A 261,838-nucleotide genomic window follows, 5' to 3' on the forward strand; every position below is an offset into this window, starting at 1 on the left:
GCGGTTATTTGCAATTACTTGAACTTGACCAGTGTGGCTCTGTATTTTGCTTGCAATAAACGATGTTTAAGCTTTCATGCAAACGTTGTTCTCAATGAACTTGATGATCATTTCCATCAAAGAACACTAAATTTCATCAAATCGCATCCGTCCTCCATGTAAATTTCGACTGCACTTTGAAGTCAACTCTTCGTTCATAACAACAGTTTGCCCGATTTGTCGTGACAATCAACAGACAGGTGCCGCGAACGAGTTCATTCGTGTCACTGAGGTACCATACACTGTCATCTAAAACAAAGAATTGACCAGAAGTAAAACTAGTCAAAACCGCTTCGCTACATTCCTTAGTTTCAAAGAAGAGTGAACTCGTACATGAAGGTTTTATGTTTACAGGAAGAGAATGTAGTATTCGGAATGTACCGTCAGATCTTTGAAGAGGAACGTCAAAAATGGAGGGAAGAGGGAGCAAATGTAGTTTCATTTTCGATGCAGCGGTGATCTTTGAGTAAACATATTCACATGAATGTCTGCCAATAAAAATGTAAGAATTTGGGAAATGCAATGTGCAATATGCTCCAAAAACTATAAAACAATCTAAATAAAAAAATTTGAAGCGTTAACAGGCAAATATCTAAGGTGGAACAAAATTTTAAAAAAGGAATAGCTGAAGTCGTAAACTTTGACAATAATTTACATGTGACGCCATGTACTTTATTATTATCGCAGACGTATCTTAGTACACTGTAGCCTTTGTTTACCTGTTCGGATCTTCGCATTCTCTTACAGAGAAGGAAAATAACCACACCAAAAATGGAACAGAATATAAATGCAACGACTGCCAGTATTTCTAATAACATCGATTTGAATTGTTCAGTATCTGTCGGTGTTGGCGGCGTAGATGACGCTAAATTTCCTCGTCCACTTCCCTTTGATGTTAGTGCTCCTGTCGATGTCGCATGGAATTGTTCAGTTCCTTTGGATGCTGGCGACGTTGTTTTGCCATGGTCTGTAAAGCAAACGTACTCATTACTCGTACTAGGAGAGTTAACTTATCCTCGTTACATGTACTGTATTTTGAACCGTTCATCTTTGTCACTAAATTGAATCGTGTTCTACGAGAAGAATTCAAATAACATTTACAGACCTCACTGTAACATGGACTTTGCCGCTTGTTAATCTGAACTGAATCGATGGTATGATGCATATAAATACACATTTAAATTGCTCAATTGCGCTTTGTCATTGATTTCACCGCAAAGTCAAACAATGTCGAATTATTTGGAATTATGACAGTTTTTAAAATTAATTTATGGCTAAATTCAAGAACCATTCTTGAGAATTCGTGAGAATGGTGGTTAGTCATGAAGTGACATAATACTTGGAATAGTGACTTACTATCACCGATGCAATCTCCAGTTTGTTTGTCTATCTGATCACCTGAAAGGGGAGAATAAAAACGAAGGAACTGGAAAATTTAACGTAGAGTGATGCATAAGTGATTCTATGTCTACCATGAGCAGACATGGCAAAACAATCAAAATATGTCCTATGCGTTCTGTAAATCATGCAATTCATTTTCTTCAGTGCTATGACAAAAATGCCGTCTATGTTGAACAATTTTCTGTCTATTCCCTATATGTCTTTAAAAGTTCTGAATTTGCAAAAAAAAAAATATTTTTGACAGCTTTACCTTCCACAACCAAGAGTTCGAATGTTCCCGAACCCTGGGCAAAGATGATGTTACGGTCACTGACAAGGCGCACATCCACTTTGTAGTCACCGCGATCCATTGGTATCACGTGAACGATTTTGAACGTCACATTCATCATATTTCCACAATAAACAAGATCAATACAGTATCCATGGTGACAGTCTGGTGGCTCGCTTGATAACTGATGTTTGAGTTGTTGATTGTCGTCTTCATAATGGAACACGTTCACCTGTTTACTATCGTTCACTCCAATTTCCTGGCCTTCAAGTTCAAAAACTAGCTCTACTTCGAATTGGTTGCATACTTCAACGTCGTATCTTATCCCATTCTCTTGCAAAGGCCGTAATGTTTGCCAAGACTCCACATCTGTCGACGAGTAAAGGCATCAAGATTGTAATACAATATGCAAAACAAACAAAATAAAATTACATAAAATACACAAGAGATCAGCCCGGCACGATTAAAACAATGGTTTCATCCTTTCATTAGTTTTTCAGGCGGAAGAGGAATGAATAGTCTAAGAAATGTTATATAAATATCACAATAATGAAATATTATGAAATATCAATATCATAGATGGAACCATTGTGGTATTACACTAGGCTTGAGCTTCCTTTCTGCTCAGCAATGGCAAAATCACTGAATATGTATGAATTACATTTGACATCGTCGTCTACGGCACGTCCAATATAATATGTGTATATGTATCCAAATGCTTTTATTTATGGTATTTATATGTCGTACTTATGATATTAGTATAATATTTCCAAGACCATTCATTCCTAGTCTGCTTGTGTTTGAGTGCGTGTTGCCGTCAACTTGCAAACGCCATGGGAGGGGTATCATAGACGGCAGAGTCCCAGCAATTGACTAGTATGTCCTTTTTCATATGTTTCTACTTCACGCATTCTTTTAGTTCTTGCATGATGAGATTAGCAGAGTCTGACTGTGTATCATTGACCATCGCTCTGGATTATAGTGCTTACACAGAAATAACAGATTATTCACCCAAACTTCATGCCGTTAGCAGATTTAGCGCAGCAGTAAAACAGGGGATTTGGAAATAAAGAAGGCGTTTAAGGCACGAGATGACGCAGCAAATCTTTAATGAACAGGTCAATAAAAAATAACCTAGAAGAACGGGGCAGCGTACAATAATACTGACATCACGACTTCGTTGGCCGATTTCATGCCCCGGCCTCTATCCAGAAATAGTGTCCCCGTCTATGCATTGGCTCTTGCGAAAATACATCATTATCTGGGTAATTACCAAAGGACCCAGTACAAAAAATACTTAAATTTCACGAGGCATATCAAAAAGAAATTTTCGGAAGTCCGTACAACAGAGACTTACAGGCCGTGGGCTAGAGGGGGTCTACGTGCACCACCCACACAGGATAACAAACCTGTATTTTTCAGAAGCTTTTGGATCCCTAGAATACGAAATGGAATTTTAACAGAAAAAATATAGGGATGCAATAGCTGTTATGGTCATGTTTTGAAGGGTACCGCAAAATCACGATTTTGCAACCCAATTGCATTTTCGTCAAATCTGTCTTCTTGTAAGTCATCTGCTGAGCTTATTTTTTAATATAACCTCACTTGTTTGGTATCATTAGAAAGGGAATTTATTTCTCTTTAAGATGACATATTGCATCATGCAATATCTTCTACAGTTTTTGTGAAATATGACCAAAACTTACCCCATACCCCAAAGTTTAACATTGCAAATTACAGTAAATCTCAAATTCTATCAATTTTTTAGCTAGGCATAATAAAAAATGCAATGCTTTGTATGAAATTAGTTTTATTTGGTACATGGACATGTCAGAAATATGAAATAGACTTTTAACAGAAAACATATTGGGACTCTACAGCTGTAACAGTCACATTTTGGAGGGTACCGCATTATCACAGTGTTGCAGATTTGCTTGCATTTTTGTTAAAGCTGTCTTCCTATCAGTCATCTGCTTAGCTTGTTTTTGAATATCATTTAACTTGTTAGGTACCATTAGAAAGGTAATTTATTCATCTTTAAGACAACATATTGTAACATGCAATATCTTGTATAGTATTCATGAAATATGACCAAAACTTACCCCATACCCCAAGTTTACATTGAAAATTGCAGTCAAAGCTAAAATCAAATTCTACCAATTGTTTAGCTAGACACAAAAAAATCTGGCCACTTTGGCTATTAAATCTGTTTTATTTAGTATATGGACATGTCAGAAATATGAAATAGACTTTTAACAGAAAAAACATTTTGACTCTACAGCTGTAACAGTCATATTTTGAAGGGTACCTCAATATCACAGTGTTGCAGATTTGCATGCATTTTTGTTAAATCTGTCTTCTTATAAGTCATCTGCTGAGCTTGTTTTTGAATATAATCTATTTGTTAGGTATCATCGACAAGGTAATTTACTAGTCTTTAAGATAACATATTGCAACATGCAATATCCTGTATAGTATTCATGAAATATGACCAAAACTTACCCCATACCCCAAAGTTTACATTGAAAATTGCAGTCATAGCTAAAATCAAATTCTACCAATTGTTTAGCTAGACTAAAAAATCTGGCCATTTTTGCCATTAAATCTGTTTTATTTAGTACAGGGACATGTCAGAAATATAAAATAGACCTTTAACAGAAAAAATATTGGGTCTCTACAGCTGTAACTGTCATATTTTGAAGGGTACCGCAATATCACAGTGTTGCAGATTTGCATGCTTATTTTGAAATCTGTCTTCTTATAAGTCATCTGCTGAGCTTGATTTTTGACATAACCTGGCTTATAAGGTATCAATAGAAAGGTTATTTACTAGTCTTTAAATGACATATTGTAATATGGAATATCTTGTTTAGATTTCATGAAATAGGGCCAAAGCTTACCCCATACCCCAAGGTTTACACAGCAAATTACAGCGAATCTGAAACTCTACCATTTTTTTTTTACAATTTATTAACTTTGTATACAAAGGGTAATGCTACCTGTATGCAACCTATGAAATCTGTGATTTTGTTAAAAAAGTATGTCTCAAATATGAAATTAACTTTAAACAGGAATATAATATGATTTTGTAGCTTTTAGGATCATATTTGGAAGGGTACCCAGGTATCATGGCAAATTTGCCGAAACACATACATTTGCTATATATTGGTTCCCCTCAAAAAATGATCGAAATGGCTACTAAATAGTATCATCTTCCCGATAAAAGTTTATTTCGTAATTGTGACATACTTTTTTAACAACAAATCAGATTTCATTCAAGAATTGCCTTTTGTACTATGTGTAGCAAAAAATAGTAGAATTTAAGATAAGCCGTAATTTGCGATTTGAACTTTTGGGGTATGGGGTAAAGTTTGACCATATTTCAGGAAAACTATGAAGGACATTGCATATAACAATATTTCATCTTGAAGAAAAATAAATTGCCCTACTAATGATACCCCATAAGCCAGGTTATGTTACAAAATAAGCTCGGCAGATGACTTACAGAAGAAAAATGTAACAAAAAAGGTGCCAGTCTGCGGTACTGCAATTTTGCGTTACCCTTCAAAATATGGCTGTTACAACTATACAATCCAAATATTTTTTCTGTCAAAAGTCTATTTCACATTTCTGACATAACCCAGTACCAAATACAACAGATTTAATACCAAAACAGTGCCCTTTTTATCATGTCTAGCTAAAAATTTGCGGAATTTGATCACGTTAGCTATGACAGTACTTTCTATATAAACCTTGGGGTATGGGGTAAGTTTGGTCATATGTCATGAAAATTATACAAGATATTGCATGTTACTATATTTCATTTTAAAGGCGAGTAAATTACCTTTTTAATGATACCTAACATACCATGTTGTATTCAAAAACAAGCTCAGCAGACAACTTACAAGAAGACAGGTTTAACAAAAACTCATGCGAGTCAGCAATATTGTGATTTTGTAGTATACTTCAAAAAATGACTGTTACAGCTATAACATCCCAATATTTTTTCTGTTAAAATATTATTTTATATTTCTAACATGTTTCAGTACCAAGTAAAACAGATTTAATACAACACATTGCTGTTTTTACTGTGTGTAGGTAAAAACTCAGTAGAATTTGACGTTAGCTATGACAGTATCTTTGGATATACACTTTGGGGTATGGGGAAAGTTTTTGTCATATTTCATGAATACTATACAAGATATTGCATATTACAATATGTCATTTAAAACACTACTTGATTACCTTTCTAATGATATCAATCAACCCAGGTTATAATCAATAACAAGCTCAGCAGACGACTTATAGGAAGACAGATTTAACAAAAACGCATGTGGGTCAGTAATACTGAGACTTTGCTGTACCCTTAAAAATATGACTGTTACAGCTATAGAATCCCTATATTTTTCTGTTAAAAGTCTACTTCATATTCTTAACATGTTCCCGTACCAAATAAAACAGATTTAATACAAAACATTGCCCAATTTTTTATGTCTGCGTAAAAAATTGGTTGAATTTGATTTTAGCTATGACTGCAATTTTCAATGTAAACTTTGGGGTATGGGGTAAGTTTTGGTCATATTTCATGAATATTATACAAGATATTGCATGTTACAATATGTCATTTTAAAGACTAGTAAATTATCTTTCTAATGATACCTAACAAGTGTGGTTATGTTCAAAAACAAGCTCAGCAGATGACTTATAAGAAGACAGATTTAACAAAAATGCATGCAAATCTGCAACACTGTGATATTGCGGTACCCTCCAAAATATGACTGTTACAGCTGTAAAGTCCCAATATTTTTTCTGTTAAAAGTCTATTTCATATTTCTGACATATCCCTGTACCAAATAAAACAGATTTAATAGCAAAAATGGCCAGATTTTTTGTGTCTAGCTAAAAAATTGGTAGAATTTGATTTTAGCTATGACTGCAATTGTCAATGTAAACTTTGGGGTATGGGGTAAGTTTTGGTCATATTTCATGAATACTATACAAGATATTGCATGTTACAATATGTCATTTTAAAGACTAGTAAATTATCTTTCTAATGATACCTAACAAGTGAGGTTATGTTCAAAAACAAGCTCAGCAGATGACTTATAGGAAGACAGATTTAACAAAAATGCATGCAAATCTGCAACACTGTGATATTGCGGTACCCTCCAAAATATGACTGTTACAGCTGTAGAGTCCCAATATTTTTTCTGTTAAAAGTCTATTTCATATTTCTTATATGTCCCTGTACCAAATAAAACCAATTTCATACAAAGCATTGCATTCTTTATTATGCCTAGCTAAAAAATTGGTCGAATTTGAGATTGACTGTAATTTGCAATGTTAAACTTTGGGGTATGGGGTAAGTTTTGGTCATATTTCACAAAAACTGTAGAAGATATTGCATGTTGCAATATGTCATCTTAAAGCAGAATAAATTGCCTTTCTAATGATACCAAACAGTGAGGTCATGTTAAAAATTTGCTCAGCAGATGAATTACAAGAAGACAAATTTGACGAAAATGCAATTGGGTTGCAAAATCGTGATTTTGCGGTACCGTACCCTTCAAAACATGACCATAACAGCTATTCCATCCCTATATTGTTTCTGTTAAAATTCCATTTCGTATTTTAGGGATCCCAAGGCTTCTGAAAAATACAGGTTTGTTATCCTGTGGGGGGGGGTGCACGTAGACCCCCTCTAGCCCATGGACTATTACAAAAGTCTCTACGAGATGTAATAAGATAGGCCAATTACTCTCTGGCAGATCTTGATAAATTTTTCCGATCATGTGCAAAGCGTCGTAGTGTTTATGTAGGTCATTTTCCCCCACACTCATCATGACCTGAGTTCAAGTAGTCTAGAACATTCTCAAGGTCACTGCCCTTAATGACCTCACAACCTTGAATTTAATTAGTCATGTTCAGAATGTTCTGGAAATTTAATTAGTTGTGTAAGAGAGATAATTTTAGAACAGTAATTAGCATGTCAATAAAAGTTCTAGATTGTTCTTATATGCCTTTATGTAAGCACATGGGTATAAAAGGGACATGCACAGCTTCCAGTCAGACTTTTGGGATCGTGTCTCTTGTGTGTTACTACAAGTGTTTCGAAACTCAAGCAGTAGTCATTCTCAAGATTTTTCAAGACCTTCACTGCCAACTTCAAGCCTGCAAGCCAAAGGACTATTCATTCATCCGACTGACTGTTACAACTCTGAGACTGGAGCTTTGCCGTCCCAGCTGAGATAAGTAGTCTGTACACTTTTAAAGCTTGTACTCTATCCCTGACTTAGCAATTAGATTTATTTTCGTAATAAATTTTGTTTAAACGTTAACTGCTGAGTTCACCCTTTTGTTCGTTTTCTCTGCACGTAACAGTAGATAAAAAGTCGCTGTATGACGGAGCTTTCCGACATGAAATTTCAGTGTTAGACGAGAGTCAAGGATGGAGCCCGAGCGCCATATTTCATGTAATAAGTTGCACAAAGATTAAAAAAGCAACAGCAAAAACAACAGCCTGCTCTTTGAAAAGTTCAAAATATTCACTCTGTCGATATCGATGCAAGGCAGTGTCGTGATGTTAATCTGACATCAGGCTGTGGCCGCGAACTTAGTATTAATACAAATCTTCACGACAAAATGTACCCTCCTATATTTTCTCTCTGTGTGAGCAGGCGATCGCATGTCAATATAGCTAATGCTTGTGAGCTTGCCTTGGCACACTTAAGATAAAAATGTTTTACACCACAACACACGCCAACTCGGTAAAAACAATATATGAGAGCTAACAAACAGGGTATAAACAAATCTGTTTTCTAAAACAAGAAGAAGAACCTTACAACCGACTTTGTTTGTTGTTGTTTTTCCACACAACGAGGTGGTTATCTGTTTCCTGACACCATGTGTTGACTCCTCCTACCGCCGTATGGTGGAGAATCCGGGTTATGATCTGACGTTGAAGAAGTCCTGCCTTCAGACACCTATTACAACTGTTTACAATTAAATTCACTATCTCGTATACTTCTCTCTCCTGTACATCGGCGGTCGTATATCGCTGTTCTGTAGGCCTTCAGTTACCGTGTATAAATGCATGTCATATCCTTGATACCCTGTCGCCACATTTATGACAGTATGATATTATTTATTATGATAAGCTTAGCTGAAATCAAGCAATCTGATAGCTTATTAGCATATGCTAATTTCACCTCAGAGGTCTTATATCCGCATCCAAATACCCTCGCTTGTCGTTTATAACCTCTAAGTATATGCAAGCTATTATGACATACGACTCGAAAGTTCTACACTGAGCAGTTCTCGAAATTTCTTTAGGGGTAGGGTCAGGAGGACAGTACTTTATGCATACCAAGGTCTCCATTTGCATGCGGACAGTTTAAATGAACTGCATGGATAATACAAAGGTCATCCGAGAAGCTCCGAATAACACAGCATGATACGAATGTTCTAAGAAACGAACAGATGTGCGCAGTTCACATGAAGACTTAAAAAACTAATATTGTCACTATCACGGTAAATCACTTACATGCTGTGATTGTGCAAAGTACGAATAGGAGAGTGCACTTCGTTATTACCAACGCCATATTGCATCACGGCATCGACGAAACAAACCTCTTAGCATGGTTGTACCCCGCGCAGTCGGTTAAGTTGATCAACCGGTACAGCTTGGTCGTTAGTCGTGACAATGACTTATGGTATATGCAGACAGACTGACAACACGATGATATGCCTTTCTTGTCAGGATATCTGTTTGTCTGTGGGTTCGACTGTAGGTCGACATATAAAAAAAAAACAGAGGGACTGTGAATTAACCTTTGGACCAATTCAGAGGTTACGTTATAACGTCATAAAGGGTTAGACCATTCGATATTCTGGACAAGATTTTTGGGAAAAAAGATAACGGGGGTTGCCTTTGAAAAAATCCCGACAAGAATGGCAGAAAAACTAAAAAAAGGTCGCAAGGAGATATGAAGTAACAAATAATACACAGACAGCTACTTTAAGCCTTTAGTTTTCATTTTCGGAGCGCCCCTATTGAACATATTTCATTTTCGGTGTTTTCTTCAGGCTCACCGTTTTATTATGTTTCTCAATGTCGGCTCGCACCTCGGACGCCTCATAAAATCTTTCATTTTCGGCGCATCTTTGGTAATGGCATTTTCAGAATATCTGATTTCATTACATTTCATTTCATTAATACCCTAATTTGATTAATATTTTAACTGAAACTTTTGCTGGTTTTTTTAATGTACCCAGTGTTTCAATTTGAAACATTTAGTAGGATTATTTATTTGTTGTGCTTCTGCTAAAGTTTCTCAGCCGTACACCTGAAATATCTTGAATACTTGTCCACATAGCCTGCACCAGATGTTGTGTGTCCACTGTTGTGTTTTAAAATGATGTGCAAGGCTTATCATGACTTGTCAATAAAAGTATTTGTTGCACATAAAGTGATTCCTGCACTCACACAAATATTGAATGTTACTAGAACTACTCTTCAATTTCTAACAATTTTGGTACAATATTTGCAATGGAATGTGACGAAGGTTGGACTTGGGTGCAGCAATTCATCGTTAATAGACCTACTTATAAATTTCTTAACAAAATCCATTTTGTCTTTCAACGCATACAACAGGAGAAATCTATTAATATCAAAATAGAAGCTGCATTCCAAAATAAACGACCAATGCCCTTAATCTGAACCAATACGATGATGTAAATCGGGGTTCGAACTCACAACGTACGGTACCCAATCACCTAGCGGAGAAGCCACAGACAAAACCGTCGGCCAAATCCCCAATCTCAAAAAGATTGGTTCAATAACCGAGCTAAATTGTTACAATTCTGACTGCGACCTGTAGAGTTCGTGAAGCACTCACGCTCGGACGCTCACTATCATACATTGCATACAAACTTTATCGAATAAACTTTTGAAATATTAGCAATCCCAAACACTTCTGTAGTACATACATATGCAGAAGCTGCATTTTGGTTTCTTTGCATTACTTCGCATTTCTTTGAATTAAGTAAGAATATGTTTCACTGGCCTCTGTTGACAAGGTAAGAACGGGAAATCATTTTATGTCTAATCTATTTTGAGTCTTCATGTAAACACTAAACTAAAAATAGTCACCAAAACTTTCAGTATCACGAGGAGGACACCCCATCTTCCAAGTAATCGGATTGATTGTTTCATTACAGTATCAAATGCCTCTATGCATTTGTAGTCTTTCAAATCCTTAGTCACTTTGTGCCCCATGCTTTGAGCCTACTACACTACCAAGAACAAACTGAATCACTAACAGTGGTAGTGGTTTTCTCACAGATTGAGACCTCGATGACTTCGTGTCTCCATCAGTACTTTTGCTGTAGTAAAGGATAATTCCATTTTCTTTCTAAGTTTCCAGCTTCCTGGAAATTATGTCGTTTGCCTATAATTCCATGTAAACTTTTTGCTGCTTTAAATTTCTTTCCTGAATCAGTTTTCTCATGCCATATGAAGAAAAGTATATTAACAAAATAGAACAGCGAATGACATTTCTGCGCGAATATGAGCCGAGACTTTTTCAAACCTACGTTAAGTAATTACAACACAAGAACGCATAATAACAAGACAGTATATACATTGACAATTCTACACCACATTATAAAATATCATTATAGCGGAATGATAACAAATCATGCAACATTACTGAAATAATATATTAGAAAATTACAAAACTCTGCCACTTCATTAAAGAGGCACTCCCACTTGGTAACATTTTTAAAACACATTTTTTTAATGCCAACGGTCGATATTTGACGTGGCGACTCCGCGCGGATCGCGAGATATCGATAAAAACATGTCATTTCCCGAGCGTATTTTTCACATCCCGAAGTTTTACGATCGTTTCTGGTTATGACCCGAAATCCCCGAAAGTGTGTTGTTGTGCTGATTGGCGATATTCTAGGGAGTCCAAAAACGTTCGAATGACGCAATTAATTTACCTCCTACTGCGATGACTTTATATACATCATTATCAATGTCCTTACCTCTGGTAATTCATTTTTAAAACTTCTCCTTAGTTTTTGTCGTTTTCATTATTCTCAATCAGTTGTATTAGATTTTTAAACAATACCACATAGATATCAGTTTTTACGTGTAAAATATTAGTTGCCTCTGATGACTACATTTTGTCGTCTGCCACACAGCTACGCGTGGTTCGATACATAGCGGCCGCCGCGTGTGTATGCGCGCATATCACTTTATGTATCTACCGCACGTATCTGTGCTAGTCACCTATGTGAATTCTTGTGGAATCAGCAAACTTTGTTTTCGGATTTTTTTGCTGAGTCAGTAAGACTCGGCTTTCTCCCGCGGGACATGACCGATCACCGACGCGAGTGGTACTGCTGTGGCGTACAGCAGCGTCAGCGTAGACTCGTACTCCATAGCTTAGTTGACAATGGCCCCAGTGCCGAACGTTTTATGTTCGGAAGCTGAATTCAGGTGGGCCACCGGAATTCAAACTTTAACTTTTTGAGGATATATTTTTATCGATATCTCGTGATCCGCGCGTAGTCGCCATGTCAAATATCGACCGTTGGCATTAAAAAAATGTGTTTTAAAAATGTTACCAAGTGGGAGTGCCTCTTTAAAAGACTATGGCGCACTATTTGAAAACAACGTGCATACATGCAACATAATGTCAAAACTACAGTACATCTTATGATATACATCGCATAATGAAAGATGACTGTACAATGTAATGGCAATACTCTAAAACAAAACGCAATCTTATACCACATAAAACTTCACAACATAATGACACTATTATGTAACAAAATTAAAAGACTATACCACATAATGGAAAGACTACTAATCAACACAACACATCTGCATAATAAAAGCAAGAATAACCTAAAAAGCTATGGCTGGATATAGTATACGCCTTAAAACTATTATTTTATGTTCCTTTTTTATAAGATAATATATTCTCTGGAGATGAAAAGGCTTAACTCAAAACAATCTGTCAGTTTCGAATCTGAATACAGTGACTGCGAAGAATATTTTATTCGTGGTATTTTCAATGTCAGAATTTTTACTTCAAATGTCTCTATATAAAAATGTTTTCAAATATCTTTGCGATATTTTCATGTTAGAGTCTTTCCAACTTATCTAGGACTCTACATTGGCTTTTAATTTTTCAGCTTGTTACGATAAAAGTAATATTGAAGATCATTTAGTACATACGTTAGGGAACTCGGGGCAAATAGTAAAATGTAGAAATTCTTTATTGAAATAATGTACAGTAGTGTTAAAGGGCGTTGTTTATTCAAATTCACAAAAAGACTATGTCATGGTATGATATCTTAGATATTGTATTTCACCCTCCTTCCTAACTATGAGATATTACAATTGGGCTATTGGGATATTACTATAAAAGACAAAATCACATAGCATCAATGTTTACTGTCAATGTTTGCCACTCCTTAAATTTTCAGATGACCCTGTTTCAGTTGAATAAGACACAGGTCGCTTCGATAAAGTTTGTTGTGTGATGTGTGATAGTGAGCATGCATGCGTGAGTGGTTCACGAACTCTACAACGTGTGGAGCGGTCTCAGTCAGAAAAATGTAACAACTTAGCCGGCAATTGAACCACTTTTTTAGCCGAGCGGTTCTCTCTATGGCCTCTCCGCTAGGCGACTGATGCCGTATGTTGTTGGTTCGAACCCGATTGAAAACTAGCCGTATCGTCCAGGACCTTTTTATTGTCACACAGTGCTAAGGTACACCATGTATTCACTGTGTTTCTGAGAAGCAAAATAAACTATATCGAACATTTACTGAGTAGTTTGATTCATGACCTTTTTCATGACCTTTTAGGAAGGACAAATACATCACAGTTGATGGAAAGGTACGATAAATATTGTGGTAACAGATTTCAACCAAAATAATTCAGAAATAGGGACACAACAAAGAATATTAACAACAAATACAACCAAGTCGTAGAACTAATACTGCCAAGTGCCAGAAACCAGAAATGATTCTTTGTTCTTTTGCCTTCTTTTGATGGCAGCTTATTTTGAGAAACAGCTTTCTTCACCATCCTGCGTATTTGTACAACAGTGATTTCCTGGTCTTCTTCTACTTCATAGCATTCATCTGCACAGTAGTCAGATCCAATTGCTCTAAAGAGGAACCTTGCCGCGGACTTTCTGTAGCTCAAGCCGATTGGTGCAGAGCGTGCGTAAGCTGAGAGCCTCGTTCCGAAGCTGTGAAAACCAAAAATCCATTAATACATTTTGTACATCATTTAAAAATTTTTCAATTAAAAATTATCAATGCCAAAATGTTGAGTTCTTAAACCTATCAAATCCCTTTTTAAATTCAAACTTTTAAAACTTGGACGTTGTCAATTTGAACATTAACTTTACACATCATTACTGTAGTACCTGCATATGGCACTTTACTTATGAATTTGCATATGTTCCTTTTCATCGATTATAAACGGCACTCATAGCATATTATATGAATTATCAATCTCATATCCGATGTTTAACATAAAGTCAACACTTACCCTGGTGCTGCTGGAGCTAAATATTTAACATAATATTATTTGACTTACTTGCATGAAAGTATCACAGCAGATGTTGAGGGGCCTCCCAGTGGGTAATTGTTCCTTTTCAACTGTTTGGTTTTTGCTCCTAAAATTATAGATACAAAATAGCCAAGATTACTGATAATAAAAGAACGGGGCTCACAACACAAGTCGTAATATTAGGGCCTATACCAAAATTGTTCAGGGATCAAAGTAATTGTACATGTAAATGTATTCATTATATTTTTGTCTCTGGATGTGTCAGCTGGTGAGACCTGTCTTCATCAATATTTGTTTTCAGGTCACTATCATCTGATCATCTGTTGATTGTTGTTGTGTGGTGGAGGCTTGTTATTTACATGCCAAGGAAAAAAATGATGGTACATTTAATATTTGTCCCCAGAACGGGAGAAAAGTCTTACCCGTTCACATTTTTTGTATTCACCCATTAGATAAGTATGAATGGTTTTTGATAATTTGTTTATTTGCATCCTTTTGTGTCTGAATTCACATAACAGGTCAACTTTAAGAGAGCTTGCAAATGTTTTAGCAATTGCTCACATCTGATTACAATCTGAAAAACCCTAGTTTTACCCTTTTCTTTTAACTTTCGAAAAACAACTTTGGTCGTTGCCTCTTCATCTAAGACACCTCCAGATATCCGGTATTCCTCCATAACTTCCTGGTTGACCTCTTCCATGAGTATTTGTAATGATATCTCTTCCTGCACTCCGCCAATGATAACTTTGACCAACGATTCAGCCTTTTCGAGTGGAACATACTGTCCACCAGTCATGTGAGCGATAGCCATGAAGAAATCTTTTAAGGTGTTATACTTGGTTCACATCCCACCATGTACATTGTAACACCTTTCTCAGCCAATTGGGTGGTCACATGTACAGGATCTATACCATCGGGACATCCTGTAGCAGAAAGAAGGCAAATTATAAATCTGTAATATTGTTATCGTACGCCTTTTACCAAATCCAGCATCTAATGCAGAGAATAGGTGACTGCCAGAAGTAATCTAGCAAATCATGTGACAACTTGCCACCAGTATTCCAATGCCTAGATATACGTTTACAGTCTTAAATTATCATTGTTTTTCACATCTGTGAGTGGAATTTCCGAGAGTCGTATAGAAAGTTTGGCACGATATCAGTTTTAGCTAACTGTTACACCATTAGGAATCAGTTCGCTTACAGCAATCCGTTGCGGCTTGCATTTCAAGTAGTTGTATATCAATGCCGTGCGTTAATTGCATTATGCATTAATTGTTTATTTTGTAATACTAATTTGCTATATACCTTCAGGGAATCCATCCCCTTTGGCATTGAGTCCATGTGGAGGAGCATCCGTAATAAAAACACAGACCTTAGTAGCTTCGTCCCGCCAGCTTAGTTTCAGAACTTTATCTAATGCATCTGCAACGGCTTCTGGTGCATCGCCACCTGTTGGTATCAGTAATGAAATATAAACGTTATATGGCAGTCTGAATTTCCGTTGTCGAGGCTGTTCTCCATGAAACGAAAATTCAGACGTAACACATGCAGTCACGCTATGAACTCATGATGCTAAGTGGTCATTACAACGGCGCCCTCTACATGGTAATAAATGGAGCCAAGTCTAACGAAGATTTCTTACTAGTCCATGTGGAGTAACACAAAGAAAGTACAATATTTCAAGTATCCCACCTAATTTCCTTGATTCTGACATGTGTAGGCATGCCATAATTCAAATCGTGGACACTATACAAGCTAGCCAACAAAATCAATATCTCATTGATAATTTGTATGATTCTCTCTGTCAGTGTATTTTTCATGAAATGGACTCGAGACTTGATTATCGAGATTTTCCTACTTGTTCTAGAAAACGTAAAACGTCTAAACCATTCTGGTCGAGTGAACTTTCCAGTCTTTGGAAAGATTTGGAAAGATTTAAGGGAAAAAGAACGTAAATTTCTGAATAGTCATTGTTCTAAAAGAGTTGGTTTAGTTTTGAAACACGAGTTTTTGACAGCACGAAGAAAGTTTGATAAAACTTTTCGAACTGCCAAGAGAGAATATCATCGTAAGTTGATGTCTAATATAGAATATTTAAATGCGTCAAATCCAACAGAATTTTGGAACCAAATTAATAAGTTAGGACCTAGGTGTAAGAAGGACATTCCTTCTGAAGTTTATGGTGACAATGGTATGATAATTAATGATATTAATTTTGTTTTACATAAATGGAAAAGTGATTTTGAGGGATTGTATAATTTATCTGATATCGAGAATGAATCGACTTTCAATGATTCTTTTTAAACAAAAATCATCGGTGCTAAAGCTCAGTGTGAACAAATGTATCTAGCAAATAATGCAAGTCTTAATGTGTATCTGAATAGTGATATTTCTTTACAAGAAGTTGTCTATGTTGTTAATCGCTCTAAATGCAACAAGGCAGTGGTTCAGATAAAATCCCATACGAGATCTTAAAGAATGATCATGCGATTAAGATTCTTCATAACCTTTTCCCACTTTGTTTTACTTCTGGTAGAGTGCCCTCACAGTGGGGAAAGGCAGTTATCAAACCCATCCCAAAAAGTTCTCTGTCTGACCCACGTGTCCGTTAAATTACAGGGGGATTAGTTTATTGTCTAATATTAGTAAGCTTTACTCTGGTATTTTAAATAATAGATTAACGAAATACCTTGATTTAGAAAAAATAATAGTTGACGAACAGAATGGTTTCAGAAGAACAAGAACTTGTCTTGACCATATTTATGTACTTACATCTATTACACGAAATAGAAAAGCTCAAAATTTACCAACTTTTTCTGTTTTTGTGACATGAAAAAGGCTTTCGATTGGGTTGACAGGGACTTACTGTTCTACAAATTGTTGCAAAATAATATTAATGGGAGTTCTATGAGTCTATTAAAAGTATGTATTGTAACTCTTTATCATGTATTAATGTAAACGGAAACCTTACGTCTTGGTTTGCAACAACTTATGGAGTCAGACAAGGTGATGTACTTTCCCCAACACTTTTTCTATTTTTATCAATGATTTCGCAATTGAGATTAATGATTTAGCTTTAGGTATCCCAGTTGGTAACTCATTAATTAATATTATGTTGTATGCCGATGATATTGTTTTGCTTGCTGAAAATGAGACAAATTTACAAAAGATGATTGACCATCTACAAGATTGGTGCAAAAGGTGGCGTATGATGATGAACAAGTCCAAAACACAAATTGTTCATTTTCGAAATATGGGACAAATGAAAACAGACTTTATTTTTCAATTTGGTGGTACAAATCTTGACGTAGTTTCTCAGTATAAATATTTGGGTTTAGTTTTGGATCAGTTCTTAAATTTTGAAGTGACTGCTGAAACCCTAGCAAGTGCTGCAGGTAGAGCTTTGGGATCAGTTATTTCTAAGATACACATGTTTAAGGATTTTAGATATAACATTATTCCAATTTTTTATTACTGTTCTGCAATTTGGGGCTACCGTTTCTCTTCAAAATGTGAGTCAATTCAAAACAGAGCGATTAGATATTTTCTTGGCGTCCACAAATTTGCCCCTATACTTGCTATAAATGGAGATATGGGTTGGGACCCTTGTCTATTGAGGAATAAATTGAACATGGTAAGACTCTGGAATAGATTAGCAGTTATGCCTGATAACAGAATGATTAAGCAAGTTTTTACTTGGGATATCAGTTTAAAATATAAAAACTGGGCTAAAGATATGCTTGATTTATTTTCAGAAATTGGTTTGCAGGAGAAATTTGGTAATTTAGAGGTTTGTAGTATTCCTGTCACGAAAGATGCATTAAAAACGTTGTATATTAGTAACTGGACATCCCAACTGAGTGAAAAGCCCAAATTGCGTACATATTGATGTTTAAGACGGAATATGGAATGGAGATATATTTGCAATGTCCCATTTCTAGATCAAAAAGATCACTTTTAGCACAATTGAGAGTTGGTATCTTACCTCTGAAAATTGAAACTGGGCGTTACACGAATGTGCCTAAAGAGGAAAGACTATGTGATTTTTGTCCAAATGTAGTAGAAGATGAGCTCCATTTTATTTTGATTGCACACTTTACAATGTTATTAGGAAACAATTGTTCTCTAAAGCCAGAAACTTGTGCTCTGTATTTGATTCATTTGATGTACAACAGAAACTCAAATTTCTAATGAGCGACATGCCATCCAATCGGCATCCTATGTCTATCATGCATTTTCAATGAGACAAGAAGCTTCTTATACTTAAATTACATTTCGAGCTATTTATATCTATGTACTTTATTTACTGTTTCAGTGTCTTGTAAGCCCTTGGGGCTGGGTGTGGCAACCAAGCTGTTTAAGACCACACATGACACTTTAATAAATAATATAACATAACATAACATAACTAGTATTGCACCTAACATCCACAATCAAGTCTGAAACATATTCCGTTGTGTATTTTGTCAAAGAAAAATATGCAAAAGATCTTTGAGATACCATTTGAAGAAGAATTTGCCAATTGAAAGACCATAAAAGCCAACAGCTCAGCAATTATTGAATTTGAATTATGTAAGCATGTCAATCTACAAAAATTCAGTGAAAGTTTGGACATGTCAAAGTATAATCAGCCGCAGCATTTGCATGATTTGATTCTCTGGGTTTGACGCTACTTATGCTGGTTAGTGAAGAAATTGTCTAACAGAAATATGTGTGTATTTGGTAAATTGGATTGTTCATGTGCCTTTCTAACGTGTTTTAAAAAGCAGCTCTGTCTCTGTGATATAATTATGTGAAAACTTCCTCACTTCACATAATAAACACGATTGAACTAATTCGGGAGAATTGGATCTTTTATTTTTCAAATTTCTCAAAAGTGTTCGGTGCCCTATGGCTGAATGTTGCAATGTTACAAATTACTCTTAAAACAAATGTATTGCTCGAAAAGAAAAGCAGATGAGCTTACATTATTAGATTTCTTTACTAGCCAATTATCCCAAATTAGTTCCAATCGTGTTAATTCTATGCCATTTAAAGGGAAGATATCGCATACACGCTATATTTATAACAACATTCTTTCAGTATGTTGATTGATTGCTGTAAATTACCAATGGAATTAGCAAAGATAGCAATGTCATCTGCATATAAAAGAATAAAGAGGTCATACATTTCTTGTGTAAGTTGAATTCCCATGTCAGTATTAGAGATCATCAAATTCAATTCTTCTATGAAGAATGAGAATAACAAAGGACTTAAAATACATCCTTGTCTGACTCCGTTGGGCACTTAAAGAAACCCGAAGTATCATTTCCAGCTGTAACACAAGCCTGAAAGAATTTTGTAACAAATGGCGAATGACTGTAAACTTAGACAAAACAAAAATTGTTGTGTTTCGGAAAGGTGGTCATTGTGCACGTAATGAAAAATGGCTTTTTGGTAACACAGCTATTGAAGTTGTGTCGTACTACAAATATTTAGGTTTGGTTTTATCATCCAGAAATGTTTGTTTCAAAGCTGTCTCAACACTTGCAAGACAAGCAAGTAAAGCGTTAAGTGCTTTACTCGGTGTACACCACAAATTAGGTCATATCCCATGTAGCTGCCATTTCAAAATATTTGACTGCATATTTTGCCAATTTTGTGTTACGGGCAGAAATATGGGGTTTCAGTATTATGAGGTCATTGAAAAAGTACAGAGAAAGTGGTGCAAACGTTTACTTGGTCTTCCATGTCATGCCACTAATGAAGCAGTGTTAGGAGAATGTGGCCGTCTTCCTGTTTTTATATCTACACTCAAACGTTGCATAAGTTACTGGCTAAAACTACTGGAAATGTCGCCTGATAGATTGCCTTATCATGCATATATCATACTATATAAATTAGACGATATGGGTAGGCATACATGGGCCCATCAATTAAGCATATCTATTTTCATATGGATTTGGCCATGTGTGGATTTCACAAGAAGTTGGAGATAAACCAGCGTTTGTTTCAACTTTATTTCAAGGGCTGTTGATATATGTAAACAGACCTGGGCATCCAAATTAATTGACAAACCAAAGTTACGAACATACAAAACATTTAAAAGCTTATTAGATCCAGAAAAATATTTGTACCTGAATTGTAATAGGACATATATTCACTCCCTTGCACGATTCAGATGCTCATCTCTTCCTTTAGCAGTGGAAGAAGGAAGGCATCATGGGATTCCGTCACATTTACGTTTCTGTAAAATTTGTAATAAGGAGGATATTGAAGATGAGTATCATTTTCTGTTGATATGTCCTAAATATGCCATTCTAAGGTCCGAATACTTACCCGATGAAACTTATACTGTCCCAAACTACCACAAATTTCAAAAGCTGATGAGTACACCAGATGAATCTATCTTATTGAAGTTATGTAAATTTATTCACAAAGCAATGGAGATTAGGATTCGATAATTGAGTGACTGTTATTATTTATTTTATTTATTTATTTTGCATTTGATTACAACACATGCATTATACCTGTACGTTTATTTATTTCTCTTGTTATGTAAATATTTATACTTCCCTTGCATATGGGCCGGAGGCCTTGAAACGCAATAAACATTATATTACTATAATTTATAACAAAAGAGCTAAAATCCTGTTGACCTGACAGTCCAACGAAGACACTACATAGCACACACAATCAAACATCTGTTGTCAGTCCACCTTAAGGGACATTAGCCGTAACTTTTGACTAATTTTTCACTACTCTGTTTCAATGTATCAACTACAGAATTTTACTATAATTCGATCATCATGACCAATGCCTGGTGTTCTGCTTGCCAACACAGCCTGTATATGTGAAATGACCATTGTTATTGTTGATAAATATATTCTAGTCCGGACCTTAATACAAAATTTAAGCAATAACAATGCAGATTATACTCATATAGGGTATATTTATGAGCTAAATATTAGGAATTTCTCCATGGTTCAGGGATTCAAACCAGAAACTGCAGATGATACACAGAACAAACAAAATAAAAAAAATTACCAAAGTTACAGCTAATGGATCTTTAATGAACTAGTTAAACTGATCTTTGGCCTACCTCCGTCAGCATTCGCTGCATTCAGCTATGATGACATCAAGCTGACGGATCTTTCGAAATCATGAACTCTTGTCACAAAAGTATCGTCCTGAGGTAGATGATCACGATATTCAACAAGTGCCAGACGGATATCATATCTTTCCCTTGCAACAATCACTCGAACAATATCACGTATGCCCTGTACAATAATGATTAGAGGTTTTAAAGCAATAATGATATGCAAGCGACGGTATACCAGGAGATTTTGACAAGTTCACGACAAACTGGTCAAAAAGGAGTGAGTGACACCGTTGCTGGGTGTGATTTATTGCTAATATATCATGACAGTATATTGAAAATTTGGCGTGGAACGTCAAAAAATGATTTTGCTCTTGTCGAAAGCTCGCGGGTGTGCCAACCGTGGCCTCGACCGATCAAATCGAAGCATTTTCGCCACAAAGATAGCGGTATGATATCAGGGTAAATATTAGGTCATTGCTTCATTTAATAGCGCCAAACTTCATGTAGTGACCCTAATTTCTATTCTTGATTGTAAGAGAATGGATTAAAGTTTCGTAGAGGAATGCTTTTGCAAAAGTTTTTAACTTTTAGTTTAAAGGCCAGTATGTGTATCTTAAATTCTCACCTTTCTGTTTTGTTCTCACAATTTCTGAAAAGGGACGGGGCTATTGCAAGTTGGAAACTTTAAGATAACTTCAAAGTAGGTGCTGATTATGTAAAAATCACGGGTATATCCTCTACGGGAAATGGACCGTTCTGATATAGTACCGATAATTGGCAAGCCCTAGGCATAGTTGTACAAAAGCTAAAATGCGTGTCGTCACCTGGATTATCAAATTTTCCTTAAGGAATCTTTTCACAGTTCTCTTTCAAAATGTAGAATAAACATAGGGGCGAGGTTACCTCGCCCATATGTTTATTCTTTTTCAAAATGAAGAATAAACATAGGGGCGAGGTTACCGCGCAAATTTGGTACGAAAGAAACAAATTATGCCAGATTTACCGATGTTTGAAATTCAATATCGTCGCCATCTTTGGGTTATGCATGGAGAAAAATGAGATTTGATTTTCGATTTTTTAAAAACTAAGACAGTGAAAATTCTTCCCACTCAAAGGGCTTCAAACACTCAAAGGGCTTCAAAATGAGCGCCACCTCCTCCAAGTGGTAGATCAGAAAAGAATTGGAAACTTAAATAGTCCAAATACTAAAAAAAAACCACTTGGTGAAAGTAAACACGACAATATTTATAAGGCTGATAACCCGACCTACCCTATATTTTGCCTGCCTACCCTAAACTTTTTAGAGCTACGTAAACACGGAAGTAAAAAAGAAAGAAAGAAAAAACCGTTAAATCACGTGTTCGTTACCTGGCATTTGATTTTTGCTTGAACGAGGACGTCTTTTATGTTTTTTATTCCCAGTACATGTATGATACGTTTTTCTGGAAATGTTGTGGCCAGTGTTTGATCGCCCTGAACCCCTGAAAAGTGCATATTTAAAAATAAAAATATTTTGGAAAAAAATCCCTACCTACCCTATTTGAAAACCATGTTATCGGAACAGCACAATTTATTTTTATGCCTGATGTCATTTTAACCCCCTCCTATTTTTGCCCCTCGTGAATTTTATGTGTCGAACATGCCGGCTCACTGTTGATGCCGTTTCTTTATTTACTTGGGAATGGAAGGTGCTGTGCATGTAAAATTACAAATACTCGATGAAAACACGCACGACTTTACATGGTTAAACAGATTCTTTTTCCATAGTGAAAGTGAAACAGATTTCTATGGGGAAAGTGCAATGCACCACTATCACAAGTCAAGGTTGTCTGCACAGTAACAAACTTGTGAAAAGCTAAACATTTCTTGGACTGAGCAATTATCATTTGAAGTTTATAGATATATTCTATAGTCAGATAGCCCCTGGCAAAGTCTGGGTTGTTGCTCGTTTGGGGTACAGACACTACAACGAATGAGTAATAGAATTTCAATGGAGTAAACCATCAACCTGTTGCGCTGTAGCGATATAGCTTCCCATACTGCCGGTACAGTCCATTGCAAACACCAAATCCAAGCGGCTGATATTCATGGCCACAGGTGCCTGGGTTGCCGGCGTACATGCATAGAGAGATCTATGCATAGAGAGAGATCTCTCTATGCATGTACACCGGCAACCCAGGCACCTGTGCTCATGGCTACCTTTTGCAAATTTTCGCGACCGCAATCAACGCCCGGGAGCTTTCTTGCGTAGACTCCGAGAGTGATATATGTCTGGCACAACGTTCCGGAAATTTGTGACACTCCTCAAAGTGTTGAAGAAGCGAGTAGAAACACACTTCTGGTGACGAACGATACAGTTAACATGTACAGACGCATATCGCATCTACACATGCATTGTCTATATTGTAACTTTAGTTGAAGGATATTTATCCCGGGGGGGTAACTCCCATAGATGGCTATACGGGGAGGGTCCGCGCGAAAGGGTCGTTTTTTTTTTTGCGCTGTTTGGTATCAGAAAGGGTATACTTTTCACGAGGTGTTGGTATGAGAAAGGGTCCGGTTTTAACACAAACTGACATTTGTTAAAAAATCATGCTGTCAACACTGGAAACCCATGTACCATCAATATTTCCGATCTGTCGGTTTGACTGTTGGTACCCCTGGTACGCAAGGCGAGTGAGTCGTATCTGTATACGTATGGTATTGTATGGTATCAGATAAGCTGTGGAAACGCAGCTATCTGTTGGCGGGGTAGCATGAGTTGCTATGCGGGTCAAAGGTCAACCCCGCCACTCACATAGCAACTCACGCTACCCCGTCAAGAGATAGCTGCGTTTCCACAACTAGGTATCAGAAAGGGTAGGTTTTTTTGCTCAAAACTGGTATCACAACAGTTTGGGTTTCCATGTTCGTGCGGAGCCCCCCGTACTATTAGCCATGGAGTTACCCCCCCCCCGGGATATTTATAGAACATGACGTCATGGCATGAGTAGATGGGAACGGCCATGGAGCCTAATTTGCTCATATCCTAAACAAATCGACGTTAATACATCGTACAGTGTCCGCACATCAACGTTGAACTGAATCAATCGACACACTCGTGAATATTATAGTAACACAGTAATTTGTCAGGTGCAGCCAACAAACAATACACTTTTAAAGGGGTCCTTACTATGATAAGATATATTGTATATGGCAAGCAATGTGAACTGACTAATTTTAAGTCAAGAGGGTAATTAATTAGCTGTTCATAATTTGCCCTCCCACTAAAATTTTTTCGACCTACCCTCCCGCACTCAAACTTCATTTTTACCCACTCCCCACTTATTTTTGCCTGTTTCCCCTCCCCACTGTGAATTTTTGAAGCTCCCCTACCCTGTGGCAAAACACTTGCCGATTTCCCCTGCCCTGGAAATAATTGCCCTCAAAATTTTGTCATTCCATTTCCCCTGCAGACATGAAAAGTTATAAGTACTTGCCCTGTGTCCCAATCCCCGGAAACACCATGGCTCAACTTCCCCTGTCCCCGTTTTAAAAGTAGCTTTCCCTCTCCTCGTTTTTTGCCAAGCCCTGTCCCCAGGACAATTAACCGATATCTGCCCTGCCCGACAAAAAAACTAAAATTTGCTCCCCTGCCACTTAAAAACATGTCCCCTGCCCGAGCAAAATTAAAATTTCCCCTGCCCTCAAAAATTGCTCCTGGAACAGCTTTTTCGATGAATAGCTCCGTTGGCTGCACCTGATTTGTGACAAAGTGGCCACCTGCAGACGTACTGAATTACAAAGTTTCTGAAAAGGCAGTCATGCGTACGTCATAGTTTATTATTCTCGTCTTACGTTTGAAACAAATCGGCGGAGTAATGGCGCTTGACAGGTCCCCAAGCAGAATAAAATAGGTGCACCAATTGTATATTTCTCAGAAACACTCCGTCAATATTTGCAAACAGGGAATGCAATAACATGTCAACATTTCTGTGGGGATGATTTTTAATGGTGATATAATCATGGCATCGCATTCTTTTCAGTTTTATAGCCATGATTTTTATATAAATGTCCAAGTTCTTTATCCAATCGATTTGTTATCTGGCAAGTTACGCCAATTTGGAAAAGAAGTTTCTATGTACATGAACTCAGACTCTCAGACAAGTTCACAATCAAATATTCAAAATCCGAAATAAAAGCTAAAAAAGATAATGAAGATTGAATAATATAACTGCATTATTTTTGGCTCTTGAAAAAGCAAATGAATAACCTTTCATCTGGTAAACGCTCTCATTTAATATTCTTTTCAACTCACGAGTATTGTTCTATGAAAAGTCTAAATGTGTGCTTGTTCACTTGTAAGAAGGATGACTATGCAAATAGAAATATTGTTACACATTACATGTAAGACAGAAGCACTTTCATTTCCTTAAGCGTAGATTTATAAACCGTTCCTTTACAAATGTCTAGAGAAAGAAGTGGAATGAAGACAACGCAATGAAAGTATTTACATGTAACCACTGACATAGTTGAAAACATAGTGCCAATGACACTTGGCTCACATTTTGTTCAATGTGATACACCAGAGTGAGTGTTCATATAACATTTAATAGCTTCTATGGGCCTTAGCTTGTAATAATCATAATGTCAAGTGCATTTGAACACATTTTGATGCATAGTCCATCAAATACCAAGGCGAAGTATGTAATGTTGGCAACTGTTGCAATGGACACACACATATACAACAAAATGCAGCCTGGTACATCAAAATTAGTGATACAATCTACCATACCAAAGTAAAGATGTCCTCTTGTGATATTTTACTACATGGAATTAATGTAAACAATATTTGGTAATTCATCAAGCAGTAATATTTAAGAAAACAATTTATTATTGGCTCTGAGGTCTTTGGTTGTGTTTCTGTACAAATATCACAAACATGTAAAATTCTGACTCACAGTTCAAGACATTTTCAGAAAGCTTACATTTTTGTGGCTCATTAATTTTATTTAGCGTACTTTTTGCCAATGATAACTTCATTCAAAGTAATCCAACACATCAAATACCAAAAATGGTGCAGTGTTCAGCAGTTCTCATGTTTTTGCAATACCACCAGAGACTTCATGAATGCGATATTTGGCATCTTTTGACCAAATTCGGCAAAAATTGTCATAAACATACAATATTGCAAAAATCGTCACAAACATAAAATATTGCATGTTTATTCACAATTTATATATACTCAATAAAATTTAGCCCTTGGAACATGCATGCAAAGTTTCAAAGCAATTGAACAAGTGATTTAGGAGAAAATGATTTTTTGACTGAAAATGGGGAACATTGACCAAAAATACAAAATAATGAAAATTTCACCATAATTTGAAGACACTACGATAAGGTTGCCCCTAGGTACATGCATACCAAGTTTCAAAGCAATCAGAACAGTTAATTCAGAGAAAATGATTTTTGACCTAAAATACAAAATACAAATATTAAAATTTCTCCACAATTTTACCAAATCTGACAGAGGTCAATCCAAGGATCAAGCTTATCAAGTTTCAATGCAATCCAACAACTGAGAACTTTGAAAGAAAATTATTTTTTGACCAAATGGGAAAAATTGCCCCCAAAATACAAATATGAACATTTCACCACAATTTGAACAGTCTGACAGAGGCCAACCCTAGGATCATACATACCAAGTTTCAAAGCAATGGGATGAGCAGTTTCAGAGAAGATTTATTGACCAAATATGGGGAAAATTGCCCCAAAAATACAAGTATAAAAATTCACCACAATTTGAACAAATCTAACTAAAGTCACAATAAAAAACCTGCATACCAAGTTTCAAACAAATCTGGCCTGTGGTTATAGAGTTTTAGCAATTTGCAGGATTTTTTTTTATCTCATTTGCATATTTTTGACACTGACATGTTCATTTGAACAAATTCACATCTCCACCCCTGGATGCACCTGTACACCAAATACTACGATGGTAGGTGATGCAGCGTTGGAGTTTTTGATGTGGACGGACATATATCTACACATTCATACATACATACACACACACAAACAAACAGACAGATATTCAGATGCTGTCGACTTCCCATATAAGCTGTACTAAATGTGTGCTAAATATAAAGCACACTGAAAAACAACAGAAAAGGCGGCAATTTTCTCAGGTTCTTTTGTAAGGAAGTAAATAAACTTTATTTAAAATTGAGCATGATGGTTACACTTCTTTTGAAATGGCTTTACTGACAAAATCTCTTGAGGAAATGAAAAGAAAATGACAAAATTACAATATCAAGTTCATGCATTTCTACATTATGCAACCCTTATATAAGTTGAGCACATGAGCATGTGTGCTCACTGTAGACTATATACACACTGGAATAAAAGGCAGCTAATGTGAGCATGTTCAGAAAACAATAAAAAAACGAAGAACAAATTATTTTCATCCAAAGATCAAAGCCTGAATTACAAGTATAAAGGAAAGACATTGAATGCAGAATGATCAATTACATTCTACTTTTAATGTTTTTGATAACATTAACCTGGATATCGTTTGAAAAGACAGCGGCACAATGAGTGTCCCCTTGACAGACTCATTCTCAGTTTGACAATGGACAGTGCAATGGGCAATTTTTGGCTGAGCGAATACATCAGATTCACATATGACAATAAGTTGTCGTTTTCCCTAAATAATAACTTATTAATAGTGGTTGTTAGAAAGTTTTATGTTACTGTATTTATTTTGATAGCATTTTTTTTAAGGCCCGATAGCTGTATCTTTTAGTATTATTTTTTGTGATTTTACTTCCAAACTAAAACAAGTTCATGGGAATGTACTCATTTAGGGTTGTTTATACAGGTAGAATAAACTGTCCACTGGGTCTACATGTGCAATTTTGAGCAAGATAAATAATAAATGTTTGCCCAAACATAAAATGGCACCCTCATGCAAATAAAGCAAAAACACAGTACGCAGTGCATATCTTCACAGAAACAACAGAGTATTATAATATGACAGAGTAATATAATGCATAGTGCTGAATGTTTTCCACTGGAATACCATATATATGCTATGTTTTCTTTGTAATATTACCAATTTTAAAAATGGCAGGAAATCAAAATAACGGTTAAAATTTAAATTTACTTGTCCAATTTTTCAGTGGTAAAAGACTATATCCTATAAATCTGTAGACTTTAAAGAAAACCAGAGAAAATTGAAAGCCTTTTCAGGTCGACAAATTTCAAGAGTTACAGCTACAGGGGCTTTAATTCCTCTTCAGTAGTATCCGTTGTTTATTGCTGCTTCTATGTACTGCTCTGTTTCACAAGCCAGATGCAACAAATAATAAACACCGGTAGATAAATGGATAATAAATAAATGCAGAGACAATTACTCTTCATGAAAGTTAGCTAGATAACAGAAGGACACACTAAGCATGGCACAAAGTAATGTTAGCTTCTGATATTTTGTAGAAACTTTTATTAAATTTAAGTGACACTGATTTGAAAACTATAGATGTACACAAATATTTACAGTTCTACTAAAATAGTTTTTGAGAAAATTACACCTTAAATCTATAAAAACTTCCGAGATGTATTTAACAATTATAAATCATTCTACATGTCACTATAGTGGCAGTCATGATTTTCAAAGCTGATAAGGTGTCTTATGTGACAAAAATGTTCAGGAAGATTGATGAATTCTTGCAAAACAAGGTCAATATGCGTAAAATGTGTATCCCCTCGACCTTTGCACAAACGTTTGCATGCTAAGATTATTTACATTTTCTTGGTTCTTTTAGAAAGACGACTGATGTAATGCTTGGGAGAACAAGATTTTATTTTCAGATGAAAGTGTAAGTTATAAATAGCTGCAGCATAAAATAGTACGGAAGGTAGGTAGGTGAGTATAAATCTGTGTGTGCATGTATATGTATGTGTATACGTATGTATGTGCCTACGTACATACATGTATGTGTGTGTATGTATGTATGTATGTGTACTGTATGTATCTGTTTATGTGTATATATGTATTTATGTGAATGTATGTATGTACTTACATATAAATATTATTCATACTATCAGAGCTTCCAAGCAGTAGTATTTGAAGTCAATAACGATGATGTAGTTATGTAATGTTCAGTTTGAATGTACATGTACTGTATATACAGTATAACATACGCATTTTACATTTACATAATGCCACAATATGTACATATAATACTTTCTGTGTGTCTCTTTCATATGTGACACAAATGTCTGATACGTTATTCCGCATTGAAATTCACATTTAATATTTATCTTTCTTAGTATCCAGTACTAATCAGGACTATACTGGTGTCCACACTAAAGCAGGTAAAAATAATTTTTGGCTGCAAAATACATCAGGAAACTGCACCTCTAACTGTAAAATGCTGTTGCGCTAACGTATCAACATTAAATTTGCCAAAATTTCACACACCAGGGACATTTCTCTAAAGTTTGCAAATGTAAAAAATACCGTCAAGGACACTATGTGCTCACATTCGGTATGAATTGGTCCATTCGAGAAATATTTAAACCGGGAAAAACAAGAATGACAAACGCAAATAAGGTCTCCAACTTAGGTACTGGAGGTCATCTTTAGGAACATGCATATCAACTTCTATAGCAATGGGAGAAGCAGATCCTAAATACATAAGCAAATGTCAACAACAAAAAACAGAGGCGGCTTGATAAAAAGAAAAGGTGGGAGTGGGCAAAAAATGCACAAGGGATCTGGTAAAAAAGTAATGCTACATCATCAACTTTCTAGACCCTACCCCGTCCTGAATATCAAATGTTCCATCCCTTGGTATTACCAAATGACAGGAAGTACATTTACAACCTTGGAGATTTTTAAATTAATGCCATGAGTGTTATCATTCTAATGTTAACAGCACTTAAGTTAGTTACAGATAGTGAAATGCCTTCCACTGTGGGCGGTGATTACAACATCTGGAATTATCCTGGATCCAAATTTCTCATCAGTTCTCGTATGTCTTACATAGAAGAGTTGCAAAAATTGGTCCGCAATGAAAAAATTCACCTCAGCTTTGTTTTCTGGATCAACTTTTCCAACAAATTGATACCAAATATGACAAAATTATGTTCACAGCCTTCAAAATTATCTCACTACATATCCTTGGTTGGTGTAGGTCATTTAAGGTCACAAACTGAGAAAATTACCTAAAACTTTGAGCAGAAAATTTATCTAATAACATCTTTCGGGAGTTTATATACCAAATTACAAAACTATCAAACAAGGGACTTTATACCAAATTACAAAGCTATCAAACAAGTAATATTGAGATAAAGTTTTCTTGACCAAAAATGACAATATTTCTTAAAAATACAAATTTTTATATTTCAGGACAATTTCAACATATCTAACTATTGTCATCTCTGTACGTCTGTGTACCAAATATGAAAGCTGTCTGTCCAGGGGTTTTAAAAAGGAAAGATTAAGATTTTTTGTTTAAGATTTTTTGACCAAAAATGACAAAATTGCTCAAAAATAGTAATTTTCCCAATTTTGTCATAATTTCAACAAATTAGAAGAGTAACACCCTTGCAAAGATCCAACCCAAATTTGAGAGCGATTGGCTGGCGGTTTCAGAGAAGAAGAATTTTTACTGAAAATGAGAAAAATCATAAAAAAATCAGCAAAAATACAAAATTAAGGATATCTTCACAATATTCATAAAAATTGTATACGGTTCACCTAAGGTACTTGCACACAAATTTTCAAAGCAATCAAAAAAGCGGTTCTTGAGTTATTAATTCTTAACCATTTTCACATTTTGTAAGCTCATTTGCATAATTTTGGCGATGCAGACTTCATTTGAACAAAATCCCATCTATATTCTAGGATGCATCCACACACCAAATACCAAGCTGAAATGTGCAGCGGTTTGCGTGTTTTTGATGTTGACGGACATACTGTACGTACATGTATACATACATACATACATACATACACACAGACATACAGACGCCATCGACTTCAGCCTATACGATAAACTCACATTGGTATAACCATATGTGAGCTAAAAAACTTGAATTTTGACGAATTTAGATTTCCACTTTGAGTTGCTGCTGAAACATCAAGTCATTGTTAAAGTTATGGCCTCAAGAGATGCATTCACACTATCTAACAGCATCAATATCATAATCAAATTTAACATTTAATACAGAATATATGCCAACAACTATTTCAACCAACAAACATGCCTTTTACATGTATAATGACAAAATGGGCAGAATTCTAGGGAATTCCTCTTGTTTTAAATACAGTAGGTCAAATAAAATCATACTTTGTAAAAATAAATTTTATCTCTAAAGAACATAATACATGTACATCACAGACAATATTTCATTGCTTGTAAATGCTACTTCATTTAAATTTCATTGCATATTGCTTACATCTTTTTTTATGTATACAAATTGTTAAGGTACCTTTATGTGAGATTGATTTTGTAAATTTTCGGTTAGAAGTATAATACAATTCCTGGGAATGCATAAATGACCGTCCTCTTGGTGTATGCAGTACTTTTAGGAGCATAGTGGTTCTGTACACAAACAATGGGATCATTTATACACAAAACTGCAGCAAAAAAGGCTGTGTACCTGAACTGGTTGCCATCAGTCAAACACTGCAGCACATGCAGAATATCACACATTTACACAAGAAACACTTCTCATAGAGGCAAGGACAAGAAAATCATTGACACATTGAAATTACAATTATTTTCACATTGACATTTTTATATCTTTGTCTCACAAATTAAAATATGTACAAGCTAAGTGAAATCAAAGGTGTTCTTGGGTTATTCAGCCAAGAGTAGTGAATATGGAAATATCACAAACATTTATGTAAATGACGTCTTATTATGCAATGCACATCTACCAAAATATGCTAGACTATCAGCAATATTAATGTACTCTATCTAAGGCACTTTAACTTTAGAATTTTCAGAAATTATTGTTACCATAATCATTTCTCTAGGGTCTATGCTATAATAGCCTCCCATTAAAGACAATACCTTCTTGTCAATTCACATACATGTATGTGTGAGTACGTCGAGAACTGCATTGAAAAGTGTAATAAGCAAAAGCTATATGAGACAATAGGTTAATTTTGTGTGCTTTCTACATCATAGCTTTACCACTATAATCAGAATCTCGTCTTTTCTGTAAATGCATTCATCTGTTGACCCAAATCCACGATCACCATTGATAACAATATATGAGGCTTAGGCCCCACTATGGTGGTGAAAGCATTAAGGTGCCAGGTACATGTACTAGTGGAGTCTACTTCGATCTAGGTATTCTCTGAAAATTTGACATGGTATTCGTTGCACTTAGGAATATATGTTAGGAGACTGTGCAGAAATTCAAGGTATAGACAACTGTGTCCAGCAACATCTAAGCTGCATTTTGGCGTACTGATGCTGCCGCAAAAGGCATATATAGTTACAGTGCAAAATCTATGCATTGTATAACCACTGTAATTTGAACAGCTCATCAAGTCCGTGTCTCTATTTTGTGTATCATATATAAAATGCTTTTTAGTCACCTTTGACATAAAGTTTAAAAAATATTGTCTTGGTGTGCATATATCATCACAAATATACTGACTCTACTACTTACAAGTCAGTAGGACTCTTTTATGGGCTTTCTCTTTGGATTCAAATTCATAACTCGTATGATGCTGTCGGTGAATATTAAATATTTCTACATTAATTTTGATTGCAATTTATTTTGAGCGATGGATTTCTTCACCATCCTATGTGCTTGACTCATGGTGATTTCCTGGTCTTCTTCGACTTCATAGACATCTTCTCCTCGTGGTTCTGGTGCCGGTATTGCCATGGCATCAAAGCTTGCATTTCTAAGTTCACAACGTTCTAACTCTGCTACAGGTGCAGCAGACGCATCATCCTCATAGGTTTCATCTGTAGATGCTGTGCTGCCAGATCCCATCAGTCTGCCAAAGAACCCTGGGGATTTGGCTTTTTTCTTCTTTGATGCAGACCTTGTATAGCTCATGCCCATCGGTGCAGACATTGCACATGCGGCCATTGGTAGTGAGCTGTGAAAATTTAAAGTCCACAAGCACATAGTGTGTATGACTTAACATTTTTCGAAATTGTGACGCGAAATTTTCTCTAAATTATGTTTTCTTCTCAAAATTTCCTATATTGATAGTACTGTACACTGTTATAGGTTTGTCACAAAATATCTCTGCATGCGCATGACATGGAACAGTGCTGCTTGAAATTCAATGTACAAATTTTGTCAGAGTTCCATGCATGGATTTTGTTGCAGCTTGTAGTCTGAACTGGTATATACCTTTTCCTGTGTTCGTTGTAACATTACCAGTTGACTATTGATTGCATTTTCATCATTCTTGCATGTGCTAATTGGAAAAATATAATCTAAATCAGCAGACAACTATTTGTTTGCATATTAATGAGCAAACAATGACATCATTAACAATCGGCCTATTTTGAACATTTTCAACCTGAATTTGGTGATTTCAAAATCAATCCACTTTACACGTCATTACTACAATTTCTGCATACAGCCAATTTTTACAAGTTACTAGTACTCATTTGATGGAAATCTGTCAATGCAATCAAATTTTAACCATGCAGCTAAGGCCAAAAAAAAATAAATTGTGCTGTTCCCATACCATGATTTTCAAAAATAGGGTAGGTAGGTCGGCGGGAATGTTTTTTTCCAAAATATTTTTATTTTCAAATATTCTTTTTCACTGGTTCAGGGCTGTCAAACACTGGCCATAGCATTTCAAGAAAAATGTATCATACATATAAAAGGGAAAAAAACATTCAAGACATCCTCATTCAAGCAAAAATCAAATGCCAAGGAACAAACAAGTGATTTTATGTTTTTCTCTTTCTTTTTTTACTTCCGTGTTTACGTAGCTCTAAAAAGTTTAGGGTCGGCAGGTAAAAAATAGTGTAGGTCGGGTTATTGGAACAGGAAAATTTTTCTTGTTTGGCCTAAGGAGAATATCAATGTCATATACATGGCATCCCAACAAATACAAATTTTCAAATTCTGTGCATACAAATGTTCAGTTTAACGTGAATTTTGTACCCATCGTTTAAAGATGTTTTCAATTTTTTGCATCAATCAGAGTATGACCAATTATGATAATTTTTTTATCATTTGTTCATTCAAAATTATATGACATCAAATTGTATGTGTAGACATGTTCAATTTTGAACTTGGTACCCACCTTGGTGCTGTTGGTGCTATATTTGTAACATAATCTTCTTTGACTTCAGCCATGCTAGATTTGCTTGCAAGTCTGACAGCGGATGTTGTAGGGCCTCCCAGTGCATAACTGTTCATTTTCAACTGATGAGATTTTGCTCCTGAAATCAAAAATATACTTTAATGTTAAGACAAAATCACTAGCAAGTAATAAAAAAGGACTGTAGCACTCTAATTCACAAGAAACAGTTCCCAGGGATCAAAGCATAATAAATTTTCCGTATTGTCTGAGCAAATGAACTGTTGGTTGAACTCCCTATTTTTATTAAGACATGAACGTTCATGTCCTCAATCCCCTGTAGTTTATTTCGAGGCTTGGTGGTTTATAAGCATCTTCGCTCACCAAAGTCTCTTGTCTGGGCACCTTGATATGCCTCACTGTCAGACCTTGGTGGAACGAGTCATTAGATCTTGTTTTTAAAGCGCCAGCACTGAGTTGTATGTGACTTCAAATAGCCAATCTCGTAACTGCTTACTACCAGCTAATGAATCTGTTCAAGACTGTGATATCCATATTAGTGACTTCAAAGAACATATCACAAGTGTCTTTCTGTTAAGAGTATAATTACTGACAATCAAAAGGAAGCAGTATAAGCTCAATTTTAAATAGCAACAATGTTTTTGTTATAAGTAGAACTGGAAGTAAATCTTTGTGCTATCAATCACTTTGTGTTACTGAGTCCAAACAAAACAGTTGTGGTTGTGTCCCCACTAAGCATTATGCAGGAACAAGTTGCCAGTCTGAGATATGTTGTGTTTCCTTGTCAGCAACATACATCAACAAGAGTCTCTAAGATAATCGATAAACTCATCGATCTCTTGGACCTGGGTTGCAGTTACACACTCGACAGTAGACTAGCCCCCAAGTCACTGTGCTTTTCTTGGCAGCAGGTTATGGTATCGATATGATATCGATATGCTGGCAGACTGTGAGCGAGTTTAACTTGGCAGTTGGCTATATAGCCCATCTTAGATTTCTCTGTTTATGTGTAACCGGCCCTGTGATTGGTCCATTAGAGTTTGAAGCTCCCCCAATAGCAGGCGAATCTCGCACGGGTTAGTTAGTGGGAGACTAATTTGCTCAAACTAATGATACTTGCAAGCGGCTGATGATCCATAACCAAAATGATGAGGACACTTAATATTTCTCACCAAAACACATGTGAAAAGGTCTTGCTATTCCAGTTTTTTGCATCGGCCATGGTGGCCAATTATGATGTATGATTATTTGTTTATTTCCCGTTCATTTTTTACTTATACAGAAACTGGTACATTTAGCAAGAATCGGCGTGTAGAAATCTCGAATCATAACAGTCTGAATCTATATGTTACCTTTTTTCTTCAACTTTTCAGAAACAGCTTTGGTCATTGCATCTTCATCTACGACACCTCCAGATACCCGGTATTCCTCCATAACTTCCTGGTTGACCTCTTCCATGAGTCTTTGTAGGGATATCTCTTCTTGGGCTCCTCCGATGATGACCTTGGCCAACAATGCAGCGTTCCTGAGTGGTACATATTGTCCACCAGTCATATGAGCGATTGCCATGAAGAAATCTTTGTATGGTGTTATACTTGGTTCACATCCCACCATGTACATTGTAACACCTTTCTCAGCCAATTGGGTGGTCACATGTATAGGATCTATACCATCAGGACATCCTGTAGCAGAAAGAGGGCAAAACTATAAATCTGTAATATTACTGATTTTGGACAATAAGCCTTTTATCAAATCTGGCATCTCACTTAACAATATTGGAAACTGCTAGAGAAACTTGAACAAATATTGTCAACAATGCGTGCTCAGCAATTTCAACATATATATTTAAGCAATAATGCACCCCCTCCCGGCTCATAATGGACGAAAGCAAACTTTGCACGACATAATGTACGAGGCGAAGCCGAGTACATTATGGAGTGCAAAGTTTGCTTGAGTCCATTATGGGCCGGAAGGGGGTGCATTATTGCTATTATTTTATAGTTTTGGCAATACCAGTGAATTTGTAGTTGTAGAAAACGAATAAAAAAGGAAATTATAACTGAGTTTGAAGCCAGTGAGCGTCGTCCAGCATGATCGGCCCTGGACTCTGTACACATTACATGCACTCCACCACTGCACAGTGCACTGCACTGAACACGCACGTTCAGCACAAAAAAATGACCAGCACTTTCACGGTTCATTTTGAATTGAAAAACGATGTATTTTCGAAGGAAATGAAAAGTAACTGCATCCCTACCGTCTATATCAAACTTGAAACATCACCTTTAAATATCATGCCATTCAAAAAATCGACACGGTGAAATGCCAGAGATGAAGAAAACGGAATGTTCATGCATCGACATCAGCATGATCAGCGAGCTGCATGCCATGGTATCAGCTGATCAATACGATCATTATTATGGCGCTAGTAGTACAGCATTCATTGCAAACGATATCAACAGAGTTCAACACTGTTATTCAAATGTTCATATTTCAATAATAATTGTGTCTATAAATTTAATTTTTGATGGCTCCTTGAGAAGAGCTATTTTATTTCGGTGAACGACAGAACTTGACGTAAATGGGTGCTTGAAAGGTACAGTTGACAAACATACTAGAGGGTTTCGGTACCGTCGCGATATCGAGAACAAGGCAAGGTAAAATCACGGAGATGGAGAAAAAAACGATGAATGAAAGTTGTCTCCGATTACAGACAGTGCATCAGAATTAGGTGGCCGAGATGTTAGATCAACGGAGAGTCCACGGTCGTCATGATTGTTGGTAATAGCTGACCTTGGACCGAGACTTTGAATGGCTCCGTAGTAATTTCCGTAGACACTTCCGGTCAAGGTTTATGACAGCAAGCTGCCGTTGTTGGCCCGTTTACGGCTGGTTCGAGTAGCCTTTCACGCTTGCATCGTTTACATGGCCACTGACATACATAATATGCCATGTGTCAAACCCAGTATCGTCTAGGAGTTTGCAAACGTCCTGAGTTCTGTTTCACCTATACGGCAACGAAGCGAACCATGTTGTAAACAAACGTAGTAGTACAACCAGCGTATCGGACGGGGACTGCATGCTGAGTGCCAGCCAGACAGACGGCAAGTGCGTGCGTGAGGACTCAAAAAATGTAATAAATCGTACAGTAAGACATTATTATCAATATTGTGAACCATTGTCAAGATTTATAGTTTTGTGTATTACTTGGTTTATCCGATATTTCCCCTCCTTTTAAATGCGTAGTCCTTTTTTCGTTTTCCAAAAACATAATATGCTCGCTGTGTGGCCGCAATGCTGAATAATGGAATACATGATCAGTAATAATGTATGGATATGACGTCACAAAATTCACTGGTATTGACAAAGCTATAATATAATTATATACTAAGTTTAAATCATAACATGGAGAGTAACAAATTACCAATATCAATTTTCGTCATTCTTGGAGCATAGTTGCTGATAGTTTTGTCAAAGTTTCAACAAAATGTCTTCATAAATATGATGTGGCTGTCACACTATAAGGATTCACTGTGTATAGCTTAAAAATTACAATTTGTTGGACCTTATCATTTTAAGCTATGTTCAATTCAGAAAAGTTCTTTCTTTCATTTCATCTGCTATTATTGACACAATTAGTGTTGCAATTTTTCCCGCCAAAATTTTAGTGCAACATGTTACCAATTTTATGAATTTTTCTGTAATTTTTTTGATAATTTTGGACCAAATGGACATCACATTTCATTGGCTACATTTTTTAATCAAAATTTTGGCAAAAGTCTGAAAAAAAAACTGACTGGGGTATATTTTTAAAGGAGACAAAAATTGACTTTGCTTATTTTCATTGCTAAATTTTCTATACCTTTAGGGAATCCATCGCCACTTGCAGCCAGTCCATGTGGAGGAGCGTCCGCAATGAAAACACAGATCTTTGTTGCTTCGTCTCGCCAGCTGAGTTTCAGAACTTGATGTAAAGCATCTGCAACAGCTTCTGGTGTGTCACCACCTGTTGATATTATCCATGGGAGATACATGTTATGTGACAGCTCGAATTTCCATGTGTCATAGCTGTTCGTACATGCAGAACATTCAGAAGTATAGTGGATGCAATTATGAACTATTGAACTCCTGATACGAAATGATACAAAGATTTTTTACCACAATAGCTATGTGCCACTACATTCAAATGGTTGAGTCATGGAATCTTTCAGAGACCATATTTGATGAAAAATTTGGAAATGGAAAGTCCATGCATACCTGTGCTTCGACAAATGTTGAATTTGAATAGTGCTGATCGCAAATGACATCATTTTTCTCTCATTGATATGCATAAATAAATATTTGTCCGTATTTACGCATAAATGATGAAATTACAACCTGCTAGTGTTACAATGGGTACTAAAAGCCACACTAATTTGTTTGAATTTATGGCTCAAACTACAAACTGCATCAACAACCTTGCATTCAACAACAAAATTTGTCCGAATTTTAGGCAGCGTTGTCCGATGTCGGCAGCTATATTTAGTAACAAACCTGGCATTGTGATCCACATTATGATGAAAGCATGTCAATCGACAATAAGTCAACTTTAGACATGTCAAGTTACAATTTGCCACAGCATTTGATTTCTTGTCGTATTCATTTAGACAATTACCTTATCAGCCATTATAATGGCTGATAAGGTAATTGTCTAAATGAATACGAGTGTATTTGGTCTACTGGATTTTATATGTACTGTGGTAATGTATTTTAAAAAAGCAAGGAAATATGAAAAAATGTCCTTTGATGTTGATGTACATATATTTTATTAAGTACCATTATTATTAACAGGAAAGATCTGGTGTATGACACCATGGTGTATGATGTATTTACAACACAAGATATAATCCTCATGATCTGACATTTGAATTAGACATGCAACAAAGCACAGACTGAAAACATCTCATCAGTTCAACTGAATAAATTGGGGTTTGTGCAGCATCTTGAAAGCCTTTAGCTGATTCGTTGGCTGAAACTCATTCTTCTTACTGAATTATTTCTAAACAGCCAATCAGGTAGGGAACAGCCCAACTTTCAGACTCCTTAAGTTGCTGTTAATAATTGCAATCTGCCAATCAGGTACAACCTTCCTACCTAGCTGCTGCCAGAATGAATGAACCAAAGTGACCTTTGACCTACCCCCAGTTGCATTGGCTGCATCCAGCCATGACTTCATAGAGCTCACAGATCCAGTGAAATCATGAACTCTTGTCACAAAAGTACTGTCCTGTGGTGGATGGTCACGATATTCAACAAGTGCCAGGTGGATGTCAGATTTCTCCTTTGAAACAATCTCTTCAACAATTTTACGTATACTCTGCAGAATAATTAATAATCATTAATAAGATAAGTAAATATCTAATTATGATAGGCAGTAATACCTATACCATGGATGTAAAATTACATCCATGCCTATACCCAGCTGCTGTCATGCAAAGTAAAAATATTCAATATTTCTCTACTAACAAAACAAGAGTTATCTTTTAATAAACAACTTGCAGATTATATTTTTACTTTATATAAACAAAGAAATGCCTAGTTATATTTATTATTAGCTAATATTATTATACTGTAATACTTTATCTTTATTGAAGAAAATCTGAACTTATTTTTGTATCACACTTTTATTGCCACAAATGTGATGTAAATCCTATATTTACAAGCAAGCAATAAAAATATTATTATTATTATTAGGCACTGGTAGTACTATGCACATAGAATGTGTGTCAGAGACACTCAGATATTCAGATTCAAATGAGCATTTAATTTTTCACCAAAAGTCCCTCCACACACTGTGGGTATAGCAACCAACTTTTAATGTCAAAACAGTGACAAATTTTACATTCTTTGTCAAATGTTGCATGGTGACCCAAAATTGTATTCCTGATCATAAGAGAGAGTGGTTGAACGTTGCTTTTAGGGCATTCTGATCAGAATTTGGAACTTTCAATTTTGAGGCAAATATGTTGCCTTACCGTATATTAAATTTCATCTTTTTCTGTGTGATCTCATGTTCGTATTTTCCAAAAGACAAGTAGCAAATGCAAAGTGTTTTAAGGTAGTATGCGCCTCAAAATGAAAAACCTAAACTTTAGCTCAAAATTTCCACAAGGAATATTTCAACCACTCTCTTTCAAACTCAAGAATAAAAATTGGGGGTAATATGTAAACTTTGGTACAAGAGGAAGAAATTATCCAATATTTTAAGTGATATTTGAAATTCAAAATGGCTGCCGTTCCTGTATTCACTGTATTGAGTGAAATAAATTTTGGATTTTCGAAAAACTAAGATGGTGAAAAGTTCTTGTACTCCAGGAGCTTAAAAATGAACCCCCACAAGTGCTAGAGCAGAAAAAAAAATGTAAAAGTTTGAGTCCGAAAATCTGTCCCAGAGGCGTACTGTCTACCTTAATTTTAAGGCATCTTTGACCAAGATAAAGATACAATAAATACCGTGCACCCTCGTAGGAAAGAAAGTCAATGTGATATTGGCAGTTCCTATGCATGCTGCGCAAGGAAAAAAGTCACTGTGAGCGTGATATTGGCAGTTCCTTTGCATGCTGCGCGAGCCTAGAGTGTTACAAAAAGCGAAAACGTAAATTTCACACCAATGAGCAATCACTGAGATTCCACACGTCTGAGTCATAATGCTTACGTTGGCAAAGCCACGACAGGGAAGTCAAGATGCAATTATTCTTATTTGTGCTATTTTTAGAATAGCTGATTCAACACTTTTGCTGCTATGCACGCATCCAATTCCAAACATGTCTTCCTGCTTTCTTTGTTCGTATTCAGAAGCGAGTGTACGTCGTATGTCCTGCTATACCCCATCCTCTTTCCAGCCAGCAGGCTCTTCATAAAGCCGTCGATATTCGCAACGTCGCGTTTGCGGTGACGGTGGGGCAACTGGGGATTATGTCTACAACTCACTGTGTGTCACCCAAGATGACCCCACTTGAAACGATAGCCCGCAAGCGTTTTGCCCAAGTGTCAATGCTGTCGTCCACAGACAGTGTGAGGTGGGCGTTGTATCGGGTGTAGACATAGCGATCAAATGGTGGTATTCTGTCGACATCCCGATACATGCGGATCTGGTGCCCCGACCCTATTAAAGTCGCTTTACCCGGACCCAACCATTGTAATCATTGCGTCTACCACTTTTTTATGAATTTCTGTGATTTTGTGATTGCACAACAAGAACTTACAATTCAACTGAATGTGGCAGCTCGTTTTCTGTTAAGAGGAAAGGGAAGGTGCGAAATCAAAATACAAACCAGCGGACCGTGCGACAGTGTGCATGGTCAGATCCATTTTTCCCACAGTTGCGAGTGTAGTGATACGTACCGGCGGCCGCGTATGCATAGTACGCGGCGGCCGGTACGTATCACTACACTCGCAACTGTGATTTTTCCGGTGAGGTGGTGAAGGTGAAGTACACTCAGAATTCATGCTATGCTTCACAAATTGTACAAAATTGAAAAATTCAAATCTCGCTCTCCTCTTTCTGTGACTAGCATGAGTATGACAGAATGGATATGGGTGCATGGCAAAGTCTGAGTGACAGATAGCTGCAGATGCAGTTCCAAGGGGTAAAATTGAGGGGCTGTACGGAACTGCGCATGCAGCAGCATGACTCCCATGAGAGTGATGAGCCTTGTATGAAAACGTATACTTCACTGTGATCGCATGCCAATGTGATAAACCACCAACCTGTTGCGCTGTGGCGATATAGCTTCCCATACTGCCGGTACAGTCCATTGCAAACGCCAAATCCAAGACGGACGAATCATGATTAGCCAGTTCTGGCTGTGCCACTTGATCAACGCTTATATTCATGGTAACTAGCTAGACTTCAGAGAGACTTTCGCAAATTTTGGTTGTGAAGCCTGAGTCGTATGTCTCGCAAGTGCGAATAATCCTGACACCCCAACGACGCTGAAGAGCTAACTTGAAGGGAACGAGCACGACTGAGCTGCAGGGCGACAATAATTGACATACACAGCATTCACATGTTTATAAATACGGTGGAAACTGTTGTCATCGTATATTTATAGAATATGACGTCATTGACACGGGACTTGTTTTTTTTACGTGACAAGCGATAGGGGGCGCTCTCTGCAGGATGACAGGTACTTGATGAATGATCAACCTTGTGAATTTGGTTGCATTTTTTTATCCGAAATTATGTTGGCATGAATTTTCATGCTGATGATAGGAATGTATGCAATCTGAGTTACATTTTAGTATAGGATTTCACTTCCAATATACAGCAGTACAAGGAGCAAAGGCAGCAGCTCGACCAGAACTTTACTATAATCTTTCTGAGAAATCCTATTGCTATGCTATACATTTGGTTCCAGACCATTCCAAAAACTCATTATGCATTAATATGAAGAAAACTCATACACGTTACAGAAATGTGAGAGAGCTCACACAAGTGAAGAAATATGCTAACCATGCTGACAAAAATGAATGTTTGCAGAATGCATTAATATGGTAATTAACAAACAATTCTTTATTGCATAACAACATACTTCAGAAAACACCGTAGTATGAACAATCAAAACAAATGATACATTCAACAATAAATCTGTAATAAAATAAGAAATGGAATCTAAGTAGTTAAAGCCATGTATCTGACTGATTTGAACTCATTGAAATCTTACTTTCAACTGCTCATCTTTGCCTGTAAATATGCAAATACAATCTGCTCATAACGTTTCTATTCTACGGTAACAATCATTCTTCCATAGGCGAGTGGGTTTTTTTGTTTTGAAACAAAGGTGAAGGTAGTTCTATTGCTTGTTATATTGGCAATAACTTTGGGTACATGATTATTGCACCATAAATAAAATCTATTCAACAAAGTAAAGAGCCAAAAGAGATGGACGCATGCATACAATCCTCATCAACAAACAGAAATATAAAAATTTCAACATCTTCAGGATTTTTTGGTGTGGTAACTTGTCAAACATCGTGTAAATATACCTAAATAAATAGCTATTCATTTGAGAAAAGTTGAAAAAGTGTAATAAGTTTGTTTGGTTTATCTTCATGCATCGATCCTGGAATGGATCCTGATATATCAATGCCATGGTCATGAGTCATTGCTTACATAATGACACAACCCTCTATAGAGGGACAATGATAATGACAACACAATGAAAAAAGATGCCAACGCTGCAAAGATTAGATTATGTTTTGTCTTTAGAAATGATGATTTTCCAGTTATTCATCAGTCAGATTCCACTTTTGAAATATGATATAGCATACATACAATGCCCTAAATCCGTCTCATGACAGTCCCACTATCCACTTATGATAGAAAAGTAGGCATATATGCCTGTCACCAAAAAATCTTTAAAGGGAGGATGTCATAGGAACTCTGCTCGAAGGTTGCCAGGGATCCCTATGAGCGATGTACACACTATCTAGGGAACGTTGGCGATTGATGAAAGTTAAAACATGTTTCTTAACAATGAATATTGTAAAATTTAAATGTTGCAGCTATGTTGACATGATGCATCTAGATATCATGTATGAAATACATTGTTTGTAAACAAGAAAATCACACACATGCTGTTCCGACAACACCCTCCCTTTAAATGGCACTTTCTAAACCAAAAACCAATGATTGCCACACACATATTCAATGTTGAATATGGTGGTTTCAAGCTTGTTACTAAGGCATACCATGGGAGGTAAAAAATCCTGCGAGACAGCCTTTTTCCCAGAAAAATGACATGACTCCTTTCTAAACCTGAAAATCTGTCGTCACTTGTTGCATGAGGCTCTGCTTTGGTGTCAATAAGAGCTTTAACCACAGCCACTGAATAACACATGAGCAACTTTGTGAAAAATGTAAACACTGATACCTGACAAAGTTCAGCTACTATAGATCACAGCTTGAGATCTCTAGCAGCTACAAGTAGCTGACAAAATTTATGAGAAACTCCAGTCTTTGATGCTTCAAGGATCATGTAGAGTTAAAGTGTGCCATACGCTGTTCAATGCCCATTGCTTAAGCACAGTGGTGTGTACAGTTGATATACTCCATGTGACCAACCAGTAGGCCACATATATCCTTGCAATACATTTATGTGTAGATTAAAAAGATGTGTCTACACCACACTCCCACATGGTGTTGACCTTAGACCTGGAAAAGTGCCCAGATGTTCTGGTTCAGTTGAAGCAAAACAATTAACTTAAATATGTAGATTAATTAAACGAATCCAAAATCAGTCACTAGTTTTATGATGGTAATTGAAATATGTGCAATGCTAACAAGCTATTGACATGTTTCATAGTTGACACACCTTTTTCACCATATATGGATATATGCAAATTGCAGTACCTGTATTAAAATAAGAAAATGCAAATTGTATAAAACTATGCTTTGTAATGATCTGTGAATAAATAATATAACATATATATTTGCAACATCACATTTGATGCTAGGTAAATGGCAAGTGTGTTTAGAAATACAATGGACAGCCCAAGTCCAAAGCGTGTAGAACATATCTAAAGGACTGAACAAGTGAAATTGCTGCATGGTGTACAAAGAAAGCCAATGGGAAGTTAACAGACTTGAAGAACCGGAAGTAATTTTCGAGTTTAACTCATTACTGAAAGAATTTTTGGAATGATATATAGAAATAAAAAAATATATGTATACTTTCTTGAATCCTAGTAATATATTTGTTATCTATCTACATGCATGAGTTGGCGGGGGTGCTCAAACAAGGGGAGTTTATCACTGATTTGATTCCACTCTTCTTGTGGAATGCACCAAAGTCTGTTTTTTAAGATGTACATAAATGAGAGTTGTAAAAAGAGCATAAACACAAATTACAGAATAATTCTGCCCCTAGGTGTCCTAAGTCATGGTCTTCTGGAGTGATTTCATATACAGTATGTACGATATGTTTTGGTAAATTAAAGACTGAATTCACACATATAACAAAAAAACTTACGTTTATACAAGATCAAAATATATGTAAATAAAAAATATACTATTTTGTTATAATAGAAGATAAAATAAATGTTTGATGTTCAAATCGGTCCACATATTGCTCATTATGCTCTGGGTTTATAAAGGAAAAAACTCAAAATATTTCTTGGTGAGTTAGATACTGCTTCAGTCTTTGATGAACCCTAAAGGAAACTTGACCATAAAGGAAAAGCAAAACCTGTCATTCACTTCACTGTTTGTTGTAGAGAGGTAATGTTTATCAAGAAAATTCTCTGAAACAACAAATGTTGAAATTTGGTGTTTAAAGGAACATTTCATCAATGTAAAGACTAACTGCATGTATATTACCTAATATGGCCATTATGCTAAACACTCTGTCTAGAATATTGCAAAAGGCAATGTTGCAGATTTCACCTTGACACATACTAGTCATGACAGCATGCTGTAAATGGTATGTATACTATAGCTCTGAGTTGGAAAATAAATATTGCATTAATGCCCTGGTAATAGCGTGGCATTTGTAAAGATGTGAACATGAACTTTGGATAACAACCAAAAAAGAGTTAACTTGGGAGCTCAAGCTACAACGTACTCTATCTTTAACCTAAAATGACTCCCTAGGTGAATAGTAAGTGATGCAAAACACTGTCTATGTCTACCTATCTTAATTCTTGCCAACTAAATGACTTCTCTGACAAAAAATTAACAAGTGGACTGAGGAAACAAGAAAAAAAAACGTGAGTTGCCACCATGATATGATATGGTAATGTTCCTTTATGTGGATTTTACTTGCATCTTATTCCTGGCGATAGATTTCTTCACCATCCTCAATGTTTGTAACCTGGTGATTTCCTGGTCCTCTTCCACTTCATAGACATCATCACTTGGTGCCATGGCAACAAGACTATCATCTCTAACTTTTCTTCTTGCGGATGTAGTTGCTGCAGCTGACAATCTTCTGGATGCCCTGGTTCTGCCTTTGATCCTGCGGGCAGAAGTTGGCCGTGGGGATGACATCTTTGGTGTGCTTTTTGGCATGTGGGAAGATGATGTGGCTATCTTTTTTCTAGATCTTGTTAGATACCGAGAGGGTGAAGGTTTAGGTACCATGTGGCTGTTGAAATATGAAAATTCAAATAATTTCATATTACTGCTCTGAGAGCTGCTTTAAACGAACTATTAATTATGCAGACTTTCAACAATTCATTGACATTATCACTTCACCATCAACTGAAACTTGTAACAATGTTCAACTTTAGAAAATACACTTGTAGAGAAAGCAAAAAAAAAAGTCTGCTTACCTTATTTGTATTTTATTGTGCCAGCCTTCGTTTGATTAAAATCTTAATTCTGATTTTGTTTGGCTGTAATTCAAAGTATCTTACAAAGTTTTGATGAATGATAATATTGATCTTTACTTTAATAACATACAGTGCTGAATCTGTGATTACAAGTACATGTCTCCAGTTATATTGTGCCTTACTGTACAACAGTTCTCCCTTTATTACTTTACATCCATGCAAACTTAACACACCTTGTTGCCATGCTTTTCATATATTCTTCTTTAACTTCCGCCATATTACGTTTGGATGAGAGTTTCACGGCTGACTTGGAAGGTCCCCTTAACTCACTACTATTCATTTTCAACTGTTTTGCTCTGGCTCCTAAAATGAGAATGACATTGAATATGTCAAAATATCCTATAAACACACAACCTGCATGAGTTTTTTTTAGGGAATTGAAGAGCTTCAAGAAAAGAATGAGCGAAGTATGATCGTAAAATGCATGTGTCTCAAGTTTCACATTGAACTGCAATTATAAGTCAGTGATGATTGGAATGCATGAGCTAACTGCTGTACATTTGTATCTCCCTCACTCTCTACACACAGACAAACAGACAAACAGACACACATATATATGGTAGAGAGAGAGAAGAGAGAGAGAGAGAGAGAGAGACAGACAGACAGACAGAGACAGAGAGGATGGATTGCAACAAAGTGATGATAAAGCAATGACACTTTGGAGAAGTATGCAATTCAATGCAACAACTCTTAACAGTTCCAAAGATTGAACATTTATCACTGGTATGGTTTTGATCTGTGCTAGGGAGTATATCAGTGACCATTTGAAGGTACATGCCTTGCTTCCTGTGGACCCCCTAGAATACTATTACATCTCTAGAATACCAAACTCCACAGAGCATATCTGATTGAAATTAGAAATGTCCTGAAATGTCAGATTTGAAGGATCACATAATGAAACCATTGTCTCTCTCAGCTATGCTGTTTCCATGCATACAGAGTATGTACATGTATGTATTCACAGGGTCAAAACATTGTCATTGGCATGAAGAGTTAAATAAGTTCTTTAAAAAGATATTACAAAAACAAAAAGACAATTTCAATTTCTGATTTCTTGCTGATTATATCATATCATAGGGTAATTCACCTTTTTTCTTCAATTTCTCAGAAACAGCTTTGGTCATTGACTCTTCATCTACGTAACCGCCTCCACATAATCTGTGAAAGTGAATTACTTCCTGGTTGACCTCTTCCATGAGTCTTTGTAAGGATATCTCTTCCTGGGCTCCTCCGATGATGACCTTGGCCAACAATGTGGCATTACTGAGTGGTACATACTGACCACCAGTCATGTGAGCGATAGCCATGAAGAAATCTTTGTAAGGTGTAATACTTGGTTGACATCCTACCATGTACATTGTAATGCCTTTCTGTGCTAATTCAGCTGCTACATGCATCGGATCTACACCATCAGGACATCCTGTATGCAACACAAAGGACAGAATTTCAGAGAGTTGCATTTTTACTGTCCATCACACCAAGAGACCCCCGGTTACTAGCATACTAGTAACACACACAGGACGTACTACATGCATACTCATTGACTATTTTCCAAACAGAGAAGGTAAACTGTTTCGGTTGTTGGTATTTGCTTTAATTGACACAGTGAAATATGAAATCCTAAATCAAACAGGAATTAGCTGTGGGACCATAGCTGTGGTGGGAGTTTCTGACAGGTTTCCTGTGTCTTTTGCTAGCTGATTTTGATTTTGACTTTTAATGTGTGGTACATAGGACGTAGAAAACCAGTCAGAAAACCACCACAGCTATGGACCCACAGCTACATGTAAATGGAAATTAGTGTCCTAATAAAAGAATCAATCTCATCTAATAAGTTAAAGGTATACTGTCATATTTTGCAACAGTTACCATGGAAAGGGAAAATCTTACCAATCACAGATTTTAAGTGGGTGGCCGCTTTAAAAAGAGCGCCCTCACATGGGCATTTAGAATACCAAGGAACCCCTTTGACCATATATGGGCATATTTAGATTACAGGTGACTGTATACCTTTAAGCATATCCAAGGGAGGTTTAACGTGTTTTTCTGCCTGACCTATTCAAAGAAATATAACATGGTGATTTTCACTGACTTGAACAGATAGTGATAATGTATGTCTTGGTTTCATGGTCTTCTTTGTACCTTGCATTCTTGCATGAGATCACTTCATACAAAAGTTAAGGTTGGAGTTGTGCCTTAGGAAAGATTAGACTATTTTTTTCAATACATTTCTGGTATAATGCTTGTACGGACTCATTTTGAAGCCCTTGGAGTAATAAAAGTTTTAACAGTCAGTTTTCTGAAAATCAAAAATTTAATTTTTTCCATATAGTTAACCTTAGAATGGAAGCCATTTTGCATTTTAAATATCGGTAACTATCAAGTAATTGTTCCTTTAGTACCTTACTTAGCATGGTGATCCCTGATTTTTATTCTTGATTTTGAAAGAGAATCATTTTAAGTTTCTTTAAGGAAAATTTCAGCAAAAGTTTAAGTCTTTCACTGTCAAGGACTGTACTGCCAATGGTACCTTCCCATCATGCATTGGAACACAAGGTTAAATGGTGCCTCTTGAAAGAGTGTCCAGAAAAGTTTGAAGAGGAGACTGATCTCCCTGAATTCTTCACATTCATCAAAACGAATTTTTCAAAAAAACTTGTGGTTATTTACAGGTCTATAGATGCATGACACATTTAGCATCTTTTTTAATACCTTCAGGGAATTCATCGCCTCTGTACCCAGTCCATGTGGAGGGGCATCAGCGATAAACACACAGATCTTAGTCGATTCATCTCGCCAGCTGAGTTTTAAGACTTCGTGCAATGCGTCTGCAACAGCTTCTGGTGAGTCACCACCTAAAGATATGGAGACCAGAAATACGAAGAGTATATTGTCATTGGTGTCAAGTATGGCAAAAAGTTTTGTAAAGTACTAGCTTCTGTATCAGACTGTACTCATGGCTGCCACTATATGTTGAAAGATCCGTTCTAAATAAAACATCTTCCATAGTTCTGCTAAATAAGCACCTCTCTCTATAGTGAACTGTGGTCTAAGGCTGACAAGGGAACACAACATCATCGAACAGCATTTCAATATGGTTTGTCCACAATAAGAAACTGAAATTATGCTTTATGATGTCTGATAGTTTTTGTATAGCACTTGTCATGTGACCTCTCGGCCTTTACAATCAATGGAGAAATAGTTTGTTCAGAGAAGTAGTAGACTTAAAACAGATGTGTGTGACTAGACTTATACCCAGTTGAAGACGTGCTCAAAAAGAAAGAAAATGCCTGCAAGAAACATGGTATGCAGAAACCACAGGTGCAATCATCTTTCATGAACCTTTTCCCTGTATAATAATTGCATTGATGTTATACACAGGCTTAAGAAATGAGATGACCTTTGACCTACCCCCTGCTGCATTCGCTGCATCGAGCCATGACTTCATAGAGCTCACAGATCTAGTGAAATCATGAACTCTTGTCACAAAAGTACTGTCCTGTGGTGGATGGTCACGATATTCCACAAGTCCCAGGCGAATGTCGGATTTCTCCTTTGAAACAATCTCTTCAACAATTTCACGTATACTCTGTAAAACATTGAGGTGTGCGTATTTACGGTCAATTGTCATTAGTTACCATATTGAAAAGTTGCTTCAAGAGCATGTCTTTGATCCAGTATTTGCTGGGTGCAAGCAACTGATATGAGATGAGTTTAATGTTGATTACAAAGATATATTTATGTTTATTTCACTACAGAGGTTGCCTGTTCATGAAGTGGCTGATGACAAACCTAATATAAATTAACTGGCACTAAAATTCAAAAATAGTTGCTATCCCTGTGTTAACTCTTTTGGGAAAATAAAACTTTCGATTTCAACAAAAATAAGGGACTGGTCAGTTCTTTGGCAGGGGGGTGTGGATGTTTTGACTTTGGTGATAGGGGGGGTCACCATGTTTTTGAAATGCCCAATCAGTGTGGTTTTGAATTTCGACACGGGCTCATACTTGCCTAAAATGCATTGTGCCAGCCACAAATTACATCATTGAGTTGCATTTTTCGGTGCGCCCTTCAGGCACGTAACTTTTATAATAATAAGACATATTTTTCAGAGCCCCTTCCAAGCGTGAAACTTCAACATATCAGACATTCATCAGAGATATCTGTGTGTTTAAAATTTTTCCCACTGGGTAACAAAGAAACACAGAAATGAAACAGTTTAGTTTGCAGAGACAATTTTTTTTCATACGCCTGAGGAGACTCTTGGGGAGAGGGGAGAATTTTCCCCACCACCCGAAATCGAGGGGGGGGGGGAATTGTGGGCTAGGGAACTGCAGCAATCCCTAACCCTTTACTGTTTGGAAATAAATCAGATCCATGTATCATTAATTACATTCATTCACTATTATTATACTGTAATACTTTATCTTTATTGAAGAAAATTTTAACTTATTTTTGTATCACACTTTTATTGCCACAAATGTGATGTAAATCCTATATTTACAAGCAAGCAATAAAATATTATTATTATTATATCAAGATACTCTGACAACATAGGCATTCATGGGTTGGCAAGTTTGCTTGATCGATCAATCATCTGTTCGATCTGCGATCGAATAGACTACTCATAAACAGCCAACAACCGCCTGTGCTGTACCATTCTTTCCGGATTTCAGCTCTGAGGCAGATATGGTGGACTTTGTGTGGTGGAGACCTTCCCAATCCCAGTCTAAAAAATATTTTCGGGAAAGTTCTGAGCTGCGGAACCGCAGCGAGTGGTATCTTGATCATGCCGTGGGGGTACCAGAAGAATCCATGATCATGCTAAACCACTCACCTGTTGTGCAGTGTATATATATCTTCCCATACTACCTGTGCAGTCCATGGCAAAGGCCAAATCCAAGACGGACGAATCATGATCAGCAAGTTCGGGCTGTGCCACTTGCTCCACGCTGATATTCATGGTTTTGAGATCGTGTCAGAATCGAGAATCAGTAAATTCACAAATTTACTGTACTGTAAGGTGGTTGACTGTGAATCAAACGCGTTTAAATCAGTTTAAATGAATGACGTCTTCACAAGGCTGGTGAAGAGTTGATTATGGACTCTTTGCGCAAGTTCATTGTCGCACTGTCAGTACTGTGCAAGTACAGTGTTGATCTCTTTGCCTGCCCAAGCCGGTGAGGGGGCTGTTACATTTACATGTATTTTTTGGCGTTTTCTATCGGGATCTCCGCCCTCGACTATTTCACATTGAAATGCCTCAGAAATCAAATTACTTATTTTAAGTTCCTGTCGCTGAAGATACTCTACTGTTATATAAACAATTTGTAACACTTCACATGATTACGTAATTAGCTGAACTCCGACAGTGCAGTCTGTGCTATTAGTAAATAGTGACTTTACACTAGTAGCCAGATGTTTCAAAAATATTGTAAGTATATGAAAATTAACTGTCAATTATTCTTTCAATATAAAGTTTGAAAAAATGCACACGAATAACACGTAGACAGAAATAGTATTTGGTACAAAATTATAAGTCTCATCAAAACCACAGGGGCCCCAATTTAACGAACGAAAGCAAATTGACCAATGAACAAACAAGAGGAAAAAAAAACGTACTGTGAAACAGTGAAAAGAAAAGGGGACGAAACAAAAGTGAAAAAACGATAATAAACAAACATGTATATAAATTAAGAAATAAATACAAATACAAATAAATCAACAAACGGACTAGATCGACTGTAAATTATATATACATGTAACTTATGTACAAAAGAACATCAGATACGTAGACACCCTGCTTTTGTCTGTATGTTGAATAGTTTGTCCGTTAGTTTGTTTACTTTTTTTGATTTTGTTTGATATTCTGCAGAGGGCCCCCTTTGGCAAGAACAACTCATACCAAAACCGGCAAAAACTACATTGTTTCACTGCTTACTCTTTGAAGTTGTCAAATGGAAAGAGAGGTCACAGAAGCAGATTGAGAACAACAGAGTAGAAGCAAGTTAACGTTGAAGTCAATACATTTCGCGAAAACTAAATGGATTATATAAATGGACATAGCATGTCTCACTCTTGATGAAAAGTTATTGCACAAGTTGTAGATGCTGTACATTCCAAACTGCTAAAACATATTATCAATCATATCTTTTTTCCGAGACAGAACCAAACCTGTTTTCAATGACACCACAGTCTTCAGAAGTGCCAGCCGAAAACAATATTCATAAAGATACTCCCTGCATTTCATGATTCAACCAGATATTATCAAGGAGAGAATAGTAAAAGTCGACTCATGATCACTATGCCCACATTCAGTCAACGAAAACAGCAAAGAACAAGTCTCTTCAAAGTATTATTCATTCGATTGAGGCGCCTGTGCCTTTCAGGTCTTAGGACGCCTATCACATAACATGATGTCATAGGTACTGTACTTTCGTTTTCAGGGTAGATGGCGCTCTTTATCAACTTGAAGGCCGGCATAAACTTCGCGTACTACTGTACCAGGTGCGGGCGGTTTTTTGCATCCATTGATAGAGAGTTTGGTGATTGGTATTAAATTTGTATCATTACATTGCCTGTTTTATGCTGTTACTGGTCAGCAATATCTATCATTCATGTGATAGCGACATAGATGGTACATCGATACTAGCGATTCATCAAACCCTGGTAGTTGGCTTGGTCGTATAGTGGGGTACATCATGTACTTTAATAGTTCGAGCCAATGGTTTCGTAAAAGAAAGCCACGTTCCGGCGAGTTATAATTACACACTGGCACAAGTATAGCTGGAGGTCAATATAGCTGTGATGTTTTCAGGCGGAATTTCTACATTTTGCGGGCTAGTTTTGACTGTGGTGGAGGGGTTAAAAGTCGTAAATGTCAAAACCAGCCGGGGGGGGGGGTACTCCCATAGAAAAGGTATACGGGTATGTGCCGCCCAAATGGGTCACTTTTTCTAAATATGGGTCGATTTTTCATTTGGAAAACCTCTAAACATCTGTCGATAACAAAGAAATTACCCCCTGCCTTAAGAAAACCTTAAAGGTGAAAATTCCCAAAATTTGTCAAAGAAATCCCTAACGATGGGTCATGGGAAAACCAGCCCATCCCGTTTGAAAACACCATGGCTGTGGACCCACAGCTAACACAAGTAATATTTTTTATTTGAAGCACCTTGACGTGGAATACAACACGATCGTACTCGGAACTGTCTACCACCGACTTGAATGACATCATAGTATCTGCAGCTGCGCGGTACGCGGTTGTAGGCTGAACGGGTACGCGTAGATAAGTTTCAGCTGAAAGCACAAAGAAACTGTGCTATGGAGATATAAAAGGGACGGGATTGTCGGAAACTGCGGTTGTGCCACTTTCCTGTTTATAAATACAATGCATGTAAGTCCAAAATGTTGAAAATGCGACTAGTGAAGTACGAGTTCTAAATGGGAGTTCGAAAGTTGAAAATGCGGCTAGTAGGCCTACTAGTCAAAAATGGGAGTTTGTATTTTGGCGCGTCTTGATTACGCGCCATACACAATTTATTTCATGCACGATATATAAATGCATCATGTCAACATAGCTATTGCATCTAATGTTGACGATGTAGAATGTGACAAACATACTTCATCAATCTCCAACGTACCTTTACATTGGTCGTATGGGTCCCATATGACCTTTGAGCGCAGTTTCGACCACTCCCTCCTTGAAAGTTAATTTGAAATCACAAAAAAGTCGAAAGAACCTACTTAATCGCAGTAAAACATGCTTTATTCACGGACTTGTACCAACTCTAGGTAAAACGAAGTGAAATCATATCGCCCTCCAGAAAGTGAGTCAGAGTCAATGGATCTTTGAACCCGGTACGCTTTGGCAACTGTCAATATCATGACATCACACTATATCCCTTCACTTACTGAGGATGATAAAGACGAGTGGAAATGATGGTATAGCTAGGGTGCCAAAATCTGGTAAGAAATCAAAAGCAAACTTAGAAGGAAGTAAATAGCTGCAAAAATTAACTTTAATGACCCGCTATCATATATTTATCGAAATGATTCCTATGGTTTGCAAACACACAAATAAACAAACAAAACAAAACAAAGCAAAGAAAAAGCTCAAAGACTCCTTTAAAACACAATATGTGGATGACGGCTTTGATCTCCTAGTGGTTGCGGGCCTAAGCGTATCCGTTCGGTTAAATCGCCCAAAGTTACATAGTTCCTCAGGCTGATCCACAGGCGACCCAATAAGTTCTGAGTTTTTCACACTGTTTTCTCTATCATTTTCTCTTCTTTCTTCATGCTCTGAATGATCGGAATAAATAAAATAAATGGTTTCTATAACCTAACCTAGCCTCTGTGACTCTTTATTTATTTTACACTCCATTACAAGGGCGTATATCTCTCATACACACATGCTGTAATTAATTAGTCAACACAACTAATTATGCTAATCCGTGGACTTATCAGAGGTTGGTCAACATCGGAAAGATAGTGATGTTAATGAAAAAGGCCCGTTTTAGTAACCATTCCTATCTTTCGCGATGTTGACCAACCCGTAAAATCCCTGATAAGTCCACGGATTAGCATAATTAGTTGTGTTGACTAATTAATTACAGCATGTGTGTATGAGAGATATACGTCCTTGTAATGGAGTGTAAAATAAATAAAGAGTCACAGAGGCTAGGTTAGGTTATAGAAACCATTTATTTTATTTATTCCGATCATTCAGAGCATGAGAAAGAAGAGAAAATGATAGAGAAAACTGTGTGGAAAACTCAGAACTTATTGGGTCGCCTGTGGCTGATCCCAGAACACAATAACATGTACATCTGGGCAGATTTAAATGTACTATACTTAAAAATCACCTCACTTTGATCGAAGACAGTTACTATAAGTGATTTCTCGACAACGAGCATTGCGGTGTGTATTTGTTCAGAAATTCACTTCATCAACGGAGTGGTCATTCATGTTGAATGACCTGACTTGCTTCGATCGCGGACTTCAGGGAAATTTTCAACGAGATGCACATTACTTTTCAAACATGACCTGAAAAAATAAAAAAAAAAGGTACAACTCGATCTAAGACTTTCTTTTTCTTCTTTCTGCTTGACTAGAACGGTGTACTGCATGCAGCAACAATTGATTGTCCGTTTCACGTTTAATTTACAAAAACATATCCAAAACACATTTATCACGAAGTTCGCATTTTCATGGCCTCGATAATGTGCACACGTCGAAACAAGATAACGTTAATCTCTGCCGGCAATACATAGTCGGGACAATTATTTTTTCAGAAAGAATGCAACAGCTGCACACAAAAACACGTATCTCAACGTTTTGCAATGATTTTACAGCCTGATGGCGTCATCGTGTACAGAATAGCGCATGCGCAAATGGTCCACAAGCTTTTCTCCATCCCCCGTCACACGTAATAATACTACGTCCACGTTGCCACGTTGACAGTTCCATTACGGTGTATTGAATGCGAACCTCACTCGCCGAGAACGCCAAGCTAAATCGCATCAAAGATGGAGTGTTCATTTTTCAAACAGTTTATATTTTGTATATTCTGCAGCGTTATACTGGTATATGCACAAGGTAGGTGCCAGTTGTTCCGGTTTCAGACAACTTTTTTGAAAAAAATAATATCGTCATCAACCGATAACCAATTTACTGAGTTCAGCGGGATGTAAAGCTACAGTACTCATTGTGACTGACAGGCGACACAAAATGTTCAGAATTTCGAACGACCAAGCGATATGAAAAATGGTGATGTTTCAAGTGAAGTTTTCTTTTTCAATTTGTGCGTTAGATCATTTGTTGCATGCCCATGACTTTCTGTTTTCTATTATATTTACAGATTGTTCGGAGTACGAGAACTGTGAGGAATGCAATGAGAGCGCGGACTGTGTGTGGGGTTATTGCCAGTTGGAGCCCACGACCGAAGTCCCGAATCCAACACCAGCAACTGGAGGTAATTTTTCCACGTATTGATTCGGCTTCCGTTATAAAACTGTCCAAACAATGGATGTTCAGCCGTGTTACCAAGAATCGAAAGACTGTTTAGTCAGCCTCTTTTGTTGATATCAAAATGAAATTTTCACCCATTCGACTTTCACTTCCCGGTAACTTATCAAAGCTACCCCAATAGGTTTAGGCCTGAACTTCAAAGGGTATAAATACTACAAAATTTAAAATGAATGTTTTAAAATATTTGTTGAATTTGAGTAAATTTTTCAATTACGCGTATTACTATTAAAGTGACCGTTTAATTTTCTCTGCCTAACCGAGCTTCAGTCCAGTATTTGATGGGCTCCAGGGGTTTTAAATACCAGTAAATATAAATGCTGGTACCCGCTATGGGAATGTTTATTTGCATGCTGTAGAAAAGTTTGAAAATTAGTGAGAAACCTCTAAATTCATAAATGTAGAACCACCATGAAATTATCAAAATTGGGTAAATTGTGTCACTGACAAAATTATGGTCATTATTTGATTTATTTATTTTTCACCCAAAGTATAAGCCCTCGGAAACATGGTACATTGTGGTAAGCAAACCAGACCACTCAATTCCAGTCAGAACAGATACAAAGAAAACTGACAATTTCAGGCATATATCAGAAATGTATGCTATTGAATAGGCTTAAATACCGCTCTATCAACAGCACTACTAAGGCCAAAAAAAAAAAAAAAGAAATGTTTCTGGTCAGGTCTTTCTTTAAAAAATGGTGCGGCGACGCGCATTTTATTTTTTTTTTATTTTTTATTTTTTTCCCTCAAGGGAGGGAGGAGGGTCAGTTTTATAGTTTTATCAATATAGTCACATATATACTGTTCATGCAGTCACTGATCATGCCCCCCAAAGAATTTTCTCTTTCTCTTCAGCCATTTTGGTTTGGTGTCAGCCACGGCCGCCGGCCACAAACAAAAAAAAAAGGTGACGCGCTGTTGTTCAAGTGACGCGCGCGCTGACCAGAAACATTTCTTTTTCTTTTTTTGGCCTAAGCTGTACAGTAAATAAGGTTTATCTGTTTTTCTCTAATCTCTAATCATATCATGCATCAATTATTTATTTCTTGACATAACGATAAAACCAAAATAAAGTTTGAAGTAATATGTGAGAAAAAGCCATGTGTTTTTTAGTTGTATTGGTCATTGAATATTTTTAGGCTCAAAGGTGGGCCTTGCTTATTTGCACATTCTAAATTAAGCTTAACTCCTGACATATTGCTGTTTTTGACCTTCAAAATATATTTTTATGCACATGTGTTCCAGATGAAGAGGAACATTATAAAAAAACAGTTTTAACGGAAAATGTTCTGAATGTTCCATTAATTCTGGTCCTAGAAAATGACAATGTGATTAATTAATGTTATAAGAGTGATCATTGTAAGTGACTATGTACTGCATTTGGCAATATTTTGCCATTTGTGAAATTTTTGTGAAAAAAGTGGTTGCTTAGCTACAGATGAATCCTTGTATGATGTCATTTCCTGTGTCCAACTGGTTTCTATGAATTGCTTATCTCTCTTTTAAATGTAAACTACAGATCAAACACTCCACCCATTTAGCTCTGTTTGCATACATATTGGACACACAGTAAAATTTGTGTGTGACTACCAAAAACTAGAGTCTGTCACATTTAATCAGGAGAATTATTGATAGATTTGTTTTAGGAAAAAAGAAAATTGGGTTATTTTAGTTAAATATATGGTGTAAATATCACAGTTGTATTTAATTCCCTCAGTAGTTGGTCAGAAAGAATCAAGATTTGCAAATAGTTGGTTTTCTTCTTTTGATTCAAATTGTCTTTTGTTATAAAAAGGCTGGACACCTTTTATTTTGTAGTTGTATAAAGTTGATTATTTAGTTATCTATCATTTTTTAGAAAAAAATTGTTTTTAGATAAAGTTATTAAGGTGCATAATCTTACAACTTAAACACATTGCAGATTTTAAATTTAAAAAAAATGTCTCAAAGTTCACTTCAGATAGGATTAAATGTACTCACATTGTTAATAGATGATGTGAAACTATTTTAATTGTCATTTCAATGCATGCAAGGAATTTTAAATATGAAGAGTCAAAGTTATCTACAATTTTCAGATCTGCTGTTCTGCTTTTCATTTTTATTTGCCTTCTGGGAACGCTAGTTTAGCTGGCATTGTTTTTGATATTTTGTTTCGTCTCAATAACTAGAACATTATCACATCTAGCTTTGTACATTTTCCAACAAGCACGTTCACTGACCTTTGTCGAATTATCAGATTCACATCCCTTCAGTGTTCACTCTCATTGACCTTTATAAATCTTGTCGCAGGAAGAGAGTCTTTTCCACGATTTTCTCGTAACTGAGCATTGACTCCACTTTTTTTAAAAGTTGTATGTGTCATATACATGCATTGCCATTGCTTACCTGAATTTTGGTCAGCTTCCAGTGGTTCCTTAATATGATCGGAGTGAGAATTATAGTGGAAAACTTGCCTTCTTCATCCATACCATCTCTTTCAAAGTGACTGAATTTGATGGCACACTTAGAATTTTTCAAATGTTTTTTAAAAATTTTGAACTTGGTTACCTCAGTAGAATCATTCAAGAAACATATTTTCACTTTGATGCTAATGGGGATGAAAGCAATGATGCACAATGTTGTTTGCATCTACATGACAAATTTACCGTTTTCGAGGAAAATATATCAGTGGTATTTTATTGTAAAATTCTTAAAATTCTCCATTGTTACTACATTGCAGACTAATTATCTTCATTTAATGAAACACTATTGTTTCATAATTAATTGAGATGTAACTGTCATTGCCAAAATGAACTGATTAGATTTCTATCACAATAATCTCGTTAGCAATAATGATGATAAATATGAATAAACAATGATTTCAAATTATTAATACTGTTGCCTTGTTCCAACTAATATCAGATTAATGGAATTCTCTCTGTAATGATTTTTAAAAATTAATTCCTAATTCCTATTATTTTATTTGTAGTTGGGATGTTATCGACAATAGCAAATTTCAAATTTAATGTTGTTCACACTACACGGACTGGGACAATTCTGGCTAGTTTTGGCAAAGTGCCAAATTTCTAATTCACTGAATCACAGTGAAAAGGTTAAGTCGGAACTGTATGTCTGAAGTCAGGAGTGTAGTAAAAGATAGATCAGTGAGACTGCAATTCATCCAGATTACTGAATTGTTTATGAGTCTTTTGCAGACATCGGTTTACATTTACTTAATCCTCACCCCTCGTTTCTATTTGCTGAGAAAGGAGAATATGGTTTAAATTTGGGATTTTTGACTTATTGATCTATGACCTGATATTGCAATAATGCACAAATTATGCAAACTTGATGAAACATTCAATCACTGCTAATAATTACATGTATGTGTGTACAACTTTACAAGAGATTTGAATTTTTGCAATTTTTGAAATGTTATAGTGTGCATGCAATGTATTATGGTTTGGATTGGTAGCATGATGTAGCCCAATTTTGCAAGATTCGTGAGTCAATAGGTTTCTTTTATACAAATTTAGATTAAAAGACAGACGTCAAATATTGATGCTTGCCGTTACCTCTGTGCGTTTTTGCAATGTTTTAATCAATGCAATGGTAAACAATGATATTATTATTTGCCATTCATGTCAGTTCGTATTTTTAGAGTGTATTTTGTAACTGTTGATCATGAAATATTGATATCATACTGGTCTCTTGCTCCAAAATATGAATTTTAAAATTAAATACAAATAATGAAGATGTGTAAAACTTACTGTGTTTGAATATAGGTGTAGAAAGTAGGTAAATATTGATCAACGTGTTGCTTTTACATTTTACATCATGCTGCAACTTGCATGAATAAAATTTACAGACATTTTTACAGATTATTTTATTGACAGTGTTGCTGCACAAGAAACATTGCGCAATACACAAAAATGTTGTGTTTTGATGTCATATATTAAAAACACTGTACAACATTGCAGATCTATAGAATTGCTGCTCATTCTCCTTGTCCACTTTCATCCCTAAAATGTTTCACATTCAATCAAGGGTGATTGAAAATTACACAAGTCAAGTAAGTCTTTCTGCTTCCGAGAAAGAACAATAAACGTGATGAAAGAGAAAGATGGATGAAATTATCAATATTGTAAATCATAAATCAGGTGAAATGCAATTAATTGAATTTATTGTGCATCCAATTTGATGACGCCCTTTGTGACACTTTTACATAAGAGAAAAGTCCAGTAACCATGGCAACCTTCAACCCAGCAGCAAGCAACTAACTTAAAGCTACTAGCCAGGTCTGATTAATGTGGCGGGGAAAATGGGATCTGATCCCAAAATATTTAATAAATTGACAACGTATGGTTCATCACTTTGCAAATAATTTTGATAAAATGCCTGGAAGATATTGTGCAGAAAATTCACTTCAATGGAGTATGTTATATTTAATAGCTTGAAATGAATTCCTTTCTCACTATATGGTCAATCAAATTACTCTGGACAAATGCTTTGCATGTGTGTTCATGACATGACTGTGTACAGATAACAAACACCACATGGATCTGCAAACACAGAGTTTTTGTTTGACAGCAGTTAAGGCACTCCAAATGATCCACAATGGATTGCTAGTTACTGCATGTGATGAAAAATGAACACAGCAGTCGGTAATAAAGCACATTGGGATATATAACTCCATAACAGCTACACACTGAGTACGGTCTGTTGGGATTTACTTGGATTTGCCTTCAGGAGGACTACGACATTTTGGTGATTCTCTGTTCATCTGACAATTTTGATACATATAACATCAGAAAATAATCCATAGAATAGTATTTCAAGGATTTGTGAAAAATTCTGTGTGTGAAGTGTGAATAATTGCCCTTGTACAGCTGCCAATAAAATGGCTTTTTAAATACATCTACTTTATATTTTATAAACAGTTTCAACTTTTGATGACAAATTTGTAGCGTGACAGTTGCTTCTCATCTGTAGGGTAACAATTGATGCGGCCACTAATCCTCGTTGAGGTTTTAAATCAAACAGTAAAATACTGGCCTGGATAATTTCTAACCAGTGTTTGTGACCTGTTGCTAATCCTGTGAAATGTGCTTTGATAATAAAAATTTTGATTTCAGTCCTGCACTTTGCATTATGCTAAATTTGTTACACTCCTCTATAAAAGCCTTCATAATGAAAGCAGTAGTTTATCTTCTTTTTTAAAATTCAAATGCTATTGGACTGGCCCAGGAAAGTTAATACTTTCTGACAGAGGAAAATTTAACCCTGTAGTTTGAGTGCTGTAATTTTCACCCGCCAAAATTTTAGTACAAAATTTTACCAAATTTTTTTGAATTTTTCTGTAGGTTTTTGATAATTTTGGAACAAATGGACATCACATTTCATTAGCTGCAGTTTTTTATCAAAATTTTGGCAAAATTTGAGAAAAATTGACTGGGGTTTATTTTATAAAGAGGACAAGAATAGACTTTTGTGCTCAAAGGGTTAAGGCAGTATGCACTTGATATGGAAAGACTTAGAAATTTGCTTAAACTTTCCTGAAGGAATTTGCTAACCATCCCCTTTCAGACTCTAGAAAAAAATTTTGGTCACCATGCACATTTTGGTGCTAAGGAAACAAATTATCTTGACAGGTATTTGAAATTAATACCAAAAGTGGCCATCGCGTCTGAATTTAATTCTATTGGGAAAAATTAAATTTGACATTTCTACAACAGGAAGACTATGAAAATTGTATTTATTAAGAGCATCAAACTGAGTGGTAGGTCAGAAATGTTGACTGGCTTGGTATCAAGCAGGCATAATATTGACAATCCCTGGTTGGCATTTTTTAAATAAAAATCAGACTATAATGTACCAGGCATCTTCTGTATAAATACAGTTTCAGTCCACCTGCATTATAAAACTAATCATGCAGCCACTGCAATATTTTGGCTTTTTTCCCAATATGATTAACCCTTCGAGCGCCGACATTTTTTCCCGCCAAAATTTTAGTGCAACATTTTACCAATTTTTACGAATTTTTCTGTAATTTTTTGATAATTTTTGGACCAAACAGACATCACATTTCATAAGCAACAGTTTTTCATCAAAATTTTGGCAAAAATCTGAAAAAAATTTGACTGGGGTACATTTTATAAAGGTGACAAAAATTGACTTTGGCGCTCAAAGGGTTAACAGTATGTATAATTTTGAATAATTAGGATTGCTACAGTAATGGACTGTTCCATTGGAAATACCTATCAAAATGACTTTTTGGTTATCTGATAATTTAATTCAAATGATGCTGCCACATTTTTCCTTCATGTGCATCAATAGTTTGTGTTAGAAGGCCACGTATTAACCGGATGCAAATTTACACCATAGAGCATTTGAATCAATCCACAGGCCAATATGACTTCATTGCAATGTATGTCAAAGTGAAAGACTCAAATGCCGTATGCATGCATGCAGGTTTCAGCATAGCTATGCAGTTTCATGAACTGATCGACACTTTCCAGAATATTCATGATATAATCCAATTTTCATATTTTGTTAGCTTTTCTGTGTCAACAAGTTCCATTGTCATATGAGCCAGCAGTTTTTGTTTAACACGTTGAATAGTATAATACTGAACGGTATGTGTGGCAGATGGTACATACATGTCAGCTAGCTGACCTCTGGCACTCAAAACCCTACTTATATAACAGTGACATTTCACCTTTGACTTCCAGTGATCAGCAGTTTTTACTTCTACTCCTAGAGATATTCATATCCTGTTTTACATATTACAGTATATTTTACATCATGTAAACTTGATAATCACCATGTAACATGTTGTTGAAGCCCATAAATATACACACTTTTTTCATCATCATCATTTTTACCTTGAAACTAATGATAATTAGTTAGACCTTTACAACTTTTCTCATTTTATCATATATTGCACGAGCCATCAGTATACTGTGCATATACATGTATACTGCTTTGACCAGAAATTTAAGCATTTATTAATAACAGACAGGTCAACAAATGAGCTTTGAAATTTATTTCATAACTTTCACACAGTCCATAATAATTTTCTAGTGTCTGATGCATACATTGATTTCATAGAAGTTGACTCCATTGAATCACAGTCATATGGTGAAGCCAAACATATCCCATAATTCCAAGCCACTCACTGGTGATTTGCCGTTACCCTGGGGATGAAGTGAGAATCATGGAAGAAATTAATTTTGTACGATCCAAACATATAAGGGATGGATGCTGTCTTCAAATGAGTTGCAAACGACTTGAAAATATAATTAGCTTTTCCCCAGAGATAAAGAATATATTGTATTTCATGCAAAAAAGGACTTTGGTAGCACTAAGCAGATAATGATGGCTTACGTGCTTTATGGAAATTTGTGCAGATATGTTAAAACCATCCTGTCAAAAAGCAAAATCACCTTTAAGTATAACATTGCTGACTACCGCAAAGTTTCCCTGTAAAGATCTAACAATGTATTTCCATGAGTCACTTTTATAAAAGCTGTGGTCTTGTTCTGAGAAACTGACCACTGTATGTTGCCAAAACAGATCAAGCTGTGTGTCACACTTTATTCAATAATAAATGTATATTTTCAGAATTACAGCTTAGTTCATATATACAGATAGAAATATTAAACAGGAATTTGATGATGATCTTTCTTTTGTAGTTGTACAGAGCTGTTATCTCATGTCAAATATATCAGAGGAGTGCACAGGGGATGAAATGCTTCAACCAGTCATAGACTGTAAGTACATACTACCTCCTCCCCATAGCCACATCACTTCAGTTTGATTCAACCTTCATTGCAATACATAATATACTGTTTTCTGAAGGAGTAAATATCAACAATTCATCTATCTTTGATTGCGCCTTTATGAGAATTCTACATGTATACATCAAGTTTCATACATTTTTCTGTTTGTATACTGTTTCCTCTGTTTCTAATTAATTTATGTATTTGTGTACATGTACTCATTTATTTACTTTATTTTGATTTCTCCTGGATGCTGAATATCATGAAAGTCACTAAAATTGCTGGCACAAATTAATCCAGACCCTCTTCAATCCCCGAAATACTGTGTCTGCCATAATTGTAACATCCCCAGTGTGTACTGGTATATTGTTCCCCATCAAAAAAAGCCTAGGGATTAATTTCCACAGCTTACATGACTCACTGCATGACTATCATAGCACCCATTGTAAAACAATACAAGAATGGATGAATTATCTTTGAAATGGCCTCAGGTCTGGATCACTCTCTGTGAATGCTCATGATGTAGAAAGCTAGACCATCTGTATTAAACATTACAGAAAGGATGCTATCAATTTCAACCATTTCAAGTCATTACTGCTATATATGTACCCTTTGAACACGCAAGTCATTTTCTGTCGCCTTCATAAAATAACCCTGAAAATTTTTTTCCTCAAATTTTTCCTCAAATTTTGATCAAAAAATGTAGCCTATAAAAGTAATGTCCATTTGATCTAAAATTATAAAAAAATAAAGAAAAATTCAAAAAAATTGGAAAATGTTGGACTGAAATTTTGATGGGAAAAATTACAGCCCTCAAAGGTTGAAGCTACTTGCAGGGGTCAAAGTTTTGCAGTTTTCGAAGACCTCTTTGACAGTGGTTTGCATCACATAAATAGAGTACAAAGATTTCATTGGCACAAAATTAAACATACAAGTTAAACATTAAATATTTCTTGTTTATTTGTGAACGTTGTTTGTTAATAAGTCATATTGAACAAGTCATAAGTGCATTGAAACAAAAACTGAGGCTTCACAAATATATCAGTGTGTATCATACCAGGGTATTCATTTGTAATTATTTGACACAGATCTCAGAATTGTTTTGTTTTCCATTTCAGGTTCACTTGCAGTAGGTGAGTTCTGGATTTCAGTAATCTATTAATATATTAATCCAAGACATTGCCTAAATCTTGCACATCAGAGCCTGTCTACAGACATCAAATTGGAGTTTTTAACACACACGGTCAGTGCAAGAAAAATCGACAATCTAAATGTTTGAAACAAAAAATTGACAACAACAATTAATTTTAGAGAAATATAAACATCTGGAAATCTGCTGATATCTTTTCAATTTTTCATTATTTTTTTGTGTTAAAATATTTTCACTTCATGTAGGATAAGATTACATATGAAAATATAATGTTCTTTAAATGTTTTCTTCATATATTTACCACATTGTTCTGTATGAGAAAAGCTAACCTACAATGGAAACTTTAGCTAATGCTATAGTATTTACTGCATTTTTCTGAATGAGAAAGCTAACTAAAATGAAAATGTTAGAATGTTTTAAGTTAAAAAGTTAACGTCAGAAAAATGTGATAGAATGATTGAAGTCTAACCCAGGGACTAAGAAGATGTACTTATCTGTGATTGTTTTCAACCCATAGTTCACATGAGGATGCACACTTTTTCTCTGATATTTCAGAAGATGATCTCAATGCAACAGATACTGCCAGTACAGGTCCAACAGCTGTCACAGGATCCACAGCAGGGAACACGCAAAGTACTGCAGTACCGTCAGGGCAACCTACACAATCAGAGGACCAGACGACATTACCTGGTGAACAGACAACACTATCAGAGACCACCGTACCATCAGATAACCCAGACGTCACAGATAATACGACAGAATACATTCCATCCAGTGGAGCATCATTTGATGCTGCTAGTTTCATCGGTGGTATAGTATTATGTGGCGGGCTTATTCTCATTGTCTTTCTGGGATGTAAATTCTATGAGTCAAGAAGCAAGAATTATCACACTTTGTAGTGTAATTCATCTCTTTGTGAACAGTTTATTTGTTTTCCGTTTGTTTCGTTTTTTGATGTTTGTGTTATGAAAGTGTCGGTAAACTTGCTTCTTATGAAAAGTGAAACTTAATTGAAGCTGATTATGTTTGACGCATTGCCAAGACTCACAAGTATATATGATCCAGAATCCTTAAAATGTTAATATACGGTTGGAAATCTTGTACTTCAAGTCATGGCACTTGTCATATACAGTATGATTGTGAAGAATTCTTTTCAAAGGAAAAAGTGAAAGGGCTCTAAAAATGAACATATTAATTTATGAAACTGGATTGTAATATGTAAGTTTTCAGTACATGGTCACAAATATTTTTAAGCAGTTTAGTAACAATGATATCAGGTGATTTAACCGTTCTTGACATCTTGCCTACTTATATAGTCCAAGCCCTTTGATAGATCAAGGTATACTGTCAATCAAGGTAGAATGGCCGAAAATTCGGCCAAAATATACGTTTGTCATCAAAGTAACGTGTAGAATATTTTAATGTAGGCCAAGTACAGAGTATGATTCTTGGTTGTTTTGTGTAGTATCAGAGACAGTGTTGGTGCCTTTACATATGGGCTGACTATTTTAGATAAATATAGTGCTGATTTTATAGGGCTGTTGGTGAAACTTCCTGATTTTGTATAAAGACCATTGGAAAGGCAACAACTCTGCAAGATGACTTGTAGAAATCATGAGACTGTCAGAAATGTAATCTACATATACATCCTTTTAGGCCAATAAGCACACTCCTCACAAAGCTACTAATTGCTTACAATACTAGACACTAGCTGATTGGTGAAGGATCGTCTATTGAAGCTAGCACACATCATCAACCAAAATGGGAAATTTTCATCAAATAAGTTACCTGATGAAAAACAAATGCAATGACTGTATTCATATTTTGACAGCAAAGTTTGGAAATATCATAATTTAGTAGCCATCACAAAATAATTTCTGTGTGGGCTGCCAACTATAACACCACCAAACATTGATTGATGAAGTGTTTTAAAATACATAGAGGTTGATTACTTGCTTACAATATCAAACATACAATAGTTGATAACTCAATCATCATAGTAGCTCACATCATTGGGAATTGCTAGAGTCAGTTTTTTCTTGTCTGAAACATCGCAGATAAAATCAGAGGGGTAGGTGGGGAGGGGTGTGTGACTCAGACTTGAAATACGAATATTGATGAGCAGAGTGACAAACATACATTATCTATTTTCAGTATTGTATCAGTGAAACAAACGTGTACTTTGATATGTGCCTTAAGTGTCCTTTATGGAAAGTTTTCAGCATTGTGCTTTGAAATGTACAACCCTGATTTGCTATAAAACATGCTTCAATCTCATGTGATATGTAGAAGTTACATATGGCATTAATATCAACCTATACATCATCCAGTGTGATGTTTTCTTGCATTTAGGCATTGAGCTAATCAGTAACATGAAGAAGAAAAGAAAGCCTGTGTTTTGCTCAGATAATGTGGTCTTTCAAAATCCCTACAAGCTGGGGATGTTACTCCAGGGAATGAAGGATGTGAATTTTTTGATAATGTCACTGTTGCGATGGTGTTAGGTGTTAATATTGACAGGTTTGGTCAATACACTGTATGTGCCTTGGAACAGGCTAGACTCAAGGTTTACAATCTGTACACGTATACACTTTGTGCGCAGTATCATGTTTAAGATATCAGTCTGAGATGTTACACTTTAATGGTCGAATATATTAAATTGTGTATACCAGTATGGTCCTGTATAGCTTCGTTTTAATTATTTTATTTAAGCATGCACAGTAATAAGAAGCATATGGGAGCTTTTGTACCAGAGTTATGTAGCTGGGTGTTAACATGTGCAGTACCGTAGCCTTCATTGATGCATCTCGGTCTTACCTATCCACCACCATGGTTTAGCCCATCTACTTTGTTTTCAATGGTGATTGTGGACCAGTTAACAGGGATCTAGGGGTGAACAGACTACCAAAACTTCATCTGATATCTACAGCCAAATATTAAATGTTTCACAATGTTGCAGATTACGTTTTGGACATTGATTGATTGAACATCTATGTCCACAGTGTAAAATTCCAAAAAACAAATACATTGAAAGATTTTTATTTGATTAGGTATTTGCTGTTGTGACAGAGGCATAGGTGGTCTGACGTCAGTGTCGTCCTCTGGGCTCTGTAACCATGGGGATGGGTAAATAGATGATCAGATGGATGTCACATCATAATTTCAAAATGGAAGTTCTTGCGATATGTAAAGCTTTTCCAATGCTACATAAAAATTTTGTAAGGTTGCACTGCAGTGCATGCGAATGTTTGTCATGAGTTCAGTTTTGAACAAAATACAACAATTGGAAGCAACAAATTGTTATAAGCACCAGTCCTTCAGCCAATAAAATGTTTAAGAGTCTGCTTGTCGTTGTGCCTTTGATACAGGTAATGTAGAGTATGTGAATCAGAAAACCTTATTAAAATTACTAACTGCAATACTCAAGTGGTATTTTACAGCTTCTGAATCGGTAAATGGTGCTACTATCTTATAAATAGTATCAAACTTGACAAAAAAATAATGTGATGAAATAATTAGAATACAGTTGGCTTGGTTTAGTCCACATGAGAGATGTATGTAAATGACTCAAATAATGTGGAATGGAGACAAGACTTGTCCAGACTGTGACAGAATTTTACCTGTGAGAGTCAGATACAATAAGTGAAATCTGATTTTCCTGGCTCTCCTTTCCTGGTTTTAGCCAGTGTTTTCAGTTTAGATACATAGGTACATACATACATAGTTGCTTTGGTAGCCCTGGAACCAATTTTTTTCCCCTCATGTTTGTTATAATACTATATGAAGGGTGAACCATGGTAAAACATACTCGGCTTCCACCTTTCCTAAAAACACACTTAGGACAAATTTCCTAAAAACCCTTTAATCAAAATAGACACTGATCAAGTTCTGTGTTTCATACAATGTTACCAAAACATGTGAATTTCCAAGATATATGAACACGTACTAAATTTATGTACAGTACTTGATTATAATTTATGGATAATGTCAGTATTAGTGCATTTTAACACCTTGTACTTCAAAATCTAACCAACAATTGTACCAAAAAGTGAGAATATAAGCAATATACACATGTAAGTTCTTTACAGTGTAATAATATTTATTTCTTTGTCTGAGAGATAGCATTATTGTCGTAGTTCAGAAAGTGCCATTTGACAAAGATGTTGATAATCAGTTTGTAAAAAGTTGTAGAACATGTAACATTTCTAGTGTGATGTTTTGATTTGACATGTACATTATTATTAATCTACTGTAAAAAAATCTAGTAATGTTGAATTTCGTTGGGTAAAAAATTAAATTTTAAACCAAATCAACAGATAAATAGTAATCCATGCTTTCTCATAATCTTTGTATTAGTTCTGACGGGACATTGCTCTCAACCATATGAAAATCTGGATTTCATGCATTGTACATATCTCTGTGCTAAACTTTGTCTTGTTCAATCTGACAACTGCTGCATGCACAGAATAACAAAATATTCCTTCCTACGTATATGACTAGTCCTACTGTACATAAATGTTGCATTGGCACAGGTTAGCTCAGCTGACCCAGTAGGATAAGATGTCCATAGTCTTGCAATGTACAATGTGTACTCTTCAACAGAGTGTGGAAACGCTTTGCAGAGGAGATGTGACATGAATATTTATTTTCTATCTTAGTCAAATGGACTTGTCATTTTGCATTGCAGTGTGACAGCAATACAACAGAGGTTCCAGTGGAATGAAAATTGCATATAACTTACAAGATATGTTGCTTGTACTAAGTAGTTTATTTTCAGGTTGGTGTTTGAATATTGGGTATTTTGTCATGACATCTTGTAAATGTTATATTGTAGATATATTTGTTGAAATAAATACCTAATCATGCTTGTATTGTCCACAAACACTGTCATCATTTTTCAACTTAATGAGATGAAATATTTGACACAAAATATTTTGACATATAAATGACCCAGGTGTTTTAGATGTTTCGTTGCACACCTATTCACAAAGAAAAATATACATGAACAGTTTAAATCTGTTATCTGCTAACTTCATAAAGATTAAAATCAACTCTCTCCAAGATTTGGCTTGCTATAGATCAACAAATCATACATGTAGACCCAAAATACAGACTATGAACAGATACAGAAATACAAGACACTTTGCAGGTTGTGTGCATATGTCATATTGCCATGGCAACAAACTGATTAAATGCAAATGATAACATTCACTGAATAATGCTGACTAATGGATTCTAGATATTATCTGAGATTGATACAATTTGGATTTCAATACCAAACATGGTTAAAACTGGTTAAAATTATTTACAATGAAGAACAATTATCATACTTCAGTAAAATTTACAATGTCTATATAACATTTATTGTCTACTTAAAGTGATTGAACCATCTTCTGCATCACGCCTTAACCTGAAAAATAACACACACACACACACACACACACACACACACACACATATATATATATATATATATATATATATATATATATCGAAGTATACAGATGTCAAAACATATGTATCCAGTGTTTTTGCTAAGGTTAGGGAATATTGGCAAATGATTTGGGAACCCTGGTAACATTGCTGCTGTCCCCCTATTTGATTAAATTGATATAACAAGGGGAATCCCAGTAGCATGACTGGGGAACCCCGGTAACATTTACCTGCTTACCGCCCTTAACAAAAACACTGTGTATCTATACACAAACATACTGTATACATGTGTATACAGATGTATATATGTCTACACACACATATACATACATGCATACTCACACATATATTTTTGTATAGTTTATAATCAAGTACAATGGAAAGAAACGATATCTACCTTACTTTGCAAAGATTGTTTTACTTATGTCCTAATACTTCAGGTATTTTGACTGCTCTGCGCCTCCGAAGCAAGCATTCTACTGCTGTGGTATTCTGTTTCAACTAAAACAAGGTTTTCCTCTCAAGGAAAGTGCTTGTTAATTCAAAAGAGTTCAGCAATTCATCACGAAGTTACCTACAGCAGTTGCCATGACTATTTGTCACATTTATAGTTTAATGCTACTACACAACTTTCAGTGTAAAACTTATGGTGTAAAGTCAATCTCTGCTACCTTCCGTTTAATATTCAAAGGCAAACCTCTCTTTTACAAACTTGTTTATGTCAAAATCCTTCTGAGTAGAGTAATTGGTAACAAGGTGTCTTTTTAAACAATTCCTTGACATGATTTACAGTGTGTTACGAAAATTTAAACAATAGGTCTAAGGGCAAAAAACAACGTTTTCATAAATAACTTGTTTGCAAAATTATCAAAAAATAAAATGAAGCAGATTTTTGTTTAAGTAATTCGCCTTTGTATTTCTTGAATACATCAATCATTATGTACAAAAATCAGAAAACAAATAAAAGAAACTCATAACGAATAGTGTATTCTTTTTCAAGAAAAAAATGTAAATGTTTCAAATTGCCATAATTGCAGGTTGGTAATGTTTTTGAAAACTATAAGTGGTCAAACATGTCAACACACTGAGAAAATGTGGATTTTTTCCTTGAGATATCATTTATAATTGTTCACTAGATATATTGTTCACATCTAGAATACTGGTACATCTATTACCTAAATTTCACGGCTGCTTTTGACACTTTAAAATATAAATTCTAGTATTTCCTAACACAGCGATAGACTTGATGGAATAACTAGGTTTCCAGAGGTTACTGCTAGTTTTAGATAAACTTTGTAACAAGAGTCGAACATTGAGTGATTAGTCTCACAAAGAAGTCATCTTTCCAGAAGTCACTTCTTGGAAGGTTCGTGAGATGTTTATGTTGCAGTGCCTCTACAGACTAGCAACATCTCTGATGTGATAAGAGGGAATCTTCAAAAGAACTCAGTAATAGAACTTTGGTACAGTGGCCATCATCTATGTCTGAACACAATATACTGAGATTGAAGTAATACTTGAGTTTATTTTGATTGGTTTTAAGTATTTTTGAGTGAATGCATCAGTATTTTGAGTAAAATTGCAATACCGTTGCTGGCCCTGACTGAGATCTCTTCCCACCTTCTCCATTTAAAGCCATAAAATGCAATCTACTTGACAAGCAACCTATGTACAGCCCCCCCATAGGAGGGCAACCTCTGCCTTGTTATCACTTTAGCACTCATGTGAACACTAATAGACGGGTGTGACTGTGTATGTTGAAAACACACAGTAAAATCACTACAATTCATTAGCTTATGAGACAGCCAACTTATGCGACCAACAAAATCAAAAACATGTCTTCAGAAAGATATCTTGCCTTGAAGGTAATATTTTGCAAAATTTTTCAATCATATCTATCGCAGTTTTTCGTTTAACTAACTTTCAAAATTTCATATTTTACCACCGGCCCATATTCGACATGTTGCTATAATAATGCCCAGGTGTGCACCTGCAAAGATGCAAATTCTGCTGGAGAAGCAATTTCATGCCATGTAGGCTTTGATGGACTTGGTAATGGCCTGCCTACACACTGGACAATTGTGTAAGAGTTTAGCACACTGTTGGCATGTTACTAGATGCCCACATGGCTGGAATAAGATGCATACACTGGAATCTAAGCACACTTTACAAGTGATGTAAGTTTTCAGCGTTTCCAATTCCTTTTTCATGTCTTCTGGTGAGTCTATGGTGGAAAAAAGGTAAAAAATGCACAAGAAAGTCATAAAAGGCAATATTACCTTCATTTTCTCTCCCCTCCCTAGCTTCTCCTTTGGGTAATATGCACCTTAGGGGACTCTCAAACTTTTAAAATATTCATTTAGCCATGCACCATCTGTGGGTGGAGGGATAGTGTTTGGTCTACCATTTGTAGGGGCTCATTTTGAAGCTTATGGAATAAATAAAGTTTTCATTGGCTTATTTTTGAGAATATAAAAAATTGTATTTCCCCATAGAAATAACAAAGGGATTGTGGTCAATCTGAATTTAAATATCAGTGCATATTGGGTAATTTGTTTCTCTATAACCAAACTTTGCATGGTGACCCCAATTTTTATAGTTGATTTTGAAAAAGAACAGTTGATATTTTGCTTGAGAAAAGTTGAAGCAAGATTTTCAGTCTTTAATTTGCAAGGCTCAAAGAACCTTTTGATTTGACCTCACAAAGCAAACCAGGGGATTGACAGTTATCTAAGCATTCATGATTTCAATTGTGAGAAAATGAGAAAACTCTTTAATTTCTGTTCCAAACTCAGTAGATAAATTTCTTATAATTAATAGAAATTTGCACAAAATTGACCTGCTAGTTACAGATATCCAATAAAGGAGAAAATTACAATATTTTATTTGCAGGGAAGTTCAGAGAAAACACCTCGTTTAATTATTAATCTAATTAACCATCATATAAGCTAATTAATTTAAGGGTATTGAACCTTCACTGAAAGTTGGTTGCTACAGATACATCACATATAGATAATGCCAAAGCTTCTAACCAGGTAATCACCAGCTTTACAGATAAAATCTAGACAAAGGATTTCACAATTGTAAAAGATTTGTATGGAAGTCAGCATGCACTTATACCACTAATCATAGACCATTGGTCATTTGCATAACAATAGCCATATTGAAATTGGGATATAGTATAAGTGCACAAAACGCACTGTTTGTACTTCCAAGTAGAAGACATGGCTTTGTTCAGAAATTTTACACGCATTTTTCAAAAATCAGTGTCTGCTTTATTTACCTGATGATGTTTGCGTCTGACTTGCATCAGCAGTTTCCACGGATCTTTTGGGTACATTCTCAATCCTGCTTTCTGGTCTGAATGCTGTGACATTCCTCCTGTACCGATATGAGTCGTTGGTGGCGCTGTGAAATCCATGACTGCCTCCGTCAAGTTCTGCATTTTCAATGTTTGAGATTTCCGTCAGTAAGTCCAACAGTGACGGAAAATGGTCGTCAAAGATTAAATTTGTGCTGTCCGTGTAAAAGAGCGACATGCCAAAGTCTGATATTGAAGGGTGCAAATTTAAGGAAGTCTGTTGAGTTTTCTCAATGAGACAGAGTTCAAAGGTGCCTTGTTATGTTTCCTCAAAGTTATGGTAAATAATTCATCTTGCTTCATCACAAACAGCGACTCTCCATGGCTTTGATTCTGCCAATCTGTAAAACAGGAACAAAATTACACATTAGGTATATATATCATACAAACACACAAAAAGATTTCCAGAGGGATATTTGTGATTGCCATAGGGAGCAGATTTATTTATTTACAATGTAAACCTAGAATGAGTATAGCAGGAACTATGATAGGAAATTAATTCATTCATGAAGTGACCATGCCATACTGTGGTCACCCCCGACCAGAGTAAAATGCAAGTACTGGTGTGAGTAACAGAAATTGGGACTGATATTTGCTACAGTACATTGTATTTATGTGCATATGCTGTGATACAATACTCATGCAAAGAATTTCTGAAAAGAAAACCTTTGGCATCATATATGAATATTTAATGGTAAAGGAACCCTGAAGATGACATCTGTTAATTTTGCAAACATTGATTTTTGGTGATGAAGGCCTGGACAGAATATATATCAGAATGGCTGGTATGTGTATAGAGCAATAAAGGTCACCACTTTTCATGCAATGGTTTATCAGGAGGCATGAATCATGGGAGGTCACGCAAGGGTATGGAAACAATCAACTGTTATAAAACACTGTCCTGAAATGTGAATGCACAAAAGTAAGGACTTATAACTGCATGGGGGAATTATGAAATACCCTCTTGAGTGTACCTATAAGTTAATGTCCTTTTGGTTGTACGTATACCATCAAATACGTTATGTTATTATAGTATAAAAAAAAAAGATACTGCAATCAGTGTAACACCAACAGTATTGAAGATGAAAAACACTTTTTATTAGTCTGTCAGAAATACAAAGTCCAAAGAAAGTACTTTTCAGTAAAATCAATTTCCCAAACGACGATACTGAAAATCAGCTTATTTCTCTACTAACAAAACAAGAGTTATCTTTTAATGAACAACTTGCAGATTATATTTTTACTTTATATAAACAAAGAAATACCTAGTTATATTTATTATTAGCTACTATTATTAAACTGTAATACATTATCTTTATTGAAGAAAATTTGAACTTATTTTTGTATCACACTTTTATTGCCACAAATGTGATGTAAATTCTATATTTACAAGCAAGCAATAAAAATATTATTATTATTATATGATTAATACGGGACATCCTCTGCATAACAAATCAAAAATACATAAAACATTCATATGATCTTCATTTAAAACTATCGTCATTTATAAATATAAAAAAACATAACTGACACACACATACCGTACGGTGAGAGTACACTTTGTTTTACACTAACAACACAACTTTTTTGTGAAGTTTTTACCTCATATTGATATACAAATTTATTACATCAAGAGTTTTGCTTGTATGCTTGGCTCGGAGAGGCTATAATTTGTGCAGTGATTGTTCTCAATATCAAACATATCACTGAAGTCTGAAATTTTTTTACTCAATCGCTATACACATAATTGAGGGCCATGTGTAGTGGGTCAGGCTACAGCAAGGACCGAATGCTCAAGCCGCAAATGACAGCCAATGGAGGCAGGAGAACCTCCATTACTCGCAACAGAACTCACTGCATAGTCCATCGAGCAGCATGGTCCCTCCATCATGACTGTGATTAATTAAACGCGGGATACGTACAACCATCAAGATCCTATGTATAAATTAAGCCTCAAAACCAAAGCTATAAAATGTTGGGAGCAGTTGAGGTCTCGCTTCTACCTCCGTGGTTAAAGCAAGGTTATTATTGTTGTAGAAAACCGTCATCGGCAGACACTGTACAGGCGGACGATAACTTACACGTACAAGTGACGTCATTATCCTCTCAAATGTAAACAACCACCATCAAAAGGGTCACAACCTTGACATGACTGTTGAAGAACAATACATTCAGAATGGGACGTCAAGTGCACAAAGTGCGTATGATTCTATGAATGTACTTTCCGTATTGATTGCATATTTTGTCGATTACAACATATTGCAGATAAAAGGTTTAACAAGAACTAGATATGCATTTAAATGCAAGTTCCAGCAAGATCAATCGCAACTTACATGCATGTACAGTGTGATGGACACCTACTTCAAGTAATGGCTATGACATCACGAATGTTTTGCGGAAGCCAGTGCTGAGTTGCACTTGCGGTAAACATGGTAAAGCATGTACAGAAATCGTTCATCCATGTCAACGTTATACGCGAATATTTCTCGACTCATGAAGTCTAGAAATGAAATCAAACTGTGCCGAAATAATGTTTCTCTATTCATGTATAGGACTTACTTACTTGAATATTTGGAGATCTTGTTATCGATCACTCGCTAGTTAGAAAGAACAGGCTCTGCGCAGGTCACTAGTTGACCTTTGCTCACCTTTGCCTGAAACCACCGTATTTCCAACCTTAGACTAAAGAGGGCGCACTAGTCGTGATCCTTTTTCCTCTCACTCAGCCTCATCCTCAGTAGCTTTCTTTCAGACTGCAGATGCAGGTTTGCCAAATTTCAATGAGACCTTTATTGTATTTTAACCTATAACCTATGAGTAATGATATTGAAATGGTAGATATCAAGTATGGTGTATGGATGCGTAAAGTACTGTATGTGTTTCATTAGTCTGACACCTACAGAAATATCATTTATTTCTTTATTTCTTATTCAAAGTCTTCGAATTCAAATTAGGGGTGGACCATTTGATATCCTGGGGGGGAGGGGTCTGGAAGATTTCGAAAAAAACAAAAATTCCAGCAGATGAAAGGGAAAAAAAATTCTGCCTTAGATGACTTATGAAAAAAAACCTGGCAAGCTAATGTGGGAGAAAACAAAATCTATCACAGTATCAGCAAGAACCTTTGGGGATGTAACTTTTTCATTTCCGTGCACCCTTCTTGTCTTTCCAAAAGCCTCTTGAAATTAATTTTCAATTAAATTTGGCTTTTTGAATTGTTCACTGATTTTAGATAAGTGAACACACTCTGTAGATACATGCATATCATCTCTTGTGTGTTGACCAATAAATAATTTTGTTCTCTGGTATGATTGCGACATGGACAGATTGCACTGACAAGTCAAATGACAGAATTTCAGAAGATGTAACAAAACTGTCATCGTCAAGTATTATAATCCGTGGCACATTTCGGCCAACTAATAAACCAATTTGCATTTTCAAAAAAGAAAATTCGAAATGGAACTAATTTTCAATTTTCAAATGGTTTTATCATCTTGATTATTAACTTTTAGGCCTATTTCTAAATTTAAAATCTTTGGGCTGAGATTGAAATGTAGGAAACAGGTATGTATACTTTATGTGTATAGGTGTGTATATTGAGGATGGCACTTTGCAGCCATTCAAATTTCCCTCTGACAAACTCTATTTCCAACAACGCACATGTCCGTTTTTTCAATTTCCAATATACCAAATGTCCAATTTTCCCATTTCATTTGGGGCGTGGCCCAGTATCTTTTCATCACTATGGCAGAAATAACTGTATCGAATTGGATTTAAGTTGTAACATTTATCTCAGTGTGAGCAAATATACTGGGGGAGGGCTTGGTTATGATCATTCACACAAGATACTTTTAAACATTATAGCGGGAATGAGGGACTGGTCAGTTTCTTCAGCGTAGGAGGCCGGTGGATTCATGGGGTCACCCTGTTTTTTACTTTGGTGATGAGATGGGGTCACCTATTTTGAAATGCCCAATTTGGGATCAGTGTGTTTTTAAATTTCGACGCAGGCTCATACTTGCCTAAAATGCATCAATGCTAGCCATGAATTTCATCATTCAATTTAATTTTTCGACGGGCGCGTAACTTTATTGATAATAATTATTTTAGACATATTTTTCAGAGCCCCGTCCTAGTGGAAAACTTTAGTATATCAGATATACATATATCTGAGATATCTGTATGTTTGAAATTTTTCAGTGCGCCCTACGGGCGCGTAACTTGAATGATAATAAGACATATTTTTCAGAGCCCCATCCCAGTGCAAAACTTTATCATATCAGACATACCGGTACATATATCTGAGATATATGTATGTTTAATATTTTTCGGCGCACCCTTCGGGTGCATTTCTTTAAAATATCAAACAATATTTTTCAGCATGCCCTTCAGCTGCATGATTTTCATACATCAGATATATATATCTATATATATATATATATATATATATATATATATATATATATATATATATATATATATATATATATATATATATATATATCAGAGATATCTGGATGTTTAATATTTTTCGGCGCGCCCTTCGGGCACAGTAAATTAATATATCAGAAATATATGTCAGAAATATCTTGATGTCTGTAAATTGAAAGTCTGTTTTGCAAAGTGTACTAATCATTATGAAATCTGCAGTTCATATGAAAAACATGACAAGTTCCTGATACTTTTCTGTTTCCTCTATGAGAATTCAGTATAAGAAAGCAACATGCACTAATATTTCACAATCACATTTTTCTTACAACAGTTCTGGACATCTGGTTGTGCATAAAAAGAGTGGTGTACATTCACAGCTCATTCAAAATACTGTATTCAAACTTTAAATTGACACTTTTAAGTTCCTATCTTACAACTGACATGACAACAATTTCATTAAAACACTGAATGACGGAATGTTTAAAATATACCCCAAAAATTATATATATATATATATATATATATATATATATATATACTGAATTATTCAATTTATATTCCACTTTTTGTTTTACCTTTGTCGTGGGCAGGGGGGTCAACCTGTTTTTGAAAGTTGGAATAGGGGGGGTCAGCCACTTTTTGACGTAGGCAAAATAAAACACCCGCCCCCTCAGGCCAAAGAAACTCACCAGTCCCTTATGTACAAGTCCGTTGATGTATGATAAACAGATTGATTTTGCAACATCGCTGCGTTAAAAAAAAATTCTTTGAAGGAAGAATGCATAAAAAAATTGCCAGGATTCACAAGGGAAAAAAAAACATCCAATGGAACATGTGGAAAAAAAAATAATGCCCCCCCAAAAATCTTCCAGGACCCCCTAGGATATCAAATGGTCCACCCCTTCGATCGCCATTCTAGAAATGTAGCGTGTGTCGTTCGATTTGAATACTCATCAAATGATTCAAGATTATCGACGTTGGAATTTCCTATACAGAGAAAACAGCTTTTGAATGCAGTCAAAAAAGGGGGAAGTTCAAGATAAATTAACATATTCTACAAATGTCTTGTCACCAATTTCAATGGGATATCTCAACTGCACTGACAAAGATGTGACTCACATTCCCTTAAATTACAGTCAGTGATTTTAGATTAAATGATTACAAAATTGAACGTTAATTACAATATTAAATCACTGACCAAGCTATCAGTAGAGGCTGCTTGCTATTCTTTCTGTTTTCATACTTTTATTAGGAAAAAAAAGGCTACATTTTAGCATTATGTACTGGTGAAATATGTCGAAAGAGAACAATTATGATTGTCAAAACATTACTTATTACCAGCATGTTGAGAATAATGACATTCTGTACCATATGTATATGCACAGCCACATGGTCAGGTTGTGTCAAAAATCTTTTGTGTACGGAACGTTGGCATCTTTTTTGTTCCCTTAAACGCCAATTAACAGTTAAAATTCTTTCAAGAAATTCCACTACTCAGAAGCTTCTCTTTGCTTATCAAATCTGCCAGCTTGCAGATTTGTTAGCAAAGAAAAGATTCTGATCAGTATAAGGCAGCTGCACCACACAGCCAATCTAAAAAAAAATTGTATGTTTCCAAATCATGTTGTTGTCCAGTTGTAAGTTGTATTATTATGGCTTGATAAAAAACTGGTACTTAAATTTGCTTTAAATTGGTTATTTCTACATTATTCAAGAATTGTCTTCATGGATGCTAATACCTATCACATAGGTTCTGAGGATAATTCATTTAGTCTTCTGTCTCATTGATGCCTATCAGGGATAACACATCATTGATATTTACATTATAACTGGTCATTTCATATGACTTGTGGAATCACAATCGACTACATGAGTGGATAAATATTGTGCCTTTCAATGAAAAAGAGCAAACTGAAATATAAGTGGGGACCAAATGTTACGAGTTACTGTGCATAAGTATCTTGAGATCTGCTTTGACTTATGTTGTCAGAGATATCAGAGATTTGGCACCTGTTGGTCTTGTATAAAGACATACAAGGATTGTATGTTTGAGTGTGTATGCATATGTGCATGTTCATGTAATGCAGACTATCCAATACTCACATAAAATAATTGGATATCTTTCAAAGATGCCTCAGAGATGAAGTCATGAAAAGTACAGATCTGGAGCACAAAAATTCCACAAAATATCACATCAGTAATTGCACTGCTCAGAGACCTCCAGCCAGGACAATAATCTGCATTGTTCATTGCAGTGTGTAGTTTACCTTGAACCAAAGCAAATTTTACTCTTTTCATAGAATTAAACTATATATAACCAATTTCCACTAATTTTTTTAGTAAAGATTTAAGAGATTTACAGTAAGAAGAAATCTATTTCAACAAATCTTTTTTCAACATGGATATTTTGAGAAACTTCACAAGCGTATTGCTAATTGGATATCAACTATCATAAATGTTGATTCAGCATTTATTTGATCGTCTATATTACAATAATTAGCATGGTAAGCAAAATTTTTCCTTACTTTTATCTTTATTGGTACACTGAAAAGTTTTATCAAAGTATTATCTGAAGAAAGTACCATTAAACCTTGGTCTGGCTTTCGATTTATTAGAAAATTAATATGTAGGTCAATGACCTTCACAGCAGATTGCTTCCTAATACACAAAGAGAAAAATTCAATTTGTCAACAGAAGTTTGGTATGGTAATACTTCTATGCAAATTTGTATCTCAAGTTCAAGTTCTTGTGTTACTCCCTGATATAGGTATGTTGAGACACCTACTACTCAGCTTATCAACACATGTAGAATGCCATTGGAAAGTGTAAAATGCTCAACTATAATTTGATATTTGAATTAAAGTCCATACCAGAATTCACTTGTTGGCAATATATCAGAATATTTACTGCCAAAATAATTGTACTTTAAGTAACTGGTATGTTAATTGCCATAACCATGGACTCTCTACAGCCCATCGTCTAAGTCCTACATCGTTATACCCTCAACACTGACTCAATCAGTAACACCACCTTGCATGCTGCCCCAGGCTCAGAGTCAGTTGTACGAGATGGCAACTTAACACCATGTTGCAAATGAGAGGCAGCCCTAATGAAGTGTCATGGGCAAAGATGCTACATACTGATCACTTATATCACAGGGCGTTGTCTACATGTCCGTCCCCAGGGGTGGGTAGATGTTTCGTTGTATCGCTAATAAAGATATATTCTACCAACCTTTGGTGTTTCGGTCTTAACTTAGCACTGCCCTTGACAATCTTGCGTATACGTTTTATCAACATGCTGCGTCTATTATCTGATGAGTTTGAGTGCCTAATTAGCCAAAGTAATCAAGGGTAAATTACTAATCTGTGGACGCTCTCACCAGATTATCACCGGATTAAATTTGACAAAGTCAACAACGAACGCACCAGTTATACCTTGCTGGTGCGTTCGTTATTGACTTTGTCAAATTTAATCCGGTGATAATCTGGTGAGAGCGTCCACAGATTAGTAATTTACCCTTGATTACTTTGGCTAATTAGGCACTCAAACTCATCAGATAATAGACGCAGCATGTTGATAAAACGTATACGCAAGATTGTCAAGGGCAGTGCTAAGTTAAGACCGAAATACCAAAGGTTGGTAGAATATATTCTTTATTAGCGATACAACGAAACACCTACCCACCCCTGGGGACGGACATGTAGACAACGCCCTGTGCTTATATCTTTGGGAGTAATAAGAGGTGGGGTATATAGACACCTGGTAGAGCATTTTACAAATCCTCAAATATTCATACCAAACGTTGTGTCCATTCATGCATCCCCACTCATCCAATTTCCTTGAGTTATGGCCTTATGCAAATACACAATAGCTCACATTGCTGTCTGCCTAAGAAGGCTGGGAGTTGATTTGATGCACATGCCAATTAAGTCTGTGCAATAAGATTTTCTTCCATGGCACAAGCGTCACCATTACTGCTATCCCAGTAATGCTATGCATCCATCATGGGCAAAGGCACTTGCTTCATTATTGACTATGATAAAGGCATGATGATATCATAAATATTCAAAAGTATAAAAGCACTTATGTTTGCATTGGAATGCAATATTCAGTGTTGTTTCAAGAAACTGTCAAATCACTTGTGTCAATGATCATTCTACCTGCACAATTTTCCCAGTGCTGATGTTGAGCAAAATGTCGGTTTGACGCTCAGCAAAATAATGTCAGATTGACACTTTGAATTGAAATATCCAGTCTTGCTCTGCTAAAGGTCTGGTCAATTATAAGTAAAACCAAAGACATTTTACAATTCGACTTATCCAGTTGGCCATTGAATACTAATCTGGGGCAACAGCACAGCACACTGAATGTATGACCATCAGTGACTGGACAAGGTTGTAGGACCATTTGCCAACTCCCTTGAGGGGATTTTCTTGAATCAAATGATTGTCCTATCTGGTAGCTTTTACTAATCCAATATTTATTTTGCAACAAATGAACAGACAAGGATGCTGTTCCTTTTTCAAGGAAATGAAAAATCAATTCTTTGTTTTAGTTTCAAGTACTTTATTTCACCACAAATACATAATTTGCTGAACCACCCAAAACACAATTTGACTAAAACCAGTAGAAGTAGTACCGTTGTAGACAATTGTTGATGAACTCAAAGCATGCACATTGGCATATCCCTGGTGAATGTCTTTTGTTTCTTGCAACAATGCAAAAATTTCAGCATGCTATTGCGTCTACAAAAGGTTTTAGACACATTGTCAAAAACTGTGATCCAGCATTTCAGCAAACCACACACTCTATATGGTAGTATTTTAATGTGTTACATTGAGTTTTTGCAGAATGAGTAAGATGTACTGAGTCAGCCCAAATACCAATTTACCTTCACCTAAGTACAATTCTACCTTCACCAAAGAGTCTTTCAACAATCTCTAAATGAATAAAAGAGTACCGGTAAGACCTTTAAAAAGATTCAAACTTTTTGTCATACCGTAATGTCTTATTTCACTCTAAGTAATGGACCCTAATAGTACATCTCTTGTCTGAAAATTGGGTATAATTTTAGAAACTGCAAACACCAAACTAAACATCAATCCTTGAAATCTTGATACAAAGCATTACACAACTACAATAACTAGAGTACTATTAAATATTTACTGACTCCAAAAAAAGATGTATCAACCCTACTGAGAGAAAATTGGATACTCTAGATTAATATATGAATTGAAATACTGTAAGCCTATACTATTGCCATGCCACTTAATGTTATACCAGAAGAACTACAGATATACTTGAAACAAACGCATTGCAGTTAACATTAACACCACCTCTACTATAGACTGATCATATACACTATACTTCAAAAAATTCCATATTCACTAACAACTGATGATCTGTTTGTATAATAGTATACTTCACAAAAAACTCCTTATTAATTAATACCTCATAAAGTGCACTACAAAGTTGCTTAAACCTTAAACTTGTGCTTTTTTCTCTGTGGGTTCTACCTTTTAACACATATGCAAATATTTGTTTCAATATATTTAAATCAGTCAAATAGGAAGAGCAAACCCAGTGCTGATCTATTTTTACTTTAATTGTTGTTTAGTTTCATGCATTTACCGAGCTATCAGTTTTTGAACTTTGCATACAGGACAGCCTCAACTTCAGAACAACAACTGGCTTTTCAATGACAGTAGTTCTAGGATCCATCAAGTGCAACCTGGGTTTGCTCTCTCCTTTGTACAGACTACAGTAACATACAAAGTAAATTATGCACCTACACCGATTACTATCTGTTTGAAATAACTAGATAAAGAATAACATTTTGCTTAAACAATCAGGGTAGATGTAAACACCAGGGCATGAAGTGGCAACACGGATATGAAAGTCTAACAATTCTTACATTCTTGAATACTTTGCAACTTATTCATTATTATGCTAAAGTACTATTGTTGTTGAAGAAAATATATGTAATATAATGGAGAGTGGGGAAAACTATTGATGATAAAGGTCAAATACTGTCTATTTTTTAGCTTTTTACTTTTTATCAAATATTTTTTTAAACCTTTTGTAGATTTTTGGCTTGAAAATCTAAAAAAAAATTCGATGTTCTGATATTCATGCATTAAATTACAGTTAAAGTGTGTTAATACATTCATCCCATTTACCTCTCTAGAGGTTAAAGTAGCTGAATACAATTCTTGCATATAGCATATGCTCATCTATAAGACAAATCTGAATAACAATAACGTCATACCTATTTTTTCATGAGACACTATAATCCAACTAACGTAACAAGCTGCAGATATAGTTCTATTTAAGATAAAGTAGATAATAGATGTGAGATGGTTTGTCCATGAAGGAAATACTAATGACCATAAGACATATTTAGAAATCTGGAGCAAATTTAAGAATATACTTTCAATTGTTGGTTTTTTTTTGAGGAAAAGAGTCCAACCTGTGATCATTAACATACATCAGTGATGGCCGGGACAGTTGTGGCCCTGACGACAGACAACCATGGACAACAACCCATCTGATATGTTCAACTTTGCATATTGATTTTAAGTTTAATATTTTCACTTTACAGGGCTGGCACTTATTACAACCAATAATGCAGAGAAGAAACACAATTGTTCAAACATTCGCTTTTTCACAAAAAACTTCCTAGAGAGTTTCCTCATCTGAAGAAATACTAAGTTATTAACAACTACATTAATAAAGGTCAATAATGGATAGTACAATTCAAATCAAGCGTGAAGGAATTAAATGGACAACAGCATTGCTGATTACACTAAATTAAGGTTGCTACATACCAAATAGGCACTTTCAGTTTTTATTTTTTTCTCAGTTATAGAAGTCCAAACCCCAATGAAGTATATATTTTCTGAAAGCGCTGATATTGGGAAATCCAGCCCTACACAGTACATAGTCATTTTTTGCATAATAGTCATGTGACAAGCGTTTTGCTCAACCTTCCAAAAATCGGGTTTTCATCCCTTTAGCGAATACAATGCATGATTTCCAGTTGAAATTTGTGCACTGACTAGCCCTGATAATGTCCTTCAAATCCTTGTCTGCTATATCCTTTATATGATTTTATTTTCATGTTATGCACTATTGAAGGTGTTAGACTACGGTCCTTTTGAAGGAATTGGGGCCGACTCGCAGCGATTTCGAAGCTGTTATCCAATTGGGTGGCTGAATCTTACCAATATAATGAAAACAATACAATAGACTCCCTAAGTGGCTGTGAATAGTGACAATCGACCAATCAGATATAACCTTGCAAACACGAGTCAGCGAGGAATTGTAATTGTTGTGCCATATAATTTGAATGGAGACTTGGAGAAAAAATCGTAGATGTGGATTTGAAGGGTATTGCTAAGGCTTGTCAATACAGAAATTTCAACTGGAAATCTTGCAGTATGTTCACTAAAGGGATTAAAAATCGATTTTTGGAAGGTTCAGCAAAATGCTTGTTACATGACTATTATGCAAATAATGACTGTGTACTCTGCATGGTTGGATTCCCCAATATGAGGGCTTTCAGAAAATATGTTCTTTATTGGGGTTTGGGACTTCTATAATTGAGTGTCTATTTGGTATATAGCTACCTTAAATACCTGCCAGGAACAATACGATCAAAGTAATCATTTTTGGAACAAACTTGCCACAAAACCACTTTTTAACATCAAACTGCTGCCCCATATATTGAAAAGCTCTGACACAGCCACAAATACAAATCTCGAGATGTGTATAACCTACCCTTTTCAAAATCACAAAGATTTTATTTCTCCTCTTGATGGCAAATATTCAAAGTGCCAAAAGTGAACACAAAAACTTGAAAAAGGATGATTCCTGCAAAATTCACTTATGATGGCAACTATCTACTGCACATGTAGGTCTAGCCGCAACACTCACACAAATTTGTATTGACTAGGATTCTTACACATTATAAGAGTCTAGATCATATTAGAAAACTACATTACAACTACCTCAAAAAAGACAGCCAATGCGATTCAAGGTATTTATTCTTCAATTGACAGTGGCTAATTGACCAACCACAGTACATTTATCTAGAATTGAAGAAGAAATCTAAAAGGTGAAATTAAATACCTTTCCTTTTACTGAAGGAGGAAATAGCATTTGATTCTTCTCTGTGCTGTGTATGTAGTTTTCTACGTTTCCATACATTATATCTGGAAATATTTTCTTCACGATTACATTGTCCCATAATGATAAATCTGATGATGACTTACAGTGATGTTAACCATGTTTGATGGAAGGCAAGTTAGTTTGGTGAAGGGTTGAAGAAACAGCGATCATTAACTCTGTATTTTAGTATTACAATACTTCCCTTGCCTAACAATAACACGACATGCTGATGCTGTTCTTTCTATTGGCACATCTCAAACCTTTCGTACAAGAGCTTTCTTCTACACAATGACAAATTTGCATTATAAACAGTGAATTACTGGAAATTCCAAAATGTTAATCAAATAGAAATCGTTAACTTTATTTCAACAGCCACTCTTTACAGTAAAGGGTAGTGAATGGCTTTACAGATTCAACAGATAACAATGTTGAAATAAAACAACTATTAAATAATAAGCTCATGAGAAGGATGACATACCAACAAACAGTTGCTATTTTACTGGTCTTTCCAGATCTAATCCAAATGTTTATACTGATTTCACAATCAACCCAGCAAATTTTGAAGAAAACTATGTCATAATTGTTAGAATACACATTATTCATCATAAGCCTAGTACATTGGTTAACAAGAGTATATATGACTGGATCATTAAATTGACATTGAAAATGCTTTTTCATAAACATATATTGTATAGACAAAACAACAGGAATGAAAACACTGTACTTGGATTATTTGGGATCTGCCATGAATTTAAAATATTTTTTTCTCCTCAGAAAAGTTGTGGTATTAACATAACATGCACATGTCTTGTGAAAGGGAAGTAGTGCAGGAAAGGTTTGAGATGTGGGATGGAAATTGTGACACCTCTGACCATACAATTCTGCAGGCTGAAAATGTTTCAGTATGAAACAATATATTGTATTGGCATGTCAATGTCATCATGAAACATTTTCTTCAGGAGTTATGGCCTTGCAGAACATGTTCTTGAAGTGTCCTTCAAGTTCTACTGAAACACGTCGTTTTGCAGGTATTGAACCTTTGAACCTGGTAATTGGAGGAATTGAGACCAGGTTTAAAGGTTTAATATCCCCTTTCAATTTGCATTCCCTTGGGCATGTTGAGAGTTTGCAAAAATACTTGCGTTTCAGATTTAAGACATGTATGTTCTGAGTGTGCTGCGAATGTTGTTTCTGCAGATGGGACATTTTCTCAAGGCAGCTGAACACACTTCACATGTGACCAAGTGACCACATGGTTGAAACAGCATACAGACATCACGATCCATACAAACTTTGCATGTTTTCTGATCTCGCAGAGTCTCCAATTCACGCTGTAAGTCTTCCGGGGAATTTAAAGCTATTAGAGTTAAAAACACGAAATTGAGTTCAGATAACACATAAATTTGGCAAAACTTGGAAGACTTTGAGGAGGCCTACAGCAACCTATAAAAATACTGCAATTATACGGTGTCGCTCAAATTTGATCAGAATTGGTATATACCAGTATGGGTACCAGAGATCAACAATAAATGCTGTTTCTATCTGTTCAGTGCAGGAAAATTCTACGTTGATGTTATGACAATGATTTCTGCACAGTACAACCAGAAAAACAACAAGAAATATTTAAACCGGAAAAAGAAGAAGGACAAAAGTAATTAAGGTCTGAAACTTTAGGTACTGGAGGTCAACTTTAGCAACATGCATAGCAGAAAGAAAGCAAGCCCCTCTTAGTTTGACGGTCTTCCTCCCCTCTACTGTCTATGGTTTGAGCAGGTCTGTTAATATGTTAAACAGTTCATAAACAATGACAGGAAATGACTCAAGGTCAGTGGAGTTTGCCTGTTTCAAGTCACTGGCATGCAATCACGTCCTGCACATTTGCCGGAATTCCCTTTTTCTTACCTCATTTGCACATTTTCGACACTGACGTGTTCTTTTGAACAAATTCATATCTCAACCCATGCATCTACCTGTACACCAAATACTGAGATGGTAGCTTTGGCGGTATGGGAGCCTTTGCGTGTGACGGACATACATCCGCACATACATACCCACAAATATACAGACATACAGACGCCACCGACTCATCATATGAGCTCTTTTTGGTATTTATATACAAAACCAATATGAGCTAAATATATACAATAGACATGTGAATTGTAGAAACGGGAATTTTATATGTAATGAAATTATAGGGCCAATGTAAGAACCTCACAAACGCAGTGGTTGTATTATGGCACTACATGTAATGGCCCTGCTTGGAAGAAGAATCATATGGAAGATTTACATTAAATCATGTGTACCCTACATCGTACTGTATACAGATACTGTGTACGGTATAGTGTGGAAAGACCAACATACAACAGAAAGTGGTATATAATAAATTTATTCATTAATTTGATTAGTCTTTAGATTCTTGACAAGATCCCTAAAATGTTTCATTAATCAGGAGTGTTGGGAAAAAGACTGTGACACAGATCTGAAATGAATCATACACTCTTGTTTTCTATTAGTACATGGAATATAAACTTGAAGTCTTTGTTACTATATTCCATCTAGCCATTATCTTTCATTATCTGAAATAAACTTTTCATGTACTATGTACTTGTTTGGTTGGAAACAATGAGCCAAAATCAGTAAAGACAGAGGATACAAAACTGACCTGATGCTGACGAAGACATTTCACTGTTGGATCTAAATGGGTCTGCTGCAGCGCCATCACCAGGTTTATCATCTTCTTGATCATCCTCCTCCTCATCACTTTGGGCGTCAGAATGTGATCTATTACGAGACATCTTCTCTTCTTCATCCCACACAGCAAGTAACAAATCATGAGTAGTGCGGAAACTCTCACTAGTTTGATTGATTCGTCTCTTCACCACTTTCTTCACCAGCTCTTTTCCATAACCCATATCCAGAACAACTTGCACCAGATCAGTCCTCATGACATCATTAACTTGGGGTCGGCCTGATGATGAGATTGTGACACTTAAAGCACGGTTGTCGTTGCACTGTGACCACGCACTGTGTTTGTTAATAAACATGAGTCTAAGATATTGCCCACAAACCCTGTGATTACAGAAGACCGTTTTGCTTTAAGCAAAATTGAAGCAGTCCTCAGATGCAGGTGACAGCAACTGAAGACCCTAGGTCCTGCAATTGTACCGTAGTGGAGTTAGCGCACATAAGACAGGATGTGAAGCATGTCCATGCAGGGAGTTTGAGGAGTTCTGCAAAATGGCATGCACTTTTGGAAAGCGACGACTGTGTTCAAACATAGCTGTACACACAGGCATTCGACTTAATGCAAGCAAACCATCACTGATGCAACCAGCAAGACTGGTTGCATCAGTGACAGCCCACCTGCACAGATATGCCCTTGGCTGTACAGGTTATGTCTCTGCGTCACTCTCATGTAAGCTTGTCGATGCGAAGGCCTATTATTCAAATTTAAGAGGCCCATATCCGCGATGTCAAAGCTCCCATGGACAATAATTAAAGTGCTAACAAGGGGGAACACTCTCACAAGCAAGTGCAGCTCGACAACAACTGCACTTTAATTAAAAATTTCACAAGAATGTTCAGCATGGCACATTTATTAGAGAAATGATATCAGATATCATCTATAACATTAGAATTTAACTTTTTCCACCCATAACCCTAACATTGTTTCATGTTTGGTGCAACTTGTGTACACCTTTCAAGAGACCTGGCATCACTTTATGGTTTCAATATCAGATGTCCACATATCCTTCTTTCTACAATTTGATGGTGCTCTTTTCTGTGCTGCACTGTATCCTAAAATTGTAGGCATGTCTAAATTTTTGAATACACAAATGCATGGTTGTGACTATGATTTCAGAACTATATGTCCACTTCTATTAAACATATAGAACAGCCTTGAATCCTAAACTGTCGGTATTTGGCTTAATGAAAACTGTGGAAGAGTATAAAGATATGGTATTGGGTATTTTGTATTTTATAATTTGATTTGTATTTACCTTGTCCTCTGCCCGAAGCCTGAAATACAAGGAAATAATAAAAAGACAAAAAGTCTGTCATTTTCATCTATTTCACAAACACTTTGTATCTTTACCAAAAATGTGGCAATGCAATTCTTGCTACCTTAAATAGCTCCTGCCTTGAGCTAAGGGGTCGAACTGTATGATATTGAAATACATTGTGGGTAAAAAGTTGACTTCTCACCACAGCAAGTTTGAGATAGTAATCTGATAATTACTTTTAACACAAATGCAATTGTTTTCATGGCAAAAAGTTCTGTTTGTTTGTGAAACTAGCTAAACTCGTGCATCTTTTCATCTTTTTAAGCATTTCTGGTATGAAATTATTGTATAACAAGTCATCGTTGATGACACAGTCCCCACTTATTAATGGGTACTTTGATTGCAAGTTCTTGCAGAGTATAGAGTCCTGTAATAATTGGGTCCGCCTGGACAATGTCCGTGAGAACTAACAAAACCTTTCTTTGACCATTCTGTTATCTTATGTGTTTACCTGCAAAATTCTGTCATTATGACATACTGATAAAAGGTGTACATGTAGGTCAACAGGCAAAAATGTTGTAATGTTGGTATTGCTTTATCTTCACACTCTTTGTTTCAATGTTGGTATCACTCTATCTTCTGGGTCTTATTATTTTGAAACTTTCATGGACAGCATATCACTGCTGTAATATGATTGATGGTCAAAGGAAATGTAAACTAATCAATCAAAACACTGAAAACACAATTGCTCATTTGCAAAATATCCCAATTTTAGTTTGGGAGAAAAATTGACATTTCTCCATCATCTGACCCTTGTTTGTTGGATAGATTTTCCAAAAAGGAAACTGAAAGTGGCAGAAAGTCCTCTTAGGGGCCGTCGATAATAAAGCTGACAAACAAGAAACGTAATTCCTTCGTTTTACGTGAAACCCCCTCCCTCCCCCTCAAAAAAAGTTCTTATGCGAAATCAATTTCATATTATGATGCCGTTTCTGACAAACCCATGCACATGTAACTCTCCGATCCGCACGCCCATGAAAAAAATACCGGAAGTGCACATAAATTATAAACCTCCTCTTTACACGTCTCACTTTTTAAGACACAGAACGTTTTAACCCTTTTCCTGCCAGACAGTATCACTTCCCCATCAGCTAAGTTATTAAAAAGCGGTATTGAGCCAAAACATGAAGTATTTTCAACCCACTTGCTTGGTATGTTATAGCATCTTTAGTCCATAAAAATCAATTTTACAGTATTTATGCTTTCAACAGTTTTAAAATGTACAGTATTATGTTAAAATACATCACATGGAATATGTTGTGTTTCATTAATTTTAACCATCTTGACCTGATGGTGAAATATGGACTTGGCAGGAAAAGGGTTAATGTATTTCACACTTTGGAAAACGTTTCATGCACGTGTTTCACGTTGAAAAAGTATACAGGTTTTATTTCATATTTATGTCTTTTCGGTCTCCCTATTTTGTTGTCATTCTGTTCTCCATGAACGTGAAGGTAGTATTGTGTTCTAACTGCAAAGTCGCACTTCAAAAACTATAGAGGAAAATCCTTATGATCCAAAATGAGCTTTTACCCCCTACCCCTAAAATGAATTACGTTTGGCATGCATCAACTTTTATTATCGACGGCCCCTAATCAGTACGGCAAAACAAAGTGTGCACACTATACAAGCAACCTGGCAGTCGATAGAGCTCCACTGTGTTCCGCAGAGACGTACTATTTGTGATACATGTAGTGATGAAGAAGGGGGAAATCTTTGATACCTCATTTCAGGATGGCCTTACCAAAATGGCAAATATAGCTGCAAAGATACATAATTGAAGATTTCATTATAATTTGAAAATACCATATTAGGATAACCCCTAGGAATCTGTATACTAAATATCAAAGCTATCATATGAATGTTTTTTGGAAAAAACGAAATTTTTGACCAAAAATGGCAAAAATTGCCCAAAAAATACAAAATTGCAGATTTCGTCATAACTTAAATATATCACATTTTGATCATCCATGTGAACCTATATACAAAATATAAAAGCTATCAGACAAGCAGTTTTGTTTTTGACCCTACATGACAAAATTGTTTTAGAAATACAAATTTACATATATCTGCACAATTTGAACAAATTTGAAATACGTCTTCCCTAGGGACCTATATCCCAAATATCAAAGCTGTCTGACCTGCAGTTTTCAAGGATATTTTTAAAGATTTTCGACAAAAACTGACGAAAATTGCCTTAAAGATACAAATTTATATATTTTATCACAATTTGAATAAATCTGAATAAGGTCATCCCTAGGGACCTGTATACCAAATATTAAAGCTGTGGGACCAGCCATTAAGGAGAAGAGGATTTTTGGCCTAAAATAGCAAACATAGCATCAATTGGCTCACATTTGGTTCGATGTGGTAGGCCAGAGTGAGTACACTTAAAGGGAGGCTGTCCTCAGAACTGTGCGTGTGCGACTTTCTTGTTTATAAACAATGTATTTCATGCATGATATACAGATGCATCATGAAAACATAGCTGCAACATTTAAATTTTACTACATTCATTGTTATCAAACATGTTTTAACTTTCATCAATCGCTAACGTACAGTATTTACATAGGCTGTAGGGGTCCCTGGCAACCTTTGAGCAGAGTTCAACGATGGCCTCCCTTTAACTAAGTTTACGCCTGGGAACATACCAAGTTTCAAATAAATCGGATGAGCAATTTCAGAGAAAATGATTTTTGACCGAATTGGGAAAAGTTACCCCCAAAATACAAATATAAAAATTGCACCACAATCTGAAGACACTCAACTAAGGTTGCATTCAGAGAAAATTTTTTGACCAAAAATGCAAAAAAAATGCCCCAAAATCACAGATTCGAATTTCACCACAATTTTAACAAATCTGACAGAAGTCATTCCTAGGATCATACATATCAAGTTTCAAAGCAATCAAACATGAACTTTGGGAGAAAAAGATTTTTTGACAAAAAGAGGGAAAAATTGCCCTAAAAAACAAATATGAAATTTCACCACAATTTGAAGATATCTAACAGAGGCCAACCTTAGCATCATACATACCAAGTTTTTAAAGCAATGGGACAAGCAGTTTCAGAGTAGAAGATTGTTATACCAAGAGGGGAAAAATGTCCCCAAAATACAACTATAAACATTTCACCACAATTTGAACAAATAATATCTAAAGTCACAGTAAAGAACCCGTATACAAAGTATCAACCTAATCTGGCCTGTGGTTACAGAGTTTAAGCAACTTTTTGTACCTCGATTGCATAATTTGACACTTACATGTTCATTTGAACAAATTCACATCTCCACCCCTGGGTGCACCTGTACACCAAATACTGAGATAGAAGGTGCTGCAATTTTGGAGTTTATGATGTGGATGGACAAACATTCGCATGCACATACATACTAATAAAATACATACATACAGACGCCACCGACTTACCATATAAGCTCTCTTTGGGGTAGATATACATATACTGAATGTGAGCTAAAAATTAGCCTAAAAATGCAAATTCGAATAGTTTCATCTGAACACATCTGATTAAGGTCATCCCTGAGGATCTGTACTCCCAATATTAAAGGAATCAGACTTGCCGTTTTGAAGAAGCTTGGAATGTCAAAAGTTGATGAATGATGCATGACTGAAGACAAAGGCCGGACGACAGACGACGGACGATAGACGACGCCACGCATCCACCTATTAGATGAGATCCACATTGCATAGCTAAAAATATGGCTAATATGGTGTTCATCTTGTTACTTTCATTTGTTTGAAGGTAAGATTTGAAAAAGCACCTCATGTAAATCAGTTGAACAGACCTGTGGATTGGAACTTGGTACACGGGGATATCTAGAAGTCACATAATTGACAAAAGCACTTCCCCTCTCCGTCAAAATGTATTCACATTTTGGAAACCATCTTGCGTGTTCAGTCCAAGGTTCATCTGCTGGTTCCCAATTTCTAAGTCCACCATCACAATGAAAGCACTTGACGTTGTCTTTGATTCCTGCATCAATCAAAAGTTGCACCTTAAATTACACACCTTAATATTAAAAGAAACAGGTCTGAAAAATTAATAAAATTTGGTGTTCTGCATGATTTGATTTATAAACACTTCTTTCCTTATGTCACAATTTGCTTGTAAATAATCGTATAAAACTAAAACATTTACAGAGATTGCCAGTGAGGAAGGTCACAGCCTTTCTTAAGGTGGAGGATGCAGAAAAGTGGTTTTAGGACCGTAGTTCCTTTTTTAGGTGAGCAAGTACAGCAGGTTGCCCGTTCAAATACTCTGGAAAAGAAACTAATTTTACATCTTCAGAGGCATATAAATGTGTGTACAATGATAAGTGTGGCCTCTACGCCAATATGATGCACACTAATTGCCTGTAACGCAAGCAAATACTTGGTTCACATGTAACATTGGCTAAATTAAATGGTTTACATGGCTTGATACAAAGGAATTTCCACAGTTCCTCAGACTGATGTAAAGTTTCTGGAAATCAATGTTTCTTACAGGGCACACTGACAATAACTATATTTTTCAAACCCTGAACTTCTCTCCCCTTGATTCTATCTTTCTCTTGTGTTTTCTGCAGCATACACACAGCTTGATATGGCCATGAACCCTGATGTCCCAGCATTGTCCTCTTTACTTATCCAACCAATTAAACAACTTGGCAAGCAAATCAAAATGCTACAAATCTATTCTACACATTGTTACAACAATGCAAAGTACCCTTAATATTTGTCCCTTGGTAAACAATAGGTGCCGCAGCAAACCAATACTTTTCATGCTATATTTGACACCAAAACATAAAATTAATCTTTTCTCTTCCTTACCAGTGTAGTAAAATCCAGCTCTGCATAATTCTTGTGATGATACAATATCAGAAGATGGCCAATGGTTGAAAGTAGCCATGCGTTTATCCTCATCAGCATATTCAGGATGTCTGTGCTGACTCTGGGTTTGAGATCTTTGTGGGGCAGCAGTGTTACTTGCACCATAAACATTCCGTGGTGGTTGATTTTGCTGCTGGTTCTGAAAATTCTCCACCCTGTTTGGATCTCGTGAAGTCTGCTTGACTGGAGTATCATCAACATTGCCCTGCCTTGTCACCAATCTCATCGGCTCATTTCCAACATCTTCCCCTCTAACAAACGGACACGATGGAAAGTATTTCCTGTGTTCATTCATTGCTGAGTCACCAGGCCGCCAGTTCTTCAAAATACCATAGCAACAAAAACACTGCACTCTGTCATCTGATCCACAGTAGTAAAATCCTGCCTTTGCCAAATCTTCTGGTAAAACGGGTGCATTCTTTGGCCAGTAGATGAAAGTTAATAATCTTTTGTATTCACTTTTAAGGACTCTGTTAGCTTCTTTGAACTGAGGATCATCTTCCACGTTGAAAATTGAGCTGTCATCATCATCATCGTCATCATCATCATTTTGCTTTTTTTTGCCCTTTTTCTCTTCCCTTTCTTTTTCTTTCCCTTTTTACCCCTGTATTTTCCTTGGCACCACCCTTCCCCTTGTCATCATCCTCATTTTCTTTTTGAGATGAGCTAATATCAAGGTGTGCAAATCTGCTCATATCTTTAATCAGTGGATCATTTCTACTGTCTGTACCTTTGACAAATGCACAATTTGGAAATAATGATTTATGTTCTCCCATGGCTGTATCTCCATATTCCAGTCTTTCATTTGACCTTCACATGAGAAGCACTGCACAACATCATCTTTTCCTGTATAAAAAAGACCTGCTCTGGCTAATGCACTTGGATTTATTGGCACTGAATGTGGCCATGACTTGTATGATGCCAATCTCACTGCTTCTGATGCCATGTCAGCAACAAATTTAAATTCAGCAGCTCCATTCGTAGATGTGGATGTTTCGCCCTCTTTCTCCTCACTACCTCCAACTGCCCCCCAAATCATTTCATTGCCACTACCAATTTGCAGAGCATCTTCTGAGTTAAACCCATCAGCATTTGACAAAATCATCGCATCATCATCTCCAATATGAACATCTGATGAATGACCAGAACGTAAAAGTTGACAGGTTTCCTTTCCTCCCTCTTGATCCATAATTGTATGTTTTTAACTATATGTATGATGCTTTCGAATGAGACTTGTGATTTGTGAGATAAAACAAGCTTGTGAAAAACAGCAGGAGTATTGGAGATACAATTGATTGAGTTAAATCCTAATAATATAATGTTGAGTAATATCTTGTACTGTATGCCTTACAAAGCTAACAACAAAGAGATGACAATCCCTTTGATATAAATAGTTCACTGCGGAATGATGTGTTCAAATAACAAACACTATCACACCCCAGTGGTCAAATTGCAGAAACAAAATGTCACTAGGTCAATGTACACACTAATATCAACCACCCAAATTCTCCACCTGATGAGAGAAATGGAACAAAAAAAAGGAGAGTGTATGAGCTTAAATTGATGAAATTCTTTTCAATTCCACATACCTATGAATATGAATCTGTGAATATGATTTACTATGACTGGTGTCAAAAACTTAATTTTCCTCAATATTTCATTGGTGCTGCAGCAGCAAGAGGTAAGTGACAGTGAGTTCATTCACAGGATTGGTTTAGAAATTAATAGAGCAAAACTAGCCATTGACACGACTACAAATATTTTGACGGTTGACTTACATTGAAGCTACCAACAAATATACTTACTTTCTTATCTTGAGATACTTCAAACACCTTCTTTGGGATTTTTAATGCAGTCTGCGCAACTGGTAGCAGGGCAATTACTTGTATTCCCTGTTTCGTGACAAATATCAAAAACAGGACCTACAAAATTTGAAAAAGAGCGAATGTAATACTAAATGCACAGGGTCAGGTTTGTTGGTTTAAATTCCATTTACACACAAAATTCTACATGCAATGTATTAATTCAGCTACAAACAGAAAAGTATTTAATTAGTAATTGTGGTCAGAAAACGATCCGTTTATTCAAACATAGCATCAATGACTATTGCTCACATTTGATTCGTGTGGCAGGCCAGAGTGCATACATTTAACTACATTTACACCTGGGAACATGAATACCAAGATTCAAAGCAATCGGATGAGGAATTTCAAAGAAAATGATTTTTGACCAAAAATGGGGAAAAATTGCTAAAAATACAAATATAAAAATTCCATTGCAATTTGAAGACACTCAAGTAAGGGTGCCTCTAGGTACATGCATATCAAGTTTCAAAGCAATCAGAATAGTAAGTTCAGAGAAAATGATTTTTCGACCAATAATGTGAAAAATATCGTCAACGACACTGTGCTGACATTCAGTTTGAATTGGTCCATTCAAGAAATATTAAACCAGAAACAAGCATATCAACATATCCTGGGTTGGTATAGGTCATCTAAGGTCACACACTGTGAAAATTACCTAAAATATGCAATTTTTGGGGTTTCCACACACTTTAGGGCGGAAGATTTATCTAATAACATCCCTCAGGACTTTTATACTACAAAGATATCAACATTCCTTGGGTCTTTTATACTACAAAGCTATCGGACAAGTATTTTTTGAGAATAAGTTTTCTTGACCAAAATTACAAAATTGTTTTAAAAATATAAATGTGCATATTTCAGGATAATTTCCTCTTGGCCACCAATTGTCATCCCTGGGCATCTGTATACCAAATATAAAAGCTGTCTGTCAGCAATTTTAAGAAAAGTTTTTTAAAGATTTTTTTATCAAAAATAGTCAAAAATTTCCTCCAAATGATAATTTGCCAATTTTGTCTTAATTTCAACAAATTACAAGGGTAACACCCTTGCAAACATCCAACCCAATTTGAGAGCAATTAAGCTGGCAGTTTCAGAGAAGAATAATTTTTACTAAAAATGAGGAAAATAACCAAAAAATTCAGCAAAAATACAAAATTCAAGATATCTTCACGATATACATAAAACTGTATAAGGTCCACCTAAGGTACTTGCATACTAATTTTCAAAGCAATCAAAACAGCAGTTCTTGAGTCAGTAATTTTTGACCATTTTCACATTTTTAAAGCTAATTTGCATAATTTTGGCAATGCAAACTTCATTTGAACAAAATCCCATCTATAGCCCAGGATGCATCTGCACCAAATACCAAGCTGAAATGTGCAGCGGTTCACAAGTTTTTGAAGTTGATGGACATACTATACGTACATACATATTTACGTACATACAGTCATACATACTGGTATATACCAGTATTACATGTACCTCCAAGTTGCCATATATGATGGCAAATGGGAGCTAAAAATGTTCTGCAAGTACAAGGATAATGCAAAGTTCTAAACTGCCATGCATTGTTTACAATGGCGACAAACATACGGTAGCTAGGATAGCTATACCTACATGTACACCAATGTAAGCAATGGCTCGTCAACTTCCCGATGCGTAAAATTTGTTCTGATTTACAACAGTAGAGTTTGATTCATTCAAGAAAAATACCAGTCAGTACAACAGACATATCATTATTAAGAACGTACAAGGTTAGATGGATAAGTCATTGTCAATGACATAGTCCCCACAAAATCTATATTTGTCAATTTGCAAAAGTAAAAGTGTGCAAATGTGATTGTAAATGCAGTTTCCAAAAGTCCAGAAGTGCTAAATTGGCAAAAGAATGTTTCCTTTTTCTCTTAGAATAGAAGTGGTACCATATCCTGAAAGCGCCTTGTTGTCATTAATGAAAATGGGATCAGAGTATGGAAAATAACAAATGGCTGTAGAGGGTGCTATCACATATAATCTTTCATGACTATTTGATTACGTTCAAGGTAGTACTGAATGGGGTGGCCTTGAATGTGCCTGTGGCATACTGGCAAGAGAATTGTTTTGGCTAGGTCAGTTTTTGTAGAGGATGACATGGTCAAGCAGGTAGTGAAAGATTCCAGAATTGAAATTGAGGCGAGTATGTTGCAAGTAGTGGTGGAAATTTTTTCAAGTAAAGTGGTCGTACAGGGTGCTATCACATGTACAGTAATCTTGCAAGAGTAGCTGGCATTGTGTTCCAAGTGAACTGGCCGGAGTTCACTGGAATGAATGTGCCAGTACAATGCTCAAAAGTGAACAATTTTGACTCTCTCATGAACTGGGTGCTAGTTGGAAATCGTTTGTTCCAGCATAGTCTTATTAATTTATTCAGTGTAGGAGCTGCCTGCTGAGTTTGGTGGATCCCTTATAGATCTTCAGACAACAAGTCATCGTTGATGACACAATCCCGACTTGTTTATGGGTACTTTAATTGCAAGTCTTCAGAGAGGATAGAGTCCTCTTCATTAATTAAATCTGTGATAAAAATACTGCGATACAGATGGGGCTGAATTGCCAAGAATGAGTTCCATGGTGGTGAAAACATAAAACCAATGTAGGCCGCAATCCTAATTACAAAAGATCATTAAGGTAGTGACTCAGGTTCATTGTCACTTATTTTCAATCGTCATTTTCACAAAGAAGACGTAGCCATACACCGACATATGGCACTTTTTTTAATCTGCTCGGTCACCGAAGAGTTCAGAAAATTTGTTAGTTTTTCAAACACAGTGCGCATACGGTTGTTTTACTCAAAAACACATGTTTTTTAGTTTTTTTACTCAAAAAAGTGTAAGTACAAATCTCCAATCGGCCTTGGTGATCTGTTTACGGCAATCGACGGCTGGGTATACTGGGCAAAAAAACGTGTCCCGGATTTTTGAAATTCGCTTTTGTTTTTGCACAATGAGCCTTCAAAGTGTCAACTTGACACTTTTTGCATAAATTATCGGCCTTTGTTCACGTTTGTCACGATATCTTCACTTCCAGGCCTTTTATCGGAAATCTGAGACACGTTCTTTCAGATATATTCATTCACTGTCCACAGGTGAAAAATCAGGCTAATCTGTCCAGGCGCCGCCGACTTATACTTATTTGAATAATGTACGCACTGCCAAAAACGGAACTGAGAAAATCGACGATTTGTGTAAACGACCTATGCGTCACACATTGTGACCAAGAAGTCTGACTCGCGCACTATTTTCTGCGAATTTTCTTACACCAGGACTAAGTTGAAATATTTAGAGTCAGTTTTGGGAATTTTGAATATGTTTAGGATTGCAGATCGTGTGAAAATAGAAAGAAATTATACACTGAACTGGCAAATGCTTAGTGCCAGCAGTGGGTGGTATTTACACAACAAACACAGAGGGGTACTTAGCGATTTAATCCATTTTTGGAACGTTTAACTAGCATATTAACTGTATACTGTTGTCTCAACGGTTACAATCTGGTTACCAGAGTTCACAGTCAAGGCGAAGACGTCGAAACTTGTGTAAAAAAGTCTATCTGATCGAGACCTGTGTGCTGTCGTCGCGCGATCGCGATCGGGCATTCACTTGTTCTTGACTCAAGTTGTCTACTTCCTGTCTTGCAATCGGCAATTTATGCATGTTTTTTGTGAAAAATGATTGTACAGTTCATAGAGCCAACACTGTGCGAACGGGACGTCACTTGCTATAGTTTTCCTACCTCAAGATGAGACGAACACATGTAACTCTTGACAACATAAAATGTCTGTTGTATTTTCTTAGCTTTTGCACCGCACTGCAAACTTGTCGCCCTTCGTTACGACGGGAGAGATTGACTCGTGTTATTTTTTCAAACTTTATTTATATGTGTTCTTGTACCGATTTTATCAAACTAATAATAATCACGCCATAGCGTAGAACAGTGCAGGCTGTCATCGACAGCGTGTTCCGAGAGACAGAGTATCGACTAGTCTACAGTGGAGTCACTCGACTTGCGCAATACCAGCGCACACATAATTATTTCGGAGATTTTTACTTTTAGTCAAACTTTTGATGACTGACCTCATATAGCAAAAATTCTTCTAGAAGTTGAGCCGCGTTTGTTTTACGTTCAGTGTTGAGGTCCAGCTAACAGCTGTGGAGTCTGCGGGTAATTGATAAGTTTAGACAACATGCACACAAGAATCATTTGTGAACCCTCGCAATTCACGTTTGACGTAATTTAATTTTTAGGTTGTATTTAAAGAAAGAAAAGCATGAAATAAAAAAATATTTGCATTTCGTTTTGAAAATTAGCAGATCGGTGAACTTGCTCTTGTGAATCTGCATTATGTGTGTATGAAGTCCTGCACTCGCTTGGGAAACTCCTTGACATAAATGTCGCGTGATGTCGGGTACGGTGTTGTTCAAGGTTTCTCAGCAGACACGAAAAGACTGCACGATAGAAAGATGAAACTTTGAGTTTAAAAAATATAAAAGAACACGATACTAACACCAAGCATGCACAGCAAGAGTGATAAAATTATCGCAACTAACAGAAGTTTCATCTCGCTCAGGCTAATTTTTGGACTCGGGTATGTAATCAGCACAGCCTAATATGTTTGAAAAGCAGCGTGTCAAATACATTCATAGTTGTTGAACTGAGCACGTCTCTGTTATCGTCTGCGCCCTCGGCCAAATCTGACTCTTCACTGCATTCTTGATCGTTATTGCAGGGAGTATGAGCCAAAGTCGGACTGTTTTACACTTAAATCGACCTTTGCGCACGTTGCCGTCATTTTTCAGGTCCGCTTTTGTGGACCTCGCTTGCTTTTTCGACGGTACGGAGCGCGAGCGCCGGCTTTGGTCTGCTCGACGTGTTTGCCGTACCGATACATGCGGAGTTCAAAACGCTGAGCATAACGTTGAAGCTAGCGCATGCGCACTATACCGCCAAGCCTATACATAATCTCTGCGTGTTTATCAAAGATATCGTGGTAGGTAATCCGCGACCGTTAAGACAAACGGGAAATAATGGCACGCGGTGTAGCTAATAGTTTGCCATTTTAGAAATATTTCAGGAATTTCCCGGTACGATGTGACCCAACACCTTTCCCAAAAGAAAGACCACGTGTAAGTGGTTCGAAATTTGAAATAACCAGATATGAACTGTAAATGCTCACGTGTTTCATTCTATATTGCAGTTGTGTAAATTTGAACCTTTGCCACATGTTTGCAACTTCATTGAAAGTATTATGATCAACATAATGAACAATATTCACCATAGATTAACTCTATAGGTCATTAAGTATTCAAATACGCAATTACCTGAAATAGAAATAATAATTTCTTTGACCGCTGTCACTGTATCACCTCTTTATATAGCAAGTGTAATTGCCTCTTGTCAAGTCCTTCAAACTAAATATTATGACTTCCAATATTGGTATAACCTGGTATAATCATCAATATACATAGCATGTTATGCCAACTTTGATCAAATAAATCCAAGTATATATCCCTAATTAGGAAAGCTCATTAAATACACAAATTACCGAATTGGCTGAAGCAAAAATGCTTAATGCCTTTCAATAATATTAGCCTACATAATGGTATCTATAATGTACAAAGCCAGTTTCATCAATTTTGGACATGTAAATTCAAATATATATCCCTAATTTCAAAAATTCATTAAATATGCAAATTAGGAGCTGCATGAAGTAAAATTGTTTAATGACTTTCAATAACGTCGTATCATAGTATCTTTAATGTACATAGCAAGTTTTGTCAACTTTGGTCTAGTCAATACAGATAAATATCCCTGATTATGAAAGTTCATTAAATATGCAAATAAGGAATTGGCTAAAGTTCAAATGCTTAATGACTTTCAATAATGTTCTTTCATAGTATCTTTAATGTACATAGCAAGTTTCGTCAACTTTGGTCTCGTCAATTCAGATAAATACCCCTAATTAGGAAAGTTCATAAAATATGCAAATTAGGAATTGGCTGAAGTAAAAATGCTTAATGACATTTAATAATGTTCTATCATAGTATCTTTAATGTACATAGCAAGTTTTGTCAACTTTGGTCTAGTCAATACAGATAAATATCCCTGATTATGAAAGTTCATTAAATATGCAAATAAGGAATTGGCTAAAGTTCAAATGCTTAATGACTTTCAATAATGTTCTTTCATAGTATCTTTAATGTACATAGCAAGTTTCGTCAACTTTGGTCTCGTCAATTCAGATAAATACCCCTAATTAGGAAAGTTCATAAAATATGCAAATTAGGAATTGGCTGAAGTAAAAATGCTTAATGACATTTAATAATGTTCTATCATAGTATCTTTAATGTACATAGCAAGTTTCATCAATTTTGGTTATGTAAATTCAAATATATATCCTTAATTTCGAAAGGTCATTAAATATGCAAATTACGATTTTGATGAAGTAAAAATGCTTAATGACTTTCAATAATGTTAAATCATAGTATCTTCAATATGGATACCAAGTTTCGTCAATTTTGATCGAGTAAATTCAGATATATACTCCTAATTAGGAAATTTCATTAAATATGCAAATTAGTAATTATCTTTCACGTCACCCCTTAATAACTTTCACAGCTGATATATCTTGATGTGATCAACATTTGTAGCAAATCTCATCAAATTGTGTGCAGTCGTTCTCAATATATATCCGTTTTTTCTAAAATCATTAATTATGCAAATGAGCAAAAAGTAAGCAAGCCACATCCACCAAAAACTAATCAGTTTTTGCCATTTGCAAACTGAATCTATGCAGTCTGAAAGGAGGGTACTTCATTTGCATGCATAATTAGGGATTTAGTTCAAATTCGAACAGCGCCCTCTAGCCAGTGAGTGACGGTTATGGCATTTTTCGCCAGAATTTTATCCGCAGATATCTCAGCCTTCGTTTGGCATCCGTCCTGTTTCAAGTTAGCGGCTGAATTGTACTCTTAGTTAGTTTTCGACGATGAATTTTGTGTGGTTTTATCGATTCGTTTTTGCGTTAGCCTTATTTCATGGTTTTCGAGCGACCGAAAATGCCGTTCACTAAACACTGCCGCAAAAGCATATCCAAAGTCAAATTTCCATGAGAAGTAGGGAGGGGACGTATCTTGAGTAGGTCCATACGATCTGAAAAATCTCAGTGGCTTAAGCCTCCGTTTTTGAAATAACGTCTCATTGAAGTTGACTATGCAGCGCCGTTCATGTGTTAAATCTAACATGGCGACCAGCGTACAGCGCAGCGTGAGGTGTACACGTAGACTCTCTCAGCTCTTTCTCGGTCCTAACCGGCTAACTTAGCAGATTTTTTCGGTTCTATTTATGTTTTCAATGATTGCACGATTGTGACGAGGAAGCCAGACTGCAAGCTTGTGTTACCTCACTGGCCAACACAATCTGCCTGGCTGGCTTCTCGGTAAAGTCGTGGACAGCGCAAATGGAAAAAAAAACACTACGGTGACACCGCGATAGAAGGGCTACGTTTATCACTGTATGCGGCCGTACACTTAGTATAGTGGAAGACACCCGTCGTACTGACTAGCAGTGCTGTTTCGTTTATGAGTGATTTTTTCCGTTTTCGCATTCTAGTAGCTAGCAATCATACAAAAACTGTAGGAAATAACATCGGCCGCAAAAAATCTCCGTGGATAAATACGGCTACCCTGTATCCCGCACACGAGTACGTGAATATACAATAGATGCGGCTAGAATGATAGCCGGTGAACAGCTGCGCGCTGCGGCCGTCCCTGCTAGCATTGCCGGCAACGGTGCGTGCTCGAATTAGACATGGCACATTTTATAACTCATGTAGGCCCTAGCAAAAAATTTGTTTTTTTTTAAAGTATTGATGGTCATAATGTGACATTAATTATATACTTCATTTATATATTACATCAGTGACCCGATTATAGGAGTAAACTTTGAAAAAAATGAAAGATTAATCGTGTAACGCCCGCGCCGTGTGAACGACAAGTGGTTTGGTCGCAGTAAACAGCGTGGAGTGTACGTAGCGTGACGGGTGTTCGTATACTCATAGACCCTCGAGATCTACTATACAGCGATATGGTAACTGCATGCCAACATTCAACACTGCCGCAAATACATGTCCATGGTCGCACGGTCATGAAAATTTCACCAAATGTTGATAATAGTTAAATGAATATTATCTGAAATTTTCGGCTTGGCTTAAGACCTCTAAGGTCATTATCGAGCTGTTTTACGAAAAAGGTGAAGTTTACTTCCGCATTTGGCGGGTCGACCTCGCCACCCACTTTGTAGCGATTTAAATAAAATCTTCTCAACTTTTGTGAGTTAACCCTAGGAAAACAGATCATTAGTATGTATGCTACAACTGAAAGCAAAAATTAGAATTCCAGCTATTGTACGTTTTGCTTCACGTCGATATTTAAAGCTCGCCCTTTCGCCGCATTTTATCCCTCACTGCAGTGGCGGTCAGCGTAACGAAAACGAGGCTCTACAACACGAACTTTTATGCAAATTTCATAGGCTCCTTTCAGACTGTATGTACCAGATTTGATTCTGATCTGATGAGCCAGTTTTGAGATATTGAGCACACAGACAGACAGACACACAGACGGACAGACAGACAGACAGACGGACAGACAGACGGACAGACAGACAGACACACAGACAGACAGACATCGCTGCGATATATGCTCACGTGTCAACACGTGAGCAAAAAAAAAATTGCTAAAAATTGACCTTTGAACCTGAGTCGCATCGTTAAATGAGTCAATTAGTAATTAATCGACAGGATTATGCCAAAAATTTTGCATCCTATCCTGACACTGACAGATTATCACCAGTACCAATTTCATAAAGTTTGATGCAGTGCTTCTGGACATTCACCCTAAAAACAAAAATTCATTATGTAAATGCAAACTAGCAATTAATTTAAATGATACCGCTAAGTGTCATTGAATTGTATTTACAACACTATGAGATCAACATCTGTACCAAGTTTCATCAAATTTGACGCAGTATTTGTGGATATATCACTCTAATTAGGAAAGTTCATTACATATGCAATTACAAATTAATTAACATGACACTGATAAATGTCTTTATTCACTGTTAAAGCAATGTGAGCTTAACATCTGTACCAAGTTTCATGAAATTTGATGCAGTATTTCTTGACATATCAGCCTAATTACGAAAATTCAATAATTGACATGATACTGCTACATGTCGTGAAACAAATTGATGTGCATATGTATGACATAGGTCAATGTCCTTGTACCAACTTTGAATGATACTGGTGGAGTTATGGCTCTGTACATCAAAAAAATTGTAACAAAATGGCCGCCACTCTGCCATGTTTGATCTTACCATCTAAAATATCAACATGCATATGTATGACATAAGTCAATGTCCATGTACCAACTTTGAATAAAATCGGTTGAGACTTGCTAGAGTTATGGCTCTCTACATGAAAACAAACATAACAAAATGGCCGCCTGGCAAGTGGCCACATTGAATCATATCGTGAAACAAATCAACGTACATATGTATAACATTAGCCAATGTCCTTGTACCAACTTTGAATAAAATCGCTTTATACATGTCTGAATTATGGTTCCAGACATGAAAAAACCGTAATATAATGACCGTCATTCCGCAATATTGGATCATATCCTGAAACAAATTTACGTGCATATGTATGACATACGACATTGTCCTCGTTCCAACTTTTAATAAAATCGGTTGAGATGTGCCTGAGTTATGGCTCCGTACATGAAATATCATAACAAAATGGCCTCACGATGGCCATATTTGATCGTATCACAAAACAAATCAATGTGCATATGTATGACATAGGTCAATGTCCTTGTACCTACTTTGAATAAAATCGGTTGAGACGTGCCTGAGTTATGGCTAAGGACATGAAAAAATTGTAACAAAATGGCCGCCATGCGGCCATATTGGATCATATTGTGAAACAAATTGACGTGCATATGTATGACATAGGTTAATGTCCTTGTACCAACTTTGAATAAAATCGGTTGAGACGTGCCTGAGTTATGGCTAAGGACATGAAAAAATTGTAACAAAATGGCTGCCATGCGGCCATATTGGATCATATCGTGAAACAAATTGACGTGCATATGTATGACATAGGTCAATATTCTTGTACAAACTTTGAATAAAATCGGTTGAAACATGTCTGAGATATAGCTCCGTACATGAAAAATAGTGACAAAATGGCTGTATGGCCGCTTTATTGGATTGTATCACAAAACAAATTGACGTGCATATATATGACATATGAAGTAATCTTGTACCAAGTTTGAATGAAATCACTCCAGGCATCGCTGAGATATCTGCATGAACGGACATGACCAAACCTGTCAGTCCCCCGGACGGTGTCCATGGGGACTGATAAAACAGACACTTATTTAGGTAACTGAAAGGGCATACAGCAAACTGCTCAGCTAAGTTGCTGGGTAATTACCTAATTGGTGTACCAAATACCGGTATATTCACCTCAGCTGTAATATAGAATGTAACAAATCATGGAGCAATTCTTACCTTCGTCTTCTTGTTCTCAATGCTTGCCGTGATAATATGTGTTCCAAGGGGAAAATTTAGCTGCCCAATTTGCCTTTCCACACGCTGTCAAAAAATAAGAAATAAGTCATTATAAATGACAAAGTCCCTACTGGTTAATAAAATTGGAAAATCTAGCACGGTGTTGTGCCCCTGAGCCGGGTACTTTACTCCTCAGTGCTCCATTGGGGTAGTGGGTTATGGGTACCCCATCCTGTAATTGGACATTTGCCTGTTGGATGATGCACTGACTAAAAAAAACATTTCCTCACTGAAATAGCATACACATATAATCATGTTTCCTGAACATACAATACAGTACAATTAATGCATAAAAACACTCTTTTTAATTTTTTTTTTCCAGTCATAACTTCAATGTAAACATCCTCATACAAATTGCCCCCATGAAATTCTTTTGAGGGGATGCTGGAAGGTAGAAAATCATACTTACTGATACACAAAAACACACTTAAGAAAGTCTTAGAGTGATAAAGCAATCACAACAAGTCATCGTTGATGACACAGTCCCCACTTATTCATGGGTACTTTGGTTACCAGTCCTCAGAGAGGATAGAGTCCTGTTCAAAAAATGGGTCTGAGTATGATTAAAAATTCTGCAATACAGATGGGGCTTTATGGCAAAGAATGAGTTTGTAGTACAGTAAATAATGGTGCAACTGTTGAATTGAACAAGTGTTCCAGGCAATTTATCAAAGTGTAATGTGTTTGTCTGGATGTTGTTTCTTTGCCAGTTTCAGTACAGTGGCGTGTCGTGTAATCGGATCTATATCTGAAGGGGTGAAGTGCAAGGCATGGTCAAAATGTGATAAGTATAAGGACTACTGGTAGACCGATGCAACATAAACGTTGCTGAATAAGTCACAATATGTACCCTGTTACAGACTGTAGATCTAGACAGTAGTGCAAGTCTATGGACATGACATTAGACTTACCATTGAACTTGATGTCCATACAATATCAGGGGATGATGTGTAGTCAGAAAGGAGGAAATATTTGTTTCCATGGATGGTCATCAAGTTGGCTGCCTGATCTTCACGCTGGCAGTTCAAAGACTGAATCCTGCCAGCTGTTATTGGGAGACCACTTTCCCAATAATTGGAGGACCCCATTTTCGGGGGTCCATTATTGGAATCTGTCCAAGAGCACTGGTGTTATTCTGGTTTTAAGAGATCGAGTGTTGGTGTTCTGGATATTAATGTTGAATTGCCCCTGGAAGTTATAACGGGTCAGATGTTCCAGCAATAGAGCAAATCCAGTTGGAGGTAAATTTGTGTGCATTTGTAATGTTCTGTACGCAAGTTTATGTAAGCTTTGAAGGGTTTAAAGCCAGGATGAAATTTAAAAATATCAGTATGCAAATTTCTTAAATGGATTGTTTTGATTGGCGAAATCTAAGTTATGTGTATACTTGTCAGTCAGTGAAAATATTTTACCTTTTCATCTTGCCACCCCATTAATTTTCATCTCTAGACATCGAAGTTTATTGAGAAAAGTCATTGTCAATGACATAGTCCCTACTTGGTTATTGAATGTTGAAACTATTGACAGCAGTGATACATGTACGGTAGGTGAAGTGACATTGGTCAACCAATACTGTGGCCTGCTTTGTCTATGTTGGGTATGTTTCTTTGATATTTGTGTTGTGATTTGATATTTTCAGTCTGTAAAGCAGCACCATATTCAGTTGTGTAAATATGTAATGACAAAGTGATGATCTGTAAAGTAGACAGGGTATGAAAAGTGACTAGTATTATTATGATTTGTAATAACAAGGTCTAGAATTCCTGCTAGGTTGTGTGTAGATTCTGTAATGAGCTGATGTAATTGTTGTCATGTATGAGCTCTGTCAATTTTCATTGGGGTTATTCAGGTCAATGTTAAAGTCACCAGTAACAATAATTGTGTCGCAGTTGTTGTGTTCATAATGGTTGTACATTCATTGAGCAACTGTGCAAGGTTTTCCTTTACTACCATCCATGGTCTGTTTGGTGGAATGTACAGACAAACAATCAATGTTTTATCTGTTATAATAGCAACAGTTTCAATAAGACCAGCAAATGTGAAATTTTGTTTCACTGGTTTGGCACTGTAGATTGCACAACCATGCTGTGATGGGACTGAAAAGACTGTCATTTTGGGTAGTCTGTAAGGACAAGGATCTGTTACGTGTGTTTCAGTGAGACAAATTATGTCCAGATGTTGGGTGAATGGATGTGTTTTCAAGTCTAAATGATGGGATTTCAAGGATCTAATGTTTATAAGGCCAATAGCTAGGTAGTGTTGATTTGGAAATTCTATTTCAATCGGCCATTATACTTCAGTTGCATGGTCTGCTGTAATCTTTCCATCTCTGACAAAGCAGACTTGTTTACTTTGATCTTGGTTTCATCAAATCCTATCAGTTGTAACCCTGATCTTGATTTAACACGACTGAACATTGTATACATTTGCCCTGGTTTGGGGAACATGTGGATTCATATATTGCCAATCATGTATTCATATGTACTTCCTTGAGCTTTATGTATAGTCATTCCCCATGCAAGCGTGCCTGGATATTGAGTTCTTTCAACTTTGATTGAATGAGCTTTTTCCGAGTATGAAAATGTGTCAGTCACAGCAGTGATAGGTACAGAGTCAGGGTATTTGCTTTGTTTTTTAGCTTCTTTGCCTGTGGCATTTGAGTCAAATTTCACATAAATTATTCCTTTCATTGGATTACGTTGGTCAATTTCTATATGAGTAATTTCACCAGTAGCTCCATTGACAAGGCCATCTGACAGGTCTGTGTTTTTTGTATGCATATATCTGGCACCTACAGCAATTTTTATTTCATCTCGTAGACCAGCTGTCTCATGCGGACTTTTAGAAGTGACAATGACCTTTGCTCTCGATGTATGCAAGTCCTTTGTGGTGTCTTCTGCTGGAATTGTCAGCACTGTTAAACAAAGACTTTTCAGTTGTTTTCATTATATTCCTCTACTTCTCTATTTGTTAAAAATAAAGAAACACAGTTCGCTGGGAGATGAGAGTTAGTTTCAAGACTTTTTAATTGCTCAATATCAGTTTTAGTGTGTTGACCTAATCGTAGTCTGGATAGCATATTTGCAAATTCTGGATCACTTTGCTGTCTCACAATTTCATGTAATTCATGTACTTTGAAGAGTCTCTGCCATAGAGATCCTGCCAAAATGCTGAGGTCCTTTTTGTTTGATATCTGAAATACTGGCCTATCACCAACTGGGTTTAACTGTAATAAGTCACCAACAGCCAGTATAGAAACACCACCAAATGGACTGTTGTTTTCAAAGATGTCTTGTAATATCAAGTTAAGTGTTGATAAAGTTTGGGCACCAACCATTGATATTTCATCAATTATTATTATCTTCAATGCTGCATATTTGGCTCTTAATGAGTTCAAAATTTGGGCGGCTGGTTTATGATATTCACTTGATTCACCATGTTTTTTGCAAGGGATATGAAATGCACTGTGTAGAGTTGTTCCACCAATGTTCACAGCTGCTTTACCTGTAGATGCTGTCAAAATTATAGTAGGTGTGTCTGGACTTTCACCCTCACGACGTAGCTGGCGAATTGCACTTTGGAAAATGGCATGAACTGCATGGCTTTTACCTACTCCTGCACCGCCAGTAAGGAAGACATAAAAGGGATCAGGTAGTGAATTGCCTAGGATACTTGATATTCTATATGAAGTGCACCATGAAAAGATGAAATCATGTATCCTTCGCTGTTGGTCACTTAGACTTTGCACTTTTGCCTGTAATGTCAGTGAACGTTTAGAATTCATTGACGTGGGAACATTGATTGGGTCAACAGAAACTTGGTCTTCATCTAGGTTTGATGGGTCTAATAAGTCATACTCTGCATCATCAGATATCTGTCTGTCTCTACATTGTTCAGCCTCTGGTGGTGCTACTGAATCCCATAGTTCTTCATCAATGTCATCAGGATCTGGTGCATTTTCATATGCATCTTGAACCTCATCATTACATGGTTCAAATTTCTTTATTGTATCCTGGATAGCGTCATGCACTTGTACAAACTTTGCTTCATAGCTGTTGTTAAGTTTCAGTTGTGATTCCTTTCGCCAAGGAAGGTACAAGATAAGTAATCTATGGTAATATTTTTCTGAATCCTTTTGCTTTGAGACATAATAGTATCGAATTACAATTTCCTTTTGTCGTTTATATATCCATCCAAGCCCTTGCAGGAGCTGCAACTTTGTACTTAATTTAGGCTTTGTGTTTTGTGCACTTTGTGCATCATCAAGGTGGTCAAGAGTGTTATCTACAGAATCATCAAAATCAGACTTTTGTCCATATGATGTACTGTACATTGATGCAAACTCAGCCAGAGACAGGTCATCCAACTGGTATGGCCTGGCTGCGTATTTATCTAGAATGCTTGGTACATAGACACTTTCATTATCATCATCCATTTCATCAAGTTCTGACACACTCTTTAACATTCTTGTTCTTTCTGCTTCATATCCCGTTGGTACATATTGAACTGTTGTGTTCGTCTGTCTCAGTGGTAAACCTACCAACCTTGCTATTGCTTCATGTTGTGACACTTCTCGACACCGTAAAAAAGTATTGCCAATACATTTCAGTTTGTCTGTTGTAGTGTTTGCTTCTTTGACTGCATTTCTCATAAGCTCTGACATTTCCCTTTCTGGTTTACACATGTATGAAGTAATGTATGCAATGCAGGCCAAACATCAGTTATGTACTGTATATCCATGTTAGCTCGTAGAGCCTTGAGTATGTATGGATTGTATGGATTGATACTGGTCTCTGATGGCTTTCGTTTTAAAATGACTGATGTGCGTTTTAGTGACAAAGTCAATGCTGAATGATAGTCTGTTTCAGAAACATTTGCCTCTTTGAGCAACTCACTCAAAGTAATCTCTGGTTGACTTTTTTCTAAAGTTTTCATAACTTTAGTCATAATCTGTTTAGCTTCTGAAATTGCTTCCTTTGATGTGTCTTTTCTAGCAATAAGAGTTTCTGATGATGGTGGTTTTTTAAAGTGGAATCTACATTCTAGGCCTTTTCTCTTTTTACAAGTTCTGGTATGATGGTGTGTTTGACGTGATATGACTAGGTCATGAAGTACTGGATCAGTGTCTTTGTCAGGAATAGCACATGAAATATATTTGTCTATAAATGATATGACATCTTCATCGGTATTTTTATCCAGGATTGGTGCATTTAGGACATGAACAGCAGCATGGAAATGCTCAGTGCCTCTACTTTGCATTTCTTTTCTGATATCATAATTGAGAATTTGACCAATGGGATGTATACCACTTAAGATAATATTTCTCCATACCTTTCCAAATATATAATCAATATGTCTAGCTGCTGTGACAGGATTTCTGGCTATCCAATTGCGTTTTGTCTGCCAGTTCATTTGCTCTATCTCCTCTAATGTAAAGTGCTCACCATACTGTATTGCAATTACTTGTACCAATTCAGGCCAATGGAAGTCAGCAGCACTGCCAGACAAGAAAAACGTGTATGGTCCAAACTGTCTTATCTTTGCAATCATGTCTTGTTGCATCTCTTTCCAATATTGGGGTGTGCCACGTATTTTTTTAAACGATGCAAATAATTCATCATTTTTCAACATTAATCTAACATTGTCAGGATTCTTCAACTTTGCAACATTTAAATCCCCCATTCTTGTCTTTTTGAGTTGCATAGTGATGCTATTCTTTACATCAACCATTTCTGCCCAGTGTAAACACTGAAAAGTATATTCAGTACTTTCTGCAAATCGTGTGTCACTTGAAAGTAACCTTGCATTAATGTACTTTTTAACTGTCAGTTGAGGTATGTAATTGTCTCGAAACTGACATTGTACGAGCAGAAGTACGGCCTCGTACTTTCATATTACGAGTGACGTATTTAAAGTCACACATGCCTTTTGACCTAATTTTTATGAATACGCCTAGGACTATGTTGTATTCCATGGATGAAAGATTTTTGTTTATGTGAAAGGATTTTACAACAAACGAACGCTTAGACACATTTTCTGTGTATATTCGAAACTCGGAAGTAGGAGCGGGTGTGAACTTCGTATGATTATTTTTTTGGTCGTGAGAGCGGGTTCAGTAGGCTGAGTCTCACAAAGCTACATTGTGCCTCAGCTGACCCTGTCGCAAGCATTTTGCGTACCCTCGATTGATCATTACTTTTTTGCCACCGAACACACAATATATTTTGTGCAGGTACGATTTTGCCTCTTGCTATTATTTGTCTTATTCGTGCGGCGAAATAGCCACTTGTAATTTGCATCGATCACAGCCTGCCATGCCTCTGCGAGCGCGGGGTTGATTACCGTAAAAACCCTATCAATTCGACCAGAAAAAATAATTACGATTTGAAATCGTCGAATATGACATCGTGTGCCGGCCCTTGAAATATATTGCAACTCCGTGACAGGCAGATTAGATAATCTAAGAGCGTTTAATGCATTAACATTTTGTAAAAATAATAAAAATTGACATCACCGATCATAAGAAACGTGGTGTTGCAGATAGTATTTTTTAAGAGAAGTCTCTGATGGCCATTGTCTGTAAGTATGGTCTGACTTTGCAAAGTTGGGAAACCAACATCTGAAGATTTAGGCCTACTTCAACCAATACTTTTGGATTTGTTCTACTCTTATTATAATTTCTTGAAAGTAGATGTTCATTTTCGATGTCTGTGTAGCGTCTATATTGAAGTCATATCCGAAAGACTATAATCAGTTCGCGACAGCGTAAACCAACCTCTCTCTCTCTCTCTCTCTCTCTCTCTCTCTCTCTCTCTCTCCCCCCCCCTGGCATTTCGATGTTTTATTTTGTCGACATTTAAATATCAGTTTGAAGTTCAGGTCACTGCTCGATGCAATAGTTGATGTCAATTTCACGTGTCGGGCATGGTCTCTGTCGTCACTCTAATCGTTAGTTTTTTTCCTGTTATATTCGATATCAGACTCAAAACACAACGTGAACAACGCTGATAATATATTGCATCTTTCGTATCGAAACCAGTAAAGTTCGTAACTGGTGACATGTCACGGCCTGGAGAAAGTTAATCACCATCGATCGAATGTCCGTGACGCTTTGCTTTTCGCTTTTGCTTTTGAAATGCACAGGGAACTTCGCGGTATGGCAATTATATTTACCGTGAAGAAAGTCTGTGACTTTAAACTGGCCGTACAACCAACAATAAACATGGCGGAGCAATGATACCGACTTCAGAGACTTTGCAATTTTTTTCATTGCGAGCGCAGGTGAGACCAAGTCGTCGAATTTTTTCCCGCTGCTATTTGGCTTTGAATTTTCAATTGCTCTCATGTGATAATTACAGCTACATGTAAAATCAAGAAAGGGTTCTCTGTAAATCAATAAGCCTTTTGAATATGAAAAAATCGGACATCTGAACCTCAACACGCAGTTTGAAATTGCTCTCGAATCAGGACAGGGAGGACATCAGTGAGGCCGGATTTCACGTAGTAGCTATGGAAACCGATGGTTCATTCATTGTAAGAAAGCATGCGATGTACTGCTCCTGCTCGAGCTCCCTTGGCCCGTCACGGTGGACTTTCGCCGTCTCGCCTCAACACCGTCTATTACCTAACAATGCCAACAACGTAATAGTGTTCAGTCTTCAAATTTGGATATATTAATCTACCAATCATCAACCGTCGAACACATCAAAAACAATGGTCGCGGCCACGGATTCAAGGACGTTCACACAAGGAGACACTGTCAATGAGTGGCGCGCAGAATCGTTTTTACTACTTTTGAGAACTTCTAAATTAACTTGTAATCTGTATACCTTCGCACATGGAACCGATATGTATGCCTATCACCGTTGAAGTTTATGTCTTTTATTGTAAGAGTTGTTTTTTATCCAAAACACATTTCCAGATCTCCCACAGAGCAGTCAAACGAAAGGACAATTGCTTCAAACGAATGAAATTGCACAACGAAAGAATAAAAATCAACAGCACATCGTGGACAATCATAGCGCTCGGGAATGGGACTATTCTATTCTAGTGATGGGGACGGAAAGCACAGAACTATAAAGCTACTGGAAAAACGTTCTGTTTTTCTCGCGATTTTAGCTACTGTAACAACCCTTTATTCTTAAAGTTACTTACCTTTCCATAATAGAATTAAACTAGGTCTAGGGGCTTATGCACACAGTGTACACGGATGTACAGCATAATATTTTAAAAAGTCCTCTGCTGGGACGAGCAGGGGTTTACACTCTAACGGATACAGTAAAACAATGGCCACGGCCATAGGTTCAAGGACATTCACGGGGAGACACGATGACAAAGACAGTCGTAAAATTGCTTAGACTAGTTTAAAACATACAATATCTGGTCATCTTTGTACCGCTGTGCATCGAAACGACAAGTGTAGGCCTATAGCTTCGAACTTTTATGGGAGAGATATCACGACTGAGATCGACAGTAGCGGCACAACAAACTATTCCGAATTGTGCGTCCGTGTTTAATGCTACATCTCTGTAGGTGATTCCGGTTTCTCAATCAAATCCAAAGTCCGACATTGACAAAATTGACATAAAAATGTGATGTCCGAAAAGTTTTGTTTTATTCAACTAACTGATCATCTCCTTTGACATCCCCTAAGCTACATGTAAACAGTAGTCCGGAAAGACAGTGACATCGATGTCTCCCGGGCCCCCACGCATATATGGCCATGCTCAAATATTTCTTCACTTATTCGCAAAACATCTTGTCATCTGGGCGCATAGGCCACGTCTTTGTACGTTGGTCAAAACTAATGGCAGTGATCAGAATATACATGTAACATTGTTCAAAGTAAGATTGAATATGGAAGACGAAAATGCTTTCATCGATTGACAAAAATGAGAAGGAACGAGTCAGTAAATATCGAACTATAAAGGGGAGAACGAGACTTCCACGATTTAACAACTGGGAACAGTATTTCGATCGACAGACTTACACAACAGAGAGAGCATTTTATCCAGCTTTAAAAATAAGTCACCGCCTTTCTTTAATAACACCCCATTTGCGTTCAATCTACTCTGTCCGCGATTGGTATGATTGGCCTCCGGGTTTCGCCTGCCGCACTGACTGATACATGGTTATTTTTTCATTGTTTCGCATAAGATACAGCATCTCTTTTCGTGCACAAGGCAAGTTATCGTTTAGAAGGAACCAGTCACAGGAGGTTAGGATATTATATAGGTGAAATTTTAATGGAATATAGATGAAAAGACTTATCGGTCGACAAAAATTGCCATAAACCGAGAATCGAGATTGTCTATGATTGGGAACAAAAATATTCGATTGATTCATGAACACAACCAGAAAGAGCATTTCCTTCAGCTTGAAAAAATAAGTCGTCGTCTTTCCTTGACACTGTCCCCATTTGCGTTTGAAAATATTAGTCTGTTCCCAGTCGGTAAGAACGCACGGGGAAGTGTCGGCAGTACTTGCCGACATGTAACATAACGATTTTTCTTCAGCAATTTTTTTAGCGTTTCACAACTTGTCCTTTTAGTGCACGGGGCACATCTGTCTACGCGTTTTAGGAACAAGCAACATATTGTTTAGAACATAATATCTGTCAAATTACGAAGGAATATGATTCACACACAGAAAGAGTCTATATCGTAACGCTGTTGTTTTCGATGTCTTGAAATGTCGTTCATTCAACTGAAGGAATTTTTGAAAGCTATGTCATTCAGTCGAATTAATAGGGATTGAGAAAGTCACAGTTTCCGTCGGATAGGGGCAAAATAAAATTATGTTTTGAGAAAAACATTGGGTGGTCATACAAGGGTGGTCAAATTGATACGGTTTTACGGTAATTCTCGTACAAACAGACTTCGCATCGCGACCATTCACGTGTGCTCGACATGCTCTATGTACCGGGACCGTTTTCCTCGCATGTACGTGGCATGGGGCCGTTCTCAGACATGCCTAAAAGCATATGGGATACGTTCAGATAGGCGTATTGATATGTTTACGTGTGTGTAACCGTATAGCATCTACCAGCGAGGGAACACGAGCAATTCCCATTAAATTTTAGATCGCCAACCTAGAGGGCCCGACTAGGCCCGACTAGGCCTGGGTTTTCACTTTGCCAGATTGGCGACAGACCGCTGGAGACAATAAGTTTTGGCTCATTTTGTTGACCGCCGGTCGACCTCGATTGGTTGTAATGCACTTGAACCTACCGCCGTTGTAAATCTTTTTTACTTTCTCGAATTCGAAAGTGCAATGATTTCACATACATAAAACCTGCGTGGCTCGCGAGTAAGCTTATGCCTTATGACCTCGAAATAATCTGATCACCACATTATGTTAATCACAGTGTACAATGAATAATATGAAGGATTTATGAGTTGGCGGGTGTTTTCGTGGCACCCGTGTGTACCTCATATTGTACAGTCTATTTGAAAATGACCTCTAGTCAACAATGATTTTAAAGACTAACATTTTTCTGACCTCGCATTCAACTTCAAGTTTTGAAAAAGCACATTATCGGAACCACACTATTATGGTGTGTATTGTTGAGATTACGGCCCGCCTATTGAATAATGGTATAGTCAGGTCACTGTGGGGTCAATATTCATGTTTGTCATCGCGGAACTTGCAGAAGCCATACAAGATATCGATGCTCGATACTTCTATATTCAATTCGTTCGTTCGCGCTCCTGAACAACAAAAAAACATCACTCAAAACCAACTCATCACATTCCAAACTTACCTAGCTACACTCAGTTCGGTAGATAAGTTCCAGGCATCAGTCGTAGTATAAATGCTGACGTCGATTTGTTGACGTCAATGAAGTCGGCGTCGACGTAATAATGTATTTTTACAAATATATTTATTTATTTGGCGTTAATTAGAGGAAAATCACATCAGAGGGTGGATGACGTATGTATTACAATATCCTGGGTAGGCTAAACTGGCCGTTTTGTTTATCGCTATTATTGCCTACTCCCACCATACCGCCCATCGTCTGTAACTTGCACGCGATGTTTGCACACGAACGAACGCCCAATGCCAGTCACTCAGAGTCGTCGGTTTTCTTGCTACCCAAGTTGAAATATATGCAATTATGAATGTCATTTTTGAAAATTCACTAATGCATGCAATACCAATTACGATGAACCCACAATTTATTGTTGTTGAGATTTTGTCAACAGTGTTATAAATATAGTGCTGCAAAGTCAGTAGTAGGGCCTACCCACGTGAAAGACGTTTTGAACTCGTTCCCGTACTTGCTATATTCAACTTCAGCTGAATCAGTCAAGTCATTACGTGTTTATTTCGCATATTTGCTATATTTTAGCACCCGTACTCAGAACCCCACTTTGACATTCTGTTTGGCATGTTTCTACGTTCATTTCGAATCCTATTTTGTCTTTTTTTTTCAACGCTCAGTTCGACGCTGTTTTTGTTTTTCCACGCTCAGCTTGACGCTCACTTTGTCGATTTTGGGACCTGCATTACGTCACTCGTACTTTGAAAGTACGGCACATTACGTCACTCGTACTTCGCTCGTACGAGCTCGTAGGTCTGCTCGTAGTTCGTCCGTTTTGAGACGATTAGATAAATGGTCAGTCTTACTTGTCTTTCTTCAGTGAATGTGTTAGTTCCTGATGGAAACAGTGTTGGAAATGTCATTGCTTCCCAGTCCTTTTCATAAAAGACATGTGTTGGTCTTTGTCCTTCCCCAGGTGCAAGGTGTAATATTTGATTTGTTTTGACATTTGGACCCTCCTTTGGGTAAAGACATGTTGATGAATTAATAGTTTTCTTTAAACTAAGTTCCATTTTCACATGATCAGGATTATCATCATCAACTTCCTCTTCTGAATCTACTATAATATCAGCATCATGGTCTTGTGGTTTTGATAACTGCTGTGGTTGAATATTTATACTTCTTGCATTTGTTTTTATTTTATCATCAGTGTTACTTGGCTTACATGTCATACTTGTCAATTCAGCTTCAGTGGTTGCTTTCCACAATTCTGGATTTTCCAATTGACTGTTATCAGTCCATTGAGTGTTTGTAGTCACATTTTTATACAATGGATTATTCTTTTTCAAGTATTCTAAAGCTTCATTCACATTGTGAGGACGTATATATTGTTTTTTAACGGAATATTTATCTGATAACCGTCGTTTTAAGCTTAAAGCTATTATTTGGGATTCTGATGTCTGTCTTGGCAAAGTTGTAGCAGTTTTCTGTATGTTAGATGGTACAAGTACAACTTGACCACGGAGACCATGTTGACCACCGGTAGGCAAAGCAACAATTTTCATGAATGGTATAATTCTGGTAATCAACTGGCTCTCTAACTGACAAAGAGATGATAACTGTTTCGGTATTGGCTCAACTTCAAGGTTGTTTGCAACAGCCTGTGCAGGCATACGATTTGATTGTAGAGACCGATGGCATGTTTTACAAAGCCACAGACTTCCTTCTGATTTATGGTCTTGTACACATTGATGTACTACATCTGTATCTGTTTGTGAATAATTCTCAACCTTATAACAAATTACTGCAGACTTATACATGAACCTATTACAACAATTGCATGAGTATGTTGGGCCTGATCTTATAGCTTGGAAAAATTCATCTAAAATAATTTCAAATGCTGGATGACAAGTTGATGCATTGGATTGAAAGTCCAGTAATGATTTCTGTCGATCATTATAACACATAAATCTCCTTAGTTTCTTTCTCGTCTTGTCACATTCCTGTTCTAAATGCTTTTGCTTTTCTGTTCTATTGCTTCTTTCAGTTCTCATTCTTAGTTTGTTTTGTTGTTTATCTATCTCCTTGGCCAGTTCTGTTCTATTAATTCTTTCAGTCCTCATTCTAACTTTGTTTTTCTGATTATCTTTCTCCTTGGCCAGTTCTGTTCTATTAATTCTTTCAGCCCTCATTCTTACTTTGTTTTGTTGTTTATCTTTTTCCTTGGCAAGTTCTGTTCTATTAATTCTTGCACTCCTCTTTCTAACTTTGTTTTGTTGTTTATCTTTCTCCTTGGCAAGTTCTGTTCTATTGCTTCTTTCAGTTCTCATTCTAACTTTGTTTTGTTGTTTATCTTTCTCTTTGGCAAGTTCTGTTCTTTTAATTCTTTCAGTCCTCATTCTAACTTTGTTTTGTTGTTTATCTTTGTCCTTGGTCAGTTCTGTTCTATTAATTCTTTCAGTTCTCTTTCTAACTTTGTTTTGTTGTTTATCTTTCTCCTTGGCAAGTTCTGTTTTATTAATTCTTTCAGTTCTCTTTCTAACTTTGTTTTGTTGTTTATCTATCTCCTTGGCAAGTTCTGTTCTATTGCTTCTTTCAGTTCTCATTCTAACTTTGTTTTGTTGTTTATCTTTCTCCTTGGCAAGTTCTGTTCTATTGCTTCTTTCAGTCCTCTTTCTAACTTTGTTTTGTTGTTTATCTTTCTCCTTGGCATGTTCTCGTTCTATTAATTCTTTCAGTTCTCTTTCTAACTCTGTTTTGTTGTTTATCTTTCTCCTTGGCAAGTTCTGTTTATTAATTCTTTCAGTTCTCTTTCTAACTTTGTTTTGTGTTTATCTATCTCCTTGGCAAGTTCTGTTCTATTAATTCTTTCAGTTCTCTTTCTAACTTTGTTTTGTTGTTTATCTATCTCCTTGGCAAGTTCTGTTCTATTGCTTCTTTCAGTTCTCATTCTAACTTTGTTTTGTTGTTTATCTTTCTCCTTGGCAAGTTCTGTTCTATTGCTTCTTTCAGTTCTCATTCTAACTTTGTTTTGTTGTTTATCTTTCTCCTTGGCAAGTTCTGTTCTATTAATTCTTTCAGTTCTCTTTCTAACTTGTTTTGTTGTTTATCTTTCTCCTTGGCAAGTTCTGTTTTATTAATTCTTTCAGTTCTCTTTCTAACTTTGTTGTTGTTTATCTTTCTCCTTGGCAAGTTCTGTTCTATTAATTCTTTCAGTTCTCTTTCTAACTTTGTTTTGTTGTTTATCTATCTCCTTGGCAAGTTCTGTTTTATAATTCTTTCAGTTCTCATTCTAACTTTGTTTTGTTGTTTTTCTTTCTCCTTGGCAAGTTCTGTTCTATTAATTCTTTCAGTTCTCTTCTAACTGTGTTTTGTTGTTTTCTATCTCCTTGGCAAGTTCTGTTCTATTAATTCTTTCAGTTCTCTTTCTAACTTTGTTTTGTTGTTTATCTTTCTCCTTGGCAAGTTCTGTTCTATTAGTTCTTTCAGTCCTCTTTCTAACTTTGTTTTGTTGTTTATCTTTCTCCTTGGCAAGTTCTGTTTTGTTTCTTCGCTCTTTATATTTTCTAAGTCTGTCCATTTGCTTTTCTTTACCTGCTTCTTTTTTGAATTTTCTGTCCATCAACTTTCTGATTCTATCCTGTTCTTTGGTGTTCTCTCTGTCTAATTCTGATCTGCTTTGTCTGATGACACTCATCCTGGCCCTTGCATTCTGTTTTCTCAACTGCTGCTTTTCCCTTTTCGATAGTTTTCTTTGGGTAGATGTTGTCTTTTGACTTAGCATATGTTGATCTTGCAGCTCTTTTTGTGATGTAAAGTAGTTTTGAAGGGTGTTTGATTTATCATCTCTGATCTGTGTGACAACTTGGTAATGGTTGGCATTGCAGTGTTGCAAATAGATTGATTTTTTCTCAACACCAATATGAGGGTCAACCATTTGGCCAGAATACTTCAGCCAGCGTTTGTCAATCATGTATGTGTAAATGTTTGTATTCAGAAAATGGGATGTGGCAACAATTTCTACTTCACTAGCATATTTGCCAAGCTTGGCAATCTCACTTTGTAGCAAATATTGTTCAATAGTTTGTCCTTGAGTTCGTAGTATCTTTTCAAATTTGAATTTATTCCCTTTCAAATGTTCAACTATCTTCAATCTTATCAGACCATGATATTTTTCATTTCCAGCAACTAAATATGAGATAGCTCTGAAAAAGCAATTACCATCACCAATCAGATCTTTTGTCAATGGAACTCCCAGTGGAAAACCTTGGCCTTGAAAATGAACAGCATACTTGGGTGGAGTGATGTGAAATAATGATGCTTTTGCAGTTTGCCATGTGAAATCAGTTGGGTTGTATGTGTATTTTGATGTTACAGTTTCAGAAGTGATACAGCAATTGTCATCATCAGTTACTGAGGTAGTGATCCTTGTTGCACTTTCTACTTTTGGGGTTAAAGGTTGACAGGTTTTTATGAATTTTGTAGGTTCTCTCTCTTCTAGAGTACTCTTACGCTTATTGCTTTTCAAATCATCTGAGTTGATATGCGATTGGAATGCTGAAGTATTAATACTACATTCATCAGGCAAGTCATAGAAATTGTGACATATGTTTTGTGTGTAGAGTAATACTGGGGTGATTTCAAATTGTACAGTTTTAAGGGGCTTTTCTGTCAATGTACAAACTAAATGTCGTAAATGTTTACAAAGGTCAGCAATTGAATCAACAGTAACTAAAACTGCATGGCCATCAGAATGTGCGTACCCTTCATCATTTCTACTGTGAGAATCATACACATGGAATTGACCATTCATTTTAAATAACGCCATCCCATATTGCTCAATAATCAGAATTGCTTGTGAAGAAATTTCAAAGGCAGTCTGGAGTGCATGGTCTAATTTGTGCACAATGTTATCAGGGCTGACAGTATCACCAAGGTATCCAAACAGGGAAAAGCATGGATTACAAGTAAAATACTGACATTTAAGTCTGAAGTTAACATTCAAATCTGTTACCTGTAAATACGGGCATGAATCTTTACTGTTTCTGTTTGGGTATACTTTATCATACAATGCTTTGCCCATATCAAGGATTGAATCAATAACTGCATTGTTCCAGTCTGGCATTCCAAGAATCTGAGAGTACGCCAATGCTACCAGACTGTTAGTCATACATGTGCTGGTGCCAGTTGCACTCAATAAATACTTAAGGAACCTTGATGGAAATTACCTGTAATTACCCTCTTGGTAGGATATGAAAATACTGTGGTTGGAAAGACAGGACCTGGATTTGTTTCAATGTCACCACCTAACATCAGAAGCTGCTTCAAATAATGGTTACATAAATAAATTTGAATGATCCAGCTCAGAGAAAAGTACATGAATCTGGCCATTTTGAATTCCTGTTTGAAGTGTACACAATGGAAACCACCTATTGCAAGTCGGTACTGTTGCAGAGAGATGTCCATAATCCTTGGTTTATTTGACTCACAAAATGAGATATCCCTTTGAAGTTTGATGCTGCAAGTATCACACATAAAATGTTTCAGTATTTGAGGTGGTTAGAATAGGAAGTGTTCAATAGTGTAACAGGTTTATGAATCTACAAAATCAGAAAAGGTTTGTTTAGCAAAGTATCTTTTAAATATACTTTGGAAACTAAATTGTTTCAAAACCAGTAGCTTTTGTTTCAAATTAGTACAATTTCTTGTAACTTCAAGGGGCAATATTCTGCTACCAATAGTTCGTTATTGTAGAAGTCCACTGATTAGTATGCCGTTTAATTACAGTATATCAGTTATGTTCAAGTTCTGTAAATAGGTATTGTCTTTGTGATTCTAGTATAAGCTTCTGTATTGAATATTCCTGTAAGTATTCCGTATTTTGATTCTATAATGGCCTATGTTCAGGCCAGCAGCTAGGATGGTTATGCGTTCCAACCTCTGCTAAATTCCCAAACACACTTCGATTGGGAGTACTCCGCACGAGTATATATCAGGTATGTTCAAGTTCTGTATATGGTATCGTATATGTGCTTCTAGTATTAGATTCCGTATTGAATATTTCTGTAAGTATTTCGTATTTTGGTTCTATGATGGCCTATATTCAGGCCAGCAGCTAGGATGGTTATGCGTTCTAACCTCTGCTCAATTCCCAAATTGGGAGTACTCCGCACGAGTACCGTTAGTGACCCAGGCACTAACAAACTTCTTCTTTCGTATCTGAAAAAGAAATGAAAAGGGATTTATTACTGGTGTACATATTTAACACATGGCTTGTCACACATAATTCATGAAAATTAGAATACTTGATATACTTCATTAACAACTGTGATTTGTAAATGGTTCATTGTTTATGTTGTTAACACTTTTAGTACATGTATTGTGAATTACAAAACTTCTCATCTGTCTGAGAGATGCTTTGAAGTATCAGAGACACCATCGGATTGAACTCATGTTACCAAATGTTACAATAAAAATACAAATTATTGCCACACCATAACTTCTTTCTTTGAAGTGATCTTTATACAATTAAAATCAAAATCAAATTATTTATTAAGAATAATTAATATATGCGAGAAAAGACTCGTTTTTCTGTACTAGTATAATACATTCAGAAAATGCCCTCAGAGGTCATTAATGCAGCATCAAGTGGACTTCAGTCAATTTTCTGTATACCAACTTCTATGTGATCTTAAGAACTTACAAGTGCTAGCAAACTTCAAAATATAGGTATATCACTAACTGTATTTCGTCATTTTTTGTTCACAAAACTGGAGGTAGATTTAGAATCGCCACACCAAGCACGCATACTATGCACTGTGTTCTGGCGTGGCGCGAGGCCATAGCCGGGAACATGCACACAACATGAGATGCACAACATCGTACGCTGGGCTACCCTAATTCATATTTTTCCCTGTATATTGATTTTGGAAATTGAACATTTCTTTGATAAAGTACGGCTTTTCTCACCAATGTCATCTTCATATGCCAAGTAATTACAATTCTGAATCTGGCAATTCTAAAACAGAACCACCATAAAAATGCCGTACGGAAATCGTGGGGCCCGTACACGGTACAGGATTTTTGACCAATACAGATGCTATCGGCACTCAAGACGCCGCAACTGCCGGAGTTTCAAGTTTAACGTGCCATAACTCCGTAATGACGGAAAATGCCACAATAATTTTTTCTACATTTTCTGAGATTTACTAAACAACATCTATGGAAATTAATTCGGTGTTTCATGCTTGCGTATTTTTTTTATCGAGGGAAATGTAAGACACGGTAGTGATTTCCCACTGTGTCATGTACGTATTAACGTCACTGAAAACCCTAACCCTATATTTAGACAGCAGTTTTTGAAACGAGTTCTACATGTTTACGTTAACTCTACATATATACACAGTATTTGCTGGGAAAAAATCGAAACAAGGATGACGAAACGTTTTGGCCTGCGGTCCCGACGCGACTCGGGCCGGAAATGGAGCGGCCGAAACAATCAGTGCACACCACATGTATCGCCATTTTGAGATCCACGGCCACGCACGTTTGAGAAAACGTGACGCGTTGCTTCCAAAGGTCGGCGATTGCAAAAATACTGCAAATGTTCACATCGTGGACATCATAAATTTAACGATACCGCTAAAATGCTTTGCCAACATTATTCAAAATCAGACACGCTACTCTAGCCGTTCAAGCTGCACTCTGCACCGACTTGTACATACATACACAATGCACATGACACAAATGGCGTAGCAACACATCGTACGTGCCACATCGTGCTTTGTCACTTTCAGAAGACGCCTTCTTTTATCGCCATAATCAAATTATCCATTACACACCTACCGTACACACATTAATGAATGATCCGTAACTATACGTACCTGTTGTTGATAGCGAATCGCGGCAAAAATCGTAGACCAATTGACGGCTCCGTGCATGAATATGTCCACGCTCATAACGTAACGGCTTTATTGAAAACGGATTCACATTCGTACTAAGAAAACGGATTCACATTCGTACCAAGATTCAGCAAATGTCATCGTCGCGTTGCATTACAAGAAATTTCTCGGCATAAAAGGAGGCTGATATCTGTTTAGTTCATTTTTATTGAAAAAATACAATCATAGACACTAGAAAAAGGAACATTTTACACTACTGTGTCTAATATTTTTAACAGTTTTTGAACTGCCATGAAGAAAGTACCGTTAAGCAAATTTCAGATTCGGATTCGGGGTTATTTCGCTGCAAACTTCAAGAGCTCACTTTCATTCTTGCAGTCAATTTTTATTCAATACCACAAAAACAACATGCAAAAAAATTATGCACTTACTTACCACATTTTGCCCGGTAAAAGTACAAGATCTGTCATATTTTAGCTCATTTTTTATTAATTAAAACACCATTAATACAATTAACATTATACATGGCTGTCTGGCAGCCATATAATATCATATTGCAAAAATAACGTTATATCCAAACTAAAGTTACTGTGTGTTGTTCTTGTGCCATGTTTGAAAGGAATTGGCCAAACACTGTCTGACTATTGGCTGTGTACATCAAATACAGGAAACAAAATGGCCACCACACGGCCATATTGGATTGTATCACCAAACAAATCGACGTGCATATGTATGACATAAGGAGTAATCCTTGTACCAAGTTTGAACGAAATCGCTCCAGGCGTCTCTGAGATATCTGCGTGAACGGACGGACGCACGCACGCATGGACGCACGCACGGACGCACGCACGCACGGACATGACCAAACCTATAAGTCCCCCCGGACGGTGTCCGTGTGGACTAAAAAGTCATCTTTAATGACACAGTCCCCACTTGTAAATTGGTACTTTGAGTACAAGTCCTTCGGGAGTGAGGATAGAATCCTGTTAATAATTGGTGCTGTGATTAAAAATACTGCACTATGGCTTTATGGCCAAGAATGAGTTCAAAGGTGGTGAAAAGGTAAAACTAATCTGGGCTCCACCCCTGATCACAAAAAGTCAGCCAAACATTTTTTCATCATATTATTATACTGACAGATTATCACCTGTACCACATTTCAAATAATTTGATGCAGTGCTGCAGGACATTCACGCTAAAAAACAAAAATTCATTATAAATACAAAGAAAATGATTTAAACGATACCACAAAATTTCACTGAACTGTATTACAGCACTGTGAGATCAATATCTGTGCCAAGTTTCATCAAATTTGATGCTGTCTTTCTGGATTTATCACGCTAATAAGAAAAGTTCATTAAAAATGCAAATTAAATTTATTAACATGACACTGATAAACTTCTTTATTGACTGTTAAAGCAATGTAAACTCACCATTTGTACCAAGTTTCATGAAATTTGATGAACCATTTCCTGACATAGCCTACTTACGTAAATTTATTAAATACGCAAATCAGGAGTCAGTTGACATGATACTGCTTCATATCATTGCATGTCATTGCACTACTGGAAGATCAACATCAGTTCTGTACCACGTTTCATCATATTTGATGCACCATTTCCAGACATATCACACATTTATGAAAGTTCATCAAATATGCAAATTAACAATTAATTCACACAATGCTTCTCAATGTCTTCACATAGTAATACAGTACTGACAGATCAACATCTGTACCACATTTCATTAACTTTGATGTAGTATATCTGGACATATCACTCTAATTAGGAAAGTTCATTCAATATGCAAATTAAAAGTTTATCAACATGACACAGATAAATGTTTTTATTTACTGTTAAAGCAATGTGAGCTTAACATCTGTACCAAGTTTCCTGAAATTCGTTGAACTATTTCTCGACATATCAGACTAATTACGAAGTGACATGATACTGCTACATATCTTTGCACACTATCACATTATGAAACTTCACCAAATATGAAAATTAGCAATTTATTGATATGATACTTCGTAATGTCTTCAAATAGTAAAAGAATACTGACAGGTCAACATCTGTACGTTTCATAAAATTTAATGCAGTATTTCTGGACATAGCCCACTAATTAGGAAAGTTCATTAAATATGCAAATTAGCAATTAATTAACATGATACTGCTAAGTGTCTTTGTACACTATAGTAGGACTGTGTGCTGAAGATTTGTACCATGTTTCATTAAATTTGTTGCAGTATTTCAAGACATATCACCCTAATTACAAAAATTCATCAAAATATGCAAATTAGCAATTAATTGACACAATACTGACATATGTCATTCTGTGCTATAAGAACTCTGTGTGCATGACAACATTTGGCCCAGTAGCACCAGAAACAGAACTCTAATCGCTAATTATGCAAATTAGCACATATGATGCACGCCAACCAAATTAAATGAGCATGCATATATATGCTATGGTCCATGTCTGTATGAATGGATCCTGGACCCCCTGTGGATGGATCATGGAGCCCCTGTGGCTGGACATCAAATACAGGAACAAAAACAGCCGTCAAGCGGCCATTTTGGATCCGATGACAAAATTAATGGCACAGTGCATATGTATCACATAGGGAGTAATCCATGTACAAGGATTGAATGAAATTGCTCCAGGCATCGTTGGGAAATTTGGCTGAACGATTGCACCGACATCAAATGCAGGAAACTGAAATAACGTCATGCTGCCAGATTGGATCGGATAAAAAAACCCAACTCGAAATGCATGTGTATGATATGGGAGCAATCCGTGTGCCATGATTGAATGAAATCGCTCCCAGCATTGCTGAGAAATTTGCGTGACCGGACATATCGACATCAAATACAGGTAACAAAATGGCCGTCCTGCAGCCATATTGGATCGGATCACAAACTAAATCAAAAGGCATATGTATGTCATAGGGAGTAGTTTTTGTACCAGGTTTGAATAAAATCACTCCTGGATCTCTGACACATCTGCATGAACGGATGGATACACGCTTGCTCACACACACAGACCCAGGGACATGACTAAACATATAAGCCCCCCCCCCCTCGTGTCCTTGGGGACTTGTTAGGCATTAAAAATACCTACAGTTATTCATGCTGAGGGAAACTTTATTTAGTGTTAATCTTGTTTGTGATATACTTTAATGCCAAACTGTGACATTTAAACTTACATGAGTGCTTTTTTAAAAATTATATGGGTGTTACTTTGCTCACTGGCTTTCTTTCAAAACCTCAGGCTGATATGTACTCCTTATCTTTTTGAGCAGCTCACGCTAATGTGTCTCATAGCTTGGCATCATTCTCCTAACATTAAATGAATTAAGCTCCATTAACATTGCCAAACATTCGACATCTGTAACATTTCATCAAACACATGCCACTCAGTAAAACACTCATACAGAGTTTCACATCCTATACTTACCCCTTTTTTCAACTGTTCAGAGCCAGACAGATGCAAACCGACCTTTCTTGGATGGAACACGTGGTCAAGAAATGTATATCTCTCAAAGCAAAACTGTTGAGTAATCAAAGATGTTATTGTTGGTGAGGATAATTGAAGGAAAAATAGACAAAAGTGCATCTTAACCATGTTGGGCCCAACTATTCTCATGAAAACAAGTCATCGTTGATGACACAGTCCTCACTTGTTAATGGTACTGTGATTACAACTCCTTGTAGAGGAAAGAGTCCTGTTCATTAATTAGGTCTGTGATTATAGATGAGTTCCATGTTGGTGAACATTTTGTATGTAGCATGTTTGTGTTTGTGTTCTGTATGTGTGAGACTTTATAGAAATATTTGGGTGTCGACCTTGCCTGAGAAAGTCATAAACTCAAGGAAAGTAAGTTTAAAGTGATAGAATATTTTTGGTCAATAAATAAAAGTTTTCAGCGAAGATTAAGATGTAAATTCATTACTTTTCAGGCTGACATCACTTTTAGTTGTAAAAATATTCAGAACAGCCTCAATGTCAGAGGATGACATATCGAAGCTGGTAACAAGATACACTCAAGTATAAACCCAGTCAGTACCAACATCTCCAAATGATGACATGTCTTTGCTTCATTTGGGGGGTTTTGCATTGGAATACATCAGTTATGTCGGTGAGTATGATGATGATGATGCAGTCAAAATATGTTTATATTTCCATATCAAATATTGCTAATTTACATAATTTCACACAGTTCATCAAAAAATAGCGCCAATGGCACTGGATCACAACTGGCACATTGTGAAACTACTCTATCTCTGGGTGCACCTGTACATGAAATACTGAATCGGTGGGTGCTGCGGGTTTGGAGTTTGTCAGTACACACACCCACACAATCATATCATGTACATACAGACCAACTCAAAGATAGGCAATCTCAAACCTATAAGAACCAGATATGAACTGAAAATGCTCACGTGTTTCATTATATACCGGTTATGTGTAAATTTGAACCTTTGCCACATGTTTGCAACTTCATTGAAAGTTTTATGATCAACATAATGAACAATAATCACCGCCGATTAATTCTAAAAGGTCATGAAGTATACAAATATGAAGTAAGCTGAAATAAAAATATTAAAGTTCTTTGACTGCTGTCATCGTATCACCATTTTATATAGCAAGTGTAATTACCGTTGGCCAAGTCTTCAAGCTATATGCCAAGCTGTGAAAGCTCATTAGATATGCAAATTATAAATTAGCTGACATGAAAATGTGAAATGACTTTCGATATTGTTTTAACCAGGTATAATCATCAATGTACATAGCATGTTTTGCCAACTTTGACCAAGTAAATCCCAGTATATATCCCTAGTAAGCAAAGTTCATTAAATATGTAAATTAGGAATTGACTTATAGATGTAAAAATGCTTAATGATTGTCAATAATGTTGTATCATGGTATCTGCAATATATGTAGCAAGTTTTGTCAATTCAGATATATATCTCTAATTAGGAAAGTTCATTAAATATGCAAATTAGGAATTGGCTGAAGAGAAAATGCTTAATGACTTTCAATAATATTGTATTATGTCATTAATGTACATAGCAAGTTTCATCAATTTGATCAAGTCAATTCAGATAAATATCCCTAATTATGAAAATCATGAGGGGAACGCTCCATTAACTTGGACGTACCCAAGTAACCCGAGTTGGTTATCAGAGGATTAATCGCTATGTCAACATATGCAAACAGATTATCTTTTAGTGTAAACAAAACATTAGCACTGCCGGAACTAATTTTAGCATGGCCCATGCCATGACGGCTCTTGTCCAGCACTCATGATTTCCGGCCAGCGTTAAAAGTGCCGTCCAGCACTTGCTGTTACTTTGAAGTCATCATTTAGTTCATAAAATTGCATGAAGAGTTTTAAAAAACGATGGTACTATAGAATCCCTTTCAAATAAAATGCTGTTTTAACAATACTAGCAGTTAATTAACGTACCCTAATTTTGCATACGAAAAGCTATTTTGTATGAGAAAGTACGGTAGCGAAAATCAGCACAACAAAACAGGACTTCAGCACAACAAAACAGGACTTTTACTAAAACGTACTCTTTCAATTTCAGTTCATACTCACATTGCGGAAAGGTGCATGCAATGTAATGAAAGTCACGAGCAAACTTTGGTGTCAACGGATCCAGTCTTTGAATTATCAATGAACACTCACTTATTTTTCTTGTTAAAAGCCAAAGGCTACTTGTCCATCGCAGCCGGATGCCGGCCAATTGACCGGCTACTTCCGTATTTTGGCCGGCTTTTTTCAGCAATGTTTCGCTCTCTAGCCCCGAATTCTGGTTTTGATAAAAATATTTTGATATTTGTTGTCTTGCAAGCCGGAGGTAACATTTCAGAAGTGCCTATGTGGCTATATGTAATCTAGCAATTTACGCGGTGAACTTGTTGCTATCTAGTATCAGCCTGTAGTACCGCGATCTGCGAACGTGTACTGTACTGGGAATCGCTCTCGAGGTCATCCTTGCTTTCCCGACTACAGCCCGAATTATTCCGACGTGAACTCACATCGGGTGCAGCTTACCATTTGACTGACATTACGCCCACCAATAGCCGGCCATTTCCGAATATAGCCGACGTTTGTTTCTCTCAAACGCGAAAGAGAAAGTCTCAAACGCGGAAGAGAAAGTCGACGCTTCAGAGCTTTTGTTTTCTGCGTAAGAGTAGGGCCTTGTCTGATGGGTAGGTTTTTGATCAAATGTAAAGCGACCAAAGTTACTGAGTCTCATTTGTCATACTTTGAAACGCCACGTCAATCCATCCATAGTCGAGGGGTCATAGATCTACATCGCGTTTTGTGGAGGGCCGTGGTTAAGCGGAAGGGAAAGTCTACGCGGGAGTCTACGCTTGAAAACTTTGATTTTCTGCGTAAGAGTAGGACTTTGTCTGTTGGTTGCCGGAGGTTTTAGATCAAATCTAAATAAACAAACAATTACTTGGTCTCATTTTTCGTACTTTTGAAACGCTACGTCGATCACAGTGTCAACTTTCAGGTCGACCACAGTCCCTCTATCCACCGGTCTGGAAACGCCTATTGTAAAAGGTGTCAATCACCTGGATCGCACAGCCAAACCGCGATACGAGGGGCAGTCACGTGATAATGCGTAGCTTGGGTTTGTCCTGCATGCCACAGTCCCCGATTGTGTGTACGCTTTTCTCGAATTTTCGCTGTTTTTGTGGCTCTATTAAGTGTTCTCTGCGTCTATCTACGACACGAAGACAGAAATTATCATATCCTGAAACCGGTGTTTGTTTTTCGTGATCCTTCTCCCATCGTAAATGATGATAGTGTGCGATAATTTCTGGGGTTGATTGCTGCGAGTGTGTTGACGCATGGATGTCTATTTTTTACATCCATGGTTGACGTAGCATAAGCAACGGCTGGAATCACACCGGAAAATTTGTCGTCGCTTTCTCAGTGCCTCCAAATATGATCTAATTATGTTTTCTGTGTAATATTCTGTGAAATCAAGTCTGTTAACTGAGCAGAATAGGAAAGACAACTGCAGAAATGCATGGATAGAGGGACTGTGGGTCGACCGATATTGCACTATGTGTAAGCTTACTGTGTCACAATCGACTCGTCGACTGCAGGTTGTGTTGTACACATACGGTGTCGTACAGGTTGACGTTGGGTGTCGCCAATTTGGAATTTTATCAAACATGAACACTGGAATTTAGCTCTCTTTTTCAATTATATTCAACATCACCAAAAATCAATGGTAAGCTCGCGAATTCGTTTTATTGTGAAATTAATACCGTGAATTAAATCACTGAAAATTGTGCCGTCCGCCGACCGGCCTCGTTAACTGCCTCTACTATATCTCCTTTCTTATAATATGTACGAGTGGCCATACTGTTTACAGACGGATCCGGCTAGCAATTCATTGACTTAAATTCGCTCTATAGGAGATGTAACGTCACAGGATACGCGAAGCTCTTGGAGTCCTTACTCACTCGTTACGTTGTTTACAAGTGCAAGAAAAATCTCGTGGAAAGAACGTTCCATGCTGTTCTGATCACATTTGCATATATGATCAATGCGCGTTACTGAAGTGAAGCGTCCGAAAATAGGAAACTTGAATGAAAGTGAACGAAGAACGATATTTTGTTTCACCATATTTCTAAAACTTAGTTTAGAGCCTAAATTAAAGAATAAACTAGATTACTTGCAATGAAAAAAGGCAGTTCACTTTTTCCTGTCAACATAGTTCCATGTGCAAGCATATGTGTGTGCCCGTGGTACTGAGTGACTCGTTACAGCCCTGATGTTCCTATTATAGCACCAGCTCGATAAGATAATCGCAACAATGGAAAATTAACACCTTGGGGATTCAAAGTCTTCTGTTTGTCACCCGAGTTGGCAGGCAGCAACTCGGTTTTAGGTATCATCAAAGTTAATGGAGCCTTCCCCTAATGTTCATTTAATATGCAAATTCGGAATTGGCTGACGTAAAAATGTCTTTTGACTTTTAATAATGTTATATCACAGTATCTTTGATGTATATAGTAAGTTTCAACAACTGCAATCAAGTTAATTCAGATATATATCCCTAATTGGGGAAGTTTATTATATATGCAAATTCGGAATTGGCTGAAGTAAAAATGCTCTAAGACTTTCAAAAATGTTGTATCATAGTAGCTCCAAATACATGTAGCAAGTTTCATCAACGTCGGTCCAGTCAATTCAAATATATATCCCTAATTAGCAAAGTTCATTAAAAGTGCAAATTAGGAATTGGCTAAAGTTAAAACGCTTAATGACTTTCAATAATGTTAAATAATAGTATCTTTAATATACATACCAAGTTTGGTCAATTTTGATCAAGTCAAATCAGACATATATCCCTAATTAGGAAAGTTCATTAAATATGCAAATTAGCAACTATCTTTCATGTAACCCCTCAATGGTTCCCACTGCTGATATATCTCGATGTGATCAACATTTGTAGCAAATCTCATCAAATTGTGTGTAGTCGTTTTTAATGTATATCCGTTTTTTCTAAAATCATTAATTATGCAAATGAGTAAAAAGTATGCAAGCCACACCCACCAAAAACTAATCAGTTCTTGCCATTTGCTAACTGAATATATGTACCAGATTTGATTCTGATCTGACCAGCCGTTTTTGAGATATCGGACCAACAGACAGACAGACAGACAGACGGACATTGCTGCGACATATGCTCACGTGTGTAAACAGACAGAGAAGGATTGATAAAAAAAAAAGGTGGGAGTGGGTAAAAAAATGTACAAGGGATCTGGTAAAAAAGTAATGCTACCTCATCAATCTTCTAGACCCTACCCCCTCCTGAATATCAAATGTTCCATCCCTTGGTATTACATAACGCCAGATGACAGGAAATATATTTACAACCTAGGGGAGTTTTTAGTTAGTTACAGATAGTGAAATGCCTTCCACTGTGGGCAGTGATTACAACATCTGGAATTATCCTGGATCCAAATTTCTCATCAGTTCTTGTATGTCTTACATAGAAAGTTGCAAAAATTGGTCCGCAATGAAAAAATTTACCTCAGCTTTGTTTTCTCAATCAAATTTTCCTACAAATTGATACCAAATATGATTAAACTATGTTAACAGCCTTCGAAACTGTCTCATAATATATCCTGGGTTGGTGTAGGTCATTTAAGGTCACAAACTGAGAAAATTACCTAAACTATACAAATATGGGGGGTTCCCATCACTTTGAGCAGAAAATTTATCTAATAACATCCCTCGGGACTTTATACCAAATTACAAAGCTATCAACAAGTTATTTTGAGAACAAGTTTTCTTGACCAAAAATGACAATATTGTCCTTAAAAATACAAATTTGTATATTTCAGGACAATTTCGACATATCTAACTATTGTCATCTCTGTACATCTGTGTACCAAATATGAAAGCTGTCTGTCCAGGGGTTTTAAAAAGAAAATACTGTTTGAGATTTTTCGACCAAAAATGACAAAATTGCTCCAAAATAGTAATTTTCCAAATTTTGTCATAATTTCAACAAATTAGAAGAGGAACACCTCGCAGCGATCCAACCCAAATTTGAAAGCGATTGGGCTGGCAGTCTCAGAGAAGAATTTTCACTGAAAATAAGAAAAATCACCAAAAAATTCAGCAAAAATACAAATTAAGGAAATCTTCACAATATTCATAAAACTGTATAAGGTTCACCTAAGGTACTTGCACACAAATTTTCAAAGCAATCAAAAAAGCAGTTCTTGAGTTATTAATTCTTAACCATTTTCACATTTTGTAAGCTCATTTGCATAATTTTGGCAATGCAGACTTCATTTGAACAAAATCCCATCTATAGCCCAGGATGCATTCACACAACAAATACCAAGCTGAAACGTGCAGCGGTTTGCGTGTTTTTGATGTTGACGGACAGCTGTACCATACATACGTACATATATACACACATACATACTGTCTCGGGACCTCCAGTGTCCCATTGTTTTGTGATATATAACAAGTGTGCCATGACCTTCATTGAATACACTGATATCAAACAGCCATAGCTGTAAACTGGCGCAAAATGGTTTGATCCATGCAGAAGCTTGCATAGGGAGATTGAATGGAGATAGCACAGCATGCAGGCACAGTGTACGTTTTCTGACCAAAGTACCTCGGTGTTTTCCAAGGGATATTGGAAGATTGCAAGGGAAATTGATATGGGCTGATCAAAGTTGGTCTGCGGTTCATTTGTGTGTTGTTGTAAGAGTCCTTTGTTCTCTCACTGAACGGGTTGATCACACCATACACATTTTTCATCCAAATGCACACACAAAACAAAGTCCCGTAGTAGCGCATTCCAGCCATTTTCAAACCACACTGTTGTCAGTGGGGTAAACAATATTCGCAAAAATCACATTTCCAGCTAATAGACGATGTTTTATGAAATCACACGTCCCTATCACAAAATAAAATGATTTTTGTCCTTAAATCAATGCGCCAGTAAACAGGTCCAGCAGCAAGTTATCTAATCAAGTCTGTAATGTTAAAGCCAAGTATTTGTAACTTTTAACAATTTTTTTCATATTTTTGATTAAAATGACATCCTCACTATGCGAAAGTAGACCATAATTAATACTGAATCACATGGTTTGCATGCCCAGCCCGCCTCACGATTAACAGTGAAAGGAGTGAAAAATGACTTCTTGTCCGGACCAGAAGTCAGCTTTGTTGACACACGAAACGAAACGTAATCATACCACTGCGCATGCTCAACCACATCTACGCAAGTTTTACTGTGGCGTCCGTAGAAACTATACGCTCTTCGAAAAGGTCTGGTCCATCGAAACTGGAGACTCAACTAAAACGCGCGAAAAATGGGTGAAATACCGGAAAGATATAAATATGTAAGTGTTTACAGATTGTTCCGACTATAATGAGCCGTGCAAACAAATGTCTTGAACAACTGAACTAACGATTGAGGCAGTCGATTGTGAGCTTCATGCACTGCATTGCACGTTGTGGACGACGGTACGGAGATCAAGTTTGCTGAATGAATTGAGAGAGAAACAGGAGAAAAACATATATGAATAAAAATTCAACACTTCACCATTGTAATCATTGAACTTGTCGTTTCTTCCATTATGGAGGATAATGTAAATTTCGTTGAAAATAAATGACGGGACTGATTCTGCTCCGTCTACTCAAACGAAGGTTTGTGTACGGCCAGGCTACGCTGCAGGCAACACAGCCTATCAACTTCGCATATCGTTGCCGTAATTGAAAACGCTCAGAAAGGAAAAATACCGTTAAGGACACTATGTGCTCACATTCGGTTTGAATTAGTCCATTCAAGAAATATTAAAACCAGAAAAACAAGACTGACAAAAGCAAATATGTCTTCAACTTAGGTACTGGAGGTCATCTTTAGGAACATGCATATCAACTTCTATAGCGATGGGAGAAGCAGATCCTAAATACACAACCAAATGTCAACAACAAAAAACAGAGAAGGCTTGATAAAAAAAGAAAAGTGGGAGTGGGCAAAAATGCACTAGGGATCTGGTAAAAAAGTAATGCTGCATCATCGATCTTCTAGACCCTATCCCCTCCTGAATATCAAATGTTCCATCCCTTGGTATTACATAAGACCAAATGACAGGAAGTACATTTACAACCTTGGAGATTTTTAATTAATGCCATGAGTGTTATCATTCTAATGTAAACAGCACTTGAGTTAGTTACAGATAGTGAAATGCCTTCCACTGTGGGCGGTGATTACAACATCTGGAATTATCCTGAATCCAAATTTCTCATCAGTTCTTGTATGTCTTACATAGAAAAGTTGCAAAAATTGGTCCAAAATGAAAAAAATCACCTCAGCTTTGTTTTCTGGATCAAATTTTCCTACAAATTGGTACCAAATATGACAAAATTATGTTCACAGCCTTCAAAATTGTCTCACAACATATCCTTGGTTGGTGTAGGTCATTTAAGGTCACAAACTGAGAAAAGTACCTAAAATATACAAATTTTGGGGTTTCCCAACACTTTGAGCAGAAAATTTATCTAGTAACATCTTTTGGGACTTTATACCAAATTACAAAGCTATCAAACAAGGGACTTTATACCAAATTACAAAGCTATCAAACAAGTAATTTTGAGATAAAGTTTTCTTGACCAAAAATGACAATATTGTCTTAAAAATACAATTTTTTTATATTTCAGGACAATTTCCACATATCTAACTATTGTCATCTCTGTACGTCTGTGTACCAGATATGAAAGCTGTCTGTCCAGTGGTTTTAAAAAGGAAATACTGTCTAAGATTTTTGACCAAAAATGACAAAATTGCACAAAATAGTAATTTTCCAATTTTGTCATAATTTCAACAAATTAGAAGAGTAACACCCTTGCAAAGAGACAATTTGAGAGCAATTGGGCTGGCGGTTTCAGAGAAGAAGAATTTTTACTGAAAATGAGAAAATCACCAAAAATTCAGCAAAAATACAAAATTAAGGATATCTGCACAATATTCATAAAACTGTATAAGGTTCACCTAAGGTACTTGCACACAAATTTTCAAAGCAATCAAAAAAGTGGTTCTTGAGTTATTAATTCTTAACCATTTTCACATTTTGTAAGCTCATTTGCATAATTTTGGCAATGCAGACTTCATTTGAACAAAATCCCATCTATAGCCCAGGATGCATCCACACACCAAATACCAAGCTGAAACGTGCAGCGGTTTGCGTGTTTTTGATGTTGACGGACATACTGTACGTACATACATACATACATACATACACACATACATACAGACGCCATCGACTTCAGCCTATACGATAAACTCACATTGGTAAAACCAAATGTGAGCTAAAAATCACCTCAGCTTTGTTTTCTGGATCAAATTTTCCTACAATTGGTACCAAATATGACAAAATTATGTTCACAGCATTCAAAATTGTCTCACAACATATCCTGGGTTAGTATAGGTCATTTAAGGTCACAAACTGAGAAAAGTACCTAAATATACAAATTTGGGGGTTTCCCAACACTTTGAGCAGAAAATTTATCTAATAAAATCCCTCGGGACTTTATACCAAATTACAAAGCTATCAAACAAGGGACTTTATACCAAATTACAAAGCTATCAAACAAGTAATGTTGAGATAAAGTTTTCTTGACCAAAAATGACAATATTGTCTTAACAAGTCATTGACAATGACATAGTCCCCACTTGTAATAGGAGTATTAGTCTTGATGGGGCAGGGAAATGAGGTCATTAAGAAGTATCACTGGAGTGTATATGTTGAGATCTATGGGCACATAGGTCTACGTTGTTGTTTTTCCCAATTTGAAACACATGAGGCATGTCTAAGTTATGGTTCTAAATCGGGAAAAAAGATCAGACCTCTAACTGTATTGGCCAGCCAAGAAATACATATGCGCATAATAATGAGGTACAAGATGTGACATCTTAAGGTCTAATATCCTATCAGAATTGGAGGGTATAGATATAAAGGACATAGCACTTGTGGTTACGTATTTATCGACATAAACGTATATTTCAGGTCAAAGGTCATCGAGGTCACATGACATTTGGTCAAAAAATTTCTATCCTATAGTTATCCCTATATACCAAAAATCAGACCTCTAGCTCTATTGACTCGCTCAAAATTAGATATACGCATAATTAATGAGGTACAGTATGAAGCATCATAAGGTCTCCCATCATACCATATATGAAGGATGTAGCACTTGTGGTTACTGAGTTATGGACAAATATGTATATTTGAGGTCAAAGGTCACCGAGGTCACGTGACATTTTGTCAAAAAAATTGTATTGCTAAGTTATCCCTATATACCAAAAATCAGACCTCTAGCTCTATTGACTCGCTCAAAATTAGATATGCGCATAATTAATGAGGTACAATATGTGGCGTCATAAGCTGTCCCATCATACCATATATGAAGGCTGTAGCACTTGTGGTTACTGAGTTATGGACAAATATGTATATTTGAGGTCAAAGGTCACCGAGGTCACGTGACATTTTGAAAAAAAAATAGTATTGCTAAGTTATCCCTATATACCAAAAATCAGACCTCTAGCTCTATTGGCTCGCTCAAAATTAGATATGTGCATAATTAATGAGGTACAATATGTGGCGTCATAAGCTGTCCCATCATACCATATATGAAGGGTGTAGCACTTGTGGTTACTGAGTTATGGACAAATATATATATTTGAGGTCAAAGGTCACCAAGGTCACGTGACATTTTGTCAAAATATCTGAGATATCTGCGTGAACGGATGGACTCACGGACAGACATGACCCAATCTATAAGCCCCCTGGACTTCATCCGTGGGGACTAAAAACTGTGTCACTGCATCCTTTTTGCAATATGAATACGATGAGAAACTAAATTTTTATTTTTCTTGGCCTTATACATGGGAGTCTATGGACTGCCTTATACATGGGAGTCTATGGACTGCCTTATACATGGGAGTCTATGGAGACTGCCTTATACATGGGAGTCTATGGAGGTGAAAACTAAAAAGTCCTCTAACACGGCCAAATTTGATCGCATTGTGAAACAAATCGACGTGCATCTGTATGGGGTAGGGTACTATCCTTGTGCAAAGTTTGAAAGAAATTGACCGGGGCATGTCTGAGATATCTGCGTGAACGGACGGACGCACGCACGGACGCACGCACGGACGAACGGACGGACGCACGGACACGACCAAACCTATAAGTCCCCCCGGACGGTGTCCGTGGGGACTAACAATACATTTTTTTATATTTCAGGACAATTTCCACATATCTAACTATTGTCATCTCTCTACGTCTGTGTACGAAATATGAAAGCTGTCTGTCCAGGGGTTTTAAAAAGGAAACACTGTCTAAGATTTTTTGACCAAAAATGACAAAATTGCACAAAAATAGTAATTTCCAAATTTTGTCATAATTTCAACAAATTAGAAGAGTAACACCCTTGCAAAGAGACAACCCAAATTTGAGAGCGATTGGGCCGGCGGTTTCAGAGAAGAATTTTCACTGAAAATGAGAAAAATCACCAAAAAATTCAGCAAAAATACAAAATTAAGGATATCTTCACAATATTCATAAAACTGTATAAGGTTAAGCTAAGTACTTGCACAAAGCGGTTCTTGAGTTATTAATTCTTAACCATTTTCACATTTTGTAAGCTCATTTGCATAATTTGCATAATTTTGGCAATGCAGACTTCATTTGAACAAAATCCCATCTATAGCCCAGGATGCATCCACACAACAAATACCAAGCTGAAAGGTGCAGCGGTTTGCGTGTTTTTGATGTTGACGGACATACTGTACGTACATACATACATACATACATACATACATGTACATACATACACACATACATACAGACGCCATCGACTTCAGCCTATACGATAAACTCACATTGGTAAAACCAAATGTGAGCTAAAAATTATATCTTGAATGCAGTACAAAAGTCTTACTTATTAAATTTAAAAGTATTTCCAAATAATATCGAACGTAACGGGTATCTAATCCCACAATGACTACAGTAGTACAATTATCGGCTAGCTGCGATGCGATGGAGCTCCAGGCATGGTAGAAGTTCGAACACAAGAGAGATCCCGGCTTCACTGCAGAGTCGTCCCCGTGCACACCCTGCCCAACAGCAAACTAACCTCTTGGTTTGATTCTGTTGTTTACATATTTTTGTATAAAATTCATGATATATATATCTGACTTTCACAACTGTACAATTTGCTTAAGTCTGTGATTTCGGCTGTAGTCTACAGACGATCGGAGGGAGCTACGGCAGGCCCCAAATTTGCATGGACAATGCCCGGGACAATTATGGACGCAGCTCGATGAGAAAGTCATTCACATAAACCTAAATGAAGTGATCAATGCAAAATTAAACATCACTGGTTCTGAAAATTTATGATCAATGGTTCTGACCTACGGATTTTACACTGCGGCGTTGTTTTTTTTGTGTTTGGCCGGCTACTAGTCCTGTAAGGCTGTACTACATGGAGGTAGTAGACTGTACAAGTGCAGCGGGGCCGGGCCGAGATTGGCGTGGGGCCTGCAGCAAGGTAAAGTTGACAGCGTCCATTGCAGAATGCCCGCGTGTTATCCTTTCGCGTTTGGGAGGAAATTTACCGCTGTATTCAGAATGCCTTTTTACCAGTATAAAAGCTCAGAAACTGATGCATCAAGAGCCAAGAGTCTGTAAATTTCTTAGCAGTAGCTCCATTATTTTTTTCTAAATTTTCGCTGAGATACAGCCGTGCGTATACTGGTCCCGATCGTTCTGACTCAGGCGTTCACAGCTGTTTAGGGAGCCGTCATTATTTACGATCTGGGGGTAGGAGGAATTACATTAGAAACTCCGAAATTTTGAGTCACACCCCAGCCAACCATGATGACTTTGAGTAACCCCCTCTCTAACAGAAATTTTGGCTTAAATGAGCCCATGTAACAATATGTAGATATAAAAGCTCACCTAATAAGCAGTCTCCGACCATATAGTATTGTTTAAATTTGGATAGGTAGCATGTCATTATGGTATGGTTAAATGTCCAAATGGTTGTTGAACTCAAGTCAATTAAAATATATTTCTATGATAATATAAAGGATGAATTCACAACAGTTCAGTTTTGTCCTAGATCCTGTGCACTTATAGTGATATCTGTCGAGAACATTTCTCCATGACCCAGCCTCTCCTTCCACCTCTGGTAACGACTGCAGAAAACTACTGTGTGACATCATCATCACCACTGTCGATCCTCATCTTTACTGTCGCTGGTGCCATTCTAATTACATGAACAACAATATCATTCTCATCGTCACTATCTTCTCTTTCATAATAAGTGTTGCTAGTAGTAGCAGCTACTTGTAGTTTTTTGCCTTGCTTCATCTAGTTGATATTTATTTGTTCTGTTAAAGTATTTATTTTCTTCTTTAATATGTATTAGAGTAAAATATATATTATCGACTAATCATTATGTCATTGAGGACAGAGTAAGACAAAGAAAAAACATTTTGAGCACCCCCTTCTAGCTTTCAATTTTTGAATTACCCCCAGGTCGTAAATACTGACGGTTCCCTTACTTGCTGCCAAAGGCCATCGCGTTCACTGCATTCGACAGCCTACCATACATTGCCAAACTATGTTGCTTCGATTTCGCAATCACCTTGCCGCTAAAGCAACAATCAGCTGAAATTTATTACTTCAAGTTACTCAATTTTGATAGCTATTTGCCTACAGAAGTGAGCCAAGTATATATAGTGTCGTCTTGATTTTACATCGGTTCCCGGAGTTCTGAGTGACCAACTGCAGGGTGCGCATCGGTGCACTGCCGACTGCAGTTTGAATAATCCGTATATAACGCACACTGTACCAGAATATAATGTCAGCCTCCTCTGCCAAAGTTCTGTATCCTCTGAAACACAGTAGCAGTACGTATTTGAACAGAGAAGAACAAAATAAAACCATTCGCAGGTCATTCAGCCGGCGACCATGGGCGATTACCCAGGCAGTGTGGCGTGGCATGGCAAGGCCCCAGGAATGTTGCAGGCTTGATGATGTCATCAGTATCGGCGTTCTCGGTCACGTGCACAGCCTACAAGTTGTCAACAAACCCGCGCGGCAATCCAACTCGATCGGGCAATATTTAGCGTTTGTATGTCACTACAGGAGCACAAATTTGGCTTATTTCTTTACTGAACAACATTTCACGATGGATGTAAGAGAATAACATGTAATTTCGAACATAAAAAAGGTTAAAAGTTACAAATACTGGGGCTTTAAGGGTCATAACAAATGTGAGAAATCTAAAACATTAAATATGTTGTTTTTTATCAATTTTACAACCAAAACCGCATGAAAATCTCTGATACTTCGAATCAGCCATCCTGCATATTTCTAACATTCATCAAAACCTCATTTCTGTTCCACAACTCATTAAATAGTCCACAATGCAGGATTGGTGTACATTCCAAAACTACATATATGAACGACCCCTAAAATCAATTAGTTAAAAGGGGGGGTTAGAAATTTCCCAAAACTATCTAACCGCTGCTCTGTTTGGCTCCATTTTTCGGAATCGGAACCTTGGAACCAGTCTAAATATCTATACAAATATCAATGCATTCTGCTCAGCAGTTTTTGACTTTTGTCGTTTACAGAAAATGGACACTGTCCGACACCGGGTTGAAGCTAACCCTATATCACAACTTCCAGTTGTGATAAAAATAAAAACAATTCCTTGAAGGAGAGTGGAAATGGCTTGGTTGCTGATGTTACCATGTTTGTACATTACGCCCTAAGAAAGCAAACATACAGAATATGTATCTGTACAAAAAAACAAACAGAATATTGTAGCATAAAGAATATGCTGCAATTTTTTCATAAATATTAATGAGCCATCCACCATTCTTGGAAGCCCTGTACATTCACAACAATTACACTCAAAGTTTTGACTTTTTGAAAAAATCTTAGAAGTCATGTTTGCAGCCAGCAGCTTGGATTGTGTAAGCAAATGGTTTATGGCTTGTAGAATATATATCACAAGTGACATCATTGCAACATTAAAACTTAAAATTCCCCTCAAAAATTCCTGTAGAGGGGAACAGTTCCCCCGGTGTAGCACCCTAGATGAAACACTCAATATGTATAGATTATCAAACAGCATAGATTACTGATACAGACTTTCTAAAAGGGTAGAAGGCATAAACAATCATGTAATGGTGACCTTACTCAGAAGAAAAGAATTATACAAAGTAATAAAGAATTACTGTTGCTAAGGCCTTCAAGGTAGATGCCTAGACACGAATTGAAATCAATATATAGAATCAGAGAAGATTTCAATTCTTTCTTAGTTGTTGAAATAGTATGAGTAACATTATAATGTGAATACTTGTTGGGTTCAGATAAAAAGGTACAACTACCAATATGATTTGACAAATATTGTGAGCAAATTGTTTGGAAGTCAACATTGTCCACTGTAAGTTGAAACCTGTGATCAGAAACAGAAAACTACTGGTCATTTGTCCAATGATCATTGATAAATTTGAACCTCGGAAGTAGCAAATTTATATGGTGTCAGAGGGATAGGTAGTCAACATTGTTGTTCATTGCACTTTTCACAAATGTCAAACTTTCCACATCTAAAAGAGAAAATATCATACAGCTAAAAACACTGACAGAAGTGCTAATCCTACTTACCTCTTCATGTAACCCTTGAGAGTCTGACCAAAAGAAGTTTGGCTGTAACAGTCTTTCCTCTTTGATATTGGATGTTATATCAACAAAGCTCACATGCTGTCATATCATCATCAGAGTGACAGTGAAGATAAATGAAAGAAAAAGGGAAGACTATTGCAATAACAGTTTTCTTACAATATTTGTCCAAATATAAGTCCCTGCTCATGCATAAGACCCTCCACTGATTTCAGAAGATTTTTGAAAATGCTTTACATCCATATATAAGCCCCTACCCAGCTGTACCATAGTTTAACACAAATACAGAAGGGTTAGTAAAGTATAATGGGTCGTTACAGTCGGTAAAATTACTTTTAAGATTAAAGAAACTATATTAAAACAATGGGACAAAGAAGTTCCAATGACAGCAACGTAATGAAAATGGCACATTTTTTGAGTATATACATGGTTCTGTGACCCTCCTAAATAGAACAGTCGTTCTTTGAGGTCATGCATGCAATGGTTTATTTCCATGCATGTACCTCCATTATGTTGGTTGTCATCCTCTAAACATTCAACATCATTTGTTCAAAAGAAGTATTCTTTCATGTGTGGAGACCTCTACAACTATCAAACCTTCCATACCTGTGAAATTTCATCTAAAAGAGAAAACATACAGGATAAAAACACTGATAGAAATGCTAATCCTACAGTACTTACCCTTGTAGGTAATTCTTGAGAGTCTGGCCAAAAGAAGTCTAGGAGTGACAATCTTTCCTCTTCGATATCAGACGTTATATCAAAAGAGCTACAACACTGTCAAATCATCATCAGAGTGACAGTAAAGATAAACAAAGGAAAAAGGAACACTTATTGCAATAATCTTTTTCTTACAATACTTGTCTGAATATAAGCCCCTGCTCATGCATAAGACCCTCCTCTGATTTCAGAAGATTTTTGAAAATGTTTTACATTGAGCTGTAAATACAGTAAGCCCCTACCCACGTTTAACACAAAAACAGAAAGGCTAGGAAAGTATAATGGGTTGTTACAGTTGGTAAAACTACTTTAAGATCAAGGAAAATATTGAAAGGTGTTAAAACAATGGGACAAAGAAGTTCCCATGACAGCAACGTAATGAAAATGACATGTTTTTCGAGTATGTACAGAGATTAAAATATAATTTTTTGTCAACCTGCACACTGTGCACATCAATTTTTACATCCACATGCACCAGGTTTTTATTACCTTCACCACTGTAAGAGTTAATGTTTATCATCAAAATATGTTAACTCTACATCTTCATTGCCCCATGCCAGTTCCTCTGTTTACGTAGTAGCTAAACAGACATCTGATATTAGCCAACAGTGGGAACACATGAGCTAAAAATGTCTAGGAATGTAATGGGAATGTATTAACATACAATGTATACCTCTTCAAATGGACCTCTTGGTGCTTTTTCAAGTACGACAGGATCTGTTGGTGCTTTTTCAAGTGCAACACTTGATTTTTCCTCTATTGCTCGTAAGCAAATAGAAAGCATGCAAGCATGTAAAGTATTTTCTTCCTCTAAAGGTATTTCTTCCATCGAGCAAGTCTGTGAAAAAAGTAATGATAAATTAATACTTTTCCAAATGCCATTTGAGTGTCTAGCAAACATTGCATCATTACTCCATTTGGCAAAGTGCATCTTCCCAGTTCAAGAAGTCACCAAACATCTGTTACCAAGCAAGCAAATGCAGATCTTCTATCTCAGAGACTCATCACATTTATCCCAAGCACTGTAACTTGCAAAGATTCAAATAACACTGTGTTCCCACATTGATCCCAGTCAAATGATGTAGATATGACCCGAATAATCCACAGTCACCTGTGGTCTATTTTGCTCTGTGTCTATATATGTGCCCCATAGACGTTTGATTTTACTGTGAAAAGTAGCAAGTTCATCTATCATGTAACCGTCGATCGTTACCTATCGTCCTCAAAATTCATACCTGATACTTAATCTGCTTCAAAAACGCTCGTGAGCAACATTCCGGTCACCTCACAGTGAACGTTGGGCACCTCCACTTTGGCGCCGCCCACCAATGAGGGGTGACTGAATATTGCTCACAGCTTAATGTTTTGGCAAGGTGTCTTCCAAACTCAGCCAAAAATCACACGAAAATTCACACCTGATACTTCATCTGCTTACAAAATGCTCATTTCCTGTGATTTTCAGCAGAGTTTGTACAATATTCCTTGACTTGGTAATATTAATTTTATTTTTTGACATAAATTTTAATTGAAAAGAAATTGCTGAGTTCACCGTTTTGTTTTTCTCACGTAACACATGGCCCTGTGGTTCCTGTATATTCAATATAGCAATCACAGGTCTACTCTAAGGGCCATACATAGTATGAGCTGAGCACCTGCAGTGAACATGAAGGCATTTTGTTATTTTACAACTGTCAGACATGTTATTATCAATGAAAGAGTTGACAAAGAATATTGATAAAATATTAACAAGTCATCATTTATGACACAGTCCACACTTGTTAATGGGTACTTTAATTACAAGTCCTCAGAGAGGATAGATTCCTCTTCATTAGTTGGGTCTGTGATTAACAATACTACTATTACTAGTACTGCAATGCACATTGGGCTTATTGGCCGAGAATGAGTTCCATGGTGGTGAAAACATAAAACCGATCTTGGCTGCAACCCTAATTATAAAAGGTCATTAAATGAGTCAATTATTAATTAATCAACAGGATGTTGCCAAAAATTTTTTCATCCTATTTATAACACTGACAGATAATCACCTGTACCACATTCCATAAAGTTTGATGCATTGCTTCTGGACATTAACCCTAAAAACAAAAATTCATTAGTATTTAAAAATTACCAATTAATTTAAATGACACCTCTAAGTGTTATTGAATTGTATTTACAACACTGTGATATCAACAGCTGCCCACATGTTTCACAAATTTGATGCAGTATTTGGGGACATACCTCTCAAATTGAAGGCAAGGTAAAGTTTATTAAATATGCAATGAAAAATAAATTAACATGACACTGACAAATGTCTTATTTGTTGTTAAAGCAATATGAGCTCAACATCTGTACAAAGTTTCATGAAATTTGATGCGGTATTTCTTGACATATATCATTCATAATTATGAAAATTCATTAATCAGCATTTAATTCACATGATACTGGTACATATCATGAAAAAAATTGATGTTCAAATGTATAACATAGGTCAATGTGCTTGTACTAATTTTGAATGATATTGGTTGAAATGTGTCTTAGTTATGGCTTTGGACATGACAAAAATCGTAACAAAATGGCCACCAGGCTGCCATATTACATCAGATTGTTTAACCAATTGACGAGCATATTTATGACAAAGTGTTCTCCCCAGCATACAATTAGCGTGGCTGCACACTTACAGCCATGCCCCCCATGCTGTCATGAAGGCCGCCACACTGAGTTGGGCCGCCACACTGATGACAAAGTCCCGATATTTGTAAAATCTGTTCATTTTCACTGACATCCATTGTTTCAACATCCTGTGTATTGCCTGTTTTTATTTATGTTCTGTAATGCGGCCCATTTACACCTCTTTTTAGTGCAATTCAAAGGATCTGATTTTGAAGGTGTTAATATGGATGCAATTGTTGGTGCATAACAAAGTTTCTAACAGCAGACACGAATCACACTTAAATTCTCACACCGCAAACCTGCTGTGCATGATTGATCAAAAGTTATTACTGCCTCTTGCTTTGACTCTAGCAGTCCTTCCTGATGGAATCTTCCAGTCTTTCAATTGCCAATCAGCCATCTTGCACTATTTGTACATATTTGTCTACGCTCATAATGCTGAGGTTTCACTGCTGAGTCTACTTTCGCTATGAAATCCTTCATGCCGTACGGAGATGTACAAATTTAATGGTGGCTGTTTCAAGTGAGCTGCCGTCACGGCTATTGATAGCGTCCGACCCCGGGAACTGTGTAGCACTAGAAGTTAAGCTTACACAGACTAGGTAGGAGACAGTGTGGTTTGAAATGCTAATGCTTGAAAAACTGTAAAATCGAGGTAGGCTTTTCTGAATGACCATGCCTTGGGCAGGAGATCGTTTGAGTTCACCACAGGTACCATAATTCAACTCTTACTCAGTACTAGCTCCATGATACAGAGACCAGAATTGTACAAAGAGGGTTTTTATCTTTACATTTAGCCCTTTCCATTACTCATTCCAACTGTTTGCAAATTGGCTGACGATGGGATACATGCGTTTGTCTACCAATACCATACATTCATGCTCAGACTTTGGAGATCGGAAGGTTCATTCATCTGTGATCATAAACAGTCAAGCGGAAGATGAATTCCTTTACTACGTAATGTTTCAAAGAGCTTTTTGTTAAAACTATAATCACTTGAAAGGGAAAGTCAGAAAGTTGAAAGAAAAATATACTTATGTCTTTGTTCAATAGTGGAGTATACATTTTCCAAAGAAAAACAAATCACTGACAATGACATAGTCCCCACTTGTAATAGGAGTATTAGTCTTGATGGGGCAGGGAAATGTGGTCATTAAGAAGTATCACTGGAGTGTATATGTTCAGATCTATGGGCACATAGGTCTATACCATTGTTCCCAATTTGAAACAAGAGGCATGTCTAAGTTATGGTTCTAAATCGGGAAAAAGATCAGACCTCTAGCTGTATTGGCCAGCCAAGAAATACATATGCGCATAATAAATAAGGTACAAGATGTGATATCTTAAGGTCTATTATCCTATCAAAATTGAAGAGTAAAGAAATCTTGTGGGTTACTGAGTTATGCATATATAAGTATAATCAGGACAAAGGTCATCAAGGTCACGTGACATTTTGAAAAAAAAAATTGTATTGCTAATTAATCCCTATATGCCAAAATTCAGACCTCTAGCTCTATTGGCTTGCCCATAATTATATATGTGCATAATTAATGAGGTAAAGCATGTGTTGTCATAAGGTCTCCCATCCTACTAAATGTAAAGGACATAGCACTTGTGGTTACTTATTTATTGACATAAACGTGTATTTTAGGTAAAAGGTTATCGAGGTCACATGACATTTTGTCAAAAAATTTCTATCCTATAGTTATCCCTATATACCAAAAATCAGACATCTAGCTCTATTGGCTCACTCAAAATTAGATATGCACATAATTAATGAGGTACAATATGTGGCGTCATAAGGTGTCCCATCATACCAAATATGAAGGGTGTAGCACTTGTGGTTACTGAGTTATGGACAAATATGTATATTTGAGGTCAAAGGTCACCAAGGTCACGTGACATTTTGTCAAAAAATTGTATTGCTAAGTTATCCCTATATACCAAAAATCAGACCTCTAGCTCTATTGGCTCGCTCAAAATTAGATATGCACATAATTAATGAGGTACAATATGTGGCGTCATAAGGTGTCCCATCATACCATATATGAAAGGTTTAGCACTTGTGGTTACTGAGTTATGGACAAATATGTATATTTGAGGTCAAAGGTCACCAAGGTCACGTGACATTTTGTCAAAGTGTCTGAGATATCTGCGTGAATGGATGGACTTACGGATGGACTCACGGACGGACATGACCCAATCTAAGCCCCCTGGACTTTATCTGTGGGGACAAAAAACTGTGTCACTGCATCCTTTTTGCAATATGAATACGATGAGAAACCAAATTTTATTTTTCTTGGCCTTATACATGGGAGTCTATGGAGAACAGCCTTGTACATGGAGTCAATGGAGGTGTAAACTAAAAAGTCCTCTAACACGGCCAATTTGATCGCATTGTGAAACAAATCGACGTGCATCTGTATGAGGTAGGGTACTACCCTTGTACCAAGTTTGAACGAAATCGCTCCAGGCGTCTCTGAGATGTCTGCGTGAACGGACGCACGCACGCGTTTACGTGGGGACTAAAAAGAATTGGCACAGGAATATCTCAGATATCTGCATTCATGAGCCCCTATGCATGGACACAGCATTAATATTAATTTCATCCTGGAACGCCTGTGGATCATACCTGGGGACCCTGTGGATGGATATCAAATACAGGAAAGAAAACGGCCGTCACACAGCCATTTATGATCGAATCATTACAAAAATTGGCGTGCATATATATGTGATAGGGATTAATATAGGTACCAACTTTCAATGCAATCGCGCCCGGCATCGCTGAGAAATTTACGTGAACGAACGCACAGTCGTAAAATATAGGAAACAAATGGCCGCCATGCAGCCATTTTAGACCAGATCAAAATAAAAATCAATGTGCATATGTATAACCTATAGAGTAATCTATGAACCAAGTTTGAATAGAATCGCTTCTAGCATCACTGAGAAATTTGCGTGAACATATGCACCTACATCAATACAGGAAACAAAATGGCTGCCAGAACGGCCATATTGAATCGGATCGTAAAACAAATCAACGTGCATATGTATGGCATAGGTGATATCCTTGTACTAAGTTTGAATGAAATCGCTCCAGGCGTCTCTGAGATATCTGCGTGAACGGACGGATGGACGCATGCATGCATGCAGGCACGCACGGACATGACCAAACCTATAAGTCCCCACGGACTAAAAACCGTCCGGGGGGACTAAAAAATAAAGACGATTGTTTAGAAGTAATTGCAGTCCTCATTGATCCTGATAACAATGCCTGAATACTCTTAATCTGGTGGTGGGTCCAATTTTACTCGATTTTTCGGAGCGAAAGGCAACTACTTTATGTACAAGATTCAATAGAACTGGTCTTTAGTCTATGCATATGTCGAAGGCTGTTGCAGAATACATTATCTACATTTTTAAGACATTGACAGTAACCTTTTAACCTACCACAGGTCACAGGTTATGTAAATTAATATGCAAATTGTTATGCTAATTAGAGGCCACTCTGGCAAATATTTCTAGGAAGAACACTGTGACGTAGGTAAATGTCTTCTGACATGTCTGGATTATGGATCCGGACATGGGAAAAATCGTAACAAAATGGCCACCAGGCAGTCATATTGCATTGGATTGTGAAGCCAATTAACATGCATGTGTTATACAGAAGTCAATGTCCTTGTACCAACTTTGAATAAAATTGGTTCAGACATGTCTGAGTTATGGCTCCGCACATGAAAAAATCGTAACAAAATAGCAGCCATGGAGGAATATTGGCTCATATCCTGAAACAAATGAACATGCATATGTATGACATAGGTCAATGTCCTTGTACCAACTTTGAATAAAATCAGTTGAGACGCGCCTGAGTTACGGCTTAATACATGAACAAATTGAAACAAAATGGCCGCCATGCAGCCATATTGGATCATATTGTGAAATAAATTGAGGAACATATGTATTACATAAGTAAATGTCCTAGAACTACTTTTTTATAAAATCGGTCGAGACATGCCTGAGTTATGGCTCTGCACATGAAAAAATTGTAACAAGATGGTCGTGCGGCAACCATATTGGATTGTATCACAAAATCAATCAACGTGCATATGTATGATATCAGGAGTAATCCTTGTACCCAGTTTGAATGAAATTGCTTCAGGCACCTCTGAGATATCTGCGTGAACGGACGGCTGGCCAGACACACCGACGCACGAATGCACGGACATGACCCAACCTATAAGTCCCCCAGACGGTGTCAGTTAAATTGGGACTAAAAATAGAGTCAACAAGACTTTGCCCACATTTGGTTTGATGTGGCAGGCCCAAGGAATGTAGAAATGATATCTTACTGCTTCCATAGGCGTAAGCTTTGTAATGGTCATGATGTGAAGTGCATTTCAACAAATTTTGATGCACCATCCTTCAAATACCAAGGCAAACGCATGTTCTACACCGAGTACAGTATCTCTCAGTAATCAGAGGTTTTTGGAATCTTATGTCAGGCTCTGGTTTTTTCAAGTGATATGTCATGATTATTGATGCAAGCTTGGTGTGTAGTTTATAATTGTGTTGGGTATGGTTATAAAGTGATGTTTATTTTGGCATACATTCTTAGGCAAGTGTTTACAGGAGTATAATTTTTATGTGTTTCGGAGATGTAGCTTTTGAGCAGAAAATTGACTCCATTTTCTGTATTTAAACAATTCAACCAGGGCAAACTGTAGTTATTGTTTAGTAATTACTCAAATAAAGAGGATGTCATTACATCGACTACACAGCCTTATAATACCGATATACCAACATGTAACTTTGCTCACTGTTTATATACTGACTTCAACAATTGTGACACAACTTTCATTTTCATCGTTTCTTTTTCACTTGAAATTCAAAATACCCAGCACATGTATACTTAACGGACAACTATTTAGCTCCGTGGTGAGCTCCACGGAGCTAAATACACTTTCCTCTGGTGTTTCCTCCATATATCATTGGCTTCATATTAACACTTTTAGACAAATTGAACTTATTTACCTAAACGCAAATATAACCGTGAACATTAATCTCTTTTTTCCCCATTACACTGTTGTAGAAAATTATTACTTTTTGACAACAAGGCTACAGGTCATTCTTTACTGTGTGAATCTTAATAAAAGTCCTCATCAAAGTCACTCGATCTTGTCTGAAAGTGTACACGTGTTGGACGAGCTGGTCATTCTATTATTTCATTTGTTGTTTGTGTCCTTTTTAATATTCCTGCAGTTCCTCCTTTTGGCTGTTTAACACTAGTGGATGTCTTGGTAAGCTTGCCAAGACCCACTGTGAGCCTAGTATTATAGGAAAAATGCATCTTGATTAGTATATGCAGGGCTCCCCCTAAGCCATCAAAATGATTAGCCAAGTCATTAGCCAAAACAAAAATCTCTTAGCCATTTTTAGCAACTTTTAGTCAGTTTATGATCTCAAGTGTGGCAACAGCTTTTTCGGCATTCAGGAGTTCCTAATTTTACAAATCAAGATGTTTTGTATGACATTCATGATAGTTTTTACATAAAATAAATATTTGTTCAGTTTTTATTGCATTAATAATGTATGCTTTGATGATATTTCAGGGATAGAAATAATTTTTCATTTCTAGTGGTGAACTTTTACCACCAGAAATACAATTACAGTAGGTAGCAATTCAATTCTAAAAAATCTGGTAGCAATGTGAAGTGTATATTACAACAGGTACAGAATATTTCTGCGGCATTCAGTCAGTGTTCACAGTATGATAGCTTGTCATAAGCTACAGGCATCTCATGTGGCAAATTTATGCAGTCTTCAATAATCAAAATGTTTGAGCCACACAAATAAAAATTTTAGGTGCAGAAGAAAGCATTTAGTAGCATACTGGCAGTGTAGATAGGATTGGCCCCAGTGGTACTAGTATGTCATTAGTTGTGATCAAGCAGGCTGAATAGCATCTTGAGTGTAAGTATTTTTCTAGAGACAAAAAGGTTGGGCGAAATACTACTCTTGTAAAACAAGACACAATGATATATGTTCATTTAAATTACTCACTGTTTGCGAGTATTCATTGTTTTAATGATTATGATAACATTCGAGCTCAAATATATTTTCATTTGATATTTTGATATGATAAAGAAATGTCTGGTGATGTTTACTTCTACATCATTAAACTGGTGGTATCTGCAAAAATATTAAAATAATTCAGTATCACACAATTTCTTGTATAAGTTATAGCAGTTTGAAAAAGGCCAAATGGACAATTTTAATAGTTCTACTTTTGAATTGTTGCTTTGATGTGAACATGCAAAATTGCAATTCACAAACTTTATGATTTGAAAATGGATATGCTTACTGCAATTACTCTTAACAATTTCCCTTTGCCACGACTCTTAATAAAATTTAATTTAAAACTGACAGTAGCTCAATGCTATTTAAATTGGAAGGCAACATAAATTACCTTTCACCTATTGGACCACCCTAGGTGGTTTAATGTGAACCATAATTGTGTACTTAAGGGGTCTTCATGCAATGCATCACATGATGAGATGACCTAGACTTGACCTTTCAAAACACCTCAGTTTTTCTCCTTTTCCTTTGTATTATGACTCCGTTTGTGAAAGTTTCCTTTGAAATTATGGTTTTACTATCAAACTGAGTAGTTGCAGGCCAAACTTTGATTCAAGCAAAGTAGGTAAAACTTTTGATAGATTCCAGGACGAACGGGGCTCACAGAGGCAAAGCAAAGCCTCTTTGTACCGTAGTATCAGCAACAATGTTTGCTTCACGTACCAGGGAATTTGTAACTTTGTAGAAATGAGAGTAAACTGTTTCAATACATTGCAACTTTGTAGGAAGGAGGGTAAACTGTTTCAACATCTTACAACTTTTGATTGTTAGCTGCAGTTTTCTGTTGAGGGGGCACTGTCTAGAAAATCAATCGCCACTACATTCGCCAAACTGGAATTTTTGTAGCCATGCATCTTTCATTTTTTGTAGCATTTGGCTAATTGGCGATCGGGTAGCGGGAGCCCTGATATGGGTCTAGGTGACTGTGTTCCAATGTTCCCAGGCATTTCAATGTGTTTGTATGCATGTCAATCCTCTAAAGGCACCACTACATATACTTCTAATGTGTATAACACCCACCTGTAAACAAATGGAAAAGAAAATGCATTAGCTATATAAATAGCAAGTGAACAATGTGTATACACTTGCACAAACACATGTATCTTGACGATAGGCACTTTGCCATCATGTTGCCATAGTCTGTCGGCATTACAAGGAGCTAAGGCATCTCCCTCCATACTTGGAAAGTTCTGCCTTTCACTTACACGAATAGCCTGTGTTATTTTTATCAGCAATCTTCATTTCAAGGCAGACAAACATTGAAAGCTCATAAAGTATTGCACAAAATTGATTTGATCATGACTAGTCATAACACAAAGATCTAAAACAAAATGGCTGCCATTGTTTGAAAACAAACTATGTAATCATCATAATGAAGCAAAAACTCTTGATAATCGCTAGCAGAGAATATAAAAAGTTCAATTATATCGACAAGGCATCACAACAATTCACACACTTTCAGATCACCGTATCTTTCCTCATGCATATAATCCTTGATTCTTCCATGACCCTGCATCGTACATGTTGCTAAATCACAGAGCTTCCGTTAACGCAAAATTCTGCGTATTTCACGCATAATTACTCTGCAGTACGCAAAGGAAATTGACATCTGCGTAATCCGATACGCATTGAAAAAAATGCAGTCTCCATAACAAAGACATGAGCACTGTCAACACATTGTTTGCCTCCAATGCGTAGTTTATCTAGGACCAAAAATTGTATTCTGATAAAAAATCTTCATGATTTTGCAATATTTTTTCCTACATTCTATCAATTATGTAGCATCAATTAGGCTGTACCAATAAAAATATAACACGTTCAAGAGAGCTTGTCATTATTTCAAAACATGTTCTTTTTTCTGTCATGCCCAATCGCACCTGTAAACCCTGAGGATTCCTGCGTTGAATGTCAACAAATTAGTAATGCCACGCGGACTTAAAAATTACAGTTTTATGGCGGTCTGCATGCTTCTTTACGAGTATCATGAGCTCTTTTCCAATATTGCAAAGTTGGCGATAATTGCAGCCGTGATTTCAGTCTCATCTGCAGGGCTCGAAATAATACCTGTCTGCCAGTCTCGGACAAGTGAAATTTGGCCTGGCACAAGTAGTATTGAAAAGTACTTGTCCAAGTTGACAGGTAGATTTTTTCAGCCTGCAACCAGTATTTCAACCTATATACTACAGCAAATATTCATAAGTTTAAATTTATGTACCTTTTAAAATTTTGAAAATCATTATTTGGATATTTACCTGTCAGAAAAAAGTAACAGAAAGTTCAATAATATCTAATCACTGTTAACAGGAGTCAGCCATGTTGATTTATCTAAGGTCACGTCTCAAATCTCTTAGATTGGGAGATTCTCAATGCCATCTCGACACCGATGGCGTTGTTACGCCATTTTGCATACAATACAGATGTGCGTTTGTTGAATTTTACGAGATTCACTCGTTGGTTCTGTCAAAAGCTTCCTATCAAACTAATTAAACATAGGGCCAAAGTCCCTCAAGCTACATAGACATGGATACAAAATTAAGTATTTCCTGACTGTATGAAATTATCTCAATAAGGTCATCCTAGGGACTTGTAAACCAAATATTAAAGCTGTGTCACCAGCGGTTTTGAAAAAACAAGCGACTCAACAGTTGACAGAGCTCTGCTGTGTTATGTAGAGAATAACCTTTTGTGACACATGTATTGATGAAGAAGGTGGATATCTTTGATAGCTCATTTCAGGATGGCCTGACCAAATATGGAAAAAAAATTCCGCAAAATTACAGATTTGCATATTTCATCACAATTTGAACAAATCTAAGTTGGGTTATCTCTAGGGACCTGTATACCAAATAACAAAGCTGTCTGACCAGTGGTTATGAAGATTTTTACCAAAAACGCCTTTTGGGGGGCTAATTTGCACATGTTCAACAATATCAAAAAATTAATAAAAATAGTGTCTCAAAATCATATATTTTATCCAAACAACAAACATCAAATCAGTAGTACTGCTGTTCTCAAGATATTTGAGTGGACGGACGCCTCACAAACGGACATACATACATACATACATATATACAGACTGACTGTGCACGCCGGACGAATACCCATCCCAATAGCTTCTATACACTATATTAGTCTATAGTAGCTAATAAACGAGAGTTAATTACATTCAAATTAAAGTAAACAAGACTTGCTTAAATCAAGATTTACGTCATAAAAAAAGAGCATATCTGTCAGGTTATGAAGAAGCTGGTTATCTTTATCAGTATTTTCATCCTATTAACCAAGCACATTTTAACTTTCAAATTAACATTGTAAGTAAGTTCTGTTGAATAAGTTGAGACTGTACCGGTACGTACTCAGAGAAAGCACACTGAAGAGACAAATGTTTGAAACTTAAGAAGTTCAAGGTCATCAAAAGCATTATAAGGAATCATGTAACACTTTCATTGCACTGTTTACACATTGCATAATTGCTATAAATAGCACATAAGGAATCTTACAGCCCAGCTTTACCATAAAAACCCTATCACTTTGACCACTCTTTTAATTGACCACTCTATTTTTTTCCTCAAAAAGTAATTTTATTTTATCCTTACCAAGTCAACCATAAATGGAAATTAGAACTTTCTCTATCTCTATTTATTTGACCACCCTATCATGACAAACTATTATGAGCAATTTATTTTAGATAACATACAGGGCACAATAAATGACGGTTCAGAATATGTCAAAGTTGGGATTCAGGAAAGTTGCCTTTACATGTTTTAATCCTCCAAGATGGTAAGCATTTCACTTTGAAATGTCAATAATTCTACACTAAAATTATTTTGGCTTTGATGATTTCCTAATTAATTCAATTATTTAAAATCATATTAATTATATTTTTCTGGGTGAATTGATAGGGTTTATACAGTACAAGAATTACTTACAATGTCAGTCAAATTTTGACCAAAAATGGAAAAAAAAATTCCTTAAAAATACAGATTTGCATATTTCATCACAATTTTAACAAATCTTAATTGGGTTGTCCCTAGGGACCTATATACTAAATAACAAAGCTGTCTGACCAGCGGTTATGAAGAAATGATTTTTTACCAAAAACGCCTTTTTTGGCATTAATTTGCTTATTTTCAACAATATCCAAAAATTAAAAAAAAGGTGTCTCAAAATCATATTTTTCATCTACAAAACAAATATCAAATCAGTAAGTACTGCGATTCTCAAGAAATTTGAGTGGACGGACGCCTCACAAACGGACGGACATGTACATACATACATACAGACTTACGCCGGACGCATACCCATCCCAATAGCTTCTATAGACTATAGTCTATAGTAGCTAAAAATGACATTCAATTTCTCTGGACATTGTCTCAGGTGAGTTGAAATCAGTATAGTTTCTCAGAATAAATTATGCCATTTTGGACATGTACTTTTCTCACTGAGACAGGCACTTTTTATTTTGACTTGTCCAGTGGACAGGTGGTTGAAAAAAAAGTATTTCGAGCCCTGATCTGTCTCATGTGATAACCATGGAAGGCCCTAGACTTGGCGAATTTGACTTCAGAGCAAAATGATAGAGTTTAGCGAAGACATCATCGGAAGTAGCAGACAGAAAAAGTAACGATTCCGCAGAGAATAGAACAGTATTAGAGATTGTAAAACTCATAAAGAAAAAAAAACATTTTCACTGCTGATGTTTATTGAACACTATTCATTGACTTTTCAACTACAATGTAGTTTTTGATATTGCATATACAGCTATTCTGTATGTACGCATTTTTTATACATTTTACGCAAATGAAAAAAAACATTTGCGTACATCCTTACACAGATTTGAAAAACCTAACGGAAGCTCTGAAATCAGATATCACATTCATTCAACTTCAATCAACTTAAAAGAACTGTTCAGATTCACCTGCATACACATACGCATACTATTATTTCCACAAACTATGTACAATATTCATAAAGGACTGTACCTACCCTTTATTACCTGCACATGGCAGCAATATCCATAAAGCAACTTTGCATACTCATGAATTTCTACCATACACGGCGAACACACTGCGACGCAAATCGAGGAATGCGGCTTGGAACAGGATTAGTACCCAATTTTCCCATTATCACTGACAGATACTGATAAATGACTGCCATTGGCCAGGACAAAATACAATCTAATCGGAAAACAACTTGTTTATACCAGTATTTAATGAGCCAAAAGTGAAAAAGCACTGCACCAATATCCATGCCACAGTTCCTCTTGTTGAGGGACCGTGTCCGTGCTTTAACAACAGTGATATCCCTGACGAATTCATGTGCACAGCTTCGGACTCATATTCATGCATTAATTAACCATTATTAAAGATGGATAATAATAAATAAATGGCTGCTATAGGGATTATAAAGTTGGATTAAAGGGGAAAATTACCCTGAAAATTAATTTTGGAATATTAAACTGATATGGTCATTGAAAGGCTTTCGAGTCGATTTTATTCACTTTCACTCACTGGCTAACAAACAGCGGAGTACTAGAATACCGGAAGTGACGTCGTAAACTTGGTCATTGAAGCAGTCGACGTGTGCAACTGTAAGCTTTTCCACAGTGTATAGAATAGCTACAGAATATAGGGGCCAAGCACTCGGTGTCGATGTTTCAGTCGAGCAGAAATAAAGTTTTCTGCGAATACCACTTTGACAAGGGCTGCTTTTAGCGAAAGTTGCAAGTCCAACTACTGAACTACAAGCCTTAAAGAAAACTGCCCGGGGCATATCCAGCCCCAAGTGCTTTGCTTGTACATGGGACTGTGCGTACGCTCAGGCACTAGAAACGGAACGCTGTAGACAGGACCGCTGGTTCTAGACTAATCATGGCTACATCAGGGTGTTCTGTAACACATTAAAAATGCTTGCACTTTTAGAATTAATGTCGATCTCTTTAGAGCATTGGCATTACTTCGGTGTTGGCATGATTTCACAGCGATTGGATTGACAATGACGTGACAGGCATGATTGATCGCCGACAGTAATTTGAACTTCGTCATCGGGGCTAGAATAGTCACTTTCTGATCTCGAGTCGCTGTAACTTTCTGACGATGTCAGTCTTGGATGATTGATTTCATGGTTATTTTCTCAAAAAGTTAGACATAAATGGCAATTTTTGTACAAAACATTTTGCGTTATAAGATACATATTCCTGCATTGATTCTTTTGTTAAAGGGGAAATTTACCAGACTTTCTTAGGTAATCAGGTCTGCAGTTATACCGATTATCTTCGCCATTATGATTTTCAGTCGAGCGCTGAGGTTTGCGTACCGCGTGCGCGTACTCTACTTGGCGTATAGAAGACCTTGGTTATAAGTGACCTCGCTTTGAACCCGCAAGTTTGATACGTCACTTCCGGTTTAAGTGCATTCAGCTTGTGGCCACTGCGCTAATACGCGCAAGTGAAAGTGAATGAAACCAACGCTATTTTGTTTATTTTTCACTAAATAGCGACCTGATTACCTAAGAAAGTCTGGGTAAATTTCCCCTTTAACAAAAGAATCAATGCAGGAATATGTATCTTATAACGCAAAATGTTTTGTACAAAAATTGCCATTTATGTCTAACTTTTTGAGAAAATAACCATGAAATCGATACCTTCACCAGGTCTGACAAAGTGTCAGAACTATGAGCATCAGTGGTGACCAAGTAAACTGGGTTTTGAATTTACTGCTTATGTAATGCATAGTGATACTATTAATGTATATGGCAAGTAACAATTATTTTTATTTTATTCTTTCTTATCATGAATCAATGCCATTATTGACCACCCAGTAAGCACTGACTGTGTATCATTAGACAGAAATAATGGGGTAGTTCTCATTATACCCTCTGGCACAACACCGAGGGCTGATCCCTATATTCAAACAGTGTATTGGCGAGGGGGGGAGGTGTCATCACAACCAAACACCCTCAAGCTTGGCAGTCGTGTGGCTTGGCCCCCCCTGTACTTTTAATATTCCCTCCCTTTCACAAATTAGTGACACCCCTGGTCTCATACTATGCAACCATCATTTGTATGCAGTGACAATGATATACCTATGATGGCAATGTTGGGTAACTGTGCATGCTTGGCCTGTCACATCAAGTGTGTAGCCACGACAAAAATACCATCAACGTTACCTTTGTCAGGAGCACAGTCCCCAGGAACTGTGTCATGTACAATAAATTATCCACAATTCTCTATGATTTGTATATTGAAGGTTACATGTATTTTCCTTGTAACTTTTTTCAGTTGTGAATATAAGCAATAGTGTGAAGCATTAGAACAATTGTTACATAATATCTAGTTTAGATATTTCAGTGAAAGATTCCAAATAACCATTAAACAACCATAAAAATCACATTCCCTAGGTACTATAAATGCCACATTTTTGGGCAGAAAGTTATGATGAACTGAAGGGGTCATTCTCTGAGAAAACTTAGCAAGCAAATTTAAAGCACGCAAATTTCGTTTGTCATTTCCATTGGAAATATATCAATATTCCTTTGTTTCATAAAAGAGGAGCAACTAGTCTCCCTACTTTCCATCGCATTATTCTGTATGGCTGAAGACACAATCAGTGGAAATTTTACAAAAATGTTATCTCCTCTCTCAATCATGCATAATTTTCCAAGTCATTTAAAATGAGAATTGAGAAGAACGGAGTGGTTAAAAGCACATTTTCATAATTTTCACAACTAGTTCGTGAATTTGTCTACACATGGGAGACATGGCAGACTTCACTGAAGAATCTCCGATGATACAAATCATAATGAACTGTGGGAAATCATGCAGTACTGTGCATGTCGGAACTAGTCCACACAAAGTCTCTTTATAAAGGACCATGGTCCAGCTTCACTTGAATGGCTCTGCTAGATTTGGGCATAGCACTTTAAAAGCCTCTCAAATTACAGGCAACTGAACTCAAAAATAAGGTCTGAAACTTAAGGTACTGAAGATCAACTTTCGGAACAGGCTTGGCAGAAGAATTATTCAACACAGTCCTTCATGGTTTCAGCAGGTCTGCCAATATGTATCAGTTCATGAACAATGACAGGAAATGACTCAAGGTCAGTGGAGTAGCCCCTTTCAGTCACTGCCACCACTCCTACACATAATAGGTACACTGCATACAAATAGGTTAGAGATTACAGAATCTCCAACTCAGATGTGTGGGCTGTTTCAGTTAATGCCACCACTCCCGCACATTTGCAGGATTTCCCCTTTTTCTTACCTCATTTGCATATTTTTGACACTGACATGTTCATTTGAACAACGTCACATCTCAACCCCTGGGTCTACCTGTACACCAAATACTGTGATGGTAGGTGTGGCAGTTTAGGAGCTTTTGCGTGTGACGGACATACATCCGCACATACATACATACATACATACATACATACATACATACATACATACATACATACATACATACAGACATACAGACGCCACCGACTCACCATATAAGCTCTTTTTGGTATTTATATACATACCAAATATGAGCTAAAAAACAATCTGAAAGAAAGATACCTGTCACTGTGATAGTCTGTGAAAGGATTGGTTCATGGAATGAATATAGTAGAACATCTGACGACACATTTCATTGTTTCCCCTGGGTTCCAAAATCTTGTAGCAAATTTGGTTAGATACCCTTAAAAAAACCGCAATTATACGGTGTCGCTCACATTTGATCAAAATTGGTATATACAATAAATGTTGTTTCTATCTGTTCAGTGCAGGAAAATTCTACGTTGATGTTATGACAATGATTTCTGCACAGTACAACCAGAAAAACAATACCGCAATTATACGGTATCGCTCAAATTTGATCAGAATTGGTACATACCAGTGTGGGTTAACAAAGATCAACAATAAATGTTGTTTCTATCTGTTCAGCGCAGGAAAATTCTACGTTGATGTTATGACAATGATTTCTGCACAGTACAACCAGAAAAACAACAAGAAATATTTAAACCAGAAAAACAAGAATGACAAAAGTAATTAAGGTCTGAAATTTTAGGTACTGGAGGTCAACTTTAGCAACATGCATAGCTGAAAGGCAGCTAGCCCCTCTTAGTTTGACCATAGACGCTCTTCCTCCCCTCTACTGACGGTCTTCCTCCCCTCTACTGTCTATGGTTTGAAGAGTTCTGTTAATATGTAACAGTTCATAAACAACTCCCCTCTACTGACGGTCTTCCTCCCCTCTACTGTCTATGGTTTGGGCAGTTCTGTTAATATGTAAAAGTTCATAAACAATGACAGGAAATGACTCAAGATAAGTGGAGTTTGCCTGTCACTCCTGCACACATGCAGAAATTCCCTTTTTCTTACTTCATTTGCACATTTTTGACACTGATGTGTTCATTTGAACAAATTCACATCTCAACCCCTACATCTACCTGTACACCAAATACTGAGACGGTAGCTTTGGCAGTATGGGAGCCTTTGTGTGTGACGGACATACATCCGCACATACCCACAAATATACAGACATGCAAATCAATTCAGCTTATACGATAACCTCACATTGGTATACCAAATGTGAGTAAAAATTATTCATCAAACCTCATATTCAATTAGCCAAGCCGATACCACTGATCTCAAATGTCATTTCTCTCTCATTAATATGCAAAAATAAATATTAGTCTACATTTTCCGCAAGAATGACAGAAATGAACCCTGCTATAGCTATTATGGATACTAAAAGTCACACTAATTTAATTACAAAGTGCCAAACAACAGCCACGCATACCGGGTACAACAATAAAATCTGTCTGACTTTAAAGCGATACTGTCAAAGTTGCGCATGTGCAGCTACCGGTATATTTAGTACAACCTGAAATTGCTATCAGTGCTATACTATACATATCGTGCTATAGTCAACGCACAAAACCTGGTTCAGCATAGTTTTTCAAATTAATCAGATATCCAATCTCTTAGCAGTTCAAAAGCAAAATACTGTACTCTCAGACATCAGAAACATATGCATTTTAGACTTTTGATTTTGAAGTTGAATCACGGGCATTCTGTTGTTCTTAAATGATGGTGTATATTAAGCGTATAAACATGATTTCGTATTTCAATTTCTTTTTGCCGCTTACATCGTGATTTAAAAAAATAAAAGCCTCAACAAAAATAAGGTATCATTAATACACAAGGGAATAGAAACAGTTGCATTCTGCTGGTTCCTCTCACACCTGGTCATCTGCACCACGGCATGTACGTATTGTATGCAATAATGAAGCGCGTATTCGAAATGCGGCGGAGAATGACGTTGATACGTTGCTATGACTGCCGCGCACATGAATGCGGTGGCTGGAATCGAACGTGCACGCGACGACAGCCATGCACGCTAGCGCCTCTGAACTGTCGTCTGCTGTCCCGGCCTCAGAAATGTATATATATACAAGGGTATGCTCATATGAACATGGAACCTGACGATGTGCGTTACAAAAAAGGGGGGACAGGGGGGACAGATACTATTACCCTCTAAAACGTCCGCAAAAGGTAAACACATTTTTTATTTTTGAAATGTAACTCACTGACGATAGAAAGTAAAATATAGAATGAAAACAAAGAAAAAAATGTTAAAATGTAACCCTTGACCTGCACGACTTGTTCACGTTCCGTACGACCAAAATAGACTGAGTAAAAAGAAATGCACATTTGAAAAAATCTTGCGGGTTCTATTGAAAGGCTTTCACTAAAACTGAAAAAAACTTAAATGTTCTTCTTTGGAATATTATATTGGAAGGTTTTTACTACGAAGAGAAATAAAAAAAATGTGTCCTTTCTGCTGCGCATGACGAAACCACAGAACGGCATTTGCTATATTAGCGTATTTTGCGACGTTCGAACATCCAAAGTCGCTACCGGATAACGGCAATTTGTAACGCACATAGTCAGGTTTTTGCCAAAATCTTGTCACCAAATGCTACTTTTTCTTGCATTTGCGATTTGGCAAGCAGGCAGTGGAAACACTGAACATGAATGCATTTTGTCTTTCATTTCTTTCATAGACACTAGTGACCTTATTATAACAGAGTCCTGGTATAATGATGATATTACAAGGACTTGTACTGTAATCCAAAGATGATGCTGAAACCTAACATGAAGTCTCCGATGAGGGACACTAGCAGATGTACAGCTGGCCTTGAACCACTTGTGATGGTATGCCTTCTGAGTGTAAACATATGACTCACTTCATCTCCATCATGTAACCATGGAGGTAAGAATGACCTCCACAGTGTAATGAGTATGTTATGACAGCAACACGAACTACCATATCAAACACTACAATCCCTTTTTTACCATTGTCTGGTATTTTAGCTCACAGTATTTGTGCTCAAACACTACTGTCAAGATTAGGATTTCCTGAAGAAGGTTTTATCTGAGATTAAGACAACTTCCACCAGGTGTTCACATTGCATTAGATTACATACATAATCCCAGACCCTAAGATTGTATCCAATGGCTTTAAAGCAAGCAACTATAATGAACATCTTGTTCTAGACATTGTACTCTGGACAGTTTTGTTTGAACACAAATACTTCAAGAGGTAGATGCCTTTATGCCACACATGATTTTTGAAGTACTGTATGCCTGCGAGTATGGAACTAAGGGAGAAGAACGAGTGGGCCTTGGATCATAGTTGCGAGTGCAGTGATCATTCCATAGTGTGCACACAATCAATAAGGAAACCATCCCTCAAATAGTTATACCCTCGAGCTCTGACCAGCAGCAGGTCACCACAGAAAAAGTATAGCAACGGAAACCCTTGGTTAAAGCTTACACGGTTTAAAGTAACCGAGTGATCATTTTGATGATTTTTTGCCCAAGAATAATGCAAAGCACCAAGTTCTTGAAATAAACTATGAACTCTAATTATGAGGTAGAAAATGATTACCCAGAAATATCTCACCTCAAGATGTGATGTACTTTAGTTATCATTAAATTTGCGAGCTCATGATTATGTACTGGTATTTTGAAAAAATACCGTCAAGGACACTATGTGCTCACATTCGGTTTGAATTGGTCCATTCAAGAAATATTTAAACCAGGAAAAACAAGAATGACAAAAGCAAATAAGGTATCCAACTTAGGTACTGGAGGTCATCTTTAGGAACATGCATATCAACTTCTATAGCAATGGGAGAAGCAGATCCTAAATACATAAGCAAATGTCAACAACAAAAAACAGAGAAGGCTTGATAAAAAGAAAAGGTGGGAGTGGGCAAAAAATGCACAAGGGATCTGGTAAAAAAGTAATGCTACATCATCAATCTTCTAGACCCTACCCCCTCCTGAATATCAAATGTTCCACCCCTTGGTATTACATAAGACCAAATGACAGGAAGTACATTTACAACCTTGGAGATTTTTTAATTAATGTCATGAGTGTTATCATTCTAATGTAAACAGCACTTAAGGTAGTTACAGATAGTGAAATGCCTTCAACTGTGGGCAGTGATTACAACATCTGGAATTATCCTGGATCCAAATTTCTCATCAGTTCTTGTATGTCTTACATAGAAAAGTTGCAAAAATTGGTCCAAAATGAAAAAAATCACCTCAGCTTTGTTTTCTGGATCAAATTTTCCTACAAATTGATACCAAATATGACAAAATTATGTTCACAGCCTTCAAAATTGTCTCACAACATATCCTGGGTTGGTGTAGGTCATTTAAGGTCACAAACTGAGAAAATTACCTAAAATATACGAATTTTGGGGTTTCCCAACACTTTGAGCAGAAAATTTATCTAATAACATCTTTCAGGACTTTATACCAAATTACAAAGCTATCAAACAAGGGACTTTATACCAAATTACAAAGCTATCAAACAAGTAATTTTGAGATAAAGTTTTCTTGACCAAAAATGACAATATTGTCTTAAAATACAAATTTTTATATTTCAGGACAATTTCCACATATCTAACTATTGTCATCTCTGTACGTCTGTGTACCAAATATGAAAGCTGTCTGTCCAGGGGTTTTAAAAAGGAAATACTGTTTAAGATTTTTTGACCAAAAATGACAAAATTGCTCAAAAATAGTAATTTTCCCAATTTTGTCATCATTTCAACAAATTAGAAGAGTAACACCCTTGCAAAGAGACAACCCAAATTTGAGAGCGATTGGGTTGGCGGTTTCAGAGAAGAAAGAATTTTTACTGGAAACGAGAAAAATCACAAAAAAATTCAGCAAAAATACAAAATTAAGGATATCTTCACAATATTCATAAAACTGTATTAGGTTCACCTAAGGTACTTGCACACAAATTTTCAAAGCAATCAAAAAAGCGGTTCTTGAGTTATTTATTCTTAACCATTTTCACATTTTGTAAGCTCATTTGCATAATTTTGGCAATGCAGACTTCATTTGAACAAAATCCCATTTATAGCCCAGGATGCATCCACACACCAAATACCAAGCTGAAACGTGCAGCGGTTTGTGTGTTTTTGATGTTGACGGACATACTGTACATACATACACACATACATACAGACGCCATCGACTTCAGCCTATACGATAAACTCACATTGGTATAACCAAATGTGAGCTAATAAAAAATTCATTCTCCAAGCAAGCAAGGCTGAAGATACTGAACTCTGTGTTTCCATTCTCTATTTCTGATGCCTTGTGTCTCATATCATTGACATAAACATCCACAATCATATTCGTACAATCTTGCAACATTCATGTTTTGCGCTGCTATCCAATATGGCTATAACATTACCGGTGTATAAGGATTATTTGTTTTGCCCTTCTTTGGCAATAATCAAGCAGGATCAGTCTCTCAAATCAGGTACTGCAACAATAAACAAACTGTAACAAGTAACATATACATAAGAGTATTCTTTGGTTTTGTGACACGATCCAATATGGCTGCAGTGATATTTCATTTTTAGCAGGTTGGCTGATTTTGCAGTCAGATAGACTGACTGTTGCAAAACTCCCTTTAGAAATCAAAAGAACATGGTCTTTTGGGATTCTACAGGAATCTTCTAGGGTTTTTATGCCATTAATTCTGAAAGATCATTTTTTGCCTTTTCCTGTGAGAATTCTTGTGGAGCATTGAATATCACATGTACCAGTACTTTCATAGAAATACATCTACAAATCTTTCAGTATGAATGTAGCACATTTTGTAAACTTGTAACCTAGTATCAGCCTCACAAGAACACTTAAACTTTTAAGATCAAGAAGTCTTCCTTGAGGGCAGAATGATAAGGAGTATGGATTACTTCTTAAAGTACCCAACAGGAATATTTGTCACACACCTAAAACATTCTTGTCGTTATGGGCAAGATACTCTATGATCTACTATCTGCAGGAAAAAATTTCTGATACCACGTAATATAGCATTCATATCAGGTACATGATTGTACCAACATCAAGATAAGTCCAATTTTCAACAGACCAGTTAGAATGCAAGACAATTAGAGCCAGTGCCATGAAATTTGGACCTAAAACAGGTTGATTTTGTTTTACCTTTCCAAACCTATAAAATCACACTTAGTTCTAGACTCCATACAGTCAGGACAATGTTTCATGCTACCATAATTTAAATTAATGATACTTTATTTAGACCATGAAGGTTGCAGAGTGATAAATTCACTGCCTGAAAGAAACATGTAGCACATTGGTACAATGTCATGTGTCTACTAACGTGCCACAAAACCTCAGAGCATGGGTACCAAAGTACATCCATGTTCAGAGCGTGTAGATGTGGGGAGGAGTTTCCTGCCTCCACTACATGTACCTCCTCCGTGATACTCAGTACCGCATCACATAGTCTAAACTTGCTATTTGCCATACATAAAAACAGATTTTTCACCAAAACTTACAAAACCTGTCGATTCATACTGTACAATCAGAACGCAGTATTAAAAAAATATTGACTTCTCGAACTTACGGTCTTCAATGGTGAAGACAAACCCTTGTGAACAGTACGCCACTGACATGGCCACGACGATGCTGAAGTTAGACTCAGTTTCGGATTCGGTTTCGGAGTCAGTTTCGGATTCGGTTTCGGATTTGGGTTAGAATAACTGAGAATAGCTTTATATTTCCAGCGTATTATTTTTCGAAGGATATGATAAATACTGATACACAAGGAGACATTTTAACTAGATCACCTTACTGCACATGTAGCATGTATTTTATCACATAAATGTTTCGCACATAACATAATTTAGACAGTTTAAAAAAAGCAGAACACTTCAGACTGAAGAGCAAGAAACTGTAGTGCATGAATACACCAAACAAAACTGCTGAAAAATTAGTCAAAACTTATGAGCAATAATGGGCATTATGCAGTTTGGACTATTCAAGCTAAGAGTACTACGCACAATGCAAAGAAATGCATTCAATGCAATCTTTATTATATAACAAATTAACTGATAGTTTAGTCAGGGAGTTCAGTATGGTACATTCAAAATGAAATCTATGTAGAAGAACACCAACCAAAACAACAAAGTAATACAACACATTAGCATTACACCATGTGATACACATTGTGACAAATAAACAAATTAAAGTAATGATTTTGTAAATCTTGTTTTCCTTGCTCGACACTTCCTTTCAATTTCAAATTAAAGTACTTTGAAATTTTCTGTTATTTCTATCTTTTTACTTGTGAATACATGCACACAATTTATGCTTTAAAATGTATACTACATATGCTGACAGGTAAATCCAGTAAAAACTTATTCTTGACGACAAGTATTTATCTTTGCATACGAAAGTACTTCGAACCATTTTATTTTCACTGGAATTTATTTTAGGCGAATACAGATTTTCATTGTTTCACTGTGTCTTATTTCTATTTCGTCTAGTCTGATTGGATTTTATTTTAGCTGAAAAAATTCTAGCGAGAGTAACGAAAATAAATTCCAAGTGAAAATCAAGTACATGTATTCAACAGTATGACTAAATCGGCTGAAAATATAAAATTCTTTCAGTCACTCGAATCCGAAACTGAATCCGAAACCGAATCCGAAACCGAGTCTAACTTCAGCATCGTATGGCCACGGAACTGGAAGCCCGAGTGAGGGCGTCAAAATGTACAGTACCTGCCACCTCAGACCAGTGTGTTTTGTAGTCGGACCCGAATGAGACATTGATAAATAACGACAAATAACGGCTAAAAAGACATTGAAAAGATATCGACATACTAGCGAATTCGTGTGCTTCGACTAAAGTGAGCGTTACTTGAAACCTGCGATACAAGATGAAGATCTTCCACTGCGAATGACAATAACCTAACTGCAGAAACAAGGAACTTACTGTTTTGTACTGTTTTGTCACGATGTGTGTGTACTACAAATTTGTACAGTGTTTCTCGTCTCATTCGTTATGGGTTAGCAAAAAGAATGAGCTGCGGTTCCTGAACACAGAGGAGTTGGGAAACTCGAACCTCGGACACTCAGATACTTTAATCACGGCAAACACGGTCACAAACTTGAAGAAATTGCCAAAGTATCTCACAGCATGGAGGTAGTTGCGCCAGTGCAGTGTAGCGCTAAATTAAGTTGAAACTACAAAGTCTGACATTGACACGCGTACGATCCTTTGCACGACTCACCAAAAGATGTTCGTCACTCAGTGCAGCAATGGCAGTTGTTTTACCATGTATGTCTATGACTCTATCCCATCGGTCGACGCCGCTTGGTCAGTTAGGTATAATACACGCTTTGACGTAGACGTGAATGGATGGACATGATGATGCAGCAGGACACGAACCTGAAGTTGGCCTTATCCTCATCTTCAGTCACAGCTGATGCTGAAAATGATGCTAGTCAGCGTCAGCATCAGCGTCATATCCGAAGAAGTTGATTAATGCCTATCATGTATGTGACTCGACTCGGCTACCAGAAAACACTGCCCGAGACGCCAAAGGCGTCCGTGCGCTGGGTAGTCTGCTATGATGTTCGTTTTTCTGCTCAATCTATCGATCCCGTACTCTATCTCCCCGCCGATGTAACAATTACAGAATGCAAATGTGTCAATCAGACCATGGAGGTAGTAGCCCTCCATGATCAGACTTACAAATGTTGACTTAGGGGATGGGTTGTCCGAAATTCGTCTCAGGTCGAATCCGGTCCGGTTGGGTTTGACCGGAGCGCGATCTTTCGCCATAGCATAGCACCGTTCCGTAATCACAGCTAAACTTGGCTAGTCTCTGAATAAAAACGAAGGGAGCCTTCAGTAATTACAGATGGGGATGGGCCTTGGGAATTGGGGGAGCGTTACTTTTTAGAAAACTGTCCAAGGGGGAGGGTCACTTTTCATATTAAAACTTATCTTCGGGGCAGGGTCACTTTTAACAGGAGTCGATTTTACAGCCAAACCTTCGATTGTCCATGTGATTTTTCCTGAATAGGAAATCACCGACGAAATACATTGATTCTTTAAATGCACACACATTCGACAAGTTTCACAAGTAAAGATGCAGTGGTATCCTACATTAAACACATCGAACAGTTAAAACTGATGAAAGACAAGAGACAAAAACATATGGGACAGGTGGCAAAGTGTAGATCAATTAAGCTTATCAAACGTCTAGAAATGTACAGATATTGTTAGTTTTTTGTTTTATATCAGAAAAAATTGTTCATAGTTCTCTTGTAGACTACCATGTATGGTAGTCTATGACCATGTATGCCGTGGTGGGGAGCCGTGTAACGCCGGGAACACACAGCACCGTACGCAAGGCTACCATGTAGGCCTATAGAGAGTCAACATTTCGGTGAAATTCCAAAATCCAATTTCTTGCACACACATCCACTTGTAACCACCCTAGTCTAATCATGTACATCAATATCAATAATCAGGAGTACATAATACATAGATTTACCTAGTTTTGTATTGGAAAAAAATATTCATAGTTTCCCCATAGACTGCCATGTATAGTGAATCAACATTTTTGGTGAAATTCAAAAATCCAATTTCTTGTACACACATGCACATTTTACTTCCTACTTCAAGCAAAGTACATTTACATATATTATCAAACATATATAAATGTACAGATATAGCTTGTTTTGCAGGGAAAATTGTCAATAGTTTGCCTGATAGACTCCATGTATTATGATTTGATATCTTTGGGTGAAGCACTATATCAGCCACATCTTGCCTTTTTTTTCAGTTGCGCAAATATGGTGACCTTCCCGCAAATGTATGACCCTTCAAAAATTCTTGCATGATAAATTGTGACTCTCCCTCTCAAAATGCCAGCCCTACCCCCTGTAATTTGTGTCGCTAACTTACGTAACAATGAAACCAATTGTTATGTAAATTAGCTGAAACTGGTTCAGTTATTCATGGGGGAAATACTGCAGTGATTGGGGGGAGGGTCAAGTCAGAAGAAATCTAAAGGTTTATTGGCAGAGAGTTTTAAAAACCGCACTGATTCAGTGAAGGGGATCGATTTTTCGGACAGATTTCCAGGGTTGGGTTTGGAAACAGTAACATATCTAGAGCAAATTGGAAAACAGTGATGGTTAAGATCTAGAATTCTAGAATCTGCAATAGTAGCAAATATGCTGGCTGCATCAAAATTATGGTACCTGGCATCATTTGATCACTTACGTAAAGAAGTAATTAATGAAGCAAATAGGAAATTGTGGAATTTTATTTGGAAAGGCAAGCGGGAAGTTATAAAAGGGGCATTTTCATTCAAAGATGTGACAATGTATTGTGGCAAAAAAGTTGCCGACCTTGATGAGGGTTACGAAATTGTCTGAAAAAAATCCAGATGAGGAGACCCGTAAATGGGCCTGCCTATCCAAGTATTTCATTGCGAATTTTGACAATAAACTAAATAGTGATTATCACTATCTCCATCTCATTCAAAGTCAACAACCGATCAAATCCCATTGGTGTATGGGAATATGTTGACTGACTGGAAGTCCTTTAGACTTACAAGAGTGAATTTACCAACATCAAAACACATCTTCTTCGTGAAGTTCGGTGGTACAATGAAAATAAGGATTTTTTATCCTCTTTTATGAAAAATGGTCAAAGAGCAGAATTTTAAGGTTTAAAGACATCTGGAATGAAACGGCTGGCTTGAACAATGGGAAATAATTGCAAAATTTAGAGGAGGTACAAATAGACATGTGCAAGAGGAAATTCAGATAGAATATGAAACACTCTTCAATTAAGTTCCAGATTCCTGGAAACAAATCATTAGTTTAAACATCAAAAATAAAGAAAACTATGATATTTTAGACTAGAGAATTATGATCTGACAAAAAATTATGTCGAAGCCAAGTCACTTTATTGGACATTACTTGATAAGAATGGCATGAAGTAACTGGGAAAAATCAAATTGGTCAAAAATTGGCTGAGAATCTAACTCTCACTGACAGTTACAAAGCTACTTTATTCGGTCGATTTAATTTAACAGGATCAATAAATGGTTTAAATTGGAAGATATTTCGTAGAGACCTAGTCACAGAAGCTTGGCCAAAACTTTTATTTAAGTGATGGGAAATGCCATATTTGTGGCCAAGAAGGTTAAGAAACACTGGAACACATCTTGAGTGTAAATATGTACAAGAAATCTTGAAGAAAAAATGTATTTCTTTCTTTGTCAGAAAAACACAACTTTGATAACAATACCGATATCAAAAGACTAGCAATTGCTGGAATTGAAAATGATAATAATGCAACATCAGACATTATATACTGTATCACTTCCTTTGTAAAATACACAGTTTGGAATATTAGAAATTCTGCTACTCTTGGTGGGATTAAAGTTTCCCAGCACTCGAATCCTAAACGACGATCAGTATCTATGCCAAATTCACGCAGTTGTAGCAAGGACAGTCAGAAATATGGTCAATATAGTTACACTGCAGCAGCACTGCACAGTAACTTGATGCGCAGTCAAAAGTACTGCCTCGGCAGACTCTCTTGCTGATTACTCTAAACACAGTCCATTCTTTTTGAAAAAGATAAGTTAAATTTATCCCAACAAAGTGGCAAATAAAACAAATCTGCATAACTGTGAATGTGTCGAGCGATTCAACCGAATTACAAGCAATTATCTGACAAAAAAATAAGTTATTCGATTTAATTAAAAAGAAGAGAAAGAGCAATATAAAAAACACCATTTCATCTATAAATGCGTTCAGGACGTATCCTTCTCCTTCAAGTCTTACAAGGCTTGAAAACTTTGTGATACAATCCTCAACTTTCATCATCTTATTCATCCATTAGGAAAGACAAAATTTTAATTGCATAACATGGTCGCCTCCTGATATCGATAACATAATATTGATGTTGTTGATGAAATTTATTTTCTTAAGATATAATACATACAGTTTGCCTGATTTCTAAGAAATATGTTCAAGCGTGTCATTTTGGCCTCACCTATGACTTTAATTATTGTAGCTCTGCATGGCAGGGCTGTGTGTTAACGGCGTTATACGGCGAGGCCGTATAACGCCCGTAACACACAGCCCTGCTATGCAGAGCTACAATTATTGCAGCTAACGCATTCCCTTGTTTTATTTGCGTTTTGCGACTTTGTTGAAATAAATTTATCTCTTTCAAAAAAAAGGCTAGAGGAGCGTAGGGAACGGGCTCGACTATTACGGCTAATGTTTGTTCCAAGGGCAGCTAACGCCCTGTTGACGCTTGGCTGCCTGGCAGTGCGCCGCCAGCGGTATACGATATCGAAACACGGAAGTACAAATTGTCATATGACTCACACAGTTGCTGACGTATCCAAGTTAAAAAGCGAACGATGGAGAGCCGTCAGGCGGAGCACGCCATTTTTCGATAACCGACTTGTCATTCATCAGGTTAGTTTGCAAACAATATGGCGGTCACATCTAGTGTGTTGTAGTCCAGGAAGCTGACGTATCCTCATCAACGTATGCGATCGAAAACCGCGACAAGGATAACCGGCCGACCTCGTGTCCCGTTATGGGTTTGTTGACCTTGGAAATTGAGCACGCATTGTTGACCAACGCTGAGCGTCGAGACAACTGCCATTGAATCCCATGTACACAACGTGACATTGAATTCCATGTACACAACGTGACGTTCAAGATCAACAAGAGATGTCATTCACAAACTGTACAATATTGGATGCAAAGACAATAATTTGCAATGGTACAAAATATTCAGAACCTGAAGAACCTCTGACATATGAGGATAAAGAATTCTGGATATACTTAGGCGTGTATACAGCCCTTGTTCTGTTTGCCGTGGAGTGTAGCCGCCTTTGCGATACCTTGGTAGGGCATTATGCAAGCCTCACGTCAGAGGCTGGGTCCAAGCCGCACGACCCAGTCTAGTCTAGTCCACCAAGGCTACAATTATTGCAGCTACGGTAAATATTGCACAAAGTCAAAAATGAACCAGTGTCACATGACAGATAGGTTGACGATTGGTTTCTAACACAGAATAGTTCTCAAAAAAAGTGCAACATTTCCAATGCTTCAGCACCATCATGTATCATCCTTTACATGTTAGCATTATTATTTAAAATATTGCTTTCCAGAAAGGAAGCTGCCACCAGCCAAGTTCTGAATTTTCTGTATTTTAAATAAGGTTTCCTAAAAACAACAGGAGCATCATTGCACATGATATCTTGGTTCCAGATCTCATTAAAAAAGGGGTCCAAACACTTTGCACCAAAACCACGTCACCCCATACAACTTTGTCCCAAAACCATTTTTTACCAAAACCACCCAAGTACTACCTTGTCCCATGCCACTTTGCCTCAAGTACCACCTCATATGTACTAAACCACTTCGCCCCAAGTATAGTACCATCATACAGTAGGCTTAAATCGTCCTGAAACAACGGTATATCACAGTGTTGTTTGTACCACAGGGTTGTTGTCTAAATGTCCGTCCCCAGGGGTGGGTAGGTGTTTCGTTGTATCGCTAATAAAGATATATTCTACCAACCTTTGGTGTTTCGGTCTTAACTTAGCACTGCCCTTGACAATCTTGCGTATACGTTTTATCAACATGCCACGTCTATTATCTGATGAGTTTGAGTGCCTAATTAGCCAAAGTAATCAAGGGTAAATTACTAATCTGTGGACGCTCTTACCAGATTATCACCGGATTAAATTTGACAAAGTCAATAACGAACGCACCAGCAAGGTATAACTGAAGAAAGGGCTGAAACTTTCAAAAGCCGTGTCCAGAGGTGGTCCGTAAAACTAGTGGACACTTTATATTCATGTATTCAGAAACAAACAGAAGGCACAACAAACTTGAATATGCATTTGTAAACGGAAAGGAGGACATCCCAGGAATGCGTGGTATGTGTTCAACACACCTTGGTAACGTATCGGAGATGTGTTTACACTCTTCCTGCTGGCCCGGCAAAAACGACGCGTAATGGTCGACGTGCCAAACACCGCATCGAACTGAATCAGACTTGATGGGTATATTGAACAATTCCGTGTTAGTCGAGAACAAGAACGGAAAAGACTTCATTAACTCGACGTTCGAGCTCGCCTTCAACTTGTCCAGTTTATCAACCGCGTTCTTGCAATACGTACACTTTTTTATTAGTCTTTTTTTCAAATAACAAAAGGCATGTTTTACATACGACCGATTGTGTGCTCAGCAGTACAAGCAGTGTTGTGGGTTGGTGACTACATGCCTGCAGAATTTATACACCGCGGTATTTTGCTTTGAATTTTTCAATTGACCCCATGTGCTAAGTTAAAAACACAAACAAGAAGGTCGAGTGTTCTCTCTGCAAATCAAGAAGCATTTCGAACACGAACGATTCGGATATCTTTTGACTTCGACACTACTAGCTACGCAGCTCGAAAGGTATGCTCGGAAACAGGACGGGAACATTAGTCAAAGCCGGATTTTGCATGGAAAGCATGCAATGTACTGAATACTGCTTATGCTCCCTTTGGTCCGAGACTCCCGCCCTCTCGGCCATAAACGTCATTGAGCTGCCAAGAATATGATAGTGCAGTCGCGTGAATCTGTGTATATTTTGATACATTATTTTATCAATCCTTATACTCAACTATCTAACGCATCAAACAAGGGTCATGTCAGGTTCTTAGGACGTTCTCCAAAAGACATATAATCGATTGTGTCGCGGAATGATTTTCACCAGTTTGAGAACTAATAAATAACTGGTCGTCAGTGTGTCTTCGTATATCAAATCGACAAGTGTATTAGTAACTTCAAGGGATCACATCCTTCACTGTAAAGTTGTTTTTATACAAAACACATTTTCGAGAAAGCTGACGTGCAAGGGAAAGACAGAACAACTGAGTCCGACGGAGGCGCAAAAGCAGTGCATTCGCATTTGTGTCCGATGTACACATCTGTCTGTTATTCCATTCTATCAGTCGACGAAGCCTACGTCAAATGGTAGTGAACTCCAAGCAAAGTCCCACATAACATGCAAAGGCGAGCCAGTGGCCATATGATGATGGATTGCATAAACTTCGAAGTCTAACATCCTTAACTGTAAAGCTGCGGTTTTATACAAAAAACACATTTTTGGTAAAGCGAATGTGCAAGGGAAAGACGGGGAAAAACACCGTGATCGCGCGACTGAGTCCGACAGCGGCACAAGAAGTGTTTCCCCGACAGTCAGACATATACAGTATGCATGCATTTCTAAAGCGTGTCCAAACGCTGACATAAAAAGATATGTCCAAAGGTTTTGATTATATATAGTTATTACATTGTTACGCAGGGTTTCACGCGGGTTCAAAAACTGACATAAAAAGATATTGTGTCCAAAAAATTCGTTTTATTCAGCTGACTGATTTATCGTCTTTGCTATGGCCTAAACATCCCCGTTTTCGTTCGACAAGACTGTGACATCAATATCTCCCTATAAACGTATAGATCAACCTGGTTGAGTATTACTATGCTCCCAATTTGTCTTCGCAGCTTTCATCTCGTCTTGAAACGAATAAGCATATATAAGGCATGAAAATACTTTTGCCGACTAGTCAGTTTTTATGTCACAAGCGGCGAGTTTCTTCCCGCAAACGATGACCGGCTGTAGTCAAAAACACATATAGATTGTCATGTCCGTATTTAGAAACACCGATGAGCTTTACCCTAGATTCCAAAGCATGTTGGCTAATTTGTTTACCTCTATCGATCATGTGGGCTTAAAGTAAACATTTCTAAGGTTAAAGGTTTGTAGTTCCGGCTTCCGGTCTGACGGACCACATCGGGACACTGACTCCACCGCTTCGATTAGCGTTCTACAGCTCAAAGAAGCAACCGACGAAGGCATAAATTGGCTTGTCCCCGTTTAAACATGTCCGAAAACTGTTGACGTTCGAAAAATTAGGAAATGTTTATTGTAAAGTAGATTTCTGTGGACACGGCTTTTGAGAGTTTCAGCCCTTTCTTCAGTTATACCTTGCTGGTGCGTTCGTTATTGACTTTGTCAAATTTAATCCGGTGATAATCTGGTGAGAGCGTCCACAGATTAGTAATTTACCCTTGATTACTTTGGCTAATTAGGCACTCAAACTCATCAGATAATAGACGCAGCATGTTGATAAAACGTATACGCAAGATTGTCAAGGGCAGTGCTAAGTTAAGACCGAAACACCAAAGGTTGGTAGAATATATCTTTATTAGCGATACAACGAAACACCTACCCACCCCTGGGGACGGACATTTAGACAACACCCTGTGGTTGTACCTGCAACTTGGAAGCATTACTGTATCAGGACAATTTGCCACCATGAACCATTTATTCTTGCAGAAAACCATAACCAGTAGAATTAGAAAAAAGGACAAACACAAACTACTATATGCTACAACTCAGATGCCTTGCTCGGAATAGCGTGATGTCATTTTCTCGAAATGTGTGCACTTTCAAGATTTCAGTCCTGAGATGATGAAAAGGTGATGAAAACTTCCATGTATGGCAGTGGTTGGTTATTTTCAGCTTTACCGGTTGGCGATAGTTTGGGGCAAAGTGGCATTGTTTTGGGGGTGAAATGGTATTGGGGCCACACGACTCCTGGGGCAAAGAGGTTTTGGTACAAGGTTGTTTTGGTGCGAAGTGTCTAGAATGATTCCCATTGCAGGGTTGATGTCTGGCTTAACCATGGGACTGTTGTCCCTGGATCTGATGAGTCTCAAAGTCCTGAAGGAAGGTGGGAAACCAAATGAAAAGAAACATGCAGCTCGCATCCTGCCATTGGTCAAGAGACATCATTGCTTCTAGTAACTCTACTACTAGCCAATGCAGCAGCAGTGGAGTCTATGCCACTGTTCCTGGACAGAATCTCAGATCCGATAACAGCAATCTGTGTGTCCGTCACAGCAGTACTTATATTCGGAGAGTAAGTCAAACAATTCAATCCTCCACTGTAGTGTAAAGGCTTCCTCAGTATCTACATGCATTACAATTTGTCATACAATTACATGACAATTACATGTATATAGTGTTTTCTCTGCATGTTCACTATTAAAAGGGGCAACATTTTCTGCCCCATTCATCAAAAGTAGGGGTAGACTTAACATTTTAGGGGTAGAAACAACAGCAAATTCACAGGTCACTACCGTACACTGTGCACTTTGGTAATGATCATATGGACATATTTGCTTTGTGTTTTGTGCGCGATTTTCACGCGGTCAGTAACTTTTAAAGGGCAGAAAATGGCTTGAAATGCAGCCAATTAGATGTATACCGGCGAGTATTTTAGTTATTGTCGTGACCATTAACATAAGATGATACTTATGAAACACTTTGTGAAAAATATCAGCATTGACATGACAGCAGTGAGGCTGTTAGTGCAACTTATAATGTACAATATTTCGCACATAGGTAGGCCGGGGTCCCACAGGATTTTGCGTCATCGATACTATAAAATTAAGCAAAGAGATGCCAGAATAATGAATTGAAACTTGTCCAGTAAGCACTCTTTTTGAACAGTCAAAGAGTCACCAATAGAGAGATTTCCATACCAGACAAATAAAAGGGGAACTTGAACTTCAGGCTTGAAAACCAAAGAAATGTTGATGATGGGGGTGTACCAGAAGAGAGGTTTCACTACTTGGAAACGATATATATGGTCAATATGATACACTAAAAGTGGTCACTCACCTAGCTGATACTGTGATAGTGATATTGTAATGATCAAAACACTTGTATGTTAACTCAAGGAAGATGACTATTATGTGTAATATACTTAGTGGTACATGTATACTGCTTCCTGAGTGTCTCATTGGCTGCTCATCTTTTCATCACATCACAGTCCTTAGTGTGTTTGAATATTAGCATGCTTGACCAGGGTATGAAGGGACTGTGACTGGGCTAATCACTGCCCAGTGAAATGGTGTCAGTGGCCAATAAAATTGCATGAAAAAAGAGTGACGTTATGATCCCTTATTGAAAATTCCACTGGCATTCTGCGTCTGTAATTGATAAAAATGTGACCAATTTTCAGGGTGCTACCACAGGCTCTGTGTACAAGATTTGGTCTTGCTATTGGTGCTACCCTTTCACCGTGAGTATAAATGTCACCTTGTGGCCATGTTTATGACCTGAACTTGACCATACACCTTCCATATTTAATGATGTGTGGTACTATCAAGTTTGAAGATTGTGATGCTTGAAAAATGCAAAATTTAATTTGAAAATGAGTTCCAGTGCAAATTAAGTACAGATTTCAGTGAAGATAGCTTGCAGTTTTATCATACAGGATGTTGAATAAAACTTGTGGGCTCATACCAACAAAGTTGACACATTAGGAAAGGTCATGTAAGGGTCATGAAAATTGCCATGTCAGTTTCTGTGATTTTGCTTGTTGTGTTCAGACACAATATGAGGGTAGAGTTGTTCACATTGTGTCATAAATGAAGATTCAAGGGGCAATTATGAATTTCAAGGCCTTGACTTCAAGATGCCCACTCTGTATTCATGATTTGTGACAGATATTTACTGACACAGCTTGCTTAAATCATATACAGGTAAGCAGCTTTTGGCTCTGGAAATGTCCTTTGAATCTCTCACCTTGTTCCTTACATGTCAAATGCATTAACACATGAGCTTTGTCTGCATCGTTACTGATGTAATTTCAATACTATCCACAACAATTGAATACATTTACATGGAGCAAGAAAATTATGATAGTGAATTCTTTAAAATATTCTTTTGAAGATAAAATTTCAACTGTAATGCATGTAATTAGATCTTGGATAGTTTTGACAAACTTCCATCAAGCCTATATCTTTATTCAAATGTGATGCCAGTCCAGCACATCCAAAGTCTTATTTAACTTCAAAAATCTTAAAATATTTTGAGGGTGTGTATTTACCTTTCAGTAATTTTATTATTTATTTATTTATTTATTTATAAACAAAGTTTGGTGTACTTTTTGATGGCAATACTATTCATAATAGCCTGGCCGTTGGCTAAAGTATTGGATTGCCTTCTTGGAAAGGATCATGGAACTTTCTTCAGAAGGGCTGGTATGTATCAAAGAGGATTTTACTTTTTATATTGACTGTGTGCAGTATTTAGAACACTGGAGTTGTGATAAAGTGGCACAGTGGTAACAATGAGGTATAGAGAGGTCATAGCACAATGATTGTGATACACAAAATGCGAGATAATTAACCAGTCGTATGTGTGTGACCTAGTACTCAAAGATTTGCTTTGGCATCCCCTGAACACACACTTGCAAACAGTCTCGTTGCCCCAAAACCTAGCAACTAGGCCAAGGTTGCACAGAATGCGCAGAAAGATTAATATAAAGATGCACAAATCATAGTAAGTGTTTATCACACATGGAATATCAATTATGCAAAAACAGTCTGAAAAGCTTACACCATGAAGATAGGAAAGGACACTACAATACATATAAGCTTAGTCACCCATGGTGCAAAGTTCAACTTGAGTTTGCTGAATGGATTAATGAGAGAGGGGAAAAACACTACACCATAGTAATATTTAATTGTTCATATCTTCCATGGTGTAGTGTTATGAATATTTTGTTGAAAATAAATGGTAGGACTGAGCTCTGTCTAGTGATAGTATGCTGTGTAGGCGTATTGTGTACACAACATAGCACACAAGCTTCAAATATCATCATTGTTCCCGTTATAGTAACAGTTCCGAATTGTTTAGTTTACGATTAAAACACACAGCAAGAAACAAGAGGATAAGACTAATGTCTTTAACCCTTTGAGCGCTAAAGTCAGTTTCTGTCACCCTATAAAATATACCTAAGTCAATTTTTGTCAGATTTTTGCCAAAATTTTGCTAAAAAACTGTAGCCAATGAAATGTTGTGTTCATTTGGTCCAAAATTATTTTAAAAATTACAGAAAAGTCAATAAAAATTGGTAAAATGTTGCACTAAAATTTTGGTGGGAAAAAATACAGCACTAAAAGGGTTAAAGTTTCATACACAATGATGCTCTACTGATCATTTTAATGTCACAGGGGAAATAAATACCTCTGCTTCTATGTAAATGCCTGTTTTGACTTGTAAAGATACTGTATAAAAGGAAAGACAATGATCAAATACATAAAGACATGTTACAATTCAATTTATATTTCTTACTTTGCTTCCTTCGCAATATTAACGAGTGCATGTAAAGCAAGTTTGTCTATTAGATGAACATGGAATCAATTCTTTGATGTGTAACCAAATTTTGTATATTTCTGTTTTCCTTTAATACACAGAATTAGGTGCATTAGTTGATCTGCACACAGAAAAAACAGAGGAGAATGAAGAACCACTGAGTGTAGATGAAGTTCTGATCATCAAAGGTGCATTGGACATGAGAAATAAAATGGTGAAAGATGCGTACACACCACTTGAAAGCGTCTACATGATTGACATCAACTCAGCCATGGATCATCAATTAATGGACCAGGTAAAGTAATATATCATAATTTGAATTAATCTGACAATTGTTTATTTTGCCTAAGGTTTGAAGTCATACATGTGTAAATGCAGTGTGTTATGTGTTACATGCAGAAGCTAAACAGGCATAAAAATGTAAGTCCCAAGGTCTAACATGTTAAAAAGAGTATTTCCGGATGATGTTTGTGAACAAATTTCATCCGATGTTCAATTTCATAATTTCATGGATATTGTGTGATTTTGCACGTCAATTAATAATGAGTCACTATCAATGAAAATATTTATAGGTCCTAAACCAAACAATATGTGCAAAACTTTACAAAATGTTAAACTGGAACACAAATGCAAACAGCAATGTTATTCTTTATCACTATATCCATCATCAAAAACCGCATGTGTTGTCATGTTAACGGTGTTTCAGCAAACTCCTATAAATCACATAAGCAAGCGAATCGACTTTTTGATACTTAAAATTAATTATTATATAATAGAATTGGCAGTATTTATGAATAGAATTTTCAAGCACTCCTTCAACAGTCTATTGGAATATTTTTTAGTTGGTGTCCGTGGGGACTTATAGGTTTGGTCATGTCCGTGCGTCCGTCCGTCCGTTCACGCAGATATCTCAGAGATGCCTGGAGCGATTTCATTCAAACTTGGTACAAGGATTACTTCATATGTCATACAGATGCACGTCGATTTGTATTCTGCTACGATCCAATATGGCCGCCAGGCGGCCATTTTATTACGATTTTTTCATGTACAGAGCCATAACTCAGACATGTTTCAACCGATTTTATTACCTTCTCATGTCTATTTATAGACAGAGAAGGTATTGAAAACCAGTATGCTGGTATCAACTTCTACTTCCGTCTGTCAATACTTCCGTCTGTCAAGATCCGTTGATGTCACGCCATTGTGATGGGTCATATCATAAACTGGTGGGGGTGTTCATGGTTCAGACTGAGGTGTAAGAGAGAACGATTTTGAGCTGTGACAAAAATCAAAAGGGACTTAGCGGCATAGCCACAGTGTTACATGTAAGCCTTTCTCCAAGGTTCTTAGTTGACTACGATCTATTACAGAATACTGAGCTGACGTTAGGGTACTCTCTTTGTGTTTGCTCACTCTGTGTGCGCTAGTGTTTGGTACGGAGTTGCATGGATATCCCCTCATGGCCTCACATGATATGGGCCTGTTGCATAATCTGCAGATGATCATATGCCTCTGAGTCTGAAAACAGTCATTGTGTAAGCCTGTCGGCATTTTCCTTGCATTTTTTAATTCTCATTTAATTTTGCAAAATATCGGCGAGTACCTCAATATTTAAGATAACTCTTTCTTCCTAATCGTTTCCTTGAGTTTCAGAGTCATATGAACGAAAATGAGTGAAAGTTTTAGACAGGAAAATCGGACGTCGGCCATGTTCAATGTTTACAGTACAATCAGAAGTTTATGTGGAGGAAATAACTAACAAACACTGTTCATGATGCCCGCCCTCTAGAGGCAGACCTTCCTATATGAAGTACCACATTTGTTGCTTGTGGAAAGCTTGACCACACAAAGGAGCATTTTAACTTTTAGAAAATGACAAATTGAATAAGAAGGTATTGAAAATGTCAAATACTGAGGAAAAATGCGCAAATATTCAAAATAAACAGGTTAACTGACTGGTCAGCAAAAAAAAAACAATGAAAATGTTTATGATCAAAAGTTTTTGAGATGCGCACATTTTAACAAATACAGACATTATTAATATTATAAATATAAGACCAAACTATTTTATCAGGGATGGGACAGGTTGGAAATGAGGGGTGAGATTCAAAGGCACATCTGTTGCTGCTTGTGATGCATCCACACCATTCCATTGACAGCATACTTATTCACTGTGTTTGGTTCAAGTTCCATATTGTACTGACTGTCATACAAGGATAACATAAGCAAATCAAATCAAATTAGAAAAGAATCAATGTTATTGTGTGGATTTTGCTGAACATGGCTGATTTTAATATTTTGCCCTACATATTTGGTATCCAGCAAAGGCATATTTTGATGTAAAGTCAAAATTAACACTACATTGCTGACAATATATGTTACCGTTTCTGCATGAACTTTTCTTTTTAAATTATAGTATAGTAGTACTTCGAACAGATTAACAATTATCGTGATGTCAACCCATAATTTTACATCACAAAGACTGTAATTCTGCCAATTATTTTTATTTTTCAGTCATTTTATAAATTTTGCACTGCACAAGATGATTGAACAAATTGCAATGTTTGAATTTGTAAACTCAAAGAATAAAAATCCTTTGGTCTCAGATTAAATTATGTTTTGAAAAGAAATTTACTCTTGAACACTTTTAGCATATATTCTTTACACGGTCATGTATTTCAAGGAAAATATGCCTATTAAAAACAGTAATTTCTTCACTTTCAATTTTTTTTGAATACTATGACAATTATCAGCCATGAGGTTTTACAAACACAAGACCAGATAAGCATTTTTCATCATTTCCATAGGACTCTTTGGAAATTGCATTAAAAACAGTTAATAGTGACTTAAAATGTTCACTTGGAATACATTTAATGTACATTGTACAGACGCCAGTTTGTTTTTCTCATGCACTAAGGTCAGCAGGGAAGTTCGTCATTTCTATTTTGGATTGTTAATTGTTAATTCTTATTTCTGAATTATTTAACTTTTTTTTCACATTGAACTATCTTTAGGCAGTTTATACTGTAGCTTAGAATTTTTTTGATTGATGTATTTAATCATCTTTGGGTTCTTTGGGTCCATATCCCAACTCATGCCCCTACATCATCAACTATTTACCAACAACTCCATGCCAACAACCAATTACCTGACCTGGCCACACATTAGAGAAGGTACAGCGTCATTGACGGTATTTTCAAAGTTGGTACAAGGACATTGACCAATGTCATAGATATATATGCACATCAATTTGTTTTGTGATACGTTTCAATATGGCCGCCAGGCGGCCTTTTCGTAACAATTTTTTCATGTACAGAGCCATAACTCAGGCTTATCTCAACCGATTGTATTCAAACTTGGTACAAGGACATTGACCTTTGTCATATATATATGCACATCAATTTGTTTTGTGATACAATCCAATATGGCCGCCAGGCAGCCATTTTATTACGATTTTTTCATGTACAGAGCCATAACTCAGGCATGTTTCAACCGATTTTATTCAAAGTTGGTACAAGGACATTGAACAATATCATAGATATGCATGTCAATTTGTTTTGTGATACAATCCAATATTGCCGCCAGGCGGCCATTTTGTAATGTTTTTTTCATGTACAGAGCCACAACTCAGACATGTTTCAACTGATTTTATTCAAAGTTGGTACAAGGACATTGACCAATGTCATAGATATTTACGTCAATTTGTTTTGTGATATAATCCAATATGGACGCCAGGCGGCCATTTTGTAATGATTTTTTCATGTACAGAGCCATAACTCAGGCATATCTCAACCGATTTTATTCAAACTTGGTACAAGGACATTGACCTATGTCATACATATGCATGTCAATTTGTTTTGTGATACGATTCAATATGGCTGCCGTGCGGCCATTTTATTAGTCCCCACGGACACCGTCCGGGGGGACTTATAGGTTTGGTCATGTCCGTGCGTGCGTCCGTGCGTGCGTCCGTCCGTGCGTGCGTCCGTCCGTTCACGCAGATATCTCTGAGATGCCTGGAGCGATTTCATTCAAACTTGATACAAGGATTACTTCATATGGCATACAGATGCACGTCAATTTGTTTTGTGATACGATCCAATATGGCCGCCAGGCGGCCATTTTATTACGATTTTTTCATGTACAGAGCCATTACTCAGGCATGTTTCGACCGATTTTATTCAGAGTTGGTACAAGGACATTGACCAATGTCATAGATATGCACATCAATTTGTTTTGTGATACGATCCAATATGGCCGCCAGGCGGCCATTTTATTACGATTTTTTCATGTACAGAGCCATTACTCAGGCATGTTTTGACCGATTTTATTCAGAGTTGGTACAAGGACATTGACCAATGTCATAGATATGCATGTCAATTTGTTTTGTGATACGATCCAATATGGCCGCCAGGCGGCCATTTTATTACGATTTTTTCATGTACAGAGCCATTACTCAGGCATGTTTTGACCGATTTTATTCAGAGTTGGTACAAGGACATTGACCAATGTCATAGATATGCATGTCAATTTGTTTTGTGATACGATCCAATATGGCCGCCAGGCGGCATTTTATTACGATATTTTCATGTACAGAGCCATAACTCAGGCACGTTTCAACCCACTTTATTCAAAGTTGGTACAAGCTTATTGACAAATGTCATAGCTGTGCACGGCAATTTGTTTTTTGATACGATCCAAAATGGCCGCTGTGCGGCCATTTTATTACGATTTTTCATGTACAGAGCCATAACTCAGGCATATCTCAACCGATTTTATTCAAAGTTGGTACAAGGACATTGACCTATGTCATACATATGCACGTCAATCTGTTTTGTGATACGATCCAATATGGCCGCCAGGCGGCCATTTTATTACGGTTTTTTCATGTACAGAGCCATTTCTCAGGCATATCCGCATGTTTTGACCAATTTTATTCAAAGTTGGTACAAGGACATCGACCAATGTCATAGCTTTGCACATCAATTTGTTTTGTGATGCGATCCAATATGGCCGCTGTGCGACCATTTTGTTACGATTTTTTTCATGTCCTGAACCATAACTCAGACATGTATCAAGCGAATTCATTCAAAAGTATTTTTATCACAGACCTAATGAAGAGGACTCTATCCTCTTTGAGGACCTGTAATCAAAATACCGATTATCAAGTGGGGACTGTGTCATCAACGATGACTTGTATGATTGTTTCATGTACAGAGCCATAACTCAGGCATGTTTCAACCGATTTTATTCAAAGTTGGTACAAGGACATTGAATAATGTCATAGATATGCACGTCAATTTGTTTTGTGATACGATCCAATATGGCCGCCAGGCAGCCATTTTCTAATGATTTTTCATGTACAGAGCCATAACTCAGGCATATCTCAACCGATTTTATTCAAACTTGGTACAAGGACATTGACCTATGTCATATATATGTATGTCGATTTGTTTTGTGACATCCAATATGGCCGCCAGGCAGCCATTTTGTAATGATTTTTCATGTACAGAGCCATAACTCAGGCATATCTCAACCAATTTATTCAAAGTTGGTACAAGGACATTGACCTATGTCATATATATGCACGTCGATTTGTTTTGTGACATGATCCAATATGGCCGCCAGACAGCCATTTTATTACGATTTTTTCATGTACAGTGCCATAATTCAGACATGTTTCAACCGATTCAACCGATTTTATTCAAAGATGGTACAAGGACATTCACCAATGTCATAGATATGCAAATCAATTTGTTTTGTGATATGATCCAATATGGCTGCTGTGCAGTCATTTTGTTACGAATTTTTCGTGTTCAGAGCCATAATTCAGGCATATCTCAACTGATTTCATTCAAAGTTGGTACAAGAACATTGATGTATGTCATACATATGCACATTGATGTTTTTTGTAATACGATCCAATATGGCTGCCGTGTGGCCCTTTTTTTTACGATTTTCCATGTCCTGAACCATAACTCAGACATCCACAAGCAAATTTATTCAAAGTTGGTACAAGGACATTGACTTATAGTATACATATGTACGTCGATTTGTTTCTCGATATGGTCTCTGATATGGCCACATGGTGGCAATTTTGTTATGGTTTTTTTCATGTCGAGAGCCATAACTCTGGCAAGTTTCAACTGATTTTATTCAAAGTTTGTACCTGGACATTGACTTATGTCATACATATTTGTGTTGATTTTTTAAATAGTAAGATAAAATATCGCTGCGTAGCGGCGATTTTGTTACGATTTTCTCATGTACTGAGCCATAACTCAGACATATTTCCACCAGTATCATTCAAAGTTGGTACAAGGACATTGACCTATTTCATACATGCTCGTCAATTTGTTTCACGTCATGTAGCAGTATCATGTCAATTATTGAAGTTTTATAATTAGGCTGATATGTCAAGAAATACTGCATCAAATTTCATGAAACTTTGTACAGATGTTAAGCTCACATTGCTTTAACACTGAAAAAGACATTTAATTAATTTGTAATTGCATATGTAATAAACTTTCCTAATTAGAGTGATATATCCACAAATACAACGTCAAATTTGATAAAACTTGACACAGATGTTGATCTCATTGTGTTGTAAATACTGCATCAAACTTTATGAAATATGGTACCGGTGATAATCTGTTAGTGTTAGGATAGTATGAAAAAATGTTTTGCAACATCCTGTCAACTAATTCCCAGTTGACTCATTTAATGACCTTTAGGATAGTGTCCTAAATTGGTTTTATGTTTTCATCACCATGGAACTCATTCTTGGCCATTGAGTGCCATCTTTATCACAGTATTTTTATCACAGACCTAATAAGAGGACTCCATCCTCTCTGAGGACTTGTAATCAAAGTACCCATTAACAAGTGGGGACTGTGTCATCAACGATGACTTGTTGTAACATGTAATAAAGTTTAAGGAAATTTTGTTCCAAGGATTCACCAATAATAGTGTCAATCTATTTTTAGGATAACTAGCTACCACATAGCATGTGTGAATTTCTAGTAATGTAGAGGCTAACCAGTGGTAATCATAACAAGTCAGTAAGGGTGGGTTTTTTTTGCGTTTTTGCCATGTTACAGTGGATTTCCAGATTGGTTGTCATTGTTACAGCCCATCTCTCTCCAGTTAGCTGTTTCAGTATCTGGTATATACATATCTGGTATACACACATTGTGTGCATGAAACTTAAGATGTCTTTTCTAACACAAACAATAGAATCTCATGAAAGTGATGCCACCTTATAAGATTAGACTAAATACAGGCTGCAGACTAACTTAACTGCTCCCCTCACATAGTCAATGTGTTCATGTTATTGCAAGTGTATAAAGTTTAAGGTCCCAATAGCTCTGAATTTGTAATAAACCGATCTCAAAATATCCTCAATTTTCCAAGAGTTTTCTTTAAATAATTAAGACCCATTAAAGCATGAAAAGTGTATAACACTGTCATAGTGTCAAAAGTAGCATGTAAATTCAAATATTTTATCATCATTTTAGATTTCCTGGCATTTTCAAAAACTAATCATGTGACAGAGAAAATAAAGTCTACAACAACAAAGTGTTGGCCATCCTGTGTTGTTCATTCAAGTAAATGGTATCATGCTTGTATCTTGTATGATCACGATGGTATGTGCAGGTAACTCTGCATTTTATTTATGAGTGCAGCACCCATTATTATTTAACCTTTAAAATGCATCAGCATGGTCTAATCAGCAAGAAGTGATACTTCTATATCCCTTTTCCTGCCGAGCGCCCTTGTCCATTATCCTGCCAAGTCAGTAGAAAACGGCCCCCTTTTCCGTGCCTGCAAAAGATTGGCTCTCCTGCACGTTATCCTGCCAGGCATTTTGGCAGAAACCGCCCATTTTCAGGGTAGTTTTAGCCGTACTTATACGTGTTAGACTTCGATAATTTCTACATGCCCGTATACAGGGGAAGGTGCTCAAGGGTTACTGCAGAAAAAAATTGGGGTCAGCGGCTTTGTTTGCCCCAGGGGGTGCGTCATTTTATTGCCGTTTCATGCTTACTTTTACGGAAATAAGCTCCTTCAGTATTGCGCACGTCCGCTAGGCACAAACATAACCTCGCTCGTCTGTTAGTCAGAGACCCTGGGGGTCGTGCTAGGGGTGCGGCAGCACCGGCAAACCTGTCCTTTTTCCCCAGGGTAGGGTCAATTGAATACGTACCTTCAACGACTTGGCAGTGTAGCACAAAAACTACGTTTTGCCGTTGTACAAACGACTTGGCTGAGCCATTGAGGCACAGCTTCCACGTAGTTTCGCCAGCTCGTTTGGGAGTTGGCTTACGAGTGTTACCGTTCATTACCGACTTAATCGAGCGGTCCTCAGTCAGGTACGGGTTTGTACCGCCATGGCTTGGGCTGCAGCTAATTAGTGATAACCAGTCACTACACCCAAGTTGTCAGTCTCACTTTTGCGATGCACGGGTACAACGCAATATGCTTCCATTGTTCTAGCCATCGACGTCTCCATGCCTGGCAGCCATTGTGGCTAGCTGGTTTGCATAACAAAAGCAGTCCCTGCTCAGTACAGGCGGTATCCCCGTAGCATTGACCTCATGTACCCTGAATTCTCGGTACGCAAATAGCGTACGTAGCAACCAAGGTCGTCGGCAACAGGATACGTTTGCCTGCAAACCAGAGCCAATACTTCGGACGATGGAATAAATAAAAAATCCAAAGCCACGTCCATTGAATGGCACGGCCAAGGCAGTGAAGGACGTTGCCTGGCTTGAACTTGCAGAGCTGAAGCCCAGCTTAGTACGTCGGACACCAGTTTGTAATGGTATTTCCGAGTCGTTCATATCCGTTCCATCGGAGGAACAAGTCGAGCCGTCCCGTCAAAAATACGTTCTCATTTTCAGTCACGCACAACTGAATAAGTGACTTTCGTCTCGCACCATCGGCACCATCTGCCAAGTCGTTTGCAAGAGGTAGCCTTCTAGATTAGCATTGCCGAGTTGGTCAAGTTCGGCAGCAATCTCTATAGTGCCAGGCAGCCAAGTACGTCAAACTCCGCCAGAAAACGTCACCATGCTATCCTGCCAAGTCCGCTAAAAAGCGGTAAAAAAAAACCAGCCCCCCTCGGGTGTGGGGGACTGGCGGACAGGTTTCTGCACCTTTCCTGTCTGTCGACTCCCTGCGAACCCATTTCGAGGAGAAAAGGCGTTCCTTGTCAGAAAACCTGTCCTCGGATGACCCCTAAACGCACAGGGGATAGCAAAACGTAGTGCCGTCGACTTGGCAGGAAAGGGGTACCCAAAAAGGGCCCGATTTCCACCGGGTTGGTAGAATAACGGTCACCAGTGCTTAGATTCTGGCTACACCGAATTTCAAGCGGATTTTCACCGACTTGGCAGGAAAAGGGATATATGTCCTTCAGTTAGCACATTTACACGAACCAACTTTGGTTTGAAAATAAAATCATGGAAATAATGCATAAAATCGCAGCTATTGGGGCTTTAAAGACTAGTGAACAGTTCCACACTGAAGATATTAATTGTCAAACATACTGTAACAAGGGAAAAATAGTTCTTTCAGAGTTTCTGGATATCCTAGGTATCGAGTACATACATGATTTCACTTCTACATACATGTTGCAATGCTGTACAGTTGCCTTTTTATGTGTTTGAAGGTCTTGTTCAATTAACAACATACAGTCAAACCTGCCTTAAAGGTCACCCTTATAGAGTTGTCACCTCTCTAGAATGGTCACATTGTGGCAGTCCGATAGCATTTTACTGGTTAATGGCCCTCTGCAGAACAGCCTCCTCTCTTATTTGCTCAGTGGCCACATGTAATTGCTCTAATTTGGAACAAAACCTGTGTATAATGGTCAGCATACATGTATATGACTCTGATTGACCTCTGTAAAAAATTCTCAGACTGGAAAGCAAGAAATGTGTCTATTTTGATCAAGTTTACATCTGCATTTCAAGCTTTCAGAAAAAAATGGATGTAATATGAATTTCAACAGATTAATTTTCTGGAATTTGTTATTGTTCTTATCTTATCCTAAATTCACCACTCAGCACATCACCCACACTGAAAATAATGCGACATCCACCCTCTATAGAAAGACCACCTCCGCATACATTTAGTTGTCACTTTTTCTTGATCCCCAGTGTGACCACTAATATACAAGTTTTACTGTAATTAGGCAATAAATCACACCCAGCGATGATATACCACGAGATTTTGACCAGTTCACGACATATATGCACGAGCGGTATCGAGTGCACATATGAAGTGAACCGGTCAAAATTGAGTGGTATACCGTCGCTTGGTGTGAAATTTAGATAACTGTAATGTCTACACGGTGGTCATGTATTCAAGTGTATTCAAAACCCAATTTTGTTTTGTAGCATTAGGTGTCCAGCTTCAATCTCAAGTGTATTAGGCATGATTTCTTAACACAAGTTGTAAATACCTTGCTAGTGCGTTCGTTGTTGACTTTGTCAAAGTTAATCCGGTGATAATCTGGTGACAGCGTCCACAGATTAGTAATATACCCTTGCTTACTTTGGCGAATTAGGCACTCAAATTCATCAGATAATAGACGCAGTATTTTGATAAAACATTTACACAAGATTGTCAAGGGCAGTGCTAAGTTAAGACCAAAATACCAAAGGTTGGTAGAATATATCTTTATTAGTAATACAACGAAACACCTACCCACCCCTTGGGACCGACACGTAGGCCACCCCTGTGGTACAGCCAATGCATGTTCACAGTGCACGCCATGCGGTTGATTGGCAGCATACATGGGGTTCTAAGTTTACATTTTATTTTATGATATGATTCACGCAGAAATTTCAACAAATTGTCACTTCTGTATCCAGGGATTGTGTAATCAATAACATGCTGTGCCATATAGCTCTGAAATCTTTACTGAGCTGTGCTTTCTTTTTGCAATGGTTGCCTATCAGTATCAATGTGATTGTAGCATGCAAGTTCAGTTTTCTGCCGAGTCCATGGCCTTGTACCATTGCCACAAAACAAGAAATGCTGACAACAAAAAATCAATCACCGGGTCAGCAAGGTGCGCCTCGCTGTCAGCCTCACTGAACTCTAAGCAAAAATGACTCCTTAAATACTCTTCTTTACGTGCCATACGTCAAACGCTGAAGTAGACATCTTGCACTGCAGCTCGTGATCTACCCTGACCAGGTGAGAGCATGAGACATGCTGCTGCTATGGTACCCTTCAGCAATTTGCATTGCATTATTGTAAACTTGTTTTCATCAGCTAGATTCGAGTCAGCCAGTCAATATCTCTGTTCAGTTCAATGACTCAAAGAACTCTCTGGAAAGAAAAATGGCTTCCTCCAATGAATCAAAACACTGAGGCAGAACAATACTAAGTTTGCTTTGGACCATCTGCCCCTGAAAAAGCAAATCCAACTTCAGTATGAGTGAAGATAATAGAATTGAACATGACATTGTGACTCAGCCGTCTACATCATCAAAAACTCAACAGCAATTGGAACTGAAACCTCTGCATGTCATAGTCATCTACATCATCATCGAAAATGCCATGCACAGCGATCTCAAAACATTGAGCAGCCATCGTCAGAAACTCAAGCTTCATTGAGGTATGTTCAAAGTTTTAATGAAAAATGGTTACAAGATTTCAGCTGGCTCCACTACTATGCCAAAAAAGACTCAACCGAACGAGTACACTTACTCGCCATGCAGACTGCTATGACCATAAAACCGCAGTACTCGCAGAATCTATGAGTTCGAACTTTTAAGAAGATTGTTAGAAAGTTTATTTTAATTGCCCTGAGAACTGTGTTCTGGTTAGCAAAAGAGGATATTGCGATCAACAAATATGGACAGCCTGCTGAACTTACTTGAACAGCTTGATTGTCTACATGTGTCGAGTCTGAAATCTGGAAGAACTGTCTTGTAATCATCCGACAAGGCAGCATATGAAATGCTTTAGTCTGTTGCTACTGTTATCCACAAGCAAGTAGATAACAAACTACTGAGATCCCCCTTTGTCAGTATTTTGTGTGACAAGAGACCCAACACTGGAGTGGACTGGAGTGAAGAAAAAGCTGGTTTTGTAATGCAAAATGTTAGATCCAGATACATTCAAGCCGTCAACTACTCTCCTGTTTAATTTGGAGGTCCACAGTGCAACAGGTAAAGCAATATACAATGAACTATCTGATGTTATGAAAGCAAAGCAGCTACCACCTTCCAAGGTGATGGGACTTGGTACGGATGGAGCCAAGGTAATGACTGGCACAGGAGAAGGTGTGACTGGCTACATGTTGAGAGATAACCCCATGATGTTAAATTACCATTGCATTGCTCACCGTTTGGCATTGGTAACTTCCCAGGCAGCAGATGATTTACCCTACCTTGTTGAATACCAAACTGTACTGACTGGTATTTTCTACTTCTTTAAAGCTTCAGCCATTCATACAACAAGACTGGCAGATGTTCAGATTTTGCTCAATGAACCCAGACTCAAAATAAAGAAGGTCCATGAAGAGAGTGTCTATCTTGCTCTGCAAACTGTGTACAAGTGTTTAGATTCGCTCATCACATTTTTCACAACTGACAAGAATGCAAATAGTCTAAAGGCTATGGCAGCAAGATGTCAAAGTATGACTAATTCATAGCCACTACCTACCTGCTTATGGATATTTTACCCATAGTTTCTGAACTGTGCCTGGTGTTCCAGAAATCTGATCTTGATGTTAGCATGGTGCAAGTGTCAGTACATCACTTCAAAACTGCCCTGAACAAAATTAAATCTGGTGAAGTAGAGCACCACACTTACCTCCATCAGCTACGAATGAGCATCTTACTGTTGAGAAGGGAAAACTTACTTTCAAAGGCAATCATGCTGTGCAGGGAAAGCAGAACATTGACTCAATCAGGCAGAAATTTGTTGATGCAGTGTTAGAGAAGATTGACCAGAATTTCAAGGTGATGATAGCAATATCATGTATGCCTTTGGTGTGGTTGCATACCGCAGAACTTAAGACTTGGGGCAATGATAAATTGGAGTCCCTGATCAGCCAGTATGGAGAATCTAAAATGTCAAAGCCACTGAAGGGCAAAGAGGATGTAACTGCTACTGCTGAGCCAATTTGAGATATTAATGCAGAATCTACCAGGCAGGAGTGGTCCATGGTAAAACCATTGGTGATCAAAGCTTGCTACCCTAGAGACAATATGGCTAACTTGTGGGCTCTTATCAACATGTATCACAGAGAAGAGTTCCCAAATTTGCTCATCCTGGCATCATTGGCTTTAACTGCTCCCATCCATACTGCTGATTGTGAAGGAGCTTAGTGCTCAGAATTGATTGATCTCAGCTAGAGTGGATGACATACTCATGGTGAAGCTTGAAGTTGGTCCAGTAGACTGCTTTGACCATGGCTCTGCTTTAACCCTTTTCCTGCCAAGTCCATATTTCACCACCAGGTCAAGATGGTTAAAATTAATGAAACACAACATATTCCATATGATGTATTTTAACAATGACATAATACTGTACATTTGAAGGCTGTTGAAAACATAATACTGTAAAGTTGATCATTTGTGGACAAAAGATGCTATAACATACCAAGCCAAGTGGGTGAAAATACGTCATGTTTTGGCTCAATACCGCTTTTTACTGACTTGGCTGATGGGGAAGTGATACAGTTATTACTGTCTCGCAGGAAAAGGGTTAACACACTAGAGAACATCAAAAGCGAGGGAAACATGTGTTGCTTATTGTTCAAAGTAGAAATTTTAAATTGTAGACTTTGATTTTATCTTGAACAACTTTATGACATTGTTGTTGTCACTTGACTTTCACCGTCTAGTTGATTCAAAATTGATATTACCAGAACACTTATCAGCTAGTTTCTGTTAGTGTGCTACACTTCAATCATTATCACTTTTAATGGTTTAACACCAGCCATTGTAAAACTTCAGTTTGGCACTGTCTGACAATGCAGACAATGTCTGACATGACAGATACAGTATGTTGCGCATTGTATACCTGCAATGTGGCTCTGTCTGAAATGACAGGCATATTGCAATTGTGTACCTTCAAGGTGGCACAGTCTTACATTACAGGCATGCTTTACGCAAGTAATGCACCTGAAATTCACACAGATTTGTGACTCTGAATGCAAAAGGTTTTAAATACCATGTCCAGTAGGTGGGCAAAGTGCAAACCTAAATTGTAAGCATTTTAAAAGACGGAAATCAAGACTAAGTGCCCCCTCTTGAGTCCAGTATAGGTAATATCAGTTTCAAAAGTTTACATGGAAATCAAAGACTTTACGAGGACTATAGACAGCTCATAAAGAGCAGCAAGACCTTGTTTTAAACAACATGACCTAAATGAACTGAAGCTGAACGTGATTTATGTCAAGCATTTCTCAATGTGACACTCTCAGTAGTGGTCTCCACAAATAGCATGACACTAGGATGACACTATATACAAGTTAGTTCTCTGTGTAAGAGGGGATAAACAGAGAAAGAAATAGGCTGTTTTTTCATTTGAATTATGTAGAAAAGGATACAACTATCATCTGCATTAAGACTGTAAGCTGTGTGAGGTGGTTAGGAACCATTTTCAACCGAATTTTTACAGATTTTGTGCCAAAATGTAATCTTAAATATGAAGTTTATGTATAAAAGAAAATGTGGCGACATTCATGAACTTAAATTAGAACGCTTACTTATTGGACATGATATTAGAGTACAAATTGGTAACAGACCGGCCAATGATTACACTAATATCGTAATTTTATTGCCAATGGACAACGTCTGGGGTGACTTATAGGTTTTGTCATGTCCATGCATTTGTGCGTGCGTCCATGCGTGCGTGCATCCATCTGTTCACGCAGATTTCTCAGAGATACCTGGAGTGATTTCATTCAAACTTAGTACAAAGATTACTCCTCATGTCATACATATGCACATATACATGTATTTGTTTCACGATACGATTAAATATGGCCATGTGGCTGCCATTTTGTTAATATTTTTCATGTCTGGAGCCCTAACTCAGACACAGCTCAAGCAATTTTATTCAAAGTTTGCAAAAGAACATTTATGTGTGTCATACATATGCATGTCAATTGGTTTAATGATACAATCCAATATGGCTGCCTAGTGGCCATTATGTTACAATTTTTTCATTTCCATAGCTATAACTCAAACATGTCTCAAACCAAGTTTATTCAAAGTTGGTACAAGGACATTGACTTATATCTTGCATATGCATGTGGATTTGTTCAACAATACGATCCGATATGGCGACCATTTTGTTACAATTTTTTCATGTCCAGAGCCACAACTTGGACATGTCTCAACCACCATTTTAAGTTTAAGCGATTTATTCATTGCTTCGCTTCGATAAAGTTTGTGTGCGCTGTGTGACAGTGTGTGGAAGAAAAATTGTAAAAACTTAGCTTGGTTATTGAACAACTCTTTTTAGCTCATATTTTGTATGTGTATAAATGCCAAAGAGAGCTTATATGGTGAGTCGGTGGCATCTGTATGTATGTATGTTAGTATGTGCGGATGTATGTCCATCCACCTCAAAAACTCCAAACTGCTGCACCTACCATCTTAGTATTTGGTATAGAGGTGGACCCAGGGGTTGAGATGTGACTTTGTTTAAATGAACATGTCAGTGTCAAAAATATGCAAATGGGGTGAGAAAAAAGGAAAATCGTGTAAATCTGTGGGAGTGGTGGCAGTAACAGAAACACCCTACACAAAAGTAAGGGAGAGGTTCTGTGGCATAACCTCATTTGTATGCAGTGTACCTTCTATGTGTGGGAGTGATGGCAGTAACTGAAACAGCCTACACCACTGATGAGTCATTTCTTGTCATTGTTCATGAATTGATACATATTGGCAGACCTGCTCAAACCAAGAGGGACTGTGTTGAAACATTCCTCAGCTATGTGTGTTCCCAAAGTTGACCTCCAGTACCAAAGTTTCAGACCTTATTTACTTATGTCATTCTTGTTTTTCTGGCTTAAAATTTCTTGAATGGACACAATTCAAACCAAATGGGAGCACGCTGTCCTTGATGGTATTTTTTAGATTGGGGATTTGGCTGAGCAGTTTTGTCTGTGGCTCCTCTGCTAGGTGACTTGGTGTCGTACATTGTGAGTTCAAACCCGATTGAAACCACCGTATAATTCATTCAAATTGTACAAGGATATGGACCTATGTCATACATGCATCGATTTGTTTCTTGATACTATCCAATATAGCCGTGTGGTGGCCATTCTGTTATGATTTTAAGCTCATATTTGGTATACCAATGTGAGGTTATTGTATATTGTGGTGTCTCTCTGTATGTACCGGGTATGTATGTATGTATGTATGTATGTATGTATGTATGTATGTATGTATTTTTTGTTTATTTTCCTCAATTTAAATGTGTTTGTATGTATGTACGTATAGTATGTCCATCAATATCAAAAACTTGCAAACCACTGCACTTTCTAGCTGGGTATTTGGTGTGTGGATGCATCCTGGGCTATAGATGGGATTTTGTTCAATTGAAGTTTGCATTGCCCAAATTATGCAAATCAGCTTTAAAAATGTGAAAATGGTCAAAAATTGCTAACCCAAGAACTGCTGTTTTTATTGCTTTGAAAATTAGTATGCAAGTACTTAGGTGGACCTCATACAGTTTTATGTATATCATGACGATATCTTGGATTTGTTTTTTTACTGATTTTTTTTTATTTCCTCATTTTAAATAAAAAATTTTCTCTGAAACCGCCAGCCTAATTGCTCGCAAATTTGGGTTGGATGTGTGCAAGGGTGTTACCCTTCTACTTTGTTAAAGTTACGACAAAATTGGCAAAATTACTGATTTGGGGAAAGATCTTTAGAAATATTTGTTCTTTATAACGGCTGGATAGACAGCTTTTATATTTGGTATACAGATGCCCAGGGATGACATAATTGGATATGTGGAAATTGTCCTGAAATATGCACATTTGTATTTTTAAGACAATTGTGTCATTTTTGGTCAATAAAACTTGTTCTCAAAACCTACTTGTCCGATAGCTTTGTAATTTGGTATAAAAGGCCTGAGGGATGTTATTAGATAAATCTGCTGTTCACAGTGTTGGGAAAACCCCAAAATTGGTATATTTTAGGTAATTTTCTCAGTCTATGACCTTAAATGACCAATAGCAACCAAGGATATATTGTGAGATAGTGTTGAAGGTTGTGAACATAATTTGTCATATTTGGTATCAATTTGTTGTGAAATTTGATCCAGAAAACAAAGCTGAAGTTAATTTTCTCATAACGGACCAATTTTTGTAGCTTTTTCATGTTAAACACACAAGAACTGATAAATTGTACAAGGATATGGACCTATGTCATACATGCATCGATTTGTTTCTTGATACTATCCAATATAGCCGTGTGGTGGCCATTCTGTTATGATTTTAAGCTCATATTTGGTATACCAATGTGAGGTTATTGTATATTGTGGTGTCTCTCTGTATGTACCGGGTATGTATGTATGTATGTATGTATGTATGTATGTATGTATGTATGTATGTATTTTTTGTTTATTTTCCTCAATTTAAATGTGTTTGTATGTATGTACGTATAGTATGTCCATCAATATCAAAAACTTGCAAACCACTGCACTTTCTAGCTGGGTATTTGGTGTGTGGATGCATCCTGGACTATAGATGGGATTTTGTTCAATTGAAGTTTGCATTGCCCAAATTATGCAAATCAGCTTTAAAAGTGTGAAAATGGTCAAAATTGCTAACCCAAGAACTGCTGTTTTTATTGCTTTGAAAATTAGTATGCAAGTACTTAGGTGAACCTCATACAGTTTTATGTATATCATGACGATATCTTGGATTTGTTTTTTTACTGATTTTTTTTTATTTTCCTCATTTTAAATAAAAAATTTTCTCTGAAACCGCCAGCCTAATTGCTCGCAAATTTGGGTTGGATGTGTGCAAGGGTGTTACCCTTCTACTTTGTTAAAGTTACGACAAAATTGGCAAAATTACTGATTTGGGGAAAGATCTTTAGAAATATTTGTTCTTTATAACGGCTGGATAGACAGCTTTTATATTTGGTATACAGATGCCCAGGGATGACATAATTGGATATGTGGAAATTGTCCTGAAATATGCACATTTGTATTTTTAAGACAATTGTGTCATTTTTGGTCAATAAAACTCGTTCTCAAAAGCTACTTGTCCGATAGCTTTGTAATTTCGTATAAATGTCCTGAGGGAAGTCACTAGATACATCTGCTCAAAGTGTAGGGAACCCAAAATTTGTGTATTTTAGGTAAATTCCTCAGTCTATGACCTTAAATGACCAATAGCAACCAAGGATATATTGTGAGATAGTGTTGAAGGTTGTGAACATAATTTGTCATATTTGGTATCAATTTGTTGTGAAATTTGATCCAGAAAACAAAGCTGAAGTTAATTTTCTCATAACGGACCAATTTTTGTAGCTTTTTCATGTTAAACACACAAGAACTGATAAGAAATATGCTGTTTACATTCAAGTGATAGCACTGAAAGCATTAATTAAAAAATCCCCAAGGTTGTAAATAGTTCACATATTTTACCATTTCCTGCCACCTGGCCATTGCAGCTTGTTTTATGTAAACATGGTCAATACTAAGGGGTGGACCATTTGATATCTTGGGGGAGGGGCCCTAGAAGATTGATGAGGTAGCATTATTTTCTTTACCTGATCCTTTGTACATTATTTTCCCCCACTCTCCCATCTTTCTTTTGTCAAGCCACCTCTCTCTGCCGATTTTTTATTGACATTTGCTTATGTATTTTCTGCTTTTCCCATTCCTATAGAAGTTTATATGCATATTCCTAAAGTTGACCTCCAGTACCTAAGTCGCAGACCTTATTTGCTTTCGTCATTCTTGTTTTTGTGGTTTAAATATTTATTGAAAGGGCTGATTCAAACCAAATGTGAGCACAGTGCCCTTTTTCATGTCTTAAGCTGTAACTCAGACATATTTCACCCAATATTACTCAAAGTTGGTACAGGGACATTGATACCAAATAAAAATTGAGCTTATGTTAATACACTTGTGTTTTTGTCTGTGTTTGCTTTTTCCCTTGCTGGCTGGTAGATTATACAAAATCCAAGGACGGCAAACAAAGAATTTTCTTTAAATGTCCATAGCTCACAAACTATTTTGCAAAACATCATCAAAGAAGCACATACATGTATTTCTCACCCAGATTAACCCTACATTAATTACTACCATCTCAATATTTGATGTGTTGATGCATCTGAGGCTGGATATGTGAACTTGATCAAACAAATGTGTTTGTATCAAAAATATGCAAATGAGGTAAAAAAAGGCCAACTCTGTCAAAATGCTACTTAAGTAAACCTTTAGCCAGATTGCCTCGATATTTGTTACATCAGTCTCTTGAACAAATTTTATGCAAATTTGTTGTCCCACAAAGGCATGGCTACTTTTTGTGAAGCTCCATTGTCAGTGATGCCAAGCTTTTCTAATAGGTGGCAATGTTTTCCTAGTATATTAACAGCAAGTCATCAGATGATGCTTATACTGTGGTTATAATTTTACAAACAACTTTTATACATGATTGCATGTGGCACTTTGAAACACCATATTCCACCGAGGTATTTAGTTTTGTACGGCTGTCACTGCCAATTTGCCATCAATACTCTCTTCAGACATCTTTTGTTCAATTCAATAGTTGAACCGTAATTGTATAACAAACTCACTCTCTGCCAATAAGCCCATCTGTGTCACAGTATTTTTAGTCCCCACGGACACCGTCCGGGGGGACTTATAGGTTTGGTCATGTCCGTGCGTGTGTGCGTGCGTGCGTCCGTGCGTGCGTGCGTCTGTGCGTCCGTCCGTCCGTCCGTTTACGCAGATATCTCAGAGATGCCTGAAGCGATTTCATTCAAACTTGGTACAAGGATTACTTCATATGTCATACAGATGCACGTCGATTTGTTTTGTGATACAATCCAATATGGCTGCCAGGCGGCCATTTTATTACGATTTTTTCATGTACAGAGCCATAATTCAGGCATGTTTCAACTGATTTTATTCAAAGTTGGTACAAGGACATTGACCAATGTCATAGATATGCACGTCAATTCTTTTTGTGATACGATCCAATATGGCCGCCATGCGGCCATTTTGTTACGATTTTTTCATGTACAGAGCCATAACTCAGGCATATCTCAACCGATTTTATTCAAAGTTGGTACAAGGACATTGACCAATGTCATACATATGCACGTCAATTTGTTTTGTGATACAATCCAATATGGCCGCCAGGCGGCCATTTTATTACGATTTTTTCATGTACAGAGCCATAACTCAGGCATATCTCAACCGATTTTATTCAAAGTTGGTACAAGGACATTGACCAATGTCATACATATGCACGTCAATTTGTTTTGTGATACGATCCAATATGGCCGCCAGGCGGCCATTTTATTACGATTTTTTCATGTACAGAGCCATTACTCAGGCATGTTTCTACAGATTTTATTCAAAGTTCGTACAAGGACATTGACCAATGTCATAGCTATGCACATCAATTTGTTTTGTGATACGATCCAATATGGCCGCCAGGCGGCCATTTTGTTACGATTTTTTCATGTACAGAGCCATAACTCAGGCATATCTCAACCAATTTTATTCAAACTTGGTACAAGGACATTGACCTATGTCATACACATGCACATTGACTTGTTATGTGATACGATCCAATATGGCCGCCGTGTGGCCATTTTATTACGTTTTATCATGTCCAGAACCATAACTCAGACATGTATCAAGCAAATTTATTCAAAGTTGGTACAAGGAGATTGACCAATGTCATACATATGCATGTTAATTTGTTTTGTGATACGATCCAATATGGCTGCTGTGCGGCCATTTTGTTATGATTTTTTCATGTACAAAGCCATAACTCAGGCATATTTCAACCAATTTTAATCAAAGTTGGTACAAGGACATTGACCTATGTCATACATATGCACATTGATTTGTTTTGTGATTCGATCCAATATGGCCACCATGTGGCCATTTTATTACGATTTTTCCATGTCCTGAACTACAACTCAGACATGTATCAAGCGAATTTATTCAAAAGTATTTTTATCACAGACCTAATGAAGAGGACTCTATCCTCTCTGAGGACCTGTAATCAAAGCACCCATTAACAAGTGGGGACTGTGTCATCAACGATGACTTGTTTATCACAGATTTAATTAATGAACAGGACTCTGTCCCCTCAGAGGACTTGTAATCAAAGTATCCATTAACATGTGGGACTGTCATCAACGATGACTTGTTACAATGAAAGCATGACTGATTTTTGATGTATAACCAGGCTTTTCATCAGAAGCTGGTGGCTGGAGAAAGTGCACAGCTGATGAGGTCATTTCTCCAAATAATGAATGAAATAAAAAAGTATTGACTGTGACTGTTGGTCCTCTATACAGAAAAGTAAGATTTTGCAAATGACACAAGATAATTGCAGATTAAAAGGGTGAACTGTCACTTTGCTATTTGTTTAGGTATGGTCCAAAACGTGAGCCTGTTGATCAGTCATCGCTGTTTTCAAAATCATTTTGATCGTCTTTCTCCCAAGTTATATTCATTCTGTGGTTTGTCTATGGAACCTGGCAGAAAGAGGATTAAACAAACAAATTTCATCAGTGCCTGTAGATTATTACATTTGCAAAGTTGCCATTGGTTTTACATCAAAATAAATAAAGCTGCAGCCACTTTGGATGATGGAACGAAGTTCATTGCGTATGCGTCAGCCCTGTATAGCAGCAAAGTCACTTGTGAGTCGATACATGTATGGTATTCATTAGAAAAGTAGGAATGCATACCACACAGCTGCTGTCGTGAATCAGTTCACAAGCGACTGTGTATTGCAGCGTAGGGATTTGTGACACCCATTGAAACATCATGTCAACTGATTTGATAGTCTGAACAGAATAAGCTTTTATGAATCTGCAGTGTCTGTATGACATCAATTTTTTCTTGATCAGCAACAATGAGTTAACAAAATGTTTTCAAATGTCAGATCATGTCATATAAATTTGGACCTTATGAAAGCTATGTTGGACTTAAGTAAAGCTATATTGTGACACGGTCCCTCTATTGCACAGTGACATGGGCCCTGAATTAGTGGTAGATTTCTGTATGGTTGTCTATGAAGGGGAGTAAAATTAACATGGCTGATATTTTTGTGATTTGATGATTGATTTTTTAATCTTGTTAATTTTGCCATTCCTACAAATTCTTTGATGATCAATCTCTGGTAAACTAAGAGATGTTGTTAACAGGTACAAATGTATTGTCGTTGTTAAATTGTTGAATATTGTTACTCAAACACTGATCATGCAAAATATGTAATAAAACTATCAGTGTCTACTGTCATTTTCAACAGTCTTATTTAGTACAAAACAGTTTGAAACACCTCTCAGACTGCACAAGATTCAAGCATTGTACACATCAATTTCTCAAAAATTTTAATTCCAGACGGGAGTCACTCTTGCACTCTCCCCCTGGGGTGTCCTATATTTTCAAATAGTTTTTATCTCGTGATAGAAATTGAAAAACCTCAGATTGTGCCAAGTTGCATTATTGCGCACATCAAGGTTTCAAAATTTTCAATGCAAGAGGGGACATCTCGTGTTCTCACCCTGTACTTTCAAATTTTCCCATATCCTAGTGAATATCCTGTATAACAAACATAAACAATGAAAAATAGTATAGTTGAGTGCTGGAAATTAACTTCTATCTTGGATATTAAAGTTAAATATCTTCTGTTCTTTTGTCAGGAGAATATCATACTATGGAAAACAAATTTCCTGGTTTAATCTGTTAGTATTTTAATTGTTTAATAAAGTACGTTTTGCCATATCTTGTAGCTTCTGGCAAAAGGACATTCCAGGATTCCAGTATATGAGAGCAGTCGGAGCAATGTTAAAGGTGTTCTGTTGGTGAAGACACTGATAAAACTTGATCCAGATGATGGAACTCAAGTTAGGGACATCTTCTCCAAACATTCCAGAAAACTTCCAGTTGTTCCAGAGAATACACCTCTCTATGATTTGCTCAATGAATTTCAAACCGGGAAAACTCACATGGTGGCAGTCAAGAAAGAGGTAAACAGAAGTGAAGAGCATGATGGGAATGTGAGCGGTGCTGTGGTACAGTATGAGGAGGTAAGTCTAATACCAACCATGGTCAAAAGTGTGTGAAATTGTCATTTCTCTGCTGTAAGTTGCAAATTCACTGCTAATCTGTATTTAATCCGAGCCAATCCAAGCCTGTCCTTGTCAACATGTGAGAATAGATATTTAAAGGGCGGTGGTCGTTGCGCTGCGCATGCACAACTTTTTTAGTCCCCACGGACACCGTACGGGGGTACTTATAGGTTTGGTCATGTCCGTCCGTCCGTCCGTCCGTCCGTCGCAGATATCTCAGAGATTCCTGGAGTGATTTCATTCAAACTTGGTACAAGGATTACTTCATATGTCATACATATGCACGTCGATTTGTTTTGTGATACGATCCAATATGGCCGCCAGGCGGCCATTTTGTTACAATTTTTTCATGTACGGAGCCATAACTCAGGCACGTCTCAACCGATTTTATTAGCTCCACTGTCAGCGACGCGGAGCTTATCAAATAGGTTGATTATCCGTCGTCGTCCGGAGTCCGGCGTCCGTCGTCGTCCGTCGTCGTCCGTCAACAATTGCCTTCTCCTCTGAAACCACAAGTCCAATTGCTTTGAAATTTTATATGCAGTTCGCTTGGGGTGACCTCACTACAGTTTGTTCAAATCATGGTGAAATTTGCATATCTGTATTTTTGGGGCATTTTTGGTGTTTTTGGTAAAAAAATCTTCTTCTCTGAAACCGCTCGTCCGATTGCTTTGAAATTTGATAGCAGTTTGCTTAGGGTGACTTAAATCAGATTTGTTCAAATGGTGGTGAAATTTGCATATTTGTATTTTTAAGGCAATTTTTGTCATTTTTGGTAAAAAAATCTTTAAAAATCTTCTTCTTCAGCTACTGGTCAGATAGCTTTTATATTTGGTACATATGTCCCTAGGGATGATCTATATCAGATTTGTTCAAATTCTGCAGAAATATGCAAATTTGCATTTTTAAGGCAATTTTTGCCATTTTTGGTCAAAAAATGTATTTCCAAAACTACTCATCTGATAGCTTTGAAATTTGGTATACAGGTTCCTACAGATGAACTAAATGATATTTATTGAAATTATGATGAAATCTACAATTTTGTAATTTTGGGGCAATTTTTAGCTCCCATAGCCATATGTATATATGGCAATGGAAGCTATTCTTATAGGCTAGGGAAATGTCTGTATGTATGTATGTCTGTATGTCTGTATGTCTGTATGTCTGTATGTCTGTCCGTCAACATCAAAAACTCCAAAACCGCTGCACATTTCATCCTGATATTTGGTGTGTACATGGATGATGGGCTGTAGATGAGATTTTGTTCAAATGAAGTTGTCATTGCCAAAAATATGCAAATTAAGTGAAAAAATGTAAAAACAGTCAAAATTGAAAATCTCAATAACCACTGAGCAGATTACACGAAAAGTTAGCATGTAAGTACTTTGGGCTGACCTGAAATAATTGTGCTTTTTTTGATTTTTTGATATTGTTGAAAATATACAAATTAGTGCCAAAAAAGGCGTTTTTGGTAAAAAATCTCCTTCTTCATAACCGCTGGTCCGACAGCTTTGATATTTGGTATACAGGTCCCTATGGATAACCCAACTTGGATTTGTTCAAATTGTGTGAAATATGCAAATCTGTATTTTTAAGGAATTTTTTGTCATTTTGGTCAAAATTTATTTCATCAAAACCGCTTGTCTGACAGCTTTGATATTTGGTATACAGGTCCCTAGGGATAACCAATTTGGATTTGTTCAAATTGTGATGAAATATGCAAATCTGTATTTTTAAGGAATTTTTTGTCATTTTTGGTCAAAAATTTATTTCATCAAAACTGCTCGTCTGACAGCTTTGATATTTGTATACAGGTTCCTACAGATAAACTAAATATGATATATAGAATATATGATGAAATCTGCAATTTTGTATTTTTGGACACAATAAGGTATTGTATTTTTGACATTTTTGGTCCAAAAATGTGTTTCTCAAAAACTACTTGTCTGATGCCTTTGATATTTGGTATACAGGTTCCTGGGGGTTCTCCAAGTGTGATATAGTGAAATTTGATGAAATCTTCAATTTTTGTATTTTTGGGTCAATTTTTGCCGTTTTTGGTCAAAATATTTGTTTCTCAAAAGTTACTCATGTGATAGCTTTGATATTTGGTATACATTTTTATACATAATTATGATGAAATCATCAATTTTGTATTTTTGCAGCTAATTTTGCCATTTTAGGTCAGGCCATCCTGAAATGAGCTATCAAAGATCTCAACCATCTTCATCAATACATATGTCACAAAAAGTTGCTCTCTACATAACACAGCAGAGCTCTGTCGACTATTGGGTCGCTTGTTTTTTTCAAAACCGCTGGTCAGACAGCTTTAATATTTGGTTAACAGGTCCCTAAGATGACCTTAGTGAGATGATTTCATACAGTCAGGAAATACTTAATTTTGTATCCATGTCTATAGTAGCTTCAGGGACATTGGCCCTATGTTTAAGATAATGTTGTGATTCAGTAAGCATTTGAAATGGTAAACTGTATTTGGTGTTGAAATGCGGTAAAAAATAATGAGAAAACATAGCTGAGGTGATTTCAGCAGGTTTGGTTTCCAACAAATATATTCAAAGTTTTTTCAATGTTAAAGAGTGATGGAGGGGGGGGGGGGGGGGGTCCTGGCAGATTTTGAAAAAAATCCAAACAAATGTCAATAAAAAAATCAGCCACAGAAGGTTTGTCAAAAAGAAAAGGTGAGATAGTGGGAAAAAAAGAATGTACAGTGTATCGGATAAAAAAGATGTTCCTCATCAATCTTCCAGACAACCCCCTTTTATCAAATGGTACACCCCTGATGTATTTTTGTGTGCCATTAAACATGCAGTGTATTTTAGTTTAAGATGTCAATCAAGTTAGGTAAGGATTTGAAAGGAATAGTCAAGTTCACCACAGTTTAACTTTATCTCTTGTGTCATCATCCTTGTGTAATTGGTTAAGTTTGTAAGTTGCTCCAGATGAGGATGTACCAGCTGTTCTGGAAGAAAACAATGTTTACTTTTCCCTATAGGGTTTCTGAGTTAATGATTGCATGTTGAAATCTCTCCATGTATCTGGTGCATGGGCAAAATGTAAATATTGGTTGCATGTTATGTATTTCAGTCTATGTCAAATATTGTAAATGAAAAATTAAGAACAGTTTGCTGTGTGCTTGTAAAAGATAACATGTATGTCAATACATATTAAAACTGCCTTGCAGTTTGATTGTCTTAAAAATTATCACAGAATTAGAAAACGAAAAGAAACTAATCAAATTGCTGTAACATATTCACCCTCAGTGTCTGTAGGCCTATACTTAACTATTTTATCATTACATTCAGCTTTTTGTTATATCTTTATCACTCTCCATGGGCCAAGGCACACTTGGGGTCAATGTCATCACTCTGTGCCAGTCTGTGAATGTCAGTCTGTCTGTATTTAGGCCCATGTTTCATACAATTGGTGGTTTGTTTTGATAACTTTATTTGGTATATAGGGATAACCTAGCAATACAATTTTTTTGACAATATGTGACATGACTTCGGTGACCTTTGACCTCAAATATACATATTTGTCCATAACTCAGTAACCACAAGTGCTACACCCTTCATGTATGGTATGATGGGACACCTTATGATGCCACATATTGTACCTCATTAATTATGTGCATATCTAATTTTGAGCAAGCCAATAGAGCCAGAGGTCTGATTTTTGATATATAGGGATAACTATAGGAGAGAATTTTTTTTGACAAAATGTAATGTGACCTCGGTGACCTTTGACCTCAAATATACATATTTGTCCATAACTCAGTAAACCTGCGTAAAGTTGGCGTCATACTCATACTCATCCTCAGCCTCAGGGGTCACGCGAAAATGAGGATGAGGATGACGCTACAGCGTCAGCTTCACCGGCGTCAGATCCGATTATTCCCGAATGCGTCTGATGGAATAGTAAGCGTAAAAACGACTTTAAAAATGTGCTCCAAGTTTCATATCACTGTAAATGTTAATCAAAACACAGTTTGGTTTGTATTTCATAATATTTAGTAAACTCTCTGCTTCTCACAATGTAGCTACAACGCAACATTCTTAGCCCTTAATTTCAATTTAAAGTTCAAAGGTAGCGTTGACTTTTCAGGCCTCAAGTCATAGTGCTACAAGTTAATTGTTTTATATATCCTCTGAATAATTAGGGCTTTCATATCGCCTCTCATAGTGGCGATTTTTACAAATTTCGGACCATGTATACCTTTTTGCACCAATTTTTGGAAAATCTTAACGCAAGAGTTGAGAGGTACCAACAAACACATCCATAGATCCATGGACTGACAATTACGAACATTTCCTAAAATCTAGCCTGTATGAGATATTCTAACGATTAAAAATTACCTGCGAAACAGTTTTACGATTCAAAACAAAGTTGAGAAAGAATGGAGTTGTTATTTTGACGGGTAGCGTAACTTCGGCAATCTTCGGATACGACGCTGAAGCTGATGCTGAGCAGCGTCATTTTCAGCGTCAGCTAGAAAGGTCACCTGAGGCTGAGGATGAGGATGAGGATGACGCCAACTTTACGCTCGTACTCAGTAACCACAAGTGCTACACCCTTCATATCTGGTATGATTGGACACCTTATGATGCCACATATTGTAGCTCATTAATTATGCACATATCTCATTCTGAGCAAGCCAATAGAGCTGGATGTCTGATTTTTGGTATAAAGGGATACATGTAACTATAGGAGAGAATTTTTTTGACTAAATGTCATGTGACCTTGATGACCTTTTACCTAAAATATATGTTTATGTCAATAAATAAGTAACCACAAGTGCTATGTCTTTTGTATTTAGTAGGATGGGAGACCTTATGACAACACACGCTTTACCTCATTAATTTTGCACACATCTAATTCTGGGCAAGTGAATAGAGCTAGAGGTCTGATTTTTTGACATATAGGGATTAATTAGCAATATAATTTTTTTTTCAAAATGTCATGTAACCTCAATGACCTTTGACCTTGATTATACATATATATGCATATCTCAATAACCACAATTTCTATACCCTCCAATTTTGATAGGATATTAGACTTAAGATGTCACATCTTGTACCTCATTTATTATGCGCATGTATTTCTTAGCTGTCCAATACTGCTAGAGGTCTGATCTTTTTTCCCGATTTAGAACCATAACTTAGACATGCCTCATGTGTTTCAAATTGGGAACAACGACATAGACCTATTTGCCCATAGATCTCAACATATACACTCCAGTGATACTTCTTAATGACCACATTTCCCTGCCCCATCAAGACTAATACTCCTATTACAAGTGGGGACTGTCATTGCCAATGACTTGTTTAGTTAATGGTTGTATCACAGTATTCGATATTTCTAATTCTTTATTTTTTCCATTTTATATTCTGAATAAATACATTAAACATATTTCACTGTCTCCAGTACATTACATTTAAGTATTTTCACTTCATGCACTTTATCCCTTTCACACATGTTCAAATATCTGACCAGAGAACAAACACTAAATAGTCCAGGATGGGAGCTACAGTGTCATTGACGCTATTTTTGCCATTTTTGGTCAAAAAATGTGTATTTCCAAAACTACTCATCTGATAGCTTTGAAATTTGGTATAGAGGTTTCTACAGATGAACTAAATGATATTTATGGAAATAATGATGAAATCTGCAATTTTGTAATTTTGGGGCAATTTTTGCCATTTTTGGTCAAAAAATGTTTTTCTCATAAAGTACTGGTCTGATAGCTTTGAAATTTGGTATACAGGTTTCTACAGATAAGCTTAGTAATATATATCGAATTTCTGATGAAATCTGTAATTTTGTATTTTTTTGGCAATTTTTGCCATTTTTGTTCAAAAAATGTGTATTTCCAAAACTACGTATCTGATAGCTTTGAAATTTGGTATACAGGTTCCCATAGATGAACTAAATGATATTTATTGAAATAATGATGACATCTGCAATTTTGAATTTTTGGGTCAATTTTTCCCATTTTTGGTCAAAAAATGCGTTTCTCAAAAAGTACTGGTCTAACAGCTTTGAAATTTGGTATGCAGGTTTCTATTTATGAACTAAGTGTGATATTTTGAAATTATGATGAAATCTGCAATTTTTATTTTTGGGGGCAATTGTTGCCATTTTTGGTCAGAATATTTTATTCTCAAAAATTACTCATCAGATAGCTTTGGTTGACATGTTCTTAGGGATGATCGGATGTGATATATTCAAAGTATGATGAAATCTTCAATTTTGTATTTTTGCAGCTTATTTTAGCCACTTTTTTTCTGGCCACTGCATTGAGTTATCAAAGATTTCCACCTTCTTCATCAACATGTGTCAAAATAGTTATTCTGTACATAAACACAGCGGAGCTATATCGGCCGCTAGGTCGCTTGTTGAAAGTTGGTACAAGGACAATGACCTATATCATACATATGCACTTCAATTTTCACGATGTGATCCAATATGGCCACATGGCGGCCATTTTGTTTCAGTTTTTCTTGTACGGAGTGGTAAATCATTCACGTTTCAACCGATTTTATTCAAAGTTAGCAGAAGGACGTTGACCTATGTCATGCATATCCCCATTTATTTGTTTTGTGATACGATCCTATATGCAGGGGTTTCACTAAGTTTTGAAACAGGGGGCCAAATGAAAATTACAGGCGGCCAAGCCGTACCAACGTCCAAGCATAAGGATGTTTGGATATGGCAGCGCCCCCACCCCCCCCCCACCCCCCCGACACTGTTCCGAATTAGCTGTAATAACTCTACAAAACGATACATCAATCACACACGATAACTTTATTAAAAAAAGTATTTGCATTTTTCAAACGATCAGAGACAACAGTATAGATAGCCTGAATCAAGGTGCCGCTACTTTCAAATCATGAATGACTGTTGTAAAAAAGTGTTCGTTTTATGTTGAAAGCATGGGTCCCTTCGGAAACCACACTCAAAAATGCATAGGAGATCATCTTTGACGCAAAGAGCATAGAAAATATGAATTCAGAGATGTATTTGGAGCCATCGATGTTGGTTTTTTGAAAGAATTATTGTGGCTTTTGGTGCGCGAAATCCGTCTCGAACTTGGCGATACATGTGTACAGTGGCTGGTTATTCCATTTCCCGACTTCCTGCATTGCCGTGTACGGTGTATGAAACCACAAACGACTGTGCTACAGCACGGTCTCTCCGGACCGTGGCTACAGCCTACCACTCAACGTCACAGTCTGCTAAAGTTTACACCTTCAATTTATTCTGTTTTGATATTTATATGCCCACAGAGTTGAAGCAAGTCAAACGTTTGGCTCCCAGTCATTAAAATCCAAGAACGAACGCGAACGTTGACTACATTGACAAGCAAGCCGTTGTTGTTTAATACAATCCGCGGCCACGGATAGCTGTGGGCGATTGCTGATGCATTCAGAAGAAACCTTTCCCGAGAGATATTCATAAAACGCCGCATAAGTATCAAAATGATCTGAGAAATTGCCATCGACTGTAGCCTTCTTAATCAACCAACCCGTCTATCTGTTTCCATTTCGACCGAACTGAGTAACTTCAACTACGTATGGCCGACATTATGTTGCGTTACTGCACACGCTCAATGACCCCTAACCTCCAACCACCCTGTGTACGTTGTATAGATGGGTTCCGTGCTGTATAGCTGTACCAGTATCGCACGATACACGAATGCGAACCAACGAACACAAACTTTCACTGAAAACCTTGCAAAAGCGTTGAAAACAAGTAATTCAGCATTAAGGATACAGATCATTGTAAACTTTTACCGATATGCTGTATTTGTTACCAGCTATTCATTCCTGTAAGCGGCACAACAATTACATGATTTTCAGGTAATTACAGGCGGCCGTGATCGCCTTACAGCCGGCCATATGGCCGGTGGCCGGCTTTTAACGAAACCCCTGATATGGCCGCATGGCGGCCATTTTGTTATGATTTTTCATGTACGGAGCCATAACTGAGGCACATCTCAACTGATTTTATTACGCTCCCATATATGCATATGTATATATACAAATGGGAGGTATTAAACAGGCTGCCGTGACAGCCCAGAACAAGATTAGGGGTGGGCTGAATTACTATGAAGGTGAACAATTTTCTACCTAACAAGAGACTTGAAGTGAAAAATTTGAAGCAGTTCATGAACCATTACATGTGTTGACATTTATCTGATGTTGATCATTGATGATTCAATAATCTTTCTATGTTATGTTGGGAATGTTATTATCCACATAGTTGCATAACTAGTTAACTCGCCACTTGGGCAGTCTGTTTTCGTTCATATTTTAAAACTCAGAGAACTTTCTGCTTGCCAGAAATGAACGCTTGCTTGACTGAGTTCACGTAAGAAACGCAACAGTAATTTGCATGAGGTGAACAGTTTGTCAGGTACATGCATGAAATTACATGCTTTTGTCATTGTCTAGTTAGTTACATGTTACATTATTATGACCAGAGTTAGGTTAGAAAATTTATGACAACTTTCTGTCATTGACACATATCTACATTTCAACTTTTACTGGTTCCGTTGTAGAGACAGTTATAAAGTGTTTGTAGTTTTGTAGGTTTACTCTATTGTGGCGCCCCCAGAGAAATGTCAGGACATAAAAATGTTGCAAAGTTGTTCAGGTTATACTTGATTGACATTTTGTGGTGACTTTCGCGGCTTTTCAGGCAATAAAGGTAGTTCGTTGTCATTTGTCAAACAAGAAACAGTGTTGTTCTCACTGTCTACACTGTAACTTCCTTTGTCACACATTTTATATTCAAGAATCTGGTTCTAAATGTGCTCAGCCACAATCCCCAAAAAGTGGGTGAGGGTCTTATACTCAAGCAGAGTCTTATAATTGGATGAGTATGGTAGTAGTTTGACGTTACTCTGTTCAGAATATGCTGAACCCAAAGTCACATCATTATGTTACATGCTTATGTCCAGCCAATTGATATATCCCAAAGTCATTTGTCATGAGATTGCTTGCAACCAATTATATGACATTATATTGTTGTAATTGTCATATTGACCTTATATAGATATCACCTAAGCCAATAGGAATATTGATAGTTTATCACATGACAATCTTGAACCAATCAACGGTGAATGATAACTTCAGAGAACTGTCCACTAATCCACCTTAGGAAATCCTTGGCATCATTACACTTGAAGATATCATTGAAGAAATCCTTCAGGAAGAAATTCTTGATGAAACGGATGTTTTATTGATGTACACAAACGTATTACTGTAGCAAAAGCCAGAATGTCCAGATCCTTTTCCCAAGATCCAACAAGCAGACACAGATTGCAGGTAAGTAATTACACAGTCTACCTTCTATAACTACGAGAGTATATTCATATTTTTTAAATAATACACAGGATTTATGAGGACTACTGGTATTTTGTCCTTTGCAGACTTTCCAAACTTAAAAAGAAGCTTATGTGTTTCAATGATTCAGATTTAGTACAGTATCTTGGCATGATGCCAAGAAAGTTACAAATTCAAAAAATGGAACATTTTCGCAATGGAAACATGTATATTCTAAAACTAAACTATTCAATATAACCAATTTTGGAAAATTAGTGATTAAGGAATGTTAAATGTAAAGGTTGAGCCTTAGGAACTTTGCCGTGTACAAAGAAGTTGAATCTTATTTGTTGGCACAGTGCCAAAAAAGTTATGAATACCATATTTACCGAGGCATGTGCACCTTACTAAAACTTGAAAGTACACCCAATCCAATGTTAAACATCAGGTTTTAGCTCATATTTGTTATGTATATAAATACCAAAAAGAGGTTATATGGTGAGTCGGTGGCGTCTGTATGTATGTATGTATGTATGTATGTATGTGTGGATGTATGTCCGTCAAACGCAAAAGCTCCCAAACCGCCACACCTACCATCTCAGTATTTGGTGTACAGGTAGACCCAGGGGTTGAGATGTGACGTTGTTCAAATGAACATGTCAGTGTCAAAAATATGCAAATGAGGTAAGAAAAAGGGAAATCCTGCAAATGTGCGGGAGTGGTGGCATTAACTGAAACAGCCTACACATCTGAATCAGAGCTTCTATGATCTCTAACCTATTTGTATGCAGTGTACCTATCATGTGTAGGAGTGGTGGCAGTAACTGAAACAGCTTATGAGTCATTTCCTGTCATTGTTCATGAACTGTTTACATATGGGCAGACCTGGTCAAACTAAGATGGACTGTGTTGAAACATTCCTTCGCAATGCATGCTCCTAAGTTGACCTCCAGTACCTTAAGTTTCAGACCTTATTTACTTTTGTCATTCTTGTTTTTCTTGTTTAAATATTTCTTGCATTTTAAATATTTCTTGCATGAACCAATTCAAACCAAATATGAGTACACTGTCCCTCACGGTATTTTTTAGTCCTTTTGACCAACAGTGTAACAGACTAATGTGATGGCCAAACGTATGCTGTATGCCATATAACATGGACAGAGATATCTCAGAAACTCTTCAGTAACTTTGAAATTTGGTTGGATGGTCACTCAGGCAAATATCTCAAACGTAATTTTGTATTTTTTTATTGAATCATTTTAAAGTCACTTTATTTAACTTTTCAATATCCTTAAACGTTATGCCGTTGTGATTGGTCATATCATAAACTCGTGGGGGTGTTTGTATTGTTCGGGTTGAGGTGTAAGAGAATGATTTTGAGCTGTGACAAAAATCAAAAGGGACTTAGCCACAGTGTTAAGCCTTTCTCCAAGGTTACTTAGTTGACTGCGATCTATTACAGACTACTGAGCTGACATTGTAGGGGTACTCACTTTGTGTTTGCTCGCTCTGTGTGCGCTAGGTGTGTTTGGTACTGCATTGCGTGAATATCCCTTCATGGCCTCACGTGATATGGGCCTGTTGCATAATCTGCAGATGGATCATGCCTCTGAAAACGGTCATTGTGTAAGCCTGTCGGCATTTTCATAGCATTCTTTCTCATTAAATTTTGCAAAATATCAGCAAGATAACTCTTTCTACCCAATCGTTTCCTGGAGTTTCAGAGTCATATGAACGAAATGAGTGAAAATTTGAGACAGGAAAATCGAACTTCGCTATGACGGTCACATTTAATGTTTACAGTACACTGTAGAAGGTTATGTGGAGGAAATAACTAACAAACATCGTACATGATGTCCACCCTCTAGAGGCAGACCTTCCTATATGAAGTACCACATTTGATGCTTGTTTGATTTACTGCCTGTGGAAAGCTTGACCAACACAAAGAAGCATTTTAACTTTTAGGAAATGACAAATTGAATAAGAAGATATTCTGAAAATGTCAAGAAGATATTCTGAAAATGTCAAATACTGAGGAAAAATGTGCAAATATTCAGAGTAAACAGCTTAACTGACATGTCAGTCATAATGAGGGAAAAAACAATGAAAATGTTTATTAGGATCAAAAGTTTTTGAGATGGGCATATTTTAACAAATACAGAAATTATTAACATTATGAACATAAGACCAAACTATTTTTTCAGGGATGGGTGAAAATTAGGGGTGAGAGACAAAGGCATTCCTATTGCTGCATGTGGATGCAGCCACACCTTTCTATTTACAGCATACTTATTCACTGTGTTGTGTTCAAGTTCCATATTGTACTGATTGTTATACAAGGATAACATAAGCAAATCAAATCAAATGAGAAAAGAATCATCGCTGTTGTGTGGACTTTGCTGAACATGGCTGATTTTAGTATTGCGCCCTATATTTATTTGGTGTCGGGAAAGGCATATTTTGATGTAAAGTCAAAATTAACACTATATTGCTGACAATATATGTTACCTTTCCTGCATGAACTTTTCTTTTTTAAATTATAGTAAAACAGTACTTCAAACAGATTAACAATTATTTTATGTCAACCCATAATTTTACATCACAAAGACTGTTATTCTGCCAAAATTTTTATTTTTCAGTCATTTCATAAATTTTGCACTGCACACAGATGATTGAACAAACTGCAATGTTTGAATATGTTAAACTCAAAGAATAAAAATCCTTTGGTCACAGATTAAATTATTTTTTGAAAAGAAATTACTTTTAAACACTTTTAGCATATATTCTTTACAGGGTCATGTATTTCAAGGAAAATATGCCTATTAAAAACAGTAATTTCATCACTTTTATTTTTTTTTCAATACTGCGACAATTAATCAGCCTTGAGGTTTCAGAAACACAAGACCAGATAAGCATTTTTCATCATTTTCATAGGACTCTTTGGAAATTGCATTAAAAACAGTTAATAGTGACTTAAAATATTGACTTGGAATACATTTAATGTACATTGTACAGACACCAGTTTGTTTTTCTCATGCACTAAGGTCAGCAGGGAAGTTCGTCATTTCTATTTCGGATTGTTAATTGTTAATTCTTATTTCTGAATTATTTAACTTTTTTCCACATTGAACTATCTTTAGGCAGTTTATACTGTAGCTTAGAATTTTTTTGATTGATGTATTTAATCATCTTTTGGGTTCTTTGGGTCCACATCCCACCTCATGCCCTTCATCATCAACTATTTGCCAACAACTCCATGCCAACAACCAATTACCTTACCTGGCTACACATTAGAGAAGCTACAGCGTCATTGATTGTATTTTTATGATATTTAGTTTGTTTTTCACATATTGTATGTTATTCCTTGCTTTACGTAATTCAAAATTAAATTTGGTTTTTGCCTATACACACTTGAAGAGGGGTAAGCTTACTTATCTTTAGTCTCATAGATTAAGATGCACTGTTGATCTTACAGTTTCTCCACACAATTGAATAAACATTTTTTTCATTGAACATGTATTGTAGATTAGTGTACACTCCAGACATATGACAAAGTACATGTGATGTGTGTAGAAACCAAGCAAATGTTTTTAATCAATGGCCCAATTTATTTTCTATGTGATGGACAATAGATACATTTGAAATCAATGCCAATAAACAAGTTTAGCACAAATTTTTATTATGTGCACGTCTACCTTCAGTCCAGGTAAGGCAAGTGATTGGTTCAAATGAGCTATTGTCCATTATGGTACAATAGTTTGTTGCCAAATTTTCTCTTTCTCTGCATTATATAGGTTAGCCATTTTCTGATTCAGATATTTTTCATCATATTGAACCCCATGGTTTAATTCACTTTCACATATATCAAAGGCTATTGATACTTAGATTCCATACTTGAAATTACATATTCCAGCTCCTGACAATCACATTTAGTGTTTTTTATGCTGGAGCAGTTACCAACCAGTTCAAAAAACTTTCATTTATGTCCAAACAATTTGACTTTTTGACAAACTTCACATTCATGTCAAATAATAAACACTGCAGTACAAAGGATGTCGGTGCCCCCCTGGCCCCATGTTTAGCAATGTTAATTGGGTTTCCTCTGGCTTCTGAGGTATCTGCTTTCTTCCCATTATTGTCTTACTAGCTATACACAGTTACAGTCCATCTACGTTTGGAAAATCCGAACGGAAAAGGCAAGCCAATTGCAATGGACATGCATGCTTGACAACCATGATAAATAAACAGTGGTATAGAAGTTTTGTATGGGTATTTTCTATTGGCCAAAACACTTCCCAGAGTGCACTCCTGACCAATCAAATTAAATATAATGAAACAATGACAATTTTTACTGTGGCTGAAGCTAGGGGGTCTTATATTCATCCTTAACATCAGAAAAGTCTACATATTCAGGTTGCTTGCATGACGGCTATGATGAAATGGGGAGCTACAATTTTCATTCGTAATTTTACGAAATGGTGTTGGAAAAATTTTTATTTTACAAAATTTGAGAGTGACAGCGGAAACACAGGTTCAATACTCAAGGTAAACTTTTTGAAATTTTGCTCTAATAGTTAAAAAGGGAATCTGGTTCAACGGCATGATGCCAAGAAAAGATTCTAGTTTACAAAGGGAGCTTGTATGTTACTGAAAGCATGTTTATGAGGGGGAAGTTTGTCAAAACTACATATGATAACCCAATTTTGGAAAAGTCATTTTGGAAATGTAAAATATTTGAGGTAAACCCCAGTGAAGTTTTGTCTTTAACAGAAGATAGGTGAGTTTAGGCATGATACTAAAGGCAAGTAAAATTTAAAAGCATATGTATTGAACTGAAATGCACATACAGGGTCCTTTCACTCGTGGAAGCCAAGCCTGAAAAATCGTTGAAAAGTCCTGAAAAATTGACCAGCCACCTGTATTTTTTCACAAATCATGCATTAGCCATGATTAGCCATGATTTGACAATTATGATAAGTAAAATCAGAAAAAAAGTGATTGTACCTTTAACGTGGTTTTTGGAACCTCAGAAATTCCTTGAAAATTGCTGAAAAGTCCTTGCATTTGAACTGAGTTTGAGGTTATAGACCCTGAATATAACATGATTGGTTGAAAGTTGGTTTTTCACAATGTTAAATATGAAAGATAAACCCCAGTAAATTTGCGTTTTACCGAAAGTGGGTTGAGTGAAGTTTTTGGCATGATGAAAGGAAAGTTGCAATTTCAACAAAAGAGGATCTTTTTAGGGGCAAAAGAAGAGTCAGTATTTTCCATGTAGCAGTTCATTTTTTAAACATCGTCCTTTTGAAAAGAATTGTATTCAATTGTATTTTTTGTATAAATGCCATTTAATCTTTGTCTTATTACTTTTTTATTCATTTCAGAAACCATTCAGTCCATCTCCTCATTCACCAACATTGCTCATAAATGCTGAAGTCATTGACTCCAGTGCCATGGCAACAGATGATCAGCAGCCGTTGCTAGCAAATGAGCAATCAACAAATATACAGTCAGATGTGCCAGTGTGTTGATTGTGCAAACTCAGACATCATCATGTCAACTGAAATTATGATTGACATATTTAAGATTTTGAAGAGACAACATCACTGTACTGTCACATCTGCAATTGAAGTGCTATGCACAAAAGCAATAGTTACAAAACATACCTAATTCCCTGATGTCGCTTAAGTTTGTACAAAATACTGTATTCCATATTTTTAAGGGAAGGTTCTGTTATGTGAAGTCTCATTGTTGACTTTAATAGTGGGAAACGCAAATATTGGTTATAAAGAAAACAAACAATGGGCATAAGGTATGAATATTCATTATTTGGTTTTGGGTTATTTACACTCCACTTGGTTGCCAAATACTCATAGCAATGTTTTATACAATGAGTACAAATAAGTTGCCTTGCAGCAAATGTGAGTCAAAGTAAACCTATTTTTGTAAACAGCAAATGGAGTAACCTAAGAGATCAAAGGTCACTACTTGATAGAGTCCAGTACACAATGAAATAACCATGTGATGCCTATATATCATACTAGAGCCTGTAGTGTCATGCCATGTCAAGGACACATGGATAGTGGTCACTAGCATTCGTTCACAATACTGCCTCTCTGGTTACAGCAAATTTAAAGCAGAAGCAGACTTTTGATTTCTGAAGAAACTGGATATGTTGACATAATTTTTAGCATCCAGATGCTATGGCAATAGTAGTAGCTGTCCAGTGTCCATCTGTCTGTCTGTCTGCATGTATGTATGTATGTGCATGTATGTATGTATGTATGTATGTATATATGTATGTATGTATTGCATGCATGTATGTATGTATGTACAATGTATGTATGTATGTATGTATGTATGTATGTATGTATGTTCATATATGTATGTATGTATGTCCACCCAGTTTTCTCAGAAATTGTAACTTGTTTCAGCTTGAACTTTTGAAAATGGAAATCTTAAACACCAAAACTACAGAACCATAGACATTTTATCAAAACAAACTTTTAGTATGTAAAATGGTTAAGGAGTTCCACTATCACTATTATTACTTCCTAAAATACAGTTGCCAAGAACTCATAAGTTCAACACTTTCAAGTAGGGCAAGAGCTTGTGAGCCCTAAATTATGACAGGGCATTTGTGAGCACAGTTTTCTACACCCATGAATTTTTCTGTATTATCATTGAGACAGAATAGAGATTGAGTTGAGGGGTGACTGAGAATGACATTCTCCTATTAACTCCCAGTTTGCTGCACATATATGAATATAGCTCTGGCACTCAGCGGCATAGTGGAGATTGACATGTCAGCTATTTCTATGAATCTTTTTGTGACCACAGTGCAAAAATGAGAGAACCACTGCATGTGTAATAGTAGTATTCAGTACAATGATACATCCTGGTCATGTATGCAGTTTTCTTCAAAAGAACATTATTCCCAAAATATGCAAATGAGCCTCAAGTAAAGTTTCTCCAAAATAAAGAAACTAAGGTAAAGAGCAGGAAGTTTTCTCAGATACTTGCTTGATAACTATATAATTTTGTATCTACATATACTATACATAAAGATAATGAACCTCTTTCATTTCATTGCAATATCTGTGATTTTATATTGTCAAAATGAATTTTTCATTTTTCTGCATTTTGAATCATAAATTTCCATTTCAGAAGCCATAGGCTTGTGATTTGTTGTAGCTTGAGAGATGTCTCTATATGCATCTGTTCAAATGGTAACTAAAGATGAGTAATATGGAAATGTTAGTAAAGTGAATTGTGATGATGACAATAGTGATATCTGGTTAGTTTTTCCTGTATTTGGCAAAAATGTAAGTCAATGGTCTTCTGTTAAACCTTTATATGATATTGTTTATGGAAAGAAATTCAAATTTATCAAAATTATATACAAACTTATTCAATTTCAAATATTTATAATTTTGTTTTGCCACCCAGCTATTTTCCAGTTAGAGACCAAACTGTTCACTTTGACGTGAAGCAAAATTAAATATATCTTTGAGAGTACATTTATCACATTTGATCGAAATTTAGTGACATGGAATTTTTATTAGAATTCAACCATGATGTTTTAATGATTGTTTGTTCCAAATTACTGCATTGCTCTGCATCACCGCCCATGTCTAGTCAAGTGCCCATCCCCCCTTTTTGATTGATGTCTCCAATGGGGGTCATATCCGGCAAACCATGCAGCTTACCAGGTTGCCATTGTCTGTATCTTGATTTTTATACTGTTCCCCTGTTTTGTACATTTTTATTTCCCTTATGTATATAATTCAATTTTCAGGTACAGTAGTAATAAATAAAAAAAATAATTCCTGACATTAGGACCTTGTTTTTTCCCATTATTTTCACCACTGTGTATGACTGGTCTGCAACAAATTACCATCAGACGTTATCTTGCAACTCCCCATCCCAAATGCAAATTAGTTAACCGTTTCCAATATTTCACAGGTGGCTGCCCGGGAAAGTGCCCACACCATTTGATATTGTTAATATGACATGTTCTGTTCCCTGGGCGGTGAGGTAGAGAAATACAGTATTACAAAACTACTGCCATATATAGTTTTGCGTGGCCTGAAAAGATATTCCAGGTTTACCTTCTAGTATAACCGAGGTTCTGATAAAAATACTGACCAGTATAAGTACCAAGTATTTGATGTACATACTGGTAATACAATGCCGATTTATTGTGATCAAAATGGGAGCCAAATGTCATTGACAATATTTTTCAGGCAAGGCATTCCACATTTTCCCTCTTTTTTTTATTTGTCTTTTTTCAATATATATTCCAGAAGTAAACTAACCTCCATGTAAACTTTTTAACTTTTACAAAGAATGTACCCTTACCAAAAGGACAAACCTGTAACAGAGAGACAGTTGCTACTTCAAAATTATGTGTTTCATTTCTTGGTAACTACTTAAGGCCTGAATTTGAACATGACAAACATATTACAATACCTGCTTGGTCTCTCAATAGTCTGTGAGAAGATGCAGCAGTTTGGTGTTTCAATGCTGAGCCATGTGTTGTGTTGATCATATCATTGCACTGGGTTTGCATGTAAACAAACACTGCGTTTTTGATTGGTAGGTCAGTGGTCATGGAGAAAGGGTCAGAGGGCTGCCATTCAGTTAGTATATCACAGTTTTCCAACAAAGTGCCGTATACATTTGTGTCTGTGCAGTTGTTCGTGCAGATATCTCAGACATGCCAAGACCAATTTCTCTTACACTTGGTACAAAGACATACACGGCATAATAACTCTAGCATACATACCGGTATCTACGTCAATTGATATAATCTGTGTGGCAAGATGGTGGCAACTTTGTTTCAGTTTCATGTCTGAAGGCATTATGCAAATGTACATTGAACAATTTCATTCAAAATTTGCACCAGGACAACACACTATGACTTACATGTGCACGCCAAAATATTTTGGATATGATACAATATTGCCATCATGAGGCCATTTATTATGTATTTTTCATATCAAGAGGTATTATTCTGACATGCCCTGCTGATTTGATTCTTTGAAGCTTGACTCAAGGAAATATATTATGACTTACATACACATGATAAAAAAATTATGATAAATGGCAATATGATGGGAAAAGTCTCATAATTTGATGATAAAACTTCCTGAATCTATACAAGAGTCTGAATCCATATTCATTTGAAATTTCCCAACCTCTGACTTTTACACCTCCTTGGACTATTAAACACCTTCGCGACTTCTAGGTAAAACAATTCTTGGTCCTTCATGGTTCTGCCATTGAGGTAATAGCTCCATGGTCCTACTTATTTCCATCAACATATGATCAAACTACATGGCCCATCACTGCCCATCAAAAAATTAATTTAACACGATTGGAACTAATTTGGGGTAATTGGATGGTGAACTGGATGTGGAATCTGCAAATGTGAGCTCATCTTCTTTCTTTTTTTAGTTATACACTTGTTTTTATGAATAATTTGTAAAATTGCAACATTCAGATATAGATCACCTAGCACTTGTGAGAAGTTTGAAAAATATGAAGGTCCAATTATCCCAAATTAGTTCCAATCGTGTTTTATAACTTAACCATTTTTTTTCTATATCTATAAAACAAAGAATCTTGCTAATTATACCTTCCCTCATCACCTCAAAAACAACTCAAAGCCCCAGACCCGAAAACAGTCTTTCAAATCAGCGGTTTACTCTGATCAGCCGGAGTGCCTGAGCCATCAGGTTCTTATTATGTATTGGCATGGAATATAGAGGTGAGCTTTTACCATCTATGGCATTGGAAAATGGATGGCAGAAGGTTGTCTCGAGAAGTGCAGCAGGCCACGATCCTTCGGTATGCAGATGAGAGTTCGTCACCAGTATGTCATTTGGGGAATGATGAGTCTTGGCCTTATATGGCTTAGGGGCTAGTCTACATGCTAAAACAGACCAGACATTTCAGTGAAACTGCAATTCTTAGAATGTTGTTATTGTGTCTCCTCATGGACACAGGCGTGACTCGAAATGCTAGTCTACTTGTGTAATTTAACAAAATAAAAAGTGATGTCAATCGGTATTTTTATTTCAGCTAATTTCTAATTTGCATATCTAATGAATTTCATAACTAGGGATATATCTGAATTGACCAAAATTGATGAAACTTGCTAGGTAAATTGATGAAATTTACTGAATAGACCTGATGGACGTTGACAAAAACTTGCCATGCAAATTGAAGATAGTGTGATAAAAATTAATGAAAGTCTTTTAGCAGTTTTACACATGCTAGTTAATAATATGCATATTTATCAAACTTTTTCAATTAGGGACATAAAACTGGTAGGACTTTACCAAAGTTAATGAAACTTTAGATAGTGATAAGACAGTGGTATTGTATTAATAAAGACGTCTGCATTTTCAACGTTAGGTATTTCAAAATTTGCACTTTATTGAACATTCCAAATTAGGAACATAAACTGGAAGGACAAGACTGTAGCTGAAAAAGGTTGCCATTTCAGCTTATTAGTAATTTGTACATTTAATGAATGAACTTTTCAAAATTAGTGATGACGCAAGGGACTTGAACAAAACTGATGAAAGTGTGATGTAATTGGTGATAAAGCCGTATAAAATAGTGAAGGACATATGTTCTAAAACTATATGTTGATCTGTCTTGCTACCGTGAACAATTGCAATAGTTGTTGGGGTAGGAGGCATTTGCAAGTAATGGTTGGGCTAGCAGAGACTGCCTCCATATTTATGGCATCTTTTTAATTTATTTTGCTCTTTCTGACTTGTTCTTGTAAAATGCTTGTGAAGCTAAATGTTTTTATTTGGATAGAAGTTAATTTATAGCTTAAACGTGTGACTCGGAATGAATCATGATGATTTTTAAATTTATCTTTGAAAAAAAATGCTCAGTATCATCGTCTGAATCATTTGCAAACTTTTATAGAGGCTGAAGTTGGTCTACTTTTTGTCCAATAGTGAAAGTTACCACTTGGGTCAGCGAACAAGAGCAAACTGTACTTTTCGTTCATGCTGCACTATCGATGCTTTCAATATAAGGATATATAGTACCACAGCTTTGTCTTACCTTTTGCTGGGCCTAGCGAAAAGGAAACACACATGCACGATCTGTGTCAAGTTTCGTCTGAATATCAAGGATTTTGTTCGCCGTGTGCACTGATTGATCACCAGGCAGGCCGTGTTCCACTCCACTGTCTATGATCAAAACTATGATCAGTGCCAAAGTTAGCTGCAGATTTTCAGACAGGATCCCGCCTTTTACGGACTGATTTTGACTTTTAACCCCTTTAGGCTAAGTCGTAAAAGTCAAAATCAGACCGTAAAAGGCGGGAATCCTGTCTAAAAGCACCACAGCTATGGACCCACAGCTACCTAAAGTTAGCTTGGTCTCTTTATATGAAAGTTGTGTCATCATTATTATGTCATTATTTGCTTATTCAGGTTTATGTTGTTATTTTACCATTAGCTAATCATTAGTTATCTTACTATACAGTCGTTATTATCTCATTGCTCAGCATGGATGACTTGATTTCAAAAGTATGTCAGCACACGCTAGGTGACTGGGTACCGTACGTTGTGAGTTCGAACCCTGTTGAAACCACCATATTTGCTTATTCGGTTGTTTTCGTATCGTCATTTGGTCATTATTTTGCTCATTGGACGTCTTGATATCGTATATTCAGCGGGACTCGTTCTTCACGTTCCAATGATAGTATATGTACGGACGGTTACGGTTTCGCTCGCACAGAGTCAGAAAAGTAGGCTTTGCGTAAGTTTAAGTGAAGCCGAGTGCATCGAGTGCCAAGACGAGGTCGGTGTGCTCGCAAACGAAGGGCTACGAACATTCTTGATTCAAAATTGGCTGTTTTCAGCCAGAAAGCCGCCCTCCACGAAGCTGATGAAGAGTCAGCTATTCATCTTATGGTAGACTGTACGCCTTGTGTGAGCCGCAGCCCCGCAACACAGAGCTGGGGAGCGGCCAAAACGCAAAGCTATGGCTGTAAAACAAACTCAAAGCCCGCAAACTACCATGCATCCTGACAGACACCAACAGCGTCTACGAGTCTGCATTGTCATAGTTTGGTTGACAGGGGATAGAGGGGAGGTCGATAACTAGTTTGCCGTTTCAAGACTTTGTTTAAGTTACTATGGATATTCGCGTCTGCTAGCTAAGTTGCTGTTTTGTTAGATGATTTCCGGGTGCGAATTAACTTTGTTAAATACGTAGGTCAGCAAATCAGATGATAGCAAGTAATGGAATAGTTATTATAAAAGACTTTCAAAATGAAGTCGTCGATACTAGTTGATGAATAAAATAGTAACCATAAAGTAACTGAATAATAACATAATGATGATAACAAGAAAATATAACCGAATGATCAAATGATGGTACAATAATGTTGAAATGTTTCAAATAAGGATATCAATACTGAATTATGAGATGACCAAATATGAGCAAAATTTTAAAACAGTGCCATAAAACAACTTCCTAGTTACCCAAATTACTTCATTGCTATGGCTGTAGCAACGGACAAAAAGGGCTATTCATGGACACGAAAGCGGCAACACTGATATTTGATCAGTACAACGTACGTGAACCATGTAAAGTAGGAACACTGAAGTCCCTATATACATAGGGAAACCGGTAGGAATATCCCTATATTGGCAAGTAATTAGCCAACAGCGGTATCGCTAGTGCATATGATCGTCTTACAGTCTGTTTAAAAAACACTGCGGGGAGCCCATGCAGTGTCTCATAGACAAAACACCATAGTAGAGGCCGTTCATTTTGCGTGAACGATGGTACAATAAAGGATTGACGTTTTGAGTAAAGTTACATTTAAAAAATTTCAATGACCAGGAAACCTGTTGAAGCAACCGTATTTAACAGATTTTCCCTCTAAATGAAGAAAAAGTTGAGAGAAAACAGTAGGTACTGTAATGGAGTGTTTATGGCGAGAGTTACTACACAGTGTATATACACTGTGTAGTAACTCTCGCCGTAGACTGAACCTGGGCAATGGTGTCACTTGTATATTTTGGCATAGATTGTGAAACTATATAAGGGTTTCCAGAGGGCTGTTCACATAAGCAGATTACAATGTGTAAAATATGATATTATTTATCATAATCGTAATTTATTAATAATCATAATTATCACAACAATGGGGTTTCCAGACGGTATTTACACAAAGTAGACGACATTGTTTGTAAAAAAGTTTTAATATTCTGTAACATTCATATTAATAATTTATTAATATTCATAATCATTTGTTATGATAATAATAGGAAAAATCATCACAATAATGCCTACTCGACCTGTGCACAGGCCAGTATTTTAAACTCGCAATGGGTGAAACAGCAAAGGCCAACGCCTTTGAAATGTACCGGAAATTATGGGACATGCATCAAAATGTACCCATACAATGCAACACCCCCCTCAAAAAAAACAAAACAAAACTAGCAAACAAACAGATATGGATGGAGAGTGCAACACTTAGGTATAATAATAATCGAAGGTGACTGTGAGAAACTCGCTTAGCACTTTGAATACCGCCTCATGAGGCCTCACTGCACTTCGTCATAATAGTTTACTATATAGGCGTTCCATAATGTACGCAAGACCTGCGATGCAATTGGCAAGCACAGCATCATGTGTAGCTCTACACAGAGATATCAATGGGAACTATTCCACTTCGAATAACACAAAAATTTTCTTGTACACTTTTCCACTGCAGGAACAGATTAGCAGATCTTGTGATTGGGATACGCCGGTTGCAATAAATGCCGACGTTGATGGGAAGACGCCGCTGTTGGACACCGAGGATCAACAAATACACGGTCAAAGCCAGTTTTACGTCTGATAAATTGTATACTTAGGGGTTGACCATTTGATATCCTGGGGGGGGCTTGGAAGATTTGGGGGGGGGGAGGTGCCAGGTGGAGTTGCTCGAAAAAAAAATCTGGCTTTAAGTGGCTGATGGAAAAACAATTATGGACCATTGCGACTCGGAAAAAAAAATCTTGGCAATTGTTCGATGCACACTGCAGCATCAATAAAAATCAAGCAGTAGCTCTGGAGTTTTATAAAGCATAAACCATTTCAAGCTTGAGGAACAATAACTTAGAATTTATTAAACGAGGAACTGAAATAAATACACAAACAAAAAACACTGAAAAATTGTCAAAAGTTACAGCTACTATCACTGTAGCTTTCAGCAACTGAAAACAAGAACTCGTCTGAAGTGGTCTCATTGAGGAAGATTTTCACACTATTTCAGACGGCTTTTCTCTCAGTCATCTCCTTTATATTCTAAATCACTGAATATGAACAATTGTACAGTATACATGACCTTCTGATTAGAGGAAGTATGCTGAAATTGAAATTGCTCACCAGTGTATTCCGGAAATGTGTAAATCTGAATGTATGGATTTTGTTAAAATACCACAAGAAGAGAGACAGTCTGCCATGAACTGGGTCAAGTGGACTCAGTCAGTCAAGTGGACTGTTCAACTTGCTAATATCACTCAAACCAGGACACTTGTCAGACAATGACATATTTTTTTCAAGTACAAGTAAATGCCATAAATATACATGATTTTACAAATATATGTAGGATACCATCATCTCTTCTGATGACACCAGTGATGTTCTCAGAAAAGTTTTCACTGTAAGTTTGTTAATGCTTAATGTAGAACTCAGTAATCAGGTTGTTTGATTTGTATTTTCAGTGTGTTACCCATGGTATAAATAAGATCTATAAACTGATATTTTTGTAAAGTGAATCAAAAATGTACATGTATTTACATATCTTTATTTAGTTTCTTGAATATAGTCTGTGTGCGATAGAACAGCATCTTGTTACTGGGTGTGAAAAACCAAGAAAACAAACATTGCACCGAAATTTGGTAAAAAAAAAATATATCTCGAAGAAGGAAAGTGAAAAAAAAAGTTGCCAGCATATGCCCTGTAGAAAAAAAATAATTCATGGTGAAGCAGGTGGGAAAAAAAATAATGGCTCTCCACCAATCTTCCAAGCCCCCCCCCCCCCCCCCAGGATATCAAATGGTCCACTCCTTACCACCCAAAGATGTATAAGCAAGAAGATGCGAGAAAGATGTAGCGTTTACTCAATGAAAACCAATTTCTGTTTAACATGATTCGAGCATGCTGACTATATTTACATGCAACACGAGATAACGTCATGAAAGCAAGTTCAAAATATGCTTTTCAAGTCAGAACAAGCTACAGCTGGAGAGAACGAAACTTAACGAAATATTGACATCCTGTATTCTTCAAATGTTTGAACTCTAGATATGACAAGAGAGAAACAGTTCTTTTTCATATTACATCTATTTCTGACACAAGCTGTTAATTCTTTCTCTCTCACTTTCCATTGTTATTAATACTAATACATACTTGTTTGTACTATGAGGTAGAGTCGCTCACATGATTCTCAGTGAAAGGAAATGCTCACGCGCCAAAGGACAAACCATTACCCATTAAAGGTCACGAGACAAACAACATCACATGTAAATAATAGCTTCCATTAGGGTCACCAACTACCACGAAGCGCGAACGTATAGCCCTTCCGCATGACATACCGAATATCAACACTGCTCTATGGCAAGCCAAACGTGGCAATATTCTAGAAAAAACTACTTTCTTTTTATACAAAACATTTTCTTGTGCAAACACCTATTTTCGTTTTGTGAATATGCATTTTCTTTGTGTTATAACCTATTTTCTTTGCATGAAAACCTATTTTCTTTGTGTAAATCCATCTCCTTTGTGTAAAAACCCATTTCTTTGTATGAAAACCTATTTTCTTTGTCTAAAAACCCATTTTGTTCGTGTGAAAACCTATTTTCTTTATGCAAAAAAACATTTTCTTTTAAAAAAAAATATTTTCTTTTCGTACAAAACATTTTCTTTTGTAAAACCTATTTTCTTTTGTTCAAAACATTTTCTTTTGTACAGACCTATTTTCTTTTTGCACAGCCTTCATTCATGTTGCAAAACGTATTTTTTTGTTGCACAACCTTCATTCATGTTGCAGAGCCCATCCTAGTATTCCAAAGCGACCATTCGTATTGGTCACGTGTCACATCTGTTTGTGCTTGTCCAACTCACGTTTCTCTTTAAAAATGTGTTATTTTTATTTGAAATATCTTCTTCTATATTAATAAAATAACATACGCAAGTTTGTAAAACTTTCATTCCTGTAAGTATAACCTATGCTAATGTATTCCAAAACGGTCATTCGTATAGGTCATGTAACCTTCGAACTATGGCGTTTTGGTCAAAGGTTATTTGCAGACGCCACCAGTTATGTGCTATCTGTGTTACCGCAGTACTGGTCGGCTCTTCTATGCGCATCTTCGCTTGCCAAGGTCTCGTGTCAGGGCAGCTGGATGCTCTCCGATGAGGTTGTTATTGGGAGACGCTAGTCGAAGTAACGGACCCGTGCGAGCGGACGATGTGTTACGCGTGGTCAAGGTTTCGTGTGTTCCGTGCCACAGTGGACAGAGGGACTGTGTCCGTGCACACCGTTCGGTGCACGGTATAATTATTTCTTTCAGCGTCATTATTTAACTTTTTGCGAGAATTTCTTCTCATCACAAGTGTATAAGTCCAATGACTCTATCATTACGTTGAAAGAGATAGTTTCACAGTGGGATATGGCAAACCAAACGTTGCAATATTCTTGAAAACCTATTTTCTTTTTGCATAAAACATTTTCTTTGTGTAGAAAACCATTTTCTTTTTGTAATGGTCCATTTTCTTTGTGTAAAAATCTATTTTCCTTGCATAAAAACCTATTTTCGTTTTGAAAAATCCATTTTCTTTGTGTAAAAAAACAATTTTGTTAAAAAAAACATTTTCTTTTCGTAAAAAACATTTTCTTTTTGTAAAACCTATTTTTTTTGTACAAAACATTTTCTTTTCGTACAAACATATTTTCTTTTTGTACAGACCTATTTTCTTTTTGCACAACCTTCATTCATATTGCAAAACCTATTTTCTTATTGCAAAACCTCCATTCATGTTGCAAAACGTATTTTCTTAATTGTTGCACAACCTTCATTCATGTTGTATTGTTCACATAACCTTCGAATAAAGATGGCGCTCTAGTGAAATGTGCTCTGGTCAAAGGTTATTTGCAGATGCCACGAGTAGATTAGCCCACCAGTCACTTAGAATCTTTGTTTTTGACTTTTAAAAGAATATTTTTCAACTTATTGAGTAATCAATTGTCCCCTATTCGTATTAACTGTTTTAATCTACGTTGCGGATATAGTTTACCAGGTCACATGATCGAGGGACACCGCTTTGGAGAATGACGCGTACGGTCACTCCCACCTACAGTAGACTTGCTTCACCCCACGATCTAAGCGCCAGCCTACCTATAGCGCGAGGGCAGTGCGACATTTCACATCTAATGGCGATATTTGATATGTATCGATGCTAGAAAATATCGATCTTAGAGTCTAGTATAGTTTAATATGACCGCTTAGAACTCGTTACATAATACGATTTATGATTAATATCGATACTATCCGATACTATCATCTAGTATCGTCTAAGTATTCCAACTGGACGATAAGCTTACTTTATGACGACTTTGACTGGGTCCTTATTTATCACGGATTTTTGAATTCTCGCATACTAGAATAATAAAATACTAAAGAAAAAGATGGGTCACCATGCTTGACTTTTTACAAATGTACGATGAAAAGTAATTGTTTTTTCATGAATTCGCGTACAAACAGATGTGACACGTGACCAATACGAATGGTCGCTTTGGAATACTAGGATGGGCTCTGCAACATGAATGAAGGTTGTGTAACAAGAAAATACGTTTTGCAACATGAATGAAGGCTGTGCAACAAGAAAATAGGTTTGTACAAAAAGAAATAGGTCTGTACAAAAAGAAAATGTTTTGAACAAAAAGAAAATGTTTTGAACAAAAAGAAAATAGGTTTTACAAAAAGAAAATGTTTTTTACAAAAAGAAAATGTTTTGTACGAAAAGAAAATGTTTTCTTTTTTAAAACAATTTTTTTTTTTGCAAAAAGAAAATAGGTTTTCACACGAAGCAAATGGGTTTTTACACAAAGAAAATAGGTTTTCATGCAAAGAAAATAGGTTATAACACAAAGAAAATGCATATTCACAAAACGAAAATAGGTGTTTGCACAAAGAAAATGTTTTGTATAAAAAGAAAGTAGTTTTTTCTAGAATATTGCAACGTTTGGCTTGCCATATTCGCGTAGCTCCCCGAAGGTCATTACCTCAGTCATAGTGTGACATGTAAAACGATTCAGTTACCTATCAACCTTTGCAATTAAATACCCACTACAGCATATATGGTGGTACATAGGAAGCTGGGTAGAAAGGACTGATGTAGGGGCAACGGTGTTTTGGAGCCGTACGCATGTGGCATGGCCGATGAATATAAAACAACGGCACTGGCCGCTGCGTAAAGGTGGAAAGCTAGTCGACACTCGGATTTTTAACGCCGGTATAGTTGATGAACCCAGGATGATCGGGCAGTCCCTTAAATTGAAGCGTTGCAACGTCTACCGTCCATACAAACGAAACGTTGAACACTGCAAGGAAAACATCCATGATCGTTTTGAAGAGCAACATATATTAGGTCGGACACACAGTTGCGAGTGGAGTGATACGTACCGGCCGCCGCGTACTATTATTCTATGCATAGTACGCGGCGGCCGGTATGTATCACTCCACTCGCAACCGTGGTCGGACACATCTCGTTTTCCAGAGTAGCCAGGTCTTTGCATAGAAGACACCGCTGTGTAAAACCCTTTGGCCAGAACCAATGATCGTAAATTTGCTAATACATACGAGCACGGTCCCTCCACAAGGGGAGGGACCGTGTGGAGGGACCGTGATACGAGTTATGTTTAAAAGTTGATGTATCGATCACTTTATTTAGGTCGTACGGGTTACAGTCTCGTACTATATCAGTGTATGAGTAGCCTAATTGTCGATGCGTGCAGATCGAGGGCCACTCTCGGAGAAATCCTACCGGTGCGCTAAGCTTTGATCATGATCGTTTCCACAGTCAAAATCACAGTCCTTAGCAATTTGTACAGTTGTTCAAGTCCGACATATCAATAATTCATCACATAAGTTACGTAAACAATTGAATCAAACCAAACGGTTTGCTGTTGCCATTATTGGGCCTGTTGCGTACGTACAAGGGACAACTTTGCAGTAGGCTTGGTTGGTTACGGGGGCCCGATCTCCAGTATTCTCCTTTTCTTGACTTGATAGACTATTGTATTTTCTGCAGAAAATTCAAGGTTTTTACATGTGTGATGATGATGGCCCCCGATTTTCTAAAATGGCCCCTTGGGACAGGAGTTGGGGCCAACAGTGGCCCGTTGTTTTTAAATCCTAGAATGAACACTGTATAATTGTTTATCTAACATTGCGAAAAAGACGTCAACCACCGTAAAGCGGCGTGTGCAGGCTCCGACCAACCCTAAGCAAAGAGTGATAAAACGTCGCACTGCTGAGAAATCGTCGTTGACACGATGTCTTGACCAAGAAAAATGACTTACTCTCTGGTGTAGACTATGTCTGGAACTGTACGAATACTTGTTTATTGGACTAGGCTTCGACAAACATTTAATTACGGTTTATTGTTTACAGACCGAAGTAGCCTAATTCTGGTGTTTGGAGAAGTCACAGCACGTCATTATGTAAATTAGCTAGTGCAACGCAACGTTGTGTCACTCAAGATGGATTATGCAAATAGCAATGCAAATGTGTCCACAATGTTTACAAAAGCTCCCCGATTTAACCGGGATAGCCACTGGCATTTGTTTTGTTTTTTAAAAATCGTGAATTGCACGGAAACCATTCCTTATCTTGAACTGGCGCCATATCTCAATTCTGGGTCTTACTTCAAGGCGTATTCTCAGAGAATTTTGAAAATTTGACAGAAAAATGAACGATTTGGTATTTATCTACCTTCCCCGAGAAATGTCAACAATTAAGTTAAAGTGATTCACGTACCGAGGTTGTGAGCAGTGCAAAGATAGATAATTCTAGCTCTTCGTGGCAAGCTAAGCTGTAACAACACACATGCCACTCAGAGCTACTTTAAATCATAATTTCAACAGGCACCAACATTAGAAAGACATTCACCTCATCTTTACTGAGTTTTCTGCCTAGCGCGACGTCGACGGTCTCATATATCGACTTCGTGTATGTTGATGTGGACCCGGGGGATGTGGAACTAGGAACAACTGCTGGTGAGTCAGGGCTCTGCTCTACGTGCGTGGGCGTTATGCAATTATGGCCACACACCGAACGATTCCTTACTGTTACTGGTATGGCATATATAATATACTACTGCGTATATACAAAGGTGGCTTGCGCGTAGCGCTGAGCTGACTTCTGCGCACATGCAACGGCAAGCAATCCCACATCTACAGCACAAGTTTACTTTTGGTAAAGACTCTATTGAAGTCTGTGATGACTACACATATCTAGGCACACTCCTTTATTACAATGGTAAATTTATAAAAGCAATTGATAAACAGGTCAATCAGGCCAGGCGCCGGCGTACCATGTATAGTGTAAAACCCAAGGCCCAGCGTCTTAATCTCCCTGTTGACATCCAGTGCGAGTTATTTGATGTTTTTGTCACACCTATACTCTTGTATGGGTGTGAAATTTGGGGATATCAAAATCCAAAACAAATTAACACATTCTTATAATAAGTAATTGAAAAATTTCTTAAGGGTCAATACTAGAACAGCGAATTGTATGGTTTACGGAGAGTTGGGAAAAAACAGTATGGATATTATTATTGAAAAACGTATGATTAATTTTTGGATACACTTGATATCTTCCAAAGAGAGTAAATTGTCTTGTTCCATGTTTAGATTATTGAAGTCCATGCATGATAACAACAGCTATACGTCGCCTTGGATTGTAAAATCAAAAGTGTTCTTGACAAGTGTGGTTTTTCTAATATCTGGTATGACTATAAAAATGTAAACAAGAAATGGTTGAAACACAGTTTGGAGTTGCGAATGAAAGATATCAGCATTCAAAATTGGCACAGCGAGGTCCAAAAAATACTTTATGTACAAACTATCGTATCTTCAAGAATGAGTGTATCTTTGAATACTACCTATCTAAGCTCAACGCAACGGACAGAATTAATTTCACTAAATTTCGTTGTGGTAGCCACAAACTTCCTATTTCCAACCGTTACCAAAATAATATTAGTAATATTAGTTTTTTGTGTAATTCAGGCAAAATTGGTGATGAAATGCAATATATACTAGACTGTCCTGCTTTAATAATGAAAGAAAACATTATGTAAAAAGTTATTACTATACACGTCCTAACACTGTCATGTTCGAGAATCTCTTCAAAGTAAGAATTTGCATGATCTCTCAAAATTAGCAAAATACGCCAACCTCATTATGAATAAGTTTAAGTAGTTTTTTCTGCTTTATGTATTTTTCCATATGTGCATGTAATTGTTCTACTACTAGTGCTATTTTTAAATACATTTTAAAGTTTTTATCAGAACTTTTTTCAATGTATTTATCTCCTGTTTGGAGATTTTGATGTAAATGTACTCTCATACCTCGAAAGGGGTCGTAGAGCTCAATAAAATTATTATTATTATCTATTTGAACAAGGTCTGAAGTGTGAATCATTTACATGTAATGAGCGAGCCGAGCTGCTCAGTATTGCTCTTGTTGCAAAACAGAGGGATACTAACACCCACCCTGCACACTTATATTCTCACACTTGGCACACCAAAAGTGCGCCAGCGCCTTCTTTTCCTTCATTTAATAAAGTAAACTGATCTATGTTATCACCATTTCCACATTAATTGTCAGTATAAATGTATTCAAACCGTTCAAGATCGTGGACCAAAGATCATTGTTGATGACGCAGTTGCATTGGCTATTTCTGCTATTGCAACAGCACGTGTTATCATGAAAAATCGTACCTGCCACAACAGGCCAGTCTGCGTCACTCGGGTCATGACCTGTTGCGGGTAAACGAGACCATCAATACTGTGACTCGGTGTACATGAATAGCAGGAAATGGCACTGCACGAACATAAAACACGTATTGAAACTGTGAAGTAGGTGGAGATCATCTCCGACGAAAAATAAATGCTTGTAGGTCTGTTTGATCTCCCAGACCGATATTCGTGTCGTCGATATTTCAAAGGCAATTTTATATCTTTAGTAAACTTTGCATACGAAATTGAACTAAGTTAAAGTAGACTTTCTATTTCAATTACATAATGGATGTGATAAAATTTACAGAAAAGTAAACCGGTTAACTTCAACAAGCAATCAATGTGCCGATCAGATGAAGGAATAGAGTGACCATGTCATCAACACTTTTGATATCAATGGTCAAGTCGAGTCGACCAGTCACCTGCCAATACAGTGATGTAGGAGGGGGGACTTTTCAAAACTGTTTCGTATATTTGTTCAGAATTCATCAAATATCAGGTTATGTTGCATGATCATGTGAGGCATTGTTGTATTTGTCTCTGTACCTTGAGTGCAAACAATTACATCTCGTCAGCATCGTCAAGTGCATATACTTATTTACACACGGACATGATTCATACCAGAGAAGCTCTCAAAAGTAATTTTGTCGAGAGAAACGTGTATGCAGCACTATGTACAGTGCTGTTAAATGTGACGGCGTCGACAAATCTGATATTAAATTAACTTTGACTTTTCTGTATAGTCATCTTCCATTGATTTTTAGCTCAACTATTGATATTTACTGTACATGTTGTCTTGACAGATAACTTGCTGGTGCAATTTTACCACCCTTGTAGACAATGTCTGCAATATGTAGCCCTAAACGTCTGCAGAATGAGTCGAGAAGCCATAAGGAACCAAAAAAAAAAGTTTTGTGACAGAGTTCGATATTTTGGTCATTTTGAAAATTTTCAGGGGGAAACGGCTAAAATGTGTTTGCAAAATAAATGATTTTGAAAATACGCAATGAACTGTGGAAGTATATTTTTTCACAATAAAACGATATTCCACCCTAAAGTTCTCATTCGACAATTTGGTATCATGGTCGTCCAGAGAGTGAGGCTGTCTTTTTACAACTTCATGCATATAGAGCTGTTGGTGCCTTTATATTTTGCCGAATTATCGTACGTATTAACTAGTGCCATGATAGTTATTCCCGGGAAAATGCACTAAAACTTCAGCCTTGTACAGTATGCCTATCTCCCAACCCCAGTAGACGTGGCCTATAACCGGAATACAGCATGTTTACATATGCTATGTTAGAAATCGTAAATGTCCATTAAATCAACAAAAGCTGCAATGATTTTACCACTCAGAGCTATTTGTATCTTGTTATGACAAAACCTGCATCGCTTCTGAGCCTTGTAAGACCTAGTTTTAAACACTTCTTAAAAGTCGAGTGAACGTGCCTGTACTACAACTCCGATTCAAGAGCACCACCTCGGTGATTTCGAGTAATTGAAACTGCGTTTTCACATGCAAATACATTATTCTATAAAAGGTAGGTATTTTGAACGGAATGAAAATTTGGAGAGGCTTCCGCTGTTCGCGACAGCCATTGTCCCCACCCGCTGATATAAAACAATCCACCAACTAGCCCACCAGAAAATTACTAATTTGTTCATGATTCATAGAGGAATGACGAAAAGATTCTTAAAATTTGAAATACACGTTGCCATTTTTATCAATATGGCCGACAAGGGTTCGCTCTAATCCATGAAAGAAATCGTTACTCACTGGAGGCGCTATCAGGGCTGTGCGTGCATGTGAGCGCCAGTTAATGTATGCCTACAAAATACAACACGAGTTGTTTATTGCGCCACTGCATATTTACGGAAAAATGATGATGACATGGTGTATTTTTGGTAGTATGTGTGTCACTGTCACTTAGGTCACACTGGATATTGTCCAAAAAGCGTGTTCGAAAATTGTGAGAAACTGCAATGTCATGTAATGATTAACGACCTCCGCCTATAGAACTTTTAGCAGCCATGTATGCCTCAATCGCCTTTTGTCTGAGCGTAGACTGCAATACCAACGAATTTCCTTCAAATTTTGCATTTTTGGCGGTCATTAAAATCGAAAAGGTGTCTTTGATAATGATTTATGCGGATAGTGAAGTGAAATTGTCAAAAATTCTTACCGTGCTTGAAATAAGAGGATAGCTTGAACACGTCAGGTTGACCTTTACGATACGGGTCACTTCCTGTTACCTTTAGAGGCAAGTAGTGCTAACTTTTGATGAGTTTTTCATTATTTTTCCTTTGTAAGCCAACTTCGACTATATATACCCGAAAAAGAATGTTTAATTACCATTATTCAGCTTTTCAAACTATAGTGTCTATACGTGTAAAATGCATTTTATTGTTTACATTTGAATTCTAGTCCGGACCAGAATTCATTTTCAACAATAACGATGCTGCTTACAAGCTGTTTACAAGCTGAACACTGTGTGTATCAACATGTCTTTATTTAGGACTTGTCCTATTTTGTCCTGCCCTCAAACTCTAGTCAAAATGTCTTGCAAATGCATCCAACTCGTAAACACAAACTATACATGGGTTGTGTGTCATGTTCTTGTAACGAATAACTGAATTTAAATCTGGATTTAATTCATCTATAAGAATAGACGTCTTTTGATTCGTTTGAAAGGCCACTACTTTGATGTATTTAAACATGTACGTATAAATCTATTCAAATAGTCTTTCCGTGTTTTTTTCTCCTTGTAAAAAGACAGATTTTTGTTCCACGCACAAAATCATGACAAAATGCTTCGTGTTCAACTTTCCAACACGACTGTATTAGCTTTCTGTAAATGTTGTTGTTCACGACTAGATTCGCAAAAAGCTGGCAAGGCTAATAAACTTTGTATTTAAAACATGTAAAAGTAAGGAGAAAAATGAACATTCGTTTGTGTAATGTAACAAAACGCCAGGAAAATATAAAACATTCCAGATATTATCCCTGTAGGGGAAAGAAGAAGAAAATGTACTGGTCTTCTAAACGAAACCAATGAATATGTTGTCGAATATACAAGCTATTGCTTCTTCTACTTCACACAGAAAAGATGCAACGTGTTTTCACACGATCAACATCATCGCCCTCCCAAATCAGAGGCATTTCTACCCTCAACAGATACACTTCACGTCACTTGACTCTATGCACGGTCTCTCACCGAGGTGTTATGCTTCAGCCACTGTCTATTATTAGTTAAGTAACAAAGTAGTCATCTATAGTATTATATGACTTCGTCTCCCGACTGTTTTCTCAGACCTGGTTATATTCCACTTTGCGACGACCTCATTCTAAATGATCAAAAAGTAACATTTCATTTATGAAACTATCCAGATGTATGAGTGGAAGTTGAACGTATATTATTGTGATTCGTTCGAAAATTATATTATTTTGCGAAATAAGGAAATTTGAAGTTCCTAAATTTTTTATAATTGCTTCTTATGACAGGTATTATGTCCGATTAATAAAAAGGTAGTCACATCGGTAACTGGGAAGGGCTTATGGTTATCAATGATCATGAACTGGTGTCGAATGTTGTGATCTATTTTCTCGCGATGCGTCCCTCTGTATCGATCTGAAAAGTTGGAAGAAACATACAATCCTTGATTTTTATGAGACATGTCTTTTTGATTCGAAGCTACGACAAGTACCATGAAAAATACACCCTTCTGCAAAGGTAAAAGTTAATCAGTTCAAAACCTGTTTACCTCGACGAAAATAAGACAAATAACAACAGGAAATGGTCTAAATACCACAAAAGTAGTGGACAATACAATAAATTAGTTTTCAGTAAACGTATTTAGTCTTTGTGCTCAATATTCAAATTGCGAACATAAAACCGAAGGCAGCTTGGACAGGGCCCTGTAGTTGATCAAAGCAAACGGTGAAAAATCATCCCAAAATTTGAGACAATTTGGTCTCGTACTAGTCAATATCAAACCAAAAACAAATTCTCTAGCCCTATGGTTAGCCAAGAATAAGATAACCGTATCACGAATGAGAGTTTCCATGAGGTGCCTCATGCCACTAGACACCAGGGTTCTACCTGTTCTAGTTGCTCAGATACCAAAAATGAGATTAGGAGTCATTAAATGTCATACCAAAGTGACATTTGGTACCAGTCTGGTCCATATACAACAAAAAACAAACCTAACTGCCTTATAGGTTAGTCTCCAATTATATATATATGCATACTTAGTGAGATTAATCAATGAAATTTGGCCATATTTCAGTATCGTTTATTCGATTTTTATGTGAATATTTGGTTGGCCTAAAAATGCCATAGATGAAATAGTCCTATTTTAAGTCATTAGTTCATGAAAATCTACATACAAATTACAGTCGCAGATGATATTCCCTTTGTTCATATGCATTTTGCAAATTAAACGATGCCTACTAAGCCACGTGACCAACTGAAATGTCGTTTACAAAATCTGCAAGTTCCCTGAACACAGTGTTAGTTCTTTAGAAGCAAATTTTTGAATGTTATTTTTTGATTATCTAAGAATTTAATGTAATTAGTCCGCCAAACCAAGCGGATAATTGAAAGTCCTTTCACAGTCCTCCATGTACTCTACAACTGATACTACACACAAACTTGTAGAACAAGCAGTGTGATCAAAGATTGTCCACAAATTCCAATATGGCAGTCAAATCACTAACTTGACCAATTGAATACCTTCACACAAACTTGCAAGTTCTCTGCCATGATGATACGCACAAAGTTGCGCGTCAAAAACTTCATCAGTTTTGGGGTAGAAGCTTTTTACCATTGTGTCACGGTCATGTTAGGGTTTTTGCGTAATGCCAATATGGTCACCACGAATCTGATCCAGGTATCTTTAACAAACTCACAAGTACTGTAACTGGTGGTTACACCTACCAAATTGATATTCATACAATATGTTAGTTTTTGGGAAAAAAGATTTTTGAACAATAATTAAAGGTATTCAGTCACGTGTGATCTAAATATGCCCATATATGGTCAAAGGGGCGTTCCTTGGTATCCAAAATGCCCATGTGAGGGCGCTGTTTTAAAAAAGCGGCCACCTGCTTAAAGTCTGTGATTGGTTAGATTTTCTCTTTCCATGGTAACTGTGGCAAAATTTGAATAGGTGACAGTATACCTTTAATGGTCACCGCGTTTACGCAGATGTCGAGCAAATATCAAGCCAAACCATGCAGCTGATTGGTTAGCCTATCAAAAGTAATTAGGGAAATGACAATGTGAGAAAACTTTGAACTAAAATGGTTTGTCCTTTCTCGAGACCAATATGTTCATTGATGAAATGGAAATTTTCCAAAATCGAAGATGTCTGCCAAAACTATATGTGCGACTCCGCGATTGAATCACAAATTTAAAAGCAGACGTAGTGAAAAATTTGAAGTTGATCGGCCTTTAGTTCTTGATTAAGAGTATAATAAGCTTAAAACAAACAACAATTAACATTCGGTCATATGAATTGTCATGTGAACATGCGTTCATGACCTGCAGACACGATGGCAAGTTTCATGAACGTACCATCGGATCAGTTTTTATAGATCTAGTTCGACAAAGTATTATGAACACCCACTCATGTATTTTTGGTTTCGATCATTTAATATTAAAGTTAGATTAAAGTACTAGCTCTTTGAGCGGTGTTTAAATCGCGCTATCTCAGATGGTCACACGACCACTTGCAACCAATCAGCTGTGTTCTCAGTATCACCACATGGCTTGCCGCCTTTTCTTTCACTCTGTTTTGTCATAGCTGAGGCTGCGGGTGTCTTTTGCCGTTTTCCCCTCGCCAAGATTGCCAGATTCAACGCGAACCCTTGAGCCACCTCCACATATCACAGTTGTGGCAAACATGGATAAGCCTGGCGATAACAACACGGCTACACTGCAAATTTTACCTGATAAGATGAGCGCTATTGAAGGACTCACACCTAATATGGAAGTCCAACTCTGGGGCGAGAGGAGCGGCTTATCTTTGGATACATTGTCCGTCCTTGGCTTGAACGGGTTTGTCACCATGGCTGCTGTCAAAAGTATGAAATTGGAAGACTTGGTAAGCATGGGAATCGGTCCTTTAGGCCAATTTAGACTATTGGAAACTGCCTTAAGTGCGCTTGCACTCAAGTCTGCCCAAACTAATAACGTTCCCGCCAAAAATGGCTCAAAGATGGCGGCCTCCACTACTGCAGATAACGCAATCTCACCGCAGGAGTCTGCTCATACAACTGGCACTACTGACGACCCAGGTCAGAAAGTTGGCAATTCTTTGGGTTCTGCTTCTACCGTATCTTGTGATAAAAAGGACGTGATGTCTCCCACAAGCTTTAACTTGGATTCTCTCTTGAAAGCTCTCTCACCGGATGACGTCAAGCCATCAAGCAATGGTACGACCAGCAGTGACACAAGCGGCGGTTCAACACAATGTTCTACACCCGATCGCATGGATCTAGACCCCTTGATCTACCTCAAACCGAAGACAAAAGGTCAGAAATACTTAGACATAGTCGACTTCGTCCCGGGATCATTCACGACGAGAGTGGAGGAGCAAGTGCTGTCTGTCGGCGATCATGGCAGCAAACTAGTACTTGAGTCCGGCCCTGCTAAACCGAAACTGAACTCCATCACACCACAGCAATGGACAGCTGCTAATGCCCGCATTCTATATGAACTTATTCTTACTCAGTCTTATAGTTTAAGTCAAATCAAGCAGTATCTTGCCTATACAGTCAAAGTTGCTCAAATGGCTGATCGATATGAATGGTCTTCTATTTTGGTGTATGACAGGGAATATCGTATGTTGCAGGCTGCGTATAATTTCCCTTGGGGGACTGAGTCCCAGCATTTATCCACAGTGTATTTGAGAGAAAAAAATCCATAAAATTGCCAATAAATGGGGCTCTAATACAAATACAAGTGGTAAGGGTAAACCAAATGTGCCTGCACCAGTAGACGAGAGTTGGGGGAGACCAATATGCATAGGGTACAACAAGGGCAATTGAATTTACATTTGGTAGTAAGTGCACATATGCTCATGTATGTTTGCAATGCTGTAAGCCGCATCCAAAGCTATCTCATCAATCTGAGAAACCTGGTTCTCTGAATGAAACAAATGAGACAAAAAAGTAACTAAGCCTAGTTCGCTGCCTGACCCGCCACTCTTCCCCCACTCTTTAAATTATGCTGCATGGCTCTCCGAGATTTCGCCTACTGACCCTGACAGGGATTTTGTTCTTGATGGTATCAAGAATGGCTTTCATATAACTGATTGTGATAGGGAGGTTGCCCATGTAGAGGTAGGGAACTATCGTTCCGCCACTAACCATGTTAATAATAAAACAGTTGAGAAACAAATTTTGACTGAAATTCGTGAAGGACGCTATATTGTAACGGCTGATAAACCTCACATTATTAGTGCTTTAGGGGCGGTCCCAAAACCCAACTCTCCTGAGGTCCGTTTAATACATGATTGTAGTAGGCCACCTGGCTCAGCCGTTAATGATTTTGCTGAAGCCCCTTCTTTTACATACCAGACTCTGCAGGACGCCATCAAATTAATAAAACCTGGTTCTTTTATGGCCAAGGTTGACTTGAAGTCTGCGTATAGGTCAGTTCGCATCCACCCATCTAATTTCATGTTTACTGGTCTAAAATGGACCTTTAGCAATTCTAAGGAGCCAACATACATGTATGACACCAGGTTACCTTTTGGAGCCAAAAGAGCGCCTATGATTTTTCACCGTATCACTCAAGCAGTTAGGCGGATGCTTGCAAAGAAGGGCATCCGCAGTGTGGTTGTTTACTTAGATGACTTCTTAATTGTTGCAGATTCATATCAGGAGTGTCAGCAGGCTTTAAACATTCTTATAAACCTCCTACGTAAGCTTGGGTTTGCCATTGCATGGCAAAAAGTGGAGGGCCCAACTCAGCGTTTAGTCTTTCTTGGAGTATTAATTGACACCACTAATCTTACCCTGTCTCTGCCGCAAGCCAAATTGCATGAATTATTTCACCTGCTCTTGAAGTTTCAGCATAAGAAACGTGCTTCTCGCCGCCAATTGCAATCCCTAGCTGGGAAACTCAACTGGGCCTGCCAAGTTATTTACGGGGGTAGAACTTTCCTCCGGAGAATAATAGACAGTATAGGCAAGTTAAACAAGCCAACGCACAAGATTCTATTATCCAGTGAATTTTTTGCCGATGTAAAGTGGTGGATTAAATTCCTTCCACTGTTTAATGGTACAGTGAAGTTTTTAGATTCTGTGCCTATCACTGATGTCCATACTGATTCATCAAACAAAGCTGCTGGTGCCTTCTTTAATAATGACTGGTACTATTTCCCTTGGTCAGAGTGGCCGGGGTGCTCAAATTTGCATATTAACCACAAAGAAGCACTGGTCCTCATTTTAGCAGCTCACAGATGGGCCCCATACTGGGCCAATCATAAGGTTGTTCTTCACACAGACAATTTGACAGCAATGCATATAATTAATAGAGGCACATCAAAGAATCATGTCATGATTAGCGCACTGCGCACACTATTTTGGCTGTCTGCTATTTTCAATTTCTCAGTGCAAGCTGTCTACCTGCCAGGTAAATTGAACAATATCGCTGATGCCATTTCTAGGTTACACGAACCTGGCCAACTACTTCGCCTGCCATTCCCTTTTTGACCCAGGCGGGCTTTACCATCCCATTTGTACGTACAACTGTTTGTCAGCTCATATGTCTAAATTTGCTTTGCTGACCCTTATTCCACAGATCCAGAGATCGAACAGTTGGAAACACAGCTTGACTTGGAAGTTGCCAGGTACCGATCCAGTGCCTTTGCAATGAATACGAAACGTACTTACAGCACTCATTGGAAATCATATTTAGAGTTTTGTATTTTGATGGGTTATCCTCCTGTCCCAGCAAACTCTGTAATGGTGTGTAGATATGCGGCTTACCTTGCTCGCCGCCTTAAGTTTTCTTCCGTTAAACAGTATTTAAATATTGTTCGCATTCTGCATTTAGAGTATGGGTTTGCCAACCCTTTGCAAGACAATTGGGTTTTGACTCTGCTTTTAAAGGGTATTGCTAGAGAGAAAGGCACCGCAGTTTCCAGGAAGCTACCCATTACCCCAAGTTTGTTGCTTGCTATTTACCATCAGTTAGATCTTGGCAATGCATGTGATGCAGTGTTTTGGGCAGCATGCTTGGTAGGGTTTTTTGGCCTCCTCAGGCGTTCAAATTTCTTAGCCCCTTCCTTGAAAGGCTTTGATAGCAAAAAACATCTCACACGTGCAGCTTTTCAAGTCCACCATTGGGGATTGTCTGTTACCTTGCATTGGACAAAGACAATTCAGACACGTGACCGTGTGTTGGTAATTCCCTTACCTACCATTCCCAAGCACCCCCTTTGCCCTGTTTCTGCTGTATTACGTGCATTTAGCCTTTCACCAAATGCTCCTAGTGATGGGCCCGCCTTTGTTTTGCCCACCGGTGACGGCACATTTGCTCCCTTGTTACCGGCCAAGTTTAATGCAAAACTTCGCCTGCACTTGCAAATTTCAGGGGTTTCACCCAAGCTTTTTTCTGCTCACAGTCTACGTAGAGGGGGAGCTTCCTGGGCTTTGCAGTGTGGTATTCCCAGTGATGTCATTAAAATCATGGGTGATTGGAAAAGTGATGCTTATTTACAGTACTTGACTTTGCCATTGACGTTCAAGGTTAATTCTGTACTTTTGTTTGCCAAATTTTTACCTACTGTTTAGACCTACTCTCCTACTGTTTGGAGTTTGGGCAGTAGATTGTTAGTTTAATAGTAGTTGTAGTTTGTTAATAAAGCCTCCTTTGCACCAAACTTGGATATGTCTGTGACTGTGTGATTTAAGTACTAGCTCTTTGAGCGGTGTTTAAATCGCGCTATCTCAGATGGTCACATGACCACTTGCAACCAATCAGCTGTGTTCTCAGTATCACCACATGGCTTGCCGCCTTTTCATTCACTCTGTTTTGTCATTGCTGAGGCTGCGGGTGTTTTTTGCCCTCCCACCCACCCTCTGTAATAATGACGTTTTGAGATACTTTGAGCTCTCTTTTGTACTTGTTCTCTGCCTTTACCTGCTATTCCTGTATTGCTTTTAACAGGGGGCAGTAGATTGTTAGTTTAATAGTAGTTGTAGATTGTTAATAAAGCCTCCTTTGCACCAAACTTGGATATGTCTGTGACTGTGTGATTAAAAAAGAAAAAATAATGTATTTTCATATGGCCTCCAAAGTATAAATTGGCCAAGCTATAACTCATAGGTAAACACTTTGAAAAAAATTATTTGAAGGCTATTGAAATCGAAAATTGTCAGAAATATAGTGCAATAAATGTTTTATCCTAAATACATCTTACTTTTATACAGATGCAATATGGAATAACAATACATACGCTTAGCCATGTTTCTAGGAGAACACGTCCAAATTTATATTAGAAAGCTGTCGCTATTGAAACTTGAAGCTAATATCGAGTACTATATATATTAACATATAATTTAATTATATCTTTATTTGGTACAGCTCCAATATTGAATGAAATTAAGTTGTGTCAAGTATCACATGTTTTGTGTTTAATATATGGGTTAACATGTAATAGTCCGTGGGCTAGAGGGGTCTACGTGCACCCCCCCCCCAAACAGGATAACAAACCTGTATTTTTCAGGACCCTTGGGATCCCTAGAATACGAAATGGAATTTTAACAGGAAAAATATAGGGACGCAATAGCTGTTATGGTCATGTTTTGAAGGGTACCGCAAAATCACGATTTTCCAAGCCAAATGCATTTTCGTCAAATCTGTCTCCTTGTAAGTCATGTGCTGAGCTAATTTTTTAACAAAACCTCATTTGTTTGGTATCATTAGAAAGGGAATTTATTCCTCTTTAAGATAGCATATTGCACTATGCAATATCTTCTACAGTTTTTGTGAAATATGACCAAAACTTACCCCTTTTCCCAAAATTTAACATTGCAAATTACAGTAAAACTCAAATTCTACCAATTTTTTAGCTAGGCATAATAAAATGTGCATTGCTTTGTCTGAAATCTGTTTTATTTGATACAGGAACATGTCAGAAATATGAAATAGACTTTTAACAGAAAAAATATTGGGAATCTACAGCTGTAACAGTCATATTTTGAAGGGTACCGCAAAATAACAGTGTTGCAGATTTGCATGCATTTTTGTTAAAACTGTCTTCCTATACGTTATCTGCTGAGCTTGTTTTTGAATATAACCTGGCTTGTTGGGTATCATTAGAAAGATAATTTACTAATCTTTAGAATGACATATTGTAACATGCAATATCTTGTGTACTTTTCATGATATATAACCAAAACTTACCCCATACTCAAAAGTTTACATTGAAAATTTCAGTCATAGCTAAAACCAAATTCTACAATTTTTTAGCTTGACACAAAAAATCTGGCCGTTTTTGCTATTAAATCTGTTTTATTTGGTACAGGGACATGTCAGAAATATGAAATAGACTTTTAACAGAAAAAATATTGGAATCTACAGCTGTAACAGTCATATTTTTGATGGGTAGCGCAAAATATCAGTGTTGCAGATTTGCATGCATTTTTGTTAAAACTGTCTTCCTATAAGTTATTTGCTGAGCTTGTTTTTGAATATAACCTGGCTTGTTGGGTATCATTAGAAAGATAATTTACTAATCTTTAGAATGACATATTGTAACATGCAATATCTTCTATATTTTTCATGATATATAACCAAAACTTACCCCATACCCCAAAGTTTACATTGAAAATTTCAGTCATAGCTAAAACCAAATTCTACAATTTTTTTAGCTTGACACAAAAATCTGGCCGTTTTTGCTATTAAATCTATTTTATTTGGTACAGGGACATGTCAGAAATATGAAATAGACTTTTAACAGAAAAAATATTAGGACTCTACAGCTGTAGCGGTCATATTTTGAAGGGTACCGCAAAATATCAGTGTTGCAGATTTGCATGCATTTTTGTTAAATCTGTCTTTTTATAAGTCATCTGTTGAGTCTGTTTTAGAATATAACCTGGCTTGTTGTGTATCATTAGAAAGATAATTTACTAATCTTTAGAATGACATATTGTAACATGCAATATCTTGTATACTTTTCATGAAATATGACCAAAACTTACCCCATACCCCAAAATTTTCATTGAAAATTGCAGTCATAGCTAAAATCAAATTCTATCATTTTCTTTACCTAGACATATAAAATCAGGCATTTATTTGTGTATGAAATCTATTTCATTCGGTAATGGGTTATGTCAAAAATATAAAATAGACTTTTAACAGAAAAAAGATTGGAATTCTGTAGTTGTAACAGTCAGATTTTGAAGGGTACAGCAAAATCTCAGTATTCCTGACTTGCGTGCATTTTTGTTGAATCTATCGTCTTTTAAGTCATCTGCTGAGCTTCTTATAGAATATAATGTAAGTTGTTAGGTATCATTAGTAAGATTATTTACTAGTCTTTAAAATGACATATTGTAACATGCAATATCTTGTACAGATTTTTATGAAATATGACCAAAACTTACCCCATACCCCAAAATTTACATCGAAAACTACTGTCATAGCTAATGTCAAATTCAAGCAATTTTTTACGCAGACATAAAAATTAGACAATTTTTTGTATGAAATCTGTTTTATTTTGTACTTGGCCATATCAGAAATATGAAATGAACTTTTAACAGAAAAAATATAGGGATTCTATAGCTGTAACAGCTGCATTTTTAAGGGTACAGCAAAATCAGTATTCCTGATTCGCATGCATTTTTGTTAAATCTGTCATCTTATAAGTCGTCTACTGAGCTTGTTATTGATTATAACTGGGTTTGTTTAGTATCATTGAAAAGGTAATTGAATAGTTTTTACAATGACATATTGTAACAGGCAATATCTTGTATATTTTTCATGGAATATGACCAAAACGTACCCCATACCCAAGGTTTATATTGAAAGTACTGTCATAGATAACGTGATCAAATTCCGTGAATTTGTAGCTAGACATGATAAAAATAGCTCTGTTTCGGTATTAAATCTGTTGTATATGGTACTGGGTCATGTCAGAAATGTGAAATAGACTTTTAACAGAAAAAATATTTGGACTGTATAGTTGTAACAGCCATATTTTGAAGGGAAATGCAAAATCGCAGTACCGTAAACTGGCACCTTTTTTGTTAAATTCTTCTTCTTGTAAGTCATCTGCTGAACTTATTTTGTGACACAACCTGGCTTGTGAGGTATCATTAATAGGGCAATTTATTCTCCTTTAAGATGACATATTGTAATATACAATGTCATTCATAGTTTTCCTGGAATATGGTCAAACTTTACCCCATACCCAAAAAGTTCAAATCGCAAATTACGGCTTATCTTAAATTCTACCATTTTTTGCTGCACATAATACAAAAGGCAATTCTTGTTTAAAATCTGATTTATTTGTTACAAAAGTATGTCACAAGTATAAAATTAACTTTTAACGGGAAGATGATACAATTTAGTAGCCATTTGGATCATTTTGGAGGGGGAACCCATATATTGCAAATGTATGTGTTTCAGCAAATTTGCCCTGATACCTGGGTACCCTTCCAAATATGATCCAAAAGGCTACAAAATCATATTATCCGGTTAAAAGTTAATTTCATATTTGTGACATACTTTTTAAACAAAAACACAGATTTCATAGATTGCATACAAGCATTGTCTTTGGTATATAAAGTTAATAAATTGTAAAAAATGGTAGAGTTTCAGATTTGCAGTAATTTGCTGTGTAAACCTTGGGGTATGGGGTAAGTTTTGGTCCTATTTCATGAAACCTGAAAAGGACATTGCATATTACATATGTCATTTTAAAGACTAGTAAATTACCTTTCTATTGATACCTAACAAGCCAGGTTATGTCAAAAATCAAGCTCAGCAGATGACTTATAAGAAGACAGATTTAACAAAAAAGCAAGCGAGTTGGCAATACTGTGATTTTGCGAGACCCTTCAAAATATGACTGTTACAGCTGTAGAGTCCCAATATATTTTCTGTTAAAAGTCTATTTCATATTTCTGACATGTTCCTGTACCAAATAAAATAGATTTAATAGCAAAAATGGCCAGATGTTATATGTCTAGGTAAAAAAATGGTAGAATTTGGTTTTAGCTATGACTGAAATTTTCAATGTAAACTTTGGGGTATGGGGTAAGTTTTGGTTATATTCCATGAAAAATATACAAGATATTGCCTGTTACAATATGTCATTGTAAAAACTATTCAATTACCTTTTCAATGATACTAAACAAACCCATTTATAATCAATAACAAGCTCAGTAGACGACTTATAAGATGACAGATTTAACAAAAATGCATGCGAATCAGGAATACTGAGATTTTGCTGTACCCTTAAAAATACAGCTGTTACAGCTATAGAATCCCTATATTTTTTCTGTTAAAAGTTCATTTCATATTTCTGATATGGCCAAGTACAAATAAAACAGATTTCATACAAAAAATTGTCTAATTTTTATGTCTGTGCGACAACTCTTCTCTTTCTGGCCTTTGTGTCGTGAGTCGGGTTCGTACAGGGCTTTACACAGTGAGTATATCTTAACAGGAAAGTGGTAGCTGGCCTGAGTAATACTACACTGCTTAGAGGCCCCGTAAGGGATTCTGACTTACGGCCCAACCCAGGCCAATAAAACACTGGGAGTCGTGTATTACAGCTCTCTGCCATTCGGCTTATATTCTTTAATGGTTAAATACAGCATTCAACAGGAACTACAGCAACAGCTTACTGGAACTAAAGCAACAGCTTTACTGCTAAACTCTCTGCTCTCTAAACTCTCTGCTTACTTTACTCAGGATCGTACGTAGCTCCACTCAGCAGGGAACGAATGTCTGGAATGCCAAGTATGCCCACTGGAACTATTGACAGCTACGGAGTACTGGAACGAACTGTCTGTTAAGACAGTCTGGCAAGGCTACAGCAGCAACACCAGAGTTTACGGTGATACTCTGGGAACAGGAACGAGCAGCACACAGCCATTAATCAGTCCTTAACTGGACTTACCCCTCTGCTCTGCTTAACAGGAACCGGGTTTCAGTGGGGTTGGCTGTCGGCACACTGGCCGCTGGATCAATGCTGAAGCCCCTCGAGGCTAAGTCAGCAGCTGCTCAGGATATCTGCAAGCCTTGCCGCCGAGACGTCTGAGATGTCTCGTACTCATACAGCAACTCCGTTCTATCAGCAACTCCGTCTATCTGCTTACAAAACTCTAAGTCCAGAGCTTAGAGATCTCTGCTACTACTGCTGGGCATAACAGCATCCTTCCCCTGTGCGTGGAGTAGCGCCCGATGCTAACTCAACAAAATCACACAAAACACTGGCTTAAGTATGACTTCTCTGCCAATCAGAGACTACTTTTGCACACGAACAAAGCCTTAAGCCAATGACATACAACATTTTGCTCATTATGATTGCCTAATCTGTATATTAATATCCCTACTTAATATCATCTTAATACTAATACTGCCACGTTGGCAAAAACAACTGTCAGAAGAAGTGATAAATGACTACACACTCTAAGACAAAGAGACGCATTGGAATGCAGTCCAGTCATGTCATCGGATATGTCTACTGACCTCTTAAGTGCATGTACCAAGGACAGTACGCTACTCGCTACTATAATTAAACGTAAACACAACAATTAAAAGACACTTAACTAATTAAGAAACCATTACAAAGACGTTTACACATCCAGAAACGTCACATCTGCGTAAAAAATTGCTTGAATTTGACATTAGCTATGACAGTAGTTTTCGATGTAAATTTTGGGGTATGGGGTAAGTTTTGGTCATATTTCATAAAAATCTGTAAAAGATATTGCATGTTACAATATGTCATTTTAAAGACTAGTAAATAATCTTACTAATGATACCTAACAACTTACATTATATTCTATAAGAAGCTCAGCAGATGACTTAAAAGACGATAGATTCAACAAAATGCACGCAAGTCAGGAATACTGAGATTTTGCTGTACCCTTCAAAATCTGACTGTTACAACTACAGAATTCTAATCTTTTTTCTGTTAAAAGTCTATTTTATATTTTTGACATGACCCATTACCGAATGAAATAGATTTCATACAAATAAATGCCTGATTTTATATGTCTAGGTAAAGAAAATGATAGAATTTGATTTTAGCTATGACTGCAATTTTCAATGAAAATTTTGGGGTATGGGGTAAGTTTTTGTCATATTTCATGAAAACTACACAAGATATTGCATGTTACAATATGTCATTCTAAAGATTAGTAAATTATCTTTCTAATGATACCCAACAAGCCAGGTTATATTCAAAAACAGACTCAACAGATGACTTATAAAAAGACAGATTTAACAAAAATGCATGCAAATCTGCAACACTGATATTTTGCGGTACCCTTCAAAATATGACCGCTACAGCTGTAGAGTCCTAATATTTTTTCTGTTAAACGTCTATTTCATATTTCTGACATGTCCCTGTACCAAATAAAATAGATTTAATAGCAAAAACGGCCAGATTTTTTGTGTCAAGCTAAAAAAATTGTAGAATTTGGTTTTAGCTATGACTGAAATTTTCAATGTAAACTTTGGGGTATGGGGTAAGTTTTGGTTATATATCATGAAAAATATAGAAGATATTGCATGTTACAATATGTCATTCTAAAGATTAGTAAATTATCTTTCTAATGATACCCAACAAGCCAGGTTATATTCAAAAACAAGCTCAGCAAATAACTTATAAGAAGATAAATTTAACAAAAATGCATGCAAATCTGCAACACTGTTATTTTGCGGTATACTTCAAAATATGACCGCTACAGCTGTAGAGTCCTAATATTTTTTTCTGTTTAAAGTCCATTTCATATTTCTGACATGTCCTTGTACCAAATAAAATTTATTTAATAGCAAAAACGGCCAGATTTTTGTGTCAAGCTAAAAAAATTGTAGAATTTGGTTTTAGCTATGACTGAAATTTCAATGTAAACTTTTGAGTATGGGGTAAGTTTTGGTATATATCATGAAAAGTACACAAGATATTGCATGTTACAATATGGCATTCTAAAAATTAGTAAATTATTATTCTAATGATACCTAACAAGCCAGGTTATATTCAAAAACAGACTCAGCAAATAACTTATAGGAAGACAGTTTTAACAAAAATGCATGCAAATCTGCAACACTGTTATTTTGCGGTACCCTTCAAAATATGACCGCTACAGCTGTAGATTCCCAATATTTTTTCTGTTAAAAGTCTATTTCATATTTCTGACATGTCCCTGTACCAAATAAAATAGATTTAATAGCAAAAACGGCCAGATTTTTTGTGTCAAGCTAAAAAAATTGTAGAATTTGGTTTTAGCTATGACTGAAATTTTCAATGTAAACTTTTGGGTATGGGGTAAGGTTTTGTTATATATCATGAAAACTACACAAGATATTGCATGTTACAATATGTCATTCTAAAGATTAGTAAATTATCTTTCTAATGATACCCAACAAGCCAGGTTATATTCAAAAACAAACTCAGCAAATAACTTATGGGAAGACAGTTTTAACAAAATGCATGCAAATCTGCAACACTGTTATTTTGCGGTACCCTTCAAAATATGACTGTTACAGCTGTAGATTCCCATATTTTTCTGTTAAAAGTCTATTTCATATTTCTGACATGTCCCTGTATCAAATAAAACAGATTTCAGACAAAGCAATGCACATTTTATTATGCCTAGCTAAAAAATTGGTAGAATTTGAGTTTTACTGTAATTTGCAATGTAAAATTTTGGGGTAAGGGGTAAGTTTTGGTTATATTTGACAAAAACTGTAGAAGATATTGCATAGTGCAATATGCCATCTTAAAGAGGAATAAATTCCCTTTCTAATGATACCAAACAAATGAGGTTATGTTAAAAAATGAGCTCAGCACATGACTTACAAGAAGACAGATTTGACGAAAATGCATTTGGCTTGGAAAATCGTGATTTTGCGGTACCCTTCAAAACATGACCATAACAGCTATTGCGTCCCTATATTTTTCCTGTTAAAATTCCATTTCGTATTCTAGGGATCCCAAGGGTTCTGAAAAATACAGGTTTGTTATCCTGTGGGGGGGGTGCACGTAGACCCCCTCTAGCCCACGGACTATAAGGTATGCTACACTATGTCTCATAACTTGTACATAACTTTAGCCACAGCATGCCAAGCACCCGCCATTGCTTCTCTTCCCGTAAAATCTGTTGTAAGACCAGTACAAGAAGTTAATAAGACGTAACATTGCACAGAAAACACGTTGTTGTATTTTTACCATCATTGTACTAACTTCTGAGAAAGAAAACACTCTTAGAAACACCTTTATTCCCTGGAATTTTTTTGTACGCTGAAACAAAGCTTTCTGACAAGGTGAAAACTTTTGAAAATCAAGTGGTCCCTCTTTGCTGTTTGAAAAAGCACAACACGCAACCCTCGTTGCAGTTTTTTCCAATTTCAGGTGACTCCCTGGATTTTGTCGGCCCATCCGGGCCATAGTTACTGAACGTTACCTAAAGAACTGCAGTACAGTTTTTTTTATATTATTTGTTGTCCTTTGTTATCTTTTTTGCATTATTGTTCGCTCGTAAGCTTACATGATTACTCTTTAAGTTAGCCTGCCCCTAGAATTATCAAAGTTTCGTAGGATTAGTTAAAAAGTGATACAAGTACAAAGAAGGGCTAGAATGAGCAGGAAAAGAAATGTTTTCAATTTAAACAAAGAACAGTACATGTGACACTATATTCCGGCATGCCTTTGTTTATGTCCCGACAGTGTCGGCTTCTTAGTTTGTACAGGATAACTACCAAAGATTTGCGGATACTTTACTGAAACTTCACACACAGATGCGCTTTGGCAACGCGTACGGCTTATGCTATAAGGCTTACCTTGAATAAAACCGAAGTTGTTGTAGCCAGTCCCTTTCAAATAGGCCATCAAATAGGTTATCATTCGGTCGGAAACTCGGTCTTCGTATACGGTACGTCAAACGGGACAAAACAGCGCCATCCTACGATTAGGAACATTCTTGCGCAACCTTTGTTTATTCTTCAAACAACATGTGGTGCGGTAAGTAGTTTTCTGCGGTACTTTCGAAGTGCAGGCCTGCAATACGTCATGGTTCTGACGGAGATCCACCTCTACTCCGCGATAATATATACTGCTTCGATTTATATGCTCCTTAATAGTTGACCAAATGATACCTTGGATAGTTTGTTTAATACTGTAAATACCACAGTCGCTTGTGAATCGACACGACGTCCGGCGTGTGTATGCAATAGAATGCGTACCACACAGCGGCCGTTATATAACGATCACAAGCGACAGTGGTAAATACGGTCGTGGTACTTGACAAATGGTGCATCAGATTGAACAGGGACTACTTTGAAAACCTATTAATTCATTGTCTTGAAAATACAGGTTGCGTCCTTGAAATGGCTAGTTCGGAAGTGTTCGTCACTACAAAATATTATACATGAAGTGTGTCACTCTTGAAATATTTAAGGCAGCCTTTGACAAGTAAAACAACAAACTTCTAGTTGCTGTAGGAATCCGGGCAGTTGTCAAATGTAATGAGTATATCAGATATAGATGCGTGTCTAGCCTAACAAAGTCGACAACATGAAAGGTATCAGTTTATTTAGACAGGGCCTTAGGAAAACTGCATTTGCTGAGAATACATAAAAGTTTATTTATTCAAATGGGTAATTGCACTAAAAAATTCCATAGACGGGTAAATGAGTATATTTTTTATGTCTTATTGCCTGTAAAGAACTATATCCTTTGCACTACGTTGGTACAAGGACGTACATGTTGCAATATGTCTGTGAAATTATTTATTTGTCTGCCATACTTGTCATCCGAGTGTCGGTTTCTCTTTTTGTATTGTAGATATCAGTATCATGCGACGTGAGAGACATTAGCTTCGTCTGTTGGCAGTCTCTTTCCAAGCAAGCATGGTTTCATGAAAGTGATGTTTTACATGTTGAACGATGATCCATAATGGTCAAGCTAGTATAGGTGCCGGAATCACGATCAAAGGACGGTGATTTGTGACCCTTACAATGTGTTGTGTCCTTGAGCAAGGCACTTTACTCATTTTCTTAATTGACCCCATTTCCTTAAAACAAAAATGTTGTTACTTGCATAAACAACTAAGATGCGACAAATATCCCGTTTTTCTTTTAGTGTGCAAGATAATCTCCTTGACAATTAAAACATGACATAATTCAGATCGCAGTACAGTTGTGATGTCAGGCTACTGTGAGAAATGTGCAAGACAATGGTACTGAGGCAAAACCTTAAGAAAGTTTCAGAAACACATCTGTATACTTTTACATACTTTTTAGCCATTTTTCTTTACTTTTACTTTTCCTTCCATTTTTGTACTGATAGTTGATAGCGCTTTTATTGTTGTTTTTGTTATTTGTTTTTGTTTGTTTCATTCAATAAATGAAATTCAATAAACAGAGGTTGTGCTTACATTTCTTGATCAAATCAAACTATTAGAGTATTGTTTACATCCTGTTTATGCTGCGGATGGCTGAAGATGAGAGGCAAAATATCCATTTGGAAAGTTTCGAGCGTGACCTCTCTCTCTCTCTCTCTCTCTCTCTCCTCTCTCTCTCTCTCTCTCTCTCAAACTTGGTATATCTCCGAGAGCTAAACTTTGCATCTTCTCTACATAAGATAAAATGTACATTCATTAATAACATTTCAAACTTCTCCTTTTGACTATAAACTGAGCAAACAAAATTTGGTGCAGGACATGTTGTGTCTTTCAGGAAATGAAAACAGAGAAATTACTCAAGTATTCAATATAAAAACCTATTCGGTGATCGACTTGTTCGAAGCAAATATAGTTAATAGAAAGCATCTGCAAACTCATGCTTCGCTTAATTTTGCTATACACCGAGAATTTTTCTAGGTAGGAGGACACTCTTCCGGTCCCACAGCTATCGTCCTCTTCTCAAAAGGGAGGCACCGTTGGGCACCGTTGGTTAGGGTACCGGACTCACTATCGGAGGATGGTGATTTTGAGACCCGGTAAGTCCAAGTAACGGACTCACGGTTGTATCACCCCAATATGTAATAATTAACCCAATATGTAATACTAACCCAATATGTAATAACACTTAACCCAATATGTAATACTAACCCAATATGTAATACCACTTAACCCAATATGTAATACTAACCCAATATGTAATAACACTTAACCCAATATGTAATACTAACCCAATATGTAATAACACTTAACCCAATATGTAATACTAACCCAATATGTAATAACACTTAACCCAATATGTAATACTAACCCAATATGTAATAACACTTAACCCAATATGTAATAAAACTAAACTTGGGATATAATACTGACCTAAATAATACAAAAATATGCATAGCAACCATGATCACGCCCCTTCACAACCTGCAGCATTTCTAAAATTTGATAATTTTTCAAATTTTTTGTTTGTTTGTTTTTTTTACCCAATATGTAATACTAACCATGTAAGAACATTTCACCCAATAAGTAATAATATTCGATCCAATTTGTAATACAAAACGAATAGGTAATAAAATTCTAACCAATATATAATCCTAGCCCAGTACGTAATAGCATTTAGCCAAATACGTACATTCGCATACAAAATCACTTCAACGTCCAATCCTCGGGACATTTCTTCACAATCTTCAAATTAAATTCTCAACCTTCAAGTGCTTGTGACATATCAATGGAGTATGTTTTCAAAGTACATAACATTAATTAATGAGGTACTATGGAATCGATAGAGACCGTGAAGTTGATATACTGAAGATACACTGTGGTAAGCTTAAGTCTGGCTGTTTCGCGCCTGAGACAACTACAATAATTTTGGCATGCGAAAGCCAACAAATGTGTCTGCAAACAATGAGTACAATACGACAAAATGAAACGTTCTGCAGAACATAGAATAACCAATGAACATAGAGTACTAGTGGCAATAATATAAATGCCAGCTTTTATATTT

General features: G+C 36.8%; 5 protein-coding genes, 3 long non-coding RNA genes and 1 pseudogene across 8 annotated transcripts; 2 read left to right on the forward strand and 7 right to left on the reverse strand.

Moving 5' to 3' along the window:
- Positions 1-186: 186 nt before the first annotated feature.
- On the reverse strand, positions 187-9,482 carry LOC139141503 (uncharacterized). Its single transcript, XM_070711098.1, has 4 exons — positions 9,252-9,482; positions 1,691-2,077; positions 1,396-1,437; positions 187-1,006 (listed from the first exon to the last, which is right to left on the reverse strand). Exons 1-4 carry the CDS (start codon positions 9,307-9,309, stop codon positions 516-518), a joined length of 978 nt encoding a protein of 325 aa, XP_070567199.1. The 5' UTR covers positions 9,310-9,482; the 3' UTR covers positions 187-515.
- Positions 9,483-14,336: 4,854 nt separating this feature from the next.
- Positions 14,337-15,756, reverse strand: LOC139142812 (uncharacterized). The gene is made up of 3 exons (XR_011554477.1): positions 15,617-15,756; positions 14,904-15,232; positions 14,337-14,415 (listed from the first exon to the last, which is right to left on the reverse strand). It is a non-coding gene; the product is annotated as an uncharacterized lncRNA (long non-coding RNA).
- Positions 15,757-31,720: 15,964 nt separating this feature from the next.
- Positions 31,721-42,727, reverse strand: LOC139142793 (uncharacterized). Its single transcript, XM_070712961.1, has 6 exons — positions 42,442-42,727; positions 39,871-40,048; positions 38,555-38,698; positions 36,045-36,374; positions 34,675-34,813; positions 31,721-33,501 (listed from the first exon to the last, which is right to left on the reverse strand). The coding sequence occupies exons 1-6, from the start codon at positions 42,565-42,567 to the stop codon at positions 33,144-33,146; spliced, it is 1,275 nt and encodes a 424-aa protein (XP_070569062.1). The 5' UTR covers positions 42,568-42,727; the 3' UTR covers positions 31,721-33,143.
- A 3,336-nt stretch (positions 42,728-46,063) lies between these two features.
- LOC139142794 (uncharacterized) lies at positions 46,064-52,164 on the reverse strand (annotated as a pseudogene).
- A 4,359-nt stretch (positions 52,165-56,523) lies between these two features.
- On the forward strand, positions 56,524-70,888 carry LOC139142803 (sialomucin core protein 24-like). Its single transcript, XM_070712971.1, has 5 exons — positions 56,524-56,664; positions 56,927-57,040; positions 64,770-64,847; positions 65,975-65,989; positions 66,562-70,888. Exons 1-5 carry the CDS (start codon positions 56,595-56,597, stop codon positions 66,903-66,905), a joined length of 621 nt encoding a protein of 206 aa, XP_070569072.1. The 5' UTR covers positions 56,524-56,594; the 3' UTR covers positions 66,906-70,888.
- Positions 70,889-87,991: 17,103 nt separating this feature from the next.
- On the reverse strand, positions 87,992-97,861 carry LOC139142814 (baculoviral IAP repeat-containing protein 8-like). The gene is made up of 5 exons (XM_070712979.1): positions 96,293-97,861; positions 95,269-95,456; positions 91,405-91,423; positions 90,066-90,371; positions 87,992-88,760 (listed from the first exon to the last, which is right to left on the reverse strand). Exons 1-5 carry the CDS (start codon positions 96,645-96,647, stop codon positions 88,555-88,557), a joined length of 1,074 nt encoding a protein of 357 aa, XP_070569080.1. The 5' UTR covers positions 96,648-97,861; the 3' UTR covers positions 87,992-88,554.
- Positions 97,862-98,152: 291 nt separating this feature from the next.
- Positions 98,153-131,159, reverse strand: LOC139142816 (uncharacterized). Its single transcript, XR_011554479.1, has 3 exons — positions 131,002-131,159; positions 108,823-108,906; positions 98,153-98,274 (listed from the first exon to the last, which is right to left on the reverse strand). It is a non-coding gene; the product is annotated as an uncharacterized lncRNA (long non-coding RNA).
- Positions 131,160-147,498: 16,339 nt separating this feature from the next.
- Positions 147,499-173,137, reverse strand: LOC139141504 (uncharacterized). Its single transcript, XR_011554204.1, has 3 exons — positions 172,962-173,137; positions 148,211-148,375; positions 147,499-147,594 (listed from the first exon to the last, which is right to left on the reverse strand). It is a non-coding gene; the product is annotated as an uncharacterized lncRNA (long non-coding RNA).
- An 8,308-nt stretch (positions 173,138-181,445) lies between these two features.
- LOC139142817 (uncharacterized) lies at positions 181,446-231,518 on the forward strand. The gene is made up of 7 exons (XM_070712980.1): positions 181,446-181,703; positions 182,811-182,870; positions 183,728-183,834; positions 185,053-185,246; positions 207,940-208,236; positions 217,459-217,625; positions 231,385-231,518. Exons 1-6 carry the CDS (start codon positions 181,624-181,626, stop codon positions 217,564-217,566), a joined length of 846 nt encoding a protein of 281 aa, XP_070569081.1. The 5' UTR covers positions 181,446-181,623; the 3' UTR covers positions 217,567-217,625; positions 231,385-231,518.
- Positions 231,519-261,838: the final 30,320 nt, after the last annotated feature.

Source organism: Ptychodera flava, chromosome 10 (assembly GCF_041260155.1).
Source record: "Ptychodera flava strain L36383 chromosome 10, AS_Pfla_20210202, whole genome shotgun sequence".
Classification (NCBI taxonomy): domain Eukaryota; kingdom Metazoa; phylum Hemichordata; class Enteropneusta; family Ptychoderidae; genus Ptychodera; species Ptychodera flava.

Excerpts from the sequence above, each read along its gene's own strand:
- LOC139141503 (XM_070711098.1), bottom strand. The coding sequence starts at position 9,309 with ATGGCGTTGGTAATAACGAAGTGCACTCTCCTATTCGTACTTTGCACA. Across the intron at positions 2,078-9,251 it reads ACTTTGCACAATCACAGCAT|ATGTGGAGTCTTGGCAAACA; the intron begins GTAAGTGATTTA and ends ACTCGTCGACAG. Across the intron at positions 1,438-1,690 it reads CGAACTCTTGGTTGTGGAAG|GTGATCAGATAGACAAACAA; the intron begins GTAAAGCTGTCA and ends CTCCCCTTTCAG.
- LOC139142793 (XM_070712961.1), bottom strand. The coding sequence starts at position 42,567 with ATGAATATAAGCGTTGATCAAGTGGCACAGCCAGAACTGGCTAATCAT. Across the intron at positions 36,375-38,554 it reads TGGCGATGGATTCCCTAAAG|GATGTCCTGATGGTATAGAT; the intron begins GTATAGAAAATT and ends TTTCTGCTACAG. Across the intron at positions 33,502-34,674 it reads ATAGCACCAACAGCACCAAG|CTCACTACCAATGGCCGCAT; the intron begins GTGGGTACCAAG and ends AAATTTTCACAG.
- LOC139142803 (XM_070712971.1), top strand. The coding sequence starts at position 56,595 with ATGGAGTGTTCATTTTTCAAACAGTTTATATTTTGTATATTCTGCAGC. Across the intron at positions 56,665-56,926 it reads TATACTGGTATATGCACAAG|ATTGTTCGGAGTACGAGAAC; the intron begins GTAGGTGCCAGT and ends TTATATTTACAG. Across the intron at positions 57,041-64,769 it reads TCCAACACCAGCAACTGGAG|TTGTACAGAGCTGTTATCTC; the intron begins GTAATTTTTCCA and ends TTTCTTTTGTAG.
- LOC139142814 (XM_070712979.1), bottom strand. The coding sequence starts at position 96,647 with ATGAATGAACACAGGAAATACTTTCCATCGTGTCCGTTTGTTAGAGGG. Across the intron at positions 95,457-96,292 it reads AGCTGGATTTTACTACACTG|GAATCAAAGACAACGTCAAG; the intron begins GTAAGGAAGAGA and ends TGATTGATGCAG. Across the intron at positions 88,761-90,065 it reads AATGTCTTCGTCAGCATCAG|CTTTAAATTCCCCGGAAGAC; the intron begins GTCAGTTTTGTA and ends TAACTCTAATAG.
- LOC139142817 (XM_070712980.1), top strand. The coding sequence starts at position 181,624 with ATGCCACTGTTCCTGGACAGAATCTCAGATCCGATAACAGCAATCTGT. Across the intron at positions 183,835-185,052 it reads AACTTTCTTCAGAAGGGCTG|AATTAGGTGCATTAGTTGAT; the intron begins GTATGTATCAAA and ends TTTAATACACAG. Across the intron at positions 208,237-217,458 it reads CTGTGGTACAGTATGAGGAG|GAAATCCTTGGCATCATTAC; the intron begins GTAAGTCTAATA and ends AATCCACCTTAG.